We start from the raw sequence: 284,369 nt of genomic DNA on the forward strand, positions 1-284,369 counted from the left end.
AGCCAAAAATTGACAAAGTTCACAAGGCTATAGCCTTGTGATGTTTTCCAGCCAAAATTTGACAAAGTTCACAAGGCTATAGCCTTGTGATCTTTTTCAGCCAAAAATTGACAAAGTTCACAAGGCTATAGCCTTGTGATGTTTTCCAGCCAAAATTTGACAAAGTTCACAAGGCTATAGCCTTGTGATCTTTTCCAGCCAAAATTTCACAAAGTTCATAAGGCTATAGCCTTGTGATCTTTTCCAGCCAAAATTTGACAAAGTTCACAAGGCTATAGCCTTGTGATCTTTTCCAGCCAAAATTTGACAAAGTTCACAAGGCTATAGCCTTGTGATCTTTTTCAGCCAAAAATTCACAAGGCTATAGCCTTGTGATCTTTTTCAGCCAAAAATTGACAAAGTTCACAAGGCTAGGCTATAGCCTTGTGATCTTTTTCAGCCAAAAATTGACAAAGTTCACAAGGCTATAGCCTTGTGATCTTTTTCAGCCAAAATTTCACAAAATTCACAAGGCTATAGCCTTGTGATCCTTTTCCAGCCAAAATTTGACAAAGTTCACAAGGCTATAGCCTTGTGATCTTTTTCAGCCAAAAATTCACAAGGCTATAGCCTTGTGATCTTTTTCAGCCAAAAATTGACAAAGTTCACAAGGCTATAGCTTTGTGATCTTTTTCAGCCAAAATTTCACAAAATTCACAAGGCTATAGCCTTGTGATCTTTTTCAGCCAAAAATTGACAAAGTTCACAAGGCTATAGCCTTGTGATCCTTTTTCAGCCAAAATTTGACAAAATTCACAAGGCTATAAGCCTTGTGATCTTTTTCAGCCAAAAATTGACAAAGTTCACAAGGCTATAGCCTTGTGATCTTTTTCAGCCAAAAATTGACAAAGTTCACAAGGCTATAGCCTTGTGATCTTTTTCAGCCAAAAATTGACAAAGTTCACAAGGCTATAGCCTTGTGATCCTTTTTCAGCCAAAATTTGACAAAGTTCACAAGGCTATAGCCTTGTGATCTTTTCCAGCCAAAATTTGACAAAGTTCACAAGGCTATAGCCTTGTGATCTTTTTCAGCCAAAAATTCACAAGGCTATAGCCTTGTGATCTTTTTCAGCCAAAAATTGACAAAGTTCACAAGGCTATAGCTTTGTGATCTTTTTCAGCCAAAATTTCACAAAATTCACAAGGCTATATAGCCTTGTGATCTTTTTCAGCCAAAAATTGACAAAGTTCACAAGGCTATAGCCTTGTGATCTTTTCCAGCCAAAATTTGACAAAGTTCACAAGGCTATAGCCTTGTGATCTTTTTCAGCCAAAAATTCACAAGGCTATAGCCTTGTGATCTTTTTCAGCCAAAAATTGACAAAGTTCACAAGGCTATAGCCTTGTGATCTTTTCCAGCCAAAATTTGACAAAATTTGACAAAGTTCACAAGGCTATAGCCTTGTGATCTTTTCCAGCCAAAATTTGACAAAGTTCACAAGGCTATAGCCTTGTGATCTTTTTCAGCCAAAAATTGACAAAGTTCACAAGGCTATAGCCTTGTGATCTTTTTCAGCCAAAAATTCACAAGGCTATAGCCTTGTGATCTTTTTCAGCCAAAAATTGACAAAGTTCACAAGGCTATAGCCTTGTGATCTTTTTCAGCCAAAAATTGACAAAGTTCACAAGGCCTTGTGATCTTTTTCAGCCAAAATTTCACAAAGTTCACAAGGCTATAGCCTTGTGATCCTTTTTCAGCCAAAATTTGACAAAGTTCACAAGGCTATAGCCTTGTGATCTTTTTCAGCCAAAAATTCACAAGGCTATAGCCTTGTGATCTTTTTCAGCCAAAAATTGACAAAGTTCACAAGGCTATAGCCTTGTGATGTTTTCCAGCCAAAATTTGACAAAGTTCACAAGGCTATAGCCTTGTGATCTTTTCCAGCCAAAATTTCACAAAGTTCATAAGGCTATAGCCTTGTGATCTTTTTCAGCCAAAAATTGACAAAGTTCACAAGGCTATAGCCTTGTGATCTTTTCCAGCCAAAATTTGACAAAATTTGACAAAGTTCACATCTTTTCCAGCCAAAATTTGACAAAGTTCACAAGGCTATAGCCTTGTGATCTTTTTCAGCCAAAAATTCACAAGGCTATAGCCTTGTGATCTTTTTCAGCCAAAAATTGACAAAGTTCACAAGGCTATAGCCTTGTGATCTTTTCCAGCCAAAATTTGACAAAGTTCACAAGGCTATAGCCTTGTGATCTTTTTCAGCCAAAAATTCACAAGGCTATAGCCTTGTGATCTTTTTCAGCCAAAAATTGACAAAGTTCACAAGGCTATAGCCTTGTGATGTTTTCCAGCCAAAATTTGACAAAGTTCACAAGGCTATAGCCTTGTGATCTTTTCCAGCCAAAATTTCACAAAGTTCATAAGGCTATAGCCTTGTGATCTTTTTCAGCCAAAAATTCACAAGGCTATAGCCTTGTGATCTTTTTCAGCCAGAAATTGACAAAGTTCACAAGGCTATAGCCTTGTGATCTTTTTCAGCCAAAAATTCACAAGGCTATAGCCTTGTGATCTTTTTCAGCCAAAAATTGACAAAGTTCACAAGGCTATAGCCTTGTGATGTTTTCCAGCCAAAATTTGACAAAGTTCACAAGGCTATAGCCTTGTGATCTTTTCCAGCCAAAATTTGACAAAGTTCACAAGGCTATAGCCTTGTGATCTTTTTCAGCCAAAAATTCACAAGGCTATAGCCTTGTGATCTTTTTCAGCCAAAAATTGACAAAGTTCACAAGGCTATAGCCTTGTGATCTTTTTCAGCCAAAAATTGACAAAGTTCACAAGGCTATAGCCTTGTGATCTTTTTCAGCCGAAATTTCACAAAATTCACAAGGCTATAGCCTTGTGATCCTTTTCCAGCCAAAATTTGACAAAGTTCACAAGGCTATAGCCTTGTGATCTTTTTCAGCCAAAAATTCACAAGGCTATAGCCTTGTGATCTTTTTCAGCCAAAAATTGACAAAGTTCACAAGGCTATAGCTTTGTGATCTTTTTCAGCCAAAATTTCACAAAATTCACAAGGCTATAGCCTTGTGATCTTTTTCAGCCAAAAATTGACAAAGTTCACAAGGCTATAGCCTTGTGATCCCTTTTCAGCCAAAATTTGACAAAATTCACAAGGCTATAGCCTTGTGATCTTTTTCAGCCAAAAATTGACAAAGTTCACAAGGCTATAGCCTTGTGATCTTTTTCAGCCAAAAATTGACAAAGTTCACAAGGCTATAGCCTTGTGATCTTTTTCAGCCAAAATTTCACAAAGTTCACAAGGCTATAGCCTTGTGATCCTTTTTCAGCCAAAATTTGACAAAGTTCACAAGGCTATAGCCTTGTGATCTTTTTCAGCCTAAAATTCACAAGGCTATAGCCTTGTGATCTTTTTCAGCCAAAAATTGACAAAGTTCACAAGGCTATAGCCTTGTGATCTTTTCAGCCAAAAATTCACAAGGCTTGTGATCTTTTCCAGCCAAAATTTGACAAAGTTCATAAGGCTATAGCCTTGTGATCTTTTTCAGCCAAAAATTGACAAAGTTCACAAGGCGAAAATTTGACAAAGTTCATAAGGCCTTGTGATCTTTTTGAGCCAAAAATTGACAAAGTTCACAAGGCCTTGCGATCTTTTTCAGCCAAAATTGACAAAGTTTACAAGGCTGTATAAGCCTTGTGATCTTTTCAGCCAAAATTTGACAAAGTTCAAGTAATTCTTTTCAGTCAAAATATGACTCGTTCACAAGGCTATAGCCTTGTGATCTTTTTCAGTCAAAATATGACAAAGATCACAAGGCCTTGTGATCTTTTTCAGTCAATATATGACAAAGTTCACAAGGCTCATAGCAAGTGGCATAGACAAAAACGAACAAGGGACACACAACAATTTACCTAAAAATTACAATTTTAATTTTCAAGACAACAATAAACTCAGTTTAGAGTACATGTTCTTCTACTTCAAATATTTACAAAGGTGAAGGTGCAATGTGGAGGTGCAATTTGGCATTTGAAACCAATAACTGTTTCAGTCAATGTCCAGAGATCAACCAATGGCAAGTTCAACCGAAATAGTAATTGGTTACAAAAGCAGAAAATAAGTCAGTGACTGTCTCATGAGAAAAATTGGTACCTTGGTAGCCTGACAATGTGCTGAAGGCGTTATTTTGCCACTCCCAGTCCAAAGGTTTACAGCACGTTGGTAGCCTAACAATGTGCTGAAGGCGTTATTTTGCCACTCCAATTCCAAAGGTTTACAGCATCAATGCTTGACAGCATACAAGTTTTCTAGCACTTGATATAAGGACTCTGTAACAACAGTTTCATCTACTTGTAAAGATAAACAAACAAATATTGTTCAAACAATCCACTTAATGTATACAAAGAATAAAAAGAAAAAATCAAAATACAACTTGACACAAGTGTGAAATTTGTTGATACCATAGAGTTATATATAAGAACTAGAGGGCACACTGGTGATGCTTCTTGCACAAACGCGACGGGACCGAAACGAGACACATGCTGTTTTGTCAACTTACAAAATGGCCGCACAAACACACGCTGAGCGATGCCAGTGGATGCCGGCGCGCATGCTGGGTCACGTATATAGGCCAGTGCGCCCTCTAGTTCTTATAAATAACTCTATGGTTGATACTAATATTACGGATGCGTTTTGGCGGCTGTAACCAATCATGGTTTCGCTTATTTGCTATTGATAAACCAATGGCCATTTCAACCCAAATAATTATTGGCCACAACCGGGAAAAACCACAGCCGCAAAACAGACCCATATAGCAAAGTATTTGGCAACATCTGATTACCATCCAAAATGCCACATTCATGTGAACTGTTTGTAACTGGTCCACTGTAAGATCTTCTTAGCACAGAATAACTATGTAATGATCAAAGCAGGAAATAGTTTACCAACCACCCCTTTAAGTGTTGTACAGTACTGCACTGTGACTGGTATCCTGTCCTTTTTGCCCAAAGTGGTAAAACTCATTTAGAGAAGCTGTTGCATTCTAGCCTTTGTCGCTGCTTTTAAAATGTTCACCTTAAGATAAGACAACGAGAATTCCAATGACTTTGATGAAACCTCTTTGCTGGTTTAGTCTGAACTTGGTCTGTAGTACCAGAAACGAGCTCTGAAGTCATCACTGCATGTCATGAATCCAGGCCCAGTGGGAGAGTGAACAATGCAGCGGACGATGTTATTGTGACCTACATGGAATACAAGAAATAAAGATAATAGATTAAGACAAGACTGGTTGGAGCAAACAATGTGCCCTACATGTATGGTATTACAAAAACAAAGAATAGATGCAGGCCAGGTAACAGTGAACAGTGCAGTTATAAGCCACTTCGGAATGTCAGTGGCGCATGTCCGTTACTGCTGACAACGGACTTTGTCTATCTCCCGTAACCTTTTGACAATACCCGCTGGTATTGTCAAAAGGTCACGGGAGATAGACTTGGTCCGTTGTCAGCAGTAACAGACATGCGCAGCTGGAACTCCAAAGTGGCTTATTGTGACCTACATGGATGAAAAAAAAGATATCAAGAAATAAGGAAAATAACCTTAATATGGGACTAGTGTGAGTGAATATTATGGGGATGCAACTGATATTATTTCCATTCTATGCATACAGTGATTGGTACAGTAGCATAGCTAATATTTATCGCACCTTGGGGCAAGGCTACAGGAAGATGCCCATTCAGTCACTATTTATCGCACCTTGGGGCAAAACTACAGGAAGATGCCCATTCAGTCACTTTGTCTTCCAAAATCTTAGCAATACTTTGAGAATATTGAAATAATTATAACACAAATTTGAGCTAGAGCTCCCCCCCCCCCTTCCCCAAGGTCACAACCCAGTGTTCCTGGCATGGTTAGCTGCGGATTGAATCCCTTCAACTTATAGCCCTCTAGGGTTTATAAGTTGAAGGTTTAGGGTTAGGGTTAGGGTTAGGGTTAGGGTTAGGGTTAGGGTTAGGGTTAGGGTTAGGGTTAGGGTTAGGGTTAGGGTTAGGGTTAGGGTTAGGGTTAGGGTTAGGGTTAGGGTTAGGGTTAGGGTTAGGGTTAGGGTTAGGGTTAGGGTTAGGGTTAGGGTTAGGGTTAGGGTTAGGGTTAGGGTTAGGGTTAGGGTTAGGGTTAGGGTTAGGGTTAGGGTTAGGGTTAGGGTTAGGGTTAGGGTTAGGGTTAGGGTTAGGGTTAGGGTTAGGGTTAGGGTTAGGGTTAGGGTTAGGGTTAGGGTTAGGGTTAGGGTTAGGGTTAGGGTTAGGGTTAGGGTTAGGGTTAGGGTTAGGGTTAGGGTTAGGGTTAGGGTTAGGGTTAGGGTTAGGGTTAGGGTTAGGGTTAGGGTTAGGGTTAGGGTTAGGGTTAGGGTTAGGGTTAGGGTTAGGGTTAGGGTTAGGGTTAGGGTTAGGGTTAGGGTTAGGGTTAGGGTTAGGGTTAGGGTTAGGGTTAGGGTTAGGGTTAGGGTTAGGGTTAGGGTTAGGGTTAGGGTTAGGGTTAGGGTTAGGGTTAGGGTTAGGGTTAGGGTTAGGGTTAGGGTTAGGGTTAGGGTTAGGGTTAGGGTTAGGGTTAGGGTTAGGGTTAGGGTTAGGGTTAGGGTTAGGGTTAGGGTTAGGGTTAGGGTTAGGGTTAGGGTTAGGGTTAGGGTTAGGGTTAGGGTTAGGGTTAGGGTTAGGGTTAGGGTTAGGGTTAGGGTTAGGGTTAGGGTTAATACTTCAAACATAGCCCTGCATATCTGTCATAAAAATATTGAGTGCTTGGACATCTCGGTTGGGCATAGAATAAGGGAAGTAAAATAGCTAAGTTTTATTTAAAATTATTACGAGTTTCAATGAAAGAGGGGCTACACACCTAGAGACAGGAGTTTATTTCTCTCAGCATTGCGTGAATCCCAGCAGCAAAGACTAGTTGTCTTCTCATCTGGAAATAACACTGTACACAAAGGAATCAAACAAGAAAGGAATTTAAGGATCAATTAAAATCAACAACAAGTTTAGAGATGTAACTGGTTATTAAAGATAATCAGAAAAATGCAAGGCTAGAAAAAAGCAGGTCAGGATTTGGGGCAAGTGTCTGGAATTTGAGGCGAGGCAACCTCGACACTTGGTGTGAATCCTGCAGTTGCCTGTCATCTGCAATGACAAAACTGAATGAATGGCTTTTACAGTGACCGGTCATAGCCAGAAAACAAATCTGCCATTTTAGACACGACGGTACTTTATGACAAAAGAAAGTCCTTTGTTGTCTGTTCATTTTGACATTCAAGTAGACTTACCATAATCCTCTGAGTGATTGAAGACAGCCCTTGTTTCATGCTGTTGTTTCTCTGAGCTTGCTCCAGTGTAGGTGATTAATGTGCGACTGTTGGCGACCTCCCATAGCTTGACAAGGGAGTCTTTCCCACTAGAGACTAGATACTATAAAGACAAAAAAACATAGGATCAAATATTAAATGCTAGGGAGTTACTACAACGACAAAGGATCAAAATATTAAATGCTAGGGAGTCTTTCCCACTGGGCACTAGATACTACAAAGACATAAAATACAATTGATCAAAATATTAAATGCTAGGGAGTTACTCAAAAGACAAATTATCAAACTATTAAATGGACGATAGATTTTACAAAGACAGAGAATAGAGAAACTCAAGGTTTGTACAAAAAAGTGTTCTTCACTTGACTTTATACTTCAAGTCTTCAAGAAATGTTTAAAAGCAAATGAAGATCAATGAAGTGATAAATCAATGACCAGATTAAAATGTAGTATAGACTATTTTCTTCTTACCTTTGAGTTTCTGGAGAATTGTATTGAGCATACGTCTGTTCCACTGTGTGCTTTATCTAAGGTGTTGACACAACGATTACTGACGCCATCCCATATCTTAATACTACCATCTTTACTCGCTGTGGCATAAATGGTGGCGTTTGGACTGTAGGTCACCTAGAAAGATATAAACACAGATGGAGAAAAGTTAAAGAAAGTTACAACATTGATCTTGCAGGCCTTGTGTATTATGAACAAGCAAGGCTATATAAGCCCTTTTGAGGTATGGCGGACACAATACTATAGCACTATTATATTACAATGTAGGTTTGGGTAAATCCGCTCATATTCACCCAAAGCTGACAGTGCAAACCCATAGTGGGTTAGGCGTACAAATCTGCTCAGATTCTAAGAAGGAAATCGCAACAAGCGAAAGCCCCTTTCACATGAGAGTAATTTAGCAATAGTCCCTTGCTAAATTGTAGCATGATTGTAAAAAAGAAATAAAAATGTAGCAATGTTTATGACGAATTTACAAGGGTCATTGGTCGGTAAGTACAAATATTGTTGTCCTTTCATATGAGGTACATTTTGTAAAACCATGCTACAATTTAGCAAGGGAACCCTTGCTAAATAACTCTGGTGTTAAATGGGTTTTAGAGAACAAAATGACATTAAGGACATCTGTGTGGGGTCCTTTTCTTATAGACTAACTCACCGCTGTAATTGGTCCAGTGTGCTGATCTTTAGGGTTGCTGGATACGAAACATTGTAGAGTTGTTATGTCATAAAGTCTCACTGATGGATTCAACAAAAGAAAACAATTATTTAAAAAAACAAGTTCGGACAATTCTTCTTGGTCTGTAGAATAGTACTTAATAATAGGAAAAATCAAGCGCACAGTATCTGACCCCAAAAAATGGTATTCAAAGGCATCGGTTCTCAAAGTCAAAGTCAAAAGTGCAGAATTTAAAATGACTGTTTGCAGAGATGAGTTTTGAGCTGCTTGTGTATTATAGGCTACTCCCCAGCTCTCACCGGTACCCTTTAGCACTCCGGAGTGGAGAGAAGCAATTATGATAAAGTGCCTTGCTCAAGAAGTGTCAAAACCGACCAGGCTAGGATTTTAACCCATATTCTGTAAATTACAGAACTTGTTATCAATGTTGTACTGGAGTTAAATCTTCATACTTACATGTGGGGTGCTGGGTACCAACAAGAAGGAAGTTGCCATTAGGGTGAAAGTTCAAGCAGGAGATCTCCTGAGCTTCTTGGAGACTGCGGAATGCTCTCTTGACTCCAGACTTTGAGAAGTCAAAAAACTTGATAGTGAAGTCTTTACTGCCAGAGGCAAGGAGAGGCAGCGTGGGGTGAAAATCTAATGCTGTCACGTCCTGAAAGATCATGGAAAAATAATAATAATATGTGCTACTCGGCTAGATCAACCACAAAAACCATCTCTGCCCTCACAGGTATCCATTAACCCCTAGGTGGGGAGAAGCAATTATAGTTAAGTGTCTTGCTCAGGGACGCAGGTGAACAGAAAAACAGATGATGATTTAAGAACCATTAAAGTCCTATATCTTCAAAACACAAACCAGGGACCAATTTCTTTGTGCCGATTAAGGAGAGCGTTATGCTTTTGAACCCCTTTCTACTGAGCAAAAATAAGCAGGACACCAAGCACAACTTGTATGTGTGACATGGCAGTTTAGCTCAAGCAAAAGTCTGTTCAGCTGAGCTATATTTTGTGCTAAAGCAGCTTTGTAAAAATTTGGCCAGAATATTTGTCGGACTTTGTACGGAATTGATTTGCCAAATTCCAAATGAGAAAAAGGGTATCACTTACCTCAATATGATCATACAATGTACGTATGACAGGATGACTCTCTACGTTGCCATGGGATTCAGGCATGTTAAGGTTGGTGGCGCTCTTCGCGAGCATACGCTCTACATCCAGGATCTAGAAAACCCAAAACAGAAACAATTACTTCCCCTGACAATCTCGATTACTCTGTAGGTATTACGGAATAACAAGTTTTTCCTCTTTTACTTTTACACCCCAAAAAGATATTTTAAGAAACTATTCTTTTGAAGATTATAACGATGTGTCGATGATGAAAGTGGCAAAATGTTGAATCTTGCTTAAAATAACTAAGATGTACACACAAAAACACTACCCACAGGATACAACCATTTTTAAGCAAGACGCACCGTTGTTGCAAAATATACATTGTTTTTGCACTGACACACTTTTGGATTTTGATGAGATATTCCCTAACGTCCCAAGACCATGGACAGCTACTTCAAGGTGAGGGCTACACTGTTTTGAGCTACCGACCAAAATCAACTTTTTACAATGATGAAATTGCAAGATGTGAATGGTTACCTTTATTGAGGCATCATCAGATCCTGTAGCAACCAATTGACCTGTAAATATCACAAACAGACAGCTTTAAACATCACCTCCAGAATAAACCTAGTGAATTAACAATGCCAGTATATGCAATGTATACTCAACAGTAACGACACACGCCTGAAGTTGATCTGATTTAAAAAATAAACGAAACTTCCAAGAGACTTGTTTATTCTCTCTTACCATCATTACTCCAAGCTGCAACTCTGCATGGGCCCTTGTGTGATGTCACATAGCACGTCTCATAATGCGCAGCTTCTGGTGCTAAAGTTTGTACTAAAACAGTAAAAAATACACATAGTGGAAAGTCATGACAATGTTTCTTCTAATAAAGTTTCCAAAATCTGCACAGAGGAAATGATTTCAAAGAAAAGGACAAATGACAAGGTTCACAGTAGAGTCCAAGACCAGAGTTTTTTTTAAAACTGTAGAACAATATTTGTGAATGGAGTGTGGTTTTAATCTCATGACATTATAAATACTAAGTAAGAATTGAAAGTGACTTACCATCTGTGTCAAACTCTAAATCAATACCAGTCCCTGGAGCTACAGAGTCCACTGTCATTTGGGTGTCTCCTAAAAACAAATTACCAAGAGTTTCAAACATTTAACAAGCTCAATGACAAGGTCTTTGATATTTCTTAACAAAAGAAGCATCTGAGAAAATCAATGCATCATTTTAGGGAACCAGCACAACATGAATATTGAAGCAGAACTTGCAATCTTAGGTTAATCTTGGCTGGTTAATCCATCCCCAACATCAGGACCCAATTTCATAAAGCTTTAAAAAAATTGTTGAAATTGTGAGGTTACACAGCTGTTTCAGCAGAGAATGTTTTGCAGGAGTTGAGCACATGTCAACAGATGCGAAGTGTCCGCTGCAAATTTGGGACATCAAAATTTGTATCGCATTCGCATTTGCAGAAAGTATGAACTGGGCTATAGAGGATGATTTCATAGGATTTCAGTTGTTTATACTAGGATGAGAGACTAGGATGAGAGACTTACGGTCTGGTTCAGCTCGCAGTCCTAACTGAACAACGTGTTGAAGTCTGTTTGATGGTGGACAGTCTGGGACGGCTGATACTGCTCTGCTTAGCTGACTGGCAATGTCATGGTAACCATCGTGAAGCATTTGGCTAAAGTAACAACAAGTAAATAACATTAGCAACTTCAATGGAGATTTTGCAAAAATAAAGACATTAATAATTATGACACAGTTCAGCATTTGATAAATTTATTTGTGCATTTGCAAATTGTTTAAACAAAGGCCTTCTTCAGAGCCAATCCAATAGAGAAAATTGTGTTGATGCCCATGGCTAGCATTTGGGCAATATTTGGAAGCGGGTCACTTGAATTATTAAGCAGCAAGTTAGTGGATAGATGGAATAAGGGATATGTGGAAAATTATACCGGAACTCTGCTGAATGTACGTATTAACGCCATTGCACACTTTTGGAACAGAAAAAAAATTAAAAGTTCACAGATTTACAAATAACTTAAAGGGTTTACAGAAGGTAATGGTGAAAGACTTCTCTTGAAATATTATTTCATGAAATACTTCTTTTTTTGAGAAAATTCTCGATATTGAGAATTACTGATTTATTTTAAACACATGTCATGACATGGCAAAACGTGCAGAAACAAGGGTGGGTTTTCCCGTTAATTTCTCCAGACTCCGATGACCGATTGAGCCTAAATTTTCACAGGTTTGTTATTTGATTAGAAGTTGTGATACACGAAGTGTGGGTCTTGAACAATACTGTTTACCGAAAGGGTCCAATGGCTTTAAAGAGTGCCTGCCCTAATAAAATGGTAGAGGTTACAGTACAACCATCCAAAGTTAAAATTACAGCTCACACAGTCACACCCCAGTTTGGGTCTCGGTCCACAATGAGCTCAGAGAGAAACCATCATATCAAATGTACCAACCAACCACTGGACCTTATCATATTAATAAAATAAATGCCCGATATGCGCACCATTTTTTACATAGTTACAAATCAAATTCAAATGGTTACAACCTTTATAACAAATGCCTTGGTTTTTTGGGGGGTTGGCTTGCCTTTGCTTGGAAAGTCAGTGGAACCCTTCTCTATCTAACTAAATGAGACTCAGCAATTAGATTAGAATTTGAAGTGAATGTTACGAGGGAACAAACATAATTATTCAGTGTTTTCAATTATGTTGTTTCAATCATTTCATGTAAAATATTAAAAACTTCAACATAAATGTAATATAAACAGCGCCCTCTACAGACCAGTCAATAGGCACCGTCCGTTTACTATACGGTGTAGACACGGCTCTCGAGCAAGTTCTACAAAAAGCCGGTTCTATCTCCATGGTTTAACCTACCTGATCATTAATCTGTACATCAGATCTCTCTCCCGAACTGTAAGTGTCCCTTCTGACATTATGAAGAGTTTTGCCTGTGTTTTTTGCAGAAATGATGGCGAATATCTGACACAAATGACAATGTTTTTGTAACGCACGCTTCTCCGTGCCGAAACTACACAAGTCTGGTGCATAGATGGTATTTTCGGTAGTGACTTCTACGAATCACATAGACGGCCAAGTATCAGACCTTTTAACAACCTCAATAACAGAGGTTAACTTATCCTCGCATTATGTACAAAACAAACACATGTGGGGACGAGCGCTGAGCATTGTTAAGATTTGTGAACGAGGTCAGTTGTCGTTTCTGGATGGGAATTTTTTGATTTTTTTTTGTAATCTTGTAATTCATGAATTAGAACAAATTTAATTCACAATACGCAATAGCTGCCAAGAAACTACTGGTAATTGAAACTATGCGACCTACGCTTTCAGCCAGGATTTGAGTCTTGACCAAGGCGAGGGTAAATAACTTAATGAAAGGAATTGCCTTACATAGTTCTGATCTGCTGATGAGCTGAGTAAAATGTTTCTAGAATCCAATCATTCACTTTGTCAATGTGTAGTTTAAAAAATAATTTACAATTGAATATTTTTCCTCATCAGACTTGGAACGCAAGAATGGCATCATCAGTAGTTAGCCAGTTACTGGCATCATCTTCTGGTCAGAGTTTACTTCGATCCTGTCGGTGGCCTCTCAGCCTCAGACACGGTAAATTTAAATAATTCTGGTTCTTGCAATTGCATACTTCACTTTAGTTTTACATTTTTTACCAATAGACTGGCCTGGATGAAGTTTGTTTATAGAGTTGACACTTTCTTTCCAGAGGTTATAACCTAGTATTATTGAAGAATATATTTCTGAAAATTGTTGGAAGAAGGCTAGTTTGTAGTTGCGATAATGAACCCTCCTCCTGGCGGCTGGTGGCGGGAGGAGGGTTACGTAATCGCAACTAGAAGAAGGCAACCTGCAGATTTTTATGAACTAATTGTGCTTTATTTAACCTTTGTTCCAGGACTCCAAGCAAGATGCGTCTCCTCAAAGATAAATGATACAGCATCTGTGATTGGATCGAATACGCACCACAATATATCAAGAGCCAATCAGCTCCTTGCTATTGCAGCAAACAATACATCTTCCAAAGCAGAGAGCAGCACAGAGAACTTGTTTAATAAAATCCCCACTTTATCAAACTCAGAGTTTTCTTTAGAGCAAGGGTTGTCTAGGTTGAGTTTGTCTCCATTAGAGTCCAGACTTAACCTTGATATGATCCTACCTCATGCTGAAACTCTGATCAGAGAGAAAGCCATCCTAGACCCATCGCCGTTTGCTTCCCTGCAGCAAGACTGCCCAGGGGTCGCCTCATACCCACTCACACCAAGAATAAACCCACTCGAGAACCCACTCCCAGTCCGGGCTCCTACCCAGGAGCGAGACGTAACAAAGAAACATGCTTCAAACATCATCCAGAAGCGTCGACGGAAGATGAATCGTCATCAGTACCTCAAGTGGAAGAAACGAAACAAGTTCAAGCTGCGAATTCTCAAGCAGAAAAGCCGCAAGAAGAAGCGACTTCGCTGGGAGCAGCATCTATCAAAGTTTCGCTTCAAGGAGTTGCAACCTAATGAAGGGGAGGAGTATCTAGCAAAGAGGCGAGCTAAAGAGGCCATCTATCTTAGATATCTTGGCATCGAGACCGATGAAAATGCTAAGAAAAGTGAACAAAATAAAGAAGCTAATCAGAAGAAGCCTATCGCTAAAATTGTACCAGAGCGCATCTTGCCTCCAGGTGCAGTCATGTAACCTGGATGCCCCCATGTGACCTATCACCAGATGTCAAATTCAAAAGTCATTTTTCCTGCCCATACATCTAACACATTTTGGTTAGATAGCAGTAGTGTTAGCAGGCTTCTGAATTATAAATAAATGTAACAATGAACACTTCAACTTGACAAAAGTTCAGAAAATTGTTTACACTGCACACAGCACAGGTTTGGAATTTCATCTTTATAGGGGCGAGGTTGTTATCCTTTTGCTAAAAGCACTTTCACTGGAGAAGTCTAAAGTGTACATGTAAATACATGGGTGGTTCATTTAAGGCCAAGACCAGGGCCCAATTTCATAGAACTGCTTAGGCCAACAATTTTTGGCTCAGCAGAAATGAGCAGGATACCAGCAACAAATATAATATGTGACATGGTAGTTTGGCTGGTAATCTTATTCTAGTAAGCATAAATTTGTTGTGCTAAGCTACTTTCTGTGCTTGAGCAGCTCTATTAAATTGGGCAAGAGGGCATGGCCATTGTGTAATTACAGGAAATTCAAGAAGAAGAAGCTTTCATTGTAGTTTTGTTTATTTCAGTCAATAATGAACGAGGTTACTATTACTACAATTATTGTTTTGTAACATTTCTGCTCTCTGATCACATGTTAACATCTTTACAAAATGTTGTAACATCATATGCAACAAATGCATAAAACCTAATTTCTAAACACACTCCTATCATTACAAAAAAAAAAGAAATTATCTTTAAGCAATGTTTCAAGCAAGTAGTAGTAGTTTAATAAAAATGAAAAATTACAATGGAAAAATTGGCTGCAATAATTCATTTCTTGTAATTGTCGGATGACTATACCTGGAAATTTTAAATAACATTTGGTGGAACAGAGACATTTTTACGAGAGCAGGATTTGAACCAACGACCTCTGGATTAAAGTGCGGGTACGCTCTACCAACTAAGCTATCAAGTCCTTATATTGGCAGTCCCTTGTTTGTCAACAATATTTGTTATTGACACAAAACACAATAGGGAGATTGTTGCGAGTCTACCTTAATGAAACTTAACTCAAACTCCACCGAGCTTGGACAATCTCGAGCTTGGACTCGGACTCAAAAACTGAGGACTGATGAGTTGAAACATGGTTGAATACAAAACTGCCCTTATATGGTCCTAAATATAACACCAGATGTGAAAAATGCAACAAAATGTTGAACATTTCTCTCCCATTATTGAATTTTCAAAAAACGATTATTCTCTATATCAGGAAAACAAAAAGGAAACTACTCGGACAAAGTATTCTTTCCATACTAAAAGGTTCACTTAGTATTCTAGTGATAATACCATAGATTGAATCAGAAGTGAACTAGGCAGTTTTGATTCAATGCATTTTTTAAGGAGCAAGCTTTTTGTTGCATAAGAAATGCCAGCTACCTTCCATCCCATCTCCGACCGCAGTTACCGCAAACCCAATCTCTTTCAGAAGCTCCGTCATTTTCCTCCTCCCAAAGCCCACCCCTAGCCCCGCCCCTCCCTCTGTGAACAGCGAGGTCGGTACGCAATTCATCATGCTTACTGCGTAGAAAGTGCTTGTAGCATACGCCAAACTTCTGCTGGTATGGGAGATGTTATCTTGTAGATCTGACTCTAACTTTGGGTCGAAAACCGATAGGACACCTCCGGGGGTCAAGACCCGCAGAATCTCCTTCAGGACTTTAGGTGGATCGGCTAGATCGTGGATGATCATGTGGGCAAAAGCATATCCGTACTGACCAGTCCAGTCAGCAGGCAATGTAGCCACATCCGTGCAGACAAAGATAGCGTTGGTCAAGCCAATGGATTTGGCTTCCTCTCTGGCTTTTATAAGGGGCTTCTCGGCTTGATCAAGACCGTAGATTTGACTCTTTGGGAACCGTTTAGCCAACACTAAGGTAGAACTTCCTGGACCACATCCAACATCGATCACTTTGATGCCAGATTCTAAATAAAAAATATAAAAAAGAGAAATCAATCAAGAAAAACAAATAAACAAATTAAATGAAACTTGTTTTCTTATTTTAAATCTGGTATTGCGATCAGGCTTGCAACTGTAACTTCACCCAAAAAGAGGAAATTACAAAATGTCAATGACTTTGTTTAATATTCTTCAGTTATGAATTGAAAACTGAGATTAAAAAAAAAAAAAATCAGCTGATCCAAGGAAAAGTTGCCTGAAAACATGTGGATTTTCCCATCAAATACGAGCCTTTGCTGGGGAAATTATAAGAAATGAGGGCTAGCAAAGTTACAGCATCTTGTGTCTTTAAGCCTGGTTAATACTTCCTGGGAATGCGAAGCAAAGTTGCCTTTAATTTTTATGTAACAACTCTGTTTTCGCTGTGAACACAAGAGTTAGGCCACTGCTGCAAACTATTAGATGCGTATTTGTTATGTCAAAATTGGCTTACGCATTAGCAGGAAGTATGAACTGGGCTAGCCCACCTTGTTGAGCTGTTAATGGCTCCGCTTTAACATCGGTCTCATCACTGTCAATGGTGACAGTGATGAGACCGATGTTAAAAACGGAGCCATTAAAGCCATTATACACTTTAGGTAAACAGTATTGTCCAAGTCCCACACTTAGTGTATCATAACTTATATACAACTTAACAACAAACCTGTGAAAATTTAGGCTCAATCGGTCATCGGAGTCGGGAGAAAATAACGGGAAAACCCACTCTTGTTTCCGCGCGTTTCGCCGTGTCATGACATGTGTTTAAAATAAATCCGTAATTCTCGCTAACGAGAATTTATATTATTTTGCCGTTTTCTCAAAATGTAAAGCATTTCATGGGCTAATATTTCAAGAGAAGTGTTTCACCATTACCTTCTGTAAACCCTGTAAATTATTTGTAAATCTGTGAACTTTTTTTTTGTTTCTGTACCAGCTCAACAAGGTGGGCTAGAACTGGGCTTTCACTGGTTCCTTACCTAGCTTCTCCAGTAGCTCAGGCATTGTTGGAAGTACATCATTAAGCAGTGTATTTTCAAACAGGGGACCATGGATCTTATTCAGGGTGTGGTCAAACTTGGGGTACACTTCATACGACACACCTGTTACACAAAAACAACAAAGAGTGGGCGATATTTAAAATTCATTTTTTTGGTTAACAGTTTATATCAAAGTTGGTTTTGGTATGAAAAGATATAATAAAGTAAACTGAGGGATACGGGGTGGATTTCACAGAGTTAAGACTAGTCTTATCTTGAGTTAGTTACTCATCCTAACTTCAACATTTCCTAGGACTAGTAAGTTAGGACTAGTCCAAACTCTTTGTGAAATCGACCCCTGGGGAATGAGATGGGATAAATGGCTAACAGGTGTATGCCACGCCCCCCTAATAAAGACACAGCATCTCAACTTAATGGAATACCGGTACCTTACAAAGACACTCTGTTCTGCTCTACATCTCTCTATTTTACCTGCTGGTCCATCCTTTTTGAAGCACTGTGCAAGAGGGAAGAAGGCTGTGGAAAGAACCGGTGGCAACAGGGACCAGGATGCCAGACTGTTTGTAACACAGCGACGATGCGCTGGCAGCCAATAGGTCTCCTTCACAGGGTCATAGTTCACTATGTGTGAGGTCACCATCGTACTCAACCACTCTCTTACATACCTGATGGAAAACAAACAATACAGATTGTAGGTCGATTCGACGATCACAAACTAATTTAAATGTCAAATTTATGTTTTTGCGGAGCAGGAAAGGTTATTGGCTTTTAGGTGATACCTTTAATAAGTCAAGTTTACTGATAAAGTAAAAAACATGTGGGGCTCTTTTCATATACACTAACACTGAGTATGGGAGCACTTTTGGTTCAGTGATTTTTTAGACTCAAAAAGGTCTTTAGTTTATTTAAGCTTGCTAAATGAGCAGGATGCTGTGAACCGCTAGACCTTCATCACTGCAGGAAACTATTATTGGTCAAGATTTAGAAACATTTACCTCTCCTTAAAGTTTCCAGCATCCGCAATCTCTTGACTCGTTCTGGGGGTGTCTGTGGCCGTCATGACCTGAAACAGACCCGTCTCTTCTCCCATGGCAACAGCAAGACAAGTTATACTGGAGAAGATCATCTCAGAGAAGCGCTCGGAAAACTTCTCTTCTGTCTCCTCTGCAAATATATTTTCGGCCATTTTGTTTCTTGAGTGATTTTATCCTGTTAAATCTCCAGTTCTGCAATTTAAACAAAAATGATTTTAAATTTGAGTACATGACCTAAAAACCAAAAACATCATCCACCATAGAGGCGCTCGAGATGGTTTGAAAATGACGGGTGGGAGCAGTATTTTACTTTATAACTTTGCCTGGATTTGTATCATTAAACTAAAATCATGGGTGACGAACAAGTTCACTCACAGAATACACCATGAAAAGTCTTAGGGACTTAAATTGACGTTATCCCCAAACGCAAACTACGACTTATTATATAGGCCTACATTTCCAATTACTTTTCTTCGCTCCAACCGAAACACGACTGACTGAATGATTAAAAATAATACCACAAATCAACTTTTTGCGGTTTTGGAAAAGTTTCCGTATGGCGCCACCGCTTTTTCATTTGATATGAAATAATATAGTATCTAATTTACCTCATTGAGATATCCTTTTTTGTAAAAATGAGTGAAAAAGTGGTGGCGCCATACGGAAAGTTATCCAACTCCTAATAATGTCTAGTCGACGACGTCAGACAATCTCTCAGAGAAAAGGTTTGCACAAATCAATAAATGTTTATTTCAGTAATCACCCTAACCATACACTAGACTACTTTGACTTACTTACTACTACTTTTTAATTATTGAATCAAAACTTACCTTCTGCGTGTGCCTCACGGAGTCTGTTCAACTCAGACGGTCCTTGACCGGGTGTACAACCACCAATTGTGTAACATAAATGCAGTACCAGCAACAATACGGACGCTCAGCAAACGTGAACCTTCAGACAGCTGTTATTTTACGGCCCTGGGAAAGCGCATCAGCCCCGCAGTGCGGCATACCCACACAACGAATGCATCACACTCTGACCAGTCCACAAAGCCAGGCCGCGAGGTCACGGCACACTATCGCCAACCTTGCTCTATGGATTCAGACACTATGCGCGAACAAAATGCATTCAATCAAGCGATTATTTGACACATCAGTAAAAGTAATTGTGTTAGCTGAGCCGGACATTTTGCAAACTGTATAAGTACATGTATGTACCTGAAGGGTTAAAACAAAATAAGCAAGCACGATACATTACCGCAAACCTTTCCAGTTCGTATTTCCACCATGCAAAGTTTCAAATCCTACTTTAGCTTTAAAAAGTTCCTTTCGCATACACATAAATTAATAGATAAAGATCAGGTTCTCAACTTTCCTCCTACCAGAGTGATCTACAAACCCTACCACGGCAGAAATGCAAACTTTTGGCACTATAGATCCAGCATTTCAAATCTTTCTATTTCAGTTTGAGAATACATTAATACAAAACTTAATTTATTTCACATCCATTGAGCACGCACAACAAAATCAAAAGAAATTACACCCTTCATAAATCATTTGAACATTTCCTTCTGCATGTTGTGAACAAAATCCACATACTACTGTTGAGCAACCAAGAGTTATAACATGTGACATCAACTCACAATAGTTTTTTTTTTATTCAATAAACACACCATGCCACTTTTTACAAAACTGTTGTATGATAATATTATAAGTGAGCACACTTTTTACAAGTAAGTTCATTTTATCAAAATTGTTAGACCTTGTAAGTTTAACACATATTCAACCGTTTGTTTTTACAACTTTTCGGCGCTGATGTATTAATGCATGAAGGAAAAAATCTGGCGCACTTAAAACAGGTTCAAAGGTAAAAAACTTGCCCGGTTCTTGAGAGTCCCTGGTTTAAAGCCCTAGCCAACCAATGGCTTTGGCTACATCAGCTTGTGGCTTTCCCTTATAGAATTTTATTTTTGTAACCAGTCAAAGCTAGTCATATGAATATTTCCTGAACAACCCCACAGTAATATTTCCCCAAGATCAAAGTAAAAAAAATCAATATCCCAATAAAGTCTTTGTTTACACTTCATCGACGCATCAACTCTCAAAACCACGCCTATCAATTTAACTATTTGAATACACATAGAGAAATTGCACCAAATAGTGTACGCTGCAAATTATGGTAGAAATAGAAAGATGAAAAAGGTATGAAACTGTGTAGAATATAAACACACTGGACTTCCATCCAGTATAAATATACAATATCGCTGCGAAAGACACCAAATTTAATTTTTATAGATTATACTTCCCAGACTTTTTTGATAGCATTTGTACACATCAAGGACAAATAATATTATACAAATAAAAACCTAATTCCAATCTAAAACATTAACCTCTCTCTACTGAGAGTCAATCAGTTATCTCAAAACTAGTTTGTAAATTATTGTGAAAATTAAAGTAAATAATGAAAAACATAACTTTCCATGGAACCTGTTGCTAGTTTTTCAAACAGCTTACTAAAATGCATGCATTTGTGTTCAAGTTGTTAACATTTCTTTACTTGATACGTTTTATGTTTATAAAATTTGAGCACCATTTGTATGGGCAACCAATTCAACATATTGATTCCTTGATTGGCGTTACAATGAGAATTAAACAACAGCATTTTCAAACATTTTGACATCATAACGGAACAGGCAAATAGAATGGACTATTTGTCATTTATTGTATTTTCGTTGTCAACCAATCTTTGTTTGTTCATTTGCATTGGTTGTTCTGGTGATCCAGAATGGTCCTTAGATCATTCCAACTTGTTGTTATGGCAACCTCATTGGTTTCTTGGGTCCCATGACTGGTTGCTATTGCAATCTCACTGATTGGTAAGTCCTGTCTAAGAAACTGTTGCCTGTTGCTATGGCGTTTCCTCAGTAACCACCTGAGCTCGAAGCAGGAGATTGTAGCGTTCCAAGACGTCACCTTTCAGATTCATGATAATGTTGGCCTCTATAACCATGTTGGGCTGAAACATTAATAGAATCAAAAAGAAGTCAAACAGTGTAGAGAATCGGTTAAGAACTTTCACACATTTGTCAGTTCCACCTGTCAGCATGAAGCATCAAAGTAAATACTAATCCAGACTGACTTACGTTATGTCCTTTTGGTGGAGTCCAAGTGACGACTACCGGTCTGGTCATACCAGCTTCTACCATTCCACGCTGGGTATCCACAGCGAATCCCTTGGGTGTTATCATGTTCAGATTGTCAAAGAAGAACTCACCATTCTATGCAAGGAGAAGACACGACTGGTTTAATATGAGTATCAAACCATTGTATCAACTTTTCTGTTTTAAATATCTTAATTCAATCAATCAATTAATCATTCAAAAGTGAATATGAAAGAGGTAAGGGGCGATCAGAAAAAAACAATTACTTTATATTTCTATTAAAACATTTAAGATTGTAGAATTGAGGAGACATGCACCAGGTAAATGAGTTCAAAAGAGACGCAGTCATGAAAAAAAATTAATGGTTCTTTTTTCTTTATCTTCATAAAGAACCATTCTAATAGGATTTTCTTTTTACTAGAGCACCTGTGTTGTCATTTTGCCTTCGAGAAAGACTCTGCCTGAGTTCGAAACGTCAGGCCATTAACTATTTTTTGCATTTATACCCTCGGTTCTTTTGGGTTGTAAGTTGTTTGCAATAGCTAATTCTATTTTCTCAGGACATTTAAAGCGGCACATGACAAGAAAATGATTGATAAGACTCCATACCTTCTTCTGACTGACTGCCATGGTGCGTATACAACCCACTTGAAGCTGCCGAGTAGCTGCAATAGTTTCATCTTCCTTTCCTAAAGCTCGGAAGGAGAGTAGAAGCGGGATGGCAGGAGGCAGGGCTTTCGGATCTTAAAATAATAGAAGAGTGACGATTTTCGTTTTTACAAATGGCTCACATTGTTAAATTTCGAAAGGGGTAAGTTTTTATTTTCAGAAAAGTGACTGAGTTTGCAAAGTTGCTAAAAATACAGACAACGTGAGCATGCTGATCACCAATAGGAGGGACTTATAAAGTTATCTTTGCTATAATTTTGTGAATATTTTTGTTGTTGAGTTCACACATTTGTAGTGGGCTTTGTTATAAAATAGCCACTTTAAAAAGGTAAGCTATTAGTCAACCAATTTTAAATTTCTCTTGTTAATTTTTTGAAACTTTGAGAAAAAGTAAAGTCAGTTCCGACTGGGCAAGCGCTTTGGGGATTCAATTTAGGAAAGTGTGGGTTTGATACTCGGTTTCTAATCTAGCGCAGTCAGACTCTGTATGTGGACTCGGTGCCTAATCATCTGTGCTGTTCTTTGGGCTCGCGCAAACAGACTTGCAATAGAGGCTAAATCAATTCAAACCAAGGTTGGTGGAAAATACCAAGACCCATTTTGTTTATACCTTCTTCCTCCTCCGTGACTGGAACAACAGATAAACTTTCCACAGACGGCTTCATCTCATCCCCTCCAATGATGAACATGATCTTAGACTTGGCCACCCCTCTAAGATGAATGGCATGGGCCTGGTGTTTGCCATATAACTCAATGTTGGCTACATCAGAGAATAGATCAGAGGGGTGGTCTGGTCGGAAGGTTACTGTGATTTCTTTCTTGCTGCCTGTGGATCACAAAGAGTAAAGAAAGGGTTTGGAACACCTTCCTGAGTTCATTCTGCTCTGTTTGATTAATTTTATTCAATTCAATTCAATTCAACATTTCATTAATTTTTATAGCCTTCAAGAAATGTCAGGCAACTCATAGTTTTTTGCATCTATTTTTATACTGAACAGTTCCTTAATAAATGCAAAAATAAAGTAAAACAATATTGTGGCAGGAATTGTGGACATAAATTGGATTAAAATTCCCGTTCAATGTGTAGTGTAAACCATACCTGGCTGAAGCGTCCCCTCACAGGGAACACAGTCAAACACGCTGCTTCCGTTCAAATTAGCCTTCCCAACAACTCTAGTATCCGCTGATGGGTCTCGTTTGACAAATAGTGGAAGGCCTTGTTGGTTGACGTGCTTCTGGAAAGAGAGACTAGCTAGCTTGATGCTGTAGTCTACAGACAGGGGGGACACATTCTCCAGCTGTATACAATAAAATAACATTCAGTTGACTTCATCAAAAATCAAATTCAGCCATCCAACCAGGCCACAGTTTTCAAACAAATGGTAAAACAAAAACAAGCTAAGCACAACACAACAAACATTATGCTAACAAAACTGCCAGCCAAAATACCATGTTATATGTATCATTTATGACTTGTATCCTGCTTAAATCTGCTAAGCAGGAAATTGTTCAACAATATTTTCTGCTTAAGCAGCTCTATTAAAAGTCATTTGAGTTAGTTTCCAAAATCATCCAAGAATTATTCACAATAACTGAGATACAATTGCTACTTGACATGCGTGTGCAGTGACGGTAATGGAACTCCAATCCTCGTACAAAAATCTATATCAGGGCCCAATCACATAAAGCTGTTAAGCAGAAAATTCTGCTAAGCAAATTTCTTTGCAAAAGGTCTGAAAACATTACCTTAAATGATTCAGCATTTTCTTCTCCAGCCATGACGAAGCCAAGGTTTAGTTTAGGTTCTTTGAGTGAAATGTTAATGATAGGATTAATGCCTTGTCCCTTTAGGCAAACACTCAATATGGCTGAACCACTGTCGATGTCTAGGACCTCTTGATACTGTCAAGAAATAATCAGAACAATAATAATAATTAGTTCCTATAGAGGGCTTTACCTAGGAGAGTCTCAAAGCGCTTATAGGTCACAGGAAGCAAATTTTTATTTGTTCAACACCAAATTATTAAAGGAACACGTTGCCTTGGATCGGTCGAGTTGGTCTTTGAAAAGCGTTTTGTGACCGTTTGTTATAGAATGCATATGGTTAGAAAGATGATGTAAAAGTAGAATACAATGATCTACACAAATATGTCTTGAAATTGCGTAGTTTTCTTTTTACCTCGTCCAATAACACGGTCGGCCATTTATGGGAGTCAAAATTTTGACTCCCATAAATGGCCGACCGTGATAGTTCGCGACGTAAAAAGAAAACCGTGCAATTTGGAGAGATACTTGTGTGGATCATTATATTCTACTTTTAAAACATCTTTCTAACCATATGCATTTCATAACAAACGGTTTAAAACGCTTTTTATAGACCAACTCATCCGATCCAAGGCAACGTGTTCCTTTAATATTTTTAAGAGAGATTGTTTTATTATTAGCATAATATTATATAGGGTTTATATTATGTTCTTGCAGCACAAACTGCAATCAACTATACAAGAATGCTGGGGCTTACCATATCAAAACATAATGACTCCATGAAGTCAACCACAGTTTGTGATTTGAGCTAAGTTTATGAAGGGTTTATTTCACTCTTATTATTTCAGTTCATGTGAAAATTAGCAGAGTGAGCTGTTTGAAACATTGAGAGATCAACCTTTTCCAATATTGGAATCTTCCACCATTTATATAAAGCTATTAACATTGGAACCTACCACTTTGGCATTGAGGGGTGCAAAAGCAACCAGGAGGGTGTGTGTTCCATCCACTGGAAGACTCCTTAAGGAATTGAGGAGTTGGAACGGTCCATTCGTGTCTAGAACGGTCGATTTAAGCTGTTGACTTCAAGTTAAGGTTTAATGAGGATTACACAAATCTGAACGCGGGAGGAATATTTTGGAACATTGATTAATTATTTCCCCTTCAGTTGCTGAAACGTATTATTTCATCATGAAAAGAGAAGTATGAAATAAATATTAATTTGAATCGATAGTTCTCATACAGCCCATTTTAAAATAACTGTATCAATGCACTTGACACTCAATTTAGAGTCCTAGTCATTGGGCTATAACATTCTTGTAATATCTTCATCAGCTTCCTGTATACAGCCCTTGGCTGCCTTGCCTTTTTCAAACATAATATCAACCTCTACCCTCGCAGGTACCCATTTATACCCCTGGGTGAAGAGAAGCAATTATAGTAAAGTATCTTGCTCCAGGACACAAGTGTCTTGACTGGAATTCGAACCCACACTCTAATGACTTAACCATCAAAACTTGAGTATGATGGGCTACGCCTTGAAGAATCAGCAAAGTTTGCAATAAATAAAAAGATACATCGAGGGCATGGTCTGAGACGTTCTGAATGGAGACAGATTTGATGATTCTTTGACCGACTGATATATCTGCAAAGTCTGTGGTTGTCCGTCCATGGTCTGAGATGACCACTAATGGAGGCTTTACCGCTGGGCAGTGGACTTCTAGATACAGCGTGTTATGAATACTGTGGAGAATATGAAAAAAAGTCAATCAAAACAGTGTAGACAGTTTTACAATATCAATGGGTTGGCTCAGTGAACTCTTTCTGCCCTTCATTTCGTGGACCCCGGTTCGATTCCCACTGGAGCCTTGTATGGGGGATTAGGTTTTCATCAGTCCCTAACAGAGATTGCATGGGTTTCCCCCAACTGGGGTTTTCCCTCCCACATATAAAACTGAACAAGTTATTGGTGCTAATTGTGCCATTTCCTCATAACTGATCTTGACAATGCTTGCTTCCAACAACCAATGGATGCTTTTGTAATTGAAACACGACTTTTGTAATTGAAAACACGACTCACTCATAAGGGAGTTTCCCAGGGTCACCAGGTTGACCTGACGCTACGTAGCATGGGATAGAGTAGCTGCTAAACCGTCCAGCAAACTGCCGGAGGAGAGACGTCTTACCCGAGGAATACTCATCAGACCTGGGTGAAGAAGTTAAAAGATTTCAGTCAAAAAATAGTGTCTCGGACCTAGGCCAAATATTATGACTTTGCATATCACCGAATTCTGGGCTTTCCATCACTATTCTCCAATGACAGTGCAAGGGCGGAATTCCCTCCCTCCTAAGTGCTAATGCATTGCTTACGGTGAGCAGAGCCATAGCATTGGGCCCTGGTCTCTCCTGTGATAAAGAGTTGTGGTTTGATTTTATAAAGTGAATCCTAAATAAAAGCTTGCTCTAATACAGAGGTGATTCCTTTCTCCAGAAGACGATCAGAGCATACTGAACAAAAAGTCGAGTTGAAACCAATGGTTCTTTTCAGAACCACCCCAACTCATTAGAGATAGTCATTACATGGTGTTACCACAAACCTTTCTATATTGTATTTCCACCATGCAAAGTTTGAAATCCTACTGATTCCTTTGTTGCTTAACATTTCACCGAGCAATTAAAGTTGATGAACTGTATCTAAACTTACCCAACCTCGATGTCCTCAACCTTAGGTGGCACAACTTGCTGAAGGGTAGGGCTTCCTTTCGACTTTCCAGTCGGTGATTTCACATTCCTCTTCACGGATTTCTTCCCTTTCTGAAATTATTCCACACAGAGAGAGTAAATACAATTGTGGAGGAACCAAGGCAAAGTTTCCCTAAATTGTTATTCTTTGTATGAAGGAAGTTTGATGTTACAAGTTTGTAGCATTTTTACTTCACTAATGAGAATGCCTTGAATTAACCAATGGCACCCACAGCAATTAATGTGAGCCCTATGAATTTTGCTGAGGTGCCCTTTGCAACGATCAAATAGAAATTTGCATTTTCCTCATATAACGCCCTTATTGGAGGAAAGTTCCTGTGCCCCTTCAAGAGCGAATCTCAAGGCCTTAAATGAAGTTTAATAACGGACAGTAAAAGTTGGCTTGACCGGAACTAATCTTGCCCACCTTTGCATCTTCTTCTTCAGCCAGTCCCTCCAGGGCGCTCTTCTTGGCAGCCAGTTGCGCTTGTTCAAACTCATATTTAGCTTTTGCCTCCATGGTTTTCGTTATCAGTCTTACTGCCTCCTCCTTGATGTCTGAGACACTAAGCTCTGGACAGAACTTGACGGAAACTTTCGCTTTCTGTTAATTGAAGGACAAAATTCATGTTTTTAATTTCATAAAACTCAACAGACCCATAGCATATGACGTCACAGTCTCAAAAAGCACCCTCACTGAGGCCAAAAAGCACCCTCACTGAAGCCAACAAAATGCCCTCATTGAGGCCAACAAAATGCCCTCATTGAGGCCAACAAAATGCCCTCATTGAGGCCAACAAAATGCCCTTATTGGGCCAAAAATGCCCTCACTGGGGTCAAAGGAGGCAAATCATTGGATGGCAGATGTTCTTTGTGCATAAAATATGCGCGTAACCTCAGCATCCCTGAAGCTTTTCGCATTATGCAAAGGGTCTATTTAGAAATGTCTTGTCAAAACTGTTCTAATGAAAACATTGCATGTAGCTGTTTAAAATAAGGTCAGAAAAAAGAATGCATTTTTGCTTTAATTTAACACCGCCTTGGAATGTTTTGAAAACCGTTTATAGTTTGAATTCTCACCTTTCCTGGATTGACAACACCTACTGCTGGTGACACAGCTAGAGGTACACCCTCAGGTACGACAAACTCAAACGCTGTAGGTCCAACGGGAGCAATCTCCCCTTTACCAATGCGAGGTACGGGATGGGTAAACTCATTAGCATTGGTATGGGAGTTAATAACACTCAGAGAAGTGATGGAAGAGTCTTCCATAGCTGTAGCTGCAAAGTGAATAGTAGAGTGGGAGAGCTCTAGAGGAGGGTGGACGGCTACTGCCTTGCAGGAAATCTTGAAGTCCCTACAAGATTAGGATAGGGGAGAAAATAGGATAGATTTGTAAATGCACTTTTTAGAGCATTTACACAACGTGGAACGCACTTCTGGACAATGTTATGCGTCTACCATTTACATCATTTCGGGAGTAAATTCCTTTGTGTATGTTTGTGCACGACTTCGACTCCCAAAATGTGGGACAGGATAGGCGTGTGTATGTTATATCTCTTATAAACTGAAATTTGTTTGTCACAATTATACACTCATTTTTAAGATCACAATTGATGGAAAATACATTCAGTCGCGAGAATTGTGAAATATGAAGTTATTTGTCAGTTTGTGTAATGGCCCAAATGAGATCAAAGCAGTTAAGTGACCTCTAGGGAGAAGAATTTGGTTAAAGGTCATCAATAGGTGTATGGCTATAGGTCAGAGGTTATAACTACCTGTTTATTCCTGACTTGCAGGTAAGCTCAAAGCTGTAATTCTTTGCTTTCTTAGCGCTGAAGATGATGTCTAGATCTACAGTCTCCAGAGGTAGGAGTGTCCCAAAGCCATCGTTAGGTTGAACATCAACGTACTATTCAGATCAAATAATGTAAGAGGATGGTTAGTGTTCATTGTCTAGGATTATAACCACAGTCAACAGTCACAGCTGTTATGATTTGACCAAAGTGATTGCTGGAACGCAACAAATTTTAGACATAGAAGAGTTTGCGGTAACACCATGTAATAACAATCTCTAAATGAGTTGGGGTGGTTCTGAAACGAACCGTTGGATTAACTCTCTACATCAAAATGTAAACGGATGGTCATGATTCACTGTCAAGGTTTACAACCACAGCAAACATTCATAGCCAATCAGACTTAACCACAGAGATTGCTAGATGCATTAGTTTGCCTTTTGATAAAAACAAATCTCAAACACTTCAAGACAAAAGAAATTCATCCAAATTTTTTTGAAGAATGAATTAGCCTTTCAACTAATGGCGCAAATTTCAAATAGTTATTATTTCATATAAGGGTGGGTATATAATGGGTACTAAAAACTCTAATAGAAAAAAAAAACATTAAAAAAAGACACCAAGCTAAAATACTCACATCAGGTAGGTTGACGAATCCAAACTTCTGAGACAGAATTGACTTATTGGTCAACTTGACCGATGCGATGACCGATTCATGGATCGTAGCAAACCCAAAGTCAATGAAGTTAGTGCTGAATTCCATGTCTGAATTGGTCACCACGGCATGGACGGTGTAAAGCACTGGAGCAGTCTGGAAAGAAATCAACAAAAATAAATAAAAATAAATATCATCTGTACCCTGTGTGCCATTCAGAGGAGCCAATCCTGTTAGCACAATTTTATGAATTTTTAGAATCCTATAAGCACAATTTTATGAATTTGGTAAGCATGGGATATAATGCTTAGCACAAGTAGATACCACATACTGCACTGCAACTAGTGCCTCATCATATTGTTCTTTTTTATATTTGAGAATATTTTTCTATAAATTTAGGGCTTACAAAAGTAGAATATACAAATAAATAACTGATCAATAACTTTAATAATCAGTATGGTCCTACCACAACGACACCAGGTGGGGTTCAAACCCGAGTATTAATATCTTCTTGACTTACCTGTTCAGCAACTCTGATGGTCATCGGAGCTTCCAAAACCCCTGTCTCTTTATCAAAGCATGGACCAGCTTCATCCAATAGACTGTGCCTTGGATAAGAACATCAGGCAAACATGTTAGTTGGGAATAGAAACAAGACATACAGGAACATAAAAAGTAACAGGAAAATGTCCAATCCACTCTAATCTTCATTTTAATAATAAAATGCAAAGAAAAAAATGTTAGGTAAAACTTTGTGAAATGGCGGCCAAAACAGCTACAGTTTCAACTGACTAAGATAAGATGCTATCTTTACCTTGGTAGAAACTTAAGCTGAGCAGAGAACTGAGACTGGGCTTGTATATAAGCCGTTTTAGGGAGTAACTCCATGTAGCTTCGAAGCTCTTTACACACCTCAAACTTGATACGTAAGGCTGTGGTGGCCCGGTTATTAACAACGATAGCGTCTTGGTACAATCGATCAAACATACAGATCTTTAAGTCTACGTTTTGGCGTTCGACCCACACAGGAACATCAATAGCTACTGCAGTTGATTTTGCATGGATCTACAAAGAAACAAGATAAACTAGGTGTTACGATCTGAAAGCTGTATTATACAATACGAATAAAGGATTGTGGTTCAAACTTCAATAGCACAAAAGCACAATATAAACTCTAAAGTAGAGAGTGCGTGACAGTTTGCAACAGCTAGTTCTATTTTCTCAACAAATTGAAAACTTACAGTATTTGAGAGTGGGTCTGTAAATCTTATCTCAAAGTCCACATCAACTGCACCAGGGATCATCGGATTAAAGATAATCTCCAGCTTAATGGATGAGAAGGGTCCAATATCTCCTCCAGTCACCTGACCAATCCGCATCCCATCCCAAGAACTCAGGTCTTCAAGATCAACTGGGGCAAGAGTCAATGTTTCAGTTCCAATAGCTGAAGGAAAGATGGATGGATCATAAAAGATATTTAGTAATAAAATAATAACAGCAGGTCTTGAAGTTTGCTCTTGAAGCGGCGCAGCAGTGTCACTCTGGTAAAGGGCACTTCAAGGAGGAAAAATCAAGTTTGTACTTCAGGGATGTGAAAGTTTGCGAGCACAAAGCCAGAGTAACAAAGTCTGCTAACACGCACTTTCTATGGTTTTCAAAAAGTCCTACGCTGCAATCTGGGGAGTTCCATATGGTTTTACATTCGCTTTCTTTTTAAATTGAACTTACTTAAAACAAATTTAAAAAATTAACAAATTTAACTAAATATTTTGAATTTGATTTTTTGGGGGGCGAGAATAAAAGAAAAAAGTATTTCAAAAACTGAGATATCACCTCCCTGGTATTTAAACCTAGCAAAGGACATCACAGCAAAAGCACAAAGCACCACGGCAATTGCTGTGGGTGCTTTGGATTATCTAATTATAAGACAATGGGTTACAGTGATTAATGATTATAAAAAAATGAATAAATAAATAATTGTAAGGAAACCTACCATCTGTGTCATCAACAGTGATGGTCACGACCCCTGACTTCTTACTCCTTGCTGACAATGGTTCCTTGATTCCTTCACCAGTAGTCAGTTCTATTTCTAAGATAAAATACAGAGTGACGAGAGTTTAGATAGGTGTGAAAATTTTGGGAATTTCCAACATTTTGGGAAATGATTTTTATTAAATTAAGTAGTGTAAGATTTATCAATGGAATGTATCTTGTTGTAAGTTTATTATGTATTAATCTGTCTGTCCACAGGCTGATTACTACAAGCCTCGGCTTATCAAATTGGCCTCCATAGTGTTCCTTTTCTTTGACTGTATAAACCTTAAACTACTCTGTTCGCTATTACATTGTATGCATCCTGTAATGCTTTGTTTTTGACAGTATGGAAACAGTGTGAATTGAATTGAATTGAACATTTCAATTCAAATCAACTCAATCCAACTAATTCAATTCAATTCCATATACCTGGTATATTAAGCCCCTCAGTCTTAGGTTCTACTTTTCCTGCTGGTTCTTTTGTCTCCTCGACGGTAACATCGACTTCCTTCACTGTCTCCGGGCAAAGGCTCATGCCAGCAGAAGTCTTATCAAAAGAATAAAAAATATTATTAATTGGTACAAAAATGTTGTTTTTCTTATTGCCACAATAGAAACAGTAGCAGGATAAACAAGTACTTTAAGCAATACCAGATGGGTGTAAAGTTGTAGTTGGTTACATCAACTTCCAAATGTTTACATTTTGATCATAGTACATTCTGATCAAGAGTTGAATTTGCAAAGACCTATAACAACAACTTACCAATCGTCCCAGGGAGGTACCGGCAGATGTTAGAGTGTTTTGTTTCATTCCTACAATAAATCAATAAATAACAACATAAATACAGCATTGACAATGACAAGATACTACAGCAATTCAATACACCCCTTTCATTGGCTGCCATGGCTGAGGTCATACAATTGAAAAGTGTGTGTGTGTGTACGCGCAACACAACAAATTTCAGACAATTGGTCTTCCTTTGACCTCAATGCACGCAATGTGGGTTTTTTGACGTCTTATGCAAGGAGTCTATTTCTGCCTTCTTGAGGATGGGAGGAGAGACAACTGCAGAAATGTTTGTAAAAAATTGCCTTGGCAAAATATCCGATTCTTACATGATTGACTAACTTGAAGAAAGAGAATGACGAGTGACATCTCACCAGTCATTGTGATTTATTTACCTGTGATCTTGATGAATTCAAATTGCGTCCCTTTAGCGCCCTCGTTGGTGAGTGTAATGGTCTTCTTTAGCGTCTCTCCAATGACTTGAGTTCCAAAATCAACATGACTAGTGTCTACAGACAACTAGAAATAGAAACACAAAATCAACATGACTAGTGTCTACAGACAACTAGAAATAGAAAGACAAAATCAGATTCTGTTACATCTACAGGTACCTTCAAGGGTAGGGTAAGTCATGAAGGTTTGTCGTAGACTTTAGACAATAGTAGTACCATCTTTGTCATGTTACCCGTATTCAATAACAATAATGAATACTGATTCTAGGGTACCTGACTACTTTCCCTTCCAGCCTCATTTTGGTTGTGTTTATTAGAATGGAGAATATGAGGGTTGCTCTATGATATTCAAGATCAATTAGAAGAGTCAATCATATCAATCCTCTATTAAACCTCCAATGGGAAATTTCTTCACTTTCTTTTATTTTTGTTTATTCATCTTTTTGCGATATATATATTTTTTTAAATGTTTTAATTTGTCACTGTCTAATTGCTGGGGGACCGCATTATTTGTGAATGGGTTACCCTGATAAAAATAAGAAATAAGAGCATAAATTAACTGGAAACTTTAGATTAACTTACATCACATTTCTTTGTTGAGCACGTCACTGGAACATTGAAGGGGCCGGTCTGAGTCAAGAACTTAACTTCGCCGTCAAGATCCTCATTGATCTAAAGAAACATTTAAATAATTCATTTCATCTCATATCATACACAACAAGATGGAGAGAAAGGAGAAAAGGAAAAGCTTTCTAAAACTACTCAGCATAAAAACCTACAAATAAAGGCATTGAAAGTTGATATTTCAGTTTAAGTGAGAATAAATCAATTTAAAAGCCAACTGATTGATTATTTAATCCTATATAAATGTAGATGTACACAATAACACGTTTTACACAATGACATTACTTCCAAATGAAATGTTTCTCAAAATGCTTATTACAATCAAGCGCTGTTGTAGGCTTCTAACTCAATCTTGGCTTTTATTGCCATTGGTTTCAAGAGTGATTACCAAGGATATAAAACATTCCCTTTAAAATGCTTACCATTGGTTTAAATGTTACCATCATCTCACAGCTCATTCCTGCAGACATCTGACCAGGAGGATCAAATCTAATCAAAATCAAAATTAAAATCAATAGATCTTACACTATTTTCAACACAGACTTGGCATTCATGTCCCAAATTTCAGACTTTACATACAATCTTAATCTACATCAGTCTTAGCATCTTTTGTGAATTGAGGTACACATAATATTTGATACATTATCAAGAAATAAACCACAAGGGAAACTGACTGGGTAAGTTTTTAAATAGTTTTGGGTTGGAACAAACAAAAATTGAACCAATGACCTCCAGATTAACGAACTGGCGCTCTACTCATTGAGATATCCAGCCAAAACAAAAACCAATCCTATCACCTTTTATAAATTGCAAAATGTTCATCTGTCTTTAAGAATTCTGGCACTCATCCACAATGCCACTCAATACAGGGTTCACAGGACTCAGATATGTTAGAAATGGCACAAGATACGACTGATTTCCCAACACCTTGGTCAAAATCTTGAGTAATGATCTGATTACATCAACTGTCTAGAAGAGAACTCCTTCATCTTTGATACTTACTGCAAATCAATAAAATCCTTGAGGTGTTCAGAGAGATCAACAAGCTTGATGAAGTTAACACTGTAGGAGACGTTGGTCAGGATCACTTTCTTCTTGTAAGACTTTCCAACGTCAAAATCCTGTCAAGACAAAGACTCTTATTGTTTTAAGAGTAAGTGACAACAACACCTGGGCCAAAATTCATAGAGCTGCTTAGGCACAAAAAATAGCTTAGCACAACAAAATTATGCATACCAGAATAAGGTATACAACCTAACTACTAAATCATATGTACAATTTGTGACTGGTATCCTGCTTATTTCTGCTTAGTAGAAACATGTTAAGCAGTATTTTCTGCTTAAGCAGCTCCATGAAACTCGACCCTGATGGAGGTTAACATAGTGGGGCTTGCTCTGAACTCATTTGATGTTATTCTAATTTACTAATCTAATAATAAGAAATAATGATAGCATTTTGTAGAGCGCCTTTTCCATCGGTTGCAAAGTGCTTAGTTACTGTGTCTCCTTTGTTGTAAAGGGCTCTATAACCTTTGTAAAAAGACACTTCATAAATAGTACCACTATTATTATAATCAAGCTGGGCTGTTGAATGTTCAAATCCTGGTCTGGATGGCCAGAGAAAGGGAAGGGGTTCGTTTGACTTGCCTTGAAGTGAATGACATCTGGCTTGCTGTAGAACGGACAGCCTTTGAACTCTTTGCCAGCAGCGACCTGCTTCCTAACGATACCTGCTCGATGTTTATCTAAAGCCACTGTCATCATGTCTCTCTCCATCTTACTCGGGTACTTGAGATTGTAGGTGCCTTCATCTTCCTTTGGTACCTAGTGTGAGTAATAGGACTAGGTTAATAGAAAGGTCAATAAAAGGTTACAGGATTTGAAGCTACGATCAGTGGCATAATGTTGAAAGGGCTGTACTATAAATTCTTTTTGGTAATCACAGATAGCTGAAAACCTTTTACGGTTATTACAGCCTCAAGGGGCTTGCCTATGAATGAAAACAACCACAAAATCGTTTCTACTTTTAGCCAACCAGAAGGTATTCTAAGGAAGCCCATATAGAAAGACTGATTCCTCAACAATGACTCACCAATCTCAGCTATGTCTTGGTTTTACTCACTTAAATTACTGAACTAACTAATCGTAAATTTAAAGTTACATTTGGTTTTTTAGACCTAAACTCATCGTGCAGCAAATCAAAATCTAGCGCCGCAAGAATGGATTACCAGCCAAGACTCCATTTACACTATCCAGTTTATGACAGGTTCCCTGCTAATTTATGCAAAGCAACTTTATGTCATTAAGACTGATCCTTACCTTGTATGCCTTGTGCTGTTGATTCCACAACCCTTCAAACTCTGGCTTAGCTAATTCATCTTTCCTATCCTCACTGTCACTCCCTCCTCGTTCATCTCGACTCGTTGCTCCGTACGGACTGAAACCATCATCATCATCTGAGGAGATGTCAGCTCCGATAATCTTGGTAGAGTTAAGTTTCTAAGTAGGAGGGAAATCAAGAGGAGTCAAAGTTTATTGTATTTTAGTTTTGTGTTTACACGTTTACAACGACTTCATAAATATCTTTATTGTCTTCTGTACAAAAGGTTGGTGTGATGTTTCCATTATGATGTTCTTTGCCTCAAGGAATTTACTTAACTTCTTCTAGACCTTCAAAAGTTTTACAAAAGTTTTGTGTCTTCCAAATGCTGTATTGATATAATAATTATCATTAAAAATATAACAACTCTTACAAATCTTCAGAACTTTCTAAGTTGGAGAAACCTTTTAGACATCTTGTTCGTTGATGATCCTTTTATCCATAAAATATTTGAATTCTTTGTGAGTTTTGCCAACTTACTGGTACGGCTGCCTCTTCTATATCAGCGCTATACTCCATGGAGGATGAACCGCTATACTCCCGAATGATTCTTGCTTTGCGCTTTGGTCTTGTCACTCGTTTGGCTCGATCACGTTTAGCATCAGGCCAGAGTTGGGGGTACATAGCTTGTCGTTTCTTCATTTGACGCTCTTCACGAAGAAGATGTGACAGGAGCTCGGCTTGTCGCTCTTTCTGACTTGCCTCATGTTGTCTGTAGCAAAAAGAAAGGTTTACTTCAACATATCATAATCATTCTTGTGAATAAATCTTAGTCTTTTTTTTAATCAAATCAAATCAAACGGAGACTGAAATATAAAAAGTATGGTAATCTTTTCAATTATTTGAAACCAGTCGTTGTGAAAATGGAAACATAGTCAATATAGTGGGAGCACTATAACAAGTCTAATACTTATAATATGATTTGAGGCACTGTATATTGAGGTAGCAGTGCATTTTGTTTGTGGCAACACCATGTGTATCTACTTGCTAGGTAGATTCTAATCTATTGAGAACTTGTCTTGCTTTATATTCTACTACCAAGGAGTAAGTCTCATACTTACTGATTTGTTTGTGAACATGGGTCAGGATAAAGATAGTGGTACAACTACAACAAGTCTACTTCTTACTGATTGTGAACATGGCAACATGATAAAGATAGTTGGAGTCGATCCACTACTTACTGTTTCTCCTGCTCAAACTGCTGCAATCTCTGCTGCCTCAACATCACCTCCTCAGCATTCTCTCCTGCTTCAGCTAAAGCAGCTCTGTCTTGATCCAGAGCTTCTTGTTCCTGACGGGCAAGATAGCGACTCCTGGCCTGAAGTGCTCTAAGATTCTCCTGGTGGTCAAATCAGGAAGGAAGAGAAATGTTTATGCCATTGTTTCTTTTTAGAACTGCTAAAACTTGTTATTACACAATCTTCATAGAAGTAGTTTGTGATGCCCCACAACAAAACTAGACAGTTCTTGCAAAAAGTGAAATGGTATTAAAAGCGAAGACAACTACACATCACCTTAAACATCAGTACAAATTACTCGTCCTAACTTAAGACTAGCCTTATGTATTAAATATATCTCCTAGGACGAGTCTAAAGTTAGGACTAGTCCCCTGGATAATTTTACCCTGTTTGAATGATGGACATAACTAATGATTAGACATCCATACCCTGTTTGATGAGACATCGGTTCTAAGATTCAGCAACGTCTTCATTCTCTGGTCCATGTGATTCTTATGACGTTCTTCTTCTTCTGCTTCCTTCTGACGAACCCTAAAAAGTCAAAGGTTTAATGTCAGGTCTAAACATCTACGTTTACTGAGAATTAAGACCATGCAGTAATAAAGGAAAACTGCCGTCAAATTTGTAAATAATTTGGGGTTGAAACAAAGAAAAATTTGACTGGACCAGGACTTGAGCCTGCGGCCTCCAGATTATTTGGCGACTATTTCTTGAAGTCTGTCACTCATCTTACTGTACTTACTTGGCAACCGTTTCTTTAAGATACTTAGCAGCAGCCTCTCTGGAGCGACGAGCGGCGCTCATCGCTTGACGATGTTTACGATCTCTCTCACGCAATGCTGCCATGTGGTCTCTGTTACAAAAACAGAAAGCAACATTATTGTTAAGTAGGATTTGAAACTTTGAATGGTGGAAGTATAATTAAAGAGAGGTTTGTGGTGAAACCATGTGATCTTTTTTGAGTAGTGTTGATTCTGAAAAGAACTGGTGGTTAACGATTCAATGTTTTGATCAGTATGCTCTGATCATCTTCTCTCATAACCAACACAAAAGAGATATTCACATGGTGCTACCGCAAACATCTCTCAACATTTTTGTTACATTGGAAATTTTCCACCTTTGGAGTTGATGTTAAATGTACATCCAAACTAGCCCTGTTCCTCCTTTCCTACCTTTCTCTATTCCTACGTCGTCTGTCAGCCTGAACAACTTTGATGGTTTCCTTCCGAGCTCGTTGCATGACATTCTCCGTTCTCTCTTGCTCAAAGCGTTCTTCCTGTACCTCAAGATCTTCCTCAGCTAAGATGAACTTCCCTTGCTCCAGCTCAGCTTTAGAGAGTTGCAGCCTGAAACAAAATAGACAGAAACATATATTTTTTCCAACCCTAAAGAAGAAAAGGGATCAGACAAAATGAGAAGCTGACAGATGACGGCATTGGTACAAGGAAGCCAACCAATTGGTTCAAGTCAAGCAAAAACATTTGTTAAGCTAGGATCATCATGTTGAGCTAACTCAGGCATTTTGACAATGGTTCTCCAATGGTATCTCACTGGAAATGGGATACCAACCATAATACAATGTTAATTACAATGCTTGTTGACGGTTCCCTGTCAATCTGTTATGTGATATTTACTGCTTAGCAGTTTTAGACAATCCCACCACTTACTCTGCTTCACTGAGACGTTCTTCAATCTGTTTCTCCAAGTCACCCTCTGCTTGTAGCTCCTTTTCCAGCTTAGTTAGTTTACTCCGGAGGCGATGAACATTAGCCATGTTACCTTGCTCTTCATTAAGGGCAAGTTGCTCCCGGACATGTTCCTTCTCTAGCTCAAGAGCCTCGAGCTTGGTGCGACATTTCTTCAGCTCTTCCCTTTCATTATAAATATAAATATTATACATAAATAATAAATGAACAAACAACATGAGCATTCACTAAAAGGAGCGATGTTAACCACTTCATGCTGGTAACCCGTAGAAAAAAAAACACCCAGAAAAAGGGATATTACAAGCTTGATTTCCAGCACCTTCTGTTCCCTTTAGATGAAATGAATGGTAGGTGAATGCTGCGCTGTTATACAAAATAATGTTTGGGAGGATATTCATGTCAGCCATCCAACTGACTGCAGAAAATAGAGGTCGCTCTGAATATGCTTAGGTGTTAAAAAACATCTGCTGGAGGAGAGTCCAGAAAAACTTGGCAGATATTAATGACATCAATGAGTAGCTAAGAAACTGACATGAACTGGTATGTAGAGTTATTACCACATCTTCAAATGTAGACACTTTGACTACTAACCTTGTTGTCTGCATAATGTGTTCACTCTCCAGTACCTGACCTGCTAAGTTATCCAGATGGCGCCGGAGAGCCAGCATTCGCAGCTTTTCATGACGGCTAAACTTTTGTTTAGCGGACGATGGCCTGTCACTACCATGCTCACTTAAACTTTCTTCTGGCCTGTGAGGAAATACAGACATGAGTAAAAAAATATAAGTGAATTGCCTGAACAGAGTATTTTCAGGATCAGATGTTTTAATTGATCTAAGCTCGCGCACCTGTTTAAACAAATTGGCATTGTTGAATTTAAAAAGAAAATTGTTTTAATCCAACGTAGCCCGAGTTCTCACCCTGTCAGTGACGTGTCATCGCTCTGTGACCACATCTCAGGATCGCTTTCATATTCCAAAGGTCCCTCGCTTGATTCCATCCACTGACGCGTCTCGTGACTACCGCCCTCTGCTGCTTCAAATCCTCCCGGAGATTGTAGGTCGCCATCTGGGCTTGGGCTGTCGTCCAGAAGGTAACTGTCACCATCCTGATTGGGATACGTCAGTTCCTGCGACATTTTGTTGGTTCTTCGTCCTGTGTACTGTAGTTTCAGATTTTATAATTTCTGCAATGGATACAAAATATCCCTGTTTCAGATTTTAGAACAATTCATTGGTTTGGACTTTGGCTTGGGCACTAAAAACAACAAAGTCAAAGTATCACTACTGCAGTTGCACTAATGATGTATACAAATAATCACTGTTAAAATAAATTTAAGAATAGATTTTATTTAATATTACAATATTAAATAATTCATATTATTAATAATAAAAACAGGCCTGTTGTTTACTAAGAGAATCGTATCATTCATCGATCAAGGCGAAGGTGCACTTGCATTTACCATTAATTTAGCAAGTTGCACTGCGTCTTTTTATGATGACAAATTATTCAATATTTATTATTAATTTATTGTCCACAAAAAAATAATCTGTCACTGTCAGTGTCACTCAGTCATTGGTGCCGGCCCTGTTCGCCGAATTTACACACAAATTTCCATGAACTCCCACATGCAAAGTAATTTATCAAACAGTTAATATTCTACAATAGCTACTTTGCGCACCTTTTTTATTCTCAAAGTTGCATTCTAGAAGAAAGAAGTTCCTTCATTTTTCCTCATTCACCTATGCAAGTCGCCATCTTCGTCTTAGCAACAAGTTGTGATTCGATCCAAACAGTCAACAGAGGGCGATCTTCTGTTATTAAATAGCGCCCTCATGTGTCAAGAAGATCTGAACGGGTGACCATCGAAACACGTGTGCGGTGCATTTTTTTAATCTTCAAATAAATACATCGTCAAACAAGAGTAAAAATGCCATCGAAAAACAAATCAAGGTAGGTTTAAGTGTGTCTATTTACCCTCATGCACCATTGACCATATTGTAATTCCCGAAATGTCGTTAATAGTGTTGATAATCATGAATAGAAAAAAAAAAGTTTGGGGTTGTCAAGTCCTTAACCAGGTACAGCTACCTAAAAGACGTGTATTTCCGACAGTTGTAAAGATTTTTGATTGTTTATTAATAATATATATTTTAAAATATTGTTTACAAACAAGCTGACTGTGCAAGCTTAATTATGGTACAAGTCAACTCAACAAGACATCACCGACTGCAGCAGATTGATTGGCGTTAAAATTGTACACAAAATAAAATAAAGTTTACTAAAAATAAAAAATAAAATTAAGAACAGCGGACAAAAAACTGATTATTTTGTAGCTTTTCTATTATGGGGGTACCGGAATTATGATTGACTGCCTTTTTGCTATATTTGACACCAGCATAACCAGGAAGAAGATTGCTGATATGACAGCCGAGGAGCTGATGGCAGCTTCTGATTCCGACAGTGATGATGTCTCGGACCTTGAGATTGCAGAAGATGAGGAAGATGCTGAGGAAAGCTTTGGAGATGATGAGGAAGGAAGTGAAGATGAAGATGAAGAAGAAGACGAAGACGTTGAAAAAGAAGAAGAGTTTGAAGAAGGTGATGAAGAGCTTGAAGGTGAAGAGGAAGAAGAAGATGAGGAGGAAGGAAGTGGCGATGATGAAGAGGGAACAGCAGAAGAAGGGTTTACAGTCCCAGGGTAGGTTGGTTTGTCTTGAATGAAGATGAGTAGACTAGGAGGAGGAGAATGTGGTTAACCAGAGTCAGTCAGTTTAACTCTCAGTGGCAACAGTAAGGAAGATGTCTCCCAGTGGAGATGGTTGAGAGTTTTATAGAGAAACAATTAAAGATGCTGAATTTACTGAGTGGGTTTTGGATAAAAAATGTTCATGATTTCCTCTTACAGAAAAATGAGTCAACACAAGCAGAGTCTCGAGAAGTTGAAGGAAACTGACCCAGAGTTTTACAAGTTCTTGGAGGAGAATGACCAAGAGCTTCTCCAGTTTGAAGACTCGGATTACACGAGCGATGAGGAAGGACCTGTACATGAACTTCCTGAGGAACTCGAGGTCAGTACTCAGATCCCAGTCAGTGATGACGCTCAACACTACCAAAAATGTTCAGACTGCTGTTAAAAAATAACAAGTGCTAATCAATTTCAGCTTTCAGGGTACCTAAACAAGTATCAATCATTATCAATCTTCAGCCATTTGTTTTATGGAGTTTCATTGTTTAATAGTTGACTTATCCCAGGCTCTTTGCAAAGTGAAACAAATTTAAAACAAACAGTTCACAGAGTTTCATGTTTTGATGACAAGTGCAAGTTGCTTTGCCAAATTTCAGATTACTGTAAGAAATCGTTCCACAAACTCATCCTGAGTTTTTGAATTACAATGCAAGTCCCAGAGATCTTGAGTCTTGAAAGAAATTAGAAATTAAGTCTCAAATTACTTAAAGATTTGTGGAGTCTCATCCAAAGACCAAAACTTGTTTTTCTTTTAAGGAACTTTTTAAAAGTTTTACAGTCACTCCCCAGTTGATACCAGTAAGAACTCATTCCCTGATGCCTACAGAAAAAAACTGAAATCCCTCTCCTGTTTCCAGAGCAGACTTAATTAAAGTATTATTCTGAGCTTTGTCCTTACCTCATTTTGCGTGACTCTATTTTGTTTCAGGATTTTGTAGATAGTGACGATGAAGATTACACCATAGAAGGAGACGACAGCAAAGCTCCAAGAAAATCCGGCAAGGATGTCTCTTTAGCCATGGTGGAAAAATGGCGGAAACAGCTTCAGGTCAGTCAACAAATTGTTTGTTCGTCGTCCTCAGTTTCTGAAGAACTGTTCAATTTGTTTATGAACCAAACGGAAAGAAGACAAGGAAGGAAGTTTCCGTTTTATTCCAGGGAAAAAAACACGGTGTCCGTTGGGGACTGAAAACCCAATCTATGTACAGCCAGGTGGGATTCAAACCGAGGTCCTAGAGGTGGAAGGTGAGGAAAGATACCACTACACCAACCTGACCACCCAAATCAAATTCAAACGACTACGAATCTTTACCAGCGATGCAAAGAAGCAGATTTTTTATATTTTTCCCTCACATAATCACAATAAACCAAGGGAGTTTTTTTCATCTTACAGGTGTTCTCACTGAACAGTTTGCATGAGGTTGTGAAGGCATTCCGTGCTGCTGTTCAACAGATATCATCAGATGCTGAAGTCAGTCAGTACAGAGTAGAAGGCAGCGCAGGTGAGACACGATTTAAGTTCTAGATTGAAATGTTTAATGCAAATTAACATATAACAATAACATAACAAATATTTGACCACCCAAATCAAATTCAAACAAATTATGAGTCTTTACCAGCAATGCAAAGATAAGAGGAAAAAGTACAGATTTTGAATATTTTTGCCCTAAAAATAAAGGACCCTCCAAAGAAGGTCCGGTTTGGATCGACAGCTTAGGCCATCTACCCTACTCATTATATCAATAAAAAATAATGTAATAGTATTATTATGTTAATAATTGTTATATTATTATTATTATTGTTTAGCTTGCTTGGTTTGAAATACAAAAGTGTTTATTTATTTGTTTTGACTTTGTATTCAGTATTCAATGCCATGGTGAGTCTATGCTTGAAGCATGTTCATCCCACTCTGCAGAAGGTCTTGGAGATGGAGGACAAACCTGTGAAAAAGTAAGCTAAGTCTTGAGATGTTTCTAATGTACTATGGTAACGTATGAATAGATGTCATTCAATGAATAGATCATCCCTAGCAGTGCCTTGTATCACAGATGTCTTAAGTCATACGCTTTAAGCTTTAAATTACTAATTTCAAATTGCAAAGAAGACTTCTAGAAAGAAAAACTGCACTCAGTGTATAGACAAGTTCAAAGCTGACTTCCTGAAACTTGTTTTGGTCATGACTTTCACAAAAGGTCATTTTTAAAGGTGAGTTGCAACCAATGCTGCATGGGTCAGATCAGTGGGGCTGGCTGCAAAAGACACCATTACATTCCTGCAGCTTAACAACGTTGTCCTGCATTCTTTGCAATTCCGCTTCTCAGCTGCAAGTTGGATTCTCAACCCCTCAAATTATTATTCATTTTGTATAGTTTATGAGTTGAATTCTTGACATTCTTATAATTACGCCCTCTCCCATCTTAGGAGAAATCTTCCCACAACATCCAAGAAGTGGCATCAGGTACAAGCTACTGTGAAGGTCTACATTACGGACATTGTTAAGGTAAGAGGGACAGTGTGAACATTTGCACTTGTAATAACAATTTGTGATATATATTAACATTTTGCTAACAATTTGTTTGTTTTTTATCTATGGAACGATTGTATGAATTACAAGAAGGAATTTGTTTATAAGAAAACCAGAAGAGTATTCAGATGAGAGACTTATTCTAAAATGCTTTTTTAAAAACAGAAACGACTTAACACCATCCATAACTTCTCTCTTCTTTTCATCAGCTCCTGAAGCAGTTATCTGAAACAACGATTGTATGCGTCGTTCTGCGTCATATTCATCGTATGATCCCGTACTTCTGTTGCTTCCCTCGGCTTACCAAAGACCTTGTTAAGGTATGTCCACTTTGGTATAACCAAAAATTAATATTCTTTATCCCCAATGAAAATTTTCATCTATTAGTATGTCTACTTGTTAGAGATTATAAAAAGGGGCGGGGCTGGGATTGCAGGGGTCATGGGTTTTTGGAGGGGTCAGGGATTGGAGAAGGGGAGGGGTAAAGGGTTGGAAAGAATTGGTTGGGATGGGAGGGGTAAGGGTCATCGGATTATGGGGGGGGGGGAAGTGGATTGTATGTACTGTGGTTAAATGAGAAGAAAGAATGGTAGAGTAACATGATTTGAACTTGTGTCCCATCACAATGTCTGTATGCTTAGTGGTCTAGTTGTTAACATCTATTTTAGAATGTAGCGGTTATATGAACCCATTCATCTCATCACTAAATGGTGCTTCTAGTATACAGTTATTGCAAACAGCACACAAATAAAATAGTGTCATATGATTTCAATTTTGGTTCTAGAAACTGGTAACCCTGTGGAGTACCGGTGAAGAGGCAGTGAGAGTCTTGTCTTTTCTATCTCTGTTTTCCGTTCATCGATGTATGAAGAAAAACAGCTGGCTGGAGTACATTCTTAAGGTAAGAAGAATTCAAATTCTGGTGGTTAAATTATCGGGATGTGGGTTCTGTTTCTGGCCGTGACACTTGTATCTTGAGTCTTGTGTCCTTATGCTACACTTTAATAGCGGGATGTAGTGCTTTCCGCTCTACCAGCCAGGCTTATGATGGTTGATGCCCAAGACTACATCTGTAAAGACTGTGAAGGGGGTAACCCTGTTTCAGTCCCAGGAGTTGGTGGCACTGGCCCCTGGAAAAATAGTTGATTTGTAGCCCACACCTTGAAGTGGCCTTCAGGCCTCATGTGTCTGGTGACTTGAATTAAAACAAATGTATTTATATTTCCCTAGGTAAAAGTTGAAATGCCATAGAAACTAATAATTTAAAACCTTAAAAAGGCATGCCTAATACCCTCCCTGCTTTATTTTGATTTCCAGATTTTCCCGCTTAGAAATATCAGCAAAATAGACATTTAATATCGTTTAAAAAAATTGTAAGAGCCCAAGGCATGTACGCCAGCCTTTGCTCTCAATTAAAATTTTATTTGGGGTTGAACCAAGAAACATTGACTAGAGTGGGATTTGATCCTGCGACATCTGAATTAAGATGCTTTTACTTCACCATCTGAATTGAGGGTCGGGAAGAGGACAATTTGGGCCCTGGCGTAGACCAAGGAGGAGGGTGTGGTATAAACAAAGCATTGAAGGCTGCAATAGAGGTGGGGTGTAGGGAAAGGAAGGTTCAGTGTGAAAAACACAAAACTAGGTGCCTGGACGATATTCTGTCCAATTAAGTTTTCGTTAATGATTTGTTTGGGGTAGCTTAAATAAGGGAACATCAAAGCTATTTCTGGTGGTAGCCAGATTGGAGGGCAGAAAGGAATGTTTGTTATAAAGGCCTTTTGTCTTGGTTGGCCTCCTGTAATTTACTGCCCCAGGACTGTTTTGATATTATTTTGTATGTAATGACTTTAAATTAAATGGTCTTGAAAAGTATACAGTTGAAGTTTATACAGACTTTTTCTTAATTTTCTTTCATTGTAATAAAAGAGAGGTAGAGACTGGTTTTTTTTTCTGGTGATGAGAACATTCTTTGTTTTATTAGCTGCACTTCATCAGTCAGAATTAAAGCAATTTAATGTCCTTTCACAGGAAGTGTTCACAAAAAGCAGTTTGATCTCAGTTTGTCTAATATCCTTACAAATCAAATAAAACAAGAGTCTTTCGTGGTAGACTATTAGGCCTACTAGTCTACAAAAATGTATGACTTACTATTAAAAATGACGTATCGAGAAAGCTGTATTACAAATCACCCCTTGGCATGGATTTCTTTTTACCGTATATACGACAGTGTTTTACAACCACAGACTCAAGCAAAGCGACTTGTAAGCTAGAAGTTTTCAAAATCGTCTTTGTAACCTCCGTGAAGTATCAGGCCTGCACCCTTTAAAGCTGCGACCATTCACCTACTGAATATGAACACACCTGTAGTTTCCACTATTAAAAACACCATCCACTACATTGTATGGAACTCCATTGAATGATTTCTTCTTTGTAATGGGGAATGACAGGTAGTGGGACATATTCTGATTCCTAGTCACAAAGAAAAGAATTTCGCTTTTGTATTTCTTTAGTGACCTTTAGATATGTCAACAACTTCAGTGACGTGTCCCAATTTGGGTAGTTGCTAGGGTAATGCTGCAGAGGGCGGGGTTTATGTTGTTTTGGGGTTAACTATTTCGGGTCATGTTAAATTGTACTTTGAGGTATGACACGATACACAGTTGCAGAAAAACGGTTGTTTTTTAGGTATGATTTTCCTGAAAAACATCTTTTGAAGTGTCCTTGAGCGTGAAAACAAAAGTAACTTTGAAGAGATTTATAATGTCAAGAATGGTGGTATTTTTGTTTCTGCTCTGGAGAATCTTTTTGTTTGTTTTGAGGGGTAAGGAAATTACAGCACCATGACTGCAAAGCTGTAAGGACTTGACAACTACGACTCTAAAATGTTGTAGTGTTATCATAGGGAACTAGACTAACTATTGATGGAAGTTTCAGTTTTCTATACCGCCGGATCATGGCTGCGGCTTGGCCTGCACCTTCAATTTGATGGCACTGACAATGTGGTAATCAAGTTTGGGATGAAAATTCCACTCATGGTTGCAAATCGTTGTTTTTTGCTCCAGGTAAGAGGGTTAACTAATATTAATCTTTGGCCGTTCAGATTCCGAGCAGCATACGTTGCCACAAGATTGCAACTGGACCAACATTAAAACAAAATAGTTAAAAAACATAAAATACAGAAGCAATTCAACCGTCAGTAGCAATTCAACTGTCAGTTAGAATACTTGTAAAAAACACATAAAATACAGAAGCAATTCAAACGTCTGTTAGACCAAAACAGACCACAAACAATTCCAAAAGCAGAATAAGTATTTAAGAGGATTTACTCCTCTCTCCCCTCTTACAAACTGAATTGGGTCGTCAGCTAAGAGCTAAGCACATCTTTAGCGATTTGCATCCAGATGAGTTTATCCAACATATGTCCAGCAATTCCATTCTCAAAATTTTTGGAAAGAAGACACCTCGTGAAGACTGTGTGTTTGGTTGCCAGTCAGGAGTCATCATTTTTTTATTTTTTTTTTATAAAAACATAGGATCTAGGAAACTAATAGTCTGAATTCCAAAATCTGCCCTGCATTAATAGAATAAATAGCAAGACAGTTCTCTAAGAACAAAACCTACACAGCAAAGTGGATACACATGGTGTTACTTCAAAACAAATGTATAGCTTAGAAACAGAACGTGGAAGACTATTTATACTCAGGGTTGAGCAAGCTTTGAACAACTCGACGCTTAATCTGAAATCTCTGCAGCCTGGCTTATTTCGCAACTAATTTCTGTCAAAGTCGCAAATATTTGAGGTGCGAGTAGTATAATAGTAAATTTCAGGAGTCGCCAATGCTTACAATTACAGGTCAGGTCCTTTGTCAGTTGGTGGCTGGTGGGGTACATGGCTGGCACTGCATGTAAAACATGCTGTTGTATTATCAAGGAAGTTATCCAATGATACACATTGACATTCTTTACTACTTGAACTATTGACATTGAACCTGTTTAAATATTCAATTGAGCATGCGCAGTGAGACAGGGCTGTAGGTGGTATGTTTGTGACACAAACATACCACCTACAGCCCTGTCTCACTGCGCATGCTCAATTGATTATCTATGCACTTGAGCATGAGCAGCTAGCTGTACAGGGTCGGAGGTTGTATGAACGTTAGTATGTGTGGTATGGCATACGCACAGTTGCAGCAAAAGGCATATTTTTCAGCCCTATTTTTCCAGAAAAACATATTTGGGTGTGTCCTTGAGCGTGACAACAAAAGTAACTTTGAAGAGATTCTATATTTGAGGAAATCTGGTATTTTGTTACAACTCAGGGGACTATTTTGGTTTATTTTGGAGGCCTAGAAAATTCCTGCATAGTGACTAAAAGGCTGTGTTGAATTGAAGACTTGGTTACACTCAGCATTATAACTTTATTACACCGAACAAAGACTGTTACACTTGCGTCTTGGTAACAAGTTAGTTCACTGATCCTGCAACAATGATACTCTCAGTGTGGTTCATATTGAGACATGTCAATGTTCACAGTATGGTGTTTAGGCTTGTGGTTGTTGCCAATGTTTTAGGCTTCCCTCTCCACTTAAGGTGGGATGGTTCCTTTAGCATATGGCCGTTGCGAGTCACTACACATACTTTTGCAGTGAGAATGAATTAACTTGTTTATCAAACCAAGGAAACAGCATTGACATACAATTATAAAAGTAGAAAAATGGGCCTTGAATTTCATCTTCGAGAGGGCAAGACCATTTTTACTTTGCAAAGGGCAATTCCTTTGGAAAATGTTCAAGCTTATAGGGAACTTTTGAAGGGGCACCAAGGCAAAGACCATGGCAACTGAGTCCAAGGCCTATGTATCAGACAAGGCCTTGATATCAGTTTTAAGGGTTTGGGGCGACTGCAAATCATGATTGCAGTTTGAGGTGACGTTTTGCGTATCACTTGGACATTTATGAGTAATAGCTTCTACCTTTACATTATTGAAAGTTGAAACATGACAAAGAAGCATTTGTTGAGAATCATGTATTTTGTATGTGTGCATGGAGATAAAGAATATTGTTTGGTTTCACCCAAAATGAAGGTGATAGTTTCATAATTGTTTTCTAGACGGGAAATTTACCTTGATTAGGCATGTTTGTAGGTGGCTACAAAGCCTTTTAAATTGTCAAATAGCAAAATGAAAAGAACAAACAAATTTATCTTTGTTGCCTTCTTTTAAATAATTGTATATCACATTCCCATTCGAAAGACATGGTTTTACCTCAACAATTTGTTCCTCTCTTTTCTTCTTTTGTTTTAGCAAATGTACTTGGCATATGTACGCAACTCCAAGTTCACGTCACCATCTACACTGCCTCTGATTAACTTTATGCAGCGTTCTTTGACTGAGATGTTTGCATTTAACACGCAGTTGGCATACCAGCATGGGTTTGTGTACATCAGACAGCTTGCAATACATCTACGCAACGCAATCACAGTGAAAAAGAAGGTAGCGTGTTCATGTGACTTTAATACGCATCTTAATGTACACTATTAGCAATGGAAAAATGAGTTTTGAGGGGACTTAAGATCTCTATTTAAAGTGTACTGACCAGTTCATTAATAGACCTGTTGTGGTCAATACTCAACCTCAATTTTAGGACCCATTCGAAGGTTTGAGGCCTCGACTTTAAGTCTACTAACCAGTCAATCAATTTAGTTGTTAATGTTTGTTCTCAGGATACCTACCAGTCTGTTTACAACTGGCAGTACATCCATTGTTTGAATCTATGGTGCCGTGTTTTGGGAACGCTTCACGCCGACGAGACCCTTCGGCCACTCATCTATCCTCTGGTTCAGACAGCCATCGGAGTTATCAAGTACGGTTTGTTTCTTTGCTTAATAATAACAATAATACTAGGTTCATATGAGGCGATTTATCACACCCCTAAGGGGCATATCAAAGCACACAGTATTTTTTCCTGCAAGGTATGTAGAGCTACAACTTGAAGTATAAGCCCTTTTCCTTTAAAGCACCGTGTAATGATTTACAAGGTGCTGTGGCGCAATATGCTGCCAGTCTGACTAGATGATCTTCCCAACAAGGGAACTCAGTAACGCTCCCACAACAGGATATAAACGCCGAGCTGGCACCAGCCAATCTCTCTCATACAATTGGTTTGTGATTATGTATTGCACAAAACAGATTATTGTGATTCAAAACTACAAGACAAATTTGTGTTCTAGACGTTGTGAAAACAGTGGTTAGTAGGGTTTGAAACTTTACATGGTGGAAGTATAACTAAGAGAGGTTTGCGGCAACACCATGTGAATAGCTCTTTTGAGTAGTGTTGGTTATGAACAAAACCCGGTGGCTAAGAGAGGTTTGCGGCAACACCATGTGAATATCTCTTTTTGAGTAGTGATGGTTATGAACAAAACCCGGTGGCTAAGAGAGGTTTGGGGTAACACCATGTGAATAGCTCTTTTGAGTAGTGTTGGTTATGAACAAAACCTGGTGGTTAACGACTCGACGTTTCGATGAGAATCTGAATTTTCATTGTTGCTATTGACTGCAGGAAACCTGACCAATAGGAGGAAAATTCATAAAAATTCAAATTTGATGTATTTTGCAGCGATTTCTCTTAGATTTTTCATTTATTGCGATGATTTGTTTCTCTCTGTGACTATAGGTTGATTCCAGCTTCACGCTACTACCCTTTACGCTTCCAAGTCATCCGCTCGCTCAATCTCCTCTCAGAAGCTACAGGAACGTTTATTCCACTCTTGCCGTTCCTTCTGGAGGTGAGATTTAAAAAACAATCTTTGATGAGTGTTTATTCGGATTGCGTTTACACCATGTGTGTATCTACTTGCTGGGTAGATTATGTTCTTGTTGAGAACTTGTCTTGCTTTATATTCTACTACCGCCGAGTAGATTTTGGGGGGGTTCAGGAGACTTTTCTTCAGAATACAGGGGACCTTGCAACCGAGTAGATTTCTTTATCATGCTCACTTTGCTTTTAAAAATGTCATGGCTTTCGTAAAAGTTGTCATGAATCTCTCTGCTGCAAACTTTTATGAGCAATTATTTTAGTTGCAAAAGTAAATATTTCTAATAAAAACACAATCTTAGAATGACACTGAGACATTCAGCAAAGAAAACACTAATCAGATGGCTAGAAGTTTTACCAATCGATGTAATAAATATTTTCAGATTTTGGAGACGACTGACTTCAACAAGAAGCACACAAGCGTGTCCTTCCGACCTATGAACTTTGCTGTGATGCTGAAGGTGTCCAAGTCGCAGCTCAACGAACGTGGGTTCAAGGTAAGAACCTCTTCAACATCAATCATTGATGTCTCTCTTTTTTGTTCTGTAACTATTAGTTTCCTTTTGATCCATAGTTCCTCAAATAAGTGTTGATAGAATTGTCCATACAGTTTTTAAAAGTCTCACATTGTCGCTCTGACAGTGTAGAAGTACGTTGTTGAGTAGGCCAGGGCATTGAACTCATGTTCTGATGGCAAATTCACTGGAGTGTGGGTTCGAATCCAGGTCGTGAAACTTCTGTCATTGAGCAAAATACTTCAGAGTAATTGCTTCACAGTGCAATAAAACCTCATTCCTATGATGGCTGCACTGTTCTAAGAAAACGAATGTGGTGTTGCTATGCAACGGCTCATTACAAAGTAAACAAAACTCATAGAAATACAATTCCATGGTAACTAATCTTGATGAGCTGGTGTTTCGATGACGTTGGTCCTCGACTTGGTAATTTCAAATCTTGTTATTTATTGTTTCCCTTCATAGGATGGGTTGATTGATCAGCTCTATGATGTAATGTTGGAGCAGCTTAACATCCACAGCTATTCTATTGGATTCCCTGAACTGGCATTTCCAGCGATATTGCAGGTACACAAAGAAGATCTTCATCTTTTTTTGACGTTAATCCAAGTGTAGAAGGTCTGTTTTTTCTCCAAATGAATTTGACAAAACTGAGACTGGAAAAAAAGAACTGTTCCATTTTGGTGTGAGGTGAATCAGTATTTTTTATAGATATCCAGTCAGGGTTTATGACAAAGATGGTGGCTTTCTGGTTATGATGTACAGTATAGGCTTGTTGATGCTTAGCTGATAAGAGCACTGGACTTAAGCTCTGGTATTTCTGACCAGCAGAGTGTGGGATTATGTCCTGGTCAGGACACTAAAGCAGGACACTTGACCAGTATTACTTCATCCTTTGAATGGGACGCAAAGCCTTAGGCCCCTGTGAATCAGTTTTCTTGTAGGGTTGACGATTCAATCTATTGTATTTTCCTCAGTTGAAGTCTTTTCTGAAGAAGTGCAAGGTTGCCAATTACTGCAAGGTGATGAAAGGTCTCCTTGAGAAAGTACAAGAGACGTGCAAAGAGGTGACCAAGCAGAGAGACTCTGTGACCTTCGGTATCACCAATGATGCAGCAGTGGTAAGTCAGGACTTCTTTAATGTCTTTGAATCAAGATAAGGTAAATTACTAGACATGATGTAGACTCTCTGGGCCAAGATAAGGTATTGATGATGATGGCAAGGCGTACATTCTTTTCTTTACAGAAAGCTTGGGAGAACAAGTTGAAGACACAAGGCACAACTCTGAGCAAACATTACGAAACTTACAAGAAGCTGAGAGAGAGAGAGTTAAGACATGAGGAGGCTGGCAAGGAAAGGGTAAGACTCCCCAGAATAGTAGTTTTTAGTTGCTGGGAATTGGAAATGCCTGGCGACAGATTCTTCATTTTTGATTTAGTTTATACTTAACCAAGTTTCATTGTGCAAAGGACACTTACATTGAAAAAGAGAGATGCCAAGGCCGAGTCCAGGGCATTGGTGTAATACCACGGTCCAATCTTATAGAGCTGTTTAAGCAGAGAATGATGCTAAGCAAGTACAAGCAAGATACCAGTCAATTATTGTACATGTGAGATGGTATTTTAACTGGTAACCTTATTCAGCAATGTTCGATTTGCCAAACTGTACTGGATGAAAACAATCGGTTTGATAGAAACAACATCATCATAAAATATTGATCAAGAAAAGTTATTGGTGGAAACGTAACACAATTATCACTTACATTATAGTTTCTTTTTGAAAATAAAGAGGCTTTGAGTACCAAAATATCAAATGTGCTACACTTGGTAGAAGATACTGCTCCAGGCTAATCAAGACCGTTTTCTTTCTTTCAATTAGATGCAAGACGACCTTCCAACACTGAAAAAGAAGCATCTTGAGAGAAAGGAAGAAGACAAGAGAGAGTTTGGTGAACTCTTTGATGAAGACAGTGACTCCGAGGATGACATTCTTGTCCGAGCCGAAAGGAAGAAAGAACGGTACACGGCGAGCAAAAAAAAAAGAAGGAGGCAGAGAAAGGGCAACGATGACGAGGAAGACAGTGATAGCCTAGATGATGATGACGAAGATGATGATGACCAAGATGATGGAGATGACCTGGAGGGTGAAGAGGAGGAGGAGGTCAAGCCAGCCAAGGTCAATCCAATGTCAAAGGTTAAAGGTAAAATCAAGGTCATGGAGGAGGGAGAAGACAAAGAGGACATCGTTCAGGATTTTAATTTCTGGTCCGATGACGAAGACGAGACGACAGAACCTAAGAGGAAAAAGAAGAAGTTAGAAAAGAAGACGACGAACACTGGGCAACAGAAACGGAAATTTGATGGGATGAAAAGAGTCAAGCCAATGATGAAAGGGAACAAGAACAAAATGGGCAAGGGAGGCAAATCAAGGCATTGAAAATAGCTGACAGGAGGTTGCGTTGTTTTCAAAACCAATTAGAGAATTAAAGGGGTGTAATTATTCACCTTTTGCCCGATATCACTACTCTAGAATGTAATTCGATATAACAAGTAATCTCTCTTAAACGTCATAAGATTTGTTTTCTTTGTTTTTAATTTCTTTATTCAAGTTGAACCTTTAGAGTAGTTTGTAATATACAGTAGTAGACATCCCCAGTGTAAAACCCTTTCTAAACGTGTATCAAAAAGTTACTAAAAGCAATCTGCAAGTAATATTTCATTTATTCCATACCGTAAGGCACAATTGGTCTGTAGGAATAAACAGGAACAAACCTTCAGTTTATAAAAGATCTTGCATATTAATCTTAAATACATTGAGAGAAAGTAAATGATTTGTAATGACTTATACAAGAGTAAGTCAAGGTGTTTAAACAAACACTTCATAAAAACACTCGGCATGGACTGAATGATATATTCAAGAGGGTTAATTTGAACCCCTCCGACTCCATTGACCCACTGCTCAAATCAAGGTCCAGTGTAAAGTTACGATATTATTGCATAATAGTTTTTGCATAAGTCATTGTTGATAGGATAAGGTTAAATCTCTATTGAATGAAATCTCTCAGATGTACGCGCAAGACCAATGGATTGAGAATCAGTTTTGTTGCATGAAATAATGTGAGAAAGAAGATTTATCCTAAATAATTATCACCTTGTTTCATTGACGGAATAATAAGTAGATCGTGATGAGTAAAATAAATCCAACTTTTGTCCTTCATAAATATTACTTAGTGAACATCTACTGCTTTGACTCTTTTGTGTATAAATTTAAATCTTAACCCGCCTAATAACAAAGTGTTTGTATGATAAATAAAACATTGAGTAATACCTGAAAATCTTTAACAAACTTGCCAATTGCACTTAAATATCAAAAACAACCTGTTCATGATAATAAAAAAACATCAACATCAAAACTTAACACAAATCCTTGGAATTTCATTACAAAAAAATAATCTTGAACAATAAAAATAGATCTAAATGTAGCCCCAAACGAGGTGCCTCATTTCAAGGCATAAATGGGCGTGTCCCTGGTCTCGCCCCCCCCCCCCCCCCATCCTCGAACCCAAACTGTCAACGGTTAGCACCAAATAATTTGTAGCACCATTCTATGTCCTTTTTTACACCAATAGCACCATGCTGTGCACGCTCCATTTTACATCAATTTACATAGGTATAAACAGTCGGTCTTAAATATTTAGTTATTAATACAAGCTTTATACAATATCATACATTCATCTTAAAATTTACAATGTTTATCCAAAACAACTTGTGTCCAAAATGACATTTCAAAGCAACATTCCCTTATGATTCTCTGGAAACTTGAAAACACATTTTTTATGTTTTTTTTTTGTGGCAACAACAAAAACAGTTACATTTTGGATGAATTTGAAAGTTAATTTTTTTTCTTCTTCCTTTTATTAAATTATATAAATTAAGTTCTTAAAAAAATATACAAATATTGTCAATGTGGAATTATCAGGAGTTAGTATACCTTAAATGCTATGGTCAGGTACCCTAAACACAACCCTGACAACTACAGTTCAAATTCTTGTATCATGCAAGGTGGCAGAGTATCTTTTCCTTCTAGCCTTGGTTTGGTTACGCTGTGTCCGAATTGGCAGCTAAGCCACGGTTTGAATGTCATTGTCATGCATTGAAGGCAACAGATGGAGGCAACAGATTTAGAACTTACTGCCGAGGCAAAACAAAATGAGCAGATAATCAGTTTAAATCAATAAGAATGACACTGTATTTTGGCTGGTAACATGTACCTGTTACTGCTTAGCGGGATTGCTTTGTGCTAAGCAGGATCACATATCATACATCTTCACATTGACAATAATATTGGTTAACAAGTTAACTTCTAATCAAAATTCAACGATGGTACTAGCCACAAGCAATATACTTTACATTGCATTTCGGCTTTTAATCTGCTTTCGCTAAGCACGATTGCTTAAACATAGCACCTTTAAAATTAACCCTAAAGGTCCTGTCACTCGAGCAATTTACAGCCGACCAGTTCCAGCCAATCTCATTCAAGAAATGCCATTCACATTTCAATGTTCACCTTTTTTTCTTGGGGTTTCTTTTAAGAGACAAGTGGTCCTGTAGCATACACTACAGTTAGTTGCCTCCAAGTTGCCCACAGCTGATTTCACGAACTTAGGATGAGTATCTCGTCCTTATGTCTATGGATTCAGACCTTAACTCCTAAGTCCTAAGATTAATCCTAGGAAGAGGTTGGTGAAATCAGCGGCAGGTGTAGTACAGGCCTTGGGAGTCATCAATGTGTTTCCTCATAAGGTGGTTTGAGCTGGCAGTATTGACCGTCCAGTGTAAACCCAAGACGTCTTGCTACCCTTAATCGAATCTTAAGAGCCGGGCCGAGCTTTAGGCACATGTTATGTAGAAGATGATCTTCAGTCAGTACAGGGAGTATCTCACCATCAATCGCTTGATCTCGGAACATCTAAGATTCAAACAAAGATACAACAGGCGAAACATTTAGTCATGGTATTATTCAAGGGCCTAAACGTTGTGTACCTGTAGGTACACTTTGGTACCCCCTAACATTGTTAGATATTGATAGATATTTCTTCTTCATACTTCAAAATTAATTGACTACTTTACTTACAATTTTCGGGGAGAATGTAACACACACTCTAAGACTTATTAACAATATCATCGACACCAACCTGAACATACTCCTCACACCCCTTGAGTGATTGAATGAACTGTGCCACATCATCCACTGTCCATGTACTCATGTCACTAGGTAGGAACACTGTATCATTTGTAGGGGTTCTAATGGAGGGGCTGATCTCCCCTGCAGTCTGACTGGAGTTTGGAGCACTGTTATTTCTACCGTTGGGAAAGGCTGCATTACAAAAATGTAGTAAAGGGGTTAGGTTTTTTTCTGTCAAAACGCTTATTTAAAAATATAGCCAACTCTGTTCCAATAACTAGGCCTAACATAAAGAAATTAACATCAAAATGTCAGTCACTGGAACTGTTAAATATTTCCATAATTCATCAATACAAAGTTCTAAATATTTATCTTAGCAACATTTCAGATAGAAGTATATCTCAACCTATCATTATTTCACTTCATACAATAATATCATTATGGAGTTGACTTTTATCTACTCATAAAACACAAGGAACTTGATTTTTTTTTCGGACAACCAAATCATGAAAAATACAGAGTAAATAACCAAAATGCATTACAATTCAACAACAAACAAATACAACAATGAGTCAATCAACATACAAACAGCTATCACAGAAGCGCTAAATACACAAACAATTAGACAATTGTATTGTACCCCCAGCAATAGTACAAATCTATTAAAAGAGACAAAGCAAGTATAAATACATCATTAATGTGTTGTGGCATTACAGGGTGGTTTCATTTGGGGCTGGAGACAAGCAGGGCAAAGACATATGGGGATATGGTAGCTGTGTAAGCAGGATCACAGCTAAACAGTCACACAAACAAATATTACAAGGTTCATGTTAAGCTGGTACAAGGCAAAAGATATACAACTGATAACAATATAAGTTATCACACAAGCGCGAGTGGAATACGGAAAAATATAGCGCTTCTGCGTCCCATATCCAACGAGGCCGAAGGCCGAGTTGGATATGGAACGCAGACGCGCTATATTTTCCGTATTTCCACGAGCGCGCGTGTGATAACGTATTTATCTTCAAGCAAACTTGGCGCGTGACATAGAATACACAAGACGCATGGTAGTGATATTAGCCGTGCAATATAGGTTTTTATCACCACTCCATTCTGCCAATCTGATTGGAGGATTAGCGCGTACTTGAAGATAACAAGTATAAGATGTAGCAGTACGCTTTGGAAGCAATTATAACTTATAAGACAGTTTGAAACATTACCTGGTGTGTTGTGTACAGCATCAGGTCTCGTCAGCTCAATCATCTTAACAGCAGAGGGCGTCTTAGATGTTGGCGTGAGTAACGATTGAGTCCGACGAGTGCTAACGTCCCCGCCCTGACCGGGCAACTGCTGGGGTCCATACATCAGGGTATTGCCGTTAATACGAGTGCCAGGCTGATGGGAATGAAATCTGTAAGAGGAAAGTTTTAAGAAATGTTTAAGATGAAAAAGAAGACTTAAGATGGATTGATGAAATAGTCAAATTGATTGGAATGCCAGGCTGATGAGAAACGAGTAGCAGGAATGAACAGTTTTAAGACATTTCCAGTCGGGGAAACTAAAACAATTGTTACTTTTCAGAAGGAGTTTTTGGACAGCACAACATTTAACTAGCCATTAAACACTGTACTTATTAGGAATTGATCAAAGCTAAAGGTTTTTCATTTAATATTATGACAATGAATGACCAAATTAAAGTACAATGCATAGTATTGAGGAACTTTATACAAAAACACCATCAAAGTCCTTTTACACAGAAGTAAAAATTATAAATTTTGAAAGATTGATCAATGAAATCTGAAAAGAAAGAAAAACAAATCAGAAAAAATAAATGCAGTTTACATTAAAAGTTATAAAGGTCAAGAAACATCAAAGTAAAACAACTAGGAAATTATAGGGTTGAATCGTCTCCCCTAACCCAAAAAGTTTTGAGTGAGACGTGGACGGCAGATTCAAGAAGTTACCTTGGTCTTAGGCTTGATGCTCCTTTTTGGAATGGTGGGTTGTTTACTTGAGATGAAAGTAGAATAATATGAGGACTTCTGTTAACCTGAAGAAGAAAAGTATGAAAAGAAAACAGTTATCAACCATTTCATAAAAACATCTTAAGAGGAATAAATGGTGAGGAGGCCTAAGAGAACAACACCCTGGCGGACCTGAGTTACTTTATCCTTACCAATGTTATTATTAAAACTCAACAAGTGTAAGAGAAGAGATATTTGGTAACAAGATTTGAAAGTCTAGAACAATCAATCTTGGAAAGAAACTCACTTCTCTGTCTTTATCGCCGTTGCCTTGCATATCAAAATGTTGAGGTGAATTCTGCTTCCTAGATTTATGTCCTAACGCTGCTTCGTCGCGTTTCTCATAAGATGTGAAAGACTGAGGATCATTAAGGACGAAAGATACGGGTGAACTTTGACCACTGGTGCTGTTGGAAGGCGACTCTGGGCTGTTGGTTCCTAGGTTTAGAGATTTCCGTGCATTCTCTGCAGATCAAAAACAAAACTCAATTCATTTTTTCAAGTTTTCTTTTTTGTTATGAGTGAAGGTTAACATGTGTTTATCATAAATTATGAAAAAAATAATAATAATAAATTTTGTAATAAAGGGCCTCACATCCATGACTGGATCTCAAGGCACTGTACAAATCAAAACAGCACCAAACAAAAGGACAAAACAATCAAAGAGCATTAAAAGATGACAAGAAATATTCCAGCAAACAACTGGACTAGCCAACAATTAAAACTAAATCACAACAAAAACGCAACGAATTTTTAATTGGCAAATCCAAAGTTCTTGTGAAATAGTTTGAAAATGAGGGTTTTTGTTACAATCTAAAATGTACCAATGTTTTGAGGTTCTGGAGAGTTAGCAGCCTGGAAGATACACCGCTGCTGTTCATCATAAATGTCGCCCTCTGTTGGTGTTACACTGCGAGAGCGTTTTCCATTCTTGTACTCCGAGGGTAGATTTCTCTTCCTTGGTCCTTCCCTGGTTGCCAAGAGGTGGGAACCATTTGTTTGGTGTAAATGGTTGATGATTTGATTCAGTTGGCTTGGCTCGGTGTCCATTCTATGAAAGAAACAAGAGAAAAACCACACACACACCATTAGTAAAACTATCATTTGCTTGAAGACATTGGGGTGGGCTTAACAGGCGTTGGGTTCGGCCTAAATGCGTTGAGGTGGGCTGTAAGGCATTGGGTGTGTTGGAGGGCAACCTAGAACTCTTGAAACCAAACTACACTTTGGATGAAATTAGGCATCAATGTTGAGTTTTACAATAGCAGCATGGTTGGTGATGAAGGCAAGAAGGAGGCAAGATGAAGGAAAGATCTACCCCGATGGAGGCAAGATCTACCCCAATGGAGACACTTGATACTTTTTTCTTTGGGGAGGGGAGGGGAGAGGGTGAGGCACAACATTTTGAAATACTTACCCTAATTTTCGAGGAGTCTTAATCTTTTCTGCTGAATTGTTATTGAAGTTCTGTAGGCAGCCGTTGGAACCATTCCTCTTGTCGGATAATCTTGGCCGTGTCTGCAACAAGAAGAACAAAATGAACGATAGAAGCACTACAAGAACTAGGATTTCAAAAGTTAGAAATCCTCTTCCACAAGAAGAGTCCCGGCTCCTTAGACTCATCTTATTCCTTTCTCCCTCTCAATAAAATAAAGCAAATTAACCACAAAGGAAACCGCCTGGGTATATTATGTAAATAGTTGTTGGTTTGAACTGAGTCCTGATTGTAGAGCACTGGCGTGTTAATCTGACAGTAGTAGGTTTAAGTCCTCCTCCAGTCAATTTTTCTTTGTTCAACCCCAAAAATATAAAGTGAAAAGAGCTGTCACAATCTGTAAAACACTTTCATTTTTTTTAATTTTTTTATTTTTGTGTGGGGGGGGGTTTAAGTTCTTTGAATGATAAACTGGAGCATCTTATCTCCTATCTGTGCATGAGCTGAGAATGGTAAGATGTACCTGTAGGAGTCCCCTAGACATGAGGATCTTAAGACTCTTGCCTCGATGGCGAATACTCCTCTTCCAATCCTTGGCTGTTTCTCTTCCACTGATGTACTGAAACTCATTAGGGGTGTGCCATCTGTTCTGTAAGTGTTAAAAAAACCAAAGATGGATTTGAACAAATTAAACTACCTTTTCATCAGTCGACAATGTAATAGACGACTCTACAATAGAACATTGCAAGAAATATGTATTTCAGACGTTTATTGCCACTCAATAAATTGCAACGGTGGTCGAGGGTCTAGCCACAAGTTTGGTTCTCACATAATTTGGAAAGGGTAGTCCGAGACCTGAGCCAGAGGTGTAATGGTACTCATAAAATTTGCAAAGGCCTGGTTCGAGCCCAAGCCAGTGGTTCGAGACTCACACAATTTGAAAAGGGACGATGCCCGAGCTAGTAAATTGTCACTCACATAACGAGCGTTTCCTATAATTAAGTCATACTACATCAAGCTTCCGCTATTTATTTTTAAGAGATACATCAGTTTTTCGGACTGAGTTCCTGTTTCTTTATGATTTAAACCCCACAATTCCTGGAGGATATAAAACCAAATTAAGAACTAAAGCCTTCTTCAACTTACATCAAAGAATATACTCTGCCCTTTGCTTCCTTGGCACAGTTTGTTGACATAGAGCAATGCCCTATTAGCGCCACAATCAACGTCTAGTATCTGGTTCCCTTCAATGTCACGATAGGGTTTGTAATCCTCACTGTGTATCAAGTCACCAGACTAAGAGGGATAAACAAAGATACAGAGATTCCAGTTACCATGGTAACATGTCAAAGAAATTGAAAGTAAGCCAATATTGATCCAAATTAACTTTAGAGGCAGGAAGGTTTACATCACATTATGTCCAGTTCGTAAAGTTGAAGTCCAGACGAAGGCTGCAACCTTTTTTGAGGTCAAAACAGGACAAAAAAATAGTCTAAACAGAAGTCACTTTTGTATGAGCCATTTTACATGTTTGAGAGTTTTTCCTCGATCCCCTCTTGTTTCCCCTTGCCTCTTTTGCACTTCATCCAACTCAAAGAAAACAAAGTCAGTAACTTTAAAATGTGTATTTATTTTCTTTAATTATCCTTTCAATTACAAGAATAGCTTTTTGAATGTTATCTTTGATGTAATTTTATATTTTGTGAGGGCCCCAAATGATCATTCTGTGCTGGACTGGTGCACTCTCAATAAATCTTGTTTAAAAAAAAATTATATACAAAATAAATCCCTTAATGAAAAATCTTCTGAACTCACAATGATCCCAAATTCCATATGAGAACTAAGAGGTGAGTAGCGCTCATCTTCGCCCCCATTTGCATATTCATGATTTAAATAATCATCTTCATCTTCATCTTCAAGATCATCCTTCTCTAGTTGTTCCGATAACCTTTCTTGAAGACATGTGGACATGCTTTCCTTCTCTATCTCTGTTTCTCTAATGGGCAGGACCTCCATTTTGATGTTGACTCCTTCGCTGATGGGCGGGGCTGGGCTCGTGCAACCTCCTGTGGGTTGGACACTCCTCTCTTCAGTTCCTACTGTTGCCATGGTAGCTGGCTGCTTAGTAACAATCCTATGGAAGAGAACAAGTATGAAACTATTAAGAGAACGAACAAAAACAACTTCACAGTTGTGCGGCATCTCCTTCAAGAGACAGACTCGTTAACTTTGAGTATTGTGATAACGTTATGAGCATGGCCAGGCCTATACTCCTTAACAATAGTCATGAGAATTTACTTTGGAGAAAAAAGTTGATGCAAATTGTAAAGTTAAGGGCAAGCATACAGAGAGAACGCAGTGATGGGAGGTCAACTGTTCACAAAACACTACATAATAACAACAAACTTGTCATACTATAAAACAAGCTTTACACGGAAATTTAAACTCGTAGACAGTTACATTATCCTCTTCTAATTTTGTTTTTATAGGCACCCTTTGGAAAAGGGTAACCGGTACTCGCCCCTCCCCCCCCCCCAACCAATCCATCTTTAGGTGTGCCTTCCGTCCTCATGAAGGAAACAGACGGAACAAAATGTCTCTTACAACCAAGTAATTGCTGGCATTAATAAGAATAAGACGAATCATGTGTTAATTAATCTCACCCAAAACAAATTAGTCTCGTACCGGATGATTAAACGGTGTCCTTGAAGGATTTATTTGCTCATCTGTCTTAACTCTTCACAAGTATCAAATTATGACACTTCCTCCGTCAGATCAAGCCTATTTTTCACAAACATTACTTCACAACAAATATTACCATAGACAACACAATAAATTCTTCTGACAAGCAAACCCCAGAAGACCATTGTTCAAGAAAACACGGAACAGAAAGCTTCCTCTGACTTGTATTGTTTTCTTCAGCCTTACTTGAGAACTTGATTCAGCTAAACAATAGGAAAGCAAAAAATTCACGAAAGTAAAATAAACTGTCTTCTTGACACAAATGATTCTCTCATTTGGGAAAACTAGCATATACGTATAAAACCTCATGATGAAATAATCTTCAATTGTCAGGGGATATTTTTAAAAAGCCCCCATCCCCAAAGGCCCCTCCCAAAGACCTGCCTGTCATCTCGCACCTGCTGGATACGCTGGTGTAGTCACAACATAATGTATGCACTTTTATTGAATGCAGTTATCATGGGCCATACTTAATTGACAAAATACACCCCTCCCCCAAACTTCCACTCTCGGTGCTGCTGAAGTTTGTTTGACACCCCTTCGCAGCTTTTGGCTGACATTGGCTAAACTAAATTAATTTTATTTTGCAAACGCTGAGTGAAAAACACCGCCAAAGAAAAAAGAAAAAAATTAAAGACCATAAAAATATAACATGAGTTGATGTCACTAAGGAAGCGCATTTTAAAAACCTGACGCGCCACACTTTCCTTGATAGAATACCACGAAAAGTCTACTGAGCCTGTCTAGATTGCCGAGGAGCGATGTGCTCACTACCGGCAGTTGACACTTCGCTAATATAAGGTGGAAATCACGCCAAGACCTGTTGGCGCATACGTTCATATCAACGTCTTCCTGTTTATGACATTAGCGCTAAAAAAGTACAGGAGGTTGAATGAAATTGTGGCCCGGACATTAAATTTGGGGAAATAAATAGCCAAGTCTGAATCCTTACGACCTCTCTACTTGGGTGTAAAAACAAAAACACTTCACTTTCATCATCAACACATTCACACTTTGTGAAGATCAAATCATTAAATGACGTTCCGAGAAAAACAACATGTAATTAACCAACGGTTGAATGAAATTGTGACCCGGACAATAAATTTTGGGAAATAAATAGCCGAGTCCGACTTCACAGTCCTAAGGACCCCTCTACTTATGGGTGAAATCAGTTCACTTGCATCATCAACACATTCACACTTTGTGAGGATCAAATCATCAAATGACATTCTGAGAACAACAACAAAATGTAATTAACCACTAAAGGTTACCACCCAAAATAACGGGTGCTTTGTTTTAGCCGAACAAAACATTGTTCAAGTTCATCCAACTTTTACTTTGTAACTTTTTGTAAAAAGCTTCATGACTGATAACGAGAGTAAGGCCTACTTTATTGATTTATTTAATTCATTCACGTGTTATTATATCATAAATCATATAATAAAATGGTATCTCATCTCCGTGAAATAATACATACTTAAAGGTATCTATGTGGCGTTATAGTTTTTGTTTTGTTTTTCGTGTTTTTTTTTGCTGTTTTGCGGGGGGTGTTTGATGGGTAAGACTGAAAACAAATATGTATGAATAGATGAGCACATGTAACCGTAACGGGGATAACTTGGTTGGTTAAAGGAACACGTTGCCTTGGATCGGACGAGTTGGTCAAAACAAAAGCGTTTGTAACCGTTTTTTATAAAATGCATATGGTTGGAAAGATGTTGTAAAAGTAGAACACAATGATCCACACAAGTTTGCCTCGAAATTGCGTGGTTTTCCTTCTACTGTGCGAACTAACATGGTCGGCCATTTATGGGAGTCAAAATTTTGACCCCCATAAATGGCCGACGTGTTAGTCGACAAGGTAAAAGGAAAACCACGCAATTTCGAGGCATGTTTGTGTGGATCATTGTATTCTACTTTTACAACATCTTTCTACCCATATGCATTTTATAAAAAACGGTTACAAACGCTTTTCAAAGACCAACTCGACCGATCCAAGGCAACGTGTTCCTTTAACATGGTGGAAAATTTCCCTATAAATAGTCTTAATACCTGAATTTTTTTTTAACAAATTACTTTCAAAATCACTTTGAGAGTCCGACAAAAAATGTTAGAAACCAGTGATGGATTTTCATTTTTATTTTCTTGAACTCTGATGACTGATTGAGCTTCAACTTTCACAGGTGCTTGCGTTTTTTTACATTTAATGGAATAATGCTAACGCAAAATGTGGAAAAGGGTCTTTGGTAATTATTGGCCGATGTATGTGCATGTATTTTCAATTCTCCACTTTCGACACAAAAAACATACACAGGAGGAAGTTCTCTGAGACTGCTTGATGTCACAGGTCGTGTTCAAGTTCGCAACTGTGTTTGTTAAATCGAAGCTCGAAGTAATTATACCATGTCCGAAATGGCGCGACTACGGCTAAGGCTGTTGCTATATGACGTCATCATCATAGGCTTCAACGTTTGTTCCTAGTGTGACGATCAAAGGTCTGTAAACGAATTCGATCGTGTGGGTGTTTTTACCCCCCCCCCCCAATCTCCTCAAACACTAATTAATGGTGTGCCTTTGGGCCAGTATCCATCTTACGAAAAACGTCATTCTGTCGTCCGGAAACTGTACCTAAATGCCAAGCCCAAATTTAGCTTTGGTATCACTCTATTTATTGACGCAACAAAAGTTATTAATTTACAAAATGATTCATAGGACGAAAACAGAACAACAAAATCATGAATGGGAAATAGTAATGGCACACAACAGGACAATACATGGAACTTGTTAATTAGAATGTCGTTGTTGGCTCCTGTACTTGGTGTAGCCTACCAAGATGGCCGCCCATTGAAGTCAATGGTGGCCATCTTACCGCTTTCTCTGCAGTGACGTCATTAATAGTAAAATAATGCTCCAATAAAAGGAACGTATAGAACCAAAGCCTAAAAACAAGTGAACATTGCACGTGACATGCCTACTCATGTTTCGCTCATAGACCACAAAGATGACTCATAAAGAAAGCCCACAAGAGCAAGACCTACCAAAATATCGAATATTCTGTTTACATAATATTTACGCTAAGGGTATTTTATTGTTATAGGACAACCCAACTTCAGAACAACGAGGTTACAACGTAGGGGGCCTAGCCAAAACGCAGCAAGTAGTGTCAGATACTCGAAATATATAGTAAAGAAAGAGATTGGAGGACTGGACAAGTTTACTATGGGTAGTTGGGGGAGATCTTCATTTCCTCCTGGCGGAAACAGAGCGCATCGTGAGAGAGCACTTGACGTCACACATAGAGTCTCACGTGACCTATGAACACACGATGCGGAAGCCGATCATTAGAACCGTCTTCCTTACGCTCTTATCAGTCCGTCACCAGGCGGGTCGGCTGGGCCAGTGGCTGGCGCGTGTGGCGTGGCGTACCCCGTCCGGGACCTGGCAAACATTTCCCGTAGCTTTGGCGATGGGACAGATCCCGGAAGACAAAGCAGTGACTTTCTAAACGAATTTTCTGATTTCCGTGTTGCGTGGCCCTTGCTGAAGGCACATGGCCCTTACCAACTTGTATTCCGTTCGGGTTTTCGATCGCGTGCACGTACTCAAAGAAGGGGGACTAGCTATAGCGGACGCTGACTGGAACAAATTTGGCGATTTGTAGAGAGCTCATTAAAGTACAGTCTGAGAAAACATGGGCAGACCCTGTCAACTTCCAGTCATTTTGGGGAAGTCACGTTCGTTAAAAAAAAAAATTGCCTCATGCAAGGTAACGAAATTTTCATAGAGGGCATGGCGAGTATTAAAGGCAAGGGGGTTGTACCTTTGTCTGCATCTCAAAAACATATCATAATACATCTTGTATAGGAACGAGTTTATGAGTTTTCTGTTGAAGAAACAAACTTTCTCTTTTCGTGGCAAAAGATGTCCATCTTTAGATTCTGAAAAGAAACTCGGTGTTTCTCAACTCCTCATTGGCGATTGGTATCTTTTGGTAACTGGGTGGTAACCTTTTTCAGGCATGCCAACTCTACTTTTTTTCGAAGCTTCAAAAGACCAGAGTATGGTCTACTCGATATTCTGACGCCTGACCGCATTTTGACAGCTGATGGTTGAAAAGTAACAACATTTTGTTTGTGCTCCATCCAGAATAATTAACAAGAAAACATAATTCCCGTAATGAAGTGCAATGACCGATCAGAAACACATTGATGTATCCCCCTGGGAAGGTCTAAGAATAATGATTCACAACCCTCGACCCCACACTGGCCTTGAACCCCCCATGACATCTTCAATGTCAAGAGAGATTAGTTCGATACTTTGTTTTCGTTTTTACCAACTTTCAGTCGTAGATCTGAGGCACCGTCTCATCCTTCCCTTCTTAAAGAATGAGGACCTGAATGTCTAATGACATCTTTAAAACCAATGGCACCCCCGGTCTATAGCTGTGGGTTGGCTCCCTCCAGCCCGGTCTATAGCTAGCTGTGGGTTGGCTTCAAGTACTTTCTCTATACTTCAAGCAATTACCGCAAATTCCTTAGATAAGATCTACGGTGTCCCACTATCAGCCCGAGTCCACTCCCCCACCATATCTTTCCAAAATACCTGTAACATCCCCAATCAACTACCACACTCCACAGATGGGATATTCCTTGTCTCACCACAGCCGAAGCATCTACATCCACTTCCCCATACCATGATATCTTTTCAAACATACCTGTTACATCCACATACCTATACCGTGTTATAAAGTACCTCTAAAGGTCTCTCCAAGAAATATAGAAGAAGTGGATGCACGAGATAAGAAAGTAGTCTTCACATTGGGCCGTAACGGTTGTCACTAAGTACTTCTTTGATTGTTATATTATTTGGAAACAGATATATTTTGTTTAACCTATCTGGAAAAAAATATACCAAAATGGACGCTCAATATTGTAATAATTGTGTATAGTCCTTTTTCAGAAACCACATTATTCAACAGAGATTAGGCTACTTTATGTTACCGCATTAATTCTTACTTGATTGTCTTTCAACCAACGCAAACCTTTAAGTCTATGATTTGGGATTGAACAAAGACAAAATTTACTGGAGCAGGATTTGAACCAACCACGTCCGGATTAACGTGCAAGCGTTCTATCAACTGTGCTATCTAGCCCTACTATATGTTGTCAATAAATTTGTTCTAGGTGCCAAGTCTTATTAAATTTTATGTTCAACATACAATGAAAATTCTCTCATTTCAGCAATCAGTGTTTTAAAACTCTCCTCACACACATCTACCCTAGTTCCTAAAATTGAAGACAGAAAGTCGCACTTATGCAACTAATTAGGGTAGGATAATTTCAGTATTTAAACCCTGCAAGGGTGAACAAGCTTTACATCCGCCAAGACTGGTTTAGGTGACTTGCCCCATTTATGTTTTTCCCCCAATCCCAGTGCCATAACCCTAACTCAACAATGAGGGAGGAAGGAAGTTAGTTTTCTGGAGAATAAGTTTCAGAAGGGCAATAAGAGATCAGTCGACTAGATACAAGTTTAAGTCTGCTTAGGGCAACGCAACACACGGCTATTTCATGTACAATGTCCTTGCAACATTTTAAAAGAAAACAATGCAAAAGAAGGGACTTTGTCATTTTGTCGAGTTTTTTTTTCAAAGGAATTTTTAAAACGGATTGCAGTTGATATTAATTATTTATGGGTGAATGTTGAGGACCAGTTAGCCCAACCACCCGCTCCTCGAAGGTGGGGGGGGATGAGGCACGCCTACCCCATGTACCATTGTAACTTGACGATACCTCACAGTGAAACTGCAAGTTACTGTCAAACATGAAACAAACTTTCCCCATGGCATTACGGGTTGAGGAGTATCACTACAGTTCGGTTTGTTTTTATACGGTGCGATTCCTATTTCGTTCGGAGAAACATCACTGTGTATTGAGTACAAATAAACGAAAGCGGTTAAATTTCGCACCAAGGGATTTCAGTTTTCGTTTCAATTCATAAATAATTAGGGCAAATTAGTTTGACGACCAACGAGTGCAGATCCTTTCGTTTCCTGATCGTTATGATATAATGTAATCATGCTTAGATGCCTTTTCGTACTCACTGGTTTACTCGTAGCTAGCCCTATACTCGTTCATTGATGTTATCGTTCATTGATGTACCAATTTGACTTCATAGAAATGTAAGTTTATTATGAGATCGTGGTCAACATTGCACATTAACGGAATTAGCTTAATTCTGATTAATCATATTGCACCATCTCCCAATCCAATAGCAGGGAAAACACTCAACATAAGCGGCCCGTTTTTGTGCGTGTTTTTCTTTTCTCGAAGTCGCTTCCTTGTTTGGGCAGGAAAGCATTAATAACGGGCTGTAGTTAGATGCGATTTGTGTCCATAGTCGCCTTGTTTGGATTCAATTCATAGTCGGGCCCCTTTTGGTATAAACTGGATCCGTATCCATTAGTGCAAAGGGTGACATGGAACCTGACAAAGATGGTGACTTTCTATTAAGAGTCTCTTGTGGCCGAAATGGCTTTTGAAACACAACTAATCGGCGTCACCATGCGTTTCAGTAAAGGATAGCAACACCCTTTAGCAACAGCCGTAGCTGTAGCCGAAGCCGCCCATGCGGATACGGCTTCAGGTTTGAAACACAACTAATCGGCGTCACCATGTGTTTCAGTAAAGGATAGCGACACCCTTAGCAACAGCCGTAGCTGTAGCTGAAGCCGCCCATGCGGATACGGCTTCAGGTTTGAAACACAACTAATCGGCGTCACCATGCGTTTCAGTAAAGGATAGCAACACCCTTAGCAACAGCCGTAGCTGTAGCTGAAGCCGCCCATGCGGATACGGCTTCAGGTTTGGCTCATCAAGGTCCTACTCACAATGCAATAGTCTGGCAACCGTTGCCATGGTAAATTCAGTAAAGAAACAAACATTTGAAAATCGATCTACAAAAAGATCTAGGGGTAAGGTGAGGTTCCAAACTATTTTTAAATTGTCCGAATACTACCAAAGTTTTCAAAAGCAATGCAGTTGCTCACTTGGTCGCCTCCAAAAAACCTTCAAAACTTGTTTTAAAAAGGCCTTGGGGCATTTATACAAAGATGTAATATCATAATTATTGATAATGTATAGAAGAATATTTTGATTAATTATTTAATTCACAGCTTAAAATAATTATCAGAAGTAAAAAAAGAATTAAGCTGACGTCGAACCGGATAAGACTGATCGTCAAGGCTTCGGTAATCGATTGGATCTTGACGTGCTCATGTAACGATCTGTACAAATTAAAACACTTCCTTTCTCAAATCATTTCTGAATATTAACTAAAAATGCTTAAAGGTGAGCGTTTATTACGAACAGTTTTGAGTCCTACATCATGTCTTAATCCCTTCTCACAGAGGTTTAATTGCGTAACAATGCAGGCTGATGATGCGACCATAGAGCAAGGATGTGACCAGACTATTTGGACTGTTTTGCAGTGGCAGTCACGCTTTTTTATGTATAAATAACACCATCAGAGCGAGTGATGGAAACTCACTAAATAAACAAACTATGTTTGAAAACAAACCAAGTAATGATAGATATATGTTTCGAGAAAGTATTGTTACCTTAACATTATGATATTTTGAGTCATGTGGGGCAATATATAATATATAAAAACTAAATAATTACATATTTTGACATAAATTCAAAGTGTAATTGTGTGATGTATAAAGAGTTTGCCGTTTCCCTCTTGTTTATTTTAAGATCGCCATTTCTGATAACTTTAAGTTTAAACCTTCTACACCACGTGGTCAAACTGATACAACCGTCAACAAACAACTCCAATTATTGACTTCTGGTGATTGTTCTCAAACACAACTAAACATGGATGTAGAAATGATCTAAATGGTATCAGCTTACAGAAAGTGTAAAGTAGATGAGCAGTTTGGCGAAGTCTCTGCTTCGCATAATTCAACCATCCCGTGCCCGTGGGGAGTTGGCCCGGAAGTGACATATTGCTCGTAAAAAACCATGATTTCTAAATGTTTAATTTTTAAAGCTTTCTTTCTAAAAATCTATTTTTGAGTTTGCAGAAACATACGTCCGTCTGAAACAATTGTCTAAAACTGGACGCACAAACAGAAGCCTCCAGGTATAGGCAACAACCAAAAACCACTAAGAAAACACCGTCAAAATACAATCGTTTAAAAACACCACCATTTATGTTTTGTCTACAAAAAAAAACATTGAGACAAAAGGAAAATATCACAGGTTCTAGAATAACTCAACGCATCAGGGAATGGCCCCAGTGCGACGTGACGCATAAAGTTCAAAAACAAAGCTCACAATTACGCAGAATAAGTTCCTGTAATATAATTACATATTCATGGTTAGTCACATGACAATGCATTACGAATGCCATGTGGTCATACAGCTTCCACAAACCTCTCTGTGTATTCCTTCCTCCATGGTCTCTGCCCTACACACTTCTGACAATGATGAAATTAACAAAAGAATAACCATGCACAATACAAAGCCGGATACCATGCTAAAACAATAGCATCGACTTACCGAAACTCAAGCGTGATTCCCTCGCCAAGATGACCAGGGTTAAGTTGTTTCAAAACGTTGACGACGTTACGACACAGTACAAACCACACTCTTAAACCTCCTACTACAAACAGAACAGCCCCTTTATCCGGGTAAAGTAGACTAGAGAGAGAAGAGACAATTCAGATTTGTCGCGTTTGACTCAGAGTGAAATAATAATGTCGAGGCGGTTATTGTAAGTCCTTGTCGCCCGTGACTGCGAGCCGCGACTACCCCGGGATTTGCTGCATAGTCACGCACGCCCCGAGCTAGCTAGAGTGCCGCACGCACAACAACCCAAGCTAACCAAAAACTACACACTATACACTACGAGGTCACGGTAAAAACAGACACAGGAAGTTGCTATAAACTAAGCGATGAGCCTCGCGCCGTCCCTCCGTATATCAGCTGCCAGCAGACGGAACTGGCCCGGCAGGAATGAACAAGAAAAAAACAGTGCGGAAATCCATCCCGGAAAGGATGCCTGGCAGGCTAGGTTAGGCTGTGGCTACATAGACCTGTTTGACTGAGCACTATTTCTGAGTGTACAGTCGTATGGTGACACGACGGCCATTTAATGCGACGTCGTGTCCACGGAAAGTGCGATTTTACTGCCCATTCTAACCATCCTAAACCACCTGTTGAAACAGGCTTACGTCACTGGAATGGACACAGCGTACGCTAAAGAAAGGACCAACCCACTACCTTATGATTAGAATTAAAATCACTTGTAAAATACAATAAACAGTCAATAAACAAAACTACAAACGCCAAACAAACAAAGTGTCATGTTTTCCCCCAATATGAACAATCTAAGGCCAATCATTAACACCATGGAGCATACCAATGTTTACTCTCAAAGATGGTCAACAACAACAACAACAACAACAACAAATCCAACCAAGCCCACCCACATCGATTGCTTGAATTCATATATCGTAAATTCGGTATTCAGGGTTCCAGATTCTGACTACCTTCCATAGTGGTATTAAATTTTATCAAAGACTACACATTACAAGTATACGGATATTTTAGTTGCGGTGCCAAACTGTAAACCAAACAGCAATGAAATTTAACCTAAGCAGACTCTGGTGGTTGGTTCTGAACAATGTTTTGGTTTCACTTCACAAAGTAACTGATTTCACAATATTCCAATATGGCGACGTAGCTGACAGAGAAAACATCCACTTTCATCAGGAAATTCCCTTAGCAACTTGACAACAACCTGCCTTATTCAAAGAGTTGAATATGGTTTTGGGTTAATTCAAGTTGAGCAAGACATAACGATACAACCGTAACGCGGAGCTATAACTCCATAATAAAACGGATACTGGTGGTTCCCTTGGACGTGCTATAATATGCCCACATTCGAGTGTGGTGTGCGGTTTAGTTTCCTCTGTAATACGCACAATTTGGCGAGTTGAAGCGCCCATGAGAGTACTGCATCCATCAACATCAACCAACGGGTCCCGAATTCATGGCTCTGCTCACCGCGGAATTTTGCGCTTAAGCCCCATAGTATACTCTAGCGCTTCAGGAGACCATACAAGCTCCATAAATGGGGTTCTTTGGTAGTAGAAACATCACTTCCGTAAACATTGTTTTTCTCTTTCCCATTGTTTATGCTAAACACAAAAACGAATCACGATGGCCAATGGAGGAGTCGAACCTACTGAAACCAATATGGCATGCTTTGCAGAGACGTCACTAATTCATTTGAACTGGAACGGCAATACGATGGTAAAGCAATATATTATACGCAGTTATGATACTTTGTACAAAGTATGTATCTGGTCATTATTTTCGTGCACCATTATTTCGTGTCGTGTGTATATGCCCGAGCGAACAGTGAACCCAAGTTAGCCCCCACCCCCTCCCTGTTAGTCCGCGCCGCTCAGGCATATAGAGCGGCCACGCAGCCGCTACCTATCCTACTGCCCGCGGCCGTTCATCAACGCGAAGTGACGGCTGGAGTTCATGGGTGTCGGAACGCCGCAGAGCCCGGGGTGATTTAACCTCCGATCGCCATAGCATCACGGACGAACGCTGCGTGTTACCGTCGTCTCCGGGCTTCGGATTCACTCAGTCGCTCGTTAAGTTTTTTCCTCTGTTTAAGAACCGAATTTTCCCACATCAGTTGAGACAGACTTATATATCAGACAGAATGTTATTTTCCCCCGATATCAAGCCAACAAATAATTTTGTGGGTGCAGGGGCGGGGTGGAGACCTTTACGAAGTGCAGCCATTGACTTTAATATTACGTCTTTACTGGAAGCTATATATTGTTGTGTCAACTATTACCTTTAAACATGAAACAACCGCTACATGGGATAGCTGTGAGTGTAATCAGATGACTGTTTCATGACTGGGTATCAACTGGAGACGACGTGTGACGTACAAGGACTAGTCATGATCTAAATAGACATTGCTAATGAAAATAGAGTACGAGGAAGTCAGCTTTGGTCACAAGCGTCAAAAGAGGTCCTGCTTTTTGCACCACTCAGCGTCTCCAATGACAGTCGTCTCCAAAACACTCTCAGAAAAGACAAGCGTGCCTGAATAGAACCTAGCCAGCTCTTAACTACATCTTGGGTTTAAGTTAATTAATAGTCTATTAGTTTTAACTCCAACGTAGGACTTGGAGTTTAGAATGCCGTGGATATAAATAAATTTACTGTATTCTGGTACAGCGCGATAAAAACTAAAATCAGTTTTAGTTTATTACAACAAGGTGAAGCAATTATAAACTGCCGCCATTATGACGTAGTCCTCTTTGCCCAATACAAATGCAGGATGTCGAATCGAGACTCGATGTGTCCACACTGACGAGAACAGGAGAAGCAAAATGGCCGCATGAAGACATCACCATGGACCACTGGCTATGGCCTAACGACCCACTTCATAAGTGACGTCATCATCACGATAACTTTTGATGCGCCATTTTGTGAGTCAATGTCCCCGTGTGTTCCTACTGACTCCCAAAATGGCGCGTGGTGCGTGCATGAGAGACTCCGCAGTAAGTTTCAAAGTTACATGTGCTTTCATTCGGGGTTTTGAATTACTACACACGGAGCATAACCTAAGCTGATGTTATATTTTCCTAAAGGGTAAATACTGCACTAAATGAGGCCAATAGTGGAGGACAAGACACGTACTCTTTTCAATTCCTTCCTATCCCCTCCCATCCCCTCCTCCAATAGCATCCTTTTTATGGACAAGCTGTCCTGTTTGTGCAATTTTGGTCAGACCGTTAAAGGTGGAACTACCGATTAGAAAATTAAATAATCGAAAGCTGAAAGTTCAACTTTTGTAAACTTGATCGACTGAAGCAGTTCAACTTGTGCTTCAAAATATAATAATGTGTCAGGTGTCAGATAATAACTGTGTCGCAGCACTCCCCTCCCCCACCACCTTTTGAATACCGCTGCTTTTCCGTTATCTCATTATCTTTGGAGGTTGCTTGCTCTCACCAATTGGTGTTGTGCAACGCTACGTCGGGACATTTTGAGTAATACAGCCCATTTTACAAGTTATATCCATCATTGGTCATGACGTTTATTTCCGATCTTTGTGGCTCCTTTTTATCTATCCCGTGATGTAGGTCACTTTGGACAGGTCATGTCAAATATTATGAGTAATTTAATTTGCATGATCTTGGTTGTTTATAATTTATAATTGATAATATATGGCAACTTCCCCACCTCTTCTCTTTACCAAAAAAAAAAAAATGAGTGACTCTTAATACAGTTGGGTGACATCAGATAATTTCCAATTTAGATTGGTATCTATTTAAGTCGACTGTATACAAACACCAGGAGACACTTTTCAAGCTACGAGAAACTATCTTTGACCAAAATGCCTGCTCAGTTTTGTTTTATACAGTGGACTGTCATCCCACTAAGTGACACTCCCGGATGTGCCACTAATTGTCTTAAGTGCCACTAACTAGATATCCAATCAAACCAGCGTTCCCCTTTACAAGTCCACCAACTGAAGACGAAGGCCCATCTTCTTACAAAATGGCAGCCGGCACCACAAATGTTTTAGAATAATTGTCTACACAAGCAGCTCTATGAAATAGTGCTAAGGACATTGGGCCGACCCATATGAACGACTGCATCTTTGGCTGACACAGAATGTCCTAATCATAGAATGACGCAGAATGTTCTAATCACAGAATGACACAGAATGTCCTAATCACAGAATGACACTGACCTAATCACAGAATGCAGAATGTCCTAATCATAGAATGACGCAGAATGTTCTAATCACAGAATGACACTGACCTAATCACAGAATGACACTGACCTAATCACAGAATGACACAATGTCCTAATCACAGACTGACGCAGAATGCCCTAATCACAGAATCACACAGAATCTCCGAATCACAGAGTGACACAAAGTATTCTAATCAAAGAATGGCACATAATATAGTGTCATAATCACAGAATGACGTAAATACAGAACGGCAAAGAATTACACAGAATATCCTTATAGAATGTCCCAATCACAGAGTGGCACAGAATGTCCTTCAAGCACAAACTAGTTGTCCCAGAATGTCCTATCAAAAGATCATTCTGTAAGACAATGTTATTTCTACACTGGCGGGAATGTTTTTTTTGTGCAAGATGGAATTCAAATGATAGGCTCATCCGTGAAATTGTACATAAGTCCATTTACATGTTCTTATTAATGAGAATTTTAAAACAACGCCACATTTGAAATCAAGTGGACTAGAAAATGATATGAGGTATTTTTTTTCCATCTTTTTTGCACACAAGGAACATGAGTACGCTGACGTATGTAATACGTCATCACGCCCATAGTAAAACAAAATATAGCCCCTCCAATATCTTACAAATAGAACTGATTCTAAAGAGAGCAGCCTACGTAATACCTCACCGCTATCTAGTCGAAACAATCGACAGGGGTGATTCGCCGCTCCCCATTTCACCCCTCACCCAACAAAGTGCAGACAGATTCGAGGAAGGCCTACATCATTGAACCGTCTCGCAAGGCTCATGTTATCAGGTCCTGCCAGTGCCGGACCCCGTGCATCCGCCGCCCCTCTGCAACCCCAGCCCCGTCTCGACGCTAAGTTAGCCCCAACTTTCCGGCCTCATAATACCTCAAGTTAACATTAAATAATCATAAAGGATTCATGACTTTTGAAGAAAACCCAAGATCAACAAAGCACGAAGTACAATATTTCTTAACCCCTTAATTTTCACAAATCACTCTTTATTGTTTATTTTTTTATTCTAATGCTTTGTGCAACGTGAAAAAACCGGATTTTGTTTATCTATTAATACATCATTTGTTTTATGTTTGATTTTTAGCCGGAAATAACACGAGTCGAATACACTTCGGGTATGATCTTTACCAATCCGAGACATTATATAAGGTGGGATGGGTGTAAATTATCAGGTGTTGGGATATTAGCTGAAATGGATGTAGATTCAGTTGATGGGTATGGGATCTAGGTACAACGGTTATAGTTTCGGTGTTTGAATTTTATGTGAAATATTGTGTCGAGATGGCGACTGAAATGGGTGTAGATTAGGAAGTCGTATGTTTGGTGAAATACATATTTTGGGCGTCAAGCTAATTGTGAGTGTATTGTTACTAATTTAAATTGGGTGAGTGATTGTCGGTAAGCAACAGGTAAAGTAGGTGTAAACTCACTTTTGTAATACAAAAATCAATTAAATTTCATTCCTACCCGCGGTTTATATCACAGCAAAGTTATCAAAAGTATCAATATAGAATACAGTCATCTATGGCTCGGAGCTGAAACAAGCAGTAGTCATAAGGAGTTATGAATTGGACCAAAGAGTAAGGAAGATAATTGGACTGGTGACATGAGAGGAGAAGTGACATAGAATTTTACTTGAAAGCAATTGAAGATTCTTGAATGTCCTCACAAATCGCCTTCAAACAAAAGTAGGTTGTGAATCAAATATTTGCTGTAATTGTAGTAAATTCCTGTGGAGATAAGGCAAGCTGAATTGAACCATGATGAATGAACCGATGGTTGGTTGTTGCATGGATTGTTGGAATGTGCAGCCGGTCGCAGGCCTATACGCGTTGTAAAGAAACAAATTAGTATCCAATGGAATGCACCAATAGTTATACAGCGATCCTACACAAAAAGTAAACCCATGGGCTACCGGCGACTAGCCACGGAAATACACCCAGGGGTTCTGGCTATTTCCCCGGTCGGTCAATGACGACAGGCCAGGGTGGCCGAGGGTGGTGGCAACGGGCGGCCATGCATAGTGACAATAACGTAGTAAAATGGCTGTTCACGGTTAATTTTGTGTGGTTGTGTTTGACAACAAAATAAAGACTAAATAATACAGGGTTGGTTCTAAGTTCTAATTCTAAGCAAAGCAAGGAATTGGACCAGAAGATTAACTAACTATCAATGTCCATAAGAAGTCCACGGACGGACGAGACATACCTTTTTATCAACTACGAGGTTGGCTTTCAAACAGCACTAGATAGCAGCACAGTTGGGCCGTGTTCTCAAGTGTACAGACCCGTACGGAATTCACAGCATTCAGCACAGACTTTCGTAGAATCGTACGACCCGTTCTCTTTGCTAGTAAAATGTCTTGCCGAGACCTGTACTAGCTCCAAGGTCATGAATATGCGGCGATTGAATTCTCAGAGGTCGCTGAAGCTGCTGCTACCGAAAACAGTCGCTTGTTTCACAACTTCGTCCCGTTGAGTCAACACAGTAATGGCAAATCGTCACGTCGCCATCCAGGCCCCGAGTGCACACGCGGCGTGTTGGTGTGGTAGGTAGTGTGGAATCAGTGGTAGCATGACCCTATGGCCTATTGCTGCTCGTATCGCCACACGATCGATAAGCTTAGAGCCCGGAGTGTACGATAAGACAGCGAAGTCAACAATTCCGCCATACAGTCCAGATCCAATGAATGCCGCAGCCACAGCTGTACTGCCTGCATAGGTATTTAAAAAACACACGGATCAGCATTTAAAGTCGCGGTCCATTTGAATGAATACAATCACCGCAAGAATGCGGCAGGCGATGGACCGTTTCGGCGTAACGCGATCGCCGTCTCGCTTGGCTAAGCGCAGTTCGTTCTGCAGGTTTTCCCGCTAGCGTCCTTATAGCTACGTTCGATAACGCAGCGTGAAAAATACGCACTTTGTTAGCGCGTACGATAAATGGCTTGAAATCGCCATGCAGTAATTTTCACCATGGGGTTTAATTGAAATATCTTGAGTGGCCACAACATTAAGTTAGTCCTGTCATCCCAACCTCCCGTGGCTTTTTAAGTGCCACAAGAAATGCACAAAGAGAATGTTATCATGTATTGTCTTCAGAACTAAGAAACTGCTGACTACGCCCCCAATCCTCGTATATACTTTACAACATGATTGTATTGATGTCTGAAATCCCCGTTGAGACGGACCCACCCTGCCACAACCATCCAAACCACACCCCGACCGCATCGGTTGATTGTATACCCTGGATGGACCCACACCGATTCGATTTGTATGTTACAATACGAAGCTTCACATGTAGCAGAGGGAGTGGGGTCCTAAAAATAACAAACTCTGCCCCTATCTAACCCTCTTTACCCCCCCCCCCCACCACCACCCGATGAAAATCCTTTTAGAATATCTGAGACTTCCATAAATCCTTCAATGCACAATGATATTGGTACATGGTGGACAGAAACGACCACCATGCCGCACATGGAGCGCCTAAGTTCTCAATGAATCACATGGTGGCGCCATTTCTACCCACCCTTGTTGGACTATCCCTCTGTTATATCGCTGTATTGGGTATTTTCTAACATCGTCCAGGGCAATGTGAACAACATGACAGTATGACCCTAGGTCCCATTTGACACACTCATTGGAATTTTAATATTTCTATAAATTCTAGAAAGTTCTACAACAGGCACGCCCATCCAACAAACCGCGCCCCTCTAGCGCCACATCCCAATAAGATCAAAATGAAACCCCCGCACCATCTCATACACACCCCCCTCACCCTAATAAAATACAAGATAATTCAAGTGAGGGCGCTGTTTACTTTAACATTATTGATTCGATTCCTTATAGGTCCATTGCACCTGAATGAGTTGGGTGGGGCAGGGGATGGTGCATCCAGACAATGGGCACCACATGAATATCTTACGTAACTGCACCCTTAGAAGATGCACATCGTTTGTAAGAATCCATCACATGGTATTGTGGAGAGAATAATATTTGTAGGGAGTGTTTACCAACTAGGCTACCACTGCAGGTAGCTAGCTTGTTGGTTTACGCAAAGTGCTTAGAGATGCAGAATCTCAACTCAGCCAATCTTGGAGGGCAACTCTGTTACTAAAACGAGTCACTTCAAATTATTTGATCAACTTTGCTATAGACGCTGTCGATACTTGGCGAATAATAGTTCATTATTTAACACTGTTGCTTTCCGTAGTTTAATACAACCTCTCGTTTGCCTTTTTGAGGCATAGTGGACAGTAACCGTTTGATTTGGGTGTATGCAAACTATTTTACCCAAACTTAATAGTGTCGTAGTATTGTGTCCGCCATATCTTAAGGCTTACATCAAGAGTGATGATAAAAATCTCAGTTGTTTTTTATTTATTTCCAGGCCGAACGCCACATTAGTGTATTTATAATTAATGAAAACACTTTGATTTTCTCAGAACCACAGCCAACAGAACAGATGGTACTCTCCAATATTAGCCTATAATTGTGCGCAGTTTTAATACCAACCAGTTCCACAAATTCAACAGTGACCTTCAAATGGGTATGTCTTTTTTTTAAATGGCGCTTCTTTCGTAAGCATTTATCTTTGGATAAAAGAGGACTGATTATAAAACCATAAACCGCTAGTTTCAAATTAAGTATATGCCTATACTGGGATGATCGTAAACAAAATTATCGATTACTTATGATAAAAAGTTCCCGATAAAGTTGTCAGTCATCTCTTTAAGACTAACAACTAATAAAGCATGTTGCGTGTTGATCTTATTAAAGAATTGGATATCAACTGGCTCCACCATGGATTGTATTAAGCTAGTTTTTCTTGGATGATTTAGGTCCAATCGGACTTTTGGCTTTTACAATTGTCTTCAAAAATCAAGGTCATCTCAGAATGAAACGTTTTTAATCACAAGACCGTTTCTGAGTCACTCAACTGACTCGGAGTTCGGAGGGGTATTTAAAAAATGTCAACAATTTCCAAATTAGTTTCACTCTAAACTTCCCTTCTCTCCCTATAACCATAAACTAAATTGACTTTGTGAGGTATGCTATTGTCGCTGTCAATAGAAGCCAGCTCGAGTACACTCTACAGTAACAATATTATTATTATTCTAAACAAAAGCCAGGTTGCCATTGCTAGGTGGCTTCCAACTATGAGTTCAAAGTACAGATTGTTTATTTATTTGTTGAAGTAGCAAAAAGAAATGATAACAAAACAAAATACATGGTTTGGTTCTATAAAAAAAAGAACACAAATTATAAAAGGTTTCCAAAGTCGTTGTTATAGTTATTTCGCTTACGTGCGTCGGGTGAGGTAGGGGTGAGTGCTTATCTTTGAGAATATGGCACTAATGTGTGTCTAAAAGGACCGGGTGTGGCTAGAGCCGGTGCCGGTGCCTTATCCCCCAACGTTTCGATTTATACGTTTACGTAATTCAAGATGAAGACAGCATAGAGTGCCAGACGAAACGTCAAGAGATTACATTATTTTATATACCACTATATTCCATCGAGATCACAGCGGTTTGTGAATACAGTCTGAGCAAGTGCAAGTCACAATCAAACCCCGAAACAAACCCAATAAACCGCCCGGTTATGCAGTTTTCTACGTTAAGAATACATTATTTGAAATTAAAATTCGAAAGCGTCCAAACCAAAGTTTTCCAGAACTCAGTGTCTTCCTTTGAAATATTCTGAAAGTATAACATTGTTATGAATTTTGAGAAAATACCAAAAAATAGTTTATGCTTTTAACTTTAAGAATTGTGTTTATTTTGATGATTGTGGAAAAAAAAATTGAGTCTAGGCTATGGATTAAAGGGATATCAAGCGTTTTCAGACAGAAACATTTCCCAGGGAAAATTTTCAAAAGATTTAAAAAAAAATTCATTTTCATCATAATCAAGTATCTTCCATTTCCCGACCTTCAACGTTTTTTCAGTTCTTGACCAGTCATTTTACAAATTTAAGGTCTGGGTGAGTTGATAATGCTCCATGTCTACATTTTATGATGGGTCTGGTTATTTTTAGTGTTTAACTACTAAGCGTTTGATATTATTTAAGGACAGTTCTATAATCAACTATGTCAATAAATTAAGAAGATAAGCAAGAACATGCTCCCAAAAGCCAACGCAAGGACTACCCTTCGTGAAAAACTTCATTGATAATCGAAATGTTAAAATGGTTATGTTTTAAAGTGAAAGATATGAAGATAGATGTTAGGTTAAATGCAAGAAAAACAACCTCTGATTTTAGGTTGATTCGGGGCAGACATTTTGGTCCAACCAGTTTCCGTGAGTGTTTAGAGAGTTTGAGTGAAGCAAACACTATTTGTGATTTTTGCTTAAAAAGGAACGATGAAATCAATCAGAGAAGGTATTGATTCTGAGTGGTCGAAAGCCACCAAATTACCAACCAGTGACAAGGAAGACTCTATACAGACGAAGAGCCCGTGTGATAATACAATGAAGGGGGGGGGGGGGGGGTAGGGAGTATGATGGCTTCATATTTTTCTAAGACTAACACACATGGATCGATAAGTTGTCAATTTCTCCAAAATGAGGATACCAATGATGACTACGAATGACAACACCATTGAAATCAACTTGACATCGTTGTGAAATCAGCGGTGTATCTTTAACAAGTTTCCCCATCGTGTGAACTCGTAATCTGGATTAAAGAGGACTCTGTTAATTATTTATATCAAATGATAATTTCAGTAACTTATCTATATCTCATTTTGGTTACTGTATAGTCTACATAACGGTGAATGGTACCGATCGGTTCATAGTCCAATCAGAGCTTTGTTGCAGTCATCTTGTTGCATTTTTACAAAGAGTTCTACTGACTTTGGCAACGACAGAGGAGCAGAAAGGATCAAATTTCTCTTTAATTGAACATTCTTAAACATCGAGTCAGCAATGGGTGAGAAGTTAAAGATCACGAAGCCATTGGCAGAGAATAAGGCGGTAAGAGTGTGCTTCGTTTATTGGATCATTCAAGTCTAACGCGTTCTGGTTTTGTTTGTATTTTTGTACCTTGTTGTTAAATAAATAGCTGCAACCCAAATATGGTCGAGAATGATCGTTGCAACGTTTGCCCAAAAAAATGAAAAAAATTCATTGAGAATGTGTGAGTGACACCAGTTTCTGCTTCTACAGTCATTTATGTTTCTTTGGATTTCATTTAATTCTCATTTATTAAATTATTAATTTCACGTATGAAAATATAAAAGTATATTGATAAAAACATACAGCAAAACAGTTTTAAAAAGTAGCATCTCAGAAGGATTTCTGAAAAAGTCAACTTAATTAATATCAGGTTGATATCCTGATGCTTCATTAAGAAACAGACCAATATTACATGCCATTATTGTAACATTATCATTGTTTGATTTTGTTTTAAACAAAGTATTCAGCGATACGTTTAATTTTATTGGGAGAAAAAAAATCAAGTCGCCAAGTAAGGATCATAACCTTGTTTTATCCAAGAAAATTTTTGCCAAACGGAAAATGTATACCAGCCAAAATATTGTGTGATGTGCATTGATGATACCTGGTTCCCCGTAATTCAGAGTTGTATGCAAAAGCAGTGGCGTTTTCTGTTTGAAAACGCTCATTATTTTTATGTAAGCAACAGTTTAACTCGGCGATTGTTAAACTGGCATCATTCCCTCAGTATGGACTAACGCAACTTCCTTTATAGACATGTTTACAAGTAAACGAGATGAGTAAAATATGGACAGGTATAATTTTATCCAAATATGGTCCATATTTATCTCAACTGCGATACAGTTTGCAATCATTATTGTACGGTATCAAAAACCATACCATAAGCCTCACAGCAAAAGGTGTAGCTTCAACTTCAAATGTGGACATTTGTTTGAGATGAAAGTATAAGTTTTGTGGTGTTGTTTTACGGAGTATAGAATCACCAGGATACATTGGTGGTACCTCGAAGCCGTTGTGCTAAATCTCAATGTTTCTCTCGATCCCACAACATGCTGGAGCTAATATAGGTCCATAATCCATACAAAACAAAGATATACTTCTATTGCCCCTTGAACCGGGAGGAGGTAAGAGGGTACAGTGGTCGTGTAATTGGAGTAGTAGTCTTGCGTAGAGCCGCAGTCTCGCGAGAAAGCTACGAGAAAGCCTTTTCTATCACCGCGATAGATAGTTAACGACTTGTCCACAAGTCTATAGCGTTATACTTCGGCTGGGAAGGGGGCCTTGAGAAAATTACGACCGGGATGATAATAGTGACACGCATTGGACTTTGCCCATTCAGAAAGGTGGTCCAGGGACGGGCAGTTCAATCCCCCCATCATGGTTAGCGCATGCGCAAAGGGCGGTCATCCCTTACTCCCCCTTCCCTCCCTTCAGCAGAGACGATACCGGTAGTGTGTTATATAACATCTTTAGCCTACCTCGTGTGATGTGTACAACAAGACCAGCGCTAGCTAGAACTGACCGTTACTGACCGTTACTGACCGTTACTGAACATTCGTCGTGTGGTGGCTGGACACGTCTAGGCCAGAACTGAAATATTCAAGTCTCAAGTCTTAAATCGGTTTAGTTTTCCTCTGTTCACAATGGGTCAAGTTAAATATACTTCAACTGGACATTCTAATTTACAGAAGAAGCCAACATTATGGTTAATCCTGTCCACGTTTTCCGTAACCTTCGGGTCTTCGCTGCAGTACGGATATGGCACTGGGGTTATGGCTGCACCATTTACTGTAAGTTCACCCTTTTTGTTCTTGAGTAAATTGTTTCATCCATTTTAGAACCTCTTTTGAATGATTTTCACGCCTATAATAGGTACACCCTAAACGTGTATTATTTCAGTTTTATGAGGTGGAAAGATAAATGGATATATGCGTTTATGATAACACTTTGTTTACCCTCTATAAATAAGTCTACTCTATGGTTTGGGAGCGCATTGTACCCCCGCAATAAACACTCCCTCATCTGCATTATCTGCATTTCCATGCTCGACGTTATACTCCAATACACCATGATTACACCATGGTGGAAAGAAACACATCCCTTCTCCGTAATAAAGTATACCCTTTCTTACACCATGCTTACACCATGTTTACACCATCCTTATAATACCAGCTTGAATAAAATCGTATGTGTTTAAGATTTAAACTGGGTGTCTATCATGTGGCGTAAGGCGTAACCAGACATTGTCAAGTGGGGGCAGAGACATTATTTGGGACTTATTAAGTCATTCATAATTTTATTAATACTTGTATGGATCTATTAGGGGAACTGACTTGGGTCGGGGCATGGGTTCTCCCTCCCTCCATTGTGTAACAAACTTTTTTTGTGAATGAACACAAACAAAAGTTTGAAAGGACGCGATGGCTTAGTTTGTTAGGTCGCCATTTATTGATATTTTGTTTATATCGGGAGCAAAAAATCAATGTTTGGTCACGATGTTCAAACCCCCAAAAAGCACAAAGCTAAGTAATTCTATTGACCGACTGATTTCATCAAGGAATGTACGAAAGACTACGGAAAAATACAAAATTAGTGACGAGACTACTCTGTAAGTTCATCAACACCAGTGTTAAAAAAACAAACACATCAAAACTCTACTTCCAGAATTACTTCATGAACCTCAGTGCATGGTCTTGCTACATGGTCGGTGCAATGTTTTGTTTCTAATTAGACAGTGATTACAGTCCGTATCATGCGCCATAAAACAATGGAGGTGTCACACCATTAGTACATCATCAATTATACTGAACCTCAGTTAATTGTTCAACTACCATTCTCTTTACGCGGGAAATTGAGCGTAAAATTCTTGAAGTCATGCAGGAAACTATTTTGAATCTTTTTTTTATACTGAAATGAGTGTAAAAACAATGCATTTTGGCATATAATACCACAAGTATCACCCTACCGTGAAGATAAAACCATTCATCAAAATCCGGGAACTTAGAACTACTTCTGCCCGATTTTTATTTCAGGGCCTTCCTAATTGTTTCCATAGAAAGCAATGAGTTATTACGTTTTATAAACCAAGGGGGTCATTAACAACAACGCAACAACTAACAAGGATGTATCAAAAGGAACATGAAGATACCGTGCAGGTAGAATTCTACCTCAATGAATAAACCAAGCATGGGGTAGCTCAATTCTCCATATGCTTGATCACGGAGCTGTATAGTAGGTTGGCCCTATCCGCAATATTTACAATAATTGTTTATCTGATGTAGATTATCTAACGGTTCACCGTTAAGCTTGCATGTGAATACAATCCGCCCGTAGGTTTAGTATACACCTCGTTAGTTTTGCATATAGAGGTATTTGCAACGTTACGTAACAGTGTTATAGAATGAATAATACACGTATATTATTAGCACGAACTCACAGCTTAAGTCTCCACACTGCTTTTGTGTTGATGGGCAGAGTGATTAAAGTCAACACTCTGTGATGTTGAATGGGGGCGTTTTTTCACGTGGTCGTGCCCATGGAGGAGGGTACAAGAAGAACAAAATGGCGCCTTCAAAACCGAGCTGTGTGCAAACACTTAGTTATTCAAATAAAAACAAAACTAATCCGTCGCGACTATTTTCACTCATTAGGACTAAATAATAGTGTATATTATCCAAAAGGTAAGGCCTAAACATCCCATAAATGAATGGAAATGTGAAACTTTGGAGCCCTACCACAAATGTTTGTACTCGATCAACTCAGCTTCCATCTGACATTTATTTCAATACAAATTCAATCATACCTCAAGCATAACACGAATACATTTTATAAGTTGCTTACCTCATTCTTGATTTCTTGTTGGCAGTACATCAACAACTTCTTCAATCAGTCAAACTATGATAGACGAGGAGAATATTTGAACGATACATCTTTACTATGGCTGTCTTCCTTCACCATCTCGCTTTACTGCGTAGGGGGAGCTTTCGGAGCTCTGTTCGGCGGCCAGCTCAGCAACATCCTTGGAAGGTAAAGGGTTCACCTAGCCCAGGTTGGACTCCTCCGTTGCAGTGGCACTGACTGACGTCCTACCAGGGCTAGGGTTCACCGGTTGTCTGCTGACTCTGGTCAACTTGGAAATCGTTCAGGGATAACTTTCCGTATGGCACCACCACTTTTTCATTCGATATGAAATATATATAGGAACTTATTTACCTGATTGATATATCCCTTTTTGTAAAAATGAGTAGAAAAGTGGTGGCGCCATATACGGAAAGTTATCCTAGTTCAGATTTGCAGCAAGCCGAAGAGGCATTCGAATGCAGAAGATCACTTATCACATGTTTAGCTATAAATTATAAACGGTTTACGTACACGTTGAACATCTACATTATACATCAAGGCATACAACCAGCATGTGGCCATATTTACTTGCAGTTGGTTGCTCTTCCTTGGCAGTGAACAAACCAATAATTCATTTGGTTGCAGTTGTAACAAACAATGGTTCCATGGTTGGTCAAACACAAACATTACTTCAAGTCCACGCGGGCAGATCCCGTACAACAAAATATTTGACAGTCCAACCTTTGTCTAAAACCTATCGCGTTCCCAGGGGTGTGCTCTCGCCGTCCAATTTTCCACCCCGCCTTGCTCGGCACAGGTTAGTGGCGCTGACTGACATGTCCGGGTGGGGACGAGGTTGGTTAAAAACATTCGCCCAGCCATGTAGTGTGTAGAAGATTTTAGTGGTTTTGAACTTCGCAGAATAGTGTTTGACACGTGGTCGTTCTCACAAAACCTGAACTTGTTTTAATTTGTCTCTCTCTCTCTAGTCGACCGAGGTCGGAATCATGTTGAGGCTCGCATTTATTGATACTTATTTTGTTGCAGGAAGGGCGCCCTCCTCCTTAACAACATCTTCTCTATAAGTGCTTCTCTAATGTTTGGCTTCAGTGGAGCCAACTTCGCCAATAACTTTGAGATGGTGATGTTAGCTCGTCTTGTCTATGGTTTCATGGTTGGTGAGTATGTTGAAGTGAGAGCAAGGCCATTTTCGTTTTGCAAATGGCACTTCCATTGGAAAATCTTCAAGTCTATCGGAACTTTTGGAGGGTCACCAAGGCCAAGACTAGAGCAACGAAGACCACTCTTCGTGTAAATTCCAAGCCTGCATCTATTAATCAATATTGCTCAAGGAGTTGATGATCCATCTAATCGATCAATATGTCAAGATAGTTTTGATTGCTTAATCTATCAACTAATTATAGAAACTAACATTTAATTGATTGATTGATTGATTGATATTGACAGGTGTATCAATCACTATCGTGCCATTGTACCTGGCTGAAATCTCTCCAGTTAATCTACGTGGTGCTATTGGTACATGCCATCAACTTATGATCACAGTTGGAATCCTCATAGCACAGGTAAACAAATAATGTATACACTCAATTAGAAGATCTGTTTTTGTTTTAGAGAAAATAGTTGGAGAGGGGACACATAGTTGAGAGAATATTATTGTACGAAGTCTGTAGACGAATGTGAGTTTCCTTTATTTTGCACCCATTTTGTTTGTAGAGTGGTACAAATAGACGGTATCTCATAGTGTCATACGTTTTTGGGGATTTCAATTGAAGGGCCACTTTATTATTGTTGAATGACATTTAAACAATAAATTCTAACAATTATTTACAACACAACAAAAAGATACCCAAAAATATTTGAGACATTAAAGTGTTAACTCCTTTTTTGTGTCCGTCCACCTTTTTTGTGTCCGTCCAATCCGAAACGCTCTGAACTGATTTTTTTACATTTAGTACATAAATAACCGAGTTAATTGAGAATTTGTCTGCAAAAATTAGCCATAGAATGTGTTGATATACTTCATTTATATCACTTGTTGTTAGGTGTTGGGTCTGTTCATCTTCAATCAACCAGACCAGTGGTCACTTCTTCTTGCTCTGACTGGTGTATTCTCAGGAGTAGAGATTCTAACTTTACCATTCTGTCCTGAGAGTCCAAGATGGTTACTCCTCAATAAGAACCAACCGGAGAAATGCCGTGCAGGTAAGTTACAATCACCAAGTGGCTCCGTGTATCCATGTGACACATCTGACCTGACCTTGACCGTATGTAAGAGGTTAGCGAGTAACATTCTAAACTTAGACAGTTTAAATGAGGGGAATGAATGAAATATTGTGATATTTTGATGCAACTTTCTTCAAATTACAAGAGAATTGAAAACGTAAAGTATTGATTGATTAGTTAATCTGCCAGTGACAATGGTTTGTCCATTGGAAGCGCTTTGAGATGCCATTGGGGTGTGAGAAGCGCTAATAAAAATCGGTTATTATTATTACTAAAATGAAAAGAAGAAAAAAAAGACCTATGGTATTGTTTCAAAAACAAATAGTTAACAGCCTGACGTTTCAATCCTAGCAGTCTTTCTTGAAGGCTAAAAGTTGACAAAGAAATTGTTTCTAAACCTGTAAGCGGCGAACGGCGACCGGGAGAATATAGTTCCACAACAGTGGGTGTAATAAGAGAGGGAACATGAGTTGGAGCCCCCCCTCCCAACCCCCAAACATTACACGAGAAAAAGTCAAGTATTAACTTGGCTAATGAACTAAGTGATTGACAAATGTATAAATTGTTGTCTCTTCTTTGAAGCTTTGGTCAAGCTTAGAGGTGATGATGATGTCGATGACGAAGTCGCCGAGATGAAGGAAGAAGCTCAGAAAGAGTCCTCAACACAGAAGGTGAGACATTGATGTTCAGAGAAGTTCGTAATTTAAATCTTACATCAGGATCAGGAAACTATAATGGATGAACTTGTTTTAACGAATTAACCTTTATTGGAACCCCAATCCCTCTTCCTTCTTATTAGGTTGGCATGTGGTCCGTTCTTACATTGAAAGATAAAACCTGGAAGATGCCTCTGCTTATTAGCGTAATGCTTCACGCTGGACAACAACTCTCTGGAATCAATGCCGTAAGTTTATCTCTTTGATCTTAAAGCTGGTTTTGGGTGTGCAATGATAAACAGTTTCTTCTCTTATTTTATTGACAGTTTTTACTAATTGATTATTACACCTGTTACTTTATTTCTCAAACAGGTGATGTTCTACGTCACCATAATCTTCGAGCAAACAGGAATGTCAGCAGAGGAGGTATCCTATGCTACAATCGGAGTGGGAGGAATCAACGTTCTCATGACAATTGTTTCCGTGAGCATACGATTTTAGGCGGGAAAACTAGCTAAACTAGCTAGACTTAAGTGGGAGGGGGGGGGGGGCAGAGGTATGGTCACTCTTCTAATGACTGGGTTGGGCTATATCAGGAGTCAGGATACTATGCAAATGGATTTAAGAACCGTTTAACCTATTGCATCAAAGTGCATTACACTATTCCTGAAACAGTCTTCACTCCTATGGAGTATGCAGCACCGACAGCCAAATGAAAGTGCAGATTGCTCATCGCTCACATGATTCATAATCACTACCAAGTAGTCATTTACTCCTGTGTGATGACAAACAGTTCTAGTTAAGTGTCTTGCTCAAGGACACAAGTGTGTCAACCGGGATTCGAACCCACACTATGATGGCTTCACTATCAGAAGTCGAGTCTGATGCATTCTACCACGAGACACAAAAACTAGTATGCAAGGACCCTGGGAATTATGAATCAAATGAAAACTCTGAAATAAACTTTAAAAAACAGTCACAATGGGATTAACAAAATTAAAATGTTTAACAGAAATACAAATTGGGCAGAAACATCCTGTAAAACAAAGAAGAACAAAGCACGAGTCATTCTACCAGAATCTGTAGTTACTTCAATGTTTTTATTTTCACAACATACATTTTTCTTGCTGTTATATCAAGGTGTTTATTGTTGAGCGTGCAGGACGTCGCATCTTGCTGCTCTATCCATTCGGATTGATGGTTCTCTTCACTGGTTTACTGACAGTATCCCTCAATCTTCAGGTTAGTTTTCTAAAAGTAGCAAATCACCTTTTGATCTTAAGCCCTTTTCACACTGAATCTTCTACCCCCATGAGACATAGCCCTGGGGAAGCCTAGAACTGTTTTTATCCCCCAGTTACCCCAGCAGACTTTAACAATGTGTCCCTATTTCAAGAGGTTCTAGTTTCACGTTCAAGAATACCCAGGGATTTTACCGCTTACCCCTACTCTAGAGCAGGGATGGCTTATTCCCCGGGGTACCAGGTATGAAAAGGCTGGTCGTTATTCCCCCCCCCCCCAGGGCAACCCCGGGGAATTGAGTAGGGTGAACAGGACTTTAGATACGATCCCTGAACTTGAAGGGTTATCCACTTGGGACTAATCATACCTTGAATCATGATTGAAATCATGTCTGTCAACTGAACAAACTAAATGTTTGGGCACAACCAGTCTGTCCAGCTTCACTGGAATGTAAAGAAGTGTCTCTGAAAACATCCTAAAATCTAGAAATATTATAGGCTTACCCTTTCCCAACAGCTGAAAAAATACAATATCCTTAAGGTTTGACTATAGAATCAGAACTATACAGAAAAATACTTATCAAAACTATGACAAACAAACATAATTACCTACAGAAACATGATTTGGTTTTGGTCAACCAACATCAACCTTAAAATGTTACCCTGTATGGTATTTTTTTAAGGTTAAACAATAGTTTCAGTGTCTCTGTAGACCTCATACCTTGATTAAAATCCAGCTGCTACCACCAAAGTGAAAAGTCATTCTCTTAAACAGTGCCCTCACTGATGTTAAAAAAAGCGCAGATCATTGGTGCTACTATTTGTGGGTAAAAATATATACATGACCTTGGGATACCAGCAGTGTTATGAAAGGGGTCTTTGAAAATCTGCAATTAAGTATGAACAGCATGCAGGTTGGGTCAATGAGCCTAATGCATAAGCTCTCTTCATAAGCAAAACAATTACAGCTTAACATATAACTTATTTCATGGTTTAGCACGTAAATGTTACCTCCGATTGTGTTTTCCATGTTACTTGAGTATTCTTCCCTTACAGCTAGCACAGAATTTTGCACGTACCCTGTAATTGAACAGAGACTGTACGCGCAGAATTCAGTGGTTTGGCAACTATATTTCGTTGAGATGTAGGAACATATGAGGCCTACAAGACATGCAGCATACTGTCAGTAGAATACAAATAAAAACATTATGGTATCTTTACAAATAAAAACTATTTTTATCAATCATTTTATAAATGTATATCTACCACTGACATAGTTAAAGACAACAATAATAAATCAATGATAGAACAAAAACTGTAACCGTAACTCCCAAAGTTTTGTGACAATTAAAATACAAAGGCACAATATCCGGGTTGGACTGAACCCATGACCTTTGCCATTCTAGACCAAAGACCAGTGGTGTAAACCAGACATTTTCATTTGAGAGCGGGAGCAACTGGGGAAAGAACATAATTTGGGGAGTGCGCCATTTAATGTATCGAACCATTCCATTTTGATTTGTTTTATCGCCTTTGGGGAATTTAATTATTTTTGTAATAATATTTTCAGTTTGAATTCATTTCAGTTAATAGAACTGCCTGATCTTGGTGTGGGGCATCGCAATTTTCAGATGTGTTTTTGAGCTCTTTTTGCAGTCACAGTATAATTCTTTTTTTAAAGGTTCATAAAAATACTTTTTACTATCTACTTTAGAAACTCTCCAAAGAATTGCATTGTTAAGCAGCGACAAAAAAATACTTTCCGCCACAAAACTTAGCACTAAACAAACTGAAATTTTGTCCTCATTTATCAGTTAGGTGTTTAGAAGCTAAAACATATCTCTGTCAAGTTCCTAGTGTTCACTAGCAATCAAGAATACAGATTATCAATATACAAAAAGGAAACCAGTCTATTCAAATGGCTGTCTTTGAAGAGAGCTTACTGGAATAAAGTCAAGGCCCAATTTAATAGAGCTGCTTAAGCACAAAAAAACTAAGCACAACCAAATCATGCTAACCAGAATAAAGGTTACCAGCCAAAATACCATGTTACATGTACAATTTGAGAATGGTATCTTGCTCATTATTGCTAAGCAGAGCATTATTTATGCTAAAGCAACTCTATGAAATACGGCCCTGTTTACACAACCCAACGTTCACCTTGTTTACATCAATACAAGCACACATACAAGGTAGTTTGCCACCGATGACCGGCCATGCAGTCCTCTTCCGGTTAAGTCATGTCTGATTTGAGAGCGCTGTACTGAACACCCTGATCCATCTTACTATTCACAGGACTGCTGTCAGAATCAGAACTCTGTAAAGATAAAAATGATAGATTGATCATCTAAATATTACTTCCCTTTTCCATTAGTTGACATTATTATTAGTCTAGAGGAATGGACAGGTAAGAAGGGTTAGCTAGAGCTTTGTATTGAGAAAGTTGTGCGTGACATGGAAGTACCAGTTCCCTTTTGTCATGTGTTTGCTGGACGTGATTTTAGGTCCAAATGTAGCACAACCTAATGTGCAGTATAGTCTGGCACCCTGTGCGCACATGCATTTTTGGGGCTGAAAATTGCCTTCAATTACAAGTTGTTGCGCAACTCTCTCATTACGCATGCTCTGTATCCAGACACTGTAACTCTGATGAAACATTAGTACAGGTCATGACCCTTATTTATTATTCATATATTTTCATTTGTATTGACAGGACTCGTTTGATTGGATGAGATGGCTGAGCTTGGCCTTTATCTTCTTGTACATTATTTCATTTGCTATTGGACCTGGTAAGTGATGAGTCAGCCGTTTCTTTTCCTTCATAACTAGCTCTGGTCAGACTGGAACTCCAACCTACACTCTATTGGTCAGAAACACCAAAGCTCCAGTCCGGTGCGCTTAACAGCTCGACCATGACACAATACAGCAGTTAGGGATATATAGACTTGACAACTTATGAGCATACAGACTGCTAATACTGAGTAGCAATCGATGATATTTGGGTAGCGACTGGTAAGAATTCATGTTGCATTAGATTCCATAAAAGAGAAGTTATTCCGATGTCTAATTGAGTAATCCACTTTGTATTTTGCCAGGACCTATCCCTTTTGTGATTGTCCCCGAGTTGTGGGCCCAGGGTCCCCGCCCATCTGCCATGTCTATTTCTGTCCAAGTCAACTGGTGGTGCAACTTTGTTGTTGGTCTGACCTTCCAGTTTATCCAGGTAAGTCAAATAGTTGATCCACGTTGTGTGATCCACACTGTGTGGTTAGTTGATCCACAGTGTATGGATACCATCCATCAATACAGCATGGTGGAAAGTTACTGTTTTGAACTGGCATCTATATTAATGCAAACCAATACATTGATACCTCACAATGCAATGTCTAAAATCTTACATCCTTAAAATAGTTTGTCACTTTAATGTTATGTATTTATCATTTATGTATTGTTCTTGTTATCTTATTTTCTAGTCTGGCATCGGAGCTTATACATTCCTGGTCTACATGGCTTTCCTGATCTTAAGTACCATCTTCATCTTTTTCTTTGTTCCTGAGACAAAGAACAGGACATTTGAAGACATCTCTTCTAGTTTTGGAAAGAAACACGAGGTCAACCAAAATGAGTATGAACTGCAGGGTTCCAACAAGAGAGATCAGTTGTGAACTGACCCAAATAATGTATCAGAATAGATTAAACAGTAAAATACAAGAACCACATTTGTGTGTGTGTGTCACTCAAATTAGAGACTTTAAACAAAGGAACAAAGTATACGATTGCTATCACATAGGAAAACAATAGGGTCCATTTTTGTCAGGAGAAAGAGTTGAACAAAAGGTCCACGACTGGAGACCACACACTTGTGTCTGTGGGTCCAATCACTCAGTCTTGTCTGATGATAAAACTCATCTTTTTATCATTCAATGAGTCAGTTTTGTTTTCATTCAAATTTGTTTTTTAAGTAATATCAAGTGCCTTGAAAACAAGATTTGCAGTGGAGATAATTTTATACATTTCTCTGTTGTTTATAATGGTGTTTTTGTAAGACAAATTAAACAATTTGGAATGTTGCAGTAATTTGTAGATATGTTTAATCAGGTTAAATCTAGTCTCTAGAAATAGTCTCTTTATATTGATGCATAAATTCCGTGTTGGAATCAACTGAAGTTGTGTCCGAAGTGACTTTGGATTCGGCTGCAATGTTAACGAAAGCCTAGCTACAGCTATTGGCTACAGCTATTGGCTACAGCTATTGGCTACAGCTATTGGCTACAGCTATTGGCTAAGTCAACAATGTTGAAGAGGCCTTGTCATCATCCAGCCACAGTCACTGGACTGGCTCCCAGTAACCCACTGCCAACTCTAAAGACGATGGGTTGCAAGAGACAAATGACCAACAGGGTACCAGGCAATAGATGACTGGCCAAAAAAGAAGTTGATTCAGAAGTGTAGTTAAAATAAACAAAAGTTGAATAAATTTATTTTTGAATTGAAAAGAAAGTTGTTTTTGGAATTGCTGAAAGTGGTAGACTTAAAAAAAATGTCACCGCACACATTTGAAGTATTTTAAGGGGTTGCAGTTAACAATGGTATGATTGGAAGAAAAGATATGTCAATAACATTTATGATGGATGTCTATACAAGATTGAATACAACACCGAGGTGCTACAACTGGTTATATTATCAATTAAACTCGGTACATTTTTAGCTCTTTGTGTTTTTGCTGTGTATGTGAGAGTGGTTTTTAAAACTAGACTAAAAGCTAGAGCAGTGTACACTCGACTTAAGTTCCTTACAAGTTTGAATGTCTAAGAATATGAACTTAGTAGGAACAACCTTACAGACTATTTCGGATTTTTTTTTTTTTTACTCTTGAATTACTGTTCAATGCAAAATGTGCTCAGTTATTTTCAGGCATAGTAACAGAAACATCTATATAAATTTCACTGTGATTTTTTCGAATAAGGCTTTTCTTCCTCATTACAATTCATATCTGTAAATATTATAATCTTTTCGTGTTTTTTTTTCTCCCTTTGTTCCAATGTTAGATTTGTAAATATTTTAAATAATACCACAATTATAAAGGCATAGGTATTGAATCTTGAGTGTATTGTCATACAGACCTATACAAAAAACAGGGAACCAGTGGCAGTATCCACAATATACCAACAGTCAATGAGGAACCAGTTTCAAGTCCATTCTGTGGCATTTATCTTATCTGGCTGGTTTTTGGTGCTTACGACTATCGCTATGGTTATCGCTATGGCTATTGCTATGGCTATCGCTATGGCTATTGCTATGGCTATCGCTATGGCTATCGCAAACGCCTGTTGTCTAAAGCAACAATAAAGAAGGGCTTTTCATTGTCTAGCCAAATTGCTGGAGCCTTAACTGTGGGCACAGGTGACATTGGCTACGGCTACTGCCTTGGCTGCAGAAACAGTGAGAATTGGGCCTTTTCAGTATCTAGCCATAGTCAATAAAGCCATTATTTTGAGCTCAGCTTCTGATTCAAACCCTTGATCCAAAATGAGGCTTGAAGTAAAAAATCTGGCTACTTTTTCAAGTACTGATAGTTTTGTAATTTTGTCCTATTATTATTATTTTTAAAAAGTACTAATCAAGTTTAATAAATGAAATTGAAATAGTTACAAATGAAATAATTTTAGTAATTGATCGAAGTATTTTGCAGCACAGAGCAAATATTGTCAGGGGTCTCTGTATATTGTAATGTAGTGAATATTGTTATCATATTTTAATAATGGCTGACATTGCAAGTAAAAGTGAACTTAAAAATTTCAAACATTTAAAATGCCTTTTCCCCATCTTTTTGAGTCTGAAGTGTTGATGTTTATCTTGATATTTGTGATCAGTAGTGGTATAAAAACTGGTCATTCTGATAAGAAATATATTTTCCCTCTTCCAACCATGATACAAACAATGTAATCACTGCTACTCATGCATTTACTACAAGATGTCATATTGCAGGCTGGTATGGTTAATCTACCCTTCACAACCACAGTGGAGGATATTGAATGGTCCAACAGTAGGAGGGTTAATAGTCAACAAGCAGCCTGTATTAACTAGACATACAAACAAACAGCACAGCAGATTGTATTCAGAAATTCTATTTAGAAAGCAAGAGATTAAAGGCAGTAGACACTGTTGGTAATTGTCAAAGACCAGTCTTCTCACTTGGTGTATTTCAAATGCATAAAAAAAAAACCTGTGAAAATTGAGCTCAACTGGTCTTCGAAGTTGCGAGATAATTATGAAAGAAAGAATACATTGTCGCCTGAATTTGTGTGCTTTCAGATGCTTGATTTCATACCTAAAATTCGAAATCTGAGCTCTCAAAATCAAATTCACGGAAAATTACTTATTACTTGAAAACTACATCACTTCAGAGGGAGTCGTTCCTCACAATGTTTTATACTATCAACCTCTCCTCATTACTCGTTACCAAGTGAGTTTTTATGCTAATAATTATTTTGAGTAATTATTAATAGTGTCCACTGCCTTTAACAACAAAACAGCAAGAGTAAATAAAAATTGGCTACAGAGCATGCAATATATACAGTGATATAGTTTATTATAAACATAGAACAGCCACATGCATATATTGGTTAACAGTAAACAGTAGTAGATAAATAGTCACAGTGCTTTGTTAATAATAGTATTAATCCACCGCATTAATATCACAAAAACAAATAAGAGAGTGTTATTTGACAAAGAAGCCAAAGAAAGACAAATGTGATGCGATCCAGCAAAATGAATCCTTTGTCGACCTAGGTCATTTAAACATTTTGATATCACCTTCATTTCACAAGATTCAAACCACTCATTCAGCTGGATTGCATCACAGGTAATTAAGTGCAGCATTAGATTTTTTAAATATACAAATATTGACACAGTAACCTTATAAAAAACAATCACTAAAATTTTCTAAAATATATATGTTTTTTATATTTAGGTCTTGAATAAGTTTATTCTGCTAATAGTCCACACAACTGCCCCCCCCCAAAAAAAAAGCAAAACTCCACAAACAATTTCCCAGAAGTAAACACACACATGGCGTTATCGCAAACCAGATATATATATCAACATCTAACCATGCATTGCCCCAAAATCCCTTTTACTTGTTGCTAAACAAGTTGTTTTCTTCGCAAATTATTTTCATCGGAAACCCTCTGTATTGTAATAATGTATTTTGGAAATTGCTTTTTACCTTTGTATCTAGCACCTTTGAGGCCTTTTTGGCAAATTGGCGCTTTATAAATATCTTTTTATTATTTTGTTATTAAACTCTGTACATAATGTAGAATCTGGTACGGATTCTGTACATTCTGCAGTAAAACTGATTTTGAAGGGAAAAAATGGCACTTCGGGGCTTCTTATTGTCACATTTTTGTTTGGTCTTTTTTTTTATATACATAAACCCTAACCCCCCCCCAATCGTTTATTATTCATCAGTCAACATTTCAACAAAACAGAGATAATGAGATACTATAAAACGGACTGTTCAAAAACATTCTTTATAAAAATGAGAAGGTAATAAGTACACAGTGTGACAGACTTAAGAATTGCAGAAATAAAGTTTGTAAGTCAGTCTCACACTTAAACAGTTGTCTTATGGAACAAATATATGTAATCTGATTCATAAGATTTTTAACAAAATGGTACAAAACGATATTTGTATTTGCCTCGTTATATGGTGATTTAAGTTTTTATAATTGAATTAAATTAAAGAGTACTTTCTAATCTGATGCTGTAACTTCTTTAGATTTAACAGAGTAAGAATGCAAAGTGATAAATAGACTAACAAAACAAACCTTGTACTTTACCTTAATGGCTCAACAATCAGAACAGAAATAAGACACTTAATTAAAGTGCAAGACATCATGCAGTTTGCTCACAGAAATAGATCAGCCAATTAAAGTGCAAGCCAACATGCAGAGTTAATACAGCAGAAGCAGATAAAAGAAAACTCAACTTAACAACATGTGATACAAAACAAGCAGAAAACAGTAGTCGCCAAGGTCTTAAAAGGCCATTTAAAACCAGCAGAGTTGTGGCCATGTGTCAAAGACCGAGCCTTTTCGCTTTGCCACAACTCTGTTAAACACTTTAAATGGCTGTTTAAGACCTTGTCGCTGACTCTTGAGTTAATGTCCAATCACAAATGCACCATTAAGTACAAAGCACAGTAATAAAGGAAAAGCTGCATTAATTTTAGAAGGATGTGTTGAAAAGCTGAGCTGCTTCAAAACTACATGTCTTGAAATATTAGGAAAGGAAAACAAATTAGTTGTTATTTTCAGAGATTGACAATCCTTTGTTACTCACTCCTCCTTTTTCTCCGTTCTCCAGACTGTTCTTGGATTTGAAGAGGGCGCTTATCTCTTCAAAACTCTTGTTCTTCGTCTCCGGAACAAAGAAGAATGTGAAGATGAAGAAGATGACCAGGAGGACAATAAAAATGATGAAGACGTAGTCAGTCAGTGAGTTCTGTTTCAAGAAAAGAAAAAGAATAACATCTTGAAACCAAGCTTTACCGAGCCAATAAGACAATTTATTTGCAGCAGCCTCATCAACGCGGTTAAACCAAACAACCATAAAAGCTCAAACATGTTTCTGGAACCGAGTGCACGTATCAAAAAAAGAAGGGGTCCGCCCTGGTTTGATTGGCTGCATATTGCGCCACAGCACCTTGTAAACTATTACACCGTGCTTTTTAAAAATATCATTTCTCATACTTCAAATGTAGTCCAACATACCTTGCAAAAAAATACTGAATGTTGAAGTGACCTGGGCGTCACTGAGTTGACTGATATTAGAGCCAAATAAGCAGCCACTATTACTTTTCTTATTACTAAAGCAGGTATAGACCCCTTGTATTGGCACCCATTGATGATGTCATACAGTGGAAGCGTGTACCACCTGTTATGCCTAACTCTAAGCCAATGATATGTCATCATTGACCTCAGTGGGGGCGCTGTTTGGAATTGTGACATCACATGGGCCTATTTGATAAATTTTAACAGAGATTACCACCTCTTTCCTACTCAGTTGGGTCAGAGGTCACTCAGATTGTTAGATGTAACCATCCTACAGTACCTGAAGTATCGGAAACAGAAGACCAACAGCAAAGTTTGCTGTCCAATTGACGCAGAATGCAATACTGATGGCAGCTGGTCTGGGACCTTGAGAAAACAGCTCTGCTACTATCAGCCAAGGAATGGAACCTGAAGGAAGAAATGTCGGAAAACATTGCTGAATATGCATGTTTTACTTTGTAAGAAGAAAATTTTCCTGGGTACATGCACATTATGCTTTGTACAAAGCCTTTCAGGTTCATCTTCATTAACATTAAAATCTTTCCTACTAAACAAATTCACAAACAAAAAAGTAAAATAGTGAAAACAAACTTGCCTGGTCCAATTGCAAAGCCCACGGTAAAGAACATAACACAGACGATACTTATGTAAGAAGCTGGGTGCCAGTTCTCCTGTATAAAGAAACAAAGAAATATTACAAATAAGAAATGTTGTGCTTGAGCAGCCAAAATTAGGCCCTAAGAAGTCCAAGTTTAATAACAAATTCTTGTGATATGATGATGACACCGTGAATCAGAAATACTGGAACGATTTTCACGTACCCCAACGACAAGGAATATGGTCAGTAAAGATGCCCAGACAGCCATGAATCCAAGCCCAAAGAGATGAAGAGCACGACGCCCGCTGCGATCCATCAATGGCACCTATTAAAAAAACAAATAAACAAACTTCTGTTAATTAGACGTCAATAGAAATTCACCCAAACTATTCAGCTATTGAAACAAACCTACAATGTATACAGATGCTCAGTAAAAAGTGGTTCCACAGCAAAGGACCAATGGTTATTTTGTCCCACAGCCAGTCTCCTCGCTCATCTTTTTGGTATTTTTAGCAACTCGTGCCGTCTATTGTGAGATTACTTACACTAACGATCGTCATCAGAACCATAACACCTCCAGTGCTTAGAGTTGCGTACATAGCGTTTTCCTGGGTAATGCCGGCAGCAACAAAAATCAGCGAGGAATAATACAGAACCTGTGGATGAGATATTGTGTTAAAACAAAGCAAAGATACTTTATTTTATATTTTATTACACACACACCAACGGCAGAATGAAAAGGAAACTAGAAAATAAGTTCACTTATAGATGATGGAAGAAACCCCCCAAAGGTGGAAAACCCTTACAATATGATAGGGACTGAAACCCACTCCACATGCAAGACTTCGGTCCAGGGTGGGATTCCAACCTGGGGGCCACAGATGTGAATGGCAGGGAACAGAAACCACTGAGCAACCCTGGGCCTAACAGTTTTCAGTGTCAGTAATCAATCATTAAAGATGACTTCAATAAGACTGAGTCATTTTCAGGAATACCAGACAGAGTTTCTTAAAAGTTCACGGCCAGAAACAGCTTCAGCTAGCAGCACAAAGACAAATTGGTACAAGCAACAATTTAAAACACTAAAAAACAACTTAAAATCTCATGGAAGTGCTCTTACAATGAAGTTTTGACAAAAATCTTACCGCATTTATTCCTGACAGTTGTTGTGACAACTGCATGACAATACTGATCAATAGAGGGCGCCGTAACGAGCTGCGTTTGAAAAGCTGCCAGACGCTGACACGTTCCTCTTTCTGTTCTTCTGCATGCTCTCTCCTCATCTCAGCAATCTCATCTTGGATATCGGAATGACGTCGCAACCAAACAAGAGCTGGAAATAAAATAATAACAACTGAAACTGAGTACAGGTCATTATTTAATCACTGGGGCCAAACTCTTCAGAACAAAAACATTACTAAACACAAAAACAATTTTGACTACCATAACTAGGTTACCAGCCAAATTAATGTGTCACATACACCATTTGCGGCTGGTATTCTGTTCATCAGATTAATTAACAACATATTGTTTTGCCCAGATGATAATTATTAAGTAAAAACGATCAAAGAACCTCGCTTAAACCAAACTCCAAAAATTGGGGTCTAGAATTCCCCCAAGGTCTTTAAAATAACAGGGGAGAACCTTGTGTTTTTTCCTACCTTTTTCAGCTTCCTTTTGCTTGTCCTTGTTGATTAACAAATATCTTGGGCTCTCTGGACAGAACGGCATGGTTACCAGCTGAATTATAGCTGGTATTAATGCAGCACCCAAACACAAAGGCCAAAGGTCATCGGTGCCTGCCATACATCAAAGAATACAATACTATTGACAAAAGGATACATTTTGTGGAGTTGTATGTTTACTTGAAATATTAAACACTTTAAGATAAATGTGTGGGATTTGCTTGAATTGGTTAACCACTCACCAATGACCAAAATGGATGTCAGTGAAAACAACCCTGATTGCATTGCGGCAAAACAATGGGGGTTGTTTTGGAAGGAACCAATTCAAGCAAATTCCACACAGTATATTTTGCCATTTGTTACACAATAACAATCATTTGCAATACATGGCTACAGGCCTATATATGGCTGTTTTTTTTATTACAAAAGTACACCCAAATACACCTCAGTACTGTGGAAGTTAGACTTGATCTCTAGACGCATGTAAGCTTTTAGTCAAATGTAGAGCCAGGTGTATGACTCAATGCTTACTTTGGAGTTATGTGCTTACAATCACAACTCCTTATAGGGTTAGCGCCAAACTTTTGTACAAGTTTTTACTTGTGTATTAAGCCAAGAATGCTTTGTACACACTCACCCAAGCAAAAGTAGCTGAGCTTTCTAAAAAAGCTGATTTTTTATTTACAAGAAGTAGAGCCATGGGCCCAATTTCATTAAGTCTCTAAGCAAAAAAGCTTAATAAGCACATAATAAGCACAGACAATTACTGATTAATAACAGCAACAGGTTACCGGCCAAAACTACATTAATTTTACATTGTTTGTGACTGGTGCCCCACTCAATTTTTGCATAACAAAGAAATGTGTCAAGCAGTGTTTTCTGTTTAGCAGCTTTATGAAATTGGGATTGGACCCTGGTTTGTAGTTTACCTAAGAGAACGGGAAGACCAAGAACCTGTGATAGTAGAATACCAACAGTTACACCCAGTTGGTTCATCACGCTGATTGCACCACGTAGATTGAACGGAGATGATTCAGATAAGTACATTGGCACAATACCAGTGTTGATGCCTGTGGGAAAACAAACATTGAAAATATTTGTTTAAGAAAACTAATGTTGGAAAAGACAAAAAATTTCAAGCCAATGTAGATAAGACACAAATGTTTCGACAATTTTCATTCGTTTATGATTTAATTTGCATTTGGCAATGTACATGTAGCTGAGAGATCAAGTGTGGTTTTCAAAATCCTTTCTGTGCCTTAAATACCCAGCAGGGTGGATACGTGCGCATGACAAGTCTTATTGTTATTATTATTGTTACAAAAACAGCACAGTCACCCATTGGGTTTTGATGCATTGTACTTTGTCAAAACGCCTCTTTACAATGTATATAGGAACTGCTGTATTATTATTGTATTGAGTTACAGCATTTTCTAACCTTTATAAATATAACTGCATACAGTTTGATTCTGTTGTCGACTGCAGTAGAAAATTGATTATAAATGCTTTACAAGTGGTTTTGCATAACATCATAATTAGATTTATAGAAATTGGCATCAGGTATAAAGAATATTAATTTTGGTTTAACCCATTACCCAGTGTGAGTACACAGCACTAACTCACATGGATGAACATGTTTATTGGTAAAACCAAAATTAATATAAGAATCAAAGTCCAACAGTTTGGGCGTTGAGTTGTGTTGTGTTGCGGGATTAGAGTGAGAAAGGACCCTGTGAGTTAGAGTAAATGTTTGTTTTGGATGTTTTGTTTGTGATGGTTTTTTTTGTGATGTTTTGTTTGGGATGTTTTGTTTGGGATGTTTTGTTTGTGATGTTTTGTTTGTGATGTTCTGTTTTGGATGTTTACTGACCACAATTGACTCCCACGATGATTCTTCCAATAATGAGCATCTCATAAGACGAAGCTAACTGACTGAAACCCATCAGGAGAGCGGCTAGTACAGCTAAGGCATTATTCATCAATAAACTGCCTTTCCTAAAATAGAAAGAACCAAAACAATGATTTTATTTCACAAACCAACAATTTCAATAAACCAGGGAACTGACAATAAAAGGAAAGTCTATAAACTCTTCACATGAGTATTTAAATTAGTCACATGATTTTGGGACACATTAGAAAAAAGAACAAAAATTGTTGCATAAGTTAAAATTCTCGGCTTATCGCCAGTTTGTGATCATGTGATAATCTTTATCAGATAAAGCTTGTATTTACAAGCTGTGCATGATGGATTTAGATGAAGGTACCCTTTATTTACTGGTGCTACCAGCCAGCATTGCCACCCTGTACACTGTCAAGCACAGCTATGATGGACATTTTAATGGCTTTCATTTTATACCCTCAAGCCCGCAACAGTTGATAAACCAATTAGCACTGCACCAGACTGCAAATTCATCATTGAAGTCTTTTACACATCAACCAGGAAAGGGAAAAGTCTCAAGATTAATGTAATATTTATAAATAACTATTTCCAAATAACCAGGTGTGATATTTGGTTCATCAAAAAAACACAAGAACATTTTGTTGAAGTACCTACCTTCCAAATCTATCTGCCATAGAACCAGCAGTTAAGGATCCAATCATCCCACCAACTGCAAAAATGGCCACAGTTGTCGCAAAAAGAAACTCATTTTTATCATCTGGCATAAAAGAACCGGTCCGTCTGTATTCCGTTTCATTGAAGAAGCTTTGAATGATCTGAGTAACAAAAAGTGATAAAACTCAATTAAGTGATAAATCTTAACTCAGAAGGTTCATGAGTAAAAAAACAATAATATTCACTTGAAAATAATCTATTTTCATGAGAAGTGTTTTTCTTCATCTCTGAAATCAACTAAAGCATGGAATAAGTTAACCGTAAAAAATGACTCAGCAAAATAACATAAAGTTGAACATTTTAGTTTCTAAGCAGCTTAACGAAACTGTGCCCTGTTGGAAGTGTAGTAAAGGTTTAAATCAGCCTATAATCTCTGTTGACATGCCATTTTGAGATATGGTGGACACAGCACTGTGGTCCACTATTAGGCCAAATAAAAACAAATACCAGTTGATCGTCCGGATTTTGTCAAAAAAGAGGATGATGAGGACCTTATTATTTATTATTTACTCTTTTTTTTCCAAGATGGCCGCTTAGTATTTCAAATCAAACAGGCCACCAATTCTTCAATTTGAATCAACCGCAAACTTATTTTATACATATTTGTTGCATGAGGACCTGTGTTAACTATTAACAGGGTCGGATAACACTAAAAAGATTTGCTGGTAAGCATTCACTAAGATTGTTTTATGAAACAGACGGTTACAAGTGTTCAAAAGCATCACAAAGATTAATTAAAAAATAAAAAATAAAACAATAATGCGGCCCCAAAAAAGGATGCGGACGTGGATGATCAACTGGTATTTTTATTTATTTGGCCTAGGCTTGGGTAAATCTGTCCGTATACACCCAAACCAAACAGTGCACTCATTAGGTGTCCACCATCGGCTTATGGTCTTGTAGGCCTAAAAACTTCACTCTTGAAGGGCCACAGCGATTTCCCTTTGGTGTAAAGTAGCACCTTAAGGAAGAATGTTAATTAGTACAGGAACCTTTCAAAGGGCTACACAACAAAAGCACAGGGTTCCATTGCAACTGCTGTGGGCGATGTGTGTTATTTCCAGGCCAGATCTTAGTCTTTGGTTCCCATGGTCCCCTAAAAATGTCTTGGTCAGATTTCCAGAGTGCATTCTTGGTTAAAACTGAAATTCCAGGCCTCTGGGAGTGGTAGAACTTCTACGCAGTTTCAAGTGTCATCATTTAAAAACTTCAATAACATGGTCTCATCACTCATTCATGTGACGGGCAGAAAAACGTGTGTAAAACGTATTTTTTATGCTTCTTTGTTGACTTAATATATTCATTTATTCACACTTTAAACTCCGGTTCAAGCGCCCCCAGCGGTGGCTTTATTTTCAAATTTATCAATTCGGGTCATTCTATACTTTGATGTCGGGAGAATAACAACTGTCAACTTCTTGTTCTTCTCCGACAGGTAATGATCTTTTCTCTTTATTTATTTCACATTTCCCCTTTATCATAAATTGCATTTTACCTTCATACAATACCTTGCATTTATACTTGTTTTATACATTTTGCTTAGATTTATAGCCACTTTTTAATGTTGTTTTGGCAAGATTCAGAATTGAGATTCGGCAATCAGGAGTTCCGCCCTTTTTCAGAACTTAGTTTCATTAACCTTTCTTTATTTATTATACATGAGTTTGAGTAATTAGAAAGAGATATTTGAGCTCTTGATGAGTAATATTTCTTTAGGTATATTTGCACAGTTTGCAAGGTTTATTTAATTGAATATTTGGGCTTTTCCAAGATGGCGGACGCCATAAAGGTTTTGGCGGGAACCTGCCAGAGGAAATACTGTTTTGTATTAATTCTTTCTTTAATGTTGCCATCCAACTACAATCGCTATTTGATGGCCTTAGTTAGTAATCGCTTAGACATTAATGTATATTTTCTAGCGATGTGTCTTTTTCTAATTGTTTAATTCCGGGGCTGAGAGAAACCCGCCCCGTTTGTGGATTTATAGTTGCCTTATTCTTTGAATAACTCGTAGGCATAAGCACTGTATATATTAACGTTTATTTTATTGCCATGTTATTGTTTCTCATTTAATATTATTGGATTCTATACTTGGATGTCGGGAGAATAACAACTGTCAACTTCTTGTTCTTCTCCGACAGATTATGAATAAAGCCCAGAGGCCAGAGAACTAAGATATGTTTCCACTTTAAAATCTTTCATTTAAACCGGTCACAAAATGGTGGAGAATCCGGTTCTGTGGAAAACATTTTCTTGAACAACTCTGCAAGCTTAACCATTCACCTGTTTGACACTCCTGAAGACTACGACTCTACCATAAAATCCTGGCTCTCGACGACACCGACTCTACCGTAAAATCCTGGCTCTTGACGGCACCGAAACCAGACACACCAACACGCCCGGGGATACACCAACAGCCCGGAACTACACCGATAGCCTGGGGCTACAAATCGCCGGTCCGGGGCTTCACCAATCGCCCGGCGATACACCAATAGCCCGGGCTACACCAATCGCCAGCGATACACCGATCGCCCGGTGTTACACCGACCGGAGGCACACCGCACATATTTTCTACTATGGCTCAACATGTTCACGAAACGCCACCGAACTCAAGTTAACGCTACCTGAAAGTGCAACAACTTCCAAGAACAATAACCACGCAAAAACTTAATCGACGAACCATGGTTGACTCAGGTCACACCTGAACAATTACAGAGAACGCCTCAAGACAGTAGCTATATCGACTTGAAATTCGGAAATCGTCAAGTATCAACGAACAATGGTTGACTCGGGTCACACCTGAACAATTACAGAGAACACCTCAAAACAGTAGCTATCTCCAGTGGAAATCGGAAGTCGTCAAGACTGCAATCCAAAGTAAGCATTGAAGTAAAACACAAAACAAATTCCAGTAGCTCTTTCGAATTCTTTGCATTGCAAGTACGTAATACTAGTAACATGTACTACTGCTTTTAACATCTGCAAGAATTTTTTGAGTTACGTAATAGTTTGTTTACAAAACAAGTGCACTTACCTTTTCATTCTAAGGTGATCAATCCATTATTGATTCTAGTTGTGTATTTTTGCTTCAAAGTGTGGTTTCGAAATTCCTAGTTGTACATTACTTTTGGAAGCAACACCCGCTTTTTATACAACATTCCTAGCTGGTGCTATTTACTCGTTTAGCCTGTTGTAAATTGTTTAGTGGATTTGTGCTAAATCTCTTTGCATTTTATTTGTGCTGAATCCCTTTGCATTTCATTAGTGCTGAGTTCATTACAGAGTGTGTAGAGCAAATTTACCTTTTATGCCGAGTTGCGTGTAAGCTAAATTGAGTATTTTTGAGTCAGTGTTTTATAGACACAAGGTTATTCTATTTTGATTGCTCACACTGATTTTAGAGTGAAGCCAGCAACCATTATGATGGTAGGGAGAGTGTAAATATTGTTTTTTTATTTAAATTGCCTTTACGATTTTTTTGATCTTGATATTAATTGATTAGGATCGAGGCAGTTTTGTACAAAGATTTGCTTGATATATTTACTGATATTTGTGTACAGTGACTTCAGTTACTGTGTACTCTGAAACTTGAGAAATTAACCTGTTTTCAGAATTAAGTTTGATATTTTCAGACCATCCAATTTCTAGCATGGCAAACTCAAATAATGACGAATATCCTATGCTATCACCTACAACATTCCGAGGTGACCACCCTCCTCATCTAACTCCACAACGTCCTCCACCATCTCCTACACAAAGAAGACCACGACGTCATCCAACCTCACTACCGGAAGAGTTCTTAGATGACCTGGTTCAACTTCGGAGACAAGTGAGCCAAAACTTCAACTTCACCATGCAGCAGCAACCACAGCAACAGCAGCAAGAACAAGTCAGAACCAGCCCTACACCTGCCACTACTGCGTCACTACCACGACGTAGCTCTCCTTCATACACGGAACAACTGAGACAGCATGAACGACCAAACAGCCCCTTCCATAGATCTCCGTCAGAACACAGAAACCCTCTCACCACCAGGACAACAACACCAAGACGAAGTCCTACCTCCTTCATGGGTGTGCCCCCAACATCCCACAGAGTTGGCCAATCTTCTTCTCAACTAACTTCTCAACATCTCCAACTGATGCCGTCTCACCAAGTGAAGCACATACCGACTTTTACTGGCCAAGAAAAGACACTCTCCATCGATGACTGGGTACGAGACGCAAGCTATCTGATCGACACCACAGCAATACCAGTTCATCTTCAATTTTCTACAATTGTTAGATATCTGGGAGGCTCAGCCAGGAAGCTCATTCTCAATCTACCATTGGAACTCCAGACTCCAAAAGACGCTTTTGCAGAGTTAAAGGCACAGTTCAGTGACATACTTTCTGGAGGAGACCCTCTTGCAGAATTTTATGAGAGAACACGACGCCAGAACGAGTCCCCGAGCATTTATGCAGTAGAACTGGAAGCTACCCTCAGAACAACTGAAGAACGCATGAACAGGTCAATTTCTCCTTCAGACAGAAACAGAATGTTGACTCAACAATTCATGCGTGGTGTCAAGGATGACAGAGTAACACAAAGACTAGCGCCCATGAAGCCTCGTGAAATGACCTTCCGCGACCTCCAAGCTGAACTTCGACTCATTGAGAGAGAAAACCGAATGGACGCCGCTCTCCATCCTAGACTGACGAAGCAACAGACGTCTCAACCACCAAAGCCTCAACTACAATCAAGTCAGCCACCCTCTTCTTCAGAACAGAAGGCATCGCTTCTACGTCCTGAACAACAAGTTGAATCCTGTAAAAGACCAGAGTATGATCCCCTACTTATGCAAGATGTCATAATGCAGATGCAACACCTTACCCAAGAGGTTGACAACATCTCCAGGCGACGAAGAGCACCACAACCCAACCTCAACCATACAGCAAAGAACGGAGTCTACATCTGTTACAATTGTGGTAAAGAAGGTCACATAGCAAGGGGATGCCGCAGTGAGCCTTTAAACTACCAAGGCCCACGGTCACAGGGCAAACCGTCAGAGGCCAACAGATAAACCGCCCTTCTCCTTCAGTATCTTCTTCGTTGTCTCCTTCATTATCTCCTTCATTGCCTCCTTCATTATCCTATTCAATTTCTCCTTCAGTATCTCCTTCATACAACATCAACTCCACAGAACATCAAAAGCTGATCGGTCCTCACAACGAAGAGATAATTGATATTCTGGGTAAGAAATGCAGAGCTTTGATCGACTCCGGTTCCCAAATTACATCCGTCACCAAAGACTTATGGCTATCACATCCATCACTCAAAGACCTGCAACTTACCTCGGCTGATGTCCGGATAGAAGGCGCCAGTGGATCTGCAGTACCCTATCTTGGCGTAATTCCTATCACTATAGAGGTCATGGGTTTTGTCTACAGGGATGTACCAGCCTTCGTCGTCCCCACAGATCCCTACAGAGCTGAAGTACCTGTTCTCATTGGAACAAACGTCATCAGGGCATCTAAGAATCACCAGCAACAAGTAAGAGGCAAACGTTTCATGGAACTGGTTGAAAGGGAAAGCACAGCCTGGCATACAGCTTACATCAACACAACTACCTCAAACAACTTCAACCACAGTGGCAAGATGGGTTATGCCAAGTACACCGGTAGCCACCGTCGTTGCATCCCAGCTGGTGAAGAGGTCGACATAATTTGCCAATCCCCGCCCAACCCATCTGGCAATTCTTATACTGCTATCGTTGAAGGAATTCAGAACAGTCACATCTCATGCTTGAGAATTGGTAGCATTGTGACAGACATCGGCCCCGACCGTCGAGTTCCAGTAAAGGTGTGCAATATAACGAAGAAACCTATCACGATCACGAGAAACTGCAAGCTGGCACAAGTGTCTTACGTCATAAAGGTAGAAAACCCTCAACAAGCTCTCCTTCAAACTCCCACTGAAGAGACACACAACACTCAAGATCACACTATTGGCAGGGTGAATTCAATCACTGAACAACTTGAACAGGTTATCCCAGCACTCGACCTTTCCAACTCTGTCTTAGAAGATGACATACAACTGAGCAAACTGACAAATCTTCTTCAGAAACACAATGACATCTTCAGTAAAAGCTCACTGGACTTTGGCCATACAACAACAGTGAAACACTGCATTCCCTTGATCGACGACAAGCCAGTTAGACTTCCTCACCGACGGATTCCACCTAACCAGTATCAGGCAGTTAGGGAACATCTGAAGGGCATGGAAGATGCTGATGTCATACGGAAGAGCTGCAGTCCTTATGCTTCACCCTTGGTCATTGCTCATAAGAAGGACGGTTCGTTAAGAATCTGCATCGACTATCGTCAACTGAACAACAAAACTACAAGAGATGCCTACCCACTACCACGCATAGAAGAAGCTCTAGACGCTCTTGGCAAAGCTACTCTATTCACAACTCTAGACTTGACTTCGGGATACTGGCAAGTGGAAATGGATGAGAAAGACAAACCGAAGACTGCATTTACCACTCCAATGGGGTTATACGAATGTAACCGGATGCCTTTCGGCCTACAGAACGCCCCTGCCACTTTCCAGCGCCTTATGACGATGTGTCTAAGCGAGCTAAACTACTCCACCTGCCTACTGTACCTTGATGACATTATTGTATTTTCTTCTTCGTTTGACCAACACATTGAACGCCTAGATGAAGTATTTTCTTGTCTCCGTCAGCATGGGTTGAAGCTCAAACCGCAGAAATGCAATCTCCTTCAGAAAGAAGTTAAATACTTGGGCCACATTGTTTCATCCGAAGGTATCGCCACTGACCAAGAAAAGATATCACAGGTTCGAGACTGGGCTACCCCAACAAACCGCAAAGAGCTACAAAGATTCCTAGGATTCACGGGCTACTATCGACGCTACGTTAAAGACTACGCAAAGATAGTGGCACCACTCTACAAACTGACCGCAGGAAATCCCAAACAGCGAAAGAACAAAATACCACACCTCAAAGCACCTCCATACATATGGACTGATGAGGGACAAGCAGCATTCAATCTCCTCAAGGAACTCATGGTCTCATCTCCAATTCTAGGCTATGCGGACTACAGCAAGCCCTTTCTCCTTCAGACAGATGCCTCTGGCGTGGGCTTAGGTGCTGTTCTCAGTCAAATCCAAGACGGACAGGAAAAGGTAATAGCCTACGTCAGTAGAGGATTGAATCAAGCTGAATCGCGTTACCCGGCCCATAAACTGGAGTTTCTTGCGCTAAAATGGGCAGTGACAGACAAACTCCGAGACTATCTTCTTGGCAGTACTTTTACAGTCCTCACTGACAACAACCCCCTACTGTATGTCACCACCTCAGCAAAACTAGATGCAACCGGCCAGCGTTGGGTAGCAGCTCTGTCACAATTCTCCTTCACAGTGAAATACAAGCCAGGGAAGAACAACGCTGTAGCCGATGCACTATCCAGAAAGCAACATCCTGAATTGAAACAACCTGTCTCCTTCAATACACAACCCCCTGCCATGACAACACCAGTCTCCATCAATACAGAATCCTTTGAGATTACTCCTGATGTTGTCCAGGCAATCTGCAATGGTCATCCACCTACAGGCTACCCATTCATAGAACCACCGGTAGCACAGTGTGGTGTGACAACTAGACATCAGGCCAAGCTACTCAAACCTGAAAAACCTCTAGCCGAAAATGACGAGCTACCAAGGCTATCGACCAAACAAGTTGCTCTCTCCCAACGAGATGATCAAGATATATCAAGAGTGGTATGGTTTCTGGAACAGAAGCACAGACCAGACTTTGCTCAGCGAAGTAGAGAGACCCCCGAATGCCTCATCTACATCAGGCAGTGGAATAAACTGGTACTAAGAAACGACGTACTGTACAGAACTCGCGAGGCAACCGACGGGACGGTCTCCTACCAACTTGTACTACCCAAATGTTACAGGACAACAGCAATGTCGGGTCTCCATGATGATATCGGCCACATGGGATATGACAGGACACTAGACATGATCCGCAGCCGATTCTTCTGGCCCCGCATGGCACAAGATGTAAAAGAATGGTGCGTCAAGTGCAAGCGTTGCTGCCTCAGAAAAACCTCTCCATCAAAAGTAAGAGCACCACTAGTCTCCATCTCTACAACTGAACCTCTAGAGCTCGTCTGCATAGACTACCTGAAACTGGAACGCAGCAAAGGCGGTTTTGAAAATGTTCTCGTAATAACTGACCATTTCACAAAATACGCTCAAGCTTTTCCCACGCACGATCAGAAAGCAGAAACCGTAGCTAAGGTCATCTGGGAGAAATTCATCCAACATTACGGTTTCCCAACACGGATACACTCAGACCAAGGACGCAACTTTGAGAGTCAGCTCATACAGGAACTCTGCAAAGTCTCGGGGATAAAGAAAAGTAGGACAACTCCATACCACCCCCAAGGAAACGGTCAGACTGAGAGATTCAACCACACCCTTTTAAATATGTTGGGAACACTTGAGGACAACCAGAAGAAAGATTGGAAGAACTATGTAGGTGTGATGGCACATGCATACAACGCCACCCGTCATGACACAACAGGCTATGCACCATTCTATCTGATGTTTGGACGCCATCCGAATCTTCCAATTGATCTGATGTTTGGGTTGGATACGAGACACACAGACGATCAACCAGACTACGATGACTACGTCGAGAAAATGAAAGAACGACTGATTTTCTCCTATGACGTGGCAAGCAAGTCATCTAAACAAGCCAAAAAGAAACAAAAACGCATGTACGACAGGAAAACAAAAGCGTCACCCCTTCAACCAGGAGACAGAGTTCTTGTCCAGGTGAAACATTTCGAGGGCACCCACAAAATAGCCGACAGATGGGAATCAAGTCCCTACACCATTATCACCAAATATGACAACACACCAGTGTATAAAGTAGTATCTCTCTCCGACGGCAAAGAACGAACCATACATCGAAATCTTCTCACACCATGTGTGTTCCTTCCCGTGGATCAAGAAACTGATGAAGAAACTACAGAAGACAACAACACCTCAAACAAAACCACCGAAGAGCCCAAAACCATTGCAACTTGCAATCTCCATCTGAAATCTCACTCTTCTTCAGACATCTACTCTGCAAAGGTAGAGAAGGGAAGGCAGTTGTGGGAGCGGTGGAAAAGCCCGAAGATGGCGATGGCTAGAAAACGGATGGGTCTGAATTATTAACCATGTTTTCTTGTCTTCCCTCTCCCCTCTATGATCAAATTACTGTGCATTACTCTTGCTTTGCTTATCAGGTTTAAGTTAACCAAACAATTAGATTTGATGCTTTAATTTAAAGCGTCAATGTTGATGTCCAAAAGCATCACATTTATCTTGTGGTTTTGGTTTCAGAAAACTTAAATTAAGCAAAGTAATTTGTAAATATGTTCCATTTGTATAAATAGTGGATTGTCAGGTAGAATTTTGACATCCATGTAAATATTTGTGTGTTTTAAATTTTGTTTTCCTGCACTAAGTTTTGCTGCCAGTTGTATTAGAAAAAACGCATGTCGAGGACGACATTTTTTAGTAAGGGGAATAATGTGACGGGCAGAAAAACGTGTGTAAAACGTATTTTTTATGCTTCTTTGTTGACTTAATATATTCATTTATTCACACTTTAAACTCCGGTTCAAGCGCCCCCAGCGGTGGCTTTATTTTCAAATTTATCAATTCGGGTCATTCTATACTTTGATGTCGGGAGAATAACAACTGTCAACTTCTTGTTCTTCTCCGACAGGTAATGATCTTTTCTCTTTATTTATTTCACATTTCCCCTTTATCATAAATTGCATTTTACCTTCATACAATACCTTGCATTTATACTTGTTTTATACATTTTGCTTAGATTTATAGCCACTTTTTAATGTTGTTTTGGCAAGATTCAGAATTGAGATTCGGCAATCAGGAGTTCCGCCCTTTTTCAGAACTTAGTTTCATTAACCTTTCTTTATTTATTATACATGAGTTTGAGTAATTAGAAAGAGATATTTGAGCTCTTGATGAGTAATATTTCTTTAGGTATATTTGCACAGTTTGCAAGGTTTATTTAATTGAATATTTGGGCTTTTCCAAGATGGCGGACGCCATAAAGGTTTTGGCGGGAACCTGCCAGAGGAAATACTGTTTTGTATTAATTCTTTCTTTAATGTTGCCATCCAACTACAATCGCTATTTGATGGCCTTAGTTAGTAATCGCTTAGACATTAATGTATATTTTCTAGCGATGTGTCTTTTTCTAATTGTTTAATTCCGGGGCTGAGAGAAACCCGCCCCGTTTGTGGATTTATAGTTGCCTTATTCTTTGAATAACTCGTAGGCATAAGCACTGTATATATTAACGTTTATTTTATTGCCATGTTATTGTTTCTCATTTAATATTATTGGATTCTATACTTGGATGTCGGGAGAATAACAACTGTCAACTTCTTGTTCTTCTCCGACAGATTATGAATAAAGCCCAGAGGCCAGAGAACTAAGATATGTTTCCACTTTAAAATCTTTCATTTAAACCGGTCACATTCACTTCCAATACTGTTGGTTTTTACTGTACTATAGCTGAGAGAGTAAAGCAGGGGTTTTTAAATCCTAACAGTGTGTACAAAAAAAGCAGTCACCCAACCTTCAATATCCATTGAATGGGTTTTGAGGCATCGCATGGTGAGGTCTAAGCATTGAGTGGTTTTAGTCTATTTGCTTAGCATGGAGGAAGAATCAAGTTTCCTATACCATGTATATGTAATCATAGAGCTTGGGTCCTCCCTCTATGATGTAATCTACTCAGTAGGGTAAAAAGCAAAGACAATTTCGAATTCAAAGAGCAAATCAACACAGCAAAGTAAATAAATACACAGCATTAAAATGCGACCTAAATATTCATACATACATGTAAGTTACAGTTAGTTACATAACACTCAAGTAAATATTGACTGGAGAATTGCTGGTCACACAGCATTACTTATTCAACCCATAGAGCTACAGCATCACCTCCATGGATCAATCCTAGCTCTATGCTTCATGATTCAACATGGCATGGCAATTCACTATGAACATTCACACGTCACATGTTTGCACCCATTACATCATCCTCGCTCTATGGTTACATAAGTACAGGAGTCAACCACATGGTTAGTGCATTGGTTAGCGGCAAGAGACAATCTTATACTATAGGCCTACAATGACAAAGCATTATTATAGCAAAGGACCATAGAGTATCCACTGTCCCTCACAAAACTAACATCTTCAACCCAACTGTTCATCTTGGATAGTAGTATGGATATATCATTGGCTGTTTGTGGTCCTAAAATTAAACACTTAACAGAATGAAAGGTGTGCTATGCAGTTGAATGATTTGTGTACACACCAGTGCAGAAATGACCAGTGCATTTGGTGGAGTATTGTTCCTCGTTTATAAAGGAACTGAGAAACACTTTATATATTATATATTGCATTTTGTTTTCAGGGTCTACTTAAAAATGCACACCAAATTTGTGTGAAATATTTGTATGTGTTGACTCTTTACTGATCTGTTTGATAAATCAGTTAATTACAATGTCAACAAGTGTCAAAGGTCAAGAGATAGGTTTCATAAGAAAGGAGTGGTGAGATTTTAAAAAGGCATTGCGCACTAAAACTATGCTCAACTTTACCCAGAAGTTGAGTGCTACAGTATGCATAACAATGCAAAACTTGACCTTTTATTCTTGATTTGGCAAACGTGAGAAATATTTCATTTATAAGTATCTATAGCTGCTTGGTAAGATTTACAAGATAGCCAGTGGGTTAGTAAACTCAGTAAGTGCCTTTTTGAAGCATGAATTTTCTGGGGTTTTGTTTCCTAGGGATTGTTGGGAGTGTGAAAAACCAATTTTGGCAAATTAAGCCAAAGTCCTTCCAATCAAACTTTTTTAGAGTTGTATTAAGGAAACTAAATAAAAAAAATTGTTTCCCATATTGTAATCAATTCTAAATTTGGTGTGTTTTAAAATTAATGTAAAGCAAATGATATTCTTGGTTAATATTTGTTAAACATTGCTTTGTCATAGCAAGCAGTTAAATTGTAAAAACTGTCACCAGAAAGAAACAATTTCTATTTCATACTCACTGGTTTGGGGTTGTTGATGACGCCAGTATTGTAACCAAACTGTAGAGATGAACCAAGTACAGCGGAACATGTTGCAAAAACAAGAGGTGCTGTCAAGGATTCCTGAAAGAAAATTATATGTGTAGATGTTACAAATGATTCAATTCACAAACAGAATATAAACTGATTCCAACATTTTTTATACTGGGATCAATCAATTTGGATCTCAGACAACTTGTCAAATTTTGTTGTTCTATATGTAAATTTGTATACACAGTGTTTTTTGTTTTAATGTGGTTCCTTATTGTTTGCAATTGTTGGCCTGTAGCATGTGTAGTAGGTACAAGCATGTACAAGCTTCAAATCACAACCAGGGACCCCAGAAAAAGATCCCCGCTGAAAATTCTTATGAAACAATTGCCAAATACGTTCGGACATTATGAGCCCATCCGGCCGGCCCGCCGACTCAATCACATTGGGGGGATTGGTCCGAACTTCCCTACCACTGCCAGCATCACCGGCCATAGAGAACGGACAAGGACAAGGACAAGGTCCACGTGTGTGTGAATGAAAACTCAAGTCGTCGGAGCCCCTCATCAACTCAATCAAAAAGAGACAAGAAAAGCTGATGTCAAACAAAATAAAGAAAAGAGAACTTAAAACAGTACCTGTTTAACGGTATGCGAGTCGTGTGCTTCATTTTCAAGCCCGTTCTTCTCATTCACTGAGGGTTTTGATTCCATGACGTTCTCCCCTTTTTTGCCGTCCATTCTTGAGCGTGTTTTATCTTCATCTACGATACTACTACTAGCGGCGGTTGTGGACCATTGATCTCCAGACGTTGACCCGTACATTTATCACTGAGCACGGCGGGCAGAACGGAAGATGATGCGTGACTCCGCTGAAAAACCATCACGTGTCAGTGTGTTTGGTTTGATAACATAGCGCTAGGTTCAAAGGTCAGCATAGACTTGGCACAAGGCGTCAGTGATCGATGGTGTGCGCCCTCATATGGTACGATTTAACCAATCGTTTACTACAGCAAATCAGGGGGTAGACTGGGGCTCCTGTCATTGTTCAGGCTAACCAGGGGATGACTTTGTATGGAGGTGCCTTTATATGGGGGTGACTTTATAAGGGCGTGACTTTGTAAGGGGGTGACTTTGTAAGGGGATGACTTTGTAAGGGGGTGACTTTGTGAGGGGGTGACTTTGTAAGGGGGTGACTTTGTAAGGGGTGACTTTGTCAGGGGGTGACTTGGTAAGGGGTGACTTTGTAAGGGGGTGACTTTGTAAGGGGGTGACTTTGTAAGGGGGTGACTTTGTAAGGGGGTGACTTGGTAAGGGGTGACTTTGTAAGGGGGTGACTTTGTCAGGGGGTGACTTTGTAAGGGGGTGACTTTGTAAGGGGGTGACTTTGTAAGGGGGTGACTTTGTAAGGGGTGACTTTGTAAGGGGTGACTTTGTAAGGGGTGACTTTATAAGGGGTGACTTTGTAAGGGGTGACTTTGTAAGGGGGTGACTTTGTAAGGGGGTGACTTTGTAAGGGGGTGACTTTGTAAGGGGTGACTTTGTAAGGGGGCGACTTTGTAAGGGGGTAACTTTGTAAGGGGTGACTTTGTAAGGGGGCGACTTTGTAAGGGGGCGACTTTGTAAGGGGGTGACTTTGTAAGGGGGCGACTTTGTAAGGGGGCGACTTTGTAAGGGGGTGACTTTGTAAGGGGGTGACTTTGTAAGGGGGTGACTTTGTAAGGGGTGACTTTGTAAGGGGTGACTTTGTAAGGGGTGACTTTGTAAGGGGTGACTTTGTAAGGGGTGACTTTGTAAGGGGTGACTTTGTCAAGGGGTGACTTTGTAAGGGGGTGACTTTGTAAGGGGGTGACTTTGTAAGGGGTGACTTTGTAAGGGGTGACTTTGTAAGGGGTGACTTTGTAAGGGGGTGACTTTGTAAGGGGGTGACTTTGTAAGGGGGTGACTTTGTAAGGGGTGACTTTGTAAGGGGTGACTTTGTAAGGGGTGACTTTGTAAGGGGTGACTTTGTAAGGGGGTGACTTTGTAAGGGGGTGACTTTGTAAGGGGGTGACTTTGTAAGGGGTGACTTTGTAAGGGGTGACTTTGTAAGGGGTGACTTTGTAAGGGGTGACTTTGTAAGGGGTGACTTTGTAAGGGGTGACTTTGTAAGGGGTGACTTTGTAAGGGGCGACTTTGTAAGGGGCGACTTTGTAAGGGGGTGACTTTGTAAGGGGTGACTTTGTAAGGGGGCGACTTTGTAAGGGGGTGACTTTGTAAAGGGGGTGACTTTGTAAGGGGTGACTTTGTAAGGGGTGACTTTGTAAGGGGTGACTTTGTAAGGGGTGACTTTGTAAGGGGGTGACTTTGTAAGGGGTGACTTTGTAAGGGGGTGACTTTGTAAGGGGTGACTTTGTAAGGGGGCGACTTTGTAAGGGGTGACTTTGTAAGGGGGTGACTTTGTAAGGGGTGACTTTGTAAGGGGTGACTTTGTAAGGGGTGACTTTGTAAGGGGTGACTTTGTAAGGGGGTGACTTTGTCAGGGGGTGATGTGGTGATTGGCGATTGGTTACGTAATAAATAATCAGTCAGGCATGACGGCATGAGTGGCCAGCTCCCAAGCTGGCCACGAGGCCGTCAGTCTGAATCCTGCACCCAAGCTGAGCGTCCACCGTGTCATTTCTTCCTAGTGCCGGACTCCTCCACTCACCCCTTGTACGCCAATACAACATTGGCGACGAGGATTAATCTTCAAGTTGCGTGTTTTTTTCCAGTGAGCTACTTCAAGATATTATGTAAAGTATAAATATAGGGTAGAAATAACTTTTAAACAGCAAATTGTCACCCTTTTATTTTTACTTTTGTTATTCCCATAATATAAATTTACCATCATTTGAGACGTAGGCCTAGGCCACGTGTTTCAACTGTCGCGGCCACTTCATTTGTTCTGGCGTAATTTAATTTTACATTTACGCTTCTGCCGAAATTTACGGGAAGCGTTTAAAATTCTCTTTAAATTAACGAATCTCTGGTGAGTTTCTGTTTATAAAGTATTTTCCGCCCAGATAAGAAGAAATGAAAATGAAAAGTATTCTGTGCATAGAGTGTTACTGTCAAGGAAAGTGGTTGTCCCTCCCAACACAGAGATTATTGCCCAGGCCAAATTGTCCAACCCATCAACCAAACAAGTCCTAATCTGGGGCCCAGAAATGTGCTATAAAGGGATTTTAATACCTTATGCATTGGTTTCCATGGAAACTGATTCTCGTAACTTAGCTACATGTTTTATATGCATTCGTAACGATAGAAATAGGTATGTACATCTTAGGAAGGGTCACGTGGTTGGAAGGGCAGAAGAAATTGACTGTGTAATGCCGAATTGTAAACCTAATCTTGATACAGGTAGCTCCCATTCTGCTCCTGGGGAAGTCCGGTGCTCGCCGGGCGTTCCCGCAGCAGTAGTAGATCCGAGTGAAAGTAGTGGTATTCTTAACAACCAAATTGATTTTCCCTGCAGGGAAGTCCGGTGCCAGGGGGTGACTTTGTCAAGGGGTGACTTGTGAGGGGGTGAATTTGTGAGGGGGTGAATTTGTGAGGGGGTGACTTTGTGAGGGGGTGACTTTGTCAGGGGGTGACTTTGTGAGGGGGTGACTTTGTGAGGGGGTGACTTTGTCAGGGGGTGACTTTGTCAGGGGGTGACTTGGTAAGGGGTGACTTTAATCCTATAAGGATCACCTTGCCCAACTTTCATTAACCACAAACACACATTGACTCCACCATCAAATAAAGACAATGAACAACTAGTTAGAAAGTTTCTTGAAAAAGATTTGTTTGAACAAAAACACTGTATAGTTATACAACTGTCCCATATAAAATATGATGAACATAATTAAATCAAAATTAAAGGTAAGCACCTTTGCTTTTAAAGAATACACAGATTAATAAACAATGTAAAATAACGACCTTTAAACTAAGGTTGCATTTCCAAATGCATTTATAATCTAGTGCATTAATTAATGCAAAATAAAGTCAGATGTTTGGCATTTATATGTTTCTTATAAATGAACACAAAAATCGCAACATAGGGAGCTGTCATTAATTTTACTGTCATACAAAAAGTATTACGGGGAGAGCGAAGGAGACCACAACTAAAAAGTTGCGTAAAGAATGTTGATTTTTAATGTGCATTTATTTTGAATTTATTTTTGATGGAGTCTACTTTGGGAAGGGGAGGGGTGTCCTCAGATATAGAACTCTGTCTGATCAAAAGATCTGAAAATGTTGGATGCTTTGGTCTCTAAATATAAACTATACACTCTAGATACAAAAATATAAATATAACAAAACATCTGTTTTCATGCATTTTTCCCCCAGGGTTTAATTAAAACAATTAGAACAATTTTCAACTTGTAAAACTTCAGAAGGCAAAAATGCATCAAACGAATAGTTTTACAAAAAAATCCCAGAATGATTAAATATAATGAAATTATATATGAAAATATATAAATAAATAAATATGCCCTACTCTTAGCTCAATCATAGAGAGAGGACCACTGAAGGAGTTATAACATCCCAGCATCAAATGAGCAATGATCACTGCCGCCAGCACCAGTTCGTTAACAGCCATGGTTGCTTCTTTGCATGCAATACTTAGTTATTTAAAGTATGACCCACTTTCTAAACAAATTCTGAAAAGAATATTTGAACAAATGTCTCCGTTGGTCACAGCTGGTCATTGATCAGAGATGGTTCATCATTTACTAGAAATCCTGCCGGTTTAATATAACTTCTTTCTGAAGGTAGGCATCCATAGGAAATTGTTTTATGAAATGAACATTCAATAGCATGGTTACTCATGACTTGAAAGCATCAACCATGGCCATCCCAGCAAATCGATGGCGGACATTATTATATACAAGGGCAGACAGCCCATGGAAGAGCAGCTGGCGACGACTAAGGAATAAGTTTAGGTTGACGGTCTGTGGGTTTTTGTTTGAACTCCTTCTGTGGTCCTTTCCCTATGGTTCATTTCACTTGATACTGCAGGTAGACGTTTAAAATGCACAAGATAAAAAAATATATAATTAATATAAACGAATACATCCAACACCACACAAACAGTTAACAATATCAAGTTGCATAAAAAAAAGTTATCTAGTAAAAAACTACCACATAAAGCATTGCCTCTGTGGAAAGTATAGCGAGTTGTTCAGAAATCAAACTAACTTTTCTTAAACTTCCGTTAGTTCTGACTGTCTCTTTTGCTTTTCTTTTGACGCCTTCTTTTCACAGATGCTTCACCTTTTCCCTGATAATTTTTCTGTACCTTAAGATTTTCAGCAAAAGAAGTTGTTCCTGTTGCTTTGCTGTGGTCTGCTCCAACGTGAGCAATTTGATTGGCAGATTGGAAGTCGTGTGACAGTGTTGAAACCATCTGATTGGATGGGGTAGCTGTTGACTGTAGTGACCATCCAATTAAATCGTGATTGGTTTTAGGATGGTGGTAAGGTTGTTTTGGACCATTCTGATTGGCTGAGGTAAAGTGCCATGACTCTGTTGATGGCGCAAAGCCAGCTGCTAAACCAGGATTGGTTGAAGGTCGGTGGTGTGATCATTTTGGACCATTCTGATTGGCTGAGGTAAAGTGCTGTGACTCTGTTGATGGCGCAAAGCCAGCTTGTAAACCAGGATTGGTTGAAGGTCGGTGGTGTGATCGTTTTGGACCATTCTGATTGGCTGATGTAAAGTGATACGACTCTGTTGATGGCGCAGAGCCAGCTGCTAAACCAGGATTGGTTGAAGGTCGGTGGTGTGATTGTTTTGGACCATTCTGATTGGCTGAGGTACAGTAGCGTGACTCTGTTGGTGAATGATTGGAAAGGGCAAATTTTGTCGAACGACAACGTTTTGAGTCGGAGTATGAGCTGTAATTGGTTGACTGTGAATGATGCGACTGATTTGAGAACATCTGATTGGATACAGCTGAGTGGTGCATTTTTGATGACGAGGAACTGTGAGATGATGTAGAACAGAATGCTCTCGCTGAGGAATTTTGATTGGCTGATGCAATATTGAACGTCTCGGATGAATCTTTCTGGTTGGATGACTTAAAACGAGACAGTCTGCTTGATGCCATCTGATTGGTCAACAAAGTTATATCCTCAGTATTTGATTGGCTGTCTGATGCAGACACTGGCAGTTCCTTTTGACAATCCTCTGTAAAAGAAAAAAATTACTTATTTTTATTAAGTAATTAAATATAATTTTTTTATAACAGTGTCTAGAGAGATAAATATTTACCCAAGTAGCTAACCGAACACAATTTCACAGAACTGCTTAGCACTATGGTAAGCAGAAACAGATTGCCATTGCTATTACCTTACATCCACTCAAAATGCTATATCATGGGTGAGGTTATGCTAGCTAACTAGTGGTTGACTGCCTCGAGCTACTGGGCAATCTCGGTGGTCTAGTTGGTAAGACACTGTTCTAGAACATTTCTGCTAGCAAGTTTGAATGTTTTGTTGACAAACCTTTTCTTTCTGTGACTTCTTCAAACAGCCATTCCTTACTGGTATCTTGGAATGGATTGACACCAGGTAGACCCTTTTGAAGTGTGGTTGTTGGGCGATAGGTTTGGACCATGGTGAAACTGTCTAGTAACTCTCCATTCTCATCAAGACATTGGTTCTCAGGCTCGGATGTAATCTCCCAGTCTGCGTCGCTGTCAGTGTCTTCAAGCGGTGTGATTGGTTGATCAGCGTCGTAGTTAGTTGCTTTGAGTTCTTTGATTAGTTGATCCGCTGTAAGAACGAGAAAGGCTGTGAATGAAGCCATTGTTGTTTTAAAGGCTTTAGGTACTTTTTGTAGAAAACAAAACGCAATGTCCACAGATTTACATTAAACTTACACAGTTTGAAGATAATGATGGTAGAAAGCTTCCCTTAAATTATTATGTGCTGAAGTGCTGTGAGAAATGAGTAACTAAAGTCACAACAAAATTGTTTACAGGTAAAAACTCACCATTCTGTCCTTCACCACTATTACCAAGTTGACCTTCGACCTGTAGTCTTCCAGCATCCTGGCCGTTATCCATCCTTGCCTTGTGAGATTCCCAGTCAGTTTTAGAGTCCCATATGTCAGAAAGATTTATCTGCAACAAATTCTCTGGAACCTTCCACTGGTTGTCTTGGGGGTCGATCAAAGAGCAGATACAGGGGGGCAATACGTTGGCCACTCGCAGCATAAAATGGCGCCCTCTTGCATCAGTCAGGTGGTAATATTTTGCATAGGGCATGTTAGACTTGATCCGTACCTTGTACTTGTTAGAAACAGGGGAGAAAAAACACTAAATGTCAATTTGTACACTGAATCTTACTTATTCCTGCTGATCCTTTGTATACCAATTTCATATCTGGTTACTGTCTACAAACCTAGACCAGGAGTATAGGTGCAAATTATGGTAAGCATGTAAACACTGCGTCGCCTAAAATGTGCACTACACTTATGCACAAAGGATCATTGACTCTCAAACACTTTCAAGCCAATGTAGGCTGCTCAGCACTTCACTCCCAAAATACACATACTGATGTAGAACAAAGAGAAGACATTGAATTAAAAAAAAAAAAAAAAAAAATACACATACTGATGTAGAACAAAGAGAAGACATTGAATTACCATACCAGGTTAATAAATAGGTTTTGGGGTCTCTTATTATGAATAATATATTCGGCAAAGCATTCTAATTGAAACATCACACCAACTTGTTTTGTAGAGAAGTCAATGAAGAAACTCCAGTTTTAAACAAGGGAGGAAAACCCCAACAGAAAAAAAATCCACTGCGTGAAAAATACAATCCACCTGCAAGGGTTTGGTCTGATTAGGTGGGATTTGAACCAGGGTCCACAGAGGTGAAAGGCAGGGACAGAAACCACTGAGCCATCCTGACTGCCTAAGAATTATTTGATAATCTAGTAAGGTTTGTGGTGACGCCTTGCACATAAACACTCTCACTCTCAAGATATATATCCTGGCTCTGGTAAGAACCTGTTGTTAAACAACTTAATGTTTTATGATTCTCTGGTCTGTTTCTTACCTCTCTAGAACCATCTTGTTCCAGATTCATTTCATCAAGCCTGTAAGTAATTCTTCTTGCTGCACCAGTTTTAATGTCCATGTCTCGTAGCTCCTGCTGGAAATGATGCAGTGACCCGCATGAGGTGAAGAGATCAATCAGACGGGACCAGTTGTAGCCATGCTTCAAAAGATGTTTGACTGTAAGCTTGCGTTGAAGACCGACAACAGAGGCTGGTAAATTCTCTGAAAAGTAAGTACAAGCAGTATTTATCATGGGTGTTGGCGTCATGTGAGATGTTTCAATAGTAACTGCGCACATATCTGTCAATATTAAAGACACCCAAGGCGCACAAAGACAAAATGATTGGTTACAATCAAAAGAAAACTTGACACAGATTTAGAACGAATGTTTGGACAAATTTGTCTTTAAACTGGACTTGAAGCACTGAAGTGATGTAGATGTGCAAAGATCTCTTGGGAAAGTGTTCCAAACTTGTGGAGCAGCCACGCAGAATAAACCTGTCTCAATCTAACCTCAGACAGCCTTCTATGAGAGTCAGAATAGCGAAGACCAGTTAGGTAGGTTGGAGCTTGTTGGTAGTCATATACTCTGTCAATCATCCACACTCACCTTCAAGATCAACTTTATCTTCTCGATAGTATTTTTCTCCCTCGTAGAACTCAATCCTGAAACATTGACAAATATTTCTATGAAAAACATATAAAGTCAGGCCTCAAAGTACCCCGCGGCAATTGCAGTGATGCCCAATGCTTTTGCTGTGGTGCCCTTTGCTTACATTTTCCTCATATAAGTGCCCCTTACCAGAGGAAAATTGCTGCGCCCCTTCAAGATGAAATTCAAGGCCTGTAACGCAATTCACCATGAGAGACACTGGCCAGTACACTTTAATACATTTTTGATTGAATAAAGAAAAATGTACAAGAGCAGGACTTGAACCTGTGATTCCAAGGATTACAGTGCCAGTGCTCTACCAATTGAGCTATACAACCCTAAAGTTGCAGGTCAAATCTTGCTCTTCTAAATTTTTCTCTTTTCAACCAATTTTTTTTGTTATAAATGACCATTTAACTCCGCTCTTACTGATTTTACAGGGTTGATTTGAACTGAAATCAAAGTGAGGAAGCATTTACCACTCATTTGTGTTGTAGATGGGTGTCCGATACAGCAACCAATGAAGGCTACACTGCGTATATAACTTCACAACGAGGGCACCCCGGCTTCTGGAGTCCAGCAAATCTAAAGATTAAACCCAATTACCAAGAGGACTTTGACAAAATGTTTTAAAAACAACAATCTCTTCAGAATATTGTGAAATCAAAAGTGTCCTGAAATGGGAGAAGCTGGGACACAGCTTTGCCATAAGACCAGACCATTATGTTATGCCTCTAGAACACAGATCTATCACCAGCAACAATTCTCTGCTTGCCCAATACAATCTAATGTAAGAACCACAAGGGAAACATCTTGAGGTGATCTCTCTCCTACCATTTCTCAAGTTGTATCAGAAACTTGCAAGCCTCGACATAAACCACAAGACCCACAGCGATTGCCATTGCCCCAGGTGCTTTTGCTGCGATGACCTCTGCAAGGTTCTAATAGAAACTTACATTTGCCCCAAGAAGTGCCCCTTACTAGAGGAGAAAATGCTGTCAAGAGCGAAGTTCAAAGCCTGAACTTGTTTGTGATCCCTGCTAGTCAAAGGTCCAGCCTTAGTTCCATTCATTGACCAGAAAGGGAATGAGTCTAAAAGACGTGATTCAAGTCTGGGCAAAGATTTGATATAAATAATGTTTCAGACCCCCCAAAAATGTACAAATAATTGGCAACCTTGATATACATACCCTGATTAGTAAATTGAGCAGGGAACCAGTCATTAAGTAGTGAACCAAGTCCAAGAGAACGTGACTGTAAAAGCAGCGGGTGTTTGGCATCTTTGTACTAAAACACAACAGGATGGATAAGAGAACGTGACTGTAAAAGCAATGGGTGTTTGGCATCTTTGTACTAAAACACAACAGGATGGACAAGAGAACGTGACTATAAAAGCAACGGGTGTTTGGCATCTTTGAACTAAAACACAACAGGATGGACAAGAAAACGTGACTGTAAAAGCAGCGGGTGTTTGGCATCTTTGTACTAAAACACAACAGGATGGATAAGAGAACGTGACTGTAAAAGGAGCGGGTGTTTGGCATCTTTGTACTAAAACACAACAGGATGGATAAGAGAACGTGACTGTAAAAGCAACGGGTGTTTGGCATCTTTGTACTAAAACACAACAGGATGGACAAGAGAACGTGACTGTAAAAGCAACGGGTGTTTCGCATCTTTGTACTAAAACACAACAGGATGGACAAGAGAATGTGACTGTAAACGCAGCGGGTGTTTGGCATCTTTGTACTAAAACACAACAGGATGGATAAGAGAACGCGACTGTAAAAGCAATGGGTGTTTGGCATCTTTGTTCTTAAACACAACAGGATGGATAAGAGAACGTGACTGTAAAAGCAATGGGTGTTTGGCATCTTTGTACTAAAACACAACAGGATGCAAAAAGAGCAAATTGTCAAATTTGATTTTATACAAAATTTACTATTCTTGAAGAAGTCGGATAGTTAGTAGGCATGAACTCGAAGTACAGCATTGCAGTTAATGCTCAGAATAGATAAGATAGTATGACACTTGCAGCCGATTTCACAAAACGCTAGGATTAATCCTATCTCGAGTTAAGACAAGTAACCCGTCCTAACTTAGAATGGGTTCCTTTGGATATGGAATTTATCGTGTTCTAAGATTAATCCTAAGTTAGGAAGTGTTTGGTGAAATCGACGGCTGGTCTCAAACTCCAGTCACATTTCTTAGGCCTCTGGGATCAAACTTTGACTTGAGGATTAAGAAATCAGGATTAAGGATGAATAAGTGACAGAGAAATCTGGGATAGGGTTACCTGCTTGAGGATGGGTAAAGGATCAGCATAATGAATGTTATGTGTCTCCAGGGTGGTTCTTGGGTCTATGTCATAGCTTTCCAACATTCGGAACAAAAAGAGAAATTGAAACGTCTCTCCGCCTTGAGCAAACAAAACTATATTTTGGGGTTAGGGAAAAAAGATGAGAAACAAAAAGAAAGATTAAAATGTTTCTGCTCTGAAGAATGAAATTGTGGGTTAGAAGTTAAAAAATGGTACATTAGAAATACACAATAATATCAAACCAAAGTTACTGAGTAAAAGTAATGCCACACAGCAGTTGTGAAGACAGTTTCATGCAAGGGGGAAAAGCAGTAAAATGAAAAAATATTAAAGCAATTAAACAAGAGCTGTTCATGCACAAACTCAGCAGAACATATTGTCCACATATGGCTATATAGTATCCTTAATTCTAGACACAAGTTGCTTCCTAAAAGAACAAGACAAAAATGTCTTTATTTCTGTTAAATACCTGGATAAAGACTCAATCCCAGCTCAGAGTTTGCTGTTTCTGTTGTGTCATTGATCCATTTCAGTAAGTTAGAAACGATAGTTTCTGCTGTGGAATTTATTCCACTCTCGCCAAATCTTGGAGCATTGGTTTGCTGTGTGGATTCTTTCCCTAGCAAAAGTAATTTAAAAAAAGAGAGATAATATTATATAAAAATACAGAGTCAGGACTACAGCAAAAATACATCCCACAACAGGCAATTTCCCACTGAAAATGTACCAGCAAATTGACATTCTATCAGAGTTAAAGGCTACTTTACTCCTTGAACTATAAGGTTCAATGCGCTATCATCTCCACATGGATAAGATAGCGGAACGAACCTCATAGTTCTAGGAGGAAGGCTACCTATACTTTTATTTTATACTGTCCCAATAAATGGAGAGGCCTTAAACTTTGCTCTTGAAGGGGCACAGCAATTTTCCTCTGGTAATGCACACTTCTATGAGGAAAGTGTAAATTTGTAATGGAACTTTGTAAAGGGCATCACTTTCAGCAATAAGCCCATAAAGGCCATGGCACCCGGCGATTGCTGATGGGTGCAATGGGTTAAACTCATAGTAGTTTAGTTAGTATGGAATATTACCACTTACTGCAGTTGTGATGGATTCTACTATAGAACATCGGGGCATCTTCTTTGTAGGGCCAGCAATGCACCGCGATGTCCATTACTTTATGTCTCAAGAAATTGGTTCCAGACGTCTTACAGGAGAAGAAGAAGAACAGTGGCATTGTCTTATCATCATTTCTTGCCTCACAATCTTCTTGTTTGGAATCCATCTTGAGTTTCTAGGGAATTATTGTAAGTTATTTTACTCATAAAATAAAACAGTTTTGAAATCCCTCTAAAAAAAAGTCTTAGCGAAGCCTACAAAAACAAAGCTAAGTAATTTTAAAGCCAGGGTAGTTGAATTCTGAAGACGGGAGGAGGGTTCTGATTAATATCACAACTTAATAATATAGTAAAAGGGCAATGCATTTATTATAAACATATATTAGGTCATCCCCTTAACCCTATACCGCCCTATACCATGCAAAAGTTTGCAGATCTATACAAAATAACAATGATGATAGAACAAAACATGCTTAAATCAATGGGTATTTTTGAAGAAGGTAATTGATGTGTGAAACACAGCAATTCGTTAAAAACGAAACCACAGGCGCGCCTGATATCGTAGGACTACTATTAGTATTACTAACTATTAGTGTCGGGAAATGGAATTTACCCTCAATATATTTTATAGAATTACTAAATCCTTGCTTTTAAGATAAAGTTCATTTCAGAACTTCATCCAAAATCCTCACAAAAAGAGTACAAAAACTGCTGTCCAAAAGTTATTATACATTGTATCCACATGTTTCCACAAGGGTAACATAAATATATAATATTCTAATACAAAGTGACCACCTGAAGGCAGGTTAATCATAATGATTTCTAAACAAACACACTACTTAGAGACTTTTTCCTTATATGTTCCCACCAGGGTGACTTAAATGCATGGAAATAGGGAGTGACAAGCTTATTAGAGCAATTTCTATGTAAACTCATTGTTTTAAGGGAGTTTTCAGAGAAAACCCACTTCCTTATTGCTATGCATTCTCTTGGTTGATTGGAAAGGTTTAGTGTCTCTCAAGGAGTGCTAGTCCTGAGCCATGGCCTTTACAGTGACTTTGTGGGTCAAGTTGAGGTAAATTGATACAAGGAGAAATTTCTCTGTCAGCGATTAGTAGTGACCAATGGCAAACATCCAATTCAAACTTACTTGTATACATATTCAGTGAACTTTTAAACTAACCAATTGAAGATTGGGCTAGCGTCAGTGACTAGTAAGTAAAGTTAGGGGTTTAAAAGGCGATGCACAGAGGATCAGGAGCCATTCCGAATTGATTAGCACAGTGAATTGAAACCTGTCAAATGAAAGATTTTGGTCATCATAGCCATAGCTCAAGTTGTAGTTTTAACAGTTAGTTATTTTGGAGTTGATTGTACTGATTTTGTTGTATTTCTTGTGTTTAAATGTGAGTTGATTCTAGTACAAATGTATAACTCTTCCTCAAGAAACTTGTGTTCAATCCAAATATCTAGAATATTGTGACTGTGTTTATGTTAACCTTTCTTACAATAAGGAGAAACAATGTTAGGTTTTACTGAGATGGAACGGATTGTTTTGTTGTCTCACGCTTCAATTGTATTGAGAGTTACTCCATTTTATTCTTAAATAGCTTCCATATCAGCCTGAGTATGGTCGTGCTGATGATGATGTGTTAAAAAGAGAAGCATTGGCTGAAAGTGTTCAGTTAGCTTCTAACTTATTGTATTAACTTGATTATTCATATTTTTGTCTTGCATTTCTTCTAATTTAAAGTGGTTTACAGTTAAACTCTACTTTGAGAGAATTGCTTTATTTTGTGGTAATAATGTTGTTAATGTTTATTGTATCACACTGCACCATAGTTCAAAGAGTTGTAACTATTAGCATCACAATGTTTTTTATGTTGGGTTTGTGCATGTAGTAATGCATGAATCCATATGTGAGTCCTGGGTTTTGAGGACAAGGACGAAGCTCTAACAACTATCCAACATTGTTAGTAATTTGTCATGTATAAGTAAAAGTGACTGTTTTATGGTTTGTTTTGATTCTCAGTGAGGGTTGTTCACAAAGTGACCTTTGAACTACTGGTGTACTGTGTCCAGCTCAGTTTATGATAATGTAATAATGATGTGTATTTAAAACCCTTGTTTTCTATTTTACTCTCTATTTTCAGGGGTCTGTTTTCTATTTGAGTTTGTTTTCTATATTACGTTGTTTTGAATATCGTCTGCGTTTCTAGTTCAGATCCAAGTCAGGTCTGTATCAGTTTGAGTCTATTTGAATAAAGTCTTTGAACAGTAGTAAGTCAGAACAACTGTTTTGTGTGCATCTGTAGAGTCGTATTGAGTTTACCCGTTGAAACCCTGCGTGAAACCACACTAAACCAATAATCTGGAATTTGATAATTACAACAAAAAGGTGTGTTTTAAACTCCGAATGAGTTTGTTTTCTATATTAAGTTGTTTTAAATATTATTTTCGAGCCTAGTTCAGATCAAAGTCATGTCTGTATCAGTTTAAGTCTATTTGAATAAAGTCTTGGATCAGTAGTAAGTCAGAACAACTGTTTTGTGTGCATCTTTAGAGTCGTATTGAGTTTACCCGTTGAAACCCTGTGTGAAACCACACTAAACCAATAATCCGAGTTGAGAATACCGTGTACAACTCTAAGTTGGTACTTGTTGACCACAAAGTTGGTAATTTAATACCACAAAGTTGGTAATTTAATCCTTTTATAGTTATACAGTCAAAAAGTTTTATCTTATACAAAATGACATGTTCTCTAATAAGATTTTGTTGTTTTCGCAATCTTTTGTTACATGCTGACTATAGACTGTTTTAGAACTGCATTGGTGTGTATCAACTATATATCAGTTAACATATTTAATAATAATCTTGCACTTCTTTGGCCCCCCCCCCCCCCCAAATTTAATCTTTGCCCCCACTTGCCCCACCAAATGAAAATGTCTAGTTACGCCACTGCCTCCATGCTGGGTCTATCCCAAAATGTACTCTCTGTCCTTACTCTATGATTATATCATCAGTGGCCAGGAATGTGTCCATCAAAATTACTCCTTTGCACGAAAACCTCTCTCTTCCCTTCACCGCAAAAATATAATCGCCCGGGATCGTGTGTTCTTTTCGAGTCGAGGGGCCAGGAGTTGAAGGTCAGAGTTCAATTCGGGTCATCAATCAATACTCTTATTGCAGCAGATTGCGCTGGCATCATCCGCATAGGACGGACACAAAATGGCACAAGAAACCGCAGAAATGTCCGGTGTTTTCTCTGGAATATCTGGGAAACTTGGTATTGATGAAAGTAGCTTGCTTTACTTGTTGACCATCTTTTCATGTAAGTCACCAAGTTTGCTAGATCTATTTATTTCTCGTTTCCATTTATAATCACGATTGGTTGTCTACAACCGGCCGGCCTCTCAGTCTCGCTCATTATAGAGACTCTATATGCATAAAAACACACGTACACCGGGCGGGCCGGCCGGTCCGCGTACACACACGGCACAGCCGGCGGATGAATGGACGGGGGACGGACGGCGGGGTAATCACAGCGAACAGCATGGGGGTGTACATGGGTTCGATGATAGCCCTATACTATATAGAACTCTTTCTCTGTACACAGATACAGAGTCTTAACTAGTATCCTAGCCTGGTGTCATTTCTTTTCAGTACAGTGAGTAGGATAACACTTAACAGGAATATTGTTCACAATAAAAAACTGAATGTGTTTTTTCCAAATCATCTATCTATCCATTTGTTTTTGAACAAAGACACGTACACTTCATCGCGTGTTGACATTTTTAAAGTTTTGGTTTTACAAATGTTGTTTTTTATTGTCATTTTCAGGTTATCCTTTGATGTATATTTCAAGAACCTACTTGCATGGCCAGTCACCAATAATAAAACATGTCTACTTCATTGCCTGTAGCCTCACACTGGCTTTCTGTAACTTTGGTAAGACCAGAATGTTTATTTTTAGAGGCACGAGAAGTATCTATTTTTACGTCAAGTACAACCCTCACAATTTTCAACTTTTTGAACCGTGCACGTTTTGATGAATTGTATATTTATTGAAATCATTTTTATATATAATATAAGATTTTTTTTACTAAATCTCAGTCTTGTGCATTTACACGTTACTTGTGCAGAGCAGAACGTTTATTGTTATATGCCATTTCCTCCTTCAAGAATCATAAAAGCGAAGAAGGCCCTATCAGAAAACAGCTCACACTGAGTGATTGGTTGTGTCTTGAACATTTGATTTGCTTTTTTTTTTTTTTTTAATTATTGATTTATTCCTTCAGGATTTGACATCATCTACTCGCTCATCTCAGTCTTACTGAACTACGCTCTGCTTGTTACTGTTGGGGGAAGTTCACTCTCAGTGGCTGTTTCATTTGCCCTCAATATGGTGAGTTTATAACCCCTCTTCTAACAAAGAAACTTTCAAATTCATTCAATTTAAATTTTTAAACCAATTGGAAACCTACTTATCCATTGAATGATGTCACTGGTCTTAATTTAGAATAATTAAAATACATGTACATGAAGACTCACATGTCAACAGACATACATTTTGATTTAACGACAGAATGTCTGTTAGTATATGTATAGATAATCCTTAGCAACCCCTTAGCAACAGTCGTAGTCACAGCCACCAATTCAGAAATGTCTTGTTGTATTAATCTTGCCTCAAGTCACATTTTAGTTTAATTTGTATTCCAGGGTTATCTTCTTTCAGCCTACATTCTTGTATCCACTGATGGTTATGACATCAACTGGACAACTCCTCACTGTATCCTGACCCTAAGGATGATCAGCGTGGCCTTTGACCTTTACGATGGCAAGAGGGATCAGGTAAATATGTAGGGTCAAATGAAATAAAGTTGGGTAGATTTTATGAAGAGATATTTTAAGATGAGTTTTACTATCATCACCATAGTGAGCTGTATTGTTACATTATTGTTACATCATGCATCTCTACTCTTCTCAAGAGTGATAATGAATAATGAATAATGTTTTATTGTCACTGGTAGCTTTTTGTGAGCTTGTGCCCTGGATATTAAAGCATAAATGAATACTGATTTGAACTCTTTCATAAAAGGGTAATGGGGCTTCAGACCAATCAGCACTTTCAGCCTCATTTTGGCGACATTGACTTGATTGGGGCGAAACAAGATGGCCGCACAATGATTTTGGTGTCAAAGCTATTTACAGTACATTTAAGTGTACTTCTTCATTGCCACCAATCCTCCACACGCGTAAGGATAAGTTTATTACTTGAAGTATGATTTGTACTCGCATAGCAACGTTGTCTCTGATTCTTTCTCTAAAAGGCAAATCTCAGTTCTGAGCAAAAATCATTGAACATCAAGACGACCCCTTCACTCTTGGAGCTCGCAGGCTTCACCTACTTCACTGGTGGATTCTTTGCTGGTCCCCAGTTCTCAATCCGACGCTATCTTGAATTCACTGAAGAGAAACTTCTAGATAATGACAAGGGAGAGTTGCCTAATTGCATTGGACCTGCAATGAACCGATTTGCAGTTGGTGTTGTGTATGCAGTATTGGAAACCATCCTAACACCCATGTTTAGCAATGCTTATTTACTATCTGAAGAGTTTGCTGTAAGTATAATTAAAAGTTTTTATTATGATATTTTTATTTATTTTTCATGGATAAGTTTTTTTCTTTTTTCTTATCTTTAAACCAATGTATAAGTACTGTATACTTTGGTTCTTTTCAGAGTTCTGTGAAAAAAACAACCCTTGGCAAATCACTCGCTCGGGATTCAAACCTACAACATCTGCTCTTTGACTCTAGTTTTGACTGTAGAGATATTATTTGTATTAAAACAGAAATAAAAAAATGTAGTTTAAATAATTTTTACATTGTATTCCTTTTTCTAGGCTTCATCTTTCCTGTATAAGATGTTTGCTGTTGTCATGTGGCATAAAGCAGTGTTCTTCAAGTACTGCACTGTCTTCCTGTTTGTTGTAAGATTATATCATTTCTTGAATGTTGTGATTTTCAATTGATGCATCACTATGCTGTTCATGTGCTGTGAGATGTTTGGGGGGGGGGGGGGCTGTTTGAAACTGGACAATTTGTTCATTGTTTCCTAATCATACTTTTACTATTGTGGGTGATTTTGGACGTGTAAGGAAATAAAAAACAATAAAAAAGATACTAATACATAAAATATACAAATCAAATAAATTGTTATACAAACAAATTGTAATAAAGTGGTTGTTAAATATTACTGTTAAACAATAATACACATTACCCAAAACCAACACTAAGTTGAATTTTGTTCTCAACCAATCATCATTTCTAGGAAGGTGCTTGCATAATGAGCGGTCTAGCTTACAACGGTAAGGACAAAGAGGGAAATGCATTGTGGGATGCCTGTGCCAGCATAAAGCCGCAAATGCTAGAAACTGCTACAAGTACAGCTCAGTACATCAAAGCCTTCAATTTATCCACAAACACTTGGGTTGGAAGGTGAGTTCTTTAAGTTAAGGTTAAAAGTCTAAGAATGTTATGATGGGAAAGGTTGGGGTTGATTCGTTTTATTTTCTTATAATAGCAAACCAATGATAGATGTATTGCAAGAAACGGATCAGCAGATGATTTGTAAAGTTGTTTTAAGAAACGAAAGTGCCCAACACAAAAAGCGGCCACTCGAAGTGAGGGCTTCAAGATAAAAATAGTTTATAAAGGGAGAAGATATCTGTGCACATTTCTTTCCAACGTAAATAGATTGTAAGATGGTGGAAAACAAGACACAAGGTAGGAATTCTAAAGTGCAGAAGTATAAGGAAAAGTTTGGCTAACTCCTTTTTTCTTCAATTACAAATTTTAAGATGTCTCTGTAAGTGTGTTGTCTTTAGTTACAAGCCATTTCTGGTGGTTGAGTGGAAGGACATCTGCTCTAAAATTGCAAAGGATGTGGGTTCAAATCCCACCCAAGTAACATGCCTGTGGATGTTTATTGACACAACTTGGGAGAAAGAACTGAGTATACAGTGCTTAACACACATCTATACATGCTTAAAAACACAAATAATATTGAATCAAATCTTTTTCCTTTAGATACGTCTTCAAGCGTCTGAAGTTTCTGAACAATCGTTACATCTCTCAGACAGCAGCCGTCATGTTCTTAGCTGTATGGCATGGAATGTACATTGGATACTACATTTGTTTTGGTTTGGAGATATTCATCACAACGTGCGAGTTGTTTGTAAGTTTTCTGAAACCTACAAAATTCCATCCACAACCTAATTATAAAAAGGATCTTACACATTGCTTGTTAGTTTAATTATTTCCTGTAGCTCAAACGCATGTTGTTAGACCTAAACGGCTTTGGCTGTGGTGATTTGATGCATCAAGACCAAACACCCAGTCTCAAAAAGTACAACAACATCATTAGATGGTGGTGAAATGATCTTAAATTTTACAATTAATTCTGTGTATAATCCAAGTTTGCTTATGCTCTCTGCATACTAATTGAGTTTTTACAGTTATATCTGTGTATAATCCAAGTTTGCTTATGCTCTCTGCATACTAATTGAGTTTTTACAGTAAATGTAGTTTTTACAGTAAATGTAGTAAATAACATAATTTGTTATACCCTAGCTGCGGCGTTACATAAAAAAAACTTGTTTAAAAAAAAAACAATTTTAATAGATGTCAAGTAATCAACTAGGTGATGATTAAATATTACTCTTTGAATTCTCCAGGTACAAGATGCAGTGAAGCGAAGCCCTCCCTTTGCCAAGTTCGTGAACAACCCATCCCTTAAACTACCTCTCTTTATATTTCTCAAGTTTACCGCTTCATTATCCGTTGGTTACCCTCTTGTTGCCTTTGTCCTGCTGCGCTGGAGGAGAATACGATTGGTAAGTTAAAATAAGATCAATGTGGCATAGCAGTACTTTTCCTGTCCTATTGTGATTCCTGGTTCAAATGCAACCTTTGACTTGACATGTGGAATTGTTATTCAGTTCCTGACTATGTGGGGTTGACCCATCAGTAAGTGTACCTATTGCAGCTAAAACTCAACTTGTTATCTTCGTTTCCTACTTATCCTCTAGCCATGTGGCCTCAATGCAAGGACACATTAAGAATTCCAGTCTCTTTTTCATAAATAGTTAATGGAATCAAGAAAGAAGAAAAGATATTTACAGACTTTACTATAAAGCTCCTTACTCTTTTTATCCACAAATTGCAAGGCCCTAAAATGCCACTGAAGCTGATGGTTCGGAATCTTTGAAATTTGTAGACGAAAAATCACCAATCATTAGGATGTTTTCAAATAGCAGCTTTTTTGTTTGTTTTGCAGGTGTACCAAGCCATGTTCCATCTTCCGACTCTTTTCTTCTTGGGGTTCCCATTTCTCTATCAGTTTCTCATCTTACCTCGTCTTAAGAAACAGGAGCGTGCTGCAAGAAAGGCTGCTGAGGTAGCCAAAGATTCAAGGTTTGTATCTTACAAGATGTGTACAGGATTGGCTATTGTCTACAAAATATAGTGAAGTTTAATTTTAAATGGTGTTGATGGAGTCAGAGATTTGGTTTGGGTCATGGTCACTGCACTTTAAGCAAGACACTTGACCATATTTGTGTAGGTCTTACATGTGTGGCTAGTGTTGTGTAATGCTCGTAAAAGAATCCAGTACACTTATGCTTAAAAACAATGAGTACTTTAAGACACCTGTCAGAGTTTGGTAAAGTGTTGTTTAAGAACTGCATTTTATTGTTTTTTTCTAAAAGCTTTAACATGGCAACTAAATAATACCCTGTTATCTGTACATTTGAAGCAAACATATTTCACCCTCTGCTTGTGCTGTCTTCCATTCATATAACTTTCAATATTATTGTCTTACAGGGAGGAAGAAAGTAAAGATTGATTGATGAAATACTTTTCTAAAGAAAGAGGAGAAATGGAAGCTGAAGTTGGTGACTATAAACTCTTTTAGTATCCATCCGTCTTGTTTGTCTGAGATTGTCTCCTATAACTGCCTTGAAACCAACTAGACTGTAAAGCTCGGTTCATACTTCCTGCGAATCTGAAGCTGTTTTTCACAGCGATTGTTTCACAGGAGTTGAGCACAAGTCCACTGATGTGAATTATTCGTTGTGGCATCAAAATTTGTATTAAGCTTAATTTGTATCACATTCCCATTTGCAGGAAGTTTGAACCGGGCTTAATTCTATTGTGGTATGTCTATTTAAGGTCATGAATGTTTTATATTCAGCCTCGATCGTAAGTAATGAACAAAATAAATAGATATTGTGATTAATGTATACATCTATAATTTCTTAGTTAAAGGAAACGTTTTGTAGGAAAATATGTTTTTTGAACGTGTGACAAAGTAAAAGTCCAAGAGAAGATCGTTCTACATGAGATTCAAATCAAAATGAGTTGAGCAAGTCAAAGAGAAGATCGTTTCACACGAGATTCAAATCAAAATGAGTTGAGCAAGTCAAAGAGAAGATCGTTTCACACAAGATTCAAATCAAAATGACTTGAGCAAGTCAAAAAGCAGATCGTTTCACACGAGATTCAAATCAAAATGACTTGAGCAAGTCAAAGAGAAGATCGTTCTACACGAGATTCAAATCAAAATGACTTGAGCAAGTCAAAGAGAAGATCGTTCTACATGAGATTCAAATCAGAATGACTTGAGCAAGTCAAAGACAATATCGTTCTACACGAGATTCAAAATCACATCTTATGAGACTCAACTGTTCACAAGACCACTAGGCTTGTCTGGTTCTAAGTTTACTGGCCCAATACTAGAGTCACTGACCTTGGGCTTGCGATCCAGTGGTTTTTTTGAGCTCACTCAACCATTATACTGGAACCCACACCACTGAATCGCTCTGATGTACAAACTTGTGGTGTTTTAATTTTGTAAGTTTTTTCAGAGTTATCATTTATGGTGATTTAGTTCTTTGGGTTTATTTGACTTTTCTTGTGAGATTTGAAACAGAAAATTAATGGGTTATTTTGAATTAATAAATTTTGCATTAATGTATCACCATAGCACTTTGTACATAATTTTCTTTCATGCCAACCAAAAAGAAAAGGTTATACCTTATCTTGATTTAAAGAGGGTAAGCGGTTTACCAGAGGCTTAAGTTTGCCGTCAAGTACTGTGTGTAATGCAAGGATGAACTGTTTACATTTGAACCAGTATGAAATGTTCCCTTTGTAAACGTGTTACTGAACATTGAACATTTGGAGTTATTGACTTATTGAATGCTGTTGTGTACTTAGATAAGATAAAAGATATCATGTAATTTTAGCGTAAAAACAAACCTGTCCAACAGGAAACAATGTTTTTCTCATAAAGTAAATAGTTAGAATAGCACCAACTAAATAGAAGTAATAATAGAGTTACATAATATTTGAGGCTAAAACCCGGCTCATTCTTCAAGTGAACGTGAAGCTAATTGGTTTTTTTACAATCTGATCATCAGTACTCCTGTTCTCAGGTCAAGACGCAAGATATTTTACTTCGCTATCGCAAATAATGCCACCTAGCTTTACTGAGTCCGAATACTTCCTACTCACCAAATTTTGTTACCAAAGCCCTCAAATTATTTGTTTTGCTCCTAATTGTCCATTTTGCAATTTAGTGCATGGTAATTTTTTCATGCTAGATAATGTTTTAACATCACTGTCATGGAACTATGCAACTTAAATGCACAGCCTTGTGGATCCTTGGCTCAATGCTATGTTTTTTTTCTTCTGCTTAGTAGATAATATGCTAAGCAGTATGTCTTTCTTTACAAGAAAGTTTTGATGATACTTTGTTTCTGTTGATATACCTGGCTGTATTGTGGAGGCTGTACAGTAATTCATAGTTAATTAGTAGCTCAGTATAATGGACCTTGAACTTGTACATGGGTCAAATTCTTAAGTTATTTACAAAAGCTTGACGCATCATATTTCTCTGATAAAGTTTAAACAAAGTTTTTCTCAGTGGAATATGAAAGTCTCTGTTTAACTGATCGGTTGGAAATTCATACAGAGCACATGGTTTTCCTGTAACATCCGTGTTGTACCTATGATGATGTCACTTTATAACAACGCACTCTTTAGTTGGTTCACTGCACACCTTTGTGCATGGTGGTACCAGAAAAAGCCTCACATCCACGGAAAAGTCAAGCCAGGATTTGAACCCGTTGCCAAGCTGTTCAGGTTGTATCAAATGTTTCAGTTTCTTTTAAGCAATTATTAAAAAATTTCTCAAAAAAACAGCGTAGTATTGGTTGTGTTTTACAAATAGACGTTTGTTAGAAGGGGTGTCCGAGGGGATAAGAACACTGGACTCAAGATCTGATGTTTCTGATGTTTCTGATAAGAGCGTTGGTTTGAGTCCTGGTCGTGACACTTGCGTCCATTAACAAGACACTTTACTATTATTGCTTTGTCCTTGAGATTGGTTGTAAAGCCTTTGGTCTGGTGTGTTGTGTAATGCATGCAAAGGAACCCGCCAGGTACACTCGAAAAGAGAAGGGGTTCGCCCCAGTATTCCTGGTTTGATTGGCTGAATAATGCACCACAGCACCGTGTAAACCATTACATGATGCTATAAAGGAATAGGTCTCACACTTCATAGTGTAGCTCTACATACCTTGCAGGAAAACAATACTAAGTGCTTTGAGACACTCATCGGGTGTGATAAAGTGTTATATAAGAACTCAGTTTTAATATTATTATTATAAGGCCACAAGCAGTGCTTACAGGTTTTATGGAGGCATTGGGTCCTACCTCATACTGCATTAGCACTGTACAATGATAGTGACTCTCAAAGTACGTACACATGATTTTACTATACTTTGCATTTTGGGTATAAATCATGTTTTATTTTGTATTTTCTACTGATTCTATTTTCTTCCAACTTGTATTTGTCTCTATGCCTAAGTCTTTACTATTTTTTCAAATGGTTTTGATTTGCTGTTGTTGTACCATATGATATTGTCCTATATTTTTAACTGTTGGATTAATTGTTTATTTGTATTAAATGAGCGATTGTTCTTGTACTTGAAATGAGAAAATGTGTCCCACTTTGGATTTTGTGAGTGGTGTATGAGGACATGATGGATTTCTAACTACATATACACGTATAATTTTGTTAGAGTCTGGTTAATGGGTTATTCTAAGGTAATTAACCTTTTTTATCATCATACCCTAATCCAGACAATTTAGCCACAATGTTCTGTAACTTAATCTTGTACGCTGGATAGCAGATTTCCTTGTGAACAGAGCCCAACGGGTGAAAATTGGAACAGTCATATTCGGATTCTGCTATCCGCATGGCAGGGTTTCCCCAAGGAACATTATCGGGGTCCAAAGACTTCTTGATACAGATTAATGACCTATCCACACCATTTCCTTTCTAAGTTGATGACAGTACGATAAGATAAGACTAAAGCTATGCATGGTGGCACTTCGGTCAGCATTTTCCAGAAGACGGTCAGAGCACACTGACTGAAATGCTGAGTAGAACAAACCAGCTCTTCTCAGAGCCACCACTGCTCAATAAAGATTGTTACATGTCCATGGTTTCACTGCAAACCTTACTTACTTTGTACAATCTGTGAAGTACGCAGGAAAGAATCAGCATCTGTTCTACAACAGTCAGCTAATATTGCTTGCCAATGTTCAATTGAGAACTAAAATATTAATTTAATTGCAGACAAGTTTGTATACCATTCTAACAATTTTGATTGATATATTTTCAGTGACAATTTCAAAACTGGTCTTGAAAGCTGTACAGGTGGTTCTGCCTTCAGTGTGTACCACAATGGAGTGAAGGTTGTTGACCTTTGGGGTGGTTTTGCCGACACTGATGTCCGACAATTCTGGAAGGAAGACACTATGACCGTCGCATTTTCAGCTACAAAAGGTCAGTTTGTTTTTCATTTTGTGTGTCGACCATTTTCTTTAAGGTAAAGTGCCTTACTTAACGACAGAAGAATCAAGACCAGGACTCAAATCCCACACCCTGCTGATCAGAAACACCAGTCAAGGGTTCTAAACCGCTCTGCCACAAATGGATGCAAGAGATTTTCCAATGCACCTTGTAATTAGAAACCTCTGATAATGCCATCTAAGAATCAATTCAGACCTAGATTTATTTTTATTTGAGTGAGATAAGTCGCATGCCAGATTAGTTGTCCCAATTTTGCTGTTTTGGTCTAATTCTATCCGAGATGTGACCACTAATTGATTACAAACACCTGTAAGCTTTTCTCTTATATTATGTCGTATAATATTCTACAATGGTCTGCAGGTATGGCAGCCTTGTGTATGCTTATGCTAATAGATCGAGGGTTACTGGACTATGAAAACACTGTGGCATTTTACTGGCCGGAATTTGCCCAAAATGGAAAAAAGAATATCACTGTACGAATGCTTCTTAACCACGAGGTAAGGATTTAAAGAAGATTTTCCAGTAAAGTGTTTCAAATTTTTTATGATTTCTTGGATTTACAAGAGGGAGCAAGCTGTAGCAATAGTAATGTAACGTTGGTAATGGTAACCTTGGTGACAGTACCCTTGGTAATGTGACATCACTCCTTTACAGCAGACCCCAAAGCCTAAACTTTGAAAATGTCAGCATTTATTAGTTCATACAAGTTTCTCTTCATTTAACCAGGCTGGCTTGGCTTCAACCACTCGACCAATCAGCCAAAAGCTCCTGAAGGACCATGATGCATTGGGGCAGATCTTAGCAGAGTCTCCACCACAGTGGGTACCAGGCACAGCCCATGGTTACCATGCATTCACATTTGGTCTTTACTGCAGTCAGTTATTGAGACGTGTGGATCCTAAGCACCGTACTCTAGGTCAGTTCTTTAGAGAAGAAGTTGCGGAGCCGTTTGGTAAGTTTATTTCACTGGGCTGCTTATTTAGAGAAAATTTAGTGAAATACTTATTGACAAACCTTGACTGTAAAAAGAAAGTACCCCAAACAATAACTAAATTTTCAAAATCCTTACACCCAGCTCAAGATGTTAGTCTTGAATACATCTTAATTGCTAAGCAAATTGTGGTGTCAAACTAAAAGTTTTGTTAATCTCAAGAATCTTAGCTAAACATATGTCTTAAAACTTTTCATTATTCATTGTTCATTACTGTACCGGATGCAAAAGATTTTCTTGACTTTCTACAGATATTGATTTTCACATCGGACTTCCATTGGAACTGAACTACAGAGTGGCAAGATTGACCGGAGCTCTAGACAATCCTTTCAAACTGATCTCCATTCTTAGTGATTCAACAACTTGGTGTTTTGCTTGGATGTTTGTCACGGGTCGTACTATTATCAGTGAAGTCCTCCACAAATCTACTGACCTAGTTAAGGTAGGAATAAGACTCTGCACTAAGATTAGAAATAGAAGCTCATGTAATCTGAGATCTCAGACAATGCGTCAAATTTCATTATGTATGGACGCACAGATGAACAGGCTTTATGTTTACTCGTGTTTACTCGTGTTTACTGTGATCTCCTTTTGGAGGAAGGGGGGGGGGGCAGCAAGGATTCTGAAACATGTGTGGGGGGACTCTGATCATACTAAACATTTACAAAATTTTCTGTTTTGGCGTTTTATAAGCAATTTGACACTTTTTATTTGTTCTTTTCCCCAAAGTTCCGTAAGCTGATACAACCCGAGGCACGAGCGCTTGAAAACCCTTCTGCCTCTGGAATTGGAACAGCCCGAGCCATTGCAAAAGTGTATGGGATATTGGCCAATGGCGGCCAGACTCTGCAAGGTCAAAGGTTACTGTCAGAAGGTATGGTGGGGAGGATTTTGAGTGAAGCCAGATCCCCAACCAAGGACAAGTTTTTTGGTATGAAAAGCTCTTTCTCACTTGGGTTCTTCTTGACTGTCTTTGAGGTTGGTAGCATTTGAATATCTTGTTAAATCTCATCCTGTTTTCTTCTTTTTGTCATCTTCTGTTATCATCTAGGCTCCTTCACAATAGCTGTGGAAGCTAGAAAGATGACGCCAGAAAATAGACAGAAAATTCAAGCCCTGAATGTACAAAAACTGTTCTGAATGTTCAATGGCGTGATGTTTATCAGTATACTATCAGTCAGTTGTCGTTCAACCAAAGTTCAACAGAACAGTCAACAATTTTCTATCAATCTTTATTCTGCCACTTAACTTATCAGTTTTTTCTTACAATTGGTTTATTTTTAGGGCAACAAGCAATTTGGTCATCCAGGAGCAGGGGGGCAGCAGTGTTTAGCTGATCCCAAACAGAACCTCGGCATAGCGTACCTGTCCAGTCATTTCTCTCCATTTGGTCTTGGTAACGACCCACGCTATCTTTCCTTACAGAAAGAAACGTATAAATGTGCTACAGATCTTGAGGCCAATTTTTCTGGTATTCTGTCTGAACAGAAATCTGTGTAAGATCTTTGTCTGATGCATGGTTTGTACAATGTATAAAGAAACTAAGACAATGTATAAAAGTGTCACATATCTAAAAGCCAATAAGAAACAATCATTTCCCATCATTCTGTTGGAACAGCAACTTGAAGACCTTACTAGTGCTCATTTCAAGTCAGCTTTTGGCAAGCTCCCTGTTAAGTATTGTAAATACAACTAACTTCTTATGATGATGATGTACGGTTGGACCGAAGTCAGAGATCTGTTAGTGGAGAAACAAAAATTGTGACATTTTCCCCAAATTTCAAATTCACTTGTCACATAACATGGTGCCAGTTATATAACCTCACAATCAAATAAATGTAAACAAAAAGTCTAGTCAGTATTGTTTTAAGCTTTGTATGGTGTGGATAAAATAATAGGAAGAAACTATAAAAACTATAACACTCACTTTCTTTTAATAAAATAAAGTTGCTGGTAACATGGAAAACAATGTGTTTATATTTACAACATTGGTTCTTTTCAGGTCCACCACAACGCACAGAGATTATTTATTTTATATAGGAAAATGATTTTTGTTTATTATACATGTAGTTAGAAAAACAACTATTCAGAGTGTACACTTGATATATTATTTATAAGTTTTCTAATAATTTAAAATTTGAAACATTTTGTTATTGACTTCAGTATTCATCTTTATTTGTTTCTATATTTTCTATTTATTGGTATTTCTTGTAGGATTTCAATCCAAGGCTTGGACTTGAGACATATTGCCAAAATATTCTGATTCAGACCCAGACGTGACCCTCGGGAGTCACTTATTTCATAGCTCCATAAATCAGATGCTTGTTTTTCTATCAATGGCATTTCGCAGATTCATATGAACATCAGACAATTAAAACCAATGGGAGACTTGCGGGACGCTTGGCGGCAGCAGACTCACCAGGTAAAATCCATTGTTCTTGGTAATGTGTGCACGCTCAGAACTACGTAAACAATGGAAATTTACCTGGTAAGTCTGCTGCCACCTAACGTTTCGAAGTCTCTCATTGTCATTTTCTAATATCTTGTGATTTGTAATCAATAGTGTCCATCCATCATGTAAATACTATATCATTGTTTATCTTGTACATTAGTTTAATAAAAAGCAACTCAAGACATTAACCTAAGTGACGTATTACTCAGTGGATATGCATAGACCATAGTGTAAGGACAGAGACTAAGTGTGAATTGAGATCAAATCTAATCTGAACTTTTATTAAAGAGACTCAAAGGAAAACAAAAAATAACTTTATATTAGTTTAAGATTTTATCAAAATATTTGGAATACTTTTATTTAAGTTCATTTGTGTGATTTGTTTGTATTTGATCCAATGCCATGTCAGACTATGGGCAGGGATGCATTCAGTATGTAAGTGATTATAATGACTGGCATTTTCAGGGGTTGTATATAAAGGCAAGGACCTAGGCCCTACCAATCATTTAAAGAAAGACTATGCCATGAAACCCTGGGGTTCATCAATGTCAATGCAATAAATAAATCCATTATTTATCAAATTAGTGTCAAGGAAAACTTTATTTGCATTAATGATTGTTGATCAGCAATAACTGAATATTAGTCTCTGGGTATGCCCTAGGTTTTCGGGGCTATTTAGTGTTTGTTTTAGGCTCACTATTGCTGCCTGCAATTATTGCACAAGTTGTGCAACCCTTCTGGTAGGTAATAATTAAAAATGAACCCAGCCCAGTTTGATGAACATTGACTGTGTCTGATCATTATTTTAAGTTTGAATAAATTTTGCCTTCAGTAAATAAGTTGTATTATTCTTCTTTAATGCAATAATTTATTGGTGAGATAAATAAATATATCGAGGTGTATTTTTTACAGGCTGGCATTTTGTTTCATTTTATTTAAATGTTTTTCCTTTCGCTCTGAACTTCTTGTCAGTATAGAATTAACGTCTTATGAATGGACTTTTCTGTAGGCCTATTTGTATTAAGACTTTCCTATAAGCTGAGGGGAGGGGATAGGGGGGTGTGTCGCCGCGGGAACTTTTCTCTTCAATTTTTAAAATGACCATTAGAAATTGTAAACAGCGCCCTCAATATGAGAGAATAATTAATGTCTACAAAAATCACTGGTAATCGAGTTCGGGTCAGCATTGTATAAGCCTTAAGGTTGGGAACCAGCTGTCGGTGCTGAGTCGAGTTTGGACTCGGGTGACAACATCGCCATGTGTTGCACAACCACGTACTTTTTCTACATCAGCAATACGGAACTCTTTAAATAATGGGCAAAAAGAAATCTCACATTTTGGGTAAGAGTATCATAAAGGATAGATTTAAGACTTCCCAACGGCGCAGAAATGATGGCGATGACAGTTGGGTGAGTTCAAGTAAACTTTCGTTATTCTTGTTTTTCATTCATATTTACGATTAAAAATTCTAACAAAAATGAACTGTGACTGTGAGTGATTGCGAAGACAACTCGACCTGGTCCACGCTTTGCCAATTAATGGTCAGTTTAATTATTTGATTTTATGGTTTAATACGAAGGGATTGTCCTATCTGCATACAAAAATAATCTGATTGTCCTGGTCACTGTTTTTATTCAGCTGCATACCAGTGATTTGAACGATGGTGTCGAGTGGGGACGTCTCAACCTCAACTCAGTTACCGAGCAAAGCAATCTTGATGACTTCCTCACCACGGCTGAACTCGCTGGCACGGAATTCACTGCAGGTAACTTTATAATCCAGTCTACAAAGGTCTAATTAAAAGTTAAATGTATCTGTATTTGAATCTGAATTAAATTGTCGGCAAATCATCCGGAAACATCAGGATCAGGCCAACCTTTTTCTGTAGAGAAGACAAAAACTAAACAAATTCAAATTCTAGACGTGAGACATCACTGAGAGGAAACCCTCTATAAAAGGAGAACCTGCGCAGTCGGCGGATAAGGCCTGATAACCAAACTAACATGTAAGGCTGTGGTACGAGCTCAAATTGGGGTCGGAGGTGAAAGGCATGATAGAACCCTTGAGCCAATCTGACTCCCCTTTGAACTTGACTATAGTCTTCTTTGTCATGTCACTGCATTCCAAACATTTTTTGTTATGATTAATTAATAATGAACAGGTGCTACATTTCTTTTGTTAAATGGCTTTCTTCTTTTTCTCAAAATGTTTCCTTCATTAACAGAGAGATTAAACATCCGAGTGGTTGACCCGACAGACACTGGTCTACCTTCAGCTGAGGAGACCAAAGTCATCAAAGAGACGCAAGAACTCAACAAAAAACTTCTGTCTATCCCAAGAAGGTATACAAGAACAAATAAAATGTGACCAAGGAGTACTTCAAGAAAACTAAGCCTTCCCCATGAGCTGATGAGCCTTATGTTTACAAAAGTTGTAGTCATTACTCATTACTCATTTGGGTCTCCTCTCTAATGCTACACATTTTCAAAATGGTCATCAACAGTTCAACATTTTCTAGTCTTTCAGACAACAATAACTTCAGTTTCCATTGTACCTCACTTCAATTTTCCCAACACACTGTTAAAGTGTGTCTTCTTTGCCAAATTACAATAACAAAAACATTCAAATGAAATCTCGAACTGTCAGTTGTTTTGTTGTCAAAGTAACACACTCTGACATCTCACTATGTTCAGCTAACAGGTAAAAAATTTCCCCTCAAACCCTAATAAGCGGCAAGATGAAAAACACTCCATTATAATTGCATGTTGTTATCTTCTTCTACAGACCACAATGGGATGCCAGCATGACAAAGGAACAGCTTGCATTAAACGAGCGAGAAGCATTCCTTGAATGGCGACGTCAACTTGCATTGTAAGTTTGAAGACAAAGCAACTAATTATATGTTTCGTGATTATTTCTCTCTGCCCAAGTCATCATCTGGGAACCAACTGTTGGTAAAACGTGACCCCTAGGGGTCATAGGTCATGCATTCCAATCCTGTCCAAACATTTTGGTGTGGAGTAATATAGATGGAAGGATTTTGAAGGCCACATTGTAGAAAAATCACTTGAGAATTTGTTTTATATTTATTGTTTGTCTAATAACTAGTTTTGCTCAATTTTCAAACTCCTTCAGATTGCAAGAAAAGGAGCATGTAGTCCTGACACCGTTTGAGAGAAACCTGGAGTTCTGGCGCCAGTTATGGCGAGTCACTGAGCGTAGTGATATTATTGTCCAGATTGTTGACGCTCGTAATCCACTACTGTTCCGATGTGAAGATCTGGTGAGATTTCAAAATTCTTTCAAAATGTCTCGGGTGTTGTGCAGGGGTTTTCCAACTACTTTCTTATGAATGACTTGAGCTTAATCTTTCACAAGTTTGTTAGTTTATATTTATCTTCAGTCACATCAAGTGTGTATACTGGCCTTTGAAAATTTGTTGACCACATTCTTTAATTAAATTAATATTGCTTGTTTTTAAAAATTAGGAGAAATATGTGAAGGAGGTTGGTAGCTGTAAGGAGAATATGGTTTTGATCAACAAGGCTGATTTGCTTACAGAGCAGCAGAGGGAGCAATGGGCAGACTATTTCTCTCAACAGGGCCTAAGGGTAGCCTTCTGGTCAGCTGTCTTGGAGACAGAGAGGCTTAAGGAAGAGGTGAGTAGATGATGATGGAGCTTTAGGAGCCGTCTTCATCTAGAGCTGTAGATTAGTTAAAACACAAAATCATTGCACTAAAACAACACAAATTTCACTATATTTGCACAATAAAACACATGTAACAACGGATAAAGTCTGGATCTCGTGCAATGTACACAAACCATTGAACAGTATAGGCGCAGACACATTATAAACCATACATTCTAGGGCTCTGCAGTTTTAATGAAACACGTATACATAAATACAGGCAGTAATATTTGTATTATTTGTTCTCCAGGCTGCATTAGAGAATCAAGATTCTCCTGAAGCTGAGGGTCAAGATTCTGATGAGGATCAATCTTCAGATTCTGAAGACACAGATTCAGATGATGCATCGATAGAGGACAGATTAGAAACAACGACTCCTTGTGGTGAAGTGAGAACTGGCGTATCTAGTGATGGCTTGACAGTAGAGAATTTGAAACTTTCTGCTGACCAAGATGAGCAAAATGAGTCACGGTCTGAAAATAGCGCTGAAGGTCAATCTGTGGGACCAGTTTCATCAAAAACTGTACGATTCACCGACAGTGACTCGGGTCCTCAAAAGAGGTGTGGTCATGAAGACGGGTGTAGACATGAGGAAGAAGATATGGAAGAGGGAGATGAGAATAAAAGTAGATCCAGTTCCAAGAATGAGTGTGACATGACTGATGTACACGAGCCCAAAGATGAAGATGGGCGTGGCTCTGTAGAAGGAACTAGGCGTGGTTCAGTGGTGAATAGTAGTGCGCTTCTGACAGGGGAGGAGCTGATTCAGTTTCTTTATGATCTTCACAAGGGACCCAAAGTACAAGAAGGGGTCTGGACTGTTGGAATGGTAAGGAATACATTCTTCTAGATTGAAATCATCTTCTAGATTGAAATCATCTTCTAGATTGAAATCACCTTCTAGACAAAAATCATCTAATGGATTCAAATCATTTTATAGACTAAAATCATCTAATAGACTAAAATCATTTTTTAGACTAAAATCATCTTCTATATTGAAATCATCTTCTAGATTGATATTTTCTTCTAGATTGAAATCATCTTATAGATTGGGTTTACAGACAGTTGTTACTCAAAAGTTACTTTTAAATCTTTGCAATAGACTATTTAAAAGTGTCAAACCATTTTTAGTATTAATTATGGTTTTGTTTTTAAGTTATTACACAAACCAAGAAAGACACTACTTCTTTGCATTGATGCGCTCTTTGTATGATTCCTCCACATTTACTGTTTTCATGATGTAATCATCAGGTCGGTTATCCAAATGTTGGGAAGAGTTCTACCATCAATGCAATCCTACAGAGAAAGAAAGTTCCTGTATCAGCCACACCAGGACGGACCAAACACTTCCAGGTAATTCATTGTAGATTCAGGGAATTTGCAATTTACATTTCTGCTTTTCCAGGAGGTGAGGGCGGAGAAATAAAATCACAGCAATCATTTATTTGGAGCCTTTAAGTTGTCAAACAAACAGAGCAAACTGTTTACACTATTTTTCCTTTTATGTTTAATCCAGGCCTTACTCCAAGTCTATCAACCTTTATTGACAAACCAATCTGCTTCGTTGCTAATGATTCCCACAACTCTGCCCTCTTTTCTTTGGGGTGGGGGGGGGGGCAACACTGGGAAGGCTAAAAAATGCAGCGAAGGAACATTTCTTTTTTACATTCCTTCTACATGCATCTGTTCTTCCTACAGACACTGTTTGTTGAACCTACACTATGCCTGTGTGATTGTCCAGGTCTGGTCATGCCATCCTATATCCCCTATCTCGCTAACACACCCTCCTATATTTGTTCTTGTTCTTCCTACAGACACTGTTTGTTGAACCTACACTATGCCTGTGTGATTGTCCTGGTCTAGTCATGCCGTCCATGGTGTCGTCTAAGGGAGAGATGATTATTAGTGGCATCCTCTGCATTGACCATCTTAGAGATTTCATCCCGCCAGTCTCACTCATATCCTTTAATAATTAACTCTGAAATCATTGCCTTGGCAGAGCAGGGCCCATTGTGTAAAACTAATTACCGGTAAGCAATGTTGTGTGCTTATTATAGCAGAAAAACTTGCGTAGGCAAAAGTGTATTTTCTAAAGGATCGAGAAGTTTTTGCAGCGCAAATCATTAAAATTGTGTCAATAAAGAAATAACAATCTTTATGTTATTTAAAATCTAAGAGATTCTTTTTTTTTAGGAGACTTGTTTTCGTCAAACCAACAAAAATAGTTTTGCTGTTTATACACATGTGCCTTAAGCATCCTTGGACATTTAAAAAAATGCATGAAACAAGCTGCTGATTCCAAGTCCGATGAAGTTGTGTATGTTAAACCGGTTTAAATGAATATTCCTTGACTGAGACAAACATCTGCCAGCGAATCCCAAGACACATCTTAAACAGTCTCTACGGCATCAACATCATTCACCCAAGAGAAGGAGAAGATCTGAACAGAATACCAACAGCTAGGGAGTTCCTCAACGCTTATGCATGTAAGTTTCCTCTCAAAATCACAACCAGAATACTTAGTTAAAGTTCTGAACATTTGATTTATTCACATTATTTTCTTATAAATATATTTATATTTATAAGAAAAGAATGTGACATCAGCCAACCTGAGAAAACTCTCAGCAAATATGATGTCGTCTTTTAGTGAAATTAACAAATTTGCATTTATCAGGGAGTTTTGTTAATGTTCATGTACTTGTTTTGATTGTCAAAATAAAAAAATAACTTTTGTACTGTTAATCTTTTTAAAATTAATTTCTTTTAGATATGAGAGGCTTCATGAGTAACCACGGCTTACCTGACTGCCCTCGAGCTGCTAGAGTTATTCTTAAAGATTATGTCAAGGTACGGAACTTCCAACATTCTAAGAAGTTACCCATACACCGATGTGTGTTAACACAGTATACTCAGTACTTTCCTGAGTACTGTGAAAAAATATTGCAGGCATAATACTCGAGTGGGATTCGAACCCACGACCCTTGCAATCTCCAATGCAAATTTAACATCTATTATAATAAGTTGTAATACAATGATGAAACGATGGAAACCCACAGCTATGTACATGCAGTGCACAGGATGATCAATGAGCATCCTTCTTTAACCTCGTCATGAGGGCGCCGTACTACAGTGATGTCTTTACGGTCAATAAATTCAAGCTAATGTCCAATTATTTATAGAAGATGAATCTTTTATTGAACTTCCTTCAGGGGAAGCTGGTGTTCTCTTATCCTCCACCAGGAATAGATGAGATTGAATTCAAGCTAATGTCTGATTATTAATAGAATATGAATCTTTTGTTGAACTGCCTTCAGGGGAAGCTGCTGTACTCTCATCCTCCACCAGGAATAGATGAGATTGAATTCCAGACATTTTCTGGAGATGGAGCAAACATTGATGGAGATCCTAACAAGATTAGGAGAGAGCTGTCAGGACCTGTTATCACTGATGAAGGAACCAAAGTAAGTCCAGTTTGTCTTTCCAGATGATTTGATTTTCTATCTTAAACAGAGTTACATTAATCTATAAATCCATTGCTTTTAATAACTAGTACCAATTGTTATGATTGAGTGGGCGAGTGGTTGACTTAAAGTCTAGTGGTTGAGTTGTCAGGATTTGAGTATAAAGCAATCTAGTCAGAAGCAATTGACAGCGGTTAAAAATTGGCTGATTTATTGACAGATATGAAAACAAGAAACTTATAGTCATATTTTTCTGGCAATTTTAACAGTTAAAGCAGCAGCCCACGTCTAGTAAGATGGATGAAGTCTTCTTCTCACAACAGACCACCAAGTCTCACTTAGTAGGAGCAGTTGGTCCAAGAGGACTTATGAGTAGTGTCAACAGTCAAGAGGTTAAAGGTCCCGAGTTATCAGCCAGCCAACAGCGTCTGATTGATAAACCCTGGAAGAAACATGGAAACCGAAACAAGCGGGAAAAACTAAGACGAGTTTATGGTCACCTTGATGCGACTTAAAAGTTTATTCTTGTATTGTCATGTGACATGATCATGTGGCAGTCACATGATAAAAAAACTAATCAGGTATCAAGTTAATAAGAAAGCTCTTAGATTTAAAGTCCTTAAATATTTTTTTCTGATTGGTAGTAAATCATGAAGGCATGAAAGTTTATCTTGCTTCTCAGTCACCCGACAGTCACAAAAATGTGGTCAAGGTATGAAGTTATTAAATTGAAAAAGAAGGTCCTTAGATTTAAAGTCATTTGTTAGTTTTCATAATTGTTACCAATTATGTTTCACACTTTCAAAGACAACTACAAATTATGAATTTGTAAACAACTTTTTTCAACACTATAAATTATAAGTCACTCATAAAAAGATTTATGTAGGATTTCCAGTTTTTGAAATCTCGTTTATTTGTGCTCAACAAACAGAAGACGCGTGGGACTTTACAGAGCATGTACAAAAGCATAAATACCTACACTATCTTGCAAAAATAAATAAGTTGGACAATTTTTAAGCTTATTTCTGTTGTGAAACTGTAATAAAGGTGAAACTGTAATAAAGGTAATCATTCAACCCCAACAAATCTTATTAAGATTGTATTATCTTTGAATGATTGTGTATTTGGTCTTTATATTTCAATAATGCAGATGTTACAAGACTATATTAAACTTTGGTTCATTTTATTTGGGATATATTTTTAGAGCCCAATTATTTTTACATGGTAGAAATAATTCTTTGCAAAGCTTCAACACAAACTGCCCTGAACCAGCACAGTCATAAACCATACTGGGAATAACTTCAAAAGACTTTTTTTTATATTGAGCAGAAAATATTCCTAGGCCAATATTTACAAGTCTTCCACCAATTGCAACAGAAATTACACAGGACTTTGGCTGGTGACATTTTTCTGCTTAGAGGGTTTTTGTTTATCAACTTCAAAAAATATGGGCTCTAGTATTTTCTTCTTTCTCCAATGTCAGCCTTGCTGTATGGGATACACTTTAGTATTTGGCCTGTATTATAGTTATCAGTGGTAAATTAAACAATTTCTCACTAAATTTGGTCTTCAAACAACCTTAGGAAATGTCTGCGCCTTTACTTTTCTCACAAACTGTTTAAATTTTCATACAAAAATAATGCAAAGCAATTAAATATGCAAATTCCAATACACTTTAAAACGAGCGATTGGACAAAAACACAGATATCAATATATACATGTTAAACTGGACGTTTTGTTCCCAACTCCTGAACATGAATACAACTTAACACCAAGGAATACACATTATGATTAATGTTTGTTTTTGACTAAGGAGGGTAATGTCATAATTGTGATATTATCTTAGGGAGAACTAGCTCATTAAAGGTGCTTAACAAGTGAGCTTAACAGAGTTGGAAATACTTCCAAGAACCAAGTTAGTAATACATGTGTCTTTTCATTTCATAACATCAAAATATTCTTCCAAGTTGAAACCCTTTATAATTGAAGTTCTTATCACTCAGTGAATTCTATAAAAGTTTTGTAGGGTAAAGTGTTTGTGGTAGGCCTTTTGAACTATTTAAGAACAAAAGATATTGGGCCCTTAAAAAGCAACGGTGAAATCGCCTCGAGGGTTATTCTGAGACCAGATTTAACAAGAATTTAAACTTCACAAATACAAATACGAAAGCTGGTACAACTTTAACGACATGCATGGAGACAACTTGCTCCATTGTTAAACTATGTTATCTTGCTATACACACATCGTCTCATCTCATCTCATAAAGCTACCAAGTCCAAAACTCTCGCCAAGCAACATGCTTGGCAGGAATAAGTCGGAGACCAGTCACGATTTCGTATACACCAGATTGAGCTGTAACTGGTAATCTGTTTCCATATTGCAAAACTCCTTAGCAATATCATCAGCTTAGTAGCTCTTAGAAAACAGACGCTTGCTTTTAAAGTGTTAGACTTATTGTCTTTAGTTAATAGTAATTTAAGTTTTAACAAAAATACTCTGAACACACTACTATCATTGCAGCATTCACATCCATATAATACAAAAACAGTTTACATTAAAGCCGAGAGGTTCGTCTAAAGATATGGTACAGCACCAGTGAAAACAAATCAAATTCTCTATTTCTGAAAACAAATAATAGTTTGAGTTGTTGAATTCTGCCAGTGAAAAACATGTCAAATTGACGTATTATTATTCACATGATAGAAAGGGTTTTATAGAGTAGAGTTGCTAAGCTACATTTCTAGATTCAGACCAGGATAGAAAGGGTTTTACAGAGAAGAGCTGCTAAGCTACATTTCTAGATTCAGACCAGGATAGAAAGGGTTTTATAGAGAAGAGCTGCTAATCTACATTTCTAGATTCAGACCAGGATAGAAAGGGTTTTACAGAGAAGAGCTGCTAATCTACATTTCTAGATTCAGACCAGGATAGAAAGGGTTTTATAGAGAAGAGCTGCTAATCTACATTTCTAGATTCAGACCAGGATAGAAAGGGTTTTACAGAGAAGAGCTGCTAATCTACATTTCTAGATTCAGACCAGGATAGAAAGGGTTTTTATAGAGAAGAGCTGCTAATCTACATTTCTAGATTCAGACCAGGATAGAAAGGGTTTTACAGAGAAGAGCTGCTAATCTACATTTCTAGATTCAGACCAGGATAGAAAGGGTTTTATAGAGAAGAGCTGCTAATCTACATTTCTAGATTCAGACCAGGATAGAAAGGGTTTTACAGAGAAGAGCTGCTAATCTACATTTCTAGATTCAGACCAGGATAGAAAGGGTTTTACAGAGAAGAGCTGCTAATCTACATTTCTAGATTCAGACCAGGATAGAAAGGGTTTTACAGAGAAGAGCTGCTAAGCTACATTTCTAGATTCAGACCAGGATAGAAAGGGTTTTACAGAGAAGAGCTGCTAATCTACATTTCTAGATTCAGACCAGAGCCAAATTTCATAGAGCTGCTAAAGCAGAAAATATTGCTTAATAATTTTCTGGTAAGCATATATCTGTTATGCTTAGCCATTTTTTGTGGTTAGGCAGCAGCTCTATGAAATTGGGCCTGTGAGTAGCAGCTAATAGTACCAATGTTGTACCTTATCTTGATTCAAAGAGTGTAAGCGGACAACCAGCAGCAGCACTTAGTTAACCTAACCTAACCACCACCACCACCACCCTATAGAGCTGTCAAAAGTTTGTGAAACAGTGCGTGAGACGTTTGAGCAAATCAAAAAGGTGGGTTTCAAAAATAATGGTGGGTTTTAAAAAACACATCGCATAAAAGATGGATTCCAACATTTATATCAACTTCGTTAGATCCTATGGTCTGTGATCGTACCAACAAAAACATTAATTTGAGCGTTCAAGATAATGTGAGGAACACAATGCATAAAATTCTACCAACCAAAACTTGTTTGATTGTTCACAGAAGCGTATAGATTCAGAGGTTTGGTCATTGAGTCAACAATTTAACTTGGAATAATGACATACTAGTAAGCTCTTAGTCAGAAGCAATCATTGTTGTTACACAGTAAATACTTCTGAACATAAATAACAACAAATTGTACGCAAACAAAAGATGTCTTTTGAACAAAAGTTTTTTTTAATTTCCTGCCTTGCCTATTTCCTTCAACTTTGCAGAAGCTTCAGGCTTGTACAAGGTAAAATGACATGGGGTGTCTCAACAATGTCTTGAGTCATCAAAATATCCCTAAACTTTCTTCTTCATCTTGTAAATGTTGTCTTCTTGCTCTAGATAGAATCTCATGAAGTGAATCTTCATCAGGCACAGACATTTTTGGGTCAAAGTGAAGTGGAAGAAGAAGCCGCATGCTTAGATGAATTTCTGTGCTCCTGAAATTGAAGAATAAATTTGAAATGTGAAGTTAACAATAAAAAGTTGATACAAAATGGTAAGGGTACAAACCTGTTTAGTTTTCTTTTCATGAAATTGTCAATTTATAGAAATTTTACTTGGATCTGATTTCGTATGCTCTACAAAGGAAACTTAAAGATGACAGTAGTCATGGTAACTTACATCTCTGCTTTGTGTCTTTCCCTTTGACTTGTGATGATGACGATGATGACCCTGAGCAAAGAGAAATTAAGTTTTAATTATTTTCATCAATTGATTGAAAAAAACTAATACAACAGCCGAGACAAAATGCTTTCATGCCAAACCCCGCACTGCCACAACATGCCAATAAACATCCAAACTGGTTTTATTCGTTCATCAGTAAATGAGAATATTAAGAGCTTTTATAATTTAGGCCTACAACGAAAGGTAAGTATTTATTATCATATACATACAGTATGAATCAAATATCATATCCAATTAATATCTCGGCCTATGCTTTAGTTACTTCCACTTTAAATACTAGTTTACTATTTCCAACAAGTGCCAGATTTACATAGTTTACATGTTTTAACTCCTTTGTTTATCCATCCTCAACCTGAAGTGTTATAATATTTTACCCTTCTATGTTGGTGGTAATGGATTGGTAGTAAATAGGAACAACATGTTTACATGAATGAAAGGGAATCAGATAAACCTGGGTACATGGGTGTTTTGGAAAGGTAGATATTTACATATCAAAGCAAAAGAAAAAAAGAAAATTAACAAAGGTACAGCAGACCAATTAGCATAAACAGAAGACACAAAATGACGAATACATTAGATTTGTTAATCTCTAACTAGGGGAACAATAGTTGTTCTTGTATCAGAGATGAAGAAAGTTTTGACATCCCAAATGTTTTCACTAGGAGTGAGTATTGGTTACCATGTGTGCATGAATAATTCAAATGGGTGCAATTATGCAAATACAGACATATTATAAAAGTGCATAATCATGATAAATTTTAAAATGTGTTTATATATAAAAAAAAAACTGCTGAATTTCAAAAGGGTTTAAAAAAACCAAAAACCAAATGGGTATATTTGTTGGTGAATCAAACAAAATTTATCAAACATAGCTACAGCCCAAACGGTTACATCCCAAATAGGTACACCTTAATAGGTTCAATATCCTAAATGGATATACCTTGGAACAAAACCTTCCATTAAAAAACACTTTCTTTGGGGGAAACTTACTTTGTGCTTTTCTCGTGAGGACTTATGAGGGGCATCAGGTAGTAAGCCCATTATATCCTTGCTCACCACAACTGAACACAAAGTAGGGGAACGGCAATTAGGAAAAGGGGCCAAAACAAAAACAAAAAAAGGGTCAATGTCACTGCACTTTTGAGAAAGCGGTAGTTAGGAAAAATCATCAACACAGTTGTCATTTGATACTGTAAAATATTATCCAGACAGAAATGAAGCTTTCAGGAGTGATGTCAGAGAAATCAAAATTTCTTTGAAAAAGATCCGTATTTGACAAACATTTTGAAATGTTTCTTTTCATTTTTGAAAAATACAACAGAAACAACCAAGCTCTGTATGGATCTAGCTCACAACTATCATGTCATGTACGACCAGTAATACTTTACTTTGATTATTTTGTGTGACATTTTTAATGCTGTTTTGAAACGTTGTCCCTTTTTTTATTACTTTTTCAAGAGTACAGTGAATAAGTGGAGCAGTTTACGACAGAAATTTAAATAAGAAATGACATTAGAAACCAACACAAAAGAAGTGCAAATGGATGACAAAAGAAATCAAAATCAGATTGGAAAACACAAACACTAGGCTGGATTGAAGCACACACAATACAGTAAACAAGATCTTTATTGACTTTACAAGGGGGATAAAATAAGGAGAACACAAATCCAACGTTTGTACATGAAATGGAGTGCAAAACTGTAGCAATGTCATAGGACCATGCACTTTAAGGATATACATTATGACAAAGATAATTGGAAGCACTGCACACAAATTCACACCAAAATCATTCAAGTAAAATCTACTGCCAATCAAACAATCATCTTAAATTGATGGAACTTTTGCAAGACCAAGGCAAACCATGACAATGAATAGATTGTTTCAGGAACGCTTTCAGTGAAATCAACAGGGATTACATCGTGCTTCAATGTTCAAGGCACTTGGAAGGGCCATCTTCCATCTCCCCTAGTAACTTCCTCACCTGCCTTACTCTCAATCTACCCCACCCCACCCATGACCCCCTTCCCACTTGGAAGGGCCATCTTCCACCTCCCCTAGTAACTCCCTCACCTGCCCTACTCTCAGTCTACCCCACCCCACCCATGATCCCCTTCCCTCTTCAACCCTCCCCTTCCACCTCCCCCTTATAACTCCCTGCCATGCCCTTATATTTACCCTCGCCCTACCCATGACCCTTTCCCAATTCTAACAGCCCCTTTTACACGACACAACAACTCCCTACCCCTGACCCCATTACTCCCCCACTAGTTTCATAGAAACTCCCCTACCTGAATTTGAGATGGCGCTTGAGGCATTGCTAAGCATTGTAGTGTAGTAGTTACTTCCAGAGGGTTGAGTAGTTGAGGTACTAGGCAAACCCTTCAAGACGACTGTGTGAGCTGTTGGGTCTGGTAGGACTTGCACATTACCTTGTGGTATGGTTTGAATCGCTGAAACAGTTACACACAGGAACAGTAGTTGTTTAGTTCCATTATTCCAGCTATATCAAAGCTTCATTTTTGAATGGCCTTGATTTTATAGAAAGGTTTGTGATGTTACACCATGTAATGACTATCTCTAATGAGTTGGGGTGGTTCTGAAAAGAACCGTTGGTTTCAACTCTTGATTTTAAATTGTACTCTGGAAACAACTCGAGTGCTTTAGGGTACACCATATCAATGTTTGTTAATTTGTATAACAAGAAGACGAGCTGAGTACATGTATACTGTTTGAAACATCAAGACCAAACCGGCTCTTTTCAGAACCAACACTTCCTCAAAAGAGATCTTTACACAGGGTTGTACCCGAAAAGTCTACTATTCATATTTATATTTATAGTTTCTCTTAATTTGTATAAATCTTTTTGTAGGGTGGGGGAGGATTGGTGGAGGATGGTCGTATTAGGAAGTATTACTAAAAAAGGCTGTTGGGCTTTTCTCAAGGACATGAAGGTAATAGGATAATTGATAACTTGGCCATTGTAAAACCAAGTCTACAAACATCTCATAACTTACTTATTGGATTCTTAGCTATCTTCGCTGCGGGACTTCTTAACTTTAGAATGATTGCACGAGTATAAATCACTTGCGCACCATGACAATGTGGATGTAACAAAATGGCTGTAATTAGAACCAAACTTAATAAAGACTGCTGACCAGAGCAAAAATTTACTTTAAATTCCAGTTGCTTAGCAACCTACAAGCAGAGCATCAGGAATAAGAACTGTGTCACAAATCTGGACTGATAACCTTGTCATGCTTAGCATAATTTTCATTTTATGTGCTCAATAGCTTTTATGAAATTTGGCTTTCAACGCTTATTAACGTCAATGAAAAGGGTTGCTTACTCTGTCCATAATGATTCTGCTGCAAGCCTGTGAACTGAGCCGGGCCGTGGTGAATGATTGGCCGCCTGGCTTGTTGGTTCCCACCACTCTTTGTGCTATAACTGGTAAATGGATTACCAGCCGAAGATGAAGATGACGCGGCTGGAGGCTTGCTCACCCCCTGGGATAGAGGTTGAGCAATCTGAACAGACAAAGGGACAGACCAGAAAAGAAAAAGCCAGATCAACATCGGTCTTTGGTTTGGTCGTGCCGTCAACTGCGCGCTATTTATTCAGTTTTCAGTGTACAGTTGGTGTTGTTATTATTTTAAGAGTGATAAGACTTTATAGACCATTGGCAACTAACTGTCTTTGTAATCAGAAACGTTGTTCCTACGCTGCAACCCAAAAGGTATACAGTGCTTCAACTTTGTATATTTTTAATCCATTAGGTTGTTGTTGTTGCCAGTGGTGTATACTGCCTCAATAAATACATTTAAAGTGCCAACAATGTGTTACTCATTATATGAAATATTATGTTATTATAAGTTGCAGAATAAAAACTACTGTAGTGTTTTAGTTTTACAAAATGATGTCATAGTATTTCTGGAAAACCAAAGTTAAAAATGGTGTTTGTTGCCCTGAGCAGGCAAGAAGGTTTTGTGATAAGTGAGTTTCTTGTTATTAATGTAGTAGTTGACCTGGCTGGTTAGTAAATGAGTCACATCTTTAGAAACATTGCAAATACTTGTTTACCATCACTCCTCACGACGTTTAATACAGTCATTTATCATCACATCAATTGATTCTGGTCAACGTGTCGACGATTACAAATCAAGGGAAACAGCTGTCAATAAATCGTGCATTTACTAGTACTACATAAACCCTACAGTTATCTTACAAATAGTGATAAATACTAGAATTTATACTCCAAAATAAGACACCAAGTTTACTCTTGGGTATCGTATCACCCTGTGATTTCAATTAACTCATTCCAGGAATTAGTCCACTGGCATGCTGGCAAGTTTAACAACCTGCACCAAAAAGGCAGGCAGTTTTATTTTAAATACCATTTAATTGCCTCAACTCAAAAGATTAAGTTCATTTAAACATTGGCACTTTCTTGTTTATACATACAGCTTTACGACAATTATCTACTGTTTACCCAAATATAAATAAAAATAATTCTAGAGAAATAATAATAACACAATACATCTACATGTAGATTCAGATCATCTCTGAATAATCAAAAACTAAGACCACTAGTAGCCGGGCTTAAATAGTTAAAATTTTAAATCAAGGTTTTTCTACATTGTCAACAAAAGATTTTCTCACGATTTCATCAATCATTTTTATAATCCAAATTTTGTTAAAACTTGTTTTAAACTTCAATATTTATTGGAGAATACTGCTCGACAACTCTCCAAAGAATCAATAATTTTTAATTAAGATCAATTTAGATTACACCCCCCCCCCCTATAAAAAAAACCACAAATAAATAAATTTAAAAAAGAAAATCACAAATAAATAAGATAAAAACGCAAACATTCACCTTAGAAAAATCTTTACAGTTGTATTATTAATACTGGAGCTAAGCCCGTTTTACGTCAAAATGAAAAACAAAAACATTGAAGTCACCTGTTTGACCTGGGGTCAATGCTTTCACCATTTTGACCTGGGGTCATTGATTAAACAGAGCTCTGCTCGGCAGAGTAACTTGCTAGGCATGTTTTCAGTAACTGACATTTTGAGTTAAGAGTTTGAATTTGTAAAAAAAAAAAAGGTAAAAGAACAGAAGACTAGAACTCCCTTTAGTCATTCCTACTACCCTATTGAGTTTAATGAACTCCTCCAAAGCACCATTCTGCAATTGTCAACTGGTTTGGATAACAACAATGCTGGCTAGCTGGGTGGTGTCACAAACAAAAGATTGTTCAAAGACTGCTTTGTTATTAAAAGTATAAAATATCTAAGACAAAAACTCTGCAACTCTGGAAATCACAGACCAAATGGTCAGCTAAGATCTGAAAACAAGTTGTTCAAATCTGCTGATATTTAGAAGCTGAGTTGACAAGACTCCCATATACCCCTCTGGCTGACTGTCTTACCATGAAGGAAGGAAATCATCTTAAATAGACTGACTAGAAGCAAATCAACCAAGTATGATTAACTCCCATCAGTAACCGCTGACTAAAGACTTATTGGTTATCAATCACTATGGCCAAATTGCATAGCTCTGCTTACCGTAAACAAACAATCTGCGCTTAGGGAAGCAGCAAATTCTGAGCTTAAGTCAAGCTTTCATGTTACTAGGCATTCTTCTCTTACACAGCTAGTGCAGAAATTTGGCGCTTGCACAGTAAGCGAAGAATGGTAAAAGTAAGCGCAGAATTGGGAAATAAGCAGAGCCATGAAATTTGGCCCTGATGCTAAATATGAAATTAGAACGTTATTGACCATAAGTTATTGAATCCATTCAACTCAAGCAACCATCACCCAGAAACAACAGGAAAGATTTGGTGGTAGTAGGTTTAGGTTATAAAGGGTGTGAAATATTAGCAATGTATCAAAGGAATTCAAATTGGTCACATTTACATGGGATAAACCCAGTTTAAATGATAATCCAATAAAGCAAGTATCAATCTGTGTATACATGTACTTCATACTGTTGTCTCATTCTACTGAGTAACGGTCAGGGCTTATTGGATAGCAACAGCCGCAGCCACAGTTGCCATTTCATTTACATGTACTTCATGCTGTTGCCTCATTCTACTGAGTAACGGTCAGGGCTTATTGCATAGCAACAAACATAGCAACAGACGCAGCCACAGTTGCCATTTCATTTACATGTACTTCATACTGTTGTCTCATTCTACTGAGTAACGGTCAGGGCTTATTGGATAGCAACAAACATAGTAACAGCCGCAGCCACAGTTGCCATTTCATTTACATGTACTTCATACTGTTGTCTCATTCTACTGAGTAACGGTCAGGGCTTATTGGATAGCAACAAACATAGTAACAGCCGCAGCCACAGTTGCCATTTCATTTACATGTACTTCATACTGTTGTCTCATTCTACTGAGTAACGGTCAGGGCTTATTGGATAGCAACAAACATAGTAACAGCCGCAGCCACAGTTGCCATTTCAAACAATGCCTCAGGCTAAAGTAGTCAGATCCCTCTTTTTGCATAATGATAATTAGTAGCAAAGATTTCTTGTGCATACAGGGTACAAGACAAAGTGGCATCTACCTGAAGCCAATCTACAAATCTCAAGGACTACACTAACCTGTGATGAACAAATCCAAATAACCTTGCCTCCCATGAACATTTAACACCATTTAAAATCCCACTCATGAAAAAAGGAAGTGCTATCATTGTCATAAAACCAAACAACAAATACTAGAGACACCCTAAAACACACAATCTGATTTATTGTTTTAAATACCCGTTGGATAGACCCCTTGCATTAACCGCCATCTTTGATGAAACATACACGTATTGAAGGCCATCATTAGCTAAGAGTTGGGCGCAGCATGTACACTTTTTCTATTATTTGACATCGAAGATGGTGGTCAATGACATCTATTAACCGCCATCTTTGATGAAACATGCACGTATTGAAGGCCATCATTAGCTGAGAGTTGTGCGCAGCGTGTACATTGTTCCATTATTTGACATCAAAGATGGTGGTCAATGACATCTATTAACCAGGTTCATGTTTTTATTTGGACATCTTTTTTACCTGTTGTGGAGGTTGTGAGGAGTGACCCTGTGTGGACTGTCCATCTCGGTTGGCAAGACGACTCAAGATGCTACGTTCAGACATCTGAAGACGAGCAACGACGGGAGGGATACGAGATAGAGTAGCTGGTAGACGTGCCACGTCAGATTTCATATCACTCAGGAGTTCCTCCAGTTGATTCAATACTGTTATGGAGATAGGAAAATAGAATATCAGAGACGAAAAATGTAGCAGAAAATATCAAACCCAAAATTCCAGGAGTAACTACTCTAGATTCAAGTTCAATCTCTCACCAAGAATGTGGAACCATTGAGAGGGCATTCCCCCCTCATATTTCTTACTTAGATATTTCAATATTACATAATATCAAACATCGCAGCATAACAGCTGAATGACAATAAGATAACAGGACACCAATCTAATAGATATTAAATTTTGAAAAAGATATTCATTTTGGTTTAACCTATATACACCGATGTCGATGTGTGTTATAGCACTGTATAATCGGGACAAAACTCACTGCCATCAAAGATTCGTATCATTCAAATTCCAACCTAAATGTGTCCACTTGATGTCATATACATCCCTAAGCAGATTTTCAGATGCTGGTTAACTTGACTCTGTGGATCTTTTTTCTAAATTTTCAAGACATGAACAATATGTACTGAGAACTAAAAATTTAAATACATTGTAGGACTGAACACAACAAGCCTGAGTATAACAGTCAAAATCTATCATATATCAGTGAGTGATCCTGACAATACAAAATCTATAACGGCACAAATAGTACAACAGGAATAAATACCTCATCAAATTTGAAAAGTTATATAGAAAATATCAATTAATATTTAAAATATACTCAGAAAGTAAATCATTAAATTTTAACTAAATTGCACATTGTGACAATGATATTCTCAACAACAATTTTTTTCTCAGAAGTTCTGAAAAACTGTGAAAAAATTATGATCTAGTAATACTTGTGGAAAGTGGTTACACCAATCTCATCAATCTAAAATTATGTAACAATTAACTGGGTCCAATTTCATAGAGCTGCTTAATCACCAAAAATAGCTAAGCATAACAAAATAATGCTTACCAGAATAAAGCAACCAGCAAAATGTCACATGCATCATCTTTAACTGGTATCCTGCTAATCTTTGCTAAGCAGGTAATTATTTAAGCAGCTTTATGAAAATTGTTCCCTAATATAGAACTATGTCTGACCTTTATGCAAGACAGCATTAGCTGGTTTATTACCAGCAAGTGACTCCTTAGATAGGTGTTGATGGCTTTCTGCAAGACATTCTACTTCAGCAAAGCGAGCATTGAGTGCCATCGCTGGATGATTGGGGTCCTGGGTTAGATTGAGGTAGGCTGCACGACGGAGTTGCTCTTCAATTACTAAGCCTTGCTCCAGAAGCTGTAAAATAAATAAACATAAAAAAAAAGAATCACAATCAACATCTCCTTAATAGGAGAAGAACCTGCAGTGACATTTTATATTAGGCAAGGAAATCACACACTTCTAGAAAAGTAAAGGTCATCACATGGAATTTCTAAAGACCAGGGTGCTCAACCAGGAATTATTGTACAAATCAAAGTTTATGGGGAGCCTGGTAGATTTATGGGGAGACTGGTAGATGCAAGGACAAAGGCAAGAACAAAAAAATTCTCCCACAAAGATGCATTTTTTTCAAGAATGCCCGTGAAGAGCCTTGTTTGCTAAAAGGTTTTAGTGCTGTCAAAAATGTTGAAGAGAATATGATGCCATTTTGAACGAGTCTTGATTTCCAACATCTTGGTGACAAGAGATGCCTTTGAATGTGAAGGTCACACGGTGCAGTAACTTCAGGTGTTAAAGAGAAGGTCAAGCTGGTGTTTAAGATGAGGTCAAACTGGTGTTGGCAGGCAATTTAGTCAATGATTCCAGGATTCGATTTCACAAAGCAATCAATTCATCTCAAGACAAATTGTCAGTATCACCATAGTGATTTGTATTGTGACATCACACTTTACTTAGCAACTCCGAATTGATTGGCAGTTAAGATCAATCTCGACCCCAGGGGACTCTGGAAAGTGAAATCTCCACTGACCTTGAACCTTCTAGCAAGGAACTTATTCTTGATTTCGAGGTAGTTTCCTTTGCCCAGATCCACCTTGAAGGGCTCATTGATTATTGCGTAACATAGATCATTCTGAATGTCCTGCCACCTTCCATAGCCATGTCTAGTCAGGATAATGGTTAAGGATAACAACTTGCTTTGTAATTGCATGTTATATGATATTCAACCCTGTCTGAAACTAAAAAGCACAAGAAAATAATCCCAATTGTGATTAAAAAGGATACTTGACAATGCCACTGAGTAGCCAGAAGTCATGTTTACGATGCCATATTTCAGACGCTCTCTCCCCAACACTCTTGGCTGCTCGTTCCTCATTCAACCACAGAGTATGAAGCTCAGTGAAACCTCCATCTGCAATGTTAAACACAAACAGACGCTTCTCTTTCTTCTCTATCTTCTTCAGCTCTTCCTTCTTATCAGATTTCTTTGTCTCATCTTTGACTTCCGTCACTTCCTCGACATCGTTATCTTCCTCTTTCTCAGTTTTACTGTCTTTCTTAACATCCGGGGCCTCTTTAGTGTCCTCTTTAGTGTCCTCTTTAGTGTCCACTTTAGTGTCTTTGGCCACAGCATCCTTTTCTTTCTCATCCTCGATGTCATCTTTTGTTTCTTCACTTATTTCCTTCTTGTCTGTTTCTAAACTCTTTTCCTGCTTCTCTGTGTCTTCTTTTACCTCTTCAGCGTCTTTCTTTTCTTCATCCTCATCTTTAGAGACAACTTTCTCCTTGTCTTCTTTTGTTTCCTCCACGTTCAGTTTCTCATCCTCTTTGATATTCTCCTCGGGTTCTCCTTCCTTCTCTCCGTCCTCTTTTTCCTCCGATGATATCTCTGCAAGTTTCTCTGCTGGTTTCTCTGTGACCTTTTCTTCTTGTTTTTCCGTGGCATCATCTTGGTTTGTCTCCATCTTCTCCTCATCTTTGTTCTTTGCATCTTCATCTTCCTTGGGTTCTGTACGGACAGACAATGTATCCAATGTGATCAAAAGCAAAACTCAGAGTAAGTTATAATGAGCCATACTGTTGTAAGGCTGGCTATTTTAAATATACAGTCATATATATCTTGGACAAAGATTGTATCTGGTCAATAAATAATTGAGATTTCCATCATGGATTAGAATAGAAACTCTAAAAACAAAAATAAAAAATATGATCAGAAGTTTACTGTATGTCTGCCTTGGTGGCTTCATATCCATTAAGTATAAGATAAGAGCTGTACTATTACAGACAAAGCACCCCCCCCAAAAAAAAAGGAGGCCCATTTTAATTGGACAAACGGCCGTTTAAGACAATGCGACCACTCCATTGTTTTCAGAGTAAGTCATTTTAAGGAAACTTTCATCTCTTTAGTTCATGGTGATATCATAGGTTTCTAATGAAAACAAAAACCCCAAACCACCACCAAAAACTCATATTCAACCAACCGTTTTCCTCTATGTCTAGCTTCTTATCTGTCGCCTCCTTCTCCAATACAACTTCTTCTTCTTCTTCTTTGTCAGTTTTCTTATCTCCATCCTCTTCTTTCTTATCAACCTCCATCGGTTCATCAACCTCCTTCTCTGCATCCTTCTCTGATTCCTTCTCAACATCCTTGTCAACTTCCTTATCAGTCTTCTTCTCCTGGTAGAAAAATCAAAATAATCTTAAGTTCCAGATTTTCTCAGTTTTTAAATTAGGGTTTCTACTTCTATAAAATCATTACATGGTGACAATAATATAAGTGCAACACATTTTCAGAGTTGACAAAAACATCTACAAAGAAAAGAAAAATATTTGTAATTGTAAATACTTTGGATAAAATATTACAAATTTTAACATGAATATTCTAACTGTAAGCAATACATTACTCACTAAATAGTTTCTAATAATTAGAAATAAAATGTATTAATACCGCATTAAGATACTAATCCCAGATTACAACTTAACAAGTTATAACACAAAGATGTATTAGAGACAATGAATACAAGAGCAGCTGTTATAATAGATATAAAACACTTTCACTAATGAGGAACAGCTCAACAATTGAGAAAAATCAGACTCAATCTATAAGCAGACAAATGGCTGGTAACACGCACAACTTTATAAAAACACATGACACAATACAAAGACAAGCAGGAAAAGTTATAAATCAAGAAAATTCAACAACCATGAATTGATTAAAAACTTGTCAGCAGATAAAATGCAAGACATTGACAACTATAAGAAACCACACTCGAAACTAAGTAATAAACACACCAGTAATTACTTGAAACACAAGACAAACTGTATAAAATGTTAAAATATATAGCACAAATTCAATGACAACTTCAATGACAAAGTGATTAAAAAAAGCACAAGTTACACATCAATAAATACAACAAACACTCAGTAGAATCTTAGAACCCCTCAGTAGAAAAAACACCTACCTCTTCCTCTGGTTTTGTTTTAGCCTCATCCTCAGCAGCTGTTACCTTCTTAGTCTCAGTAGTTCCTGCATCTTTATCATTTACCTCAACGACACCCTCCGAGTCTTCTTGCTTAGAGTCTACTGTAGTAGCTGGAGATGCGGCAGTACCTGGTGTGGGAACCGGGGAATCAGTGCTGCCTGGGGTTGGTGCTGGAGAAGCTGTACGAGACGACTTACGAGAATCGGATTTAAAGTTGTCCATGACGGTTGAAGGGTTAGGAACGAGCTCAGGAACACTGATGCTTCCGTTGATTGGCTCAAATTCAAGCACCTAGAATCATGAAATAATGAAGACTTTACATATCTAGTAAGTGGGAAATCAATTAATCAAGTTTGAATTTAGTATGAAAGGGGCCAAAAAACATTATTGTGCGACATGGAAAAGAGGCAAGCATGGGTTTTTTTTTCTTGCAACAAAGATTGTATCTGGTCAATACATAATTGAGATTTCCATAATAGATTAGAATAGAAACTAAAAAAAAAAAAAAAAAAAAAAATATGATCAGAAGTTTACTGTATGTCTGCTTTTGTGGCTCCATATCCATTAGGTACAGGATAAGAGCTGTACTATTACAGACAAAAACAAACGCATATCCCCCCCCCTCCCCCCTCCCCGATTTGAAGGAGCCAAGTTTACCTTTTTGCGTATGAGACTCATTACTCCGATACGAGTCAGTACGTGTTGTCTTGACAACCCCTCTCTTGGTACTCCATCAGCAAATGTATCAGCCCCATCAGATCCCGGCTCACAAAGATGCCGCATGAAGAGAGCAACATACGCCCTGATTTAACAAAAATAAATATCATCTTTACATGATCCAATCAATGATAATAACAACTCATTTTAAAAAGAATACTTTACAATAAAGTATCAATGCACTTTACAATAGTGCCCTGATCACTGAGCCAACCGTTCATGTACTCTATCTAAACTCCCTGGGGAGTATACAGCTCTGAGCTACTCTTACTCTCACAGGTACCCATTTATACCCCTGGGTGAAGAGAAGCAATTATAGTGAAGCAAGTGTCATCACAGGAACTCATACTTGAATTAGACCTGCTTAACCGATCGGCCAATACATGACACAACATTCTGATAAACATATCTACGAGACGTGTACTTACTTGAAATGCTTTTCAGGTTTACCGCGTAGATCTCGAACCAACCACTGGGAATTGTAAGGATCTTGAGGAGGCATTCCCCATCGCATTATGGCATTCAAGAATGCCTTACGCTGTCGAGTGTTGAAACCTAAAACCTACAAAACAACAAGATTTTAAATTTAAATCCAACTGTTTACATCTTAATCGTTTCTGAAGTGTTGTTAGGGATACCTCCCCTTGGCTTGAATAAGCAAAGCACTGAGATTCATCTTAAGATGATAAGCACTCAGATTCATCTTAAGATGAGTTGTTGGTATTATCATAGTGGTTTGCCTGTGGACATCACCCTTGACGTTACAGTTTGAAATTGATTGAAACTTAAGATCAATCTTAGCTCTTTGTGAAATCGAGCCTTGGAGCTCTTCATGATGGGACACAATCCAACTTGTGATGATTTTCAAGTGTTTGGTCACTGCGTAACTGAGCTTTTCATGATGGAAAGTCAACTTAAATAGTGATCAAGGATTACTGTATGTCTGAATACATGGCGTATCACCCATTACACTAGATGATAGCTGTGCGAGAACAGACAAATAATTGCTAGCCCAACTTTCCTATAGCCTTGGGTTTGAATCCAACCCGAGTATTATATTTTTCAAAGGACTCTGGAAAGTAGAGAGTATACAGTAACTGCTCATCACATTATCAATGTAAAACAAAACAAATATCCCACATCTAGAGTTCGATGAAAATGTCTTACCTCGATTGCACCAGCAACTCTTGCAAGGAGAGGAGGCAGCTTGTCTCTGTCTCTACGTCTTGGACGTACTAAGATGATGAGAAGAAACAAATCAAAGTGGTACAGGTCAAACTCAAGTCAACATTGTATCATTTTCTTCTACTACAATTACAATAAGGTATGTATGTATAAGACTTGCCGCAAGGAAGTGATTAAGAAGAATATCTTTAATTTTGCTTCACTTTTCTGTCAAATCCTGAATCAATGTAAAGTGTTCTAAAAATTAGTACAGAAACAAAGACAGATATATTTGGTTAGCGTTTCCCGAGTATGACTCAAGACATGTAAACAATAACAAAAATCAGAAGAAAAAAAGGGGAAAAAAGGATTGTGTGAAACTCACATTCTGACTTCTCATCAAAGTCTTCATCATCTTCTTCGTTGTCTGAGTGTGAGTAATCGCTGTAGTTGTCACTCAACTTGTTATCCCAACCTAAACAAAAACAAAATACTCAAGCATTTTATATCATTGAAATGAAGGAATTGTTGCCAACTAAAACATCAGAATGGAACCAATAACAATCATATCAAATATGAATCTTTTTTCTGAGATTTTGGGAACGATCTCTACCATGTCTACTTTTAAAACAGTTTCCCTAAACCGCTGTCTAACATTTTGGGACCAATCTCTAAAGCCTGTTTCACTAAATCGTTGTCTAACATTTTGGGGTAAGATTGTTGGATTGTGTCTAATATTTTACTATTGTACATACCCTTTCCTCTCATTCCACTTGAGTCATCCTGTCCAGCATCATTATAATTGACTTGCTTGCGGACACGTTTGCCTTTGCCCAAGGTACGAGCAAGATCTTCCTGTTGCTGTTCATAGTGGTGTCGAAGAAGCTTCTCCCAGTAGGCAGGGTCGGAAGGCTCCAATTCCTGCTTAATGACTTCCGTCTCAACTTCCGGCTAGTCAGAAAAATGGGGAAATGGCGTAATTTAAGGGGTTTGCTATTCTATTAATTTTGCATAAAGGAGAAACTATTGAAAGATTTTTAACAGAATTTTCAACGATTCTTGCTAATTACGTTTAAAAAATGAGTTATTTTCAGGCAATTTTGGAAAAAAAGAACAAAACTGGGGTAAAATGGTGTGAATTCTGAATTTATTTTAAGTTCTGGATGGATTTATAATTGCAGTAAAGGAACTACTTATTTAATCAACCAGTTTGTTGTCGTCGAGGTGAATAGCTAGAACTTAAATAGAGTGAATTTATCCCCAAATCTTGTCTTATGGTTTAGAGTAAATGTCTGGCCAAGCCTTTATTAGGATACCAATATCTCTTAGTGTCCCAACCTAACTATGGCCAGTTTGTAATCTATGTCCAAACTAATATCCAAATGTAAACAGAGATGTACATTCAGATTCAAACATGAGCAGGACAATTTTTCTTAGGATGTATTTATGTCTAGCATCTTATCTCATCTTTGTTACTGTTGTATAGCATCTTATCTCAGATGCTTTAATAATATTGTCTAGCATCTTGGCTCAGATGCACGTAACGATGTACATCATCTTATCTCAGATGCATATATTGTTGTCTAGCATCTTATTTCATCTTATCTACTGTTGTCTAGCATCTTATCGCATAGCCCAGATTCTTGTCTAGCATCTTATCTTACCTCTTCCTCCTCCTCTTCTTCTTCCTTGATGACATAACTAGCCACCTTGAAGGAGTTAAGATAATCATCAGCCATGTCTTTCTGTTCAATACCCTCCTTAGTACGATCAAGTAGATCATTAACAGAACGATCGTCCCATGTGATTGTTCCCTCATTGCCATCATCTGAAGACAGAAAAGCAATAAAAACACAAATCAAAAACTCCAGTTCATCATTTCAATATACAAACAAACAGCAAGTCTGAATGAAGCAATCATAAAGTCGACTCTTGTCGAACTGCAACAAAAGCACACCACACATCACAATCTCCCATGGCTGTCCTGCAGATCTCAGCTGTAGAATGAAGCAACAGACCACTTGCATATGACATCACAAGCCCAAAACAGCGCCCTCACAAAGGTCAATGAAGACCTACCATTGGCTGAAAGAAGTGCGCAGTGTGGACACGCATGGATGTTTCCATTGTTTCACCTTAGGGATGGAGGCTAATGCAAGTGGTTTATTTTATCTACAGCTGTGGGCATTTAAAGAATAGGCTTTCGTATTAATCTTGCCATAGCCACTACTCAAGACGTTAGTTGGGACACGGTCTAAGAAAAATAGTCTGTGGCATTCTCAAATGTAAAGAGGATCCATGGTCAGGATTGCTGATGTACATTGGGAACAAGACCAAAGGTAGCGCCAGTTCTCACCTTGTTTGAGCTCATCTTTGAAGAGTTCATCCGTACCAAACTTAAGAATATCATCCAGTTCTTTCTTAGACATGGCTCCTTTGGCTGCAGATCCAAGACCTGGCCGAACCACGAGATGAGTCAACATCATCTTCTTCTTAGCAACCTGGAATAAGAAAAGCATAAGATGGTTTATCATTAAACGGTCATCTAATAGCTCTTCTAACATTCTTAAAATCAAAATGAGTGAAAACAAAGATCCAGCTGATGTCGGAGTTATCAATTTATCTAATTTATTAGATTCATAAATTCAACAAATTAAAAAGAAAAATCAACAAAATGAGACTGATTTGATTCACCCTGACCCTCCTTCCCCACTTATAAACAATACATCCCTGTGTAGCATTCTTGTATTTTTCCTATGTCACTTCACTTAACAGTTTTTCATGACTTTTGTACACAAATATCCTTGTTGAGCACCCCAGTCTTTAGAATGCAGTCCTTTATTGTACTGAAAATTGAAATTTGTTTTGGTGGTTTGTTTGCTCACCTGTGTAATTCTCTCCTCCACTGAGAACCTAGTGACGAATCGATATATCATGACTTTGTTACATTGACCGATTCGATGAGCTCGACTGAAAGCTTGGATATCATTATGAGGATTCCAATCTGAATCAAAGATGACCACGGTGTCTGCTGTGGCCAAATTAATACCCAGACCACCAGCTCTTGTGGACAGTAGAAAAACAAACTGCTCAGCTCCAGGTGCTGTTAAGACAAAGTAATCATCATAAACTCATTATTGAAACAAGCTTTGGTACCAGACGATTCTAAGACTGATTTACATTAATTGCAACATACATTAAAGGCACTGGTTGCGTTTGATAATCACTCTTATAAGAAGATGCATCGTCTTACCATTAAATCTGTCAATAGCTTCTTGACGCAGGCTACCAGTGACACCTCCATCAATTCGCTCATATTTATAACCGGTTCCCTCAAGGAAGTCTTCAAGAATGTCCAACATTTTAGTCATCTGTATCATCAGGTACAAAACAAAATCTTAGAATCATTTCGTTTTCATGTTTTTAAAGTCTATTTTTTTTTTTCATTTTATAATTTTTGCAACTAAAAAGTGTTGACTATCAGGTTTTTGGGGGGTTTAAATTGAAAGGTCTCTGTGTTAGATGTGAAAGCCAAAAATGCCTAGTAACATCGAGCGCACATTGAGTTCCTTGCTACTCTGTGAAGTATGCTTAAGCCATGCCAGAATCCCTGCTTCTTTAAGTGTTGATTCTTTGCTTAAGGTATGGTAAGCAGAACCATGAAACTGGGCCCGGTCCTTTTCTAGTCGAGTGACAAACATACCTGAGAAAAGATAAGAACTCTATGGTTGTCCTCTTTGAGTTTCTCCAGCATAGACTGCAGAAGGATGAGTTTTCCACAAGCTTTTGCCAAAGCTTTCGGCTCAAAGGCACCGTGTGCCATACGGGGAGCTTCCTGTGAATAAAGTAATAAAGGAACATTTAACAAGTTGGCCAAGGTTATATTAAGGTTTCTTTTCATGTATTCCAGTCTAAAACTAAATGTCCAATTCCAGTGAATGCAGCCACTGCACTGCATTTTGTTTACATTCACACACAGCACCTCTAGGAAGATACCTCTTTGGGCAGGCAGGTAAAAGATAACACAAAGATTGTAATGCAAAGTTCACTACAAAGGCGAGAATACAAAAAGAATCGACAGGAGCCTTGTGTCCGAGCACACAATGTACACAAAGATTGTAATGCAAAGTTTACTACAAAGGTGAGAATACAAAAAGAGTCGGCAGGAGCCTTGTGTCCGAGCACACAATGATTAATCGTTATATACAGGATTGGTAGAGCTGACAAAAATAGTCGCCTGTTTGTGTGATCAACCACACACATGACAAGTAGGGTTTGAAACTTTACATGGTGGGAGTATAACTAAGAGAGGTTTGGGGCAACACCATGTGAATAGCTCTTTTGAGTAGTGATGGTTATGAACAAAACCCGGTGGCTAAGAGAGGTTTGCGGCAACACCATGTGAATAGCTCTTTTGAGTAGTGATGGTTATGAACAAAACCCGGTGGCTAAGAGAGGTTTGCGGCAACACCATGTGAATAGCTCTTTTGAGTAGTGGAAATCTAGTCTTAATCCGTTGCGTGAGCCAGGAGAAATTGGTGACGTACCATGCAAAGAATCCCTCAGAATGCAATGATATTAGTGAAGACACTTACCTGTGCAGCTGTAGGGAACAGATAAGGATGATTGCAACATTTCTTAAGATCCATCATAACGTTGAGGAGTGACACATGATTCCCACCACCCTTGGCATTCAAAGCTTCAAAATTCCTGGTCAGAATGTACTTGTAGTATTTCCTGTAATAGCACAATATTTTTGTTTGTTTACAATACAGAGATTTTGTGTTGAACAAAGACAAATTTACAAGAGTGGGTTTTTAACCAACGGCCTCCAGAATATTAATGTGCTGGCGATCTACCAACTAAGCTATCTAGCCCTATGTTGGCGGTATTCATATTTTGTCAATATTTAGAATCAATATTGAGATAATCATAACAAATTGTTTCCTACATTGAAGAAGAGTTGCCCAATTTGCAGATTTGTGCCTCTTCTACCCTCCCATTGTCATATTTGGAAGTACCTTAACATGAAATTCCTTAACCATAGTTTTAGCATTGGCTCTAGCTGGCCGAAAGTGATTTTACAGGCATGGGCTCTGATAACAAGAACAAATGCCTTTTCTGAAACATAGGCCCTTTTCCAAACCATGGCATCGGCTCCAGAGTCGGCTCAGGCTAGCTTGGCCCAGCGGTTATTTTGACAGTTGCGCGTGCTTTGTGTATGTGCTCAGGGCTTCAGACAAGCGAACGGAGCCTGAGGCCAAATCCAAAGCCGAAGCGTGGATTCGAAAAGAACCATAAGTACTTAATCTTCTGAAGAGAAACTTACTTCTGCATGGGACTGAGATCAACTCTAACGATGAATTCACTCTTGGAAGGAATTCCTTTCAAGACATCTGCCTTGAGACGTCTAAGCATGTGGGGACCCAACATGTCATGAAGCTTCTTAATCTGATCCTCTTTAGAGATATCTTCAAACTCATCCAAGAAAACCTGTAGATTACTGTGAATTAAACAGATCAAGATATAATAGGATTTTATTATATCAATGACAACCTAGCAAAAAATCAATCTTAGGCCTTTTGTGAAATCAAGCCTTAGAGCTCATTATGATGGGACACAATCCAACTTGTGATGATTTTCAAGTGTTTGGTCACTGCGTAACTGAGCTTTTCATGATGGAAAGTCAACTTAAATAGTGATCAAGGATTACTGTATGTCTGAATACATGGCGTATCACCCATTACACTAGATGATAGCTGTGCGAGAACAGACAAATAATTGCTATCCCAACTTTCCTATAGTCCTGGGTTTGAATCCAACCTGAGTGTTATATTTTTCACAAGACTCGTGGACATGTTCGTTGCTTGTCATTAATCTTATTTTTTTCTTTCTTCCCTTACTATGAAACTTGATTTTGAAACTTGATGAACACTTTGTTAAGGTAGTGGTTGACAGGTAGATATGACATTCAGACCTATGCTCATTGATATCATCATTACATAGTAACTACATCAGCAGGTGGTGCTAACATTAATCTGAAAACTACAAACTTAAGATCCAGGTCAAAGGATAATGTTCAAATCTTTCTAACTTATAAACTTACGAGAATTCTTCCTGGCTCATGAAGTTGAGTAAATGAAACAACTCTTCTAGGTTGTTCTGCAGCGGGGTACCGGTTAGAAGCAGCTTGTGTCCAATGTTGTACTGGGTCAAAATCCTGAAGAACTAAACAGGCAAACACAAAAGAGTATCATCGGTTACTTATTATTTCTTTTTTACACCCCCCTACACATCCAAACCTTTGAACAGGGCTAGATAGGTAAGCCATTATTAGTCAACCATTTCAGCATCAACAGAATACCTTTGTGACCATATAGAAAGCCGGGTCCGTATCAAGTGACTATGGCTATGGCTAGGGCAATAAGCTGCAATAACAACTTTGAAGGATCTAGGACTTTCCAGCATTTTAGCCATAGCCACATACCAACTCACTCAGACATAGTCTCATAGTATCAAGGACCATCTTGCACCAGTCAGTTTAGGTTTGGATTATTTTTTAGCGATTCCTCAAAGTAAATAAGATCATAAACCACATACCTTAGACTGATTATTCTTGAGTCTATGAGCCTCATCAACCACCAAGACATCCCAGTCTACAGATTGTAGGGTAGTAGTATCAATAGTGATCAACTCGTATGATGTAAGAAGGACGTGGAATTTCACTACACAGTCTTTCTTCATCTTGTAGGCTTTCTTGCCTCCTCGTACTGCATCTTCCTCAAAGGAGAATTCATGCTCTCTGTAAATAATCACAACTTTCTTGTCAAGAAACAACAAAAACTGAAGTGGCACTTTTGTAAGAAGTGATGACAAGAACACAAGGACCAATCAGTTTTCTTTGGCACTCAAACAGAAAAAAGTAAAATGAAATGAGCTGAAACTTTCTTTGCTAGAAACATTTTGATGTTCTGAGAGAGAAATAAGTAAAGTAAAACAAAAAGAAGTATTTTATAAGCACTGTCCATGTTGTCGGCACCAGATGATCATGATATTGAGAACAGGAAGTGATTCCAATAAAAGCTCCAAATTATTCAACATTCTGTCATCCAATCCCTTGGTACTCACAAAGAGTATTCATAAAAGCTTACAATTAAAATGAAATAAATTAAAAATACATAACAAATTGCAACCAACCTGATAGTAGCTCGGCTGTCCTTGTCCCCGCAGTATGTCACCACGTAGAAGTCTGGTGCCCAGAATTCAAACTCTCTCTCCCAATTGATAATAGTAGAAAGAGGTGCACTGATCAGGAAAGGCCCCTTACTCAAACCCTGACAGTAAATATAACAATCATGACGAGTTAGAAATAAAATGAAATCAATGACAAAACAGATGGATATGGATAATTTAAGTTGAGACATTGAAAGTTAGAGATTAGTGTAGAGATACATTGCAATAATGAAGTTGATATTTGGATTTGAGGTATGGTATCGACTTATAACACTTGATATTATAACTCCACATTACAACCAACCAATTGACAAGCAATGCTTCAAGGCAGCAACAACAAAACAAATAGCTTCAAAGCTAATCAAGGTATTTGTTTCAAACTTTCAAATAAAATAAGCCAAATTTGCAAGAATTTGTTTATCATTTTCATTTTATTTTTATATATCAATTTATAAACCCACAAGGAAAACTGAGTGCTTAAAGGCAGTGGACACTATTGGTAATATCTCAAAATAATTATTGGCATAAAACCTTTTTGGTGACGAGTAATGGGGGGAGGTTGATGGTATAAAACATTGTGAGAAACGGCTTCCTCTGAAGTGCCTTAGTTTTCGAGAAAGAAATCATTTTCCACAAATTTGATTTCGAGACCTCAGATTTAGAACTTGAGGTCTCGAAATCAACCATCTAAACGCACACAACTTCGTGTGACAAGGGTGTTTTTTCTTTGATTATTATCTCGCAACTTCGATGACCGATTGAGCTCAAACTTTCACAGGTTTGTTATTTTATGCATATGTTGAGATACACCAACTGTGAAGGCTAGTCTTTAACAATGACCAATAGTGTCCACTGCCTTTAAACAGTTAGAAAGCTCAGTACATAGAGCACTGGCACATTAAATCAGAGGTCACTGGTTCAAATCCCACTCTAGTCAATTTTCCTTCTGATTCAAACTTTAACAATTCACGAACATACAATGAGCACTTGATTAAAAACAACAAGATGAAGTCATTTCAGTTAGAGTGTTGGTTTACATACCTCTTTATAGAGCGAGTACAACAATGCGATTGTCTGGATAGTCTTCCCTAGACCCATTTCATCAGCGAGGATACAGCTAAGCCGATGTGCCCATGAGTATCTCAACCAATTTAATCCTTCTAGCTGGTAGTCATGCAGGTTACCACCACAGGCTGTGATGTATGCAGGCTGCTCCTCATACTTCTTCTTCGGCTATTAGAAACAGGGACAAAATGGTCTTACTATTATTCTTTTTAACTTGTCTTTTATGATCTTTCAGTTTGGGTTTTGAGTGAAGATCGTCCGAGACCAAATAACCCATGATAGATATGAGCATGATCAATCTTTATCATGGACTAGTCTTTAACATATTCCCTTACTTCATAGAGCGATAATAAAAACTGATTTTCTTAAATCAGAACATGGGTCACGACTATTTTGTCTTTCCAACTTCAGTTTGGTTACAATGCTTTGTGTGTTAAGTGCAATTGGGCCATGCAGGAACAAGCAGCTAGCAGTGAAGGGGGGTATGTTAATAATCCTAGAAGCATCTTGGTATTTGTGTAAAGAGACATGTGTGTAAAAGATATGTTGAAATGGTGGCATTTTTACCTCATACATGTAGTAACCTGTTGAGTTATATTTCAAAGAGTTATTTTTTTAAAGTATCCTTGGCGCTAGAGAAGTAGTTCTAAGAGCATGATTTCAGTATATGATTTTTTACCAGAGAGACATGAACAAAGTGTGAATTCAAATAGAAGTCTGAAATTTCTCATCCCTAAATACAAGTATTGTATTTAATCTAACGAGAGGCCCTACAAAGTTTCCCTTCTGTTGCAGATGACAGCAGTTCAGCCTTCAATCTCTTAATTCTCAACTTTATACAGTACTTGGTTATAATTTAAAACAAAAACACTCATTAACAAATTATTCACATAAAAAACATAATTCACAGCACTTTTTTCAGGCAAAAGAATTCTTTAACACTGAAGTTAAAAAACCAAGACACTGCAGCATTTAACATCGAGAGGAAGTACAAAAACAAAAACGCAGCATAGTGGAAATAAATTGTTAGAAAAAAGTACAGTATTCACATCCCGTTTAAAAATTGAGGTTGTCTTCGGCATACAAGGAAGCCTAAATAAACATTATGGAAGTAGCTTCTTACATTAATCTATGCACTTCCAACTGTGACTTGGACTGCAGATGGATCAAAGAAACTATTAATAATACTTAATAATCCATACACAGCCTTGAAGATAGTGGCCAGATTGCTGAAAACTAACCTCATTGACACATGGCCCAACAATCCTAAATGGGTCCCATTTGAGAATGGTCTAGTACCTCTAATCGTCAGAGATTCATTTTATTAAATTGGAAGTATCAATTTGGAAAGTAAGTCTGGCGTTGCACCTGGGACGTCTCAGATAGTCTTTATAAATGTTAAAATCTGAAAACAAATGTAACGAAAATCTTTGTAGTTTTATCAACCAAAGTTGATCAACTATCCCCCCAAAAATTGGGCAGCTGCAGGTTTTGTATCTTCACATGTGACAGTGCTGCAAGACAGTCACAACTTATTAGCAAACTTAAGCAGCATAGTTTGTTGACCATAAACCCTAAAGTCTGATTGAAAAATGCAATATGTTTGTTGTTATTGATTTGCATGCAGGTTGTTACACAGCTTACTGCAGATGTAGTCAATCTCAAGGCGACATTCACACTCTAAAGAAGGGTCTTCAGTTGGTCATGCAAAAACTTAAACTTGACAGAGAGGTACAATACATTTACTCTGATAGAATGACTGCAGTTAACAACTCATCTCTGCAAAGACATTTTTAGAGAAGACTGCTCCAAGAAAATGCGGGCAAAACTCAACAGTGATTGAAATCAGATATATTTCCAAGGAAAGTTTGTGGATTTTCTTGTCATTAGATCGTGTTGGTGCTACAGGAAGCCATGCGGCAATTAGTGTACATAATTCTAGTCATGCCTATTGTTCTCTGACTATTGGTGGGAACCGGTAAGGGGTGATTCAACATTTTCACAAGCATACTGAGGAATAACTACAACTTTTTCAAAGTGTTGTGACTTTCAAAAACATTTGCATGGCTTTTCTTGGGGGTAAACTATTACATTTTGTTATCAATTTTTGTTTGTCAAGGAAAATTTTCAAAATTCTTTTTAGTGTAATATCAGTAATAGATTACAAGAAAAGGGAACTTTAAATGGGCAGTGTACCCCATACCAAGGATGGGAAATGAATCTACGTTGTCTAAAGCCACCCGACAATTAAAATAATTGTAGTTTCCCTGCAGCATGCATTGATATAGGCTTCGGTTATAGAACACAGACAACAATAGGAAGCTAATGAAAACTAAAATGAAAGAAAAAAACAACGATGTCGTAAATACAGGCATATAGGTTGCTACTTGGTGGATGCGAGCCTTGCTATATGACAACCGAACATTTAACAACGTTCAATGAGAACTCACATCTACTTTAATATCGTCTCTTTCTTCCTCGTCCTCTTCCTCCCGCCTTCGCTTGCCCTTTGTGGGGTAGGGGTGAGGGGTGAGGGGTTAGGGAGCAGGACCATGTTAAAGGTGCAATCCATTAACAACAATTCAATCACCAGTTTGTGGGAACTTATGGGAGTTATTCAAATTTGTACATTTTTCTGTATTTCCTGCCGTCAAAAAAATATCTTTGGCTTTTTATTGTGGCGGAGCATGTTTACATCCTCATGTCAGGAAATATAATATCTTTCTGGTGTCCATTTACAAGCGTGATGGAAGTATTCAAGACAAAATTATTCTTCAATTTGTTGTAAATATACTTTTTTTTCTACAATAACCTTTAACATTGATAGGTAATAGATAACTTGTCAGTGCATTCCTTATAAATAACTACATGTACACCTCAAACAAGGAAGTTGGTTTTACATCACTAAGTGATATAAAACCTAGTTGGTTTGTTTCTATGGCAAAGTAAAATCTACACTATGAAATGAAGAAAAACAAGCAAAGTGTTCTGATTAATTTGAAATACACAGAAGGCGGCGCAACTGTTGGCTTATCTATTCAGAACAAGGCTTTAGACAAAATACTTACATCTATTTTCTCCTTTTCTTCTTCTTCTTCTTCTTTTTTACTTTTCTTGCTCTTTCCTTTCTTCTTCTTTCCACTCTTTGTTTCTATGGGTGTATGCATGTTTTTCCTGCAGAGAAAGACATTGTTTGAATCAAGATTCCAACTTCGTACTTCTAACTACCAAGCCAAATTTACATTCAAAATGAAAAATGATCCTCTAGGAAATAAACATAAATGGTTAGCTGCGTTTGCTAAGCGAGATTTGACTATGCTACATATGATATTGAGTTCTGCTCATGTTTAAATGATGGCTTAAAGTACGATTGCCATAAACAACACATGGAACTTTGTATTATTAAAGACACTACAACACTACCTTGCAACAAAACTCTGTACATTATTTCCAGCCTTTAGCGATGGGAAATGAAGAAACCAAAGAGAGATTAATTTACTTTTTAGCATCTTTCTATTGTGTTAATATGTTTTTATAGACTTATTGTTAATTTTTAAAATATATGGTCAGGGATATTGGAATTGAAGGCCTTTGGGTTACAGTTTTTTGTTAAACTTGTTTAATTCCAGGCATATGTCCCTGGCTTTAGTTTTGTAGATGTTTGTATTTTGTATGTGTTTTTATGCCAAATAAATAATACAAATAATAAAAACAAGACTTACTTATGGGAGGTGTAGTATTCAATGTGTTTTGAACCATCAGGTATCTCTCGGATCAAATCTCCTTCTTCCCAGCTACAGTTATCATACTGAAGAGAACGCCATTTGATCAAGTATAACGTCTTACCACTTCGATGTCGTACCTGCTTGTTAATGATCCTGCAAGGTGATACAAGAATGGAAAGGTGATCATGAATTTCTGCTGCAATGCTTCAGGGAAAATTTCATTGTTAAGAGGGCAAGGCCATTTTCATTTGCTAAGGGCCCTACCATTTGAAACTCTTATAAAGTCTGTGGGAAGTTTGAAGGGGCAGCAAGGCCAAGACCAAAGGCAAACAAGGCCATGACCTTTGTGGCCTCCATTTAATTCCAGGCATGAACAATTTGCCATGGAATGCATGCAAACATTTCAAGGAGCATGTGTATCCTACTTCTGCCACCGAATCCTCATGACACTCTACTAGAAAACCATCCCCTGTTTTTTACCTCTGGATCTGTAACCATTCAGGCTGAACACCATAGCGGTAGAACTTCTCCTCCAAGTTGATGTGATGCTCTTCAACTTCTTTTCCTTTGTTCCTTGCCTTAAGACGCCAATTACCTCCATATGTCTCGCCATCTTCTAGTGGTGGTGGCTCTTCCATGTCAAACTTGCGGGTGTAGTTACGGTAAAGAATGATGTGGAAAACTTCCATCTAGAAAGAATTTAACGAACAATAAATGGATGAAGACCTGTAGTACCCATCAAAGAAACCTCATAAAACATTGGGTGCGTTCGTTTAGCTTCCCTGGGTCATCCCCGTTCTGCCCCGGTGCGTTTAAATAGCTCTTGAAGTCATTCCAGGGGCTCACCCAGGTCAGCCCCCAGTGCCCTGCTCTTGGAGTGGGTCACTTGGGGGCTGGCCCCAGGTAAACGACGTCACTACGAGAGCGGTAAATGGTCGTTCGTTTAGCTCTTGTCAGGGGCTCACTCGAGTGAGCACCGCGGGGTAGACCCAGGGAAGCTTAACAAACGCACCCTTTATCTCCTCTGAACAAATCATTAGGTCAAAGTTTATCATGGAGAGTACTGTAATTTTCTTGAATGTGAATATTTTATGCCATTTTCCCTGTCTCATATTTATTATCAGTCAGTTAAGCAGCTGTCGGTGGGTCCTCTGCAATGTCAAAAAAAGTTTGACTAAGGTGATTCCATCGTATGAAACACATCCAGTTTGAACATAAAGTGAGACTTGTCCCTTTATTCTAATAAAGTCACTTGTAATAGAATATCAAATGACCACACACATGTACAAGTTAATTCTCAAAACATAAAAGTAGTTATACCTGCATTTCTGTGACCCAGTCACAATGCCAGTAGGACATGCCATGAAATTTACAAAAGAACTCTCTGGTCGGTTTAAAGCCAGGCTCTTTCTTGGTTGGGCTTCCACACTCGGGGTCCAGGGGGTCAGTGTTGACCGGTGGGACAGTCCAGCGCCAGGTCAGGATCTTCTGAACTTTGCCCTTTGGTGGTTCACACTGTGAATGCAGAGAAGTGGAAAAACAAAATTAATTAATGAGGATTCATTCCATATTCCTTATACATGAAGGCAATATTCCTTATACATGAAGGCAATCAAGAATTTTATGAGCAGAACCTTTTTACAATCCCAACATACCAGGTTGTTGGTAACTTCCCAATACAGTATTGGGGTGGGTCAGCGGTAATAGGCCTATTGGATACTTACTGAGCACCTAGGACACACCCATTCTCCATCTGGTATCTCCTTAAGGGGAGGGGGTATCGAGGGGGTGGGTCAGGGGTAATATGGGATACTTACTGAGCACCTAGGACACACCCATTCTCCATCTAGTATCTCCTGAAGGGGAGGGGGTATCGAGGGGGTGGGTCAGGGGTAATATGGGATACTTACTGAGCACCTAGGACACACCCATTCTCCATCTGGTATCACCTTAAGGGGAGGGGGGTATCGAGGGGGTGGGTCAGGGGTAATATGGGATACTTACTGAGCACCTAGGACACACCCATTCCCCATTCTCCATCTGGTATCTCCTTAAAGGGAGGGGGTATCGAGGGGGTGGGTCAGGGGTAATATGGGATACTTACTGAACACCTAGGACACACCCATTTTCCATCTGGTATCACCTTAAGGGGAGGGGGGTATCGAGGGGGTGGGTCAGGGGTAATATGGGATACTTACTGAGCACCTAGGACACACCCATTCTCCATCTGGTATCTCCTTAAGGGGAGGGTTAAGGCAGAAGATGTGATAAGATGAAGGGCATTGGTCACAGCATAGAAGTTCTCCTCCATCTTTACATTCTCTGCAGAATTCCATGTGTTCATCTTGCTCCTCTTCCTGTACAGGAACACCTTCTGTCTCCTGATCAACAAAAGACACAAATAATGCTTCATTCCTGATTTATATTAACCCATGTATAAAAGTCATGTTGATGCTTCATTGTGAAAGCGTTCAAATTATCTGGCTTTTCATTGAGAGACTTTTGATGCACTAGGTGGCAGCACACCTGAAGTCTGCTACCACCTAGCGTAATACCAGGTAAATTTTCATTGTTTACGTCCTTCTGAACATGCTCGCATTTCAAAGAACAATGGATTTTTCTGCCAAGTCTGCTGCCACCAAGAGTCCACATCAGTCTCCCATTGGAAAACAGAACATGTCTTAAAATTGATATTGTCAATAAATTTCACTGTGCATTCACTTCCCCATGAAGTGTGAACAGGGCTTAAAAAGAGCATACTTTTGTATTTTTCTTGTCCATCAAAGACAAAAAAAAAGGTTGGAATCTAAGTGTACTTACACAATGGGGACAGCTCCATTTGCCTTCTGGTGCTGTTTCGAGTTCAGGATCCAGACAGACAAGATGATAGGCTCTATGGCAAGTATCACACAGAATGATTTCACCACCCTGCTGGCATACCTCACAATAATCTTGATGGTCAGTCTAAAAAACACAAAGTAAGAAGCATTTTACAAACTCATTATTGGGGTAGATGCACACATGAAATTACAAAAACTTGATAGGCTTAAGATTTACCCTGATCCCTTTGAATGTTTGGTGATGCTATGATTCTCTGATCAATGCAATACATACAGAGCATGCAAGGCTTGTACTTCCTGAAGTCTTGACCAGAGTATAAACCCCTTTCTCTCCCCGCTGAAGGGCGCACCAGAAACATACATAATCTTCTACAGGGCCTTAACCCTTTAGCCCGCAAAACGCCCGGAGGCGCCCTGCGTATGACCACGCATACCGCCCGCACACGCCAGCGCAGTTTGACATGGTGTAATTTGAGTTATCCACATGCGATTATAACGCAGCAAACAGCCGTAGATAAACCGCGATCTCAAGATGACAACAGTCTAAAAATAGCACATGGTCCACATAAGAAAAAAATGACATAAGGTTCAAAGGTCGAAAGTCATTTCACAATCAAACAACGCATGTATGAGTGGGTGCTTTTTCTCTGTGTGGAGCCGGACCGTATAGGGGATGTACCATGTACTAAGCGCGCATGTACACAGTAATGACAGTCTCCAGCTTGTTTCGCGTCAAACTTTCTGATGTTTTTACACACGGAATACCGCGATTTGAAAGGATTTTACAAAAGATTTTAGGTACAGAAGGTATCTGTTGATAATAGAGGCATTCATTTTCATTTCTCAAGGTATGTTGTGATTATTTTCAACCACTTTTCGTAGCTTTGTTTTCCTGTCGGACGACAATAAATTTGAGAAAACTTGTGTGCACAACTTTCCCAGAAAACAAACCTTCACTTGATACGCAAACAATGTTTTCAATTTTTTGTTGATCTCTCTTATGTTTCCAACCTGAAAGCTTGAATTTTGTGAGACAAACAAAGCAACTGTGACAATCATCCAAAAGATAATTTCATCCTCTACAAAATAAACTCAACTTGTAACACAAGAAAATAATCGCAACGACAGTTATCCGACGTTTTTTTGGATAGGGCCGGAAATCGATTGAATTTTCCTGGCGCACTAAGGAGCGTGTGACATTATGTTTAATGTTGCCTGCGTCCTAAAGGGTTTAAAGCACCATGATAAATGTTGCACTGGTTGTTAGTGGCCATTCAAATGTCTGTTTTCAATGGAAGTGACCTTTTCTAAATGAGAATGAAATTGCTCTTTCAAAGATGAAATTCCAGGCATTAAATATCGCCAAGATGTCTAGACTATCCTTACCTCATAGCCATCCTCTTCTGACCCTTTCTTCTTTTTCTTTTTCTTCTTCTGTAGAGAGGTCGGCTTGGGACGGGGTTTTTTCAACTTGCGTGCCGATGATCGGCTTGTTGAGCTGTCAGACTGAACAGAGGGGGCACTCTTCGCTTCCTCATCCGAAAGATCACTTGGAATCTGATCACTGAAGTTACTTCCACTTTCACTCTGTAAAAACAGATTAAATGTTATGGATAGAGGTTAAGTCCACATGAATTCTGGGCAATGATTAAAGAAACAATCTATCAAAGTACATTGTTGTCATTCGCAAAACAGCGTTTACGACATGGAACTTACAAAATTATTACTTTCTGAAATAAAAATAAAGTCACTACCACATACTGAGAATGGACTTCTATATAAAAGTCACCTTAATTTTTGTTGCATAATGAAAACTGCCTTTGAAGGTAACAGCAGTTTGGTGGCCCATGAGGTTTGTCAATGAAATGTTCCAATATAAATTTACAATCACCTTAGAGAAGTGCCCGTTCCAAAAGGGAAAACGCCTTAGTGCCCATGCCTTTTTAAGACTGAAGTATCAGTCCTGAATGCAATCTGAGGAACTTACCGATGAGTGCGATTTTCTTTTTCTTCCTTGTCCGCCACCGATCTTGATCTTAAGTGGAGCAACCTTTCTCTTCTTGCCTTTAGATTTGTCCTTGCTTGCAGATTTACTCTTACCTGAAATAGGAAACAAGTGACTTATTGCCTCCAAACTTCCTCCTACCGTGGCAAAAATAAACTTCAGAACATTTTATCTTCAACTCACCTTTGACCTCCTTGGGTTCTTTAGTCTCTTCCACATCTACATCCTTCTCAACTTCCTTTGTCTCCTTTATTTGTTCTTGAACTACTGGCTCCTTCACAGGTGTCGTCTCTTTGGGTGGAGCCTCTGGTGAAGACATGAGAAGCTGGGGAGGTGGTGGTCTTGACATTCCCTTCTTTGGGTTACTAGCAGCAAACTCAGTCCAGAGGGATGCAAGAAGTGTTGTCATCTTAGTCGTCGGTAAGTTGGGAGCATTCTCGATGACCAAAGGACGGACGTGTTGGCAAAAGAGCTTGTAGTTGATTAGACTGTCATAATCTTCTTCCTGGTATTCCATCTCAAATTCCTCAATTCCAAATTCTCGCATCAATTGCAATGAGCTCTTGGGTCCCATGTCCTTCTCCTTTTCCTGTAACCAAAGAAACAATAATATCTAGAAATATCCAAGGACTAGTAGTAAACTTACAACAGTATTATCCTGTCTATGTTTAAATCATCTCACGTTAACGACACGTCATAAATTATAATATTGTTTATGTTTTGGGTTCTTGTAAATTTATTGCTCTTCTAAATTACAAGAATTGTTTACAAGACAAAGTTCAATTTCTTTTAGCCAATTATTTTGTTATATATTTTTTGTGTTGGCGGGGGGAATTGGTGGCCTCAGTAGCTTTGTTAAACATGCATTGCAAACTTTCACATTCAAATTCAATAATTAGATAGTCTGGTAATAACCAATTGAATGCACATGTTTTTATTAAAGATGTCAGTAAATTATTCACCTTGGGAGATGTATCTTTCTTTTTCTTGCTTTTATGTTTAAATATAATCTCTCCATCATCACTCAGAGGGGAGTCACTCTCCTGTAAATACAATATCAATAGCAATAATATTAGCTTGGATAGAGAAACAATGGCTTTGGCTACGACTTCAACATGGCTGCAGAAACCCATCTAAGCCAGCCCAAAGACAGGCCAGGTTTCTGAATCCATGGCTTCAGCAGTGGCTAAGCCGATTACTGAAAAGACGTATTACTCCATTGTTGTTGTTTAAGCCATAGCCATAGCCGTAGCCAAAGTCTATTCACATTGCCTTTGAAACTGAACCCTCATGTGTTATGGTGAATCAGCAAAGAAACCTCAGAATAAAACATTTTCCAAATTTTAACACGCTGATGGTGAACACGTAAACATACTTTGAACCCTCAAGTGTTATGGTGAATCAGTGAGGTAACCTCAGAATAAAACAATTACTCAAATTTAAAAATGCTGATGGTGAACACGTAAACATACATTGAAACTTTCTATGATGCAGAGAGTGAAAAAGAACATGGACTGGAGTTAACGTTAAAACTGTACATGGGACAACCGTATTTACTCTACATCAGACACTGGCAACTGGAGTCACCTAGCTCTGTGGGTATAAGATGTGGTAAAGTGTACATGAAAAAAACATGGCTGCTTTCCAGTGCATTTTCCATGTTCACTCAGTGTTGCATGTTTGGTTCGTTTAAACCGTATACCCATTAAAACCATGTGACTGTGATCGCCAATTATGCCAAATGACAGTTACAAAAAAGACTTCAGAATTTCCTTTTTCTTTAGTATTTGTCATGCATTTTCTAAGACTTGGATACGTACGCAATAAGTCCACTACCAACCTCATTGTATCTACATATTGACCTCATACTTCTGACGTCATCATTATAATCATCTTAGTTGCACCATTATGTTAGTCAATGTCCCCATGTTTTATACAGCGTAGTGTGGTGTGCGATTTAAGTCATTCAGAATTTACAAGCTCACAGTCACCATCATAATTGTTTTTTCCCCGGTTGTTTTGACTCCCAACATGGTGAGCGTGACAGACCAAGCCATGTTTAACGTTGGTACAATGGATCAACAGATTCCATTTCTAAGAAGAACATTTTGTCTTGGAGGACGATGCACAGCATCAAGACTCATTTTTTTTTTTTTTTTTATCCAACCGCAACCTTTTCATTCATTATCCCTAAAATAGTAACTTAAAAATGTACAAAGTGTACAAATTGCCAGCCGATTCAAGATCTTTCTCATAAAAATCAAAAACAATAATTTGCATACAAAACAACAACAAATAACTAACACTGCGAATACAAAACAACCACAAATAACCATTCAAAACGTTGTTTCACTAAATAAAAACAAACATTTTGCATGCAAACTTTTTTTATATATATTTTTAATTAATCAATTATTAACTAAGTTCACCGCCAAACAAATGATAATTTAATTAGGCCCATAATAATACACAAAAGAAAATACAAATTTATAGCAGAAATATTTATCAAAACCCGATTCGGATAACTTTCCGTATGGCGCCACCACTTTTTCACTCATTTTTACAAAAAGGGATATATCAATCAGGTAAATTAGATACTATATTATTTTATTTCGAATGAAAAAGTGGTGGCGCCATACGGAAACTTTTCCCCCGATTCAAATAGTCATGTCTGATGAGGAAGTTATAAATAAAAACACAGTTCATAAAAATCATAACAATGAAAAAACAATCATGAACTTGAAAAGTTACCCTTTAGAAAAAAAAAACAATTGAAATACTTCTAAAAAAATAGAACAAAACAGAAGCATTTTTACACGAATTCTCTGAGTTTTAAAATTCCTTCATAAAGCAAAACACAGCAGAGATATAAATAATGTGCGTCAAGATTAAAATCCGACTTGACCACACAAAAACACAAACACTCACCCCGCCACCACTTTCCCGATCTGCCGACCGCTTGCGTTTCTTCGAAGATTTCCCCTCTTTTCGTTTCTCTTTTTTCGTTTTCTTGCTCTTTTTCTTCTTAGAAGGGGGTGAATCTTCCACTGAAAGATAAACACAGTTATCATCAATCAGCAAAAGTTGGTTTATATCCCAGTTAAAAAAGCCGGGTTTTTATTTCAACAAACTCTCACACACGCAATCAGTGAATGGCATTCGTTCATTCATTGACAACGTGCGTGTGTGTGAGAGAAGTGGGGGCCCCTCCACGAATAAATTATTCCGATAATTATGTGATCAGTGAAAAATCTTTCACATTTTCGACGGAAAAGTTTCGTAAAAAATCTGGAAATTACACAGCTGTGGTGAGGGGAAGAACTATAGAGTAAAATTCCGTAAGGATTGAGTCCGGATTGTTAAAGTGGAACTAGTTAATCTGGTTTGTAGTTGACGTTGTTTCGTGACGAATACCGTGCATCGATTACGTTTGGGATGACCGATGGACCTTGACCAAGATCAACTCAACGCCACATGGCTTGCTGCAAAACAAAATTTAACATTTACAAAAACTCACATCCAATTCACACTTTCTTAGTCCAAACCCATGGCTTGGGAACATCTACTCATCAAATAAATACACTCGCAAAGGAACATTTAACTTTGGTTTTATTATTTTTTTCCGATTGCAATACCTCTCGGTGAAAACCAAATTGTTGTCGATATTCAAATAGGCGCGTTCATTTTTACCTGGATTGACATGCTCGCCTTCTGCCGGTGCACTCGTCCCATAATCAACAGAATCGTCCATTTCAAATGAGTTTTCTTCACCGTCCTCTTCGTTTCTGCCAACTCCTGGCATCATGCCGTGGGAGTTGAGAGGCTCCGTGGTGTCCAGAGAAAAAAAATCCAAGACGAAAAGAAAATTTGTGTTTGGTGTGCCAGTCCCTTTTGGACCGGAGTAGGTGCGAAGATGGCGCAGAACGGACAAAAAAAGACTCACCCCCACGACAAAAGGGTGGTAAAACGGCTACTGTGCATGCGCAGTTTGACGTCACAGATAAAGATACATCCCATATTAATAACCTCAAAACATCCCATAATAATCACCACTTAGTTAATCAGGGTGACACAAACCCAGCAAACAAAAAATTCACCTGGGGTGGGGGAAGCCAGATGTGCTGTCAGAAAAAGAGTCATGAAACTGCTATGGAGGGGGGCCGCTTTTGTGTAATTTGTGCATATCAATTAGGACTTTGTTCTTGTGCAACGCACCCAGATGGAAATTTGCATAACTTCTCAAGCGGAAACGGGTAAAATTAATAATGTGGGCACACAGGGGGTTCGCTGGGATCGGGTCACTGTTTTTGTTTGAATAAGTTTAGTTGTAAAACAGAACCAAAGCCGGCGTTGGAGTTGTCAAAAAAAAGAATTTCTGCCCAAAATCCTCAAAGACATCGGCAAGAAAACTGTCTTAATTAAGATGTTTTGGGATGTTTTTCTCAGATACTTTTTTACTTTCTGTCTTGTTTGAGTATTGTGTGAACTTTGAGAAATATCAACTTCTTTAAAAAGGGTGGTAAAATATGTCAACAACTCGGAAAATAATATTGCGAAAAATTCAACCTGCTATAATAAGTGTTCCGAAACATCCTCCCCAATACCTGTAGACTGTGATGGATGGGCGACATGTATATGTAAAGACTACCATTCTACTCTAGGCCTCTAGGCCCCATTTATCATCTCAATTTTGTTGGTTTAAAAAGATACGTATCATTGTAGATACTTTTGCTATAGTTTTCCAGAAAACGTTGCTCAATAAAAAAAAATGAAATTATGAACAAAATTGTTTTGAATCTTATAATTGCACTGAAGGTTCAATAACTTTTTGCCTGCATGCCGGTAGAAAATGCGCGCATAGGCGCACCGTCCAGCCAATGGTTCATGTAGTAATATTAATAAATTCTTTCTGGAAGGTAAAGTCAAATATAGGAAGTTTAGCTCAAAATTTAACTCTCGAAGAATAAATCAACAGACGATATAGGTAGGCCTAACGGCAAATGGACAGTGCAGGGGCTCCACGGCAACATGGAGGGTTCCGCCGCGCCTCACCAGCGGATGAGTCAAACCACTTTTCAGTCGCTGTTGTTGTTTCCCGCAGAAATTTCATACCAATTGGGATAGGGAAAAGCGTTTGTAAGTAACTTTGGTTTAATATCAAGTTAGGCCTACTGAAAAAAAAATGACAACAAAATGCAGCATTTCACAATGTTCCTAATGCTTTTGGTTTTTAACTTATCCAACATCAATTATTCGAATCAATGTTATTTTGCAATCTTCTTTTCCAGCGTTGCTTACTGGTCAGTTGCGACCCAAAATATAGTTCTGTCTCACCATAGTCTTGGCCCAAGACTAGTCTCACCACCCCAGGCTAGAACGAAAACAATATTCTAGTAGTGGATCCAGATCAACTCGTCCGCCGATGATCGGGGCTTTATTACGGCGAAGCGATGGCAGTGTGCGAGGCTCATTCTTACCCGCAAAATAAACCATTGGAGACCCCCAAAAGTGGACGAAACATTACGCAAAATGTTAGATTTGAATATATTTTTGTACTCGGCAATGTGCTTCTTTTTGTTGGCATACTGGGGTTTGGGGTGAGTGCTTGTAAATACAGGGCTGAGTTTCAGCTTTAGAATAAAAAAATAAGTCCACTTGAAACCCTCTTCCAAAGGAGCTAGATCATAACTCTTTAGCACTAACTATTAGTTCAAATTACGCGCATGGAAATAAAAACAAAACTTGCGGCTAAGTAAATTGTTGTTGTTATATTTCGAATTAAAACTAGGGACAGATGTAGTTTCATACCAAAAAGTTTTACAAGTTTTGTATTATTTCGGTAAAACGTTGTTTGTCTCATCTTCTTATTCCAAAATCTATCATGGTTTTCTCTATAACGATGAAAATAAAGAAAAAAAAGCATTCATTTTTTATGTTAATTATTGGGTTTTTTAATAAAAAAAAACCCAAAAAAAACAACAACAACAATTAAATCTACTCATGATAAACAGCCTTTGCAAAGATTAAACCGAACCGGTTTAAAATACGGGGCATAAACAATTTGATATGAAGGTATTGTAATGAAGTTCGTCTTTCATTTAAAACTTCTAAAATTTTGATTCTTCGAGAGGAACAATTTGTTGGAAGTATTCGCTTATTTTGACGAATATTAATGAGTAGTGCAGCATTCGTTGAGCGACATTGTTCATGTTGTGATGAGCGTGTGTATGCAGCTTGCATATACATGTACGCCGACAGGTCATGAGTGTGTCATCGTTAATTGGGCAAAAATGTCGCAATCCACTGGGCATGCGCAGATTGAGTAGGCATTGTAGCATCCCATAATAGTCACAAGTGGCATCCCATAATAGTTTTTGCTTTAGCCCCTGCGTGGCACTATAGATGATTTATGCATAATAAATAACCGTATTGATTTCATTGAACAAACAAAAGAAACTTAGGGAATGACGCCGGGTGTTGAAATGTAAAAGGAAGTGGATTTTGGGGGTAATTACGTTATTCTCGGGAGGGGGGGGGGGGGGGGGCTAACTATTAGATGATATAAATAGAAGATTCACTTAATCTGTTATATTTAGCAGTACATGAATATCATACGATTTCACAGCCCATCTTCACAAACTCTTATATTTATGATTGCCTTGGTTTCCATAGTTACGGTCTGGTTTAAGACTGGCTTCATTGCAGAGCAATACATTTGAAATGAATAAGGAGGGTTTGCAAATAAACTCAAGAATTCCGCAGCCATTATTCCTTTTCAACTTCTTATTGTTTTTCTAAATTGCGAAACATAGATGGTTTGGATTGATTTTGAGAGAGAAAAGTGTTTATTACTTGAGGTTTAATTCCTTTTCCCATGATGACTTCTTGTCTTCTTATTACATTATTTTATAAAGATTATGCCAAAAACTTTCGTTGTATATAGACTATCCCTATTGATACTTTCTACCTGAAGAACAAACTATGCAATAAATGTATCTCAAGCAATCGAAAAGGCACACAAAATAAGGTCAAAGTTTTAAAAACTCGTGCAACTTAGTGAATACATACTTGAAGTAGGTTATACATTCACATAAGTCATGGATCACTAAGTATTTTTTGGGGCATTATTATGAGACAGGTTCAACTTGTTTGCTGTTAATAAACACACGGTAAAGCTATCGGATTATTAATGGTTACTGAAAACCCAGCCGGAATTTCCCTTTTTTTTTACTGGGGGGGGGGGGGGGGGGTGGGGGGGGGCAGAGAGAACTTCAAAGATAATCTAAGCAATTAAAGTTTTGTGGACGAACTGTGTGCTCCCCCTATAGGGAAGGATCAGAGACACCGGTGCCCCCCCCCCCCCCCCCGTTGTCTCAACTGGAATAATTAGGCAAATTAAAATATCGTATTTATGGGATAGCAGTTGGCGCGGTGCCTAAAATTAGGGGGGGGGGGTTAGAATCCCCCCGCTGGCCATTGAAGACGTGTGGAACAATACATAATATTGTAGTCTATTGTCACGATCATTACTAAATAAACATCCAACTAAAAGCTACTATTCTAATTCAACAACATACATGCAACTTTCTAATTGCAACACAAAAAGAGGGCAATAGCCGATCACGCTTATCTTCTAAAAACAATGTTTTACAGTTTTCTATGGCACAGTTTTGAAAAGAAAAGGAGGAATTCAGCCTATCGGCTGAAAAGTTGCATACAAGCATCGTATAATGCTTCGTGATAGGTGATTTTCATGTGGATAGATTCAAAGTTGGGCAGACGTCTTTGCACCCCCTTGGGCATGCAATAACTTCATGCTCAAAATTGTTTTATAAAGTGGTCAAGCGCCCCCATTATAAACTTCGCCTCAAACCTATAACGTTAAAGCCATTGTACACTTTCGGAACAGAAAAAACAGTTCACATATTTACAAATAACCTACAGGGTTTACAGAAGGTAATGGTGAAAGACTTCTCTTGAAATACTACTCCATGAAATGCTTTACTTTTTGAGAAAACAATTATCAATTCTCGATATCGAGAATTACGGATTTATTTTAAACACGTCATTACACGGCGAAACGTGCGGAAACAAGGGTGGGTTTTCCCGTTATTTTCTCCCGACTCCGATGACCGATTGAGCCTAAATTTTCACAGGTTTGTTATTTGATATGGAAGTTGTGATACACGAAGTGTGGACCTTTGGACAATACAGTTTACCGAAAGTGTCCAATGGCTTTAAGAGGAAATGGCCGACCACACTTAATTTTTGAACAGTGTTTTTCAGTTTTCTATGGCACAGGTTTGAAAAGTTGATCAGCTAAAAAGTGCATGCCTGTAAACGTTCATATATTCCTCAATGTAAACAAATGTTTGTGCAACTGCGGAGGGATTACACGAATGACCAACCGAATGAACAAAGATTTTTGTGAAAGATAATTTCATCTCATCCGTCGTCAACATTCTCATCAAAGAGTTTAAAAAGTGGAAGGTACTATAATCTGTTGTTTTTGTCTACAGCTAGGTTTGTCCATGGTCAATTAATTGTAAACCAAATTTATTGTTCACACTTTGTGATGCAAAAGCTTCATCCGAGAAAGTCAATTATTTAAAATAAGCTAGACCATCTACAAGCTGCTTCAAGTTTTTATGCAAACAATTATTTTGAGTAATTTCCAATTGTGTCAAGTGCCTATAACAGTAGTCCACCGGGCAAAAGCAAATGAACAATCTTGCGGACCAGTCAGAATTCACTACAGGTACAAGTGGTCTGGATAGAAGGTGAGTTCTGCAAAGCATTCCTATTTCATTTGACACCTGGACCACTGAATTGGACTAAGCTAATATGACTAGGTCCGACTTATGGCATATCAGGCTAACTGGTCAATTAAACATTTAGGGAAAAACCCTGCTAAACACTAATAAACAATTCAGAAGGGATTGAAATGATGAATGAGGGAGAGTAACACAACATTTATGAAGTAGAGACTTGGTTTATTGATTTAACTTTGGCTCCAACCAAAACCTTGATTTACATTTAATAACTGAAAATTATAGAAAGCATCCATTGTCCGATGTGTGAGCTTTGTATGGTTCTATGAAATGACAATGCCTATATGATTTACCTCAAAGCAAATATGCAGGGATCACCACACACAAAGCATTATCAAAATTCTATTTCTTTGGGTAAGATCTTTTTCTTATAAACTTGAGAAATTATACAGCTAGAAAAGGTCAAATGTTAGAATCTAATGCATGAAGATTTGCTGCTGAAGCATTATTTATTTTATGAGACATCACGTCCAGGTCTAGAATAACATGGATGCCACACAGATCATGGCCTCTGTTGCCCCTCGTTTGACCTTGGTGCCCGTTAACAAATTTAAAAAACCCTCACAATGACAGTGCCCTTAGCGAAATGAAAATGTCCTTGTCCTCTAAATGACGAAATGCCAGGCCTTCACTTTCACGTCCTTGGCTGTAAATATTTGAGAAATTTGTTCAACATTGGGATCAATTATATGATGAAAAGAGGTCTAATAACCAGGGTTCACCAATGTAATTTAGATTTAGGTACGGAATTTATTATATAAAAAATTTGACTTGGCTTTGGCTGGTAGAGATGTGGTCCCTCAAGATGACAAAGGTCAGGGGTCATTGCACATGAGGTCACAGGTTACTGAGTTCCTGTTGAGAAAAGAGCAAGAAGACCTCCAGCAATGCTGACAGATACAACGTAGTTACTGATGGGTTAAAGTTAAGGATTATAAGAACAAAAGGTTTCCAAGATTACAGTCCCTTGAATTGTTTAGCTTTCCTACTGTCTGAACATTCATGTCATATTTTTAACTTCTTTAATGAAACATCGATTAATTCACAAGGTCGAACGGCCACATCAAGGTGAGATAGAGGACTATACTTAATTTGGGCAATTGACCCAAATCAACTACCACCAGGGACATGATGCCACATGCTCCTTGGGCTGGAACAGGGTTACCCCCTTCACAGCCCAATGATGTAAGCATATAGGTACAGGGCTCGAAATAGGGTGGGAAATGCACAAGACTACAGGCTTGCACCTTAAAATCAGATTTTATTTCAAAATTAGTTGAAAAAGCACTTAACAAAGTATCTATTTCATGTGTGTTTGTGTTTACTGGCCCCTATGCTGAAATCACAGGCCTCAGGCTTTTGGTTTTTTTACAGGTTTCCGAAAACCACAAAAAGCTGGGCATTTTAGTTTCAAAGCATACACAAAAAGCGGGCACGAAGAGAGTTAATACTGCTTAATAATTCACACAGGTCATAGTTCAAAGGATACATTGAAGGGTCAAATGACTTAAGAAGGAAGAAGGACAGGACGAGCACCAGTAGCAGATAGAGGGCATTGTTGTAGAAGATCGCAAAGGTTGTTGCCTCATAGTCAGCTACTTCATTCTTCTTCCACAGGATCCTGGAACGGAAAAAAATAATCATTTATGGCTTTTGTTTCGAGATTAAAGTAAAGCTTCACAGACAGCACTATTATAACCTGGTGATTGGGCCCAAGCATTCCTGAAACTAGCCATACTTCTTTAGGAATATGTCACACCATCAGCCAAAATGGGCAGCCAAAAAGGGCAGCCTAAATGGGCAGCCAAAATGGGCAGCCTAAATGGGCAGCCAAAATGGGCAGCCAAAATGGGCAGCCAAAATGGGCAGCAGAAATGGGCAGCAGAAATGGGCAGCAGAAATGGGCAGCAGAAATGGGCAGCCTAAATGGGCAGCAGAAATGGGCAGCCAAAATGGGCAGCAGAAATGGGTGCTGAAAATAGGCAGGCTGGCAAAATGGGCAGGTAAAATGGGCCTCAAGGTTTTTAATGTGTGAGAAAGTTGCAGTAAATTAGCTTACTGGATCTCATCAACTAAACACGTAACAAACAAAGTCTGAAGTTGGCACTTTGACTGTAAAAAAAGCATGTCTGACTGGTTGTTGCCAGTAAACTTAAACTATCCCTTCCTAACATCCTACCTCTCATCTTTCTCCTTGCGCGATATCTTCTTGTTGTCGGCATCAGTCAATTGTCTCATCACTTCTTTAGAGACGGCATCCTCACGTTTTTGAGCGACCCTGAAAAAAGACAACACAAAGTGAAATATAAACAATGGCTTGTTATCAGCACATTTTATGTTACAATAACAGTTACAGTAATACCACAAATGTAATTTACAGCACAAATTAACAACTATTTCTTTACCTACAAAATCAAAAGACATAATCATTGAACCAAATACTTAGTACAATACAAGTTAACAGTCTGCGCAACCAATGATAATGATTATTGTTCTTGTTCTCCAAGGAATAAACTAAGTACATGTTCGAATCCCAGCCGAGTAATATGCCTGTGATATTTGTTCACAGGACTCGGGAAAGTACTGAGTATACAGTGCTAACAAACATCGGTGATGGGTAAAAACCAACAACTAATATTCTTTTTTAACATCTATTCTACAAGTACATGTCCTACCATTTCAGGCCTGGAACTGCAAGACCAATTTCATTTTGTGAAGGACACTTCTATTGAAAAATCTTAAAGTCTCTTGGAAACTTTTGAAAGAGCATTAAGGCCCAGACCAGGAACATTAAGTCCATAGCCAGTGTTGTAGCTAGGACATTTTTAGTGGTGGGCGCAGCTGAATTTAAACTTGGTCAGAAATTGCGAGCAGTGCGCACGTACTTACTTGTAAGGATTGTTTTCAGGGCTAAATATTAACATTCCAATCGTGCCAAATGCACATTATGTAAGATTCAAGAATCACAATTTTTAAGTATAATGACAATTGTTATTACAAAAATGTGTTAATACAAAATAATTGTGATGCATTTGTTGTGAACAGACTGTTTTTGAAATAGTTTCTGCTGTTTGCTTGTTGTAATCCCGCCGCAAAGAAGTTGAACTTAAACTTTGAAGGTGGAGTAACTGTCTCGATAGTCTCAGGGACAGTTTCATTCTCAGCACTAACTGAAGCTGCACGAAATACTTTTATATCATCTTCCAATCTTTTCCCGTTTTCCCAAAAAGTTGTCCAGTTTACCGTACGTTGCGAGGCCATCTTAAAATTTACACAGATCTCATTCAAGTTAAAACCCCAGCGCTGTCACACGTGTGGACGAAGCGAACGTGTTTACATGCCTACATCCGGGACACGCGAACTCATACACTAGACTTTACACAGCCATCTTGTACTGTTGTGTGGCGATACTGTTTGTGTGTACATGGAATGCGTGAAATCCCCGCGAAAACCTCACGACTAGACTTGTAGTGCACTCTAGGGTCTACCACAGCGCGCGCTGGTGTACACCACATGTACATACATACATCGTGTACATGTGCACGGTACCAGCACTGCTGTCAGCCTGTATAGACGGTACGCCTTCTACACTGTACTATAGTTGGTTCAATACAAACATCAGGGCACATTTCAAGAAGAAAACTTCACAAGATGGCAAGAGGCAAGTTACGTGGGAAAACACGTTTGAGGTTTTAATTGCTCGTAATTCTGGCCCAAACAAATTACAAACTGCATTTAAAATGACAAAACATGAAAAACCACGACATTTTAGTCTTGCAATGTGATCAATATCAGTAGAACTTTTAATTTTTTATTAACTTGGGGGAAAATTTTGTGGTGGGCGGCAGTCTATTTTTCAGCTGAAGTGCCGGGCGGAAATTGTCAGTGCTGGGCGGGCCCGCCTACCGCCGCCCACCGTGGCTACAACGCTGTCCATAGCCCTTTTTGGCCGTCTTGTAATTCCAGGAAGGGTATTTGGATTATTTATTCAATGAATGTTATAAAATTGTATCCTTAAAGAATAAAAGAGGACATTGCATGGACTAAAATATAATCTTTTGCAAACTCACTTGTGTTTCAGGACAAACTTGACATTCCTGTAAGCAAAGGAAACAAGCCAAGTACTAATGATGGTCATAATACCAAATAGGATTGCAGACTGCACTAAGTCCATCTGGTGCATACGCCAGAACACCCCTGTAGAATAAAAAAATAAAAATAAAACCGTGAATCAAAAACGTAACAAAGAAAAAAGTTACAAATTGTACAAAATGTGCCATTTCTCCTACAAAAGGGAATGAGTTTTACCGATGCAAGGCTCATGTGTATTTGTACATTTTTTTTACCCCTTGGTCCCACAAACATTGCGTTAACATGTGAAGGAAATAAACTTGCGCCTTTAACAGTCCCAATGTTCAAATAAGCATAAGTTTTGCAAGGTCTATTGTGTCGGCACTGAACATGCCCATTTACAAGCAATGGAGAGCTGTTGATAGTATCAATGCCGGTTTAAAGTCGGTTGCGCAATGGTCGCACAATGGTCGGGCGCTAGAAATCTTGACGCGCGGTCCAAAAAAGACACAGCTTTTAAGCCTCAGCGATGAACTATAAACTATGTCGCGCGCCAAAATTTCCATCGTGCGACCATCTTTAAACCGGCTTTAAAACATTGTGAGAAACGGCTCCCTCTGCAGTCATGTAGTTTTCAGGAAAGAAGTAGTTTTCCACGAATTTGATTTCAAGACCTCAGAATTAGATTTTGAGGTCCCCAAATCAAGCATCTGAAAGCACACAACTATGGGTGACAAGGGTGTTTTTTCTTCCATATTGTCTCGCAGCTTTGATGACCAATTGGAGTTCAAATTTCACAGATTTGTTTTTTCATGCATATGTTGAGAGAATGAGATACACCAACCAAGTGAGAGGACTGGTCTTTGACAAATAGTGTAAGTGTCTTGGACACTTTCGGTATAGAAAAAAAAGTTAAAAGTTCACAGATTTACAAGTAACTTACAGGGTTTACAGAAGGTAATGGTGAAAGACTTCTCTTGAAATATTATTCCATTAAATGCTTTACTTTTTGAGAAAACATTAAAACAATATCGATTCTCGATATCGAGAATTACGGATTTATTTTAAACACATGTCATGAAACGACGAAACGTGCGGAAACAAGGGTGGGTTTTCCCGTTATTTTCTACCGACTCCGATGATCAATTGAGGCTTAATTTTCACAGGTTTGTTATTTTGGATAACTTTCCGTAAGGCGCCACCACTTTTTTACTCATTTTTACAAAAAGTGATATCTCATTGAGGTAAATTAGATGCTATAATATTTCATATCAAATGAAAAAGTGGTGGCGCCATACGGAAACTTTTCCGTTATTTTATATAGAAGTTGTGATACACGAAGTGTGGGCCTTGGACAATACTGTTTACCAAAAGTATCCAACGGCTTTAACAAAAGGGAAATATTATATTGTTTATATTTTTTAGTCAAAACCTTGCTTGGATCCTTTTATGCACCAGCCACCAGCATGACCAGAGTATAAACCAGAATTTGATTGATAAATTAATTTTAAATAATTCAAGTTTCGGACTGACCTTTTTATTTTTTGGATAGCTTTCCGTATGGCGCCACCACCTTTTCACTCATTTTTACAAAAAGGGATATCTCATTTAGGTAAATTAGATACTATATTATTTCATATCGAATGAAAAAGTGGTGGCGCCATACGGAAACTTTTCCTATTTTTTTATTTAGTTTTTTTTAAACACAGAAACTGGGATTTTTATCCACACAAGCTCTGTCATTTTTACGTTACGATACAAATATGCGTGCAAGACTTGAATTTGAGCATTCAATCAAAATATGGGATAAATCTTGAGCCTGAATTTAGACTTAGAGAAGAACAAGAAGGCTCAAACGCAATGTTAAAAAATTCTCACGAAACTGGTTAAACATGTAAAACACATTCGATTTTGGTTTAAATATGGCAACACATTACTGCCGAAATTTTGTTGTTTGGGGTATAAAAACTCACATATGGGAAGAGCTGACACTATGAATGCATTGCCATAGAACAAAGCTGACGACTTTGTGGTGACATTTCTACTGAAATCTTGAAGTAAAAGCTCTTCTTCTTTCGTCAATTTCTTTCCACCTGCCATTGTGAATTTGTGCCACGGAGTCAGAGAAAGAAAATCAGGTGCTCATCAATGCAATTCGTTGAGATGCTGTGTGTTGCGTCTGGGTTTCAGACAGGTAGTTGGCAGCGTGAGTACGTCATCAAATTTGTAACCAATGGCGTGCCTTTACGCTCGGGGCACTCACATGCAGTAGGCCAACCTGTTAAAATTGTTAATTTATGGGAATCAATAAATAATTATAGCTTTCATCTTTGAACAATAGGACTGGCCCTAACTCGTAGGCATATGAAAGAATATCCTTTAACCCCATTCGTTCACAATAAACACACAGTCAACTTCATAACCTCTGAAATTGTCATTAGTAAAAACCAGAGTGTTTGGTCATGTTTTTGCATGCAACACCGGAGCATGCTGCCGGGCATGGTTGTAGTCGCGGCCTATACGACAGCGGTGGGCGGGGTCTTCCTTCAAAATCCACCCCCCCCTCTCAACGATTCCTGTTGGATACTTAATACTTCATACTTAAACTCTACTAATTATGTTGTCATTATTGCAATTCAGAAGTTCAATCGTCATCCTTCGGCGGCAAACAAGACATAAGGGCGGTTCCAGACCAAAATGTTAAAGGGGGGGGGGGGGGATCCATCAAAGATGGAGCATGCTTGATGAAGGGGCATTTACTGAAAATTACAATCTTTCTCAACATTTCTTCTCTTATATCTCTTTATTATTTGCTTCAGTATTTGTTTTGAAAAATTGTGTACATCACAGTGTCATCATTTATATTTTTTACCGTACAGTACTTGACCTTGTAAGTACAATTTTTAGTATATTTATAAACTGGTGGCCCAAAGGCCAAAATCGCTTTAATGTATAAAATAAAAAAATAAAAAATTGCATTAAACTATTACAAAGTTACAATACAAAAATACAACAAACAAGCCAAGTGGCTTTATAGCAATATACAGCAAATTGAAAAATAATTCATCTTGAAGACTAAAAAATACAAGTATTAAGGAGCAAGCAAGATGGTCAGAGTTGTAAACCACAACCAGGCCCGTCTTTGGCATTCATGAGTTTCATTAGAGCAAGATTGTGGATACTTTAGGCCTACAAAAAAATAAAAACACTAATAGTAACATGTACAACCCCAAAATAAACTTACTTCTTATTTGATAATTTCAATACAAGCCTATTTGAAGTACATTACTAACAGTTCTTGTTAAACAAATACATTGACAGTTATTGCTTGGCAATGTTTGTAGTAAACCACATATAACAAAATATTTGAAACATTGTTCAAATATCTGTTCTCTTCTCTTACTTAGTTACTGTTGTTCATTTAGAAAGAAAAAAACATGCACATTAGAATCTATTTTTAAACTAAAACCCAAGTTTTCATTTCATCACAGTACTAAATTTGTTTAAAAACAATAATAGATAGATTTAAGTAAAAAATCATGGCAGCCACAATATACAGCATTGGTTAAATATACAGCATTTATTTAGTAGTTGGAATTTTAGATACTTTTTTATTTGGTTTATTTTCTTCTCTGTCTTACACTACTTATAAGAGATATACGATAGAGATAGGAAAGACATGGCATAATTTCAGTTAACATCCTGACAACTGGAAGACACTATAGTGCACTAGCCAACCAGGGCAACAATTCACTCCCTATCATTATTTGCACCCATCCTTAACGGATTTGGGTACTTTTTCAAAATGTCCATAGATTTACATTAAACTTACAGGGTTTGAAGATAATGATTGGAAAGCTTCCCTTCAAATCTTACTTACTGAGGTGCTGTAGTTTTTGAGAAATGAGTAAAACAATGTCATGAAACTACGTTTGCAAATGATTAAAATAATTTTCGTCTCATGAAAAGAAAATTATTTTCATGACATTGTTTTACTCATTTCCCCCAAACTACAGCACCTCAGCCCATAGTATTTTCAGGGAAGCTTTCTACTATCATTATCTTCAAACTGTGTAAGTTTAGTGTAAATCTGTGGACATTGTGTTTTTTGTCCTACAAAAGTTACATAGACCCTTTAATAAGGTCACTTTATGTAGACATTTTACACTAAATTTATCTCTTTTTAAAAAGCTTCAATGTAAAAATGCAATGAGATACAAAAAATATAAGTTTGCATTATTTTGTGCAGACATTGAATATTTTCATGTCAGTACTGATCTTTGGTGAAAAGATTAAAACAAAACAAAAAGAGTATGCTCGAGTCCGGTGCTCTCACTGCTTGGCCATGACACAGCACTAAAACCCTTCACTATAGATAATTCTGTTTGAGGCCAACCAGCAGCAGAAATTCTCCCAGGAATCACTGACCTACGAATAAGTGTTGTCCAAACCAAAGACATGTGGTTAACTTTTAAGTAGTTTTACTGTTGTTTCATTAAGTTATAGATGGGTTGTTAATTAAGTAATGTTACTGTTTTATTTAAGTTATAGATGATTTTACTGTTATTTATATGGGTCTATGTACTTTTTGTAGAACACAAAAACACAATGTCCACAGATTTACATAAAACTTACACAAAACTTACACAGTTTGACAATAATAATGGTAGAAAGCTTCCCTGAAAAATATTACGTGCTGAGGTGCTGTAGTTTTCGAAAAAATTAGTAAAACAATGTCATGAAAATAATATTCGTCTCACTGAAATTATTTTAGCGTTCATGAACATATTTTCATGACATTGTTTAACTCATTTCTCAAAAACTACAGTACCCCAGCATCTAAGATTTTGAGGTCACTTTCTACTATCATTATCTTCAAACGGTGTAAGTGTAGTGTAAATCTGTGGCCATTGTGCTTTGTGTTATAAAAAGTACCCAAATCCTTTAATCAAGTGATAGATAGGTTATTAATAAAGTAATTTGACTTTTAATTAATCAAGTTATAAATGGGTTACTAATTAAATTTCCCATTTATATTATAGTTTGCAGCCAGTAATTAATGTTCATTAAGTTTATCCAGAAACTTTGGATGTGAAGGCCAGTGTTTTAAATAACTGCATATATTGCATATTCATGTATTTGTGTACTTGTTGAATTATGTGTAATGAAGTTTTCAATGTCAGATTCGCAGGAGTTAGTGTGAAGACAACCTTACTAAGGCGAAGACTCCTGCTAAGCCAAAGATTCCTGCTGAACCAGAGGTTCCTGCTGAACCAAAGGTTCCTGCCGAACCAAAGGTTACTGCCGAACCAAAGGTTCCTGCCGAACCAAATGTTCCTGCTGAACCAAAGACTCCTGCTGAACCAAAGGTTCCTGCTGAACCAACAGTTCCTGCTGAACCAAAGGTTCCTGCTGAACCAAAGGTTCCTGCCGAACCAAAGGTTCCTGCCGAACCAAAGCTTCCTGCTGAACCAAAGGTTCCTGCTGAACCAAAAGTTCCTGCTGAACCAAAGACTCCTGCCGAACCAAAGGTTCCTGCTGAACCAAAAGTTCCAACTGAAGCAAAGGTTCCTGCCGAACCACAGGTTCCTGCCGAACCACAGGTTCCTGCCGAACCAAAGGTTCCTGCCGAATCAAAGGTTCCTGCCATACCAAAGGTTCCTGCCGAACCAAAGGTTCCTGCCGAACCAAAGGTTCCTGCTGAACCAACAGTTCCTGCTGAACCAAAGGTTCCTATTGAACCAAAGGTTCCTATTGAACCAAAGGTTCCTATTGAACCAAAGGTTCCTATTGAACCAAAGGTTCCTGCTGAACCAAAAGTTCCTGCCGTACCAAAGGTTCCTGCCGAACCAAAGGTTCCTGCTGAACCAAAGGTTCCTGCAGAACCAAAGGTTCCGGCTGAACCAAAGGTTCCTGCTGAACCAAAGGTTCCTGCCGAACCAAAGGTGCCTGCTAAAGCAAAGTATCTTGTGGAGACAAAGGTGCCTGTTCCGGTTCGGTCGATTCTGGAGGACTAGATAGAACATGACCTGGAGACGCTGTGGTCGAATTACTTGTAGATGAAACAGTAACTGTAGTACATAGAATGACAGTGAATAACAACAATTATAAAGATGGACCGACCAACAAAAATTACATACGCCCACTCTGCTTCACAGCTCAGTAAATATTATGAATGTCATACTTGTAGTAAGCACGAGTGCGGCTAGCACTGTTGTGGTGGCACATAGTACATTTACGCTAGTATTGCTTGTGAACAACCAATGATAATTCCTTTATCCAGACAAGTATTGAATGAATCATTCATTGGAGCATTATTTAATATTTGCTGAATTTTAAGTCCAGAAGTTCAGTGTTTTCTTTTTAAACACACTTTTTGACAGCTAGACCCATCTCTACTTCTAAGTGTTTGGGTACTTTTTCACAAAACTCAATGTAAACAGATTTACATTAAAATTACACAGTTTGAAGACAATAGTGGTAGAAAGCTTCCTTTAAAATATTACTTGCTGAGGAGCTTTAGTTTTTGAAAAAGTAGGAAAACAGCGTCTCGAAAACAACTTTCGTCTCAGTGAGATAGATTATTATTATGTACAATGTATTTACCAGTTGTGGTATTTAATTACACGTGGTAAATACAATGAACATGATAAAATAATGTTTGTGACATTGTTTTACTCATTTCTCAAAACCTATGACAACTCAGCAAATTTTTTTTATGGGAAGCTTTTTACTATCATTATCTTCAAACCGTCTTAGTTTAATGTAAATCTGTGGACATTTGTGTTTTGTGTCACAAAAAGTACCTAAGCCGTTCAAGTCCAAACTACCTCCTTAAAATTGTACCGTTTAAACACCTTTTTAAAAAAATGGTCTGAGACCTTTGTTGAACGTTGTCAGCCCATGAGGGAAATGGCTCACTTTGATTATAACAAACTATAATCACTTACAGTCTTTTTTTTTTCCAAAGCAGCACCATTTTGGACGATGGCAGAGGATGACGATGATGAGGATGAGGATGAGGATAATTACTAACAGAAGACCGATAACAACATCACAGACAGTTCCACAGCAAACTTCTGCACCTACACAAAACAAAAAATAATCTTTAAGTTGATTTAAAAGGCTTGAGCAATATAAGCAAACATGGAGATGATGCAAATTGTGGAACATTCAACAATGATCAACAATTATAAATGATTGTTAACAACACCAATGCAATATTTATACTCATTCACTCAAGACCCAAAATGAATGACATTTATAGATTTAATATTAACACAGAAATGTTTTGATTATGTAAAAATCTTGTCACAAAAAGGGGGGGGGTTATATTTTAAAAGTAGTGTCATTACAATAGTATGTGTGGATCAGCATCGTCTGATCAAGCTGTATAGTATTGTTGACAAATGCATGTTATTTTTTAAAGAGCTGTCACTGTATCCCTTATAACCCTGAACTGCATGGCTGTGCAGTGTTCTTATCTGGCTCACCTATAAATGGGTCTGGCTTCTTAGTACTCATATGTGGCTCAGTTGATCTGTCAGGCTTTGTAGAACTTGTTGCATCAGGGCGTTGTGTTGTTATATCTGCAGGGAAGACTGTGCAGTTAACTTTTTTACATTCTGTAAATAAAAAAGAAAAACATAGTTTATTGTAGTCTCTTCAGTGACAAACTTTACAGTGTGGGACGGTTGGCTTGTGCGTAAAGCGCTCGCCTCTCACCAAGGTGACCCTGGTTCGATTCCCAGTCGGGGCCATATGTGAGTTGAGTTGTGCGTTGGTTCTCTGCTGTGCGATGAGGGTTTTCCAGACTATCCGGTTTTCCTCCCTCAGGAAAAAAATCAAACACTTTCGATCTTGGCTTTGCTCCGTGGTCATAATGGGTTGATGTGGCTGGCAGCCAAAGGCGCCCTTTCATGCCGTCTTCTCGAACACGTTGTAGCCGTGTCCTCCTCAATTCAGCTCTAGCTGCGAGTAAGGATGATTAGCCCCCCCAAATTATTATTATTATTATTTAAAGCCTCGGCTTCCAGATAATGCCTCCATATAATAATACTCTTTTGATGATTTTCTCTGCCTTGTTAAAGACACTGAACACTATTGGTAATTGCCTAAGACCAGTCTTTTCACTTGGTGTATCTCAACATATGCATAAAATAATAAATTTGTGAAAATTTGAGCTCAGTAGGTCGTTGAAGTTGCGAGATAATAATGAACGAAAAAACACCTTGTCACACGAAGTTGTGTGTTTTCAGATGCTTGATTTCAAGACCTCAAATTCTAAATCTGATGTCTCGAAATCAAATTCGTGGAAAATTACTTCTTTCTCGAAAACTACGTCACTTCAGAGGGGGCTGTTTCTCACAATCTTTTATACTATCAACCTCTCGTCATTACTCGTAATCAAGTAAGTTTTTATGCTAATAATTATTTTGAATAATCACCAATAGTGTCCACTGCCTTTAAATAGCATTGTTTATTGATTACTCCTTTAAACAATTTCTTTGTACTGTATTCATGAAGTATGGAAATAAATGTAAGTTTGAATGAGAGTGAGAATGACTGGCTATCAATGTTAAGTGTCAAAGGGTATGCTGTGAGGATCCATCCTACAGCAAACAAGTGACTGTATACAAAATCAAACTTGCTCAAATTAAACAAAAACACAAACAAATTTACAAGGGCGACTTATTATTTCAAATGTCAAGTAATAAACAACAACAGAAACTGACTGGGTAAAATTTCAATTCAAATTTGAGTTGAACAAAAACAAGATTTATTGTAGTTACACCTGAGTTCAACTTGATTTTATTTTTTCTTACCCTCGTATGAAATTGGATATTGTCGGCACTTGCATTTCCGGTCTTCGGCCAATGTGCCATTGCTCTCCTTCAAATTAAAAATCATCAAACGAGACTGGTTAAAATACATGTGAATACACAAGCAAGTAAAACTACAGTTAGTTATGAAAACGTCACACTACATGCGCATATTATAATGATTTAGGTTAAATAGTTGCTCTCATATTTGACAAACTTAGAACTGATTATTGAACAGTCTGGTGTATTATTGGTGCCTTACCAGTTCTTGGTTTGGATCACATTTGGTGTGGTTTCTGCAATACTCGCAAGTGTTTCTTTTGGCCATGAAAGTGCCTTCAGGACATTCACAACAGCAGCTGGAAAATAAATCAAAAATAGTCAAGATTACTCAAAGAACTTGGGTTCATTTTGTATGACACAAAGCGAAATTGGATTAGATTTACCTTAGACTTACTCGGTTAGGAGATAATGATGGTAGAAATCTTCCCTTGAAATATTACTTGCGGAGGTGTTGTAGTTTATTTGGGGGAAATGAGTGAAACTTATTCCCTGAATAGTTTTGGCTCTGTGAGATGAAGTTGTTTTTAGCATAAGCAACGGGTATATGAGAAAACAATAAAATAGGGAAAAACAGTGATCTAAGTGACATTCAGTAACTTGGTGAGGTAGGGCAATGAATTAGACAACGGATATACGAGGCAACAATAATAGGGAAAAACAATGATCTAAGTGACATTCAGTAACTTGGTGAGGTAGGGCAATGAATTAGACAACGGTTATACGAGGCAACAATAATAGGGAAAAACAGTGAGCTAAGTGACATTCAGTAACTTGGTGAGGTAGGGCAATGAATTAGACAACGGTTATACGAGGCAACAATAATATGGAAAAACAATGATCTAAGTGACATTCAGTAACTTGGTGAGGTAGGGCAATGAATTAGACAACGGTTATCTGAGGCAACAATAATAGGGAAAAACAGTGATCTAAGTGTTATTCAGTAACTTGGTGAGGTAGGGTAATGAATTAGACAACGGTTATACGAGGCAACAATAATAGGGAAAAACAGTGATCTAAGTGACATTCAGTAACTTGGTGAGGTAGGGCAATGAATAAGACAACGGATATACGAGGCAACAATAATAGGGAAAAACAGTGAGCTAAGTGACATTCAGTAACTTGGTGAGGTAGGGTAATGAATAAGACAACGGATATACGAGGCAACAATAATAGGGAAACACAGTGATCTAAGTGCAGTCAGTAACTTGGTGAGGTAGGGTTATGAATTAGACAACGGTTATACGAGGCAACAATAATAGGGAAAAACAGTGAGCTAAGTGACATTCAGTAACTTGGTGAGGTAGGGCAATGAATAAGACAACGGTTATCTGAGGCAACAATAATAGGGAAAAACAGTGATCTAAGTGACATTCCGTAACTTGGTGAGGTAGGGCAATGAATAAGACAACGGATATACGAGGCAACAATAATAGGGAAAAACAGTGAGCTAAGTGACATTCAGTAACTTGGTGAGGTAGGGTAATGAATAAGACAACGGATATACGAGGCAACAATAATAGGGAAAAACAGTGATCTAAGTGACATTCAGTAACTTGGTGAGGTAGGGTAATGAATTAGACAACGGTTATACGAGGCAACAATAATAGGGAAAAACAGTGATCTAAGTGACATTCCGTAACTTGGTGAGGTAGGGTAATGAATTAGACAACGGTTATACGAGGCAACAATAATAGGGAAAAACAGTGATCTAAGTGACATTCCGTAACTTGGTGAGGTAGGGCAATGAATTAGACAACGGTTATACGAGGCAACAATAATAGGAAAAACAGTGATATAAGTGCAGTCAGTAACTTGGTGAGGTAGGGTAATGAATTAGACAGCGGTTATACGAGGCAACAATAATAGGGAAACACAGTGATCTAAGTGCAGTCAGTAACTTGGTGAGGTAGGGTAATGAATTAGACAACGGTTATACGAGGCAACAATAATAGGGAAACACAGTGATCTACGTGACATTCAGTAACTCGGTGAGGTAGGGTTATGAATTAGACAACGTTTATACGAGGCAACAATAATAGGGAAAAACAGTGATCTAAGTGACATTCCGTAACTTGGTGAGGTAGGGTAATGAATTAGACAACGGATATGCGAGGCAACAATAATAGGGAAAAACAATGATCTAAGTGACATTCAGTAACTCGGTGAGGTAGGGTAATGAATTAGACAGCGGTTATACGAGGCAACAATAATAGGGAAAAACAGTGATCTAAGTGACATTCCGTAACTTGGTGAGGTAGGGTAATGAATTAGACAACGGATATGCGAGGCAACAATAATAGGGAAAAACAATGATCTAAGTGACATTCAGTAACTTGGTGAGGTAGGGCAATGAAATAGACAACGGTTATACGAGGCAACAATAATAGGGAAACACAGTTATCTACGTGACATTCAGTAACTTGGTGAGGTAGGGTAATGAATAAGACAACGGATATACGAGGCAACAATAATAGGGAAAAACAGTGATCTAAGTGACATTCCGTAACTTGGTGAGGTAGGGTATTGAATTAGACAGCGGTTATACGAGGCAACAATAATAGGGAAACACAGTGATCTACGTGACATTCAGTAACTCGGTGAGGTAGGGTTATGAATTAGACAACGTTTATACGAGGCAACAATAATAGGGAAAAACAGTGATCTAAGTGACATTCCGTAACTTGGTGAGGTAGGGTAATGAATTAGACAACGGTTATACGAGGCAACAATAATAGGGAAAAACAATGATCTAAGTGACATTCAGTAACTTGGTGAGGTAGGGCAATGAATTAGACAACGGTTATACGAGGCAACAATAATAGGAAAAACAGTGATATAAGTGCAGTCAGTAACTTGGTGAGGTAGGGTGATGAATTAGACAGCGGTTATACGAGGCAACAATAATAGGGAAACACAGTGATCTAAGTGCAGTCAGTAACTTGGTGAGGTAGGGTAATGAATTAGACAGCGGTTATACGAGGCAACAATAATAGGGAAAAACAGTGAGCTAAGTGACATTCAGTAACTTGGTGAGGTAAGGTTATGAATTAGACAACGGTTATACGAGGCAACAATAATAGGGAAAAACAGTGATCTAAGTGACATTCAGTAACTTGGTGAGGTAGGGCAATGAATTAGACAACGGTTATACGAGGCAACAATAATAGGAAAAACAGTGATATAAGTGCAGTCAGTAACTTGGTGAGGTAGGGTAATGAATTAGACAGCGGTTATACGAGGCAACAATAATAGGGAAAAACAGTGATCTAAGTGACATTCAGTAACTTGGTGAGGTAGGGTAATGAATTAGACAGCGGTTATACGAGGCAACAATAATAGGGAAACACAGTGATCTAAGTGCAGTCAGTAACTTGATGAGGTAGGGTAATGAATTAGACAGCGGTTATACGAGGCAACAATAATAGGGAAAAACAGTGTGCAAAGTGACATTCAGTAACTTGGTGAGGTAGGGTTATGAATTAGACAACGGTTATACGAGGCAACAATAATAGGGAAAAACAGTGAGCTAAGTGACATTCAGTAACTTGGTGAGGTAGGGCAATGAATAAGACAACGGATATACGAGGCAACAATAATAGGGAAAAACAGTGATCTAAGTGACATTCAGTAACTTGGTGAGGTAGGGCAATGAATTAGACAACGGTTATACGAGGCAACAATAATAGGGAAAACAGTGATATAAGTGCAGTCAGTAACTTGGTGAGGTAGGGTAATGAATTAGACAGCGGTTATACGAGGCAACAATAATAGGGAAACACAGTGATCTACGTGACATTCAGTAACTTGGTGAGGTAGGGTTATGAATTAGACAACGTTTATACGAGGCAACAATAATAGGGAAAAACAGTGATCTAAGTGACATTCAGTAACTTGGTGAGGTAGGGTAATGAATTAGACAACGGTTATACGAGGCAACAATAATAGGGAAAAACAGTGATCTAAGTGACATTCCGTAACTTGGTGAGGTAGGGTAATGAATCAGACAACGGTTATACGAGGCAACAATAATAGGGAAAAACAGTGATCTAAGTGACATTCCGTAACTTGGTGAGGTAGGGCAATGAATTAGACAACGGTTATACGAGGCAACAATAATAGGGAAAAACAGTGATATAAGTGCAGTCAGTAACTTGGTGAGGTAGGGTAATGAATTAGACAGCGGTTATACGAGGCAACAATAATAGGGAAACACAGTGATCTAAGTGCAGTCAGTAACTTGGTGAGGTAGGGTAATGAATTAGACAACGGTTATACGAGGCAACAATAATAGGGAAACACAGTGATCTACGTGACATTCAGTAACTCGGTGAGGTAGGGTTATGAATTAGACAACGTTTATACGAGGCAACAATAATAGGGAAAAACAGTGATCTAAGTGACATTCCGTAACTTGGTGAGGTAGGGCAATGAATTAGACAACGGATATGCGAGGCAACAATAATAGGGAAAAACAATGATCTAAGTGACATTCAGTAACTTGGTGAGGTAGGGCAATGAAATAGACAACGGTTATACGAGGCAACAATAATAGGGAAACACAGTTATCTACGTGACATTCAGTAACTTGGTGAGGTAGGGTAATGAATAAGACAACGGATATACGAGGCAACAATAATAGGGAAAAACAGTGATCTAAGTGACATTCCGTAACTTGGTGAGGTAGGGTATTGAATTAGACAGCGGTTATACGAGGCAACAATAATAGGGAAACACAGTGATCTACGTGACATTCAGTAACTCGGTGAGGTAGGGTTATGAATTAGACAACGTTTATACGAGGCAACAATAATAGGGAAAAACAGTGATCTAAGTGACATTCCGTAACTTGGTGAGGTAGGGTAATGAATTAGACAACGGTTATACGAGGCAACAATAATAGGGAAAAACAATGATCTAAGTGACATTCAGTAACTTGGTGAGGTAGGGCAATGAATTAGACAACGGTTATACGAGGCAACAATAATAGGAAAAACAGTGATATAAGTGCAGTCAGTAACTTGGTGAGGTAGGGTGATGAATTAGACAGCGGTTATACGAGGCAACAATAATAGGGAAACACAGTGATCTAAGTGCAGTCAGTAACTTGGTGAGGTAGGGTAATGAATTAGACAGCGGTTATACGAGGCAACAATAATAGGGAAAAACAGTGAGCTAAGTGACATTCAGTAACTTGGTGAGGTAAGGTTATGAATTAGACAACGGTTATACGAGGCAACAATAATAGGGAAAAACAGTGATCTAAGTGACATTCAGTAACTTGGTGAGGTAGGGCAATGAATTAGACAACGGTTATACGAGGCAACAATAATAGGAAAAACAGTGATATAAGTGCAGTCAGTAACTTGGTGAGGTAGGGTAATGAATTAGACAGCGGTTATACGAGGCAACAATAATAGGGAAAAACAGTGATCTAAGTGACATTCAGTAACTTGGTGAGGTAGGGTAATGAATTAGACAGCGGTTATACGAGGCAACAATAATAGGGAAACACAGTGATCTAAGTGCAGTCAGTAACTTGATGAGGTAGGGTATTGAATTAGACAGCGGTTATACGAGGCAACAATAATAGGGAAAAACAGTGTGCAAAGTGACATTCAGTAACTTGGTGAGGTAGGGTTATGAATTAGACAACGGTTATACGAGGCAACAATAATAGGGAAAAACAGTGAGCTAAGTGACATTCAGTAACTTGGTGAGGTAGGGCAATGAATAAGACAACGGATATACGAGGCAACAATAATAGGGAAAAACAGTGATCTAAGTGACATTCAGTAACTTGGTGAGGTAGGGCAATGAATTAGACAACGGTTATACGAGGCAACAATAATAGGGAAAACAGTGATATAAGTGCAGTCAGTAACTTGGTGAGGTAGGGTAATGAATTAGACAGCGGTTATACGAGGCAACAATAATAGGGAAACACAGTGATCTACGTGACATTCAGTAACTTGGTGAGGTAGGGTTATGAATTAGACAACGTTTATACGAGGCAACAATAATAGGGAAAAACAGTGAGCTAAGTGACATTCAGTAACTTGGTGAGGTAGGGCAATGAATAAGACAACGGTTATCTGAGGCAACAATAATAGGGAAAAACAGTGATCTAAGTGACATTCCGTAACTTGGTGAGGTAGGGTAATGAATTAGACAACGGTTATACGAGGCAACAATAATAGGAAAAAACAATGATCTAAGTGCAGTCAGTATCTTGGTGAGGTAGGGCAATGAATTAGACAACGGATATACGAGGCAACAATAATAGGGAAAAACAATGATCTAAGTGCAGTCAGTAACATGGTGAGGTAGGGCAATGAATTAGACAACGGTCATACGAGGCAACAATAATAGGGAAAACAGTGATCTAAGTGTTGTTCAGTAACTTGGTGAGGTAGGGCAATGAATTAGACAACGGTTATACGAGGCAACAATAATAGGGAAAAACAATGATCTAAGTGACATTCAGTAACTTGGTGAGGTAGGGCAATGAATTAGACAACGGTTATACGAGGCAACAATAATAAGGAAAAACAATGATCTAAGTGACATTCAGTAACTTGGTGAGGTAGGGCAATGAATTAGACAACGCTCGCCTGACCTCCTTGTCAACCCACGCTTAAGTTTCCAAAGGATAAACACCAAGTACCAAGTACTAAGGGCAAGGGGCTTTTACAAATGGAAAGTCCAGGTGAATAAATAAGCCTTTCTGTCAAATTAAGGCAAAAAACAAAACGAACTGGGTATTCTAAAATTGTTCCAGGCATTTACTAATGAAATTAACTGGCCATCCAGTTGCTAACATTCCCATTTTGTTTCTTACCTGGCCTTGCTGCTCTTGTGCTGTGCGTAGCTACATGTAAAGCCTGAAATTTGTCCTTCTTGCTCACATTCAGTAAAATTATACCCTTCCTAAAGATAACACAAATATAACATTGGGAACAAAAGTATAAATTACCACATGTTTCAAAGGAAAATCGTTTCAAACCTTTACAAAATAAACTGTTAAACCAACAAAGCAAATTTTAATGGTTTGGCTCTGTAAGGATGGAAGCCAACATTGACTGGTAAAAATCAAAATGATACAATCCTCTTAACAAGCATATGGGGAATCCATAAGATCAGTTTTTCTTTTATTATTGACAGCAATAACTCAAGTTCTTGATGACATCAAAAACAACATTTATATAGCACATAAGCAGCGGCATCAATGCGCTTATTTACAAACATTAAATTTCTTAAACAATGTATTGAAAATTTAAAATGTACCTTAAGCTACATACATAATGCAGGAACCATAAAACATATCTGGTAATTCGCAGAGTTGCCCTCCAGTAATTAGTCCTTGTGAGAATTTGTTTGGTAAGTCATTGGGTAGTCTAGAGCGAGTCTTTTAGAGCAAGTCTCACTGCACATCTATCATTGTCATGCTGATCATTTTAATGTTAAACTTGATGTCTAAATTTGAAGTGTACCAACCGTTGCTGTTGAGTTATCACATACACATGCTGATTCTGATGATGACTTTAAGATGAGGACACCAAGAAGTACCAACATTATTGAAGCCATAATCTGAAAAAGATAATATCACAAGAGTCAATATTGAAGATCATGCACCTACTTCTAGAAACTATAAGGCTCCCCCGTTGACTCATGAGCTCACAGGGGAGACTAATAGTTTCTGGCCCACAGTAGGATAACAGGAAAATTGTTCACAATCCAAAACTAATTTTGTTTTTTCAAATCATCTATCCAATTTTTTAACAATAACCATTTCACTTCATGGTGTGTTGAAGTTTTTAAAGCTTTGGTTTTACGTTGCGAGAGACAGTCCGCCATCAACAGTGCTTATGCATGCGCGACATTTGAGCATTGTCATATATTATGTTTTCACACCTTCCATTGGTTAGTATTTTATTGAATATCTAGAAGCTTACTTAGTTACTACTTAACAAATTTAATTACATTTTTGTCCTAAGGCAATGGCTACTATATTAAAATCCAGAGATATCACAAGGCATGAAAGTAAAACACCCCACCCCTCCTTGTTACACTTCATAACAATCCCGTTTCCCTCATTTCAGACCAGTAATGTTTGGTTTCGAGACATAAGAAACCAATCTATGATATTTTCTCTTTAATGTAGACTTACTATTTATTACGCTTACCGGAATTTATTACAGTATGCAGTAAATCAAAAAAAAATAAATTGTTGTTATTTTCACTTGAAATATTTTAATATTTTCCCCACATTTGCACACCATGGATCCCAATTAGTAACCATCTCACGTGGAGACCAGACAACTCGTCCGTTCGGACAACTCGACGGTTCAGACAACTCGACGTTTCGGACAACTCGACGGATGATTTATTCAACCGTAAGACAACTCGACTTGGGGTCAAGACAAGTCGACGGATGGCCATGACGGGGCTCAGCGCGGGGCGGGAGGGGGTAAATAGCGGCCTGGGGTGGGGATGTACTGACTAGCGACTTGGCAATGATGCAAGGGCGTTCCCCGGGGGGAGAGGGGTATATTATGGTGGGTGGGTTTATATCCGGGCAAACGGATAGTTGATTTTTTGATTCTTTTTTTTTACCATGACCCCGCGGCATTTTCATTGCTTGTACCATAGAGCAATGATCGAGTTGTTATTGTTGTTGGTAATAAAGTAAATAAAAGTAAATCTTCTAATAATAGAGCTGTATATAATGTTTTACTTATTTAATGTTTTAATTGTGTTTTTTAAACCTTTTATTTTGAATAAATTGAAGACAACTGCTAGCTGGCTACACATAGAGTCATACCATGGTCATACTCATAGTCTGTTTTTTACACAAAAAGTCTTGAGATAGTCACTAACAGATGTTTCTGCAAGTATGGCTTCACTGGAACACCACACTTCTTGTGATAAATAATAATTGGTAAATAATAAAGATCAATATTATAGAATCGCAGGAATTATACAGGAAAGTTTGTGTAAACATGACAGTATTAAACGGAGGTCGGCCGCTCAACCGTCGACTTGTCTTGGCCATCCGTCGAGTTGTCTCAAAGTCGAGTTGTCGGAACCGTCGAGTTGTCGGAACCGTCGAGTTGTCTGAACCGTCGAGTTGTCCGAACGGACGAGTTGTCCGACGGACGAGTTGTCTGACATTCTCTCACGTGATCCATAGTGACTAAAGCAGAATGAAACTCAATCTAGCAGATAGGCCCCCTAGTAGTTTTGTTTTGAACTTTCGAGGTTGGATGATGTTTGTTTGACTCATGTTGGCATAATAATGCACTAGTGATTATTACCAAAAATCAATCATTTGATAAATGTTGAGCATAACCAACGACAGGAAAGTTTATTCTTAGCATGATTAAGCCTGATGAAAATACAGACCGTGAGTAAACTGCATAGCTTCTGTCACCGGTGCAGCTTGCACAATTTCGCGGTAAACGGGAATCAAAGTTGGGGACCGAAAACATATGAGGGTCGATAACGTTTGACGCTACGATATCGATAAACAAGTTTACAGTCGTTTGACCAGTTCTGGATCACTTCTTGAATTCACATGGTTTTTTGTTGCAATCTCTTTGATATCTTAAACAAAAAAGTTTATCAGTTTACCTAAACATGTCATAAAACTCACCAAGTATTCACTGACAAAAAAAGATTAGTTCTTTTGAAGAGGCTTTGAGAAAAGTATCGTCACCGGTTTGACCAGTTCAGGATCAGTTGAATCTATTCTGAATCAGTAGAGTGCCCTTTATTGCAAACCCAAACTCCCATTCATAAAACTGTCTCTCAAGGACACGACAAATCAGAGGTGTGTTGGCATGGACTTGGACTTCCTTTCTTGAGTGAATGTCATGCAAGTGTCTTTAATAGCAGCGCAAAAACCCAGCGACAAAACCACAAAACAACAGCAAAGGCAAATGAAAAAGTGAAGCGAACCTAAAAAGCTTAATTTTCTCACAAAATAAAAAATCTACAAGAATTTGTTGAAGTAATGTTTCTCAAAATCAACTAAATAAACTTTCTACTGCAGTAGTATGATTTTACCAGACTTAGTAAGTTAGTGCGGCACCATTTGACGCAATGAGATGTTAAGTGATCCCGAACTGGTCAAGGGTAAGTTGCCCCCTCAAAGAAGATTTTGATAACTTCGTCTCCTCAAAAAAGCAAGATGACTGCACAGTATTTACAGGAATGTTTTTTTACACATTCTTATCATTTTACATAAATATTTTTTGCCCCGGCACTCCAATTCTAAAGGTAAGAAGTTTTAACAGTGTTTTTCAACCAACATTTTTCAACAAAAAAAATGACAAATTTCGCAGACAACCTTCAGGAAAACGGCCATAATTTATTTGCTGATGATGTTTGGCACCTTATTTTGGGTTTGTTGGTTTAATGGATGTTAATCTTCACATTTATCAACAGAAATTGGTAATAATGAGAAATGATATAATTATTTGGTTATTGCAAATTTGAAGTGATCCCGAACTGGTCAATGATCCCGAACTGGTCAAATGACTGTATTATTTGTTTATAATTATTATACTTACATTTTCAATGATTTTATATACCGAGCGACAGGAAGGGTCGGAAACTGGTGATCATGGGTGTGATTGATGAATTGGATGATGGCCGGCAGGCATGGCAGGTGGGTGGGGTGGCGGTATGGGTGTGTGGAATTAGTCTTGGTTACAAGACCATTGGTGTTGCGCGGTCACACACAACCAACGTTCCGATTATGCATAGCCTTGATCAAGGCGCTACAGCCAGCCGCGATCTGCAAAATCCCAGTCCCCATCACTGAATTCCACCAGTGCACCCCCATACATAACACAGTGCATATAATACGTATACAGCGTATGTACACACATACGTACTGTACATGTACATGTACCATCTGTATACGGTACACTTACGGTACATGGGTACTTCCTAGCCACGTGTGCGAGGTTGAAAGTAGTAAGACACGACCGTACTCACGACTACGCTATACTGTTCTCGCTGTACAATGTATGGTAATGTACATTTGTGTATGCACTGCATGCGTGTGCATAGTCTTGGTTCCAAGACCATTGGTGTTGCGCGGTCACACACAACCAACGTTCCGATTATGCACGGCAAAAACTGTCCACGCTTGTAATGAACGAACGCTAGCGGGCGCTGTTTCTCTGATTTACGGATCTCACCATGTCCTGTGCTCACCATGGTCTTGGATATTTGCAAATTGAAGGCGTGGCCAGACTATGTAAATTACTTTTAATGTATGCAATATTCATATCACGTGACGAATTGAAGATGACTATTCAAACTAGATCGAGTCAAAGGTCAATATGATCGGCGGTCTTTTTTTAATAATCTTTGCTCAAAGAGTGATTCCGTGGTCATTATAGGCCTATTAAAAGGAAAACAGTGAAATTTTAAGTATAGGTACCTATTCAGATTATGGATACGTGACGATTTGAAATCGTAAATAATGGTCAAAAATCGAACGTAAAATTAGCATTCAGAGAGTCCGTGTATCGGACGCTGTATGGGCCCACGGCGTGGAGCAATCGGAACGTGAAATAAGCCTTGTGGAATATCACGTACCGCCCATGCCGTGTCTCGTGGGGTTGAAGGTGTTAAATCCCAGGCGCTATGAACTCCCAGCTTGCGGGTGTCGAATCCGTTGTTTCTTATGATCGCAACGTTCCAATATGCTCCATTTTAATTCATGGCCCCTAATTTCTTTTTGTTATGAGTTTTCAGGTAATTTTGATGATGTCAAAACCTAGGAATATCGCATATTGTTATATTGACAGTGTTATTGTGTGAGTAGCTTAAAAAAATTATGAGAATTTTTTATAAAAGGTTTAAATAAAAACAATGCTAAAACAAAATTCCCTCAAAGCATAATTTTGTCAAACAAAGTATTATTTTTTTAATTCTGTGAATGAAGAGTTATTTTTGAGGTAATGATTAAACTGGGCAACTAGTGGAATTTAATGACCCGTCTATTCGCCTCAAATAACTGGGAGTTGAATAGCAGTAGTCGCCGCTGGACAAGCAATCAAAACTCGAAATTTCTCATGAGTTATTCCAAAAGATATTGTTACGACTACATTCCCAAAAAATGTTATTTGGTTACGTTCCAAGCTACGCAGCTACTCGGCTACGTTTACGTTCCAAGATACGCTTAGGTCTACGTTCCTTCAAGTTACACTATAATATCAAAAGGTATGTTTTCAAGCCCGAGTCAAGCTACGCTTACATTCCAAGATACGCAGCTACGTTTACGTTCCAAGATACGCTTAGGTCTACGTTCCTTCAAGTTACACTATAATATCAAAAAGTACGCTTCCAAGCCCGAGTCAAGCTATGCCTACGTTCAAAGATACGCAGCTGCGTTTATGTTCCAAGATGCTACGCTTCAGTCCAAGATATGCTTACGTTCCAAAAGATGTCAACGTTCCAAGCTACACAGCTACTCAGCTGCGCTTACAGATCTGCTTACGTTCCTTCAAGTTACGCCATAATATCAAAAGGTACGCTTTCAATCCCATGTCAAGTTACGCTTACGTTCCAAGATACGCAGCTATGAATTATGTTCCAAGATATGCTTACGCTCCACCAAAAGATACTGTTACGTTCCAAGCTACGCAGCTACTCAGCTACGCTTATACACTCCAAGATACTAATAGGTTACGCTACAATATCAAAAAGTACGCTTTCAATCCCAAGTCAAGCTACGCTTACGTTCCAAGATATGCAGTTACGGTTACGTTTCAAAATACGTTCTCACAAAGATGCTTTTGAATCCCTCAAGATTTCCTTCCCCCAAGATTAAAAAACTTTCACTGTGAATAACACTACAGGGCCCACCAGTTAATATCTGTTTGGCAGAAAATACTGTACACAATTTCTTTACTATCCAAAAATTTACTTGGGCACTACAAAATTTCAAATTTAATTAAAAATTGGCTGGCAACCAGTTTCTGCTAAGCAATACTATTTTGTGCTAACTATAAGCAAATTGTTTAGCCAATACAGAGGCTTCATCAGTGTGGGCCCTGGCACGTCGGGAGCATAACGCCACGATCGCATTTCAAGCTGCATATCATGGCAATGCAGGTGTCTGGATCTGGACATTATACACAGAAATGTTTGTGCTGGTACCACAAACCTTTCTTTATCGTATTTCCACCCTGTGTCAAAGTTTCAAATCCTACTGATCTGGACATTATTATACTCCGATAAAAACTTATATACCCACACACAGAGTAAAGCAAAAGTCATGCAATGGAATTACTGCATGCATTGTACACTACATGCACAACACTGATGAATTATTCATGAGCCAACCGCAACGCAGCCTCTGATTGGCTCCACCGGAAAGTCGGGGGAGATTTGCCGAAAAACAATAAAAAAGTTAAGACCCGTCGTTGCAAATATTCAAGACCATGGTGAGATCTAAATCAGAGAAACAGAGCGCCCGCTAGCGTTCGTTCATTACAAGCGTGGACAGTTTTTGCCGTGCATAATCGGAACGTTGGTTGTGTGTGACCGCGCAACACCAATGGTCTTGGGACCAAGACTAATCCCTGCCAAGAACCACTTAACCTCTGGTAAACACTACGCACTGAGAAACCCCCAATAAGCCAACTAATAATTAATCAAACTACTTTCTGTTGAAACTTAATGGAGTTTCACATGGTATCAAAAATACACAAATTCTTGTTAATTCCCTACCAAAACAATGTAAATGAGAATATGACATGAACTATTTTGTATCGCGGAGGGACTCATCCTGAGAGTGAACCAGCACTAAGCCCGCGAAACGTTACGTTAAAGGGACGATGTATGTAAAATGGTACACTTTGGAAACGTTGATTAAAGGGACGCTGTATATAAATACATCAAAGGCCGTTTCCCCACAATTTCCCTACTTTAAAGATCAGTCGCCCTCGAACGATCCAATTTTTAAATACTTAGTATATCTTCAAATCTCTCCTCACTGATTGCTTCTTTTTGAAACCTTTAGAAAAACAATCATAAATTTACATAATTAACTATCAATACCACAAGTTTCAATTGGAAAGTATTCTAACATTAGTCAACCTCACTTTACACATATATTGTGGTGACACTTAGGTCATGCCCTGTGAAATTTTACAGGTAACCACTTGTATAGAGTAGAGTATAGTTCTAAAATTAGTTAATCGCGGTAGGATATTGCCCGCGTTTAGCAGTGAGTCGTTTGGAACAGCGTAGTCCATACAATGTTATACATTTTAATTGAGGTCTTTTTGGCCACGTTTCTGTTTATACATTGTTATACATTTTGAGGTCAACCAGAGTTGCACAGAACACACCGTGGGAACTTTCTCCACACACTATGATAATACAAATATATAAATGGTGATTCAAGACTATCAAAGTTTTTATAGAAAACACTTTGTATACAAATAGTCTTAAAACTGCATGAACAAATCATGAGATATATAATTACACTAATCAGTTCTTACGTGAGGCAATCATTCTTACTCCTCTTTTAACTCTTACTACACTACTCTTACTCTTACTACTCAATTGGATTTCACAAGGCAGGCAAAACTATATCTCAACTACCCACAGATATGTGAATACAATAACTATTTTTAGCTCAAAAATACAAGTACAGTGATCTTTATACAATACAGATGTCACAAATCAGAGGAACTGGAGAATAAAATGGCTTTACACAGCACTCAATATCAATCACATTATTACTCATTAAACTGTATAAGGCCAACCAATGTCTAGCAAATCCTTTTGTTAGGAATAAAATGCTGACTAATCAAACATGCCTTTCAAACAGTATTTTAGGAGCAATGCCCGTCACTCAAAGTTCTTAGGGTCACAAAACATAGGAATTGGAATTGGAAGTCAATGAAAATACACAACTTGATAACTTGCTAGATATTCATGCTGAACACAACCCGTCACTACACGTACTTAGGGTAACCATATACTCACATCGAAGTGTACATAAAATGACTAACTCCAAACCAATAAATATAGTGATTGATACATAACAATAGCACTTAAAATTCCCCAAGAACACTCTAAGATCACAATATGAACATGTTCCAGAAAGTCAATTATCTGTTTTTCCACAGAAAGATCATACTTCAAAATATAAGACTCAATTACTCAATTACCTCCTTGGCCACAATGTTGATATATTAGTGAAAAAGGTTCACTTTTGGACACAAATTACAAATAGGTCTAAACAACTCGTACAGGTGCTACTCGCACGTTCCGTCACCTATAGTGAACAGACAATCCTCTGCTATTTACACAAAATTTAAGTAATGGCATTTGGCCACAGACCCAAGATAAAATGTACAGTGGGTCTACTGATGGTCACCGCTACTGCCCAGACAGGTACATGAATATGAAAATAAATTGCAATCCCTAAATACAAGGGAGACTTCCCTACTTTTTCTTTCGCTTTGCCATCTGGCAAACAAAATGAGGGGCGGTCGAAGCTGACATGGTGGCTATCGTTAAAAACACTCACAGTAGGAGAAACAAAAACTCCTCCTGCCACCTCTACATAAAACTAGCAGCTTCAAAAACAACTGGCTTAATATTAAGCGGCACAGCCTCCTCAAAAAATACATCATTCACATGAGAAATAGAAGGGGAAAAATCAATCGGGTCAGGTGACTGCAATTTATCAGTGTCTGCATTCAAATTTTCAAGACACTTGAAAATATTAGAAAATCTAGCATCTAATGCAGCTTTGATGCTATCGACCACATTTGTATTAATAGGACATTCATCTTCGTCTTCATCTTCACGTAAAAAACTAGTGAAGGAACTCACAATGGTTTCAGCTAAAGCACTGTTTGACTTTGAAACATTGTCTGGCACAGACATAGTTTGAATACTATTATTATCTTCTTCTTATTTCTATAAGCAATGTACATACAAAATTATGGCTTGTTGAAATACACTGAGGCCTAAATTATCGACCTTCAAAACAGTCTGCTCTTATACAGACAAAAATACAAGTCCAAAAGATGTCTCACCAACACGGTTGACAAAAAGTACTATTGCATTTCACGAACTCTCAACTGACAATACACACAGTCTTACAAAGACTTAAAAAGTTATTAGTTTGCCGAGACAAGTAGTCATAAGTATACACCATCACACAAGTGCAACAAGAAATATGCAGTTAGCTGAAAACTCAGTTACAATATTATGTGTGCAACAAGAAAATTATTTTCTCCTAGTCAGGCAGCTTATGACCATATTTGAGATGGATGTGGACGTTCCGGACAAAAGCACCAAATTTTGTCCACGTGTTCCTTAATACCTAAGCTTTGCATTTTTGATAGGAACCACCTCACCAAAACACGTTATGGCGGCCATCTTGGATTTCCAAGATGGCTGCCATTTAAAAACCCATATTTACCAATATCTCAGCTTCTAAGTCACCTAGGATCATAATTTTGGTGGCTAAACATACATTTCCATGGTCAAGGAACACAACTGTACCACTCAGAAAAGCAGCACAAATTTATTTTCTATAAATGTCAGCCATCTTGGATTTTTAAGACGCACGCTATGTAAAAACCCAGTACAATTATCTCAGCTTCCAAATCACTTAGCGGCTTTATTTTGGTGGCTAAGCATAAATTTTCATGGTCAGTGAACTCGACCTCACCACCTAGAAAGGCAGCCGTCTTGGATTTTCAGGGTTCGAGCCACGTTAAACCATGGTTAAACATACATTAAAACGTCACCTTAGATCACATCTTATTGTGTCAAAACATACATTTTCACCATGAAGGAATACAATATTGCAACATTTTAAAAGAGCAGCAGAAGTTTATTTTTACTACATATACATTATGAACACATACCATAAATTAACTAGAAATTGAGAGTTTGTGTACAAACTCAGGGTGTTCGGGTGAATGGTCAAATGAGGTCACGTTGTGTACAACATTTGTAGAACATTACAAGAGGTTTCATGTAGTGAAAGAATCTTGTACGTAGCGTTTGTGGTTCTCAAGATATGAATTTTTCAATTATTTACCGTTTATTTAACGTAATGACGTCATCGATGACGTCATCATTCCAAAAAAGTTGCGGGTTCATCTACTCATGAAGGTTCATGTTTATGATAAGTTTCAAGTTCATAGTAGTTTAACATTTTGTTCAAAATCGCACGAAGAAAGATGAGGCGAATCCCAGCGTAGTGGAATTTGAATTACGCGCGCCTTCAACGGAGTCTGCATGTGTATACACAACCCGTAATGCCCACAGCCACGCAGTGCTGTTTTGTCGTAGAGCATGGATACAATGTAGGCCTACATGAACTACACGCACACACACCCACAAGCAAAAGTGTGCACACACATGCGGAAATAACAGCGCGGCCTGTGCACCATACAGGGCGCCCTCATTTGGGCTATATTAAAAAAAAGTTAACGACCGGAATGTCAAAGTTTGCATATTATTATAAAAAGTATTTCGCCTCAGAGTCCCTTGTCCTCAAAAAGCACACTTTCCAAACTCGTACGAACTTGAAACTTCACACAGTTCAGATATTTATTAGGAGAGCAAATCTATCAAGTTACGTCATCCATTCTTTGTTGATCTACAGCAGTACACAAAGTACAATGATAATTAATACGAAGGGTCCTTATAGAAGATACGTGGAGCTGCTGCAGCGTCGCCTCAATCTCATAAACGATTTGATTCCAACTTCCCTATTGAAAAGCATAACATTATATAATGATGTAGATCTGAAGTAGGGATCAGCTCAATGGATGAAGTGTAGAATATACCTAGATGAGAGGTCAGGAGCGTTGAAGTGTGTGAACGCAGGATGGAAATCTAATGGCATCAAAGCTGTGATTTGTGCACAGCTAGCTCAAATTATTATGACAGAAGGGTTGCAATGAGTGGGTTAAAGTGCGATGGATCGCCCGATTGCCTCTCGATCACCTCTCGATCACCAGATGTCAATGATGGCAACTGACTGATAGCCTCGCCAACACCGTGCGGCTTTCCAAGGGTCCCCGTAGTGTGACGAGAGGTACACGGCGTGCTGCCAATAATGGTAACGAGAATGATACCAAACAAAATAATAGACTCAGAAAATTGCGGACGACAGCATAAAGGTGCGTTCCGCGTTATGACGTCACACTCTCAAACGACGACCCCTCTGTGCCGACGCAAAAGGGGGCAGCTGATTGGCCGATAGTTGTTTTTGGTGCGTTAAACGTACGCGTGACCTCAGCGTATCAACAGCGGTGCGTTACGACAAGTACAACACTTTGTGACAGAAAATAGAGATTTTTATCAGTTCTTTAAACAGTTATTCGTCGAAATAATTATACTCTCCATTAAGAAACTTCGCCATGTTCCAAGCACTCACTGACCATGTCTATGTTTCTCTTGGATTGTAGCCCTCATACCGTTCAGCCATCTTCTTCAGAAAATGGATGACGAAACATTTCGCCTAAGAGTCTCCGAGATGGCAGAGTTCATCTCTAACTACCTCAGTACAGTCAAGGAACGCCGGGTGTTTCCTGACGTGGAACCAGGCTATCTGAAGAGTCTACTCCCGGTGCAGGCACCGACAACATCAGAAACTTTGGAGAGCATTATGAAGGATGTAGAGAACAAGATACTTCCAGGGGTACGTCAAATACTTCAGTATTATATCATCGTTTTGTTGTCGATTGTGTGTAATTTCATTGTACGTTTAATACTCTACATTTTCATTGGTTGTTATATATTATTATATGAAACTATGGAGAAGAAGAATTTGAAGGCTTTCTTTTTGAGATATCGCCAACAATCTGGATCAAATAATATTATAATGTTCACGCAGGAAGAACAATCCAATTTGTTCTTATTTTTAACCGTGCTAAGTCGCAACACTATAGTCAAGCTTTACTATATTTGTTCTACCACTGTAGATGACCCATTGGCAGCATCCATCCTTTCCCTTCCATGCCAATTTTTTACTCGCACCTTGTACAATAAAATGCACCTGCAACACTTGCCACCGCACATAGGAGTAGAACAAGAACACTAGTAAAGCTTTACTATTTGTTCTACCACTGTATATGACCCATTGGCAGCATCCATCCTTCCCCTTCCATGCTTACTTTCAACACTAGTCAAGCTTTACTGTGTTTGTCCTACCTCTGTAGATGACCCATTGACAGCATCCATCCTTCCCCTTACATGCATACTTTCAATACTAGTCAAGCTTTACTGTGTTTGTTCTACCACTGTAGATGACCCATTGGCAGCATCCATCCTTCCATGCTTACTTTCCAGCTGGTAACTCCTACCCATCTATCTTAGCCAGTCTGCTCTCCGATGGATTAGGCTGCATCGGCTTCTCGTGGGTATAAGAACCCCATCCGTTTCTTTGGACATGCATCATAAGAACAGTTCATTTTGGAGGATATTTCTCGTGGAATTGTGGGAGCGACAAGATGGGACAAGGGTCTGGGGGGGGGGGGGGGCTTCTCACACTCCTCTCAATGATAGCCTGTTAAATATCTTTGCTCATGATAAGTCCAAACAAAAAACACAACTCGATGACAAAAATGAAATTTCTATTGCATGCATGGGCACTGGTTGACCTTGTTGTGTAACTATTCGAATTGAATGTTGTTTGTTGCTTTGTTTGTTAATGAAGAAATGCTTAGTGGGAAAATGTAATTCGGGTTACAAGACAAAAGAACGCACCTTGTAAACTCTAGAATTTGTGATTAATGCTACATTAGCATTGCTAATGTCAATAATTGTATTGTATTCAGGCGGCAAGTCCAGCTATGACTGAATTAGAAACGGTGATGGTTGATTGGTTGGGTAGGATGATGGGCTTGCCCAATGAGCTGTTGCCATACACAAAGGGCTGCACGGGGGGCGGAGTTTTGCAGGTATTGCTTCATAAATATTATGATTTCATTTTATGTTTTATAAATACGGGCTGTAGATTCCTTAGGAGCAACATTAGAGAATAATTAAGTAAGAGCCCTTGTTTAAACCCGCTGACTTCAAAACAGAATTGCGTTGCGGGTCTTCTTTTCATTTGGTGACGATAGGCTACCCATTAAAGTTTTTTTATATATATAATAATAATAATAATAATAATAATAATAATAATAATAAAATTTTTGCGGAATAAACCCAATCTGAATGTAGAAATCCTCTTTTAAAACTCACCAACATTGTATTTGATTTACAGGGGTCTGCCAGCGAGTGTACTTTGGTGTGTATGCTTGCTGCGAGGACAAAGGCTTTGCAGAAACTAAGAAAAGTTTATCCGCATAAAGACGATTATGATTTGCTGCCAAAATTGGTGGCATATTTCTCTGAAGAGGTAAGCTGGGTACTCTGGGTAACGAAAGCATTTTTTGTAAGTTTTCTAAAAGAAATCAAAATTAATGATGTGCAGTTTCACTTTATTTTAGGCGCACTCGTCTGTTGAAAAAGCTGCAAACATTGCTTTTGTGAAGAGACGAAAACTTCCAACAGACAAGCACTATGCATTCAGAGGGAAGACACTTCGAAAAGCAATGGAGGTAGGTAATAATATACCCCATGGGGAAGACATGGGAATAATTGTAATTAAAAAAAAAATTAAAAAAGGATCACGATATTTACCAGATAAACTTCTTCGCTCAAAAAATCTTTCCAAAAACTTGTAAAATCAAATGTTCCTCTTTTGTTTCTTTTTAGCAAGATGAAAAGAGCGGCCTTGTTCCTTTCTTCGTAAGTATAAACAATCGGATGCGAACAAGCTGAGAAAATGAGTCCTTTCCAATGACACCAAAATATGTGATTGTGGCATATCACCCCAATCTATGCCACACCTTCTACAATGCCCAGTCAAACTATAAGATAGTGATAACATCCATGAGCAATACAAGAAACTATAAATGCATTGGATTTTCATTTTTTTTTTATTTGTAATCAACAGGTATGCGGAACGATTGGAACCACAAGCAGCTGTGCATGTGACAATCTCGATGAACTTGGAGAGACGTGTTCAGCGAATGGTAGGGATGTATGGCTTCACGTTGACGGTGCATACGGGGGAAACGCTCTTATCTGCCCGGAGTTCAGGTACTTGCTTCGTGGATTTCAGGTAAAAAACGAAACTCCTGAATGTTTTTTAATTGTCAAATATTCTTATTACATTGTGCTATTATCAGTTCTGTCTGGTTGTTGTTTTACTTTCTTTATGTTTCAGTATGTGACGTCATTCAACGTTAACCCTAACAAATGGCTGCAAGTGAACTTTGATTGCTCTGTGATGTGGTATGAAATTTTCATTTGTTTCATTTGCACCCAATAGCCAAAAAAACAACACAAACAATATTTTTAAATGATTGTGGCATTGGCAATTAAAATTGTTCTTTATTTGCAGGCATGTTCGGATTTAAATGTGATCGAGCTAGAAATCCTTTGGGACTTGATGGGCCAATTATGAATTAGTTTTATACATTTTTTACATCATCTGAAGGGTTCGAGATAAGAATGCACTTATAGACGCCCTCACCGTTAACCCGGCCTATCTTCAGCATGATAATGACGACCGGGTCATAGACTACCGAGTAAGTTTAATAATGACTGTTTGCAGAAAATAGAATGAACCAACATTAATATAGCGAAATCTGCAAAACCTGTTTGATTTCTTAGTGAATTTCCCTCCTTGATCACCTTTTATACAGAACTGGACCATACCCCTAAGTCGGCGATTTCGGGCCCTTAAGCTTTGGTTTGTTATCCGGATGTATGGCGTGGAAGGCTTGCAACAGTTCGTACGATTGGTAAGGCAGTGATAAAAGGAGTTCCCCCCTCCCCCCTCAGGCGATTTCGGGCCCTTAAGCTTTGGTTTGTTATCCGGATGTATGGCGTGGAAGGCTTGCAACAGTTCGTACGATTGGTAAGGCAGTGATAAAAAGAGTTCCCCCCTCCCCCGTCAGGCGATTTCGGGCCCTTAAGTTTTGGTTTGTTATCCGGATGTATGGCGTGGAAGGCTTGCAACAGTTCGTACGATTGGTAAGGCAGTGATAAAAAGAGTTCCCCCCTCCCCCGTCAGGCGATTTCGGGCGCTTAAGCTTTGGTTTGTTATCCGGATGTATGGCGTGGAAGGCTTGCAACAGTTCGTACGATTGGTAAGGCAGTGATAAAAGGGGTTCCCCCTCCCCCCTCAGGCGATTTCGGGCCCTTAAGCTTTGGTTTGTTATCCGGATGTATGGCGTGGAAGGCTTGCAACAGTTCGTACGATCGGTAAGGCAGTGATAAAAGGAGTTCCCCCTCCCCCCTCAGGCGATTTCGGGCCCTTAAGTTTTGGTTTGTTATCCGGAAGTATGGCGTGGAAGGCTTGCAACAGTTCGTACGATCGGTATATAAGGCGGTGATAAAAGGGGTTTCCCCCTCCCCCCTCAGGCGATTTCGGGCCCTTAAGCTTCGGTTTGTTATAAGGCTTGCAACAGTTCGTACGATCGGTAAGGCAGTGATAAAAGGGGGGTTCCCCTCCTCAGATGCGTGTTGGTATCTCCAAAAACAAAAGGGCCATTGTAAAATCTCCAGAAACTTCTTTCAATCGCTCGCAGAAAAATAATATTTTTCTGCTTCACATTATTCAAATATTTAATTGTTTAAATTCATCTTATCAACCACCGTAACCTTAGAAAATTGCGGTACGAGGACTCGGTGCTTTTTACCCTGCTAGCCTAGACTGTACCAGCAGCCAGTATATCGGTATCATACAAAGAGATCCTGGTCAAGTTGACATTGTGATTGTATTCATTTAGCATTATTTTTCCTTTGTCTTGCTGTTTTATGTACACGGAAATTCATTGTACTGTGGTGTTTTATGTCTGTTTGTCTTTAAGCATGTTAGGCTGGCACAACTATTTGAGACGCTGGTGCGACAGGACCCTCTGTTTGAAATCGTCGGTGATGTAGTCTTTGGATTGGTTTGCTTCAGGATTAAAGTATGTAGTACTGCAACCGGTTAATAATGTAGAAAATTTTTTTGTTAGATGGATCAAACTAATAAAGTAGTTATATGACAGCAGTGATATAAACACTTTGTTATACATTCTTTGTCAAATAATGTTTTGAATACTTTGCAGTTTTGTGGAATTGGAAAAGGGTTCTATATCCTTCAAATCATTAAATTGTATTAGTTTGTAAGCTATCAACTTTGTCCAACAAGAATCTGTCACAATAAGTATTTACTTATACATTACTTTCTGTTCCTTGAAAATGATTGACCATTCCGTTGTATTAATACAGGGACAGGACAAACTAACAGAGGTTCTTCTAAAACGTATCAACACTTCAGGAGAAGCTCACATGATCTCAACTCGCTTGGATGATAAGTTTGTCATCCGGTTTGCCGTTTGTCATCCTCAAGCAACTGAAGATCACATCACACAGTCTTGGAACATTATTAGGCACCATGCTTATCACACATCGTTCCCAAAGGATGGCGCTGTTGAAAAGTTGTTACAGAATTAGAAACATTGAAAAGTACAGAAAGAAGAATTGGAACCATTTGTGTTGGGAAATGCACTGTGCAGAGCAAGATAGGCCTAAGGACTACCAACCCTTTTTCTTTGGCGCTACCATAGTAGCCTTTTTAGTCTAAACATACGGGCTGCCGTGGGTACCTTGTCGAAAGGCGAGGTGATACCCATCCAGTCTCCATTAGAATCATAAAGGAAGCTTGGAAAATTAATCTATTGGCAGGGTCATTGGCTTTTGGCAGGGTCATTGGCTTTTATTTACTAATAAAGTGGCTAGAAATTAAGTAAACATGTTTTTTTTTTTAGTGAGTAGGCTTGGTTTAGCGGCTGGTGTCAAAATAATATGGGGTGAAGGGGCTGCGCCGGGGGGGGGGGGGGGGGCGACAGAGGGGCGTTAGATCAGTATTATTATTGGTTGTACTAGTGTGGCTGAGGGTTGTGTTTTCAAAATAATGATGGGTGATCTACAGAGTGTTGGGGGCCAGACACCCCTAACTTTGACCCGAAGTTGACACTATATCTTAATAAAATTGTGAGTATTCTTAATATAATATACGTAGGCCTATACATCAGGTTTTTATAAAAAATAACAGCTGAGCACAGATGCAATCTAAGTAAGCCTAGGCCTGGTCTGGTTCTTAATAAAGTGCGAAGAGTTGGATCAGATTGGATGAGGAGTAACGCGGCGCAATGAACATTCTCCCTTTGACCTCGTCGAGGGCGCCCTTCTCATAAGATATGTCGATTCAAGATGGCTGCGCCCATGGTGTCGCATGTTCCATTTGTTTAGGATCGTTCACAGGGTCCTACTAAAAGCCGACAACAAGCCGACAACGCCGACAACAAGTCCAGAGCGCCGCCAACACGCCGCCAACAAGTTTTAAATACCTCAAAAATGGCAAATAAACCATATAAATTTTAGAATTATGTGTGTTTTGTAATATAAACATAAATTTAATGGAAAAACTTCACGAAAAGTGTGAATTTTTAACCAGAAAAAAAAACTTAACGTTCACGGAGAACGGTCGGACGCCATCTTGGCTTAAAATCGTGTTTGGACCAGTCCATTATGATGCGGGTGAGTCAGACTTAGCAATAGAGGGCGGGCGTCATGCACTGTGCACACTGCAGTGAAGGTCTTCACATGAAGCCCGCCCTCTGTTGTTGACAAGTGCTAAATCTACCCGTATCATAATGGTCTGGTCCAAACACGGTTTTTAAGCCAAGATGGCGTCCGACCGCTTTCCGTGCAAGGGAAGTTTTTTTCTGGTTAAAAATTCACACTTTTTGTGAAGTTTTTACATTAACTTTATGTTTATATTACAGAACACATATAGTTCTAAAATGTATATGGTTTATTTGCCATTTTTGAGGTATTTAAAACGTGTTGGCGGCGTGTTGGCGGCGCTCTGGACTTGTTGTCGGCGTTGTCGGCTTGTTGTCGGCTTTTAGTAGGACCGTCGTTGACATCCCGATGTTTTCCACCGGCAGCTGACTTTCAATTTGGTATTCTTGGAATAATAATGGAGTCTTAATAAAGTGTCCTATGCATTGAGTGCGCGGGAGACAGCAAAACAACCGTGAGTATTGAGTTGGAAATTTTTATTTTTATTTCTTGAAAAAATTGAATTGAATAACTTATTATTTATACTAAATAAATTGTAAATATAATTAATTTTGTTTTTATATTAATATTATTAATATTGTTAAATAAAATAAATTTAATAAATTTTTATATTATATTATTATTAATTTAATAATATAATGAATAGGGTAGATGGCTTTAGCTTTCGATCCAATCCGGACCTTCTTCAGACTGATGCATATTATTATTAATTTTATATATCTATTTGCGGAAAAGTTTCCGTATGGCGCAACCACTTTTTTATTCAATAGTATCAATTAATATAGTTACTAGTATTAGTATAGTAAGTAGACCTATCTTAATCTAATTTACCTCAACCAGAAAATGAGATATCCTTTTTTGTAAAAATAAGTGAAAAAGTGGTGGCGCCATACGGAAAGTTATCCGTTTTAATATTTTTTTAACAAATTAATAATTTGAATGATAGGGACGTGCGGACAATTATCCAAAATAAGGTTTGGAATCGTAATTACCGCCCGACTCAATGGCTGATTTTGCTGAATTTTCCAAAAAGCACCGTCTGTGGGATGGGAAGCCCTTTTTGCTGAATTTCTGAAAAGAAGCGCTGTCTGTTGCGTTGGATCATAGAACAAGGAGGAGGGATGGGTGGGAAGCCTGTTTACCCATCCCATGCAACGGTGCTTTTCGGCAATTCAGCAAAATTAGTCTGGTGGTTATTGTGATAAACCTTTTTGGATTCGGAAGATGTTTTTTGTGCATGTTTTTACACACAAACTTGACTCTGCAAAGTTTTGCTGGCTAAAAATTACCATTTGCATTTCAGGCATTTTGTAATAGCTGCCTAGCGTTATGGAGGCCCAAAATGTATTGCTATAATAATTATACCATTGAGCCTTCTCTACTCCTAGTTAGAACTATATGAGATTCAGCAGAACATTATTCCTAGTTCTAGGAGTAGGTGTAGCCATGGTAGGACGTCAACGGAGGAGTCCAACCTGGGCTAGGAGTTGGTGTAGAGTTGCAAGACCCCACAGACAGAATGTCAGACTGTTGTGTTAAGCAGTCTAGCTACACATCTTTTTAGGATAAGGATCTATCTAAAATTTAGTTATGAGTATTGTCTGATTACTTAATCTTATTTTTTACTGTCATTCATTTGCTTTTAATCTACACAGAAAGGCGTGCTGGCGGTACGTTGTGAATAAAAAAGAGACTAATTAAAATGACACAATCTGCATTTGAGAGGCTGAAGCCAATATGTGTGCATCTCTCCAAAGAACCAACAAATGAAGGAATTAATCAGCTCAAATCTCTCCTTGATGCAATGGGCGAGGGCGCCCTACAGCCTCTTCAACACTATGTTCTCTTTCCATTACGACTAGTTCTAAGAGACCCAAGAAAAGTGTAAGTAACTTTATTGACCCTATTTTGGGTCTAACCTTGATGAACCTGACAGAAATAATCAAAGGGCAAAATGTTTTTGGTTTCACACATCACACTTGGGCCTGATGTTTCACTGGTTTTCTGACCCTTCATCGATAGATTAAATTGGACAGGAACTACAGTGTATTTCATTGATCATACACAAGCCTGTATGCTTCGTTTTTGAAAGGGCAAGGGCACCAAGTCATGTAAAGAGCACCCTATGAGGAAATGAACAATTTGTACTGGGGCATTTCAAGGGCACTAAGGCAATGACCTGGGGCATGGAGACAATCAACTCCATTGCATCCGTGCAGCCCTGCATTATAAATACTGACCATGTTTGTTCCTTTTTTGCAGGCCCACAGGTTGCTGTGAGAATGCTATTGGGTGTATCAGGCAAATATTCTTGGTAACTACAGTAAATGAATGGCAGGTCTTCTCAGATTTCTTTTCCACCCTGTGTATTCTCATCAGTGAAAAGAGTAACTTTAGTAAAGGTAAGGCAGTAAATGTCAAACATATCTGGGGAACTTTCATTCATAAAAAAAAGAAAAGATTTTAGGGGGAATGTGGTGCCTACCAATTTGTATCACATTTTTTGCTCTCAATAGTTTACTTCCGTTTCTATTTCGTTTTGGGCTTATGAAGTGCTACTTTTACAAGTCCCACTAGGAACCAAGAAAATTAAAATAGTCAGTAAGTTTTATAGATAGTTCTTACATTGTCTTTTCAGCCTCCAAACACCCAGAAGAATTGAAGCTAGCTGTGATTCAATGCTTGGAGACTTTGTTAAAACGTGCTTCAAATGAGTGAGTTATTTTAAAATCCTTTGTCTCCCAATTAATAGACTTTGTTAAAACGTGCTTCAAATGAGTGAGTTTCTACACAATCCTTTGTCTCCCAATTAATAGAAATGTCATTATCTTTAACATCCTTAAAACCAAGGAGTTACTCACTCTAAGTTTCTTAAGCTTCACAAACATAAACGATAACTATCCCTAACATACAAGTCTTGTTGACAATATTCTCAATTAAACCTATTTCCATTGTTTTCTGTAAAACAAGGCAGAAATATGAGAAAAATTTAACCAAGCAACATAACAGTTGGTTTAAAAGAAAACAATAGCCCTAAAACTGAACACAAGAATCATACCTCAATAAACCTTATTTTTTTTTTCCTTTAGTGTTCTAAGGCAGCTGTACAGTCCTGAGTTTTTGCCAGCTGTTGGACACGCTGTGTCACTTCTCATAGCTCTAGCAGAATCTGAGAGATTAAGAGAGTTGAGGGTCACATCCATGACCTGTTTGCAAACGCTGGCTCAGTGTCGAGGTAAACATGGTTTCATCTTTTAAAATTCAGAATTGCAAGCAGTCAAAGTTGTTAGTGTTTTAAAGTGAATAAGAGTTGAAGGTTGGCTTGGTGTAAGGGTTATAAGAGTGATGGGGGTTCAGAGAAGCACCGTTTGCCTGTGGCCTTTTTTTCAGTGAGGTCTCGGGAAATCTCTGATCTGAGTATACAGTGTTTTGAATGTATGTGATTGGGGTTCAGAGAAGCACCGTTTGCTTGTGGCCTTTTTTCAGTGAGGTTTTGGGAAATCTCTGATCTGAGTACACAGTGTTTTGAATGTATGTCATTTGATTTACTTATGTTTTGTTTGTGTGTAGAGGGTGAGCTGATGAGCCACGTTGAGGAAGCCAGAGATTGTTTTGGTTCGTTCCTACCGGGAATCACAATGTCTCTCTGTAGAATCATCCAGGGGGATCAGAAACAAGGACAGGTAGGAAAATAAACATCCAGCAGTTATTGACTTTTTCATCCGTATATTGCATTGATTGAGTTTTCTGTTTCATTGATTATGATTGATTGACTTTCCGGTTTGATTATTGCTTTGATTGACTTTTCTGTTTGATTGATTATTGCATTGATTGACTTAATGCCTTTTTTTTGTTATATCCATTTTTCTTCAATGACAACTTTGACACAACATCGTTGGAACCAACAGAATGTCACCAACGTAAGTCCTGATTTGTATTTTGTTTCATTTGACTCGATTTGAAGATATTAAGTAATGCAGAACTAATTCTGAAGCAAAGGGAATTTCACGCTGACAGACATCTCTGAATTTGTTCCAAACTCTTTTTTTCCCTCTCTATTGGTTCTTTTTAGGATCTCTTGTATGCACTGCTTGTAATTTATGATTATAAGAATGGATAACTTTTCATTGTTAATGTATATTCAATTTGTGGTTATACTATGACTATTGTTTAAAAGGAATTTTGATTTTATTTTGACAATAGATTGCAATCAAAACGTGGTCCTCCATTGTTGCCATGGTAATGAGTGATTTTCACTCACCAATCCAACCTGAGTGTCACTTGGATAAAGGCGGGGCAAAGCACGCAGGAAGAGACTTATTGATTAAGAGAACACAAGATTGGGTAGAGTCAACTGCAAAGAAACTGGACATTCTGATTGGTCAGATAGTAACGCTATCAACAAATCCAAACTGGAAAATCCGAACTGCATTGGTGACATTTTCAGAAGAGTTGCTCTTCAGTTGTAAAAGGTACTGACAAATACTATTAAGAAATACTGTTAATAAAATCTTAATTGAGTCTTTCAACTACTTTTTGGTATTGACATGTATGTATGTATGTATGTACCTTGTATTTATTCAGAGAGTATAGATTTAAGTACAAGAGGTAGTGGTGTGCAAACACACCTGTAGCAGCAGTTTTGAAGACAACAAAATTGTGTACTTTATGTATCTTGATGAAAACAGATTGACTAGTGGAGGCAGCTTTGCCAATAAAATCCATGCTTTACACTGTCTTTTGTGTTGGCGCCTAGATCAGTTTTCTGGAGAAGTGCGCATTGTAAGTCCATATTATTATTATTATTGTTATTATCTTGATTCAATTCATAGAGATTAAGCGTGGCAAGAGTGGTAGTTTAACCAATGCTACACAGTATTTTTAAGATTGCTTTCCTATGATCTTGTTAAATTACTATTTCAAACTCAATCTGCTTGATTCCATGGTCTTTAGATCCTTATCGCCAAGCATCCCTAAACTCCTTGAGGTCTTGGTATCACTAGTTGGAGATGAATACAATGAGGTTGCCTCTCACAGTAAGAGGATTCTTTCAAGATTCAGTGAGGCTCATATGAGAGGTACAGATGGAGAAGAAGGTGAAGATGCGAGGCCTTTGGTGGAACTCCTTGAAGACAATTTACATTCCTTGATGACATCGTTGCCTCGGATAATGAGAACATCAGGTAAGTTACAGATTGGTTGACCTTTAGTTAAATCATGGAGTAAACTTTATGTAAACTAATTTGACTTGAATCTGGTGTTGTGTTTTTCTTGAAATCAGTGTCTGCCAAGATGACTTGGTATGTGACTCTAAAGACAAGTAGCTTCATCAAGACGAGAAGAAGAAAAAGATTTGAAGCAAAAATGATGATTTACGTTTAACTTGTTTTTATTTGTATGTTGTTTTGCAAAGACTCAAACTTGTGTTTTAGGTCTTATCATTGAAGTGTTTGCTGTCCTTATTATATTTCACAGAGGTGCATTAAAAGAGGAGTAGTGATGAGGTGAATATCCATTGGTGAAAACTAAATAACTTTTAAAGTTGTTTTCTCTAAAGATTTTTGTTTCCATTTCCTTCAGATGATACCTGCAAACTTTCAACATTGAATCTTGTCATTGGATACTTGAAGTTACTAGGTAAGTGTTTATTATTAATTAGTATATTTTTGTTCAGTCTGCATAATTTGTTGTCAGTCCTCAGTGGTCTTGAAGATATTCTGCTTCCACTATCACTTCTTAACTTCCTCCCTAGGTCCAAGGATCTCTTCTCTTCTCAACTCCATCTCACATCTCAGACGTCTCTCTCTGGCCCTTATCCAGATCTTAGAGTTTGACTTACGGGACATCAAGATACTTGAAGAGACAACCTCTGGCCCAGGTAAATTCCTTTTCTGCAATTCTCAGGGATTAAGACGGTAAGTTGTTTGTCGGTTGAGTACAGGAATGGGCGGGAAGGGGCTGAGGAATGCTCGGGTGAAGGTAACAGCAGAGAGTGGGAGAGGGTCATTTACCCAGAGCGTTGGGTGACCACTGACCCACCATAACACCAGTAAGCATAGCGTGGTGGTGCTGTTGGGGAAGATGTCTTTGCCTTTAAGACATTGTTTCTCTTTGGAACAGAGGTACAAAAGCTCTTTACTCAAAAGATGTTAGACCAAATCCTTCTCAACACTGAGTCTTAAACAAAAATTTATTCAGGTTTAAAATTGTCTGTTTCAGACGGTGCTGCATTTAGCATGGAGGTTTATCAACATTGCCCAACTAGACGTAAATATTTCAAGCATTTCACAGACGATAAAATCTACAAGGCAGTTGTGCAGGTTTGCCATTTGCTTGGATTGTATGGTAAGTTTTTATCAAATCATCATCAGATGTTGAAGTATTTTGCATGATTGTACAATAATGGGTAATTATTACAACTATTATTATTTGATTGTTCTGGTAATGAAACAAGGAATGGTCAAAAGTGTCTTTCTCTGTAACTCGTATGTCTGAAGATACCTGTGAAGAGAAAATGATGAAAGATAGTAAAGGCGGAAAGCTCAAGGTGGGTGGGGTCAGAGAGTGGGGCTAGAAACTCAATTCATATGCAAGGCTCTGGTCTACTAGGGGTTCAAACTCAACAAGGGTCTTATGAAAGGCAGGAAATGACATTACTGAGCCAACCTTCTCCCTTCATGTATATAGGAAACATCACACTTCTTGTGGACCATTTTCTTGATCTCTTCCACGAGACGTCTTCGCATCAGAAACAAGCAGTCCTCATCTTAAATGAGATCATGCTGGGATCAATAGCATCACCGATGGACGACAGCAACAAGGCATCATGGGAAGGATCGGCTTGTCCAGCCTTGAGGGAAAATTCGGAGATAGAGAGCGCAGTTCGGTAAGAGATTTCGCTTTTGAATTTATTTTGAAAACCAAACACATTAAAAAGTAGTTAAAGATTTTTTGTTGCAATAATGCAGCAAGTTGACAAAATGCACCAAACTGACAAAATGCACAATGGGGTATAATGCTTTAGCTTGCACTTAATTGATCTGATCTGATTTGATTTGATTTGATTTATTTGAAACAGCAAAGGTAAATCCCATGCATTCCCTTTGTACATCAACTGGAAACCTAAAGATGAAACGGTGGTGTTGCAGAAACGGAGAAACTTCGTTGCAAGGTCCTATCTCCTTCTACAAGCTTGATTTTTTACTGATGTTCCTCTTCCCTTTCTAGGAATTTACTTCAAGAATACACTTCTCCTTCACATTGGTATCTGACTACAACTCCCAGCCAATCAGAGTCTGCGATGACACATAAAGGCACAGCTAGTTGGCTGGTTGTTTCGCAGCGAGAAGATAACAGCATTTCATTGGCTGCATTGAATAGCAATGTTCTTCTCATCAGTTTATTTTTGGAAGGGATTGGTGCGTTTTCTCAGGTATTACAAATAAATCAGTCACTTTTTATTTCTTGTTGAGTCTTCAATAAAAGTTGGCTTTGAAATGATTTGTTAGAATATTCAATGTTTTTTTCTAACATCATGAATTAATTAACTAACCCTCTCCCACAAAAGGAGGAACTTCCCTGAACCGTTTCTGACCCAATGGCCATCAGAAGAGTTTTGTTATTGCGCTACATTGTATAATTGTTGATTTGTTGAACTTAAAGGTTTTGAGCCCAGCATTCACCATGTTCTTAATGGATTGCCTCTACTCTGTACTGGAGAAAGTTGATGATAGTAAATCCATTATCAGGTAAGATTATTACTCATATCAAGTCTTGAATGAGTCTCTGATTCAGAGGCTTTATCAAGAAAGTTGACATCCTACTGATCCAGCAAAACATCAAATAAAGACAGTTGGAAGAAGAGACGTTGAGTGATTTGGATGGTGCAGCTAGCTCAGTCAATGGACATCGCCCAATAATAGATCCATTAGCTTTATGCAAGCATTGGGAAAACAATGTGCTTTCTACTGTGGAGCAGGCTGGCTCAAAGGACATCACCCAATAATAGATCCATCAGCTTTATGCAAGCATTGGGAAAACAATGTGCTTTCTACTGTGGAGCTGGCTCCTCATCAAACGACATCACCCAATAATAGTTCCATCAGCTTTATGCAAGCATTGGGAAAACAATGTGCTTTCTATTATGTGATTACTGGAGTGATACTGAAGAAAATAAGTACAGAAATAATATTCATAAAAATATTTTCAGAAATGTTGTTTGTGACACACTAAAACCCATAACCCTTATTTTTAGCATAAATTTTTCACTTTGTTTAAGTCTATTTCATCTGTCATCTTTTCATTTTTGTTGTTGTCAGCCAAACAGCGTATTCCACCTTGATGCAAATGTACATGTCATGTGGTTATGAGAGCATTCCAGACCTGCTAAGCTCCAATTCAGACTATCTCGTTGAGTCAATATCATCTGGTCTTAGACATCTTGATATGTACCCTAAGACGCCACTTGTTCTTAAAGTCACACTCCAACATAGGTAAGAAGTCAATGTATTAGACTAACTTCCACCCTTATGTAGCGAAACAGCCCAACTCGAAAAATTACCTTTTAAGAAATGCACGTACAAAGATACGCTGTTTTGCCATAAAAGTGTTTTGAAAGTGTAAAAAGAGGCTGCTAGAAAGGCTGCATGCCTATGATATTTTGAAATTGAAAAAGTGCTGAGTCCCATTATGGCTAGCTAATTAGCTCTATTGTCCCTTCTCTATTCTGGACCATGTTGATGTTACTCAAGATCTGTAGTGATTGAATCTTAACGACTGCATATTACTCTTATTTACAGTAATGCTGATATGTTACCTCTTCTACAAGACACCATTGATGAGGTAAGATTCTCAAGAAACAATTTAAGGTCATGTAACTTTATCTAATATTGGCAACAGTATCAATCTCTGAAAGAGAAAATGTTGTACAAAATTTGCTTCGTCAAATAATTGGTTTTGAATATCAGTGGCCAATGCAACTCTGTCATATTTCTTTCTACATGATCTATTCCATTCTTATATGCGTTATTTATATTCTTTAATAGATTCTAGTGACGTTGGACGAGTATCACCAAGATGTTGCTCCGATGATGATTGATGTCTTGAAGACTCTGGTTGTTGCAATCATCAGATGGTTCCCTGAGGAAAAGGTACCCCAGAGTAATTCAAACTAATACTCATGCCTGGTTCATACTACCTGCGAATGCAATATAAACTTTAACATCACAAAGTTGCAACTAACAATTCAGAAAAGTTGAACCATCCTTTCATATATTTTATTCTGTATATTTTGACTTTTTTGTTATTAGAAGAAAAGATCACCATTAGAAGGGCAGCAAACTGCTGAGCAATCAGTAGATGAGTCCCAATCCAACAATCAAGCTGTAACTCATCAAACAATCAAAGAATTCTTCCTTGAACACCTTCGGCTCAAGCGCCTTGCGCATGGTGATGTACGAGAAGAGGATATAGAGGGCAGTGTTGATGATAGCTCTGGTGATGAGGTTTATGATTGTGAGGATGAGGTTGATAAGGAGAAGGAATTACCTCTACATGTTAAGACTGTGAAAGAGGTAAATCAAAAATAAAGACTTTTAGTGAGCTTGCAAATTCTTTGATGTGTTGCCCATGATAACGTTAAATGTATTATTCTTTGTATTTATAAAACTGATTTTTGAAAAACTTTTTTTTTCTCAATCTTTTACAGAATCAATTCTACTGATGACTGTTTTATTTTACTGACTGTTTTGTTTGTTTATTTTTTTTAAGGTTCTTTCCAGATGTCTCCATTTCCTGTCATCCAGCGACCCACGGCTACGTCTTAAAGTTCTTGACATTATTCAAAATGGCATCATAGCTCTACAAAACTATAAAGGTAGACAAGACAGTAGTAATACAGTGATTTCACTTTGTAATATAATTCAATGTAAGACACTTGTCTGTAATATTGAGTAACTTTGACAGTGTGAAACCATTAAAGATCATTGATTGTTTTTTGTGACCCTTCCTTTAAAAAACAAACTGTTGAGGTGTGTACTTTTTCAGATCTATGCGGAACACTTCATCAAAACAAAGTATCAAGGGGAATCATTCTTGCAAAAATGTGACAAGCTTCCAAGCTTCTAAAATTTACCCAATGTAAATTTTCGTCTAAGATGCAAATTTAAAAAACAATTTTGAGGCTTCATGACCTGTTTCAGAAGTCAAACAATGTCTGATGTCAATCTGTTTTTGTTTGGATTACTTTTTTATTCATCTTCTTGTATATTTCTTTGTAATTTTGTTTTGTTTGTCTTGTCTAACTTTGTTCCATTCAGATGAACTGTTGCCACTGATTCACAGACTCTGGCCTGCCTTTGTACAACGTTTCAAGGATACCGAGCAACTGGTATCCTGCAAAGCCTGTGAGGCACTTGTTACCATGGGGGATACCAGTGGTGATTTTATACAGAAGAGGATCATAAAGGATGTGTGGTCTAAACTGGTGTCCTTTCTTACAACACAATCCAATATCAGGTAAACTTTTAATAGCACTCTGCTCTGCATTAATGCTAAAAAATAGATGCCAAGTAGGCAGTTGTCAGAAAAAGGGTCACATTTCACTAATGAGTACCCACAACCAAGGATTTTGTGTGTACTGACTAAATTACCTGTGCTGTTAGGTGCATCAATGATGCAGTGATTGCGTAAGTGGTTGAATGATTGTCTGACAGTCGAGTGTTTTGAGCAACAGTGACGCCATTAGGGCGAAGGGCTTTAGCAATCATATTTGTACTAAATGTTAATTTTTCTAATATTATTATAATTAGTTAATTAACTGTCCTCATGAGAAACTCCATACCAGGTGACTGTTTTCTCAAGAACCCCCTATTCTCCAACGTGTAGCTGGTATTTCTTGTTCTATTTCCTAAGCACTACTTTGCATCATTTGGTACATGTTGTGCTATTGCTAACTTTCTTGATTTTGTGTTCTTTCAGTGAGAAGTGTGGTCCAGCTTACAGACATACCCCTTCCTGTAAACTACAACTAGCCATCTTTGCTCTCCTTGGTCCTCTTTGTATTACAACAGGAATAGGAGGCAGTGAGTTAGCTACGATGGCTTCTGCCTGCTTGCCTTACCTGAATGCTAGACAACCTGAGGTCTTACAGCATGCTGCATTCAATGTCTTCAAGACGTTTGGTAGTCTGGAACCTGATGCAATGTGGCTTGCATTAAATGATATCTACTGCCCAACCACTCTCAAGGCACCTCATGAATGCTTTCAGTCACACAAGGTAAAGATTGAACGATCATCATTGATGCAAGAGAGTAACACCATCAATAATAGTTGGCAATTTCCATCTAGTTCAATCCCATGTAATTAAACTCAACATTATTAGGATTTGAGAGAGGTTAGGGCCGAAACGTCGGGCCATTAATTTGTTTTATTTACAAAATACGTCCTTTTTTTGGTTTGTAAGCAGTTTACAACAGCTTATTTTACTGTCTCAATAAAAACATTTCAAAACAAAATGCCACCTTGCAAACCCTCGGTTGAGTTTTTGATCATTATTCCTAATTTATATTTCCAGTTTGTTGGTGAGACTCATCCCCAGAGAAACCAGTACTTGAAGAATGTCCAGAAACTTCTTGATCAACTTAATACTTGGTGAGATTGATTCCCTGAATACTTGTGTGATTATAACACCAATGTATGAAAATGGGCCACACTATTGTTGCTTTCAACCTCCATGTGGACTTGTATGGAGGGAATAACAACTTGTCATAACTAGGAAATTAAGATGAGGTCATATGCCAGGCACTCAATTCATGACGTTAGACTCTTTTAAGATACCCATTTCAGTTTCCTAAAGCCCAGTTTATAGAAACTGCAACTTCCCGTAAAGGCAGTCGACACTATTGGTAATTACTCAAAATAATTATTATCATAAAATGTTACTTGGTAACGAGTAATGGGGAGCTGTTGATAGTATAAAACATTCTGAGAAATGGCTCCCTCTGAAGTAACGTAGTTTTTGAGAAAGACGTTTACATATAATACCCACAATAGGTCATGTGCACACAGAGCTCCAGTTAAGGCTCCAAGAGTTATTTGAAAGTGCGCTTTTGGTATGGGATTTGAACAGGCAGAGAAAGCATAAGCAGGAATAGAAGCCTTGTTTTGATAATAGCCTATGATAAATTTAGATATGGGAGTTTTTATCCCAGAAGTTAAAGTATTGTGGTAACGACAAATTCTTAACCATTTGTAGGCTGTTAGTGATAGTCTATTCTGAGGACTGTGCAATGTTGTTACATCATACATAGAGTGCTTGGCTTACCCCAAGCCTTGGAAATAATTCTTTGGTTTATACCAATACCTTGGCGCTATATAAATTCCCTCTGATTGATTGATTGAATACCTGAATGTAGACTTTGACCCCATCAGTCGGAGCTAGTAACCATAGTAATACCTTAAACCTTAAGATAGGAAAGTTGACAACCAAATAATTTGGAGACAAATAAACCATTTCTTGTAAAAATTATCTCCTGGCAGTTGTATTTGTCACAATTATTGTAAGTGAATAACATAAAAATACACACACCTCAATTTTTTAATAACCAATTAATAATGCTTTACGAATGTTTATACAAGCTACTCTTCATACAATTGGGCAGTACATGCATAAACAAAATATTCCCTTGAACTGGAGGAAAAAAAACTTGGTCACCCATTTTAAAATAACATAACAAGCTAACTTGAAAATATATAATATAGAATTGCCTTTGACAAGGCAGTACACACTGGTTAATCTTAAACTGTTAAAACATTGTAAAAGATTGGTGTGTACAAAGTACTGGGAGTAATGGATCTATAACAGCAACATACTCGGAAGATGTTTTGGGCAGCAGAGTATTTCTTCCAGAATTAGAAGTTAAGCCATTTGCAAGAATTGAGCTGTATTGGCAAGTATTAAAAATCTTCACATATCAAATCTTAACTGCTGTCAAGAGATGCTGAACTTTTTGTAATTAAGTTTCACCTGAATCTTGACCTGATAAAAATTGGCACAGTTTTAAAATATATTAAACACATTTTAAAATGTTGCAATAAAAATACTGAAACCACCTAAAACCTGAATTCTACCTTTAAAAAGAAAGAAAACTATTTTTGCTAATAGAATAACAAAATATTATTCAAGACTGATTTTGCTGTATTGATAATTGTAAAATTGTTAAATTTGACGATCCCTAGAAACAAAACAAGTAAAAAAGTTGCTTGCACAGGGGACATTTGTTTTGGCAGTGACTTCAAACTACCAATGTATCTGTATAAACAGATATTACTAGTGTTTCCACTTTGAATATAAAGTTTGTTGCTACACTATCATCTTTTGTCAAAGAAAACAAAATCTAAAAACCACAACAACAAAACAAACTCAGCTGTGTCAACTTCAAGTCGTCTTTCCCTTCAGTTTCTGTAGAACCCTTCATCATCTGATCGAACATTTGGAGTAAGAAGTCCTCTTGCTTCGTCTTCACTCATTACGTCAGTCATTCTATACAGACGGAACTGTAAAAGCATCTTGTTTAGTTGTTATTAAGGAAATATGTATCCGATTGTTTCCATGGAACTAATACCAAGACACTCTTTGAGTTCCACTCATTACTAGCATCTACTAGTAAGTTCTGTTTAGTAAACATTACCCAAGACAAAGTCATAAGGTAGTTAGGGTTAGGAGAGAATACATCGGTTCACATTTCTCTTAAACTACAGTAGATGGTAAGATGGTGGAGGAAAATGGTAGAAAGTGCTTGAGTGCTGGCAGTTTGGAGGGAAAACCTTGCCCAATGTCTCACAGTACTAGTCTTAGGAACAGTAACAGTAAAGGGATAAGATAATATGAACTACAAGGGCCAATCAGAAGGGACAGTACTTTGCATAACGTGGCAAACAGGATTGCATTTGCTCCCAAAATAAAGTTGATTCTGAGTCGGTGTTAAGATGTAAGTTGAAGTGTACTAAACAACATTTACATACATCTACCCAGATTTGTATAACTGGTTGATATGAATTACTCGGTCTTAAACATTCATACAAACCTTGGTTTGCAAATGCACAAAGTTTGACCAAATTTATCACCAATCTGTCACTCAACATGTCAAGAACCCTGATCATAATAAGTTTGTCAGCCTGAGATACCCAACATAACTTAAAAAAAAAAGGATACAATGCAGTCAAAGCAGAGTGTTCCAAGGCTACCCACAAGCCATGGTAAATGTCGTACGATGAAGACGGGAGTTGTATTTTCCATTATGATTGAGAGACCATAGAATACATTCCCTAAGACAGTCAGAACGAACATCATGACGGCTACACCTTCAGTAGACTTACGTTTGAACTGCAAAAACACAAAACACAAATCTTTTATTTATAATGAAAGCAAGTTAAGAAACAGAACGATATAGTGATACAGAACAACTATCTCAAGGCCTCTTTAAGTACCCTTGTGGTCCAACATTTAATGAATCATACTTTTTAAAGTTACATATTCACCCTCAATCCAAGAAAATCATAATAATAACTTTTTGATGATATTCTACACCAATTCATGGTAAACACAAATTATGGTATAAATTCAAATTTTTATCTAATTAATTACTCAATGGCATTGAACTTTACTTTAACACCAATCATTTAAAATTCCCCCGATCGGTTTATTATTGAACATTGTTAAACATTGTCAATGGCTAATAATTGTGAACTTACATTCTTATAAAGTTGAGGTATTCTGGACGCTAAATAGAAAACAGCGGAAATACATCCACTGGAGTAGCCAATTATTTCCATGTCATCCTGAAAGAAATCAAACAATAAATGTTTAAGATCATGCTGGAAAAGTGCATAATTTAGCGATACATGTGGGACTGCATAAAAACAACTCTCCTGAGGCAATTTGTGCAGACAACAATAAGAAAATAAAGAAGAAGATTCCATGTGAAGCATAGTCAGAAGATGGAGTAGTCCTTAGACCAAAATGCTGCCCGTCAAGAGTTCCTCAAGTCAACAAAGCCTTTGCATCCACAGAATTGGATAGAAGAGGGCTAACTTAGGTTGCTAATGAAATGGTTTCTCTCAAATTCCAAAATGGTTTCCCCCAAACCTTAATACTCACATAAATAAAAATTTACCAGTTCCAAAGAACGGTACTTGACATATAGTAGTCTCTACTCCAAAATGGTTTCCCCCAAACCATAATACATAAAATAAACATTTACCAGTTCCAAAGAACGGTACTTGACATATAGTAGTCTCTACCCCAAAATGGTTTCCCCCAAACCTTAATACTCACATAAAATAAACATTCACCAGTTCCAAAGAACGGTACTTGACATATAGTAGTCTCTACTCCAAAATGGTTTCCCCCAAACCTTAATACTCACATAAAATAAACATTCACCAGTTCCAAAGAACGGTACTTGACATATAGTAGTCTCTACCCCAAAATGGTTTCCCCCAAACCTTAATACTCACATAAAATAAACGTTCACCAGTTCCAAAGAACGGTACTTGACATATAGTAGTCTCTACCCCAAAATGGTTTCCCCCAAACCTTAATACTCACATAAAATAAACATTCACCAGTTCCAAAGAACGGTACTTGACATATAGTAGTCTCTACTCCAAAATGGTTTCCCCCAAACCTTAATACTCACATAAAATAAACATTTACCAGTTCCAAAGAACGGTACTTGACATATAGTAGTCTCTACACCAAGGAGTGATCTTCCTGACCTCCAGCTCCCATCATGCATTGTTGGTTGTTGTTGTTGCCATGGTGATAAGGATAACCAGCTGGTTCCACCCATTATAAGAAGACTTCCGATGCCGAATATAACTTGACTATTTTGTGGCTTAGTTTCATTACATGTATCATAGCTTCTCTGAAGTCCTGAATTCATAAATACATTGTTATAAATGATGTTAATTTTCTTTTGTAGATAATTATGAATATTATTGAAATAAAACAATAAGTATTAAAGTGCAATAGACTCACAACAAAATTCCACCTTTTGAACAAGTTTGAATACATCCATTGTGGGCCAGAAACCATTGTTTAACAACTTCCAATCTATTCTATGGCAACAATTGATTGAATAATGAAATAATAAACTAATATGATATGCAGTTGAAATCAAGGTCAATAACCAATAAACTGATGATAACGTGTTGTTTAGTATTGACCTTTGTTCCCACAATATCTGATAAAACCACTGAATATAAGAACGAGCCATTTCCACTTTCTGAACCTAAGCTTTGACAAGGAAGATTTCACAAAGAATTAAATTCCCATAAAACAAACAAACCAATAAATTGAATTTAATAAAAAGGAAAAAAACAGAAGAATTTCTCTTCGAGAGCTAACCTTCTGTGAGCTGCCGCCTTCTTTTATTCTTGATGTAGTAGTAAGTAAACTGTAGTATGACTAGCGAATCCATACCTATGTAGTAATATGCTACAGCTATCTGCATAGGAAATAAAATGAAGTACATGTAGATAATGAACCACAAGTCAAATCATAAAAAGATCGTATTTGACAATTGGCGATGACGATATACAGTTCATCAAGCACACATGATTCCTGTAAGACACAGTTTCATAAAGCTGTTTAGCAGAAAATACTGGTTAGCAAACTTGTATGGACCAGTCACAGTGGGGCACCAGTCACAATAGAGTAAACTTAATGTAATTTTGGCTGGTAGCCTGTTTCCAACTAGCAATAATTGTCTGTGCTAAGCAATTCTTTGTGCTTGCAGGCTTTATGAAATTGGGTCCTGGGTTGTTCATGTTTGATTACTGTACTATGACTAGATGTAAAGCAATGGAAACTGTTTTTTAAGAACATTGCAGCTGTGCTATCTTTCTTCATTGTTCATGAGGTTGGAGTTTGGGTATAAATTTCGTAATTGGTAATCCTGTTCACCATAAGTTTTTGGCACCCAGCTAAATGCAATACAGTTGAAATGAAAACCCCACTTACTGCAGTAAAATGCAACAGATGATTATGTTACATTCTGAAGTGAACTGCATGGTCTACACAAGCCTTGGCACTAGGTAGTCACCAAACTAAATGCACCAATAAGCATTGAAGTTTAATGGGAACTTTGGATTGTACATTGACATGCCAAAGCTATTATGAACCCCGGTAAATGCCGCACAGTTAACTGCTAAATGCAACAGACTATTACTTTTTTCCATTTGGCACATTTTTGCTATTGTTGCATGAAAAACATGACAAAGTTATGTCAGCCTTGAAGACAAATGACAGTCACTTTACCTGTGTACCAAGTTGCTTACTTAGCACACTACCGGTGAGATTAGATACATCGCCTAGCAACCACAAGAAAAGGAAGACTGGTGAAATAGCTTCGTCCATATGACCAGTCTTATAAGCATCGTAGAATTGTCTGCAGTAGGAACAACCCAAAAAAAAATGGACACAATTTAATTAGATAATAAATGGTGTACAGTAAAGCATTGGATTATATAACTACATGAGCCAGAATATCAAAATTAGAAAAAGAAACACTGCACAGCATCCTAACGGAAACATTGCACCAACTTTTGTAAAGAGGACAGTGGCGACGAGTTGGGAGGAAAACCCTAAAATGCAGTCAGGTAGACACTGAAAACCCAATCCACATGCAAGGCTTTGGTCCGGGAATCAAACTGGTCAACAGAGGTGAAAAGCATAAAGGAAAAAACCCACTTAAATATCATCAAATAGAATTACAAATTGTTAGAACATGGCTGTATTAGACAGGGAGGCATCTTGGATGCTTCTTTGGGCAACCGATGTCGACTGTACACTATATTTGTGTTACAAGTATCCAAGTAAATTGAACGCATTATTTTTAAATTTACAGCAACTTTGGACTAACCGTTTAAACTTCTGAACATAGCAATTCTACACTTGAGGCAGATTGAGCAAGATGAACTGAGAAACAATGCATTTTGTTGACTGGGCTCAGATTATAGCTTCTTAACTGAACAATTGGTGGAATGTCGGTTTCAACAAACAGCTGTGTTTGACAACTTTGAGGGATAAGAGTGCTTGTTTGTTGTCAAAAGTTACTGATTAACTGAAACAATAGATTGAAAAGTGACTCATTCAAATAAAAAGTACTTTAACCTTAAAAAGTAGGTTGTGCAGATACATAGGACATGGAGCTATGCAGCCCACAATGCTTTGGTTGGAGGTCATAGGGCATGGAGCTATGCAGTACACACTGCATGGGTTGGAGGTCATAGGAGGAGACCAATTGAGGTCATGGCAGGTTATGAAGGTCACCAACACATCATTTGGTCTACACCATTAAGCCAATTTGAGATATGGTGACACTATGGGTTTGGGTAAATTTGTATACACCCAAACTAAATAGCGCCCACCTTATCTCAAAAAGCCTAATTGATTTTCCATGGACAATCTGCCTCTTGTACCTCTCTGGGCCTAGTTTAGGAGAAGACTATTCCAATCAATATGCAAACAGAGTATAGCTTCTTATAATAGTCTTTGAACATTAAATTGCAAGAGGTGAACTACTCACGGAAGAAACACCACCAACCAGCATAGGATGGAAATTAAACCCAGAAAGAATCCAGCATACTGAACATTATCCACAACGCACTCATGGAATATATGCCACACCCAAGGTACACCTCCTAATATGGTACAGTTTACGTCTGGATCGGGGAGTGGATGAGGGTGTGGTCCCCACACTGAAGGGTCAAAGTCAAGACCAAGTGACATATTGAAGGGTTCCAAAAGGAATCTGTGATGAAATCCTTCCTGTAAATAAAATAAAAATAAAAATTGATAATTTCATTCGGAAAATTATCGTAGGAAGAATGTCCTGTTTTCAAGATGTCCCTAAAATTGATTACCTCCCTGCGCGTTATGCAAACAGTCCCTAGACAAATTTGTTGTGGTTTGACTTGTCAATGTGGGGGCCATTTAAAATAAATCGCCCACTCGATTATATCAAACACTTTTCAATTCACAATAACATGCACGATGATCAAATCTAATGAAAATTAGTGTCCCTGACCCTGTAAAGTATTTTTTTCTGTGATTTCTTCCTTACAACAATTCTTTGGTTTATATTATTTGCTGTTTTTGAAGTTGCGATAACGTAACCCTAACCATGCCCTAACGTAACCCTCCTGCCGACGGCAGTTGTTTGAAGACAACTGCTGGCTATAGAGTCATACACAGAGTCTCACAGAACACTTGTAGTCATTGCAGATGTTTCTTCCATGTATGGCTTCACCGGGAAACCTAGTTGCGATAATGTAACCCTCTACGCCGTCGGCAGGAGGGTTACGTTATAGCAACTACGGGAAACCATACTTTCTTGCCTTGAAAACAGGAAAAACTCAAAACAAATGGGATCAGTTGAAGCCATCAAAGATTGGTGTGTGGTGTGGGATGAGAAAATTTCAATGTCCATTTTTGTCCATGAAGTTTTAATCATGGAGGTAGATTTCTACCTCCATGTTATGTTTTAGTATATGTTTGCATACTTGCTTCATATTTTAACAAATGAAGGGATAACCCTCCATATGGCGCCACCACTTTTTCACTCATTTTTACAAAAAGGGAAATATCAATCAGGTAAATTAGATACTATATTATTTTATTTCGAATGAAAAAGTGGTGGCGCCCTACGGAAACTTTTCCAAATGAAGATAATTAGGGAGAATATAGTAGTTTACTTACCGAAGTGTAGTGTAAGTATAAGACGACGATCAACAGAACACGATACGAATTTTATTTCGCCTTCTCTGGTCTCTGCGGTGACCGGTGGTGATGACTGATGTCGTAATTAAATTAAATTAATAACAAGTTAAAATAACACTTCTATTTCTAGCTGCTGTCAACAAAAAATGTGTTGGTTAATGGTTGGTTGGTTGGCTGCCTAATTAATAGATACACACTGTCACAACATCCCCAGTCCCCACGACAAACGCTACCAAACGTCTGTTCTCCAGTTTTGAACTATTAAAGTGGAGAGTGGACACCAAAATCCGCCGGAAGGACGGTCTTGACGTGCATAGTGTAGAGCATGTGTAGAGAGAGAGCTACCCAGCTGAGAGAGACTAGACGAGAACAATCAACAAGACTTTCGCCTCAGTCACGTGAACTTTTGTCATGCGACATTATAAAGCTCTCACTCGTCTACCGCGCGAGGGCGACAGACACTATCTTTTTGGTCATAGGGGAATAGAACCCGGGTTTAGTATTTCTATGTCTTGGGCAGAAAAAAAGAAAAAAGTAAACAATCAAAACATAATAATTGTAATTAAATTTTCGCCTTCCCTTTTCCTTCTTTGTACAATTTTCTTTGGTTTGTTTTAATATCAGATTTATACGACTATTTAAAATGTATTCATATTATAGGCAAGCCGCAATTTTGTTTGGCCTAAAAGTAGTAATGAAGGAAAGAATATGGTAATATTCTATAAATATTATTAATAGAATAATGGATTTGTTTTCGAAAAAATTTGCCGAACAAAAAAGAAACTTATTTTACCAGGCTTGTACTCGTATAGGAAGACGAAGAAAGCCCCAAAAGCCGGTAAGGCCCTAACTAACTACCCCGCCCCGATAATAAGTACACCCCATCCACCCCTATTTTCCCCGCTACTGCTGCACGAGGGCTGGGTATAAACCCCGGTAAATTCTGCTCCCAATATTCTTGTTAGCTAGTAGTACAGGTTATTGGGCCATGCAAATTAATTTTGAATGTTATACTCTTATGCAATTTCGCTAAATTATATTATACTTTTTACCACACCCCAACCCCAGCCCCGCCTATTATTTTAACTGCCATAATTATAGCGCCACCATCGTCCATATTGAGCAATTTCCATGACGTATTTTTCCGAACATTACACGAACATACCCGAACTTTTTGTCTTCGTCTCCTAGCCGGCTAAGGCAAGCTTAGGTACGACATGTGTATTTTCTGTTTAAATCACACGACATCCTTCCCAATTACAAGCCTTTTATGAACTCCTTGACATTTGTGGTAAGAAAAAATGTATTATCTATTCTATCAGTGTAATATTTTCTTATTTTACAGGAGATAACGCCAAGAAAAGGCGAAAACGGCGAGTCCTTATACAGGACTACCGTGTCTAAGTTCACGTTGCAATGAGCTTTTCTTCTCACAAGCAGCCCAACAAACCAGGTGTGCCACAGCCGCAGATTCAGCCAAGTATTGGTTATCGGCAACAACCACAGTATCTTTTTACTTCTAACATCATAAACTATATGATCGTAGCCCCTCTTTACTTTAAATGTCACCCATTTACTTTAAATCACATTTTTGTCTAAGGGAGCGAACGGGCTTACCCGGTGTTCGGCCATTTTGTTTTGGTTCATTCCCTTTCTAGTCTGTTTTCCATATGTGCCGACTTTGGCGATTGCGATTGCGAAATCATGACTGTTTTGCTTATTTAAAGATGACAACAAACACCCATAGTAAACCAGTCATGTAGATTATTACTTGATTACGTATTATCTTCTGAGAACAATGTAAATATTCTTCTTCTTGGAAGAATGGGACCATTTTTGAGACTGTGTGCCGAGTGAGTGGTGTGCGGTCGTGTGTGACTATCTCTGGCATGTTTGTCTGAGTGCTAGTGGTGGTGGTGCATGTATGCACCCAGCCTGGTACAGCCAGGTGCTGAATAGTAATTGTATAATACCCTCTTTTCGTGCTTATATTTGAGCTATTTCAACATTTCAACAACTGCAGAAATATCAATTTTGGTTTAATCAATGTCTCATCATCTGCTGGGAAAATTAATGGAAAAGTTTCCGTATGGCGCCACCACTTTTTCATTCGAAATAAAATAATATAGTATCTAATTTACCTGATTGATATATCCCTTTTTGTAAAAATGAGTGAAAAGGTGGTGGCGCCATACGGAAAGTTATCCAAATTAATTAGTGTTTTGTACAACTAACTTATTAATTGTTAATTTTTTTTTAAATTGTTCTGTAGTAAAATTAGACTACCTTCTATTTTTCATGAAGTGGATGACCCGGCTGCCTGTAGACTTTATTAAAATCAATTTGTCTCAATGAGTTTGCATGAAAATTAAAATTTATAATTATTTGAGTCTCATCACATGTCCCTTCTTCCTAATCTTAAAACAACCACGAATGATATGATTTTTGTTTAGATTAGTTTTGTGCAATATCAGGCCTGATACTTCACGGAGGCTACGGAGGCGATTGCCTCCGTTGCCCCTTGCCATTGCCTTGGTGCCCAGTAGAAATTTACAATTTCCTCATAGGGTGCCCTTTGCCAAAGAGAAAATGCCTTGGTGCCCTTACCCTTTCAAAAACAAAGCATACAGCCCTGAATATCATAACACAGCAGAGGAAAAACTCAATGCGCACAGGTTTTTATAATGTAGACCTGGGTTATTAAATAATGGAATTGGTTGTGGACTGGAAGTAAGATTCCTTTTTTAATCCTAAAATTTTAAAAATGAAATTCTATGAACTGTTTCGATATGATGACAGTTGATTTTGTTTTGTTTAGTTTTGCTATGTTTTTCATGAGAACATATTATTTTATTGTTTGTACTTTGTAGGTAATTCCCTAGTTGAACATCAGACAGTGTGTAACATATTTCTGCCACGCCCCCTTTTTTAGTGTAAGAGTGTTGCTCGGACATGTGCTTTGCATGCATCCTGACTCACCCGCTCAAAATACTCTCATGTTTGCTGTAACTAACTAACTCGACATTCTACGGAAATATCACAATGTTCGTCAGCTCTCCCTCAAAACCCAAAATGACATCCTACGGCTTTGTGATGTAGCCAGTGACCTTTTGTCCTGGAAAACTCTTTATTGGTAGAGACTGATATAACGTTTTTTCAGGGTTCACTTACTAATACTGTTCCTGTTAACAGTTTGTATCTTGTTGTGGTGTTCGTTGAGGACATAAAGAAGTTTATTTGAAAATAGTCACTTTTCTTTGAAGGATTTAAAGAATTGTGTGATCCTACAATGTATTCACACAACCAAGTTTTTGCCTAAAAAAATTGCTTTTATGAAACTAATGACAATGGCATGCAGTAAATTGTAATCTTCAGTGTGTAATATATCCTGTTTATTCACAGTTTTCCATACATTAAAATATCACCCCTTTTTGTTAAACAAAATTTCTGAGGTGTCTTGATGTAATGTCACCAAGCACAAATTGGTTGACATACTGTCTAAGTCTTTGTTGGCAACACAGGATATGCATCTTAACTTCCTTGTTCTATTCAGTACCTAAAAAAAATGAAAAATAGGTAAGAACAGAGTAAGAAAACAAAGCAAAATGTAGAACAGTTCCCCATCTTCCTTGCTAACTTTTTACTGTCAGAGGTTTTAAACTTCATGTTTATAAAACTGGTTCAATTGCAAACTTATGACTCGTGGTATTTTATCCCAATGTTGCCCCTCTCACAACTATCTTATTTCATACCTCATCCTAACCAGCATTGATTTGGTATTAACTTCCAAACAATGCTACATACACCTTTTAAATGATCTGCAATAACAACAAATCACCCAAACAAATCAAACACATTAGCCAGCATGAAACTGAATTAGTATGTTTTATTACATTAGGCTATATGTAAGAAGTACAGTTTATGTGCAAACAATTTTGATGAGGAAGTTATGTGGGGGCTGGTCGCAGCTCAGAAAGAATGTTACAGTGGGAAGTGTTTTTGTTCCTATAGCTCCTGGTAGGTTTTGATAAAGTTTGAGATAATTAATTCAATATCCTGTACTTGGTGCTTATGAGGTGTTGGGCCTGGTAATAAATAGATTGTCTCTGTTGGTCATCATAACTTTTGAGTAGGTGATATGTCAAATTATCTCTTAAACTCAAATGTACCACTCAACATCAAGCCTTAGCAAAAGGCTAGATGAATTTTTAAAGATGCCACAGACAAAACGATTTGCTCTCTTGTCCTTATTTGTGCCCTTAAATATGTATTGTCCTACCCCCACCACCACTAACACTTGTTTGTGCAAAATAGTAATCACTCCATGTCAACCAATCACTTGATTTTGATGGACTTGGTTCTGAAATAAAACTCAAGTCAAGAGCTGAATGTTATCAAATCAAAATCTATAAACCAATTCTTGATCGATTCTGATTGATACAGTACTTTGGCATTAAGCGCACTGGTTATGATTTGTTTGTTGCCAAAATATTTACGGAATTATTTTGGTATTCACAGAATTACTGAAATTTTAGTAATCAAATAATATAAACTTTGCACACTGAAATCTGGACTGTGTAGTATTAGAGCCACCCCAAATTCATCTAATAATTGCCTCTTTAACAGGGTCATTTTGCACTATATTATGACATTGAGGTGCAATTAGTTGCAACTTGTTGGAAGAATTTGATGTATTTTCCAGCTGATGCATTTTCCAGTTGATGCATTTTCCAGTAAGGATTTATGTTAATCTTAATTCCATCATTAAGGAATTGATCATGATGCTCAATTAACCAAAAATGTCTTCTTCTTGTTTCTTCCTGTCTGTATCGAACAGGACACATTAGATCAAATCCAATCAGAATAACACATGGTCTCATCCGTCTCCTACTCATTGCTACAATATGACTGAAGACAAAATAAAATTAAGATATAATTTTTTTTTTTTAACTAACCTGAAAAACACACATGAAAGCTGGAAAACCTTAAAGGAACACGTTGCCTTGGATCGGTCGAGTTGGTCTTTGAAAAGCGTTTGTAACCCATTTGTTATAAAATGCATATGGTTAGAAAGATGTTTTTAAAGTAGAATACAATGATCAACACAAATATGCCGTGAAATTGCATCGTTTTCCTTTTACTTTGCGAACTAACACGGTCAACCATTTATGGGAATCACTAATTTGAGTCCCATAAATGGCCTACAGTGTTAGTCAACGAGGTAAAAGGAAAACCATGCAATTTCAAGTGATACTGTGTGGATAATTATATTCTACTTTTAAAATATCTTTCTGATAATCTGCATTTTATAACAGACAGTTGACAACGCCTTTCAAAGACCAACTCGACCGATCCAAGGCAAAGTGTTCCTTTAAACCCACACTCCTGCTTGTTCTGGATGTTATTGCTGCCTCCGTCTACTCCCTCATGAATAATTCATAACAAGACGGTAGTTTTGAATGAGTTCATGCAGCGGTCAGCTATGCCCACAAGGGGCCTGCAGTTAGAGCGCTGTCTTCATCTAGACAGTGAAATATATGATGGGATCACTGCTCAACATCTTCAGTCAATTTTCTTTCCCTTTCACTTAAACTGAAGGGTGCATCGCCTAAATGTACAGGGTGTGTACATGGGTTAGATAGCAAGGATATTTAACAGCAAGGGCGTTTGGGACACAAATGTTTCAACAGTGATCTTTGTATATACTGCATGTTCACATCGCTGTCCCTGCAGTTCTCTTGGAAGCTTCTGGGAAGGGGGATCTATGACAAAACTAATTATTTCCAATTAATGAGGTCCCAAGCTGAACTTAAATGTGGTTTGCCTGAAATGAGGCTTAGCTGTATATAGGTTTACCTTAAAAGGGATCTAGCTAAAATGCAGTTTAACAAGGTCCAGTTTAAACGAACAGCTTTAATGAACTTCAGTGCACTGGTTGGTTATGATTGATTGACTGATTGACTGATAGACTGATTGATTGATTGATTGATTGATTGATTGATGGATGGTCCTACTACTGGCTGTGATTTTTATTTTAATAAACCATTTCAATTCAATTCAAATGATGTTCAATTTGAGGTTCAATCAGGTTAAGGGTCAGCTTAAAGTTTAACTTTAATGAGGTTCACTTTCCCATCTATTAGGTGTTTGCATTGACTCTCCTGAGGAATATTATTCTATTTGTTTGCAATAGGAATAAATCACATGCTTCATAGGTTTTTGACATGATTCCCAAACATTTCAGAGATTATTAATAGTTTCTTCTCTGGTTTTGTTTCCTTAAAGAACCATCTGCCACTCATTGGCATTGGACATACATGTAATGAAGGATTAAATAACTCGACATATATATCAATAGTGGCTGTTTAATTACATTTTAAAAGCCAGTTCCATTTTTTTAAACACCTGGTTATATTGGTATTTGGTTTGTATGTTAAGATTGTCATTGCACAATACCTTGTAGACCTAATGCAGTAAGCTGATAATGCACTGGGAATAGGTAATTATTTGATTATAATAGCCTACAGTGTCATCTGTCTTTGTGTTATGAAAACTATTGTTTATGTTTAATGTCTCACCTAAAAAGGTTTTGGGCGATTCCATGGTTAGTCGCATTACACTTTTTAGTGTAATTTCTTGATCTTGGTGCTAGTAGTTCTATGTGAGATATTATTTCCACTAAGTTTATAGACTGATTTGTACTTGACACCCAAGGCTTTGAAGTGATGATATTAAAAATGTTGTGGGCATTGTACTCTGGATGTTAAAGCTTTGTAAAAAGCGGTTAGTCGCATTACACAAAAAGGACATGATAAAAAATACACTTGTCTCAATTCAAAAGTTTCCTCAAACTAAAAAACTTGCAAAGGTTTTACTACGTTTAGCACACATCTCTTATACATTAGTATCCAGCAGGATACTTATAAATAGTCAGCAACTTGAACTTTTAGATTTACGTGGCAAAACCATGGTTAGTCGCATTACGGTTAGTCGCATTACAGTTTGTCCGGCCACTTAAGCCAAGCCCAATGGAGCCCAAACTGAAATACTAAAATAATAACGCCTTTTCTCTGAAAAATCTTAGAAACAAGGCTGAAATGTGTATTTTCAGAAAAGCAAACTTACATTTTTCGGAAATATTATTATTTCCCATTTTACTGACCACCTTTATTTTCAGAGTTGTGCATTCAACATAAAATGTTAAATATTTTGCCGAGTATGTAGGAATTGAACAAAAAGAAAATCGTAGATTTAAAGTGACTTACATACATGTAACCATGTCCCTGAAAAATCAAAGTTTGGGTTATTGTTTAAAAGTGGACTGTGAATTTAAAATGGCCTTGTTGGTTATCACAGGTTCCTCAATGCAACAAACCATTTGTTTTGTGTCGAAAAAGTGTATAAAAACAAAACAAAAAACCTTCTTGATCACCCATCTCCTCGACTTTACCTGGATACATTTCACTGCATGTTACACCACACACCACTGACCATGCATTGTTACCCTTGCATCACTACCCTGGTTTGTAAGGCAGCATTTTGTAGTTATCATGTTTCTGCTTTCTGAAGGAAAATGGTGGCAAGAGGACATCAGCTTTTTGCTTTTGTTTGCTCTTTTGGGAGATTTTTCTGTGCTCTTCTTGAATTCCTTGTATTTTAACATCATTCTGCTTTTTCAGCCTAGGCAATGGTACAACATGTACATATGTCCACAATTTGTGGAGTAAATTAGTTCCATTACTTCACTTTTCTACTCAAAATTCTCAGAAATGTTGCTTTTCTTTATTTTGTTTCATATGTTAATGATGAAACTAGATTGGAGTGGCACATGTACAACACATGTTATAGTTTTCAGCATGGAAAAATGCATTGTGGGTAGGGCATGAGTGGCATCTGCAGAGCCCCAGATCTCTTAATTCATGTAATATTATCCTCTAGTAAGTCTTAACCAAGATATCCAGCTTTGCTGACCTCTTAGCGTCCTCCTCTTGAAAAAAGATTTAGTTAGTCGCATTACATTGCATGGTTAGTCGCATTACCGGTTAGTCGCATTACACTTTTTGATGACTCGTTATTAAAATACACCAACTAGAGTGTTGATTTCTTTACTCATTTCAGACTTGGTAATAAGGGTAGAAGCATATTTTGAATTGCCATGAAGATAGTCAGTGGATTTTTCGTGCAATTGAAATAACTTCATCTCTCGGTTAGTCGCATTACGCCCTGTTGAAGCTCCCACAAGTACACTAACATATTGCTTAAATGAGAAACACAAGTTAAAATTCTTTCTGGATTTTAAATAGTTGTACCTGCTGCTAATCACAACTGTTAAAGTTTTGCTGGAAGAACCTTTGTGGGGGACAATATTTAACTTTGAAGAAATCACCTTAATGTGCTCACTATTTAGGGTCTGTTCACAGCTTGTGCAAAAATGAGCTGGATTTGTACAAAATGGTACAGAGTGTGTAAAAAAAGTTAATGTCTGTTTCCTTTCATATGTTAGCTATAACTTTTACTTGGAAAGAAAGTTGTTACACAATTTTTATTTTTTGGTGTCATGTCCATGTTTGCTTGGAATCACCCTTTTTCATTATCATGTAAATGAATGATTTTATAATACTGTACATGAAATGGTTTTGTGAGTTGAAGATAGAAGTCCGTGTAGATTTCTGACTGAATGACTACTGTCCTACAAAATGTGCAATGATTTGTTTGCATTTTGCATTATTGATGCGTCTCGTCTCCCATGAACTAAAACATTCTGCTTTTGTGTTATTGCTTTATATTCTGATAGAGAGGAAAAGAAAAGAAAAGAAAAAGAAAAGTGTTTTTATTGTTGTCCTTGGATAACAATAAGAGACTGTCATGCTAAATGTACACAATGCATTGCTTCTATTATTCCTCTGTTGGATTAGGGTCGTCTCTATTGTGATGGAATGGAATAGTCCGTGCACTATTCAGAAAGACCATTACAGTGTGCACAGCAGAATACAATTAAATTATTTTCATCAAATCCGATTTTATGCCGTTTTCGTTTAACTGGGGATGATGAAGCTTCTGGAAAAAGAAGTTAAAAGAAAGAAATTAAAAGATTGAACATAACAAACTTAACATTGCAGCATTATTTTGGGCGGCCTTTAATTTTTGTGTGTGTGTTGTTGGTGTATGGTGAGGACTTCACATGAGGTTTATGTGTAGCATACATGTACAGTATCATGTTTCCACAGCTAGTGATTAGTGCATGTTTGAATGCACTTTAGGGAAGATGTAATTGAGCTGTTAAGCCATTTGGGAACACCCTTGAAACCAGAGGGCAGGCTAGATATGCACAGGTTACAGAGAATCGTACTTTATGTAATTCCTTTTGCCTATTGTACAATAGAAGAGGACACTTTACATGGAGTACACGACACTGCATATGAACTGTAACAACTTTCAGTGTTTTATCACTATGCCTGCAGAGTCTACTCTTGTTGGACTTATATCATATTGGGAGAGTGAAGGATTCACAAGGGCTGTGTATTGAAAAAGTACGGACTAGAAAAGACCAGGGCCTAATTTCATGGCGCTGCTTAGCGTAAGCAGAGAATGGCGCTTACGGAAGCAGGGAATTGTTTGCTTGCGGCAAGCGTATTTCATAGGTTAGCGGCAAATTTTTTGCTTCTGCGTGTGCGTACTCCGCATTCCTAGGCATTCTACGTTTACAAGGCTAGCGCAGAAATTTGGCGCTTACACGTTGGCGGGAAATCGTGATCGTAAGCGCAGAATTCTGCGGTAAGCAGAGCCATCAAAAAAGGGCTCAGTTGTCTTTGGTCACGTGACTGTACGATGCCATTTTCGGTCCATGTGCAGCACAACTCGATGTCAAGTCTGGCACCCTGAGTGCAAGTTCCTCATACCAGATTTTAGAATGTCTATCCCCCTGGGTTAAAGGTTAAAGGTGAAGATAGGGGTTTAAGGTTATGAGTTAAAGGTGAAGATTAAATTAGAGCATCATTTCCCCCCATAATTAAATCAGAAAAGAAAAAAACTTCCTTAACATGGTATGTTCAGTATAAGATCTCAGGCACCACTGCACAGGCAAGACGACTTTCAACACAGAGGGCCTGGCTACACTAACACGGTAAGAACTTGAGCATTGGAACTAACCAACTATGATAACTTAAAGTGCATCTTATTGTTTGTATTGGTTGTTCTCCCTGAATTGGTAACGGAGTGCTTGCTTGGTCAGAAATTATTGTTTTGGATTGGTCAAAATTACCACCTTGAATGTCCAGTCGGTAAGATCCAGATGTTTTGCATGGCAAATTACTAATACTAAGTTTTAATTAATTTTTGTTTGTGATAGTTTTTTGATTGTAAACAAAAAAGTATATATTAACTGTTTTAACAATATTTCTGACCCATATTTTGGCTTTTCCCTTTCGAGGAAACTCTTATTCTTTGGAACGTCTATGTAACGTCTTCTAAAACGACTTTGTAATTACAAGTGTGATGATTCTGTAGTTGTTGAACTGCCTGTGAGTGAGGTTACAGCTTCAGCAGTCAAGGCATGTCAGCAATGCATACTTGAAATTCACTCTCTGTGCTTAAGTTTCCTAATAGTTCACCTCCAGAATAAAGACTGTACTTTGCTTCATTAGTTTCCTTTGTTGTTAATTTGTTCAGTCTTACTTGTTCTTCTTGGAAAGTATTTGAAAGATAGTATGTGCTTATCATGCATGACATTCTTCCTTCTTTATAGGTGTGTTTTCTGAATTTGTTGGCCTTGGGAAAAATCTGGAGAATTGCGATTAAATGGTCTGTCTTTTAGAGCATACTACATGTGTACTTGTTGGTTAGCATATTTTTTTTAATAAAGAAGACTTGTACACAAAAGCAGTAATACTTCTGATGGCAAGTTAAACATGTTGTTGTTGTTTGATTTCCAGCAAACACGGCATCCAAATCCTGGCTCTGTCCCGAGCTCGGGAATTCCTTCAGGAGCCTCCCCATCACCATCCTCCAGTCCCGGCGTGGTGAACACACAGGGCCTGGCAACTGGTACGGCCCATGACATGAGCAACAAGGGGGCACCTAGCCGCCCAGGTCTCGCTCCCTCTCCCCACCAGCAAGGCAATGTGGTACAGCAGCAGCAGCAGCAGCAGCCACCTCAGGGGATGATCATTCAGCCACCGTACTTGATACAACAGCAGAGAGGAGCAGTAAGTAGTGACTTGTGCTATTTTTCAATTTATTAGAAGGAAACACTTGAAAATCTTAACCTGGCTTCGAAAGGTGCTCAACTCTTTTTCTGATCAGTTTGGAGTGTTTAATTATTGCCATTGATCAGCTTAGGAACAAGTTGGTGAATGATGTGTTTTAACAATTAAACATTCCTACAATATAATTCAGAAAAAGGACAATGCAGAATGAAAAAATAAATTGATTCTAAATGGATGTTTTACCCTTTTACAGCCGATGTATGTCCCGATGAGTAACCAGCAGAATCCACGTGGTGCGATCCAAATCCAACAAGCTCCGAGTTCTGGACCCCAGCAGATGACGGCCGGAAGCCAGATGAATCCCATCAACCAGTACCACCAGCCGTTTGTCATACCCTTGATGCAACAGCAACTTAATATGTCTCAGGTGATTATTAAATGGATCTAACTTAATTACTTTCCCAACTTCTTTGCTTCTCCATGCTCCTCTTCCCAATAATCAGACAAATATGTTCATATCAAATGCCATATCAGTAATTTGTTTAATTCTCTTGGGTTGTTATAAAGATAAAACTGTTTGAATCAATCCAGCTCCCCTTTTCCTCCTGATCTTCCTCAGAACAAAGTAATTTGAAGGAATGAAGAACCATTATAGCCCACCCCCCCCCCACCTTTAGCCCGGTTTCATCGTGAATGATTTTGTTTTAGGTGAGGTGTTGTGATCCACCATCTGTTTCCAAAAAAAAAAAAAATTGATGGATAGAAAATAAAGCATAAATTTTTGAGGTCAAAGTGACGGACGATTTGCAACTGAGATTTTTTTGGATTGGGTTTTCTTCTCATTCTTGTTTTCTGTTGCAGTATCAACAAAGAGATCAAGCAGTGTACCAGCAGCAATCACACTTGAGTCAACCTTCTCAGCCACAAGTATGCACATTTTGCTTTGAATTTTAAATTTCTGTCAAATTTTATTTGTTAAAATTAAAGAGCAACACACTTGAGAATAGGTATTACATAGTGTGAGTGTGTTATGACAAAGGCCAAAACCTTGAAGCTTGTTTCTATACAGATTGTATTGATTGTTTAATTCTGGTTCACCATATACATGTAGCAGTTTCTTTATCAAAACTTGCAATTTTTTTTTACTCAGTCCCCCTTTAAAATGTTTTATGCAAGTGTCTGTTAAAGGAAAATAGACTGTATGTTTCTAATGTAAAATTGAAAGCCTTGTTAAATTAGCTTTCATGTGAAGCTTGTCTAAATACCTTTTTAAATCCAATCAGAAGTGTGTTTCTAGTCTCATGCTATAAGTAGGAATGATAGGCAGTTTTCCCCCATGTTGAGGGTTTGCTCGATATCAAACTGGATCTACAGGTAGTCGGTGGGGAATTGCACCCGACTTTGTAAAACACCATTGTCTAAATGAACCTATTTTTGTTTGCTTATTCAGTACCAGCCAAGACAATTGTACCAGCAGAGACCTCAATTCACTCAACAGAATCCACAGGGACAGATCTATACACAACCCAGCACGCCACCATACTATTCAAACTCACAGCCAGTAAATCTGCAGCCCGGAGGAGGTAAAGAAAGAAAAACTTTATTTTTCAAGGGTAGGGTGGGCAGAACATTAAAGGCCATTATTTATGAGATATGTTGGCGTGGAAAATACCGGAAGTTTTGAAAGAGAACTCTCAGTTGGTGGTTAGTTTTGAAAGAGAACTGTCAGGTGGCGGTTAGGGAGGAAGACTTCTATAGATATATATTTTGAACAAATTTGTTAATCAACTTTTTATCCCTAACAAGTATTGTCTTTTTTCCAAAGCTACATTTTTCCAGAGCAATCAGCAAGGAATGGTTGTCCAACCCCAGATGAGGCCTCAGGCTTACACAGCCACACTCCCACAGGCACCCCAGTACAATGCCGCCCCAAAGAAAAAGAGCCTTATCCGTATCGTGGATCCCAAATCCAATCAGGATATCACGGATACGATCATCCGCGAGGCTTCCATGACAACGACTGGTAGCTCCTCGCCTCATTCTGGACAATCAAGTGCTTCAGGGACCCCACCAGCTGTAAGTCGCTTCTCTTTAACTGTCCCAGGTCACATACTTTATTTTGGTCAAGACATTGATTTTTTTGGTTTGGTTTAGTGAGTGGCAGTCTTTTAAAAATATCTTTGATTGCCATTTGTAATATGCTAATGTAATAAAATGCACCCTACTTGACAAAGTCGCTCTTCTCTTTTTAAGATCAGCTTCTTGCTGATGGGGTTGTAATACAACATCCCTAAACAATCACCAGAAATATAAATAACTTAAAAAATGTCCATGAGATGCATTGGAAAGTTGAAATAGAGATATTTGCAGAAGGAACCTGTTCATGTTCTGCATACATTGTTAAAAACTTGTTGGACTTTGATTTTTTTCTAGACTATTGTTAATATGGAAGAATTTGAATTCAACAAAATACTTAAAAGCTGCATGGTTGTGTACATGTACATCTGTATCTTTGTATTAGTGAAACGGAACGAGCGAGTCATTCAAGCTTCAATAACTTTGTTGATGAATTCATTCACCTGACTCTGTGCTGAGTTTACTTTGGTCGCTTCATGTTGAGATATTTGATTTTTCTTATCAATTTATGATGTTGCTTAGAATGCAGGGTTATGAGTCTGTCTTCTGGTGCAATTATGTTCATTTATTTCTTGAGAATGATGTACAATCTTGTATTGATTATTTTGTATTATGTACGTGTTCGGTAGCCTCTCTTTAGACTGTGCAAGTCTCTTATGTATTCAAACTTCTGGAACCAAATTGTTCCCAACCATCTTGAGTTTTACTCTAATTTTGTTTCTTCAAATCATTTAGTTTAACATGGGTTGTGGCTATACCAAGTTTTTTGGAAAGTAAAGCTTAGCTATTAAACATAAGTTAGTAACAAAAACTAGAGAAGAAGACCTAATCTCTGTTTTCAGATCATTTGTAATCAGTTTAGACTTTTGCCCAACTGACTTTTACTTATCATATAAGTAAGCGGCCTCATCTTAAGTTTAAAATGAATTCAAAATGAGACTTTTTTTTAATAGAAAAATATATTTCTGTTACGAGTCTTTGATACCTGTGTAGCTTGCACAGTCTAATAAGGTTTTAGTTAAAGCTTTATTATTTTTTATTAAGTTTATCACATTTTAATTTGCTTTTCTTGTCGTGTGATGTGATTTGTCTGTATGCCTTTATTTTGCTTAATCCAGCAGTCTCAAACACCTCCACAGAATCATCAAGCCAACGAGAAACGTGCTGCGATTCAAGCGACCTTTGCAGCCCAAGTTGCACGTTTAGCTCACGATGCCCCCACACCACATGCGTCAGAAGCGCAAATAGCAGCCACAAATCAAATGAGCGTAATCCCCCCTCAGAATCCACTGCCAGAGGGAGAACTAGCCAAGGAACCAATAAAAGGTGCACCTCCTGAGGTAGTTTCACCAGCAGTAGAGCCACAGTCTCAGCAAGGATCTGCAACTATCCCTGATCCTTTGGCAGCTGCTGTTCCTGCTGTTCCTGCTGTTCCTGCTGCTGTTCCTGTAGTGGTCGCTGTTCCTAATAAAACTGTCAAAGTAGAAGCTGCTCTGGAAGATCAAGTGGTCCCTGCATTGCCTGAGGCAGCTGCCAAGACTGATGATATTGTCCAAGCCACTCCCCAAGCTCCCAGTGAGGTGTCTTCCACAAAACCATTTGAACAGGCAGCCACAGTTGTCAGTGAATCTGTTAAACAGCCTACTGTGGTTGAACCAGCGCCCAAAGCCACACCCGCTTTGGACTCCAGAACTGATATGCCACCACAAGTTGACCCTGCACAAGGCAGGGAAGAACTCAAAACAGAGAGTAGTGACTCTGACAAAGGTGCTCTTCCTACGAATGTGAAATCACTCCCAGAAGCTGCTAAGCAGCCAAATCCCACTCCTGCCACTAAAGATTCAGAGGATCAAAAACCAGCTGAGGTGAACTCTAAAGTTGTTGTTGGAAAGCAAGTTGATGAAAGTGTAAACAAAGATGCCAAGGATGATGTGATTGCACCTACTGCACAAGTTGTCAGCAAAGAGAAGAGCGAAACAGCAACAGTTGAGGGTAGTGCATCCACTGTTACAGGTTAGTCACATCGCTATGACCACAGAGAAATAACTCAAGGAATCCACAGCAAATGCTGTGGTGCTTTGATGTGGTGCCATTTGCAAAGGTTCAATACAAACTTGTGAAATTTCCTCATAGAAGTGCCCCTTACTAGAGGAAATTTCATTCAAGAATGAAATTCAACGCTGCTATCTGATATTGTCTCTTTCAGTAATGGAAACACAAATCTATGCACAGTTAATATTATTTGCTCCTAGTAATGATTGATTCTTCAACCGAAAAGAGATCTCACTGGATACTTGGGTTTCTTTTATAGCTAGAGGTTCAGAGTCAATTATTATTATATTCAAATTGATAGCAGGCCTGAAACTTCATGCTCCTGGTCATTGCCTTGGTGCCCTTGAAATGGTACATTAAAAATTTACAATTTCCTCATAGGGTGCCCTTTGCCTTGGTGCCCTTGCCCTTTCAACAATGAAGAGTAGAGTCCTATTGTAATGTTCAAATGATGGTTAAACCTGTTCTGCTAGGCACTTTGCTGTTGAGTGATTTGAAATGTGTTAAATATATGCTTGGAAAGACGTTTTGTTAACTTTAAATATTGACTCTGATGCTTTTATCATTTTGTTTTCATTGAAGCATCAGCAAAGGAGCCCGTTAAAAAGAAGAATCAGAAGACTAAACTTAAAGATTTTGAGAAGAAGGGTTTGAAAGATGAAGATGAATTAGAGGCTTATCGCTCTGATGCACCTGAGGTAAGATTGACACTTCATATTGTATTTAATCAGGGTTAAAGACATCTTTATGACATCTTGATCGCCAGTCTCCTGATGATGACTAGAGCAAACTAGACCAATTAAGAACGCGCCCTGCGGCAGTTAAGTTAACAACGAGACGAAGACATACCCATGGACCGACTGAGCAAAAGTAGTAGTCCTGGCCGTTTTATTTTTTAGCACGGGTAGTAGTTAATAAGCAGGACAGTTCTTTTCAGAAGTGGTCTCCAAATTCTGAAATCTACTCCGTGACAGTAGAATAAAAAGCAAGACCTAGTTCCAAAATAACAATATTTACACAGCAAAGTAAACTTTTAAATGGTGTCATCGCAAACTGAATGTACATTGATACCTCTCTATGCATTCCCTTAAAATCCTTTTCAATGCCAACTGAGTAGATTAGAACTAAACTGGACCTCGGTGGAGGATGTCTATGGTTACAGTAGAGCTACACATATAGAAACTAACATGTCTTAACCTCGTTCTTAATGAAGAAACAGGCACCAGAAGAGAGAGAAACAAAATCAACACTAGCTGAGAAGACAGAGATGGAATCTGAATCTAATGCAACTCAGGAGGTTAAGGTGAAAGTAGAGACACCAGCAGAGGTGCCATCCAGCGAGGGAAAGAAAAAGGATCCAGAGGAAAAAGAAGTTGTTGTAGAGGATACTAAAGAGAAACAGGAGCAGGAGAAAGTTGAATCTGAGAATGCTAAGAACAAAGAAGAAGCGACTGATGAGGACCCTAAGGCATCCTTAAAAGACAACAAAATACAGCTGAAGTACACCTATAGGGAAGGTAAGATAGGAAGGGGGATTAGTATGAACAGAAAAGGCTATGAGGAAACTGGAAATCAAATAAATATTAAGTTCATAAAAACATGCCCCTGAGTAGGGCTTTCAAAACCAAAAATACAGGTGAAGTACATCTATAGAGACGGTGAGACAGGAAGGGGGGATTAGTATCAACTGAAGAGGCTCAGAGGAAAACTTATATTATTATTTTGATTTTATTTTTAATATTAAGTTCTTAAAAACATAAAGGTATAACTACATAGAATAATGCCGGGAATGCAAAGTGGGGCTTTCAAAGCAAAGATAAATGTATGTGAGCAGGCTTCATGCTCGCAAGTTTTTGCGCTCCCAAGCCTTCACTTTGCGCTCACAGTTAAGTTTTTTTTTAACAGCCTTAGAGGTTTGGGTTTAATTCAATGGTATTCCTTACCCATAAATTATCCTATTCCAGTTGGATATCAAAATTTAAAACAGGGTTTTCTAGAAGAGACCCAGATAAAAGAAGTATTTGTAATTCCTGTTTTATTTGTTTTGCCGTTGTTTCTTACAGACCAGTGGAGTCCAATGAACCCGGAAGGGAAGAAGCAATACGGCCGCGACTTTCTGCTGCAATTTCAGTCGGACTGTAAAGACAAACCAGAAGGTCTTCCACACATACCAGACATAGTGCTGGAAAAGGTACGATTAGCAAAATTCAAATCTCTAGATATCATGCCTGTAATTTACAGCAGTTTCTCCTTTCCCAAAACTTTGGTTCCTCTAAATTTTATTCAGGAGTGATGTGAAGTTTCTACTGATGCCAATTTGTTTCTTTCCAGGGGTGTGTTATGGTGGCTGTAACCAGTAACCAATAAATGTATCGGTCATTGACTAGTGATTGACCAAATGCCGATTTAACAGAATCAGTTGTTGTTTACGACCATGAAAAACACATCCAAATTGAATTTTGGGACACCATTTGTCTAAAGCTGAAGTCATACAGTCTTAATTGTATGATTCTGTAGATGTGATCAGAGCTTCACTTTGTTGGTGTAACTTTCTTTGTATACCTAATTGTGTTTGCATGTGGAAGCACTTTAAAAGCATCATTTAATTTTCTATGTTTACCTTTTGATTTTGTTGTTCAGGCTGAGATAAGGCTACCAAGTACAGAAATGCCAAGCAGAATAAACAACAGAGTGGACTTTACACCACAATACCTCAAGTCACCTCGTGGTTCAGTAAGTGTTACTTGATTATTTATTATGCCTTAATGACTAGTGAAATTTACTACCTGACTAGTTGCACTCCAGTAGTCACGACTTTGACACTGATTTGATAGTCATGATCTGGTGTTACCGCATCTTTTCAATATCTTATTTCCACCATGAAAAGTTTCAAATCCGACTTTGACACCGGTCTCAACTTGTTGTCAGCAAAGTTCTAATTATGTATCAATGCAGGTATAATATGGTAAAAATCAGACTGAATTGTGATGCATTGCAATGAACGCCATTGTAGTAATGAAGTCTTTTGATTGATATGTTTGTCACAGCATAAGAACATAGCAAAGATTTGTATGCTTTTACTATTATCTTTTGTAGATTAAGTTGTTTTAGTTATCGTTTGAATCTCAGTGATGTGTCAGACTGTACCAGAAGAATGTTTGTAAAAGACTATTGTTTTCGATGCTGTGCATTCAATGAGAAACTTGTACAAAACTTGAGTTCCTAAACCAATAAATAGTATTTATCAAACTCCATTAAATAAGTTGTGTTTCTGTTGCTACCTTTCAGCAACCTCCACCAAACTTTGGTCAGGGTGTTCCTGGGGGCCGACGTTCCTCGAAAGAGCCTAAGAAGGTGATCCAGAGAGCGTCTCAACCTCCCAAGCTCAGCACTGCTGGAGACAAAGCCTGGAAACCTGACAAGGATGTGCCTGACGATGCGGAAGAAGCCAAGACCGTTGTGAGTAATCATCTTACAGAATGGAATTGTGGAGTCAGGAATATTGTAGTTTGTGAGAGATTTACATAAGTTACATTTCTGGTGGTTTGTTGTTCTTCAAAATTATGTTAAATAAACTAGCCTACAGAAAAAAACACAGGACCACAGACCCGAGGCCAAAGTACATTTAGTGTTACGCCAGTAAACTCACAATGAGACAGCCCAGTGGTCATGTGTTTTTCAATTGACTATTATGACAGTAACACCTCATTGGGTAGTATCTCTGTGAACAAAATATATTCACAATTTTTCTGATATGTCTTTCAGTTCCGTTGAGTATCGAAGTAGCATGGCAAATGAGATATATGTTCTCAAAATGTTTGTTCAACTCATTTTGAACTGGTCTTGTAAAATGAACTCTGGTCCAGTTAAACTGTAGTCTTGTTGATTTTGCACCCACATTCGAGCCCTGTTTGAGGGGTGACAACATAATATTGTGAATTGTGGTTCAGAAGCACAAGTAACATCACTTTAATATGAGCGTAATATTTCTTTCACTGTGAGTACATGATTAATGTATTTAAATTATTTTTGATTTGTCAGGAACTTATGAAAAAAATGAAAGCTCTGTTGAATAAGTTGACTCCCAATAACTTCAGCAAGCTAAAAGATCAGGTGTTGGGTTACTCCATCGACACAGAGGAAAGACTTAAAGGCGTCATTGACACCGTTTTTGAAAAGGTAAAGAAGCTACTTCCAGGAAAACTGCAAGAGTGTTGATTTATTTTAAAAGATTTTGTCAGAACAATACATGCCTCAATTTTTAGCTCTTTCGTAGCGAAACAGCTCTTGTTTTTGTTAAAAGTTTTTTTTATTATTATTATTTTTTTATTTGTCATCTTCAGAAAAATGTCATATAAGTGCTGATTTGCAATGTTCCCAAAAAGCAATTGCAATGAAATTTTCAGGGATGAAAGGTATTGTTGCAATGATCATTGCAAAACAAGGATGTCATTATGACATAATCAGAAGTCACGTGACGTCATCTTAAAGGTGTTGTATTTTTAATGTTTGAAAATTTATAACAAATTAGCCACAAGAGACCGTAGGTTTCTGTTTGCGGGATTGGGGAGGGATAAATTAGGTCTTCATTTTGTTTTGTGTGCGTGACCTCACATGACCTCTACTTCCGGTCTAAACCAGAAGTGCCCCTCTAATTCATAATTGGCAAAAGATATGAAGTTGCTTTTAACGATGTTAGTGCTTGGCAAGGGTGGGCAGTTCAAAAAAAATACCAATGACGTCACAAAATGCAACAGCGCCCTCTAGCGGCGGGTTGAAAACTCGTCAAAATGGACTTTTTGAAGATGTGTGTGGTGAAGTTTCTTGTAATCATTTCAAATTTTACACACACGTTAACTGTCAGGCAGCCATCATATGTGTGAAGTTTCAGATCAATGATGTCATTGGGGGTCACGTGACGCGGCCTTAAAGGTGCACTTTTTGAACTTATATAACTCCCGAAGTAATTATGCGATTATGTTTCAACTTGGTAGGTTGTTAGATATTGGCAAGCTCTCGTGAATTGTGAAATGACGTCATGATGACGTCATCACACGATATTTTATGATTTTTTTCTATTTTTGCACCTTTAACACATAAATTGCTATCCGAACATGGTATAATCCAAATTATTTTTTTAAATAGCCTGGATAAGTCATAACTGCTGTAAAAAAAGAATGAATTTCAAATTTAGTTGACAAAATTTAAATTGTTATTAACGAAACAGCTGTGCATTTGTGCACAAATGCAATTATGTCTAGTTATTTTATTTTTTGTTTAACAGTAAGTGTTTATGATGAAAGCATTCAATAAAATATGAAAACTCTTGATTAAAAAAAAATAATGAAACACTCCCTTAAATGTCCTGTATGTATTTTTGATGAATGCTTCTTATTATTCTGTTTTTGTTTGTTCGTAGGCAATCAGTGAGCAGGCCTTCAGTAGAACATATGCACAGTTGTGTCGAGACTTGTCTCAGGTAAGAACAAACCAGGGTTTGCCATCGTTGTTTGGAACAAATGATAAACAAATGATTAACAATCTTTGCAGCTACTTGGTGAATTAAAAACCTGCTTTCTTAGACAAAATGTCCTTGAAACCAGTGCCTAACTACACTTTCTGAGGTGGATGTAATATGTATGCAGGCCGGTATGCCTAGGTGCAAGGGCACCAAAGCATTTTCTCCTCTGGTAAAGGGGCATTCTATGAGGAAATTGTAAATTTCTACTGTAGCATTTCAAGGGCACCAAGGCAATGACCATGGTGCATTGAGGCAATCGCCTTTGTTGCCTCCGTGAAGTATTAGACCTGACGTATGGCACTTAAATTGAAACCATATGAATAAACTGTGAAGGCAGCATTTTAAAGAAGGTTTTGAATTTATTTTAACATGATGTATTTTTATTTGAATTATGACAGCTGAGGGTACCAACAACCTCTGGTCAAGGTGTTGTTCAATTCCGCACTCTACTCATCAACCGATGTCAAAAGGAGTTTGAGAAAGAAAAGAATGACGAGAAAGAAGAGCAAGTTGCAAGAGAAGCCATTGCCAAGCTGCCTGTGAGTAGATGACATGAAAGTTAGGGTTGGGGTTGGGAGGCTTTATTTAGTGTTATTAATTGAAGGATATTGATGCACGGTACAACTTATATTGGGTTGGATGAGCAAGTAGCAAGAGAAGCCGTTGCCAAGCTGCCTGTGAGTAAATGACATGAAAGTTAGGGTTGGGGTTGGGAGGCTTTATTTAGTGTTATTTATTGAAGGATATTGATGCACGGTACAACTTAAATTGGGTTGGATGTCATTTGTCGTGGCCTGGGTAGCTGGTGTGTAATGTGCTTGCCTCTCACCAATGTGGTCTAGGTCCAATTCCTGGCCAAGGCTGTACATGAGCAGACTAGTGCACTTTCAATATCTGGCTGTGTTTGATGGTCATGTATGGGTTGATGTGGCTGCCAAAGGTGCCTTGCGGCATGACTGCGACTGAAACACGTTGTGGTCTGGGTGGATGCGGCGTAATGTGCTTGCCTCTCACCAATGTGGTCTGGGTCAAATTCCTGGCCAAGGCTATACGTATGGGTTGATGTGGCTGCCAAAGGTGTCTTGCGGCATGACTGCGACTGAAACACGTTGTAGCCGCGTCTACAGATTGGCGTCTCGGCTGCAAGTAGGAATGATTAGCCTCTAATATGATTCATATTTTTACTATTTTAAGACCATTTTGGTCATGTTGTCAACTCTACTAAACCCGACTTAAGCTCATACATGGGGGAAATACCATATAGAATGTCCTGCCATTCTGGAAAATAAGCTTCTTATTTTCTTGTTCGTGTAAGCTTGTCTGATAATGATGAATGTTTTTCTTTAAGGTTGAACAACGAGGGGTGGCCATGGAGGATCTTCAGCTGAAGCTAATCAAGAACAAGCGCCGTATCCTTGGTAACATCCGCTTTATCGGTGAGCTCTTCAAGCTTCAGATGTTGATTGAGCAGATTATGCATGACTGTATCTTCAAGTTGCTATGCTCCAAGGATGAGGAGTCTCTGGAGTGTATGAGTAATCTTATGAGTACAATAGGAAAGATCTTAGACCATGAGAAAGCCAAGGTGGGTCAAACTGGGTATTTATCCTTCTCTAATTTCAGTACCCTCACTAAATTGTGAACCAAAAAACCTGTCTCTCCCTCATTTTCAAGTCTTTAGGTCATATTCATTTATTTCTATTGCCCAAAGTGTTTCCATAATTTCTAGGTTACTTTTAATTGGCATCACATTTTATTTCCAAGGTATCCCACAATATCCTTGTATGATTGGTTGCTTGTTCTTCAGATGCTTTTTGAAGGTAACTTCAACAGATCAGGACAAACATGATGTCTATTTTCACAGCATCTATTCTTGGGTTGAATGACCTCGTACCTCAAAATTAAATTCTTAATTTTTTTGGTTATGTTTTAGAACCGGATTGATCAGTACTTCACCCAGATAAAGAATATCATCAGCCAGAAGAAGACCTCGGCAAGAATACGATTTATGCTTCAAGATGTTGTGGACCTCAGACAGGTAAGCTTCATTAGGTCAATCAAGTTGTCCATGACTGGGGAAGCTGTAACTGTTATTGCTTTCTGATCAAACAACGTTTTAAGCAGTCAGGAAGTTAATAATATTGTTGCATAGTTTAGTTACAGAGTTTTGAGAGTACTTAAGAGGAGGTTTTTTGCACAGTACATGATAATGATAAACCATCTTGGATTCCTTTAGAAAATAATTAAGTGATCAATTTCTAATTGCTGTTTTATTTTTTTTAAAACCTTGAATACTTTCGCAGTAAAATTATAGTGTAGCCTATTCATTTCAGAAATAACAGCGAAGAAACTGGGTCCAAAAAGTTGTCAAAAATGCAGACTGCAGACCATCTTGGATTTCTGGGAAAAATAGTTGAGTGACCATTTGTAAAATAAATTGTTAAGACTGTTGCAGTAATATGATCATTTTTTCCTATCGCTAAAAAAACAGCAAAGAAACTGGATTCCACGAAGGGACACTGACAACCCCAAAACACTTGAGCAGATCCATCAAGACTACAAACGAGATGAAGAACGTAAGAAGATGGAAGGCATCCAAGCTCAGATGGCTCCACCCCCACCAAGGATGTCTCGTAATAAGAGGGATCAACCACAGCGAGTTGGTCCCCCTCCACCAGAGGGATGGAGCACGGTCACATCAACAAAGGCTACCAGGGTAGCTGTTGATCCTAATAAGTTCAAGGTCATGAAGGTATGAAACTGTCTTTCTTGTTTCACAAGACTCGCTTATTACAAACTTATTGCCCAAGTTGTTTTTGTGTGTGAAAGTGCCTCCAATGATTTGCTTTGATGAATTCAAGTGCTTTTAAAGTTTTTTTATAAAATTTTATTTTTCACTTGGTGCTTATGTCTTTTATTGTGGGTTGCAGATTTGTTGGTATACATGTAAATATACATATGTATAATCGCAAACCGAATAAACATTGTTTCGGGAAACATGCAGTCTTTTTATCGAGACTTTAAGAGAAGATGTGATTTGGTTATTTGCTTATTTTGTTCTTAGCAACAAAGCATTGATGATGATATCCAACTTGGGCCTAGTGGGCCAAGATCTTTTGGTGGTTGGAGTCGAGGAAGCAGTGGGGGTAGCAGCAAGACACAGACAGAGCCTCCAGAACCAAAGCAGAGTAATCGATTCATGATGCTGTCTGATGAAAGGAAAGGAAGGTAAGATAATAATTAACTCTGATGTCGAAGGTTGTGGATGGGGAAGATGCTGCTGTGTGGCTGGTCTATTTTGAGTGCAGAGATACATATAATGCACTTGATCCTTCTCACATTTTCAAAGAGACAGTCAACTCTTTGAAGTCTTGTGATTGTTTCTTCAGGGATTGAGAAGGGAACATTAAACCTAGGCCCAGTTAATACTCCTCGGTACCTTGTACATTGTAGGTACTGTAGATTCCAGACTGGATTGCCACATTGTTGTATTCAATTCTCATTCAACAACTTAACACTCAATCATTTTCGTTAGATCTCAGTGTGGAAGGATGTTAATAAAGAATAGTCTTGTTTTATTTCTGTGAAGAAATAACTGGTATGATCCACAGTTCTGTTTTGGCTTTAAATTTAAAGCCATTGCTAGTAGCTGGAGAGAAATGTTTAGAGTGTGCTTTGGAAAATAACTTAACTTTTTATTTTGGATTGATTCAGAGTTCCAGAGTCCAAGGGTCGTGGTCCTCAATCCTTACAGGGTAAGAGGTCCAGCTCCTCCAGGGAACGAGACGAGATGAGCAAAGAGAGGAGGTCAGCCATTGCTGAAGTCCAGAAAATGTCTCAAGCTAGAAGATCTCAATCCAGAGAGAAAGATCTGGACAGCAGAGGTTCAAGAGGTAAAGTTCCTCAAACTTTGTCAAGATTTTGCCTCAAATAAAAAAATATACTTGTGTTAATATTTTTATAAAACTTTCATTTCGGATGTTTTAATGTCTGGTTGATAATTTGTACTTGAAGCAAAGCGCTTCTTGGATTTTTGATCGGTATTAAATTTTGGATATTTGGGAATCAAGGGTTGGTGAGAAATGTAGGAAACATCTTGTTGAAATATAGAGACACTGTCAACATTGAATCGCTTTGGCTTTAAGCCAGCTGTTTCAATTTTAATGTGTTGATAATAAATATACCAGTACCAACCTCAATGTGTTGTTAAAGTAATTTTGTCAGTCAATCAGATATAGAAATGTTTTGCGGGAAAAGTTCCAATTCCTTTGTTCAATATATTATGTAGGTAAGCAAGAAGCAGCCCCAGTTTCTGCTCCAGTAAGAGAGATTTCCAGAGCGGCAGCAGCACCAGCTATCTCAGAAGATGTATTTGAAAAGAAGGCCCTGGCAACGATTGAGGAATTCCTTAGCATTAAAGATGTCGAGGTAAGAAAGCATACTTTGTATCTCTGTAGCTGTTTGTTCTCAACACTGTTCAAGTATTTTCGAAGTGGTCCATGACATGGATGAAATCTGTGCTGTTTCACCTGAATGTCTGTTTTACACAGTAAGGTATAATACATCAATTGGTAGAGAAAACTGCTGGATTAAATTGACTAGCCTCTGGGTCTGCAGTAAAGTGTATATTTTGAGTCATGTGATAAGTGGAAGGTTTCATACAGTTAAAGTAAATGTGAAGGAACCCACTGTAGATACTAAAGTGTGAGGATTTAAGAGTTGAACAGCAAACGAGCTGAAGGATTTATAAAGACGGCAATCTTTAAGAAGAATTCTTTACAGTAATATCTTGACAATTGTTTTCTTCTTTGACTCGACAGGAAGCCCTTATGTGTGTATTGGAGTTAAACTCCCCTTCCCACATGCACATCCTGGTACGTTCAGCCATGAACTGCTCATTGGAAAAGAATCCAGTAGCCAGGGACTCTGCTGGGCTACTATTCCATAAACTCATCAAGGCTGGTCATCTCGGTAAAGAACAGTTTGTTATTGGGTGAGTTCAAACTCTGGTCTAGCAAACTTGTCAAGTTTCATTTGTGATTACAGATAATGTGAACCTTACCCTGGAAGTTACCTTCGCTAGTTCTTTCAAACATTTCACTCAAAAGTCTCCGTTCACTTTGTAATTCTGTCTCATTGAACTGATACACTGTATCACAGTTATGAATTGTATTTTTTTTAAATTTTTTTATCTTGTTGTATATACATGGCCTGACCGGGTGTGTATGGATTATAATCTTTAATCCTTGTGCGTTGTTTATTGTGCAATATTTGTATCAGCGTTATGTAACTATTTGATATTTGTGTTCCTTTTATAACTTGTGTGAACAATGTTATTTTCTTATTTCTTATGACTTAATAAACTCTTTCAGTGCTGGTTACTGATTTTCTTTTACCCCTTCTCTCTGTATCCAGTGTGAAAGAGGTTCTAGAATATGCTGATGACATGGCTCTAGACATCCCCATGATTTGGAAGTATCTTGGTGAGATCATTGGTGCAGCGTTCCGTGACAACTCTTTATCTCTTAAGGTTCTAGCTGATATGATGGAGCCTGTCAAAGCAGCTAGGAAGGCTGGAGACCTCATGGCTGAGATATTACATACAGTTGTCAAGTTAAATGTAAGTGGGACGTCAAACTTTATACAATGTTTACCTTATTGTGGAGAGGGTAGGTCTGGACCTCTGAAGTAAACCTAAAAATTGACATGGTCAATGGAAAGTTCCCATTTTGAACGTTCCCGATTGACTGGACCATGAGCACATACTTAATGGAACACAGCCACACTTCTTTGGGACTAGTCTTTTGGGAATCTTCAATCTCAACTGCAGCATCAGTATAGGAAGATTTGCACGTGGTACTCTTGCTGCCTATGAGTGGTGTGTGGACATGGTTAATATATTGAAATAACTCTATGAAAACACTATTGCCTGCATCATGTAGGGCCAAGCTTCTCGTAATAGGTTTTACTAGAGTTTGACTGTTCTTTCTTGACAAAATGAATATGATCTGTCTTTCGGTAATAACATTACTTAAAGATGCTAGATCAAATTTGGGGCTTATTTGAACATGAATAATTATGAAAAATTGTTCACACTTTTATTATGGAATAATTTTCATACTGGTTTATGTTTTTTTCAGAGCGCTGATGTAGTTGGGGAAATGTGGCAATCATCAGGATTCACATGGGACATGTTTCTACCAAGTGGAAAAGATGTTCAAGAGTTTGTAAATAATAAGGTACGTGCTATCGTTATTCTCGACTCAATAAGGGTTGGACAGGAAAGTAACTCAATGGTTTGGGAAGAGTCTATTCTAATAACCAGTGAAGGATTTGTTTTGTTCATTCGAACTGTTGAACTTTTATCAACATGAAACAGTACTTGTCCGTGCTGTTTTTTATTGTCTGTATTCATTGATATTGTGCACTATTTGATGTTGTCATAAAAGTATTTTAGTCGCCTATATTAAAGTTGTTTTATTTTTCTAGTTTTGAAGAAGAGGAAAAAACAGTTTCCCGTTGCTATTGATGATCCATTTTGTCAAATTATTTTACAGAAACTAGGTTTTACTTTATCGACTGGTAGCAGCAGCACAACAAACAGTGGCGGGGATGCCAATGCTAATAGTCTGTCAGATGAGGATTTGTTCTCATTTATTAAGAGAGAACTTGGAAGCATTCTGGCCACTATTGAGAATGTCAACGATAAAGTGTTTGACTGGATTCAGGTAAATTACTCAACAAAATGTTAACATATTTGCCGTTAACACTTCCTTTTTTATTTTTATATTTTACTTCTTGTTGTACGTCTTTTATAAACAATTCAGCGCTTGGGCTGCGATGTTTGAGTTTTTAATGAGCCAATAATAATAACATGTCAACATAATTATTGGGAGTACAATGGTACCTAAAAATGTTATTTCAAGTTTGTTTGAAGATAAGTGTTTTAAGGACTGCACTTTTCAAAAACTATTGTAATAGAGGAAAAGTCATCTGTGGTGTTGCCTTATAAGTGAAGATTTTGTTCATAAACATTGTTCAGTACTTATATCTGTGTCAGTGAAAGCTAACTTGATTATTCTGTCTTTGTATTTTCTCTGCAGAAGAACCTTAACATATCAAGCCCTGAAAAGCAAAGGCTATTTATCCGTGCCTTAGTGACTGTAGTTGTGCAAAGCACTATCCAAGGTAAGTGACTTTACATTCCCTGTTTAAAACCACAGATTCATACCTAGCTTAGCCTGATTTGAACGCTCCCCCCTCTTTCCATACCGAAGGTCTTGTTTTAAGAATATAACAGACAGAGCCTAAGCCATTCTGCCCCTCTCCATACCGAAAGTCTTGTTTTAAGAATAACAGACCGAGTCTAAGCCATTGCGAAGCTGTAGTACCAGTAACATGGTTGGCTAGTGCTTAAAGTGCTCACCATCACCAGTGTGGCCCTGGGCTGATTCCTGGTTAGGGCCTTATGTGAATAAGGTTGCGTTTTGTTCACTCTTTTGCCACAAGGATTCTCTTGGCTCTGGTTTTCATCTTTCCAGTGAATTGAAAACGTATGATCTCTGGCTGTGCACTGTGGTGCATCCTTTCTGTTTCAAGCTAAATTGGCCAAAACAAACTGTAGCTGACTATGTTATAACTTATGCTCTTTTTTAACATCAGGAGATAAAGCAGAGAGCTGTAGACTGAACCATGATCTACTAAATGTCCGAACAGCAATCCTGAAGCGTTATATCAATAATGACAACAATCTAGAATTGCAAGCTTTGTATGCTGTTCAAGCCTTAAACCAACATTTGGAAAGCCCTCCAAGTAAGTTGAAACTAGCCACAATAATATTGGTATAACACACTGGGAATGTTCTCAATTTAGTTTTGGTCTATAATGATGGAATGATCACACTTGTCAGTTGAATTGTCAGTATTTGTGTCCATATTAAATGTTGCCTCAATTTGATGTTCTTCTGTTGTGTGTTTATAATATTTGATATTTGTTCCAGTTAATGTAAAAATGAAAAGTGCATTTGTCTCATATTAAGAGTGGTTAACTTTTATTAACTGTTAGTAAGTTCTTTTAATTTTGCACATTTTTAGTGCATAAATTATGTTTCAATATTTGTTTCAATTGTTTATAGACGTGGAAAACAAAAATGCATTTCACTTTGTTTGTAAATGTACATGTGTCACATTAGAACAAAAACTATACTATACTAAGATACTATAACCATGGTGTAACTGCAAGCGACTATTAATTTTTTACTATAACCATCCATGTTAAATAAAAGTGTCTTCAATCTGTTGGGTGATAGTTAAAGCATGTTCAGCTTACAATATCTGAACACTTGACCAATTTTTACTTAATGTTTTGTCAAATAATTTGATCACAGTCCTTCAGCGATCCAACCTTCCAGTCTCTATTAATCCCTATTTTTTATCTCTTCCTTATCTTTAGGACTTCTTGGACTAATCTTCAATGTGCTGTATGATGAAGATGTCATCCCAGAAGAAACCTTCTATGCCTGGCAGAAAAGCTCTGATCCTAATGAGACTGTTGGCAAGGGTGTGGCTCTAAAGTCGGTTACAAGCTTCTTTGATTGGCTTCGTGAAGCAGAAGAGGAGCCTGCCAAATAAAATACAAGTCCAAACATTTAAGCAAGTTTCTTCTCAAAAGATAAAATACATGATGGATGATTTAAGTTTGATTTCACAGCGATAAACAGTGCCGGATTTTTAACGGAATACACTGCTTGATTATCTCTTCTGCTTTTATATATTTTTCCCTGCAACTTTTAGAATTCCATGGGGTATTGTGTTACTGCTATTAGTTATACGGCTTTATCTGTAATGTTAGGTGACAAATGATGATGCACTAAAATGGAACCAAACTACTCTCCAATTTCAACTCAAAAGTGGGATTTACTGACTGCTTTCTTGAGAGTTGAGAGTAAGAAATGCTTAGTTTATTGGTGATGGAGATTGTTGAGCTGGAGCAAGGGTTTGATGATCTGCTCCAAGCATTGGCTCGATGATCGTTGGCTCGATGATCGTTGGCTCGATGATCGTTGGCTCGATGATCGTTGGCTCGATGATCGTTGGCTCGATCGTTGGCTCGATGATCGTTGGCTCGATGATCGTTGGCTCGATGATCGTTGGCTTGATGATCGTTGGCTCCATGATCGTTGGCTCCATGATCGTTGGCTCCATGATCGTTGGCTCCATGATTGGCTTGTTGAACTGCTTTGTAAGCAATGTTGGTGATTAACTGACTTGCTAGTGAGTCATATAGAGACGGCTGGAGATTGGAGCTTGTGAAGATTTGTGGCTTTCTTCACTGGTAAACAATATTGGCTTATTGCTTATGACTGGTGGATACCAGCAATCTCAACATGGCTGAATTTGTCCAATTGCTCATCCCGGTCTTGTAGGGAAGGTTTGATTGGAAAGTAAAGGAGAGTAATTAAAAAGGTATGGAGCAACAAATAAATAAATATTAATTATACTAAATAAAAATGATAACAATAGTCCATCTTGAACAAGAAAAATAGAGGATGGGGTCGGCATTGTTGGCATCCATCCCCTTTTAAAACTATTGTTAAGATTATAAAGAACTATTTAAAAGATGTTTAAAAAACGGTTCACCTGTTGGAGGAAGGTAAAAGATGTGTTAAACTGCTGCACAATAAATGTAGCACTTAAAAACAATATTGAATTAAATTTATTTTGTTGTAACTCATTCATCTAAACTACTGTCTTCAAAAGCATTTGCCTTTGTGATGCATCGCTGTAGCATTTATACTATCATAGGTTAAGAGAACTGTTTCTTACTCTGATTCTACCTAAAAGCAAATGTCCTGGTCCTCACTTTAGATCCACTTGTAGAGTAGTATATAGGCCATCCTTGATGGATTGGGAGTTGTCATTATTAAAAAGGGTAGGTCCCTGATTGTTAAAGGATGATTGGACTTTGTTTACAGTTGGGGAAAACCCCCCAAATCTTTATGATGCAGAGGTTTGAGCTCAAAATATAGCATTGTATAATTTGAAGCTTTGATGTTATCGTACATGCAATTCTGGGTTTCTTCAGAAAAGGCGAATCAGGATTTTTAAAGGAGATCTTTGGATCTGCTCTTTTTCTAAATTTAATTGTTAAGATTAATTTATTCAGAAGTTACAAAATTTCATTTAAGAGTTTATGTGGTATATGTATCTTTTTTGGAAAAGAAATCAAAAGGAGCATTGTTTTGGTCGACTTGGCTATATTCTTGATATAAGCACAATAATGTTTGTTATGCTAATCTAAGATTACTTGACCTACAACCCCTGACCTATGACCTGTGATATAATAAATCCCATTTTGATTAATATACTTCATTACTCTAGCAGGTCAATGCACTTTTGATTCATTGAGAAGAAATTGAACTCAAAGTTGCA

The 284,369-nt window shown here is 38.3% G+C and overlaps 19 protein-coding genes across 27 annotated transcripts; 9 read left to right on the forward strand and 10 right to left on the reverse strand.

Annotated features, from left to right (window-relative positions):
* Window positions 1-3,914: 3,914 nt before the first annotated feature.
* On the reverse strand, window positions 3,915-12,727 carry LOC139950276 (cleavage stimulation factor subunit 1-like). Its single transcript, XM_071948897.1, has 12 exons — window positions 12,575-12,727; window positions 11,228-11,358; window positions 10,727-10,795; window positions 10,403-10,495; window positions 10,193-10,233; window positions 9,653-9,766; window positions 8,999-9,197; window positions 8,522-8,601; window positions 7,825-7,980; window positions 7,315-7,456; window positions 6,891-6,971; window positions 3,915-5,245 (listed from the first exon to the last, which is right to left on the reverse strand). Exons 1-12 carry the CDS (start codon window positions 12,631-12,633, stop codon window positions 5,133-5,135), a joined length of 1,278 nt encoding a protein of 425 aa, XP_071804998.1. The 5' UTR covers window positions 12,634-12,727; the 3' UTR covers window positions 3,915-5,132.
* On the forward strand, window positions 12,492-15,138 carry LOC139950278 (uncharacterized). Its single transcript, XM_071948900.1, has 3 exons — window positions 12,492-12,613; window positions 13,220-13,325; window positions 13,630-15,138. Exons 2-3 carry the CDS (start codon window positions 13,235-13,237, stop codon window positions 14,415-14,417), a joined length of 879 nt encoding a protein of 292 aa, XP_071805001.1. The 5' UTR covers window positions 12,492-12,613; window positions 13,220-13,234; the 3' UTR covers window positions 14,418-15,138.
* On the reverse strand, window positions 14,951-19,672 carry LOC139950277 (S-adenosylmethionine-dependent methyltransferase Rv2258c-like). Its single transcript, XM_071948898.1, has 5 exons — window positions 19,248-19,672; window positions 18,379-18,609; window positions 17,855-18,048; window positions 17,363-17,485; window positions 14,951-16,372 (listed from the first exon to the last, which is right to left on the reverse strand). Exons 2-5 carry the CDS (start codon window positions 18,567-18,569, stop codon window positions 15,786-15,788), a joined length of 1,095 nt encoding a protein of 364 aa, XP_071804999.1. The 5' UTR covers window positions 18,570-18,609; window positions 19,248-19,672; the 3' UTR covers window positions 14,951-15,785.
* A 217-nt stretch (window positions 19,673-19,889) lies between these two features.
* Window positions 19,890-40,204, reverse strand: LOC139950270 (cilia- and flagella-associated protein 74-like). Its single transcript, XM_071948889.1, has 35 exons — window positions 40,105-40,204; window positions 39,344-39,609; window positions 39,015-39,173; window positions 38,385-38,588; window positions 37,890-38,063; window positions 37,460-37,570; window positions 37,146-37,248; window positions 36,661-36,818; window positions 35,960-36,191; window positions 35,419-35,598; window positions 34,747-34,923; window positions 34,103-34,221; window positions 33,523-33,589; window positions 33,059-33,148; window positions 32,420-32,543; window positions 32,001-32,050; window positions 31,667-31,784; window positions 31,197-31,292; window positions 30,445-30,647; window positions 30,018-30,268; window positions 29,724-29,811; window positions 29,186-29,359; window positions 28,531-28,664; window positions 27,833-28,109; window positions 27,180-27,356; window positions 26,715-26,824; window positions 26,091-26,216; window positions 25,588-25,753; window positions 24,967-25,086; window positions 23,993-24,148; window positions 23,346-23,544; window positions 22,857-23,072; window positions 22,187-22,320; window positions 21,560-21,694; window positions 19,890-21,432 (listed from the first exon to the last, which is right to left on the reverse strand). Exons 2-35 carry the CDS (start codon window positions 39,559-39,561, stop codon window positions 21,325-21,327), a joined length of 5,154 nt encoding a protein of 1,717 aa, XP_071804990.1. The 5' UTR covers window positions 39,562-39,609; window positions 40,105-40,204; the 3' UTR covers window positions 19,890-21,324.
* A 57-nt stretch (window positions 40,205-40,261) lies between these two features.
* On the forward strand, window positions 40,262-54,207 carry LOC139950271 (nucleolar complex protein 2 homolog). The gene is made up of 17 exons (XM_071948890.1): window positions 40,262-40,376; window positions 40,822-41,124; window positions 41,332-41,494; window positions 42,101-42,220; window positions 42,566-42,674; window positions 43,035-43,122; window positions 43,594-43,672; window positions 43,906-44,016; window positions 44,481-44,597; window positions 49,002-49,190; window positions 49,421-49,560; window positions 50,374-50,485; window positions 50,898-51,011; window positions 51,495-51,596; window positions 52,007-52,150; window positions 52,276-52,389; window positions 52,909-54,207. Exons 1-17 carry the CDS (start codon window positions 40,354-40,356, stop codon window positions 53,464-53,466), a joined length of 2,586 nt encoding a protein of 861 aa, XP_071804991.1. The 5' UTR covers window positions 40,262-40,353; the 3' UTR covers window positions 53,467-54,207.
* Window positions 54,208-54,897: 690 nt separating this feature from the next.
* On the reverse strand, window positions 54,898-86,649 carry LOC139950272 (uncharacterized). 4 transcript variants are annotated; one of them, XM_071948891.1, is made up of 12 exons: window positions 86,583-86,649; window positions 86,052-86,105; window positions 61,489-61,807; window positions 60,820-60,969; window positions 60,197-60,322; window positions 59,656-59,756; window positions 59,063-59,289; window positions 58,486-58,703; window positions 58,179-58,264; window positions 57,435-57,625; window positions 56,225-56,406; window positions 54,898-55,998 (listed from the first exon to the last, which is right to left on the reverse strand). In XM_071948891.1, the coding sequence occupies exons 2-12, from the start codon at window positions 86,054-86,056 to the stop codon at window positions 55,813-55,815; spliced, it is 1,791 nt and encodes a 596-aa protein (XP_071804992.1). In that variant the 5' UTR covers window positions 86,057-86,105; window positions 86,583-86,649; the 3' UTR covers window positions 54,898-55,812. The 4 variants fall into 4 exon arrangements, with proteins under 4 accessions (XP_071804992.1, XP_071804993.1, XP_071804994.1 ...); XM_071948892.1 differs by lacking the exon at window positions 86,583-86,649 and having other exon boundaries at window positions 86,052-86,160; XM_071948893.1 differs by lacking the exons at window positions 86,052-86,105; window positions 86,583-86,649 and adding an exon at window positions 77,465-78,044.
* Window positions 82,064-95,995, forward strand: LOC139950274 (solute carrier family 2, facilitated glucose transporter member 5-like). Its single transcript, XM_071948896.1, has 13 exons — window positions 82,064-82,229; window positions 83,900-84,001; window positions 86,077-86,237; window positions 87,099-87,229; window positions 87,519-87,634; window positions 88,115-88,274; window positions 88,878-88,966; window positions 89,095-89,199; window positions 89,324-89,434; window positions 90,092-90,193; window positions 92,906-92,981; window positions 93,288-93,415; window positions 93,666-95,995. The coding sequence occupies exons 1-13, from the start codon at window positions 82,182-82,184 to the stop codon at window positions 93,855-93,857; spliced, it is 1,521 nt and encodes a 506-aa protein (XP_071804997.1). The 5' UTR covers window positions 82,064-82,181; the 3' UTR covers window positions 93,858-95,995.
* Window positions 90,291-116,951, reverse strand: LOC139950273 (solute carrier family 2, facilitated glucose transporter member 1-like). The gene is made up of 13 exons (XM_071948895.1): window positions 116,734-116,951; window positions 116,087-116,188; window positions 103,867-104,027; window positions 103,183-103,307; window positions 102,242-102,382; window positions 101,289-101,426; window positions 100,773-100,960; window positions 100,173-100,283; window positions 99,851-99,952; window positions 99,625-99,700; window positions 99,310-99,437; window positions 98,539-98,700; window positions 90,291-92,509 (listed from the first exon to the last, which is right to left on the reverse strand). The coding sequence occupies exons 1-13, from the start codon at window positions 116,917-116,919 to the stop codon at window positions 92,426-92,428; spliced, it is 1,704 nt and encodes a 567-aa protein (XP_071804996.1). The 5' UTR covers window positions 116,920-116,951; the 3' UTR covers window positions 90,291-92,425.
* A 2,990-nt stretch (window positions 116,952-119,941) lies between these two features.
* LOC139950397 (uncharacterized) lies at window positions 119,942-131,404 on the reverse strand. Its single transcript, XM_071949041.1, has 11 exons — window positions 131,265-131,404; window positions 128,241-128,436; window positions 127,612-127,761; window positions 127,119-127,255; window positions 126,013-126,109; window positions 125,302-125,407; window positions 124,781-124,836; window positions 124,169-124,392; window positions 123,097-123,394; window positions 122,607-122,876; window positions 119,942-122,289 (listed from the first exon to the last, which is right to left on the reverse strand). The coding sequence occupies exons 2-11, from the start codon at window positions 128,425-128,427 to the stop codon at window positions 121,685-121,687; spliced, it is 2,130 nt and encodes a 709-aa protein (XP_071805142.1). The 5' UTR covers window positions 128,428-128,436; window positions 131,265-131,404; the 3' UTR covers window positions 119,942-121,684.
* A 14-nt stretch (window positions 131,405-131,418) lies between these two features.
* Window positions 131,419-137,352, forward strand: LOC139950398 (lysophospholipid acyltransferase 5-like). The gene is made up of 11 exons (XM_071949042.1): window positions 131,419-131,591; window positions 132,101-132,208; window positions 132,559-132,665; window positions 132,980-133,111; window positions 133,591-133,881; window positions 134,164-134,250; window positions 134,592-134,758; window positions 135,350-135,497; window positions 135,997-136,155; window positions 136,599-136,735; window positions 137,144-137,352. Exons 1-11 carry the CDS (start codon window positions 131,489-131,491, stop codon window positions 137,163-137,165), a joined length of 1,461 nt encoding a protein of 486 aa, XP_071805143.1. The 5' UTR covers window positions 131,419-131,488; the 3' UTR covers window positions 137,166-137,352.
* Window positions 137,353-139,314: 1,962 nt separating this feature from the next.
* LOC139950399 (beta-lactamase domain-containing protein 2-like) lies at window positions 139,315-145,538 on the forward strand. The gene is made up of 7 exons (XM_071949043.1): window positions 139,315-139,465; window positions 141,013-141,176; window positions 141,564-141,700; window positions 141,930-142,155; window positions 142,446-142,636; window positions 142,924-143,172; window positions 143,479-145,538. Exons 1-7 carry the CDS (start codon window positions 139,332-139,334, stop codon window positions 143,692-143,694), a joined length of 1,317 nt encoding a protein of 438 aa, XP_071805144.1. The 5' UTR covers window positions 139,315-139,331; the 3' UTR covers window positions 143,695-145,538.
* Window positions 145,539-145,839: 301 nt separating this feature from the next.
* LOC139950764 (large subunit GTPase 1 homolog) lies at window positions 145,840-152,532 on the forward strand. Its single transcript, XM_071949566.1, has 13 exons — window positions 145,840-146,056; window positions 146,286-146,412; window positions 146,872-146,989; window positions 147,432-147,518; window positions 147,783-147,930; window positions 148,136-148,306; window positions 148,587-149,165; window positions 149,588-149,689; window positions 150,151-150,293; window positions 150,698-150,822; window positions 151,104-151,183; window positions 151,651-151,797; window positions 152,067-152,532. Exons 1-13 carry the CDS (start codon window positions 145,961-145,963, stop codon window positions 152,310-152,312), a joined length of 2,169 nt encoding a protein of 722 aa, XP_071805667.1. The 5' UTR covers window positions 145,840-145,960; the 3' UTR covers window positions 152,313-152,532.
* Window positions 152,533-152,674: 142 nt separating this feature from the next.
* LOC139950763 (chromodomain-helicase-DNA-binding protein 4-like) lies at window positions 152,675-190,703 on the reverse strand. Of its 3 annotated transcripts, XM_071949563.1 has the most exons (40): window positions 190,451-190,703; window positions 189,689-189,807; window positions 187,723-187,803; window positions 186,944-187,349; window positions 186,743-186,855; window positions 186,142-186,342; window positions 184,736-184,879; window positions 184,114-184,296; window positions 183,236-183,430; window positions 182,396-182,604; window positions 181,913-182,068; window positions 181,259-181,364; window positions 180,641-180,697; window positions 178,167-178,358; window positions 177,090-177,226; window positions 176,493-176,694; window positions 175,999-176,120; window positions 175,222-175,395; window positions 174,488-174,629; window positions 173,596-173,727; window positions 173,146-173,263; window positions 172,778-172,995; window positions 172,249-172,393; window positions 171,557-171,720; window positions 170,648-170,843; window positions 170,278-170,367; window positions 169,896-169,963; window positions 169,157-169,290; window positions 168,669-168,813; window positions 167,991-168,302; window positions 167,010-167,205; window positions 165,814-166,537; window positions 165,560-165,692; window positions 164,691-164,886; window positions 163,467-163,651; window positions 159,741-159,921; window positions 158,683-158,844; window positions 157,385-157,455; window positions 156,332-156,382; window positions 152,675-156,147 (listed from the first exon to the last, which is right to left on the reverse strand). In XM_071949563.1, exons 1-40 carry the CDS (start codon window positions 190,563-190,565, stop codon window positions 156,097-156,099), a joined length of 6,726 nt encoding a protein of 2,241 aa, XP_071805664.1. In that variant the 5' UTR covers window positions 190,566-190,703; the 3' UTR covers window positions 152,675-156,096. The 3 variants fall into 3 exon arrangements, with proteins under 3 accessions (XP_071805664.1, XP_071805665.1, XP_071805666.1); XM_071949564.1 differs by lacking the exon at window positions 180,641-180,697; XM_071949565.1 differs by lacking the exon at window positions 157,385-157,455.
* Window positions 190,704-195,732: 5,029 nt separating this feature from the next.
* Window positions 195,733-201,802, reverse strand: LOC139950527 (translocon-associated protein subunit gamma-like). Its single transcript, XM_071949257.1, has 5 exons — window positions 201,636-201,802; window positions 199,662-199,788; window positions 197,771-197,869; window positions 197,081-197,212; window positions 195,733-196,502 (listed from the first exon to the last, which is right to left on the reverse strand). The coding sequence occupies exons 1-5, from the start codon at window positions 201,760-201,762 to the stop codon at window positions 196,436-196,438; spliced, it is 552 nt and encodes a 183-aa protein (XP_071805358.1). The 5' UTR covers window positions 201,763-201,802; the 3' UTR covers window positions 195,733-196,435.
* A 3,687-nt stretch (window positions 201,803-205,489) lies between these two features.
* On the reverse strand, window positions 205,490-219,497 carry LOC139950528 (uncharacterized). The gene is made up of 8 exons (XM_071949258.1): window positions 219,119-219,497; window positions 216,042-216,134; window positions 215,386-215,474; window positions 208,747-208,843; window positions 208,488-208,554; window positions 207,156-207,287; window positions 206,613-206,747; window positions 205,490-205,733 (listed from the first exon to the last, which is right to left on the reverse strand). Exons 2-8 carry the CDS (start codon window positions 216,129-216,131, stop codon window positions 205,615-205,617), a joined length of 729 nt encoding a protein of 242 aa, XP_071805359.1. The 5' UTR covers window positions 216,132-216,134; window positions 219,119-219,497; the 3' UTR covers window positions 205,490-205,614.
* Window positions 219,498-226,884: 7,387 nt separating this feature from the next.
* LOC139950519 (tyrosine decarboxylase-like) lies at window positions 226,885-232,450 on the forward strand. 3 transcript variants are annotated; one of them, XM_071949248.1, is made up of 12 exons: window positions 226,885-227,250; window positions 227,858-227,971; window positions 228,389-228,511; window positions 228,820-228,954; window positions 229,046-229,156; window positions 229,314-229,346; window positions 229,555-229,722; window positions 229,828-229,895; window positions 230,101-230,191; window positions 230,309-230,407; window positions 231,479-231,580; window positions 231,885-232,450. In XM_071949248.1, the coding sequence occupies exons 1-12, from the start codon at window positions 227,050-227,052 to the stop codon at window positions 232,107-232,109; spliced, it is 1,470 nt and encodes a 489-aa protein (XP_071805349.1). In that variant the 5' UTR covers window positions 226,885-227,049; the 3' UTR covers window positions 232,110-232,450. The 3 variants fall into 3 exon arrangements, with proteins under 3 accessions (XP_071805349.1, XP_071805350.1, XP_071805351.1); XM_071949249.1 differs by lacking the exon at window positions 230,309-230,407; XM_071949250.1 differs by lacking the exons at window positions 231,479-231,580; window positions 231,885-232,450 and having other exon boundaries at window positions 230,277-230,341.
* A 732-nt stretch (window positions 232,451-233,182) lies between these two features.
* On the forward strand, window positions 233,183-245,769 carry LOC139950508 (TELO2-interacting protein 1 homolog). The gene is made up of 23 exons (XM_071949232.1): window positions 233,183-233,697; window positions 234,899-235,127; window positions 235,506-235,645; window positions 235,882-235,957; window positions 236,333-236,478; window positions 236,814-236,926; window positions 237,152-237,163; window positions 237,447-237,715; window positions 238,197-238,426; window positions 238,824-238,880; window positions 238,996-239,121; window positions 239,463-239,588; window positions 239,931-240,129; window positions 240,471-240,675; window positions 240,906-240,991; window positions 241,562-241,735; window positions 242,042-242,084; window positions 242,288-242,392; window positions 242,552-242,815; window positions 243,012-243,117; window positions 243,560-243,758; window positions 244,221-244,518; window positions 244,816-245,769. The coding sequence occupies exons 2-23, from the start codon at window positions 234,946-234,948 to the stop codon at window positions 244,894-244,896; spliced, it is 3,237 nt and encodes a 1,078-aa protein (XP_071805333.1). The 5' UTR covers window positions 233,183-233,697; window positions 234,899-234,945; the 3' UTR covers window positions 244,897-245,769.
* A 9-nt stretch (window positions 245,770-245,778) lies between these two features.
* LOC139950509 (lysosomal amino acid transporter 1 homolog) lies at window positions 245,779-253,408 on the reverse strand. The gene is made up of 9 exons (XM_071949234.1): window positions 253,224-253,408; window positions 253,006-253,099; window positions 251,834-252,075; window positions 250,564-250,693; window positions 249,652-249,751; window positions 248,942-249,177; window positions 247,995-248,081; window positions 247,456-247,626; window positions 245,779-246,809 (listed from the first exon to the last, which is right to left on the reverse strand). The coding sequence occupies exons 3-9, from the start codon at window positions 252,034-252,036 to the stop codon at window positions 246,696-246,698; spliced, it is 1,041 nt and encodes a 346-aa protein (XP_071805335.1). The 5' UTR covers window positions 252,037-252,075; window positions 253,006-253,099; window positions 253,224-253,408; the 3' UTR covers window positions 245,779-246,695.
* Window positions 253,409-254,148: 740 nt separating this feature from the next.
* LOC139950660 (eukaryotic translation initiation factor 4 gamma 3-like) lies at window positions 254,149-282,934 on the forward strand. 2 transcript variants are annotated; one of them, XM_071949440.1, is made up of 30 exons: window positions 254,149-254,236; window positions 254,372-254,531; window positions 263,080-263,149; window positions 263,958-264,230; window positions 264,484-264,657; window positions 265,092-265,157; window positions 265,681-265,813; window positions 266,056-266,306; window positions 267,485-268,379; window positions 269,001-269,116; window positions 269,632-269,935; window positions 270,482-270,609; window positions 271,059-271,151; window positions 271,707-271,877; window positions 272,460-272,597; window positions 273,838-273,897; window positions 274,338-274,478; window positions 275,288-275,524; window positions 275,873-275,977; window positions 276,431-276,691; window positions 277,004-277,167; window positions 277,654-277,832; window positions 278,228-278,367; window positions 278,760-278,932; window positions 279,355-279,559; window positions 280,080-280,178; window positions 280,497-280,667; window positions 281,043-281,127; window positions 281,602-281,751; window positions 282,391-282,934. In XM_071949440.1, exons 2-30 carry the CDS (start codon window positions 254,443-254,445, stop codon window positions 282,567-282,569), a joined length of 5,250 nt encoding a protein of 1,749 aa, XP_071805541.1. In that variant the 5' UTR covers window positions 254,149-254,236; window positions 254,372-254,442; the 3' UTR covers window positions 282,570-282,934. The 2 variants fall into 2 exon arrangements, with proteins under 2 accessions (XP_071805541.1, XP_071805542.1); XM_071949441.1 differs by having other exon boundaries at window positions 267,488-268,379.
* Window positions 282,935-284,369: the final 1,435 nt, after the last annotated feature.

The sequence above is a fragment of the Asterias amurensis genome, chromosome 18 (genome assembly GCF_032118995.1).
Source record: "Asterias amurensis chromosome 18, ASM3211899v1".
NCBI classification, from domain to species: domain Eukaryota; kingdom Metazoa; phylum Echinodermata; class Asteroidea; order Forcipulatida; family Asteriidae; genus Asterias; species Asterias amurensis.

Coding starts and splice junctions, on each gene's coding strand:
- LOC139950764 (XM_071949566.1), top strand. CDS start 145,961: ATGGGCAAAAAGAAATCTCACATTTTGGGTAAGAGTATCATAAAGGAT. Junction 146,057..146,285: donor ATGATGGCGATGACAGTTGG/GTGAGTTCAAGT, acceptor GTTTTTATTCAG/CTGCATACCAGTGATTTGAA. Junction 149,166..149,587: donor GGGTCTGGACTGTTGGAATG/GTAAGGAATACA, acceptor TGTAATCATCAG/GTCGGTTATCCAAATGTTGG.
- LOC139950519 (XM_071949248.1), top strand. CDS start 227,050: ATGGATGACGAAACATTTCGCCTAAGAGTCTCCGAGATGGCAGAGTTC. Junction 229,723..229,827: donor ACTTGCTTCGTGGATTTCAG/GTAAAAAACGAA, acceptor TTTATGTTTCAG/TATGTGACGTCATTCAACGT. Junction 230,192..230,308: donor ACCGGGTCATAGACTACCGA/GTAAGTTTAATA, acceptor CCTTTTATACAG/AACTGGACCATACCCCTAAG.
- LOC139950270 (XM_071948889.1), bottom strand. CDS start 39,561: ATGTCGCAGGAACTGACGTATCCCAATCAGGATGGTGACAGTTACCTT. Junction 32,544..33,058: donor GCTCAACAAAGAAATGTGAT/GTAAGTTAATCT, acceptor TTCTATTTCTAG/TTGTCTGTAGACACTAGTCA. Junction 22,321..22,856: donor AGTCACGGAGGAGGAAGAAG/GTATAAACAAAA, acceptor TATTATTTTAAG/ATCCGAAAGCCCTGCCTCCT.
- LOC139950272 (XM_071948891.1), bottom strand. Junction 59,757..60,196: donor TGTCTAGGGGACTCCTACAG/GTACATCTTACC, acceptor TTCTTGTTGCAG/ACACGGCCAAGATTATCCGA. Junction 59,290..59,655: donor AAGACTCCTCGAAAATTAGG/GTAAGTATTTCA, acceptor TTTCTTTCATAG/AATGGACACCGAGCCAAGCC.
- LOC139950276 (XM_071948897.1), bottom strand. CDS start 12,633: ATGTCAGAAGGGACACTTACAGTTCGGGAGAGAGATCTGATGTACAGA. Junction 10,496..10,726: donor TTTAGAGTTTGACACAGATG/GTAAGTCACTTT, acceptor TTACTGTTTTAG/TACAAACTTTAGCACCAGAA. Junction 6,972..7,314: donor CAATCACTCAGAGGATTATG/GTAAGTCTACTT, acceptor CTTTGTGTACAG/TGTTATTTCCAGATGAGAAG.
- LOC139950398 (XM_071949042.1), top strand. CDS start 131,489: ATGGCACAAGAAACCGCAGAAATGTCCGGTGTTTTCTCTGGAATATCT. Junction 132,209..132,558: donor ACTGGCTTTCTGTAACTTTG/GTAAGACCAGAA, acceptor TTATTCCTTCAG/GATTTGACATCATCTACTCG. Junction 134,759..135,349: donor ACAAACACTTGGGTTGGAAG/GTGAGTTCTTTA, acceptor TTTTTCCTTTAG/ATACGTCTTCAAGCGTCTGA.
- LOC139950660 (XM_071949440.1), top strand. CDS start 254,443: ATGAGCTTTTCTTCTCACAAGCAGCCCAACAAACCAGGTGTGCCACAG. Junction 273,898..274,337: donor TGTGTCGAGACTTGTCTCAG/GTAAGAACAAAC, acceptor GAATTATGACAG/CTGAGGGTACCAACAACCTC. Junction 276,692..277,003: donor ATAAGTTCAAGGTCATGAAG/GTATGAAACTGT, acceptor TTTTGTTCTTAG/CAACAAAGCATTGATGATGA.
- LOC139950508 (XM_071949232.1), top strand. CDS start 234,946: ATGACACAATCTGCATTTGAGAGGCTGAAGCCAATATGTGTGCATCTC. Junction 235,958..236,332: donor TTAAAACGTGCTTCAAATGA/GTGAGTTATTTT, acceptor TTTTTCCTTTAG/TGTTCTAAGGCAGCTGTACA. Junction 243,118..243,559: donor AGCTCTACAAAACTATAAAG/GTAGACAAGACA, acceptor TGTTCCATTCAG/ATGAACTGTTGCCACTGATT.
- LOC139950271 (XM_071948890.1), top strand. CDS start 40,354: ATGCCATCGAAAAACAAATCAAG. Junction 41,125..41,331: donor GAAGGGTTTACAGTCCCAGG/GTAGGTTGGTTT, acceptor TTCCTCTTACAG/AAAAATGAGTCAACACAAGC. Junction 44,598..49,001: donor GGCTGGAGTACATTCTTAAG/GTAAGAAGAATT, acceptor CTTTTGTTTTAG/CAAATGTACTTGGCATATGT.
- LOC139950397 (XM_071949041.1), bottom strand. CDS start 128,427: ATGGATTCCAAACAAGAAGATTGTGAGGCAAGAAATGATGATAAGACA. Junction 127,762..128,240: donor TAGAATCCATCACAACTGCA/GTAAGTGGTAAT, acceptor TACTTTTGCTAG/GGAAAGAATCCACACAGCAA. Junction 123,395..124,168: donor AACAAGATGGTTCTAGAGAG/GTAAGAAACAGA, acceptor GTTTCTAACAAG/TACAAGGTACGGATCAAGTC.
- LOC139950274 (XM_071948896.1), top strand. CDS start 82,182: ATGGGTGAGAAGTTAAAGATCACGAAGCCATTGGCAGAGAATAAGGCG. Junction 89,200..89,323: donor AACTCTCTGGAATCAATGCC/GTAAGTTTATCT, acceptor TTTCTCAAACAG/GTGATGTTCTACGTCACCAT. Junction 93,416..93,665: donor TGACCTTCCAGTTTATCCAG/GTAAGTCAAATA, acceptor CTTATTTTCTAG/TCTGGCATCGGAGCTTATAC.
- LOC139950527 (XM_071949257.1), bottom strand. CDS start 201,762: ATGGCAGGTGGAAAGAAATTGACGAAAGAAGAAGAGCTTTTACTTCAA. Junction 199,789..201,635: donor AGTGTCAGCTCTTCCCATAT/GTGAGTTTTTAT, acceptor TTTATTCTACAG/GGGTGTTCTGGCGTATGCAC. Junction 197,870..199,661: donor AAGTTTGTCCTGAAACACAA/GTGAGTTTGCAA, acceptor GTCTTTTTTCAG/GGTCGCTCAAAAACGTGAGG.
- LOC139950509 (XM_071949234.1), bottom strand. CDS start 252,036: ATGTCACTTGGTCTTGACTTTGACCCTTCAGTGTGGGGACCACACCCT. Junction 250,694..251,833: donor TGGTTGGTGGTGTTTCTTCC/GTGAGTAGTTCA, acceptor TTCCTACTGCAG/ACAATTCTACGATGCTTATA. Junction 248,082..248,941: donor CTGGTAAATGTTTATTTTAT/GTGAGTATTAAG, acceptor GATTTCTTTCAG/GATGACATGGAAATAATTGG.
- LOC139950278 (XM_071948900.1), top strand. CDS start 13,235: ATGGCATCATCAGTAGTTAGCCAGTTACTGGCATCATCTTCTGGTCAG. Junction 13,326..13,629: donor GCCTCTCAGCCTCAGACACG/GTAAATTTAAAT, acceptor CCTTTGTTCCAG/GACTCCAAGCAAGATGCGTC.
- LOC139950277 (XM_071948898.1), bottom strand. CDS start 18,569: ATGGCCGAAAATATATTTGCAGAGGAGACAGAAGAGAAGTTTTCCGAG. Junction 18,049..18,378: donor GCTGGAAACTTTAAGGAGAG/GTAAATGTTTCT, acceptor GTTTTCCATCAG/GTATGTAAGAGAGTGGTTGA. Junction 16,373..17,362: donor TGAGCTACTGGAGAAGCTAG/GTAAGGAACCAG, acceptor TTTTTTATTTAG/AATCTGGCATCAAAGTGATC.
- LOC139950763 (XM_071949563.1), bottom strand. CDS start 190,565: ATGATGCCAGGAGTTGGCAGAAACGAAGAGGACGGTGAAGAAAACTCA. Junction 180,698..181,258: donor AAGAAAAGGAGAAAATAGAT/GTAAGTATTTTG, acceptor TACCCCACAAAG/GGCAAGCGAAGGCGGGAGGA. Junction 175,396..175,998: donor ATGAGCCAGGAAGAATTCTC/GTAAGTTTATAA, acceptor TTTAATTCACAG/TAATCTACAGGTTTTCTTGG.
- LOC139950273 (XM_071948895.1), bottom strand. CDS start 116,919: ATGTACGGGTCAACGTCTGGAGATCAATGGTCCACAACCGCCGCTAGT. Junction 99,438..99,624: donor GGGCTTTGCAATTGGACCAG/GCAAGTTTGTTT, acceptor TTCTTCCTTCAG/GTTCCATTCCTTGGCTGATA. Junction 92,510..98,538: donor AGAACGGAGAAAAAGGAGGA/GTGAGTAACAAA, acceptor TTATCTTTACAG/AGTTCTGATTCTGACAGCAG.
- LOC139950399 (XM_071949043.1), top strand. CDS start 139,332: ATGATGATGTCACTTTATAACAACGCACTCTTTAGTTGGTTCACTGCA. Junction 139,466..141,012: donor CCCGTTGCCAAGCTGTTCAG/GTTGTATCAAAT, acceptor ATATATTTTCAG/TGACAATTTCAAAACTGGTC. Junction 142,156..142,445: donor AGAAGTTGCGGAGCCGTTTG/GTAAGTTTATTT, acceptor GACTTTCTACAG/ATATTGATTTTCACATCGGA.
- LOC139950528 (XM_071949258.1), bottom strand. CDS start 216,131: ATGGCTTCAATAATGTTGGTACTTCTTGGTGTCCTCATCTTAAAGTCA. Junction 208,844..215,385: donor CACAAGAGCAGCAAGGCCAG/GTAAGAAACAAA, acceptor TTTATTTTCCAG/CTGCTGTTGTGAATGTCCTG. Junction 206,748..207,155: donor GAAGCCAGACCCATTTATAG/GTGAGCCAGATA, acceptor TGTTTTGTGTAG/GTGCAGAAGTTTGCTGTGGA.